A 288,358-nucleotide genomic window follows, 5' to 3' on the forward strand; every position below is an offset into this window, starting at 1 on the left:
GCGGTGCAGCTATTTCCATGTTCATACAGATAGCGGTGTAGATATTTCCATGTTCGTACAGATAGCGGTGTAGATATTTCCATGTTCATACAGATAGCGGTGTTTATATTTCCATGTTTATCCAGGTAGCCGTATAGATATTTCCATGTTTATACATATAGCGGTGTAGATATTTCCATGTTTATACAGATAGCGGTGTAGATATTTCCAAGTTTATACAGATAACGGTGTAGATATCTCCATCTTAATACAGATGGCGGTGTAGATATTTATATGTTCATACAGATTGCGTTGCAGATATTTCCATGTTCATACAAGTGGCGGTGTAGATATTTCCATTTTTATAGAGAGAGTGTTGTAGTTATTTCCATGTGTAAAGAGATAGCTTTGTAGATATTTCCATGTATATGCAGATAGCTGTGTAGATATTTCCATTTTCATGCAGATAGTGGTGTAGATATTTCCATGTTCAAACAGATAGCGGTGTAGATATTTCCATGTTCATACAGATAGCGGTGTAGATATTTCCATGTTTATACAGATAGCGGTGAAGATGTACGCATGTTTACACAGATAGCGGTGAAGATATTTCCATGTTCATACAGACAGCGGTGTAGATATTTCCATGTTCATCCAGATGGCTGTGTAGATATATCCATGTTCATACAGATGGCGGTGAAGATATTTCCATGTTCGTACAGATAGCAGTGTAGATATTTCCATGTTCATACAGATAGTGGTGAAGATATTTCCATGTTCATGCAGATAGCGGTGTAGATATTTCTATGTTTATCCAGATGGCTGTGTAGATATATCCATGTTCATACAGATGGCGGTGAAGATATTTCCATGTTCATACAGATAGCAGTGTAGATATTTCCATGTTCATACAGATAGTGGTGCAGATATTTCCATGTTCATACAGATAGTGTTGTAGATATTTCCATGTTCATACAGATAGAGGGGCTGATATTTCCATGTTCATACAGATAGCGGTGCTGATATTTCCATGTTTATACAGGTAGCGGTGAAGATATTTCCATGTTTATAGAGATAGCGGTGTAGATATTTCCATGTTTATCCAGATAGCGGTGTAGATATTTCCATGTTTATACAGATAGCGGTGTAGATATCTCCATCTTAATACAGATGGCGGTGTAGATATTTATATGTTCATACAGATGGCCGTGCAGATATTTCCATGTTCATACAGATGGCGGTGTAGATATTTCCATGTTCATACAGATAGCGGTGTAGTTATTTCCATGTGTAAAGAGATAGCTGTGTAGATATTTCCATGTATATGCAGATAGCTGTGTAGATATTTCCATTTTCATGCAGATAGCGGTTTAGATATTTCCATGTTCATCCAGATGGCTGTGTAGATATATCCACGGTCATAGAGAGAGCGGTGTAGATATTTCCATGTTCATACAGATAGCGGTGTAGCTATTTCCATGTTCATACAGATAGCGGTGTAGATATTTCCATGTTCATCCAGATGGCTGTGTAGATATATCCATGTTCATACAGATGGCGGTGAAGATATTTCCATGTTCATACAGATAGCGGTGTAGATATTTCCATGTTCATACAGATAGTGGTGTACATATTTCCATGTTCATACAGATAGAGTGGGTGATATTTCCATGTTCATATGGATAGCGTTGCTGATATTTCCATGTTTATACAGGTAGCGGTGTAGATATTTCCAAGTTTATACAGATAGCGCTGTAGACATTTCCATGTTTATACAGATAGCGGTGTAGATATTTCCATGTTTATACAGATAGCGGTGTAGATATCTCCATCTTAATACAGATGGCGGTGTAGATATTTATACGTTCATACAGATGGCGGTGCAGATATTTCCATGTTCATACAGATGGCGGTGTAGATATTTCCATGTTCATACAGATAGCGGTGTAGTTATTTCCATGTCTAAAGAGATAGCTGTGTAGATATTTCCATTTTCATGCAGATAGCGGTTTAGATATTTCCATGTTCAAACAGATAGCGGTGTAGATATTTCGATGTTCATACAGATAGCGGTGTAGATATATCCATGTTTATACAGATAGCGGTGAAGATGTATGCTTGTTTACACAGATAGCGGTGTAGATATTTCCATGTTCATACAGATAGCAGTGTAGATATTTCCATGTTCATCCAGATGGCTGTGTAGATATATCCATGTTCATACAGATACCGGTGTAGATATTTCCATGTTCATACAGATAGTGCTGTAGATATTTCCATGTTCATACAGATAGCGGTGCAGCTATTTCCATGTTCATACAGATAGCGGTGAAGATATTTCCATGTTCGTACAGATAGCGGTGTAGATATTTCCATGTTCATACAGATAACGGTGTTTATATTTCCATGTTTATCCAGGTAGCCGTATAGATATTTCCATGTTTATACATATAGCGGTGTAGATATTTCCATGTTTATACAGATAGCGGTGTAGATATTTCCAAGTTTATACAGATAACGGTGTAGATATCTCCATCTTAATACAGATGGCGGTGTAGATATTTATATGTTCATACAGATGGCGTTGCAGATATTTCCATGTTCATACAAGTGGCGGTGTAGATATTTCCATTTTTATAGAGAGAGTGTTGTAGTTATTTCCATGAGTAAAGAGATAGCCTTGTAGATATTTCCATGTATATGCAGATAGCTGTGTAGATATTTCCATTTTCATGCAGATAGTGGTGTAGATATTTCCATGTTCAAACAGATAGCAGTGTAGATATTTCCATGTTCATACAGATAGCGGTGTAGATATTTCCATGTTTATACAGATAGCGGTGAAGATGTACGCATGTTTACACAGATAGCGGTGAAGATATTTCCATGTTCATACAGACAGCGGTGTAGATATTTCCATGTTCATCCAGATGGCTGTGTAGATATATCCATGTTCATACAGATGGCGGTGAAGATATTTCCATGTTCGTACAGATAGCAGTGTAGATATTTCCATGTTCATACAGACATTGGTGTAGATATTTCCATGTTCATACAGATAGCGGTGAAGATATTTCCATGTTCATGCAGATAGCGGTGTAGATATTTCTATGTTTATCCAGATGGCTGTGTAGATATATCCATGTTCATACAGATGGCGGTGAAGATATTTCCATGTTCATACAGATAGCAGTGTAGATATTTCCATGTTCATACAGATAGTGGTGCAGATATTTCCATGTTCATACAGATAGTGGTGTAGCTATTTCCATGTTCATACAGATAGCGTTGTGGATATTTCCATGTTCATCCAGATGGCTGTGTAGACATATCCATGTTCATACAGATGGCGGTGTAGATAATTCCATGTTCATACAGATAGCGGTGTAAATATTTCCATGTTCATACAGATAGTGGTGTAGATATTTCCATGTTCATACAGATAGAGGGGCTGATATTTCCATGTTCATACAGATAGCGGTGCTGATATTTCCATGTTTATACAGGTAGCGGTGAAGATATTTCCATGTTTATAGAGATAGCGGTGTAGATATTTCCATGTTTATCCAGATAGCGGTGTAGATATTTCCATGTTTATACAGATAGCGGTGTAGATATCTCCATCTTAATACAGATGGCGGTGTAGATATTTATATGTTCATACAGATGGCCGTGCAGATATTTCCATGTTCATACAAATGGCGGTGTAGATATTTCCATGTTCATACAGATAGCGGTGTAGTTATTTCCATGTGTAAAGAGATAGCTGTGTAGATATTTCCATGTATATGCAGATAGCTGTGTAGATATTTCCATTTTCATGCAGATAGCGGTTTAGATATTTCCATGTTCAAACAGATAGCGGTGTAGATATTTCCATGTTCATACAGATAGCGGTGTAGATATTTCCATGTTTATACAGATAGCGGTGAACATGTATGCATGTTTACACAGATAGCGGTGTAGATATTTCCATGATCATACAGATAGCGGTGTAGATATTTCCATGTTCATCCAGATGGCTGTGTAGATATATCCATGTTCATACAGATAGCGGTGAAGGTATTTCCATGTTCATACAGATAGTGCTGTAGATATTTCCACGTTCATACAGATAGTGGTTTAGATATTTCCATGTTCATACAGATAGCGGTGTAGATATTTCCATGTTCATACAGATAGCTGTGCTGATATTTCCATGTTTATACAGGTAGCGGTGTAGATATTTCCATGTTTATACAGATAGAGGTGTAGATATTTCCAGGTTTATACAGATAGCGGTGTATATATCTCCATCTTAATACAGATGGCGGTGTAGATATTTATATGTTCATACAGATGTCAGTGCAGATATTTCCATGTTCATACAGATGGCGGTGTAGATATTTCCATGTTTATAGAGATAGCGGTGTAGTTATTTCCATGTGTAAAGAGACAGCTTTGTAGACAATTCCATGTATATGCAGATAGCTGTGTAGATATTTCCATTTTCATGCAGATAGCGGTTTAGATATTTCCATGTTGAAACAGATAGCGTTGTAGATATTTCCATGTTCATACAGATAGCTGGGTAGATATTTCCATGTTTATACAGATAGCGGTGTAGCTATTTCCATGTTCATAGAGATAGCGGTGTAGATATTTTCATGTTCATACAGATAGCTGTGTAGATATTTCCATGTTCATCCAGATGGCTGTGTAGATATATCCATGTTCATACAGATGGCGGTGAAGATATTTCCATGTTCATACAGATAGCTGTGTAGCTATTTCCATGTTCATACAGATAGCGGTGTAGATATTTCCATGTTCATCCAGATGGCTGTGTAGATATATCCATGTTCATACAGATGGCGGTGAAGATATTTCCATGTTCATACAGATAGCAGTGTAGATATTTCCATGTTTATACAGATTGCCGTGAAGATGTATGCATATTTACTCAGATAGCGGTGTAGATATTTCCATGTTCATTCAGATAGCGGTGTAGATATTTCCATGTTCATCCAGATAGCGGTGTAGATATTTCCATGTTTATCCAGATGGCTGTGTAGATATATCTATGTTCATACAGATAGCGGTGTAGATATTTCCATGTTCATACAGGTAGCGGTGTAGATATTTCCATGTTCATACAGATAGCGGTGTAGCTATTTCCATGTTCATAGAGATAGCGGTGTACATATTTCCATGTTCATAGAGATAGCGGTGTAGATATTTCCATGTTCATACAGATAGAGGTGTAGATATTTCCATGTTTATACAGATAGCGGTGAAGATGTATGCATGTTTGCACAGATAACGGTGTAGATATTTCCATGTTCATACAGATAGCGGTGTAGATATTTCCATGTTCATCCAGATGGCTGTGCAGATACATCCATGTTCATACAGATAGCGGTGTAGTTATTTCTAAGTTCATACAGATAGTGGTGTAGATATTTCCATGTTCATACAGATAGCGGTGTAGCTATTTCCATGTTCATACAGATAGCAGTGTAGATATTTCCATCTTCGTACAGATAGCGGTGTAGATATTTCCATGTTCATACAGATAGCTGTGCTGATATTTCCATGTTTATACAGGTAGCCGGGTAGATATTTCCATGTTTATACAGATAGCTGTGTAGATATTTCCATGTTTCTACAGATAGCGGTGTAGATATTTCCAGGTTTATACAGATAGCGGTGTAGATATCTGCTTCTTAATACAGATGGCGGTGTAGTTATTTATATGTTCATACAGATGGCGGTGCAGATATTTCCATGTTCATACAGATAGCGGTGTAGATATTTCCATGTTTATGGAGATAGCGGTGAGGTTATTTTCATGTGTAAAGAGATAGCTGTGTAGATATTTCCATGTATATGCAGATAGCTGTGTAGATATTTCCATTTTCATGCAGACAGCGGTGTAGATATTTCCATGTTCATACATATAGCGGTGTAGATATTTCCATGTTTGTACAGATAGCGGTGTAGATATTTCCATGTTTGTACAGATAGCGGTGTAGATATTTCCATGTTCATACAGATAGCGGTGGTGTTATTTCCATGTTTATACAGGTAGCGGTGTAGATATTTCCACGTTTATACAGATAGCGGTGTAGATATTTCCATGTTTATAAAGATAGCGGTATAGATATTTCCATGTTTATACAGATAGCGGTGTAGATATTTCCAAGTTTATACAGATAGTGGTGTAGATATCTACATCTTAATATAGATGGGGGTGTAGATATTTATATGTTCATACAGATGGCGGTGCAGATATTTCCATGTTCATACAGATGGCGGTGAAGATATTTCCATGTTCATACAGATAGCGGTGTAGTTATTTCCATGTGTAAAGAGATATCTGTGTAGATATTTCCATGTATATGCAGATAGCTGTGTAGATATTTCCATTTTCATGCAGATAGCGGTTTAGATATTTCTATGTTCAAACAGATAGCGGTGTAGATATTTCCATGTTAATAGAGAGAGCGGTGTAAATATTTCCATGTTCATATAGATAGCGGTGCTGATATTTCCATGTTTATACAGGTAGCGGTGTAGATATTTCTATGTTTATACAGGTAGCGGTGTAGATATTTCCAAGTTAATACAGAGAACGGTGAAGATAACTCCATCTTAATCCAGATGGCGGTGTAGATATTTATATGTTCATACAGATGGCGGTGCAGATATTTCCAAGTTCATACAGATGGCGCTGTAGATATTTCCATGTCTATAGAGATAGCGGTGTAGTTATTTCCATGTGTATAGAGATAGCTTTGTAGATATTTCCATGTATATGCAGATAGCTGTGTAGATATTTCTATTTTCATGCAGATAGCGGTTTAGATATTTCCATGTTCAAACAGATAGCGGTGTAGATATTTCCATGTTCATACAGATAGCGGTGTAGATATTTCCATGTTTATACAGATAGTGGTGAAGATGTATGCATGTTTACACAGATAGCGGTGTAGATATTTCCATGTTCGTACAGATCGCGGTGTAGATATTTCCATGTTCATCCAGATGGCTGTGTAGACATATCCATGTTCATACAGATGGCGGTGAAGATATTTCCATGTTCATACAGATAGCGGTGTAGATATTTCCATGTTCATACATATAGCGGTGTAGATATTTCCATGTTCATACAGATGGATGTGTAGATATATCCATGTTCATACAGATGACGGTGAAGATATTTCCATGTTCAGATAGCGGTGTAGATATTTCCATGTTCATAGAGAGAGTGGTGTAGATATTTCCATGTTCATACAGATAGCGTTGCTGATATTTCCATGTTTATACAGGTAGCATTGTAGATATTTCCATGTTTACACAGATAGCGGTGTAGATATTTCCATGTTTATACAGATAGCGGTGTAGATATTTCCATGTTTATACAGATAGCGGTGTAGATATCTGATTCTTAATACAGATGGCGGTGTAGATGTTTATATGTTCATACAGATGGCGGTGCAGATATTTCCATGTTCATACAGATGGCGGTGTAGATATTTCCATGTTTATAGAGATAGCGGTGTAGTTATTTCCATGTGTAAAGAGATAGCTGTGTAGATATTTCCATGTATATGCAGATAGCTGTGTACATATTTCCATTTTCATGCAGACAGCGGTGTAGATATTTCCATGTTCAAATAGATAGCGGTGTAGATATTTCCATGTTCATACAGATAGCGGTGTAGATATTTCCATGTTCATACAGATAGTGGTGTAGATATTTCCATCTCTATACACATAGCGGTGTAGATATTTCCATGTTTATACAGATAGCGGTGTAGATATCTCCATCTTAATACAGATGTCGGTGTAGATATATGTTCATACAGTTGGCGGTGCAGATATTTCCATGTTCATACAGATGGCGGTGTTGATATTTCCATGTTCATACAGATAGTGGTGTAGTTATTTCCATGTGTAAAGAGATAGCTGTGTAGATATTTACATGTATATGCAGATAGCAGTGTAGATATTTCCATTTTCATGCAGATAGCGGTGTAGATATTTCCATGTTCAAACAGATAGCGGTGTAGATATTTCCATGTTCATACAGATAGCGGTGTAGATATTTCCATGTAAATACAGATAGCGGTGTAGATATTTCCATGTTTATACAGATAGCGGTGAAGATTTATGCATGTTTACACAGATAGCGGTGTAGATATTTCCATGTTCATGCAGATGTCTGTGTAGATATATCCATGTTCATACAGGTAACGGGGTAGATATTTCCATGTTCACACAGATAGCGGTGTAGATATTTCCATGTTCATCCAGATGGCGGTGTAGATATTTATATGTTCATACAGATGGCGGTGCATATATTTCCATGTTCATACAGATGGCGGTGTAGATATTTCCATGTTCATACAGATGGCGGTGTTGATATTTCCATGTTCATACAGATGGCGGTGTAGATATTTGCATGTTCATACTGATAGCGGTGTAGATATTTCCATGTTTATACAGGCAGCAGTGTAGGTATTTACATGTTTATACAGATAGCGGTGTAGATATCTCCTTATTAATACAGTTGGCGGTGTAGATATTTATATGTTCATACAGATGGCGGTGCAGGTATTTCCATGTTCATACAGATGGCGGTGTAGATATTTCCATGTTCATAGATATAGCGGTGTAATTATTTCCATTTGTAAAGAGATAGCTGTGTAGATATTTCCATGTATATGCAGATAGCAGTGTAGATATTTCCATTTTCATGCAGATAGCGGTGTATATATTTCCATGTTCAAGCAGATAGCAGTGTAGATATTTCCATGTTCATGCAGATAGCGGTGTAGATATATCCATGTTCATACAGATGGCGGTGAAGATATTTCCATGTTTGTACAGATAGCGGTGTAGTTATTTCCATGTGTAAAGAGATAGCTTTGTAGATATTTCCATGTTCATACAGATAGCGGTGTAGATATTTCCATGTTCATCCAGATGGCTGTGTAGATATATCCATGTTCATACAGATGGCGGTGAAGATATTTCCATGTTCGTACAGATAGCGGTGTAGTTATTTCCATGTGTAAAGAGATAGCTGTGTAGATATTTCCATGTATGTGCAGATAGCTGTGTAGATATTTCCATTTTCATGCAGATAGCGGTTTAGATATTTCCATGTTCAAACAGATAGCGGTGTAGATATTTCCATGTTCATAGAGATAGCGGTGTAGTTATTTCCATGTTCATACAGATAGAGGGGCTGATATTTCCATGTTCATACAGATAGCGGTGCCGATATTTCCATCTTTATACAGGTAGAGGTGTAGATATTTCCATGTTTATACAGATAGCAGTGCAGATATTTCCATGTTCATACAGATAGCGGTGTAGATATTTCCATGTTCATACAGATAGCGGTGTAGATATTTCCATGTTCATACAGATAGCGGTGTAGATATTTCCATGTTCATACAGATAGCGGTGTAGATATTTCCATGTTTATACAGATAGCGGTGCTGATATTTCCATGTTGATACAGGTAGCAGTGTAGATATTTCCATGTTTATTCAGATAGCGGTGTAGATATCTCCATCTTAATACAGATAGCGGTGTAGATATTTCCATCTTCATACAGATAGCGGTGTAGATATTTCCATGTTAATACAGGTAGTGGTGTAGATATTTCCATGTTCATACAGATAGCGGTGCAGCTATTTCCATGTTCATAGAGATATCGGGGTAGATATTTCCATGTTCATAGAGATAGTGGTGTAGATATTTCGATGTTCATACAGATAGCGGTGCTGATATTTCCATGTTTATACAGGTAGCGGTGTAGATATTTCCATGTTTCTACAGATAGCGGTGTAGATATTTCCATGTTTATACAGATAGCGGTGTAGATATATCCATGTTTATACAGATAGCGGTGTAGATATCTCCATCTTAATACAGACGTCTTTGTAGATATTTATATGTTCATACAGATGGCGGTGCAGATATTTCCATGTTCATACAGATGGCGGTGTAGATATTTCCATGTTCATACAGATAACGGTGTAGTTATTTCCATTTGTAAAGAGATAGCTGTGTAGATATTTCAATGTATATGCAGATAGCTGTGTAGACATTACCATTTTCATGCTAATAGCTGTTTAGATATTTCCATGTTCAAACAGATAGCGGTGTAGATATTTCCATGTTCATACGGATAGCGGTGTAGATATTTCCATGCTTATACAGATTGCAGTGAAGATGTATGCATGTTTACAAAGATAGAGGTGTAGATATTTCCATGTTCATAGAGATAGCCGTGTAGATATTTCCATGTTCATACAGATAGCGGTGCTGATATTTCCAAGTTTATACAGATAGTGGTGAAGATATATCCGTCTTAATGCAGATGGCGGTGTAGATATTTATATGTTCATACAGATGGCGGTGCTCTTATTTCCATGTTCATACAGATGGCGGTGTAGATATTTCCATGTTTATAGAGATAGCGGTGTAGTTATTTCCATGTTTACGGAGACAGTTTTGTAGATAATTCCATGTATATGCAGATAGCTGCGTAGATATTTAAATTTTCATGCAGATAGCGCTTTAGATATTTCCATGTTCAAACAGATAGCGGTGTAGATATTTCCATGTTCATACAGATAGCGGTGTAGATATTTCCATGTTTATACAGATAGCGGTGAAGTTGTATGCATGTTTACACCGATAGCGGTGTAGATATTTCCATGTTCATACAGATCGCGGTGTAAATATTTCCATGTTCATTAAGATGGCTCTATAGACATATCCATTTTCATACAGATGGCGGTGAAGATATTTCCATGTTCATACAGATAGCGGTGTAGATATTTCCATGTTCATACAGATAGCGGTGTATATATTTCCATGTTCATACAGATAGCGGTACTGATATTTCCATGTTTATACAGGTAGGGGTGTAGATATTTCCATGTTTATACAGATAGCGGTGTAAATATTTCCATGTTTATACAGATAGCGGTGTAGATATCTCCATCTTAATACAGATGGCGGTGTAGATATTTATATGTTCATACAGATGGCGGTGCAGATATTTCCATGTTCATACAGATGGCGGTGTAGATATTTCCATGTTCATACAGATAGCAGTGTAGTTATTTCCATGTGTAAAGAGATAGCTGTGTAGATTTTTCCATGTATATGCAGATAGCAGTGTAGATATTTCCATTTTCAAGCAGATAGCGGTGCAGATATTTCCATGTTCAAACAGATAGCAGTGTAGATATTTCCATGTTCATACAGATAGCGGTGTAGATATTTCCATGTTCATACAGATAGCGATGAAGATGTATGCATGTTTACACAGATAGCGGTGTAGATATTTCCATGTTCATCCAGATGGCTGTGTAGATATCTCCATGTTCATACAGATAGCGGTGTAGATATTTCCATGTTCATACAGATTTCGGTGTAGATATTTCCATGATCATCCAGATGGCTTTGTAGATATATCCATGTTCATACTGATAGCGGTGTAGATATTTCCATGTTCATACAGATAGCGGTGTAGATATTTCCATGTTTATACAGATAGCGGTGAAGTTGTATGCATGTTTACACAGATAGCGGTGTAGATATTTCCATGTTCATACAGATCGCGGTGTAAATATTTCCATGTTCATTTAGATGGCTCTGTAGACATATCCATGTTCATACAGATGGCGGTGAAGATATTTCCATGCTCATACAGATAGCGGTGTAGATATTTCCATGTTCATACAGAGAGCGGTGAATATATTTGCATCTTCATACAGATGGTGCTGATATTTCCATGTTTATACAGGTAGGGGTGTAGATATTTCCATGTTTATACAGATAGCGGTGTAGATATTTCCATGTTTATACAGATAGCGGTGTAGATATCTCCATCTTAATACAGATGGCGGTGTAGATATTTATATGTTCATACAGCTGGCGGTGCAGATATTTCCATGTTCATACAGATAGTGGTGTAGATATTTCCATGTTCATACAGATAGCGGTGTAGTTATTTCCATGTGTAAAGAGATAGCTGTGTAGATATTTCCATGTATATGCAGATAGCAGTGTAGATATTTCCATTTTCATGCAGACAGCGGTGTATATATTTCCATGTTCAAGCAGATAGCAGTGTAGATATTTCCATGTTCATGCAGATAGCGGTGTAGATATATCCATGTTCATACAGATGGCGGTGAAGATATTTCCATGTTCGTACAGATAGCGGTGTAGTTATTTCCATGTGTAAAGAGAGAGCTTTGTAGATATTTCCATGTTCATACAGATAGCGGTGTAGATATTTCCATGTTCATCCAGATGGCTGTGTAGATATATCCATGTTCATACAGATGGCGGTGAAGATATTTCCATGTTCGTACAGATAGCGGTGTAGTTATTTCCATGTGTAAAGAGATAGCTGTGTAGATATTTCCATGTATATGCAGATAGCTGTGTAGATATTTCCATTTTCATGCAGATAGCGGTTTAGATATTTCCATGTTCAAACAGATAGCGGTGTAGATATTTCCATGTTCATAGAGATAGCGGTGTAGTTATTTCCATGTTCATACAGATAGAGGGGCTGATATTTCCATGTTCATACAGATAGCGGTGCCGATATTTCCATCTTTATACAGGTAGAGGTGTAGATATTTCCATGTTTATACAGATAGCAGTGCAGATATTTCCATGTTCATACAGATAGCGGTGTAGATATTTCCATGTTCATACAGATAGCGGTGTAGCTATTTCCATGTTCATAGAGATATCGGGGTAGATATTTCCATGTTCATAGAGATAGTGTTGTAGATATTTCCATGTTCATACAGATAGCGGTGCTGATATTTCCATGTTTATACAGGTAGCGGTGTAGATATTTCCATGTTTATACAGATAGCGGTGTAGATATTTCCATGTTTATACAGATAGCGGTGTAGATATATCCATGTTTATACAGATAGCGGTGTAGATATCTCCATCTTAATACAGACGGCTTTGTAGATATTTCCATATTCATACAGATGGCGGTGCAGATATTTCCATGTTCATACAGATGGCGGTGCAGATATTTCCATGTTCATACAGATGGCGGTGTAGATATTTCCATGTTCATACAGATAGCAGTGTAGTTATTTCCATGTGTAAAGAGATAGCTGTGTAGATTTTTCCATGTATATGCAGATAGCAGTGTAGATATTTCCATTTTCAAGCAGATAGCGGTGCAGATATTTCCATGTTCAAACAGATAGCGGTGTAGATATTTCCATGTTCATACAGATAGCGGTGTAGATATTTCCATGTTCATACAGATAGCGGTGAAGATGTATGCATGTTTACACAGATAGCGGTGTAGATATTTCCATGTTCATCCAGATGGCTGTGTAGATATCTCCATGTTCATACAGATAGCGGTGTAGATATTTCCATGTTCATACAGATTTCGGTGTAGATATTTCCATGATCATCCAGATGGCTTTGTAGATATATCCATGTTCATACTGATAGCGGTGTAGATATTTCCATGTTCATACAGATAGCGGTGTAGATATTTCCATGTTCATACAGATAGCGGTGTAGTTATTTCCATGTGTAAAGAGATAGCTGTGTAGATATTTCCATGTATATGCAGATAGCTGTGTAGATATTTCCATTTTCATGCAGATAGCGGTTTAGATATTTCCATGTTCAAACAGATAGCGGTGTAGATATTTCCATGTTCATACAGATAGCGGTGTAGATATTTCCATGTTTATACAGACAGCGGTGAAGATGTATGCATGTTTACACAGATAGCGGTGTAGATATTTCCATGATCATACAGATAGCGGTGTAGATATTTCCATGTTCATCCAGATGGCTGTGTAGATATATCCATGTTCATACAGATAGCGGTGAAGATATTTCCATGTTCATACAGATAGTGCTGTAGATATTTCCATGTTCATACAGATAGTGGTTTAGATATTTCCATGTTCATACAGATAGCGGTGTAGATATTTCCATGTTCATACAGATAGCTGTGCTGATATTTCCATGTTTATACAGGTAGCGGTGTAGATATTTCCATGTTTATACATATAGCGGTGTAGATATTTCCAGGTTTATACAGATAGCGGTGTATATATCTCCATCTTAATACAGATGGCGGTGTAGATATTTATATGTTCATACAGATGTCAGTGCAGATATTTCCATGTTCATACAGATGGCGGTGTAGATATTTCCATGTTTATAGAGATAGCGGTGTAGTTATTTCCATGTGTAAAGAGACAGTTTTGTAGACAATTCCATGTATATGCAGATAGCTGTGTAGATATTTCCATTTTCATGCAGATAGCGGTTTAGATATTTCCATGTTGAAACAGATAGCGTTGTAGATATTTCCATGTTCATACAGATAGCTGGGTAGATATTTCCATGTTTATACAGATAGCGGTGTAGCTATTTCCATGTTCATAGAGATAGCGGTGTAGATATTTTCATGTTCATACAGATAGCTGTGTAGATATTTCCATGTTCATCCAGATGGCTGTGTAGATATATCCATGTTCATACAGATGGCGGTGAAGATATTTCCATGTTCATACAGATAGCTGTGTAGCTATTTCCATGTTCATACAGATAGCGGTGTAGATATTTCCATGTTCATCCAGATGGCTGTGTAGATATATCCATGCTCATACAGATGGCGGTGAAGATATTTCCATGTTCATACAGATAGCAGTGTAGATATTTCCATGTTTCTACAGATTGCCGTGAAGATGTATGCATATTTACTCAGATAGCGGTGTAGATATTTCCATGTTCATTCAGATAGCGGTGTAGATATTTCCATGTTCATCCAGATAGCGGTGTAGATATTTCCATGTTTATCCAGATGGCTGTGTAGATATATCTATGTTCATACAGATAGCGGTGTAGATATTTCCATGTTCATACAGGTAGCGGTGTAGATATTTCCATGTTCATACAGATAGCGGTGTAGCTATTTCCATGTTCATAGAGATAGCGGTGTACATATTTCCATGTTCATAGAGATAGCGGTGTAGATATTTCCATGTTCATACAGATAGAGGTGTAGATATTTCCATGTTTATACAGATAGCGGTGAAGATGTATGCATGTTTACACAGATAACGGTGTAGATATTTCCATGTTCATACAGATAGCGGTGTAGATATTTCCATGTTCATCCAGATGGCTGTGCAGATACATCCATGTTCATACAGATAGCGGTGTAGTTATTTCTAAGTTCATACAGATAGTGGTGTAGATATTTCCATGTTCATACAGATAGCGGTGTAGCTATTTCCATGTTCATACAGATAGCAGTGTAGATATTTCCATCTTCGTACAGATAGCGGTGTAGATATTTCCATGTTCATACAGATAGCTGTGCTGATATTTCCATGTTTATACAGGTAGCCGGGTAGATATTTCCATGTTTATACAGATAGCGGTGTAGATATTTCCATGTTTCTACAGATAGCGGTGTAGATATTTCCAGGTTTATACAGAGAGCGGTGTAGATATCTGCTTCTTAATTCAGATGGCGGTGTAGTTATATGTTCATACAGATGGCGGTGCAGATATTTCCATGTTCATACAGATAGCGGTGTAGATATTTCCATGTTTATGGAGATAGCGGTGAGGTTATTTTCATGTGTAAAGAGATAGCTGTGTAGATATTTCCATGTATATGCAGATAGCTGTGTAGATATTTCCATTTTCATGCAGACAGCGGTGTAGATATTTCCATGTTCATACATATAGCGGTGTAGATATTTCCATGTTCATACAGATAGCGGTGTAGATATTTCCATGTTTGTACAGATAGCGGTGTAGATATTTCCATGTTCATACAGATAGCGGTGGTGTTATTTCCATGTTTATACAGGTAGCGGTGTAGATATTTCCACGTTTATACAGATAGCGGTGTAGATATTTCCATGTTTATAAAGATAGCGGTATAGATATTTCCATGTTTATACAGATAGCGGTGTAGATATTTCCAAGTTTATACAGATAGCGGTGTAGATATCTACATCTTAATATAGATGGGGGTGTAGATATTTATATGTTCATACAGATGGCGGTGCAGATATTTCCATGTTCATACAGATGGCGGTGAAGATATTTCCATGTTCATACAGATAGCGGTGTAGTTATTTCCATGTGTAAAGAGATATCTGTGTAGATATTTCCATGTATATGCAGATAGCTGTGTAGATATTTCCATTTTCATGCAGATAGCGGTTTAGATATTTCTATGTTCAAACAGATAGCGGTGTAGATATTTCCATGTTAATAGAGAGAGCGGTGTAAATATTTCCATGTTCATATAGATAGCGGTGCTGATATTTCCATGTTTATACAGGTAGCGGTGTAGATATTTCTATGTTTATACAGGTAGCGGTGTAGATATTTCCAAGTTAATACAGAGAGCGGTGAAGATAACTCCATCTTAATCCAGATGGCGGTGTAGATATTTATATGTTCATACAGATGGCGGTGCAGATATTTCCAAGTTCATACAGATGGCGCTGTAGATATTTCCATGTCTATAGAGATAGCGGTGTAGTTATTTCCATGTGTATAGAGATAGCTTTGTAGATATTTCCATGTATATGCAGATAGCTGTGTAGATATTTCTATTTTCATGCAGATAGCGGTTTAGATATTTCCATGTTCAAACAGATAGCGGTGTAGATATTTCCATGTTCATACAGATAGCGGTGTAGATATTTCCATGTTTATACAGATAGTGGTGAAGATGTATGCATGTTTACACAGATAGCGGTGTAGATATTTCCATGTTCGTACAGATCGCGGTGTAGATATTTCCATGTTCATCCAGATGGCTGTGTAGACATATCCATGTTCATACAGATGGCGGTGAAGATATTTCCATGTTCATACAGATAGCGGTGTAGATATTTCCATGTTCATACATATAGCGGTGTAGATATTTCCATGTTCATACAGATGGATGTGTAGATATATCCATGTTCATACAGATGACGGTGAAGATATTTCCATGTTCAGATAGCGGTATAGATATTTCCATGTTCATAGAGAGAGTGGTGTAGATATTTCCATGTTCATACAGATAGCGTTGCTGATATTTCCATCTTTATACAGGTAGCATTGTAGATATTTCCATGTTTATACAGATAGCGGTGTAGATATTTCCATGTTTATACAGATAGCGGTGTAGATATTTCCATGTTTATACAGATAGCGGTGTAGATATCTGATTCTTAATACAGATGGCGGTGTAGATGTTTATATGTTCATACAGATGGCGGTGCAGATATTTCCATGTTCATACAGATGGCGGTGTAGATATTTCCATGTTTATAGAGATAGCGGTGTAGTTATTTCCATGTGTAAAGAGATAGCTGTGTAGATATTTCCATGTATATGCAGATAGCTGTGTACATATTTCCATTTTCATGCAGACAGCGGTGTAGATATTTCCATGTTCAAATAGATAGCGGTGTAGATATTTCTGTGTTCATACAGATAGCGGTGTAGATATTTCCATGTTCATACAGATAGTGGTGTAGATATTTCCATCTCTATACACATAGCGGTGTAGATATTTCCATGTTTATACAGATAGCGGTGTAGATATCTCCATCTTAATACAGATGTCGGTGTAGATATATGTTCATACAGTTGGCGGTGCAGATATTTCCGTGTTCATACAGATGGCGGTGTTGATATTTCCATGTTCATACAGATAGTGGTGTAGTTATTTCCATGTGTAAAGAGATAGCTGTGTAGATATTTACATGTATATGCAGATAGCAGTGTAGATATTTCCATTTTCATGCAGATAGCGGTGTAGATATTTCCATGTTCAAACAGATAGCGGTGTAGATATTTCCATGTTCATACAGATAGCGGTGTAGATATTTCCATGTAAATACAGATAGCGGTGTAGATATTTCCATGTTTATACAGATAGCGGTGAAGATTTATGCATGTTTACACAGATAGCGGTGTAGATATTTCCATGTTCATCCAGATGTCTGTGTAGATATATCCATGTTCATACAGGTAACGGGGTAGATATTTCCATGTTCACACAGATAGCGGTGTAGATATTTCCATGTTCATCCAGATGGCGGTGTAGATATTTATATGTTCATACAGATGGCGGTGCATATATTTCCATGTTCATACAGATGGCGGTGTAGATATTTCCATGTTCATACAGATGGCGGTGTTGATATTTCCATGTTCATACAGATGGCGGTGTAGATATTTCCATGTTCATACTGATAGCGGTGTAGATATTTCCATGTTTATACAGGCAGCAGTGTAGGTATTTACATGTTTATACAGATAGCGGTGTAGATATCTCCTTATTAATACAGTTGGCGGTGTAGATATTTATATGTTCATACAGATGGCGGTGCAGGTATTTCCATGTTCATACAGATGGCGGTGTAGATATTTCCATGTTCATAGATATAGCGGTGTAATTATTTCCATTTGTAAAGAGATAGCTGTGTAGATATTTCCATGTATATGCAGATAGCAGTGTAGATATTTCCATTTTCATGCAGATAGCGGTGTATATATTTCCATGTTCAAGCAGATAGCAGTGTAGATATTTCCATGTTCATGCAGATAGCGGTGTAGATATATCCATGTTCATACAGATGGTGGTGAAGATATTTCCATGTTTGTACAGATAGCGGTGTAGTTATTTCCATGTGTAAAGAGATAGCTTTGTAGATATTTCCATGTTCATACAGATAGCGGTGTAGATATTTCCATGTTCATCCAGATGGCTGTGTAGATATATCCATGTTCATACAGATGGCGGTGAAGATATTTCCATGTTCGTACAGATAGCGGTGTAGTTATTTCCATGTGTAAAGAGATAGCTGTGTAGATATTTCCATGTATGTGCAGATAGCTGTGTAGATATTTCCATTTTCATGCAGATAGCGGTTTAGATATTTCCATGTTCAAACAGATAGCGGTGTAGATATTTCCATGTTCATAGAGATAGCGGTGTAGTTATTTCCATGTTCATACAGATAGAGGGGCTGATATTTCCATGTTCATACAGATAGCGGTGCCGATATTTCCATCTTTATACAGGTAGAGGTGTAGATATTTCCATGTTTATACAGATAGCAGTGCAGATATTTCCATGTTCATACAGATAGCGGTGTAGATATTTCCATGTTCATACAGATAGCGGTGTAGATATTTCCATGTTCATACAGATAGCGGTGTAGATATTTCCATGTTCATACAGATAGCGGTGTAGATATTTCCATGTTTATACAGATAGCGGTGCTGATATTTCCATGTTGATACAGGTAGCAGTGTAGATATTTCCATGTTTATTCAGATAGCGGTGTAGATATCTCCATCTTAATACAGATAGCGGTGTAGATATTTCCATCTTCATACAGATAGCGGTGTAGATATTTCCATGTTAATACAGGTAGTGGTGTAGATATTTCCATGTTCATACAGATAGCGGTGTAGCTATTTCCATGTTCATAGAGATATCGGGGTAGATATTTCCATGTTCATAGAGATAGTGGTGTAGATATTTCGATGTTCATACAGATAGCGGTGCTGATATTTCCATGTTTATACAGGTAGCGGTGTAGATATTTCCATGTTTATACAGATAGCGGTGTAGATATTTCCATGTTTATACAGATAGCGGTGTAGATATATCCATGTTTATACAGATAGCGGTGTAGATATCTCTATCTTAATACAGACGTCTTTGTAGATATTTATATGTTCATACAGATGGCGGTGCAGATATTTCCATGTTCATACAGATGGCGGTGTAGATATTTCCATGTTCATACAGATAACGGTGTAGTTATTTCCATTTGTAAAGAGATAGCTGTGTAGATATTTCAATGTATATGCAGATAGCTGTGTAGACATTACCATTTTTATGCTAATAGCTGTTTAGATATTTCCATGTTCAAACAGATAGCGGTGTAGATATTTCCATGTTCATACGGATAGCGGTGTAGATATTTCCATGCTTATACAGATTGCAGTGAAGATGTATGCATGTTTACAAAGATAGAGGTGTAGATATTTCCATGTTCATAGAGATAGCCGTGTAGATATTTCTATGTTCATACAGATAGCGGTGCTGATATTTCCAAGTTTATACAGATAGTGGTGAAGATATATCCGTCTTAATGCAGATGGCGGTGTAGATATTTATATGTTCATACAGATGGCGGTGCTCTTATTTCCATGTTCATACAGATGGCGGTGTAGATATTTCCATGTTTATAGAGATAGCGGTGTAGTTATTTCCATGTTTACGGAGACAGTTTTGTAGATAATTCCATGTATATGCAGATAGCTGCGTAGATATTTAAATTTTCATGCAGATAGCGCTTTAGATATTTCCATGTTCAAACAGATAGCGGTGTAGATATTTCCATGTTCATACAGATAGCGGTGTAGATATTTCCATGTTTATACAGATAGCGGTGAAGTTGTATGCATGTTTACACCGATAGCGGTGTAGATATTTCCATGTTCATACAGATCGCGGTGTAAATATTTCCATGTTCATTAAGATGGCTCTATAGACATATCCATTTTCATACAGATGGCGGTGAAGATATTTCCATGTTCATACAGATAGCGGTGTAGATATTTCCATGTTCATACAGATAGCAGTGTATATATTTCCATGTTCATACAGATAGCGGTACTGATATTTCCATGTTTATACAGGTAGGGGTGTAGATATTTCCATGTTTATACAGATAGCGGTGTAAATATTTCCATGTTTATACAGATAGCGGTGTAGATATCTCCATCTTAATACAGATGGCAGTGTAGATATTTATATGTTCATACAGATGGCGGTGCAGATAATTCCATGTTCATACAGATGGCGGTGTAGATATTTCCATGTTCATACAGATAGCAGTGTAGTTATTTCCATGTGTAAAGAGATAGCTGTGTAGATTTTTCCATGTATATGCAGATAGCAGTGTAGATATTTCCATTTTCAAGCAGATAGCGGTGCAGATATTTCCATGTTCAAACAGATAGCGGTGTAGATATTTCCATGTTCATACAGATAGCGGTGTAGATATTTCCATGTTCATACAGATAGCGATGAAGATGTATGCATGTTTACACAGATAGCGGTGTAGATATTTCCATGTTCATCCAGATGGCTGTGTAGATATCTCCATGTTCATACAGATAGCGGTGTAGATATTTCCATGTTCGTACAGATTTCGGTGTAGATATTTCCATGATCATCCAGATGGCTTTGTAGATATATCCATGTTCATACTGATAGCGGTGTAGATATTTCCATGTTCATACAGATAGCGGTGTAGATATTTCCATGTTTATACAGATAGCGGTGAAGTTGTATGCATGTTTACACAGATAGCGGTGTAGATATTTCCATGTTCATACAGATCGCGGTGTAAATATTTCCATGTTCATTTAGATGGCTCTGTAGACATATCCATGTTCATACAGATGGCGGTGAAGATATTTCCATGCTCATACAGATAGCGGTGTAGATATTTCCATGTTCATACGGAGAGCGGTGAATATATTTGCATCTTCATACAGATGGTGCTGATATTTCCATGTTTATACAGGTAGGGGTGTAGATATTTCCATGTTTATACAGATAGCGGTGTAGATATTTCCATGTTTATACAGATAGCGGTGTAGATATCTCCATCTTAATACAGATGGCGGTGTAGATATTTATATGTTCATACAGCTGGCGGTGCAGATATTTCCATGTTCATACAGATAGTGGTGTAGATATTTCCATGTTCATACAGATAGCGGTTTAGTTATTTCCATGTGTAAAGAGATAGCTGTGTAGATATTTCCATGTATATGCAGATAGCAGTGTAGATATTTCCATTTTCATGCAGATAGCGGTGTATATATTTCCATGTTCAAGCAGATAGCAGTGTAGATATTTCCATGTTCATGCAGATAGCGGTGTAGATATATCCATGTTCATACAGATGGCGGTGAAGATATTTCCATGTTCGTACAGATAGCGGTGTAGTTATTTCCATGTGTAAAGAGAGAGCTTTGTAGATATTTCCATGTTCATACAGATAGCGGTGTAGATATTTCCATGTTCATCCAGATGGCTGTGTAGATATATCCATGTTCATACAGATGGCGGTGAAGATATTTCCATGTTCGTACAGATAGCGGTGTAGTTATTTCCATGTGTAAAGAGATAGCTGTGTAGATATTTCCATGTATATGCAGATAGCTGTGTAGATATTTCCATTTTCATGCAGATAGCGGTTTAGATATTTCCATGTTCAAACAGATAGCGGTGTAGATATTTCCATGTTCATAGAGATAGCGGTGTAGTTATTTCCATGTTCATACAGATAGAGGGGCTGATATTTCCATGTTCATACAGATAGCGGTGCCGATATTTCCATCTTTATACAGGTAGAGGTGTAGATATTTCCATGTTTATACAGATAGCAGTGCAGATATTTCCATGTTCATACAGATAGCGGTGTAGATATTTCCATGTTCATACAGATAGCGGTGTAGCTATTTCCATGTTCATAGAGATATCGGGGTAGATATTTCCATGTTCATAGAGATAGTGTTGTAGATATTTCCATGTTCATACAGATAGCGGTGCTGATATTTCCATGTTTATACAGGTAGCGGTGTAGATATTTCCATGTTTATACAGATAGCGGTGTAGATATTTCCATGTTTATACAGATAGCGGTGTAGATATATCCATGTTTATACAGATAGCGGTGTAGATATCTCCATCTTAATACAGACGGCTTTGTAGATATTTCCATGTTCATACAGATGGCGGTGCAGATATTTCCATGTTCATACAGATGGCGGTGCAGATATTTCCATGTTCATACAGATGGCGGTGTAGATATTTCCATGTTCATACAGATAGCAGTGTAGTTATTTCCATGTGTAAAGAGATAGCTGTGTAGATTTTTCCATGTATATGCAGATAGCAGTGTAGATATTTCCATTTTCAAGCAGATAGCGGTGCAGATATTTCCATGTTCAAACAGATAGCGGTGTAGATATTTCCATGTTCATACAGATAGCGGTGTAGATATTTCCATGTTCATACAGATAGCGGTGAAGATGTATGCATGTTTACACAGATAGCGGTGTAGATATTTCCATGTTCATCCAGATGGCTGTGTAGATATCTCCATGTTCATACAGATAGCGGTGTAGATATTTCCATGTTCATACAGATTTCGGTGTAGATATTTCCATGATCATCCAGATGGCTTTGTAGATATATCCATGTTCATACTGATAGCGGTGTAGATATTTCCATGTTCATACAGATAGCGGTGTAGATATTTCCATGTTTATACAGATAGCGGTGAAGTTGTATGCATGTTTACACAGATAGCGGTGTAGATATTTCCATGTTCATACAGATCGCGGTGTAAATATTTCCATGTTCATTTAGATGGCTCTGTAGACATATCCATGTTCATACAGATGGCGGTGAAGATATTTCCATGCTCATACAGATAGCGGTGTAGATATTTCCATGTTCATACGGAGAGCGGTGAATATATTTGCATCTTCATACAGATGGTGCTGATATTTCCATGTTTATACAGGTAGGGGTGTAGATATTTCCATGTTTATACAGATAGCGGTGTAGATATTTCCATGTTTATACAGATAGCGGTGTAGATATCTCCATCTTAATACAGATGGCGGTGTAGATATTTATATGTTCATACAGCTGGCGGTGCAGATATTTCCATGTTCATACAGATAGTGGTGTAGATATTTCCATGTTCATACAGATAGCGGTGTAGCTATTTCCATGTTCATAGAGATATCGGGGTAGATATTTCCATGTTCATAGAGATAGTGTTGTAGATATTTCCATGTTCATACAGATAGCGGTGCTGATATTTCCATGTTTATACAGGTAGCGGTGTAGATATTTCCATGTTTATACAGATAGCGGTGTAGATATTTCCATGTTTATACAGATAGCGGTGTAGATATATCCATGTTTATACAGATAGCGGTGTAGATATCTCCATCTTAATACAGACGGCTTTGTAGATATTTCCATGTTCATACAGATGGCGGTGCAGATATTTCCATGTTCATACAGATGGCGGTGCAGATATTTCCATGTTCATACAGATGGCGGTGTAGATATTTCCATGTTCATACAGATAGCAGTGTAGTTATTTCCATGTGTAAAGAGATAGCTGTGTAGATTTTTCCATGTATATGCAGATAGCAGTGTAGATATTTCCATTTTCAAGCAGATAGCGGTGCAGATATTTCCATGTTCAAACAGATAGCGGTGTAGATATTTCCATGTTCATACAGATAGCGGTGTAGATATTTCCATGTTCATACAGATAGCGGTGAAGATGTATGCATGTTTACACAGATAGCGGTGTAGATATTTCCATGTTCATCCAGATGGCTGTGTAGATATCTCCATGTTCATACAGATAGCGGTGTAGATATTTCCATGTTCATACAGATTTCGGTGTAGATATTTCCATGATCATCCAGATGGCTTTGTAGATATATCCATGTTCATACTGATAGCGGTGTAGATATTTCCATGTTCATACAGATAGCGGTGTAGATATTTCCATGTTTATACAGATAGCGGTGAAGTTGTATGCATGTTTACACAGATAGCGGTGTAGATATTTCCATGTTCATACAGATCGCGGTGTAAATATTTCCATGTTCATTTAGATGGCTCTGTAGACATATCCATGTTCATACAGATGGCGGTGAAGATATTTCCATGCTCATACAGATAGCGGTGTAGATATTTCCATGTTCATAAGGAGAGCGGTGAATATATTTGCATCTTCATACAGATGGTGCTGATATTTCCATGTTTATACAGGTAGGGGTGTAGATATTTCCATGTTTATACAGATAGCGGTGTAGATATTTCCATGTTTATACAGATAGCGGTGTAGATATCTCCATCTTAATACAGATGGCGGTGTAGATATTTATATGTTCATACAGCTGGCGGTGCAGATATTTTCATGTTCATACAGATAGTGGTGTAGATATTTCCATGTTCATACAGATAGCGGTTTAGTTATTTCCATGTGTAAAGAGATAGCTGTGTAGATATTTCCATGTATATGCAGATAGCAGTGTAGATATTTCCATTTTCATGCAGATAGCAGTGTATATATTTCCATGTTCAAGCAGATAGCAGTGTAGATATTTCCATGTTCATGCAGATAGCGGTGTAGATATATCCATGTTCATACAGATGGCTGTGAAGATATTTCCATGTTCGTACAGATAGCGGTGTAGTTATTTCCATGTGTAAAGAGATAGCTTTGTAGATATTTCCATGTTCATACAGATAGCGGTGAAGATATTTCCATGTTCATCCAGATGGCTGTGTAGATATATCCATGTTCATACAGATGGCGGTGAAGATATTTCCATGTTCGTACAGATAGCGCTGTAGTTATTTCCATGTGTAAAGAGATAGATGTGTAGATATTTCCATGTATATGCAGATAGCTGTGTAGATATTTCCATTTTCATGCAGATAGCGGTTTAGATATTTCCATGTTCAAACAGATAGCGGTGTAGATATTTCCATGTTCATAGAGATAGCTGTGTAGTTATTTCCATGTTCATACAGATAGAGGGGCTGATATTTCCATGTTCATACAGATAGCGGTGCCGATATTTCCATCTTTATACAGGTAGAGGTGTAGATATTTCCATGTTTATACAGATAGCAGTGCAGATATTTCCATGTTCATACAGATAGCGGTGTAGATATTTCCATGTTCATACAGATAGCGGTGTAGCTATTTCCATGTTCATAGAGATATCGGGGTAGATATTTCCATGTTCATAGAGATAGTGTTGTAGATATTTCCATGTTCATACAGATAGCGGTGCTGGTATTTCCATGTTTATACAGGTAGCGGTGCAGATATTTCCATGTTTATACAGATAGCGGTGTAGATATTTCCATGTTTATACAGATAGCGGTGTAGATATATCCATGTTTATACAGATAGCGGTGTAGATATCTCCATCTTAATACAGACGGCTTTGTAGATATTTATATGTTCATACAGATGGCGGTGCAGATATTTCCATGTTCATACAGATGGCGGTGTAGATATTTCCATGTTCATACAGATAGCGGTGTAGATATTTCCGTGTTTATACAGATAGCGGTGAAGATGTTTGCATGTTTACACAGATAGCGGTGTGGATATTTCCAAGTTCATCCAGAGGGCTGTGTAGATATTTCCATGTTCATACAGATAGCGGTGTAGTTATTTCCATGTGTAAAGAGATAGCTGTGTAGAGATTTCCATGTTCATATAGATAACGGTGTAGATATTTCCATGTTCATACAGATAGTGGTGTAGATATTTCCATGTTCATACAGATAGCGTTGTAGCTATTTCCATGTTCATACAGATAGCGGTGTAGATATTTCCATGTTCATAGAGATAGCGGTGTAGATATTTCCATGTTCATACAGATAGCGGTGGTGATATTTCCCTGTTTATACAGGTAGCGGTGTAGATATTTCCATGTTTATACAGATAGCGGTGTAGATATTTCCAGGTTTATAAAGATAGCAATGTAGATATTTCCAAGTTTATACAGATAGCGGTGAAGATATCTCCATCTTAATACAGATGCCGGTGTAGATATTTATGTGTTCATAAAGATGGCAGTGCAGATATTTCCATGTTCATACAGATGGCGGTGTAGATATTTCCATGATCATAGAGATAGCGGTGTAGTTATTTCCATGTGTAAAGAGATAGGTTTGTAGATATTTCCATTTATATGCAGATAGCTGTGTAGATATTTCTATTTTCATGCAGATAGCGGTTTAGATATTTCCATGTTCAAACAGATAGCGGTGTAGTTATTTCCATGTTCGTATAGATAGCGGTGTAGATATTTCCATGTTCATACAGATAGCGGTGCTGATATTTCCATGTTTATACAGGTAGTGGTGCAGATATTTCCCTGTTTATACAGATAGCGGTGTATATATTTCCATATGTAAAGAGATAGCGGTGTAGATATTTCCGTGTATATGCAGATAGCTGTGTAGATATTTCCATTTTCATGCAGATAGCGGTTTAGATATTTCCATGTTCAAACAGATAGCGGTGTAGATATCTTCATGTTCATACAGATAGCGGTGTGGATATTTCCATGTTTATACAGATAGCGGTGAAGATGTGTGCATGTTTACACAGATAGCGGTTTAGATATTTCCATGTTCAAACAGATAGCGGTGTAGATATTTCCATGTTCATGCAGACAGCGGTGCTGATATTTCCATGTTTATACAGGTAGCGGTGTGGATATTTCCATGTTTATACAGATAGCGGTGTAGATATTTCCATTTTTATACAGATAGCGGTGTAGATATTTCCAAGTTTATACAGGTAGTGGTGTAGATATTTCCATGTTCATCCAGATGGCTGTGTAGATATTTCCATGTTCATACAGATGGCGGTGAAGATATTTCCATGTTCATATAGCGGTGTAGTTATTTCCATGTGTAAAGAGATAGCTGTGTAGATATTTCCATGTATATGCAGATAGCTGTGTAGATATTTCCATTTTCATGCAGATAGCGGTTTAGATATTTCCATGCTCAAACAGATAGCGGTGTAGATATTTCCATGTTCATAGAGATAGCGATGTAGATATTTCCATGTTCATACAGATAGAGGGGCTGATATTTCCATGTTCATACAGATAGCGGTGCTGATATTTCCATGTTTATACAGTTAGAGGTGTAGATATTTCCATGTTTATACAGATAGCAGTGCAGATATTTCCATGTTCATACAGATAGCGGTGTAGATATTTCAATGTTTATACAGATAGCGGTGTAGATATCTCCACCTTAATACAGACGGCTTTGTAGATATTTATATGTTTATACAGATGGCGGTGCAGATATTTCCATGTTCATACAGATGGCGGTGTAGATATTTCCATGTTTATAGAGATAGTGGTGTAGTTATTTCCATGTGTAAAGAGATAGCTTTGTAGATATTTCAATGTATATGCAGATAGCTGTGTTGACATTTCCATTTTCATGCTGATAGCGGTTTAGATATTTCCATGTTAAAACAGATAGCGGTGTAGATATTTCCATGTTCATACGGATACCGGTGTAGATACTTCCATGCTTATACAGATTGCAGTGAAGATGTATGCATGTTTACACAGATAGCGGTGTAGATATTTCCATGTTCATGCAGATAGCTGTGTAGATATTTCCATGTTCATCCAGACGGCTGTGTAGATATATCCATGTTCATACTGATAGCAGTGTAGATATTTCCATGTTCATACAGATAACGGTGTAGATATTTCCATGTTCATAGAGATAGCCGTGTAGATATTTCCATGTTCATACAGATAGCGGTGCTGATATTTCCAAGTTTATACAGATAGCGGTGAAGATATATCCATCTTAATGCAGATGGCGGTGTAGATATTTATATGTTCATACAGATGGCGGTGCAGTTATTTCCATGTTCATACAGATGGCGGTGTAGATATTTCCATGTTTATAGAGATAGCGGTGTAGTTATTTCCATGTGTATAGAGGTAGCTTTGTAGATATTTCCATGTATATGCAGTTAGCTGTGTAGATATTTCTATTTTCATGCAGATAGCGGTTTAGATATTTCCATGTTCAAACAGATAGCGGTGTAGGTATTTCCATGTTCATACAGATAGCGGTGTAGATATTTCCATGTTTATACAGATAGCGGTGAAAATGTATGCATGTTTACACAGATAGCGGTGTAGATATTTCCATGTTCATACAGATCGCGGTGTAGATATTTCCATGTTCATTAAGATGGCTGTGTAGACATATCCATGTTCATACAGATGTCGGTGAAGATATTTCCATGTTCATACAGATAGCTGTGTAGATATTTCCATGTTCATAGAGATAGCAGTGTAGATATTTCCATGTTCATACAGATGGCTGTGTAGATATATCCATGTTCATACAGATGACGGTGAAGATATTTCCATGTTCATACAGATTGCGGTGTAGATATTTCCATGTTCATACAGATAGCGGTTTAGATATTTCCATGTTCATACCTATAGCGGTGCTGATATTTCCATGTTTATACAGGTAGCGGTGTAGATATTTCCATGTTTATACAGATAGCGGTGTAGATATTTCCATGTTTATACAGATAGCGGTGTAGATATTTCCATGTTTATACAGATAGCGGTGTAGATATCTCCTTCTTAATACAGATGGCGGTGTAGATATTTATAAGTTTATACAGATGGAGGTGCAGATATTTCCATGATCATACAGATGTCGGAGTAGATATTTCCATGGTTATAGAGATAGCAGTGTAGTTATTTCCATGTGTAAAGAGATAGCTGTGTAGATATTTCCATGTATATGCAGATAGCTGTGTAGATATTTCCATTTTCATGCAGACAGCGGTGTAGATATTTCCATGTTCATACAGATAGCGGTGTAGATATTTCCATGTTCATAAAGATAGCGGTGTAGATATTTCCATGTTCATACAGATAGCGGTGTAGATATTTCCATGTTCATACAGATAGCGGTGTATATATTTCCATGTTCATACAGATAGCGGTGCTGATATATCCATGTTTATAGAGGTAGCGGTGTGGATATTTCCATGTTTATACAGAGAGAGGTGTAGATATTTCCATGTTTATGCAGATAGCGGTGTAGATATCTCCATCTTAATACAGATGGCGGTGTAGATATTTATATGTTCATACAGATGGCGGTGCAGATATTTCCATGTTCATACAGATGGCGGTGTAGATATTTCCATGTTCATACAGATAGCGGTGTAGTTATTTCCATGTGTAAAGAGATAGCTTTGTAGATATTTCCATGTATATGCAGATAGCAGTGTTGATATTTCCATTTTCAAGCAGATAGCGGTGTAGATATTTCCATGTTCAAACAGATAGCGGTGTAGATATTTCCATGTTCATACAGATAGCGGTGTAGATATTTCCATGTTCATACAGATAGCAGTGTAGATATTTCCATGTTTATACAGACTGCGGTGAAGATGTATGCATGTTTACACAGATAGCGGTGTAGATATTTCCATGTTCATCCAGTTGGCTGTGTAGATATATCCATGTTCATCCAGATGGCTGTGTAGATATCTCCATGTTCATACAGATAGCGGTGTAGATATTTCCATGTTCATCCAGATGGCTGTGTACATATATCCATGTTTATACAGATCGCGGTGTAGATATTTCCATGTTCATACAGATAGCGGTGTAGATATTTCCATGTTCATACAGATAGCGGTGTAGATATTTCTATGTTCATACAGATAGCGGTGTAGATATTTCCATGTTCATACAGATAGAGGTGTAGATATTTCCATGTTCATACAGGTAGCGGTGTAGATATTTCCATGTTCATACAGATAGCAGTGCTGATATTTCCATGTTTATACAGGCAGCTGTGTAGATATTTCCATGTTTATACAGATAGCTGTGTAGATATCTCCATCTTAATACAGATGACGGTGTAGATATTTATATGTTCATACAGATGGCGTTGCGGATATTTCCATGTTCATACAGATGGCAGCGTAGATATTTCCATGTTTATAGATATAGCGGTGTTGTTATTTCCATGTGTAAAGAGATGGCTGTGTAGATATTTCCATGTATATGCAGATAGCTGTGTAGATATTTCCATTTTCATGCAGATAGCGGTGTAGATATTTACATGTTAAAACAGATAGCGGTGTAGATATTTCCATGTTCATTCAGATAGCTTTGTAGATATTTCCATGTTCATACAGATAGCGGTGTATATATTTCCATGTTCATACAGATAGCGGTGCTGATATTTCCATGTTTATACAGGTAGCGGTGTAGATATTTCCATGTTTATAAAGATAGCGGTGTAGATATTTCCATGTTTATTGAGATAGCGGTGTAGATATCTCCATCTTAATACAGATGGCAGTGTAGATATTTACATGTTCATACAGATGGCGGTGCAGATATTTCCATGTTCATACAGATGGCGGTGTAGATATTTCCATGTTCATACAGATAGCGGTGTAGTTATTTCCATGTGTAAAGAGATAGCTGTGTAGATATTTCCATGTATATGCAGATAGCTGTGTAGATATTTGCATTTTCATGCAGATAGTGGTGTATATATTTCCATCTTCAAACAGATAGCGGTGTATATATTTCCATGTTCATACAGAAAGCAGTGTAGATATTTCCAAGTTTATACAGACAGCGGTGAAGATGTATGCATGTTTACACAGATAGTGGTGTGGAGATTTCCATGTTCATCCAGAGGGCTGTGTAGATATATCCATGTTCATACAGATGGTGGTGAAGATATTTCCATGTTCATACAGATAGCGGTGTAGATATTTCCATGTTCATCCAGATGGCTGTGTAGACATATCCATGTTCATACAGATGGCGGTGAAGATATTTCCATGTTCATACAGATAGCGGTGTAGATATTTCCATGTTCATCCAGATGGCTGTGTAGTTATATCCATGTTCATACAGATAGCGGTGTAGATATTTCCATGTTCATACAGATAGCGGTGTAGATATTTCCATGTTCATACAGATAGCGGTGTAGATATTTCCATGTTCATACAGGGAGCGGTGTAGATATTTCCATGTTCATACAGATAGCGGTGCTGATATTTCCATGTTTATACAGGCAGCCGTGTAGATATTTCAATGTTTATACAGATAGCGGTGTTGATATCTCCTTCTTAATACAGATGGCGGTGTAGATATTTATATGTTCATACAGATGACGGTGCAGATATTTCCATGTACATACAGATGGCGGTGTGGATATTTCCATGTTTATAGATATAGCGGTGTAGTTATTTCCATGTGTAAAGAGATAGCTGTGTATATATTTCCATGAATATGCAGATAGCTTTGTAGATATTTCCATTTTCATGCAGTTAGCCGTGTAGATATTTACATGTTCAAACAGATAGCGGTGTAGATATTTCCATGTTCATTCAGATAGCTTTGTAGATATTTCCATGTTCATACAGATAGGGGTGTAGATATTTCCAGGTTCATACAGATAGCGGTGTAGATATTTCCATGTTCATACAGATAGCGGTGCTGATATTTCCATGTTTATACAGGTAGCGGTGTTGATATTTCCATGTTTATACAGATAGCGGTGTAGATATTTCCATGTTTATACAGATAGCGGTGTAGATATTTCCATGTTTATTCAGATAGCGGTGTGGATATCTCCATCTTAATACAGATGGCGGTTTAGATATTTATATGTCCATACAGATGGCGGTGCAGATATTTCCGTGTTCATACAGATGGCGGTGTAGATATTTCCATGTTCAGATAGCGGTGTAGCTATTTCCATGTTCATACAGATAGCGGTGTAGATATTTCCATGTTCATACAGATAGCGGTGTAGATATTTCCATGTTCATACAGGTAGCGGTGTAGATTTTTCCATGTTCATACATATAGCGGTGCTGATATTTCCACGTTTATACAGGCAGCGGTGTAGATATTTCCATGTTTATAGAGATAGAGGTGTAGATATTTCCATGTTTATAGAGATAGCGGTGTAGATATTTCCATGTTTATTCAGATAGCGGTGTGGATATCTCCATCTTAGTACAGATGGCGGTGTAGATATTTATATGTTCATACAGATGGTGGTGCAGATATTTCCATGTTCATACAGATGGCGGTGAAGATATTTCCATCTTCATACACATAGCGGTGTAGATATTTCCATGTTCATACAGATAGCGGTGTAGATATTTCTATGTTCATACAGATAGCGGTGTAGATATTTCCATGTTCATACAGGTTGCGGTGTAGATATTTCCATGTTCATACAGATAGCAGTGCTGATATTTCCATGTTTATACTGGCAGCAGTGTAGGTATTTCCATGTTTATACAGATAGCGGTTTAGATATCTCCTTCTTAATACAGATGGCGGTGTAGATATTTATATGTTCATACAGATGGCGGTGCATATATTTCCATGTTCATACAGATGGCGGTGTAGATATTTCCATGTTTATAGATATAGCGGTGTAGTTATTTCCACGTGTAAAGAGATAGCTGTGTAGATATTTCCATGTACATGCAGATAGCTTTGTAGATATTTCCATTTTCATACAGATAGTGGTGTAGATATTTCCATGTTCAAACAGATAGCGGTGTAGATATTTCCATGTTCATACAGATAGCGGTGTAGATATTTCCATGTTCATACAGATAGCGGTGTAGATATTTCCATGTTCGTACAGATAGCGGTGTAGAAATTTCCATGTTCATACAGATAGCGGTGCTGATATTTCCATGTTTATGTAGATAGCGGTGCTGATGTTACCATGTTTATACAGGTAGCAGTGTAGATATTACCATGTTTATTCAGATAGCAGTGTAGATATCTGCATCTTAATACAGATGGCGGTGTAGATATTTATATGTTCATACAGATGGTGGTGCAGATATTTCCATGTTCATACAGATGGCGGTGTAGATATTTCCATGTTCATACAGATAGCGGTGTAGTTATTTCCATGTGTAAAGAGATAGCTGTGTAGATATTTCCATGTATATGCAGATAGCTGTGTAGATATTTCCATTTTCATGCAGATAGTGGTGTATATATTTCCATCTTAAACAGATAGCGGTGTATATATTTCCATGTTCATACAGATAGCGGTGTAGATATTTCCAAGTTTATACAGACAGCGGTGAAGATGTATGCATGTTTACACAGATAGCGGTGTGGAGATTTCCATGTTCATCCAGAGGGCTGTGTAGATATATCCATGTTCATACAGATAGCGGTGTAGATATTTCCAAGTTCATACAGATAGCGGTGTAGATATTTCCATGTTCATCCAGATGGCTGCGTAGATATATCCATGTTCATACCGATGGCGGTGAAGATATTTCCATGTCCATACAGATAGCGGTGTAGATATTTCCATGTTCATACAGATAGCGGTGTAGCTATTTCCATGTTCATACAGATAGCGGTGTATGTATTTCCATGTTCATACAGATAGCGGTGCAGATATTTCCATGTTCATACAGATAGCAGTGTAGATGTTTCAATTTTCATCCAGAAGGCTGTGTAGATATATCCATGTTCATACAGATGGCGGTGAAGATATTTCCTTGTTCATACAGATAGCGGTGTAGTTATTTCCATGTGTAAAGAGATAGCTGTGTAGATATTTCCATGTATATGCAGATAGCTGTGTGGATATTTCCATTTTCATGCAGATAGCGGTTTAGATATTTCCATGTTCAAACAGATAGCGGTGTAGATATTTCCGTGTTCATAGAGATAGCGGTGTAGATATTTCCATGTTCATACAGATAGAGGGGCTGATATTTCCATGTTCAAAGAGATAACGGTGCTGATGTTTCCATGTTTATACAGGCAGCGGTGTATATATTTCCATGTTTATACAGGTAGCAGTGTAGATATTTCCATGTTTATACAGAGAGCGGTGTAGATATATCGATGTTTATACAGATAGCGGTGTAGATAACTCCTTCTTAATACAGATGGCGGTGTAGATATTTATATGTTCATACAGATGGCGGTGCAGATATTTCCATGTTCATACAGATGGCGGTGTAGATATATTCATGTTCATACAGATAGCGGTGTAGTTATTTCCATGTGTAAAGAGATAGCTGTGTAGATATTTCCATGTATATGCAGATAGCGGTGTAGATATTTCCATTTTCATGCTGATAGCGGTTTAGATATTTCCATGATCAAACAGATGGCTGTGTAGATATATCCATGTTTATACAGGTAGCGGTGTAGGTATTTCCATGTTTATACAGATAGCGGTGTAGATATTTCCAAGTTTATACAGATAGTGGTGAACATATCTCCATCTTAATACAGATGGCGGTGTAGATATTTATATGTTCATACAGATGGCAGTGCAGATATTTCCATGTTCATACAGATCGCGGTGTAGATATTTCCATGTTCAGTTAGCGGAGTAGACATTTCCATGTTCATACAGATAGGGGTGAAGATATTTCCATGTTTATACAGATTGCGGTGAAGATGTATGCATATTTACACAGATAGCGGTGTAGATATTTCCATTTTCATACAGATAGCGGTGTAGATATTTTCATGTTCTTCCAGATGGCTGTGTAGATATATCCATGTTCATACAGATAGCGGTGTAGATATTTCCATGTTCATACAGGTAGTGGTGTAGATATTTCCATGTTCATACAGATAGCGGTGTAGCTATTTCCATGTTCATACAGATAGCGGTGTAGATATTTCCATGTTCATAGAGATAGCGGTGTAGATATTTCCGTGTTCATACAGATAGCGGTGCTGATATTTCCATGTTTATACAGGTAGCGGTGTAGTTATTTCCATGTTTATACAGATAGCGGTGTAGATATTTCCATCTTAATATAGATTGGGATGTAGATATTTATATCTTCATACAGATGGCGGTGCAGATATTTCCATGTTCATACAGATTGCTGTGTAGATATTTGCATGTATATAGAGATAGCGCTGTAGTTATTTCCATGTGTAAAGAGATAGCTTTGTAGATATTTCCATGTATATGCAGATAGCTGTGTAGATATTTCCATTTTCATGCAGATAGCGGTGTAGATATTTCCATGTTCAGATAGCGGTGTAGATATTTCCATGTTCGTGGAGATAGCAGTGTAGATATTTCCATGTTAATACAGATAGCGGTGAAGATGTATGCATGTTTATACAGATAGCGGTGTAGATATTTCCATGTTCATCCAGATGGCTGTGTAGATATATCCATGTTCATACAGATGGAGGTGAAGATATTTCCATGTTCATACAGATTGCGGTGTATTTATTTCCGTGTGTAAAGAGATAGCTGTGTAGATATTTCCATGTACATGCAGAAAGCTGTGTAGATATTTCCATTTTCATGGAGATAGCGGTTTAGTTATTTCCATGTTCAGATAGCGGTGTAGATATTTCCATGTTCATAGAAAGAGCGGTGTAGACATTTCCATGTTCATACAGATAGCGGTGTATATATTTCCATGTTTATACAGATAGTGGTGAAGATGTATGCATGTTTTCACAGATAGCGGTGTAGATATTTCCATGTTTATACAGATAGCGGTGTAGATATTTCCATGTTCATCCAGATGGCTGTGTAGACATATCCAGGTTCATAGAGATGGCGGTGAAGATATTTCCATGTTCATACAGATAGCGGTGTAGATATTTCCATGTTCATCCAGATGGCTGTGTAGATATATCCATGTTCATACAGATAGCGGTGTAGATATTTCCATGTTCATACAGATAGCGTTGTAGATATTTCCATCTTCATACAGATAGCGGTGTAGATATTTCCATGTTCATACAGGTAGCGGTGTTGATATTTCCATGTTAATACAGATAGCGATGCTGATATTTCCATGTTTATATAGGCAGCGGTGTAGATATTTCCATGTTTATACAGATAGCGGTGTAGATATTTCCTTCTTAAACAGATGGTGGTGTAGATATTTATATGTTCATACAGATGGCGGTGCAGATATTTCCATGTTCATACAGATGGCGGTGTAGATATTTCCAAGTTTATAGATATAGCGGTGTAGTTACTTCCATGTGTAAAGAGATTGCTGTGTATATATTTCCATGTATATGCAGATAGCTTTGTAGATATTTCCATTTTCATGCAGTTAGCGGTGTAGATATTTACATGATCAAACAGATAGCGGTGTAGATATTTCCATGTTCATTCAGATAGCTTTGTACATATTTCCATGTTCATACAGATAGCGGTGTAGATATTTCCATGTTCATACAGATTGCGGTGTAGATATTTCCATGTTCATACATATAGCGGTGCTGATATTTCCATGTTTATACAGGTAGCGGTGTAGATATTTCCATGTTTATACATATAGCGGTGTAGATATTTCCATGTTTAAACAGATAGCGGTGTAGATATTTCCATGTGTATAGAGATGGCGGTATAATTATTTCTGTGTTTATACAGATGGCGGGTAGATATTTCCATGTTCATACAGATGGCGGTGTAGATATTTCCATGTTTATAGAGATAGCAGTGTAGATATTTCCATGTTCATACACATTGCTCTCTAGATATTTCCATGTTTATAGGGGTAGTGTTGTAGATATTTCCATGATTGTAGAGATAGTGGTGTAGATATTTCCGTGTTTATAGAGATAGCGGTGTGGATATTTCCCAGTTTCACGGATAGTGGTGAAGATATTTCCATGTTTATACAGATAACGGTGTAGATGTATTCATGTTTATAGAGATAGCGGTGAAGATATTTCTATGCTTATACAGATAATGCTGTAGATATGTCCATGTATATAGAGATAGCGGTGTAGATATTTCCAAGTTCATACAGATATCAGTGTAGATATTTCCATGTTCATACAGATAGCGGTGCATGTATTTCCATGTTCATACAGATAGCGGTGCAGATATTTCCATGTTCATACAGATAGCAGTGTAGATGTTTCCATGTTCATCTAGGAGGCTGTGTAGATATATCCATGTTCATACAGATGGCGGTGAAGATATTTCCTTGTTCATACAGATAGCGGTGTAGTTATTTCCATGTGTAAAGAGATAGCTGTGTAGATATTTCCATGTATATGCAGATAGCTGTGTGGATATTTCCATTTTCATGGAGATAGCGGTTTAGATATTTCCATGTTCAAACAGATAGTGGTGTAGATATTTCCGTGTTCATAGAGATAGCGGTGTAGATATTTCCATGTTCATACAGATAGAGGGGCTGATATTTCCATGTTCATAGAGATAACGGTGCTGATATTTCCATGTTTATACAGGCAGCGGTGTAGATATTTCCATGTTTATACAGGTAGCAGTGTAGATATTTCCATGTTTATACAGAGAGCGGTGTAGATATATCGATGTTTATACAGATAGCGGTGTAGATATCTCCTTCTTAATACAGATGGCGGTGTAGATATTTATATGTTCATACAGATGGCGGTGCAGATATTTCCATGTTCATACAGATGGCGGTGTAGAGATTTTCATGTTCATACAGATAGCGGTGTAGTTATTTCCATGTGTAAAGAGATAGCTGTGTAGATATTTCCATGTATATGCAGATAGTGGTGTAGATATTTCCATTTTCATGCTGATAGCGGTTTAGGTATTTCCATGGTGAAACAGATGGCTGTGTAGATATATCCATGTTTATACAGGTAGCGGTGTAGGTATTTCCATGTTTATACAGATAGCGGTGTAGATATTTCCAAGTTTATACAGATAGTGGTGAACATATCTCCATCTTAATACAGATGGCGGTGTAGATATTTATATGTTCATACAGATGGCAGTGCAGATATTTCCATGTTCATACAGATCGCGGTGTAGATATTTCCATGTTCAAACAGATAGCGGTGTAGACATTTCCATGTTCATACAGATAGGGGTGAAGATATTTCCATGTTTATACAGATTGCGGTGAAGATGTATGCATATTTACACAGATAGCGGTGTAGATATTTCCATTTTCATACAGATAGCGGTGTAGATATTTTCATGTTCTTCCAGATGGCTGTGTAGATATATCCATGTTCATACAGATAGCGGTGTAGATATTTCCATGTTCATACAGTTAGTGGTGTAGATATTTCCATGTTCATACAGATAGCGGTGTAGCTATTTCCATGTTCATACAGATAGCGGTGTAGATATTTCCATGTTCATAGAGATAGCGGTGTAGATATTTCCGTGTTCATACAGATAGCGGTGCTGATATTTCCATGTTTATACAGGTAGCGGTGTAGATATTTCCATGTTTATACAGATAGCGGTGTAGATATTTCCATGTTTATACAGATAGCGGTGTAGATATTTCCATGTTTATACATATAGCGGTGTAGATATCTCCATCTTAATATAGATTGGGGTGTAGATATTTATATCTTCATACAGATGGCGGTGCAGATATTTCCATGTTCATACAGATGGCAGTGTAGATATTTGCATGTATATAGAGATAGCGCTGTAGTTATTTCCATGTGTAAAGAGATAGCTTTGTAGATATTTCCATGTATATGCAGATAGCTGTGTAGATATTTCCATTTTCATGCAGATAGCGGTGTAGATATTTCCATTTTCAGATAGCGGTGTAGATATTTCCATGTTCGTGCAGATAGCAGTGTAGATATTTCCATGTTAATACAGATAGCGGTGAAGATGTATGCATGTTTATACAGATAGCGGTGTAGTTATTTCCATGTTCATCCAGATGGCTGTGTAGGTATATCCATGTTCATACAGATGGAGGTGAAGATATTTCCATGTTCATACAGATAGCGGTGTAGTTATTTCCGTGTGTAAAGAGATAGCTGTGTAGATATTTCCATGTATATGCAGAAAGCTGTGTAGATATTTCCATTTTCATGCAGATAGCGGTTTAGTTATTTCCATGTTCAGATAGCGGTGTAGATATTTCCATGTTCATAGAAAGAGCGGTGTAGACATTTCCATGTTCACACAGATAGCGGTGTATATATTTCCATGTTTATACAGATAGTGGTGAAGATGTATGCATGTTTACACAGATAGCGGTGTAGATATTTCCATGTTTATACAGATAGCGGTGTAGATATTTCCATGTTCATCCAGATGGCTGTGTAGACATATCCAGGTTCATACAGATGGCGGTGAAGATATTTCCATGTTCATACAGATAGCGGTGTAGATATTTCCATGTTCATCCAGATGGCTGTGTAGATATATCCATGTTCATACAGATAGCGGTGTAGATATTTCCATGTTCATACAGATAGCGTTGTAGATATTTCCATCTTCATACAGATAGCGGTGTAGATATTTCCATGTTCATACAGATAGCGGTGTAGATATTTCCATGTTCATACAGGTAGCGGTGTTGATATTTCCATGTTCATACAGATAGCGGTGCTGATATTTCCATGTTTATATAGGCAGCGGTGTAGATATTTCCATGTTTATACAGATAGCGGTGTAGATATCTCCTTCTTAAACAGATGGTGGTGTAGATATTTATATGTTCATACAGATGGCGGTGCAGATATTTCCATGTTCATACAGATGGCGGTGTAGATATTTCCAAGTTTATAGATATAGCGGTGTAGTTACTTCCATGTGTAAAGAGATAGCTGTGTATATATTTCCATGTATATGCAGATAGCTTTGTAGATATTTCCATTTTCGTGCAGTTAGCGGTGTAGATATTTACATGATCAGATAGCGGTGTAGATATTTCCATGTTCATTCAGATAGCTTTGTACATATTTCCATGTTCATACAGATAGCGGTGTAGATATTTCCATGTTCATACAGATTGCGGTGTAGATATTTCCATGTTCATACATATAGCGGTGCTGATATTTCCATGTTTATACAGGTAGCGGTGTAGATATTTCCATGTTTATACAGATAGCGGTGTAGATATTTCCATGTTTAAACAGATAGCGGTGTAGATATTTCCATGTGTATAGAGATGGCGGTATAAATATTTCTGTGTTTATACAGATGGCGGGTAGATATTTCCATGTTCATACAGATGGCGCTGTAGATATTTCCATGTTTATAGAGATAGCAGTGTAGATATTTCCATGTTCATACACATTGCTCTCTAGATATTTCCATGTTTATAGGGGTAGTGTTGTAGATATTTCCATGATTGTAGAGATAGTGGTGTAGATATTTCCGTGTTTATAGAGATTGCGGTGTGGATATTTCCCAGTTTCACGGATAGCGGTGAAGATATTTCCATGTTTATACAGATAACGGTGTAGATGTATTCATGTTTATAGAGATAGCGGTGAAGATATTTCCATGCTTATACAGATAATGCTGTAGATATGTCCATGTATATAGAGATAGCGGTGTAGATATTTCCAAGTTCATACAGATATCAGTGTAGATATTTCCATGTTCATACAGATGGCGTTGTTGATATTTCCATCTTCATACAGGTGGCAGTGAAGATATTTGCATGTTCATACAGATGCCGGTGTAGATATTTCCATGTTCATACAGATGGCTGTGTAGATATTTCCATGTTCATACAGATGGCATTGTTGATATTTCCATCTTCATACAGGTGGCAGTGAAGATATTTGCATGTTCATACAGATGTCGGTGTAGATATTTCCATGTTCATACAGATGGCTGTGTAGATATTTCCATGTTCATACAGATGGCGGTGTAGATATTTCCATGTTTATGAAGATGGCCGTGTAGATATTTACATCTTTATACAGATAGCGGTGTAGATATTTCCATGTTTATACAGATAGCGGTGTAGATATTTCCATGTTCATACAGATTGCGGTGTAGATATTTCCATGTTTAAACAGATAGCGGTGTACATATTTCCATGTGTATAGAGATGGCGGTATAAATATTTCTGTGTTTATACAGATGGCGGGTAGATATTTCCATGTTCATACAGATGGCGGTGTAGATATTTCCATATTTATACAGATAGCGGTGTAGATATTTCCATGTTCATACACATTGCTCTCTAGATATTTCCATGTTTATAGGGGTAGTGTTGTAGATATTTCCATGATTGTAGAGATAGTGGTGTAGATATTTCCGTGTTTATAGAGATAGCGGTGTGGATGTTTCCCAGTTTCACGGATAGCGGAGTAGATATTTCCATGTTTATACAGATAGAGGTGTAGATATTTCCATGTTCATACAGATGGCGTTGTTGATATTTCCATCTTCATACAGGTGGCAGTGAAGATATTTGCATGTTCATACAGATGGCGGTGTAGATATTTCCATGTTCATACAGATGGCTGTGTAGATATTTCCATGTTCATACAGATGGCGGTGTAGATATTTCCATGTTTATACTGATGGCGTTGTAGATATTTCCATCTTTATGCAGATGGCGGTGTAGATTTTTCCACGTTTATAGAGATGGCAGTGAAGATATTTCCGTGTTTGTGGAGATAGCGTTGTAGATATTTCCATGTTTACACAGATAGCGGTGTAGATATTTCCATGTTTACACAGACAGCGGTGTAGATATTTCCATCTTTATACACATAGCGGTGTAGATATTTCCATGTTTATAGGGATATCGGTGTAGATATTGCCATGTATATAGAGATAGCGGAGTAGATATTTCCACGTTTATACACATAGCAGTGTAGATATTTCTAAGTTCATACTGATGGCGGTGTATATATTTAAATCTTTATAGAGATGGCGGTGTACATACTTAAATGTTCATAGAGATGGCGGTTTAGATATTGCCATGTATATAGAGATGGCGGTGTATATATTGCCATGTTTATAAACATGGCGGGCTAGATATTTCCATGTTTATACACAGAGCACTGTAGTTATTTCCATGTTTATAGAGATAGCGGTGTAGATATTTCCATGTTTATAGAGATATCGGTGTAGATATTTCCAGGTTTATACACATCGCAGTGTAGATATTTCCGTGTTTATATGGATGGCTGTGTAGATATTTCCATGTTTATAGAGAAAGCGGTGTAGATATTTCCATGTATACACGGATAGCGGTGTAGATATTTCCAGGTTTACACAGATAGCGGTGTAGATATTTCCATGTTCATACAGATAGCGATGTAGATAATTCCATGTGTATATAGATAACGGTGTAGATATTTACATATTCCTACAGATGGCTGTGTAGATATTTCCATCTTCATACAGATAGCAGTGTAGATAATTCCATGTTTACACAGATAGCGGTGTAGATATTTCCATGTTTACACAGATAGCGCAGTAGATACTTCATGTTTATACAGATAGCGGTGTACATATTTCCATGTGTATACAGATCACGGTGTAGATATTTACATGTTCCTACAGATGGCTGTGTAGACATTTCCATGTTTATACAGATAGCGGTGTAGGTATTTCAATGTTTATAGAGTTGGCGGTGTAGATATTTTCATGTACAAACAGATGGCGGTGTAGATATTTCCATGTTTATACAGATAGCAATGTAGTTATTTCCATGTTTATAGAGATAGCAGTGTAGATATTTCCACTGATATACAGATAGCTGTGTCGATATTTGCATGTTCATACAGATAGCGGTGTAGATATTTCCATGTTCGTACAGATAGCGGTGTAGATATTTCCATGCTCATACAGATAGTGCTGTAGATATTTCCATGTTCATACAGATAGCGGTGTAGCTATTTCCATGTTAATACAGATAGCGGTGTAGATATTTCCAAGTTCAAACAGATAGCGGTGTAGATATTTCCATGTTCATACAGATAGCGGTGCTTATGTTTCCATGTTTATACTGGTAGCGGTATAGATATTTCCATGTTTATACAGATAGCGGTGTAGATATTTCCATGTTTATACAGATAGCGGTGTAGATATTTCCATGTTCATCCAGATGGCTGTGTAGATATATCCATGTTCATACAGATGGCGGTGAAGATATTTCCATGTTCATACAGATAGCGGTGTAGATATTTCCATTTTCATACAGATAGAGGTTTAGATATTTCCATGTTCATACAGATAGCGGTGTAGATATTTCCTTGTTTATACAGATAGCGGTGAAGATGTACGCATGTTTACACAGATAGCGGTGTAGATATTTCCATGTTCATCCAGATGGCTGTGTAGATATATCCATGTTCATACAGAAAGCGGTGTAGATATTTCCATGTTCATATAGATAGTGGTGTAGATATTTCCATGTTCATACAGATAGCGGTGTAGCTATTTCCATGTTCATACAGATAGCGGTGTAGATATTTCCATGTTCGTACAGATAGCGGTGTAGATATTTCCATGTTCATACAGATAGCGGTGCTATTTCCATGTTTATGCAGGTAGCAGTGTAGATATTTCCATGTTTATACAGATAGCGGTGTGGATATTTCCATGTTTATACAGATAGCGGTGTAGATATTTCCAGGTTTACACAGATAGCGGTGTAGATATCTCCATCTTAATACGGATGGCGGTGTAGATATTTATATGTTCATACAGATGGCGGTGCAGATATTTCCATGTTCATAGAGATGGCGGTGTAGCTATTTCCATGTTCATACAGATAGCGGTGTAGCTATTTCCATGTTCATGCAGATAGCGGTGTAGATATTTCCATGTTCATCCATATGGCTGTGTAGATATATCCATGTTCATACAGATGGCGGTGAAGATATTTCCATGTTCATACAGATAGCGGTGTAGATATTTCCATGTTCATACAGATAGTGATGTAGATATTTCCATGTTCATACAGATAGCGGTGTTGCTATTTCCATGTTCATACAGATAGCGGTGTAGATATTTCCATGTTCATCCAGATGGCTGTGTAGATATATCCATGTTAATACAGATGGCGGTGAAGATATTTCCATGCTCATACAGATAGCGGTGAAGATATTTCCATGTTCATACAGATAGTGGTGTAGATATTTCCATATTCATACAGATAGGGGGGCTGATATTTCCATGTTCATACAGATAGCGGTGCTATTTCCATGTTTATACAGGTAGCGGTGTAGATATTTCCATGTCTATACGGATAGCAGTGTGGATATTTCCATGTTTATACAGATAGCGGTGTAGATATTTCCATGGTTATAGAGATAGTGGTGTAGATATTTCCATGTTTATACAGATAGCGGTGTAGATATTTCCATGTTTATACAGATAGCGTTGTAGATATTTCCATGTTTATAGAGACAGTAGTGTAGATATTTCCATGTTTATACAGATCGCGATGTAGATATTTCCATGTTCATACAGATGGCAGTGAAGATATTTCCATGTTTATAGAGATAGCCCTGTAGATACTTTCATGTTTACACAGATAGCGGTGTAGATATTTCCATGTTTACACAGATAGCGGTGTAGATATTAACATGTTTATACAGATAGTGGTGTAGGTATTTCAATGTTTATAGAGTTGGCGGTGTAGATATTTTCATGTTCAAACAGATGGCGGTGTAGATATTTCCATGTTTATACAGACGGCAGTGCAGATATTTCCATTTCATATGGATGACTTTGAAGATATTTCCATGTTTATACACATAACGGTGAAGATATTTCCAAGTTTTATGAGATGGCGTTGTAGATATTTCCATGTTTACACAGATAGCGGTGTAGATATTTCCATGTTTACACAGATAGCGGTGTAGATATTTCCATGTTTATACAGATAGCGGTGTAGATATTTCCATGTGTATACAGATAACTGTGTAGATATTTACATGTTCCTACAGATGGCTGCGTAGATATTTCCATGTTTATATAGATAGCGGTGTAGATATTTACATCTTTATACACGTAATGGTGTAGATCTTTCCATGTTTTCAGAGATAGCGGTGTAGATCTTTTCATGTTTACACAGATAGCGGTGTAGATATTTCCATGTTTATACAGATAGCAGTGTAGATATTTCCATGTTTATAGAGGTAGTGGTGTAGATATTTACATGTTCCTACAGATGGCTGTGTAGATATTTCCATGTTTATACAGATAGCGGTGTAGATATTTCCATGTTTCTGGAGATAGTCGTGTAGATATTTCCATGTTCCTACAGTTGGTGGTTTAGATATTTCCATGTTTACACAGATAGCGGTGTAGATATTTCCAAGTTTATGCAGATAGCGGTGTAGATATTTCCACTTTTAGGCAGATAGCGGTGTAGATATTTCAATGTTTAAACCGATAGCGTTGTAGATATTTCCATGTTCCTACAGAGGGGGGTGTAGGTATTTACATGTTTATAGAGATGGCGGTTTAGACATTTCCACGTTCATACAGATGGCGGTGTAGATATTTCCATGTTTATACAGATAGCGGTGTATATATTTCCGTCTTTATACACATAATGGTGTAGGTCTTTCCATGTTTTTAGAGATAGCGGTGTAGATATTTCCATGTTTACACAGATAACGGTGTAGATATTTCCATGTTTATACAGACGTATACAGATGACTCTGTAGATATTTCCGTGTTTACAGAGATAGCGGTGTAGATATTTCCATGTTTACACAGATATTGGTGTAGATATTTCCATGTTTACACAGATAGCGGTGTAGATATTTGCATGTATACATAGATAGCGGTGTAGATATTTCCATGTTTATATAGTTGGCAGTGGAGGTATTTCCATGTTCATGCAGAAGGCGGTAAAGATATGTCCATCTTTATTCACATAACGGTGTAGATATTTCCAAGCTTTAAGTGATAGCGGTGTAGATATTTCCATGTTTACACAGATAGCATTGTAGATATTTCCATGTTTATACAGATAGCAGTGTAGATAATTCCATGTGTACACAGATAACGGTGTAGACATTTACATATTCCTACAAGTGGCTGTGTAGATATTTCCATGTTTATACAGATAGCAGTGTAGATATTTCCATGTTTACAGAGATAGCGGTGTAGATATTTCCATGTTCCTACAATTGGTGGTGTAGATATTTGCATGTTTACACAGATAGCGGTGTAGACATTTCCATGTTAACACAGATAGCGGTGTAGATATTTCCATGTTTACACAGACAGCGGTGTAGATGTTTCCATGTTTATACAGATAGTGGTGTAGATATTTCCATGTTTATAGAGTTGGCGGTGTAGATATTTCCATGTTTATATAGTTGGCCGCGGAGATATTTCCATGTTCATACAGATGGCGGTGAAGATATTTCCATGTTTATACACATAACGGTGTAGATATTTCCAAGGTTTAAGAGATAGCGGTGTAGATATTTCCATGCATATACAGATAGCGGTGTAGATATTTACATGTGTATACAGATAATGGTGTAGATATTTACATGTTCCTACAGATGGCTGTGTAGGCATTTCCATGTTTATACAGATAGCGGTGTAGATATTCCCATGATTATGGAGATAGCGGTGCAGGTATTTCCATGTTCCTACAGTTGGTGGGGTCGATATTTCCATGTTTACACAGATAGCGGTGTAGATACCTCCAAGTTTATGCTGATAGCGGTGTAGATATTTCCACTTTTATACAGATAGCGGTGTAGATATTTCCATGTTTAAACAGAAAGCGGTGTAGATATTTCCATGTTCCTACACAAGGTGCTGTAGATATTTCCATGTTTATAGAGTTGGCGGTTTGGGCATTTCCATGTTCATACAGATGGCGGTGTAGATATTTCCATGTTTATACAGATGGCGGTGTAGATATTTCCATGTATATACAGATAGCGTTGTAGATATTTCCATGTTTATAGAGACAGCAGTATAGATAGTTCCATGTTTATACAGATGGCGATGTAGATATTTCCATGTTCATACAGATGGCGGTGAAGATATTTCCATGTTTATGTAGATAGCCGTGTAGTTACTTCCATGTTTACACAGATAGCGGTGTAGATATTTCCATGTTTACACAGATAGCGGTGTAGATATTTCCATGTTTATACAGATAGCGGTGTAGATATTTCAATGTTTATAGAGTTGGCGGTGTAGATATTTTCATGTTCAAACAGATGGCGGTGTAGATGTTTCCATGTTTATATAGATGGCAGTGTAGATATTTCCATGTTCATACAGATGACGGTGAAGATATTTCCATGTTTATTCACATAACGGTGAAGATATTTCCAAGTTTTAAGAGATGGTGGTGTAGATATTTCCATGTTTACACAGATAGCGGTGTAGCTATTTCCATGTTCATAGAGATAGCTGTGTAGATATTTCCATTTTCATCTAGATGGCTGTGTAGATATATCCATGTTCATACAGATGGCAGTGAAGATATTTCCATGTTCCTACAGATAGCGGTGAAGATATTTCCATGTTCATACAGATAGTGGTGTAGATATTTCCATGTTCATACAGATAGCGGTGTAGCTATTTCCATGTTCATACAGATAGCGGTGTAGATATTCCCATGTTCATCCAGATGGCTGTGTAGATATACCCATGTTCATACAGATGACGGTGAAGATATTTCCATGTTCATACAGATAGCGGTGTAGATATTTCCATGTTCATACAGATAGTGGTGTAGATACTTCCGTGTACATACAGATAGAGGGGCTGATATTTCCATGTTTATACAGATAGCGGTGCTGATATTTCCATGTTTATACAGGTAGCGGTGTAGATATTTCCAAGTTTATACACATAGCGGTGTAGACATTTCCATGTTTATACAGATAGCGGTGTAGATATTTCCATGTTTATACAGATAGCGGTGTAGATATCTCCATCTTAATACAGATGGCGGTGTAGATATTTATATGTTCATACAGATGTCCGTGCAGATATTTCCATGTTCATACAGATAGCGGTGTAGTTATTTCCATGTGTAAAGAGATAGTTGTGTAGATATTTCCATGTATATGCAGATTGCTGTGTAGATATTTCCATTTTCATGCAGATAGCGGTTTAGATATTATCATGTTCAAACAGATAGTGGTGTAGATATTTCCATGTTCATACAGATAGCGGTGTAGATATATCCATGTTTATACAGATAGCGGTGAAGATGTATGCATGTTTACACAGATAGCGGTGTAGATATTTCCATGTTCAAACAGATAGCGGTGTAGATATTTCCTTCTTCATCCAGATGGCTTTGTAAATATATCCATGTTCATACAGATAGCGGTGTAGATTTTTCCATGTTCATACAGATAGTGCTGTAGATATTTCCATGTTCATACAGATAGCGGTGCAGCTATTTCCATGTTCATACAGATAGTGGTGTAGATATTTCCATGTGTATACAGATAACTGTGTAGATATTTACATGTTCCTACAGATGGCTGCGTAGATATTTCCATGTTTATACAGATAGCGGTGTAGATATTTACGTCTTTATACACATAATGGTGTAGATCTTTCCATGTTTTCAGAGATAGCGGCGTAGATCTTTCCATGTTTACACAGATAGCGGTGTAGATATTTCCATGTTTATACAGATAGCAGTGTAGACATTTCCATGTTTATAGAGATAGTGGTGTAGATATTTACATGTTCCTACAGATGGCTGTGTAGATATTTCCATGTTTATACAGATAGCGGTGTAGATATTTCCATGTTTCTGGAGATAGTCGTGTAGATATTTCCATGTTCCTACAGTTGGTGGTTTAGATATTTCCATGTTTACACAGATAGCGGTGTAGATATTTCCAAGTTTATGCAGATAGCGTTGTAGATATTTCCACTTTTAGGCAGACAGCGGTGTAGATATTTCAATGTTTAAACCGATATCGTTGTAGATATTTCCATGTTCCTACAGAGGGGGGTGTAGATATTTACATGTTTATAGAGATGGCGGTTTAGACATTTCCACGTTCATACAGATGGCGGTGTAGATATTTCCATGTTTATACAGATAGCGGTGTATATATTTCCGTCTTTATACACATAATGGTGTAGGTCTTTCCATGTTTTTAGAGATAGCGGTGTAGATATTTCCATGTTTACACAGATAACGGTGTAGATATTTCCATGTTTATACAGATGTATACAGATGACTCTGCAGATATTTCCATGTTTACAGAGATAGCGGTGTAGATATTTCCATGTTTACACAGATATCGGTGTAGATATTTCCATGTTTACACAGATAGCGGTGTAGATATTTGCATGTATACATAGATAGCGGTGTAGATATTTCCATGTTTATATAGTTGGCAGTGGAGATATTTCCATGTTCATGCAGAAGGCGGTAAAGTTATGTCCATCATTATTCACATAACGGTGTAGATATTTCCAAGCTTTAAGTGATAGCGGTGTAGATATTTCCATGTTTACACAGTTAGCATTGTAGATATTTCCATGTTTATACAGATAGCAGTGTAGATAATTCCATGTGTACACAGATAACGGTGTAGACATTTACATATTCCTACAAGTGGCTGTGTAGATATTTCCATGTTTATACAGATAACAGTGTAGATATTTCCATGTTTACAGAGATAGCGGTGTAGATATTTCCATGTTCCTACAATTGGTGGTGTAGATATTTCCATGTTTACACAGATAGCGGTGTAGACATTTCCATGTTTACACAGATAGCGGTGTAGATATTTCCATGTTTACACAGATAGCGGTGTAGATGTTTCCATGTTTATACAGATAGTGGTGTAGATATTTCCATGTTTATAGAGTTGGCGGTGTAGATATTTCCATGTTCATATAGTTGGCCGCGGAGATATTTCCATGTTCATACAGATGGCGGTGAAGATATTTCCATGTTTATACACATAACGGTGTAGATATTTCCAAGGTTTAAGAGATAGCGGTGTAGATATTTCCATGCGTATACAGATAGCGGTGTAGATATTTACATGTGTATACAGATAGTGGTGTAGATATTTACATGTTCCTACAGATGGCTGTGTAGGTATTTCCATGTTTATACAGATAGCGGTGTAGATATTCCCATGATTATGGAGATAGCGGTGCAGGTATTTCCATGTTCCTACAGTTGGTGGGGTAGATATTTCCATGTTTACACAGATAGCGGTGTAGATACTTCCAAGTTTATGCTGATAGCGGTGTAGATATTTCCACTTTTATGCAGATAGCGGTGTAGATATTTCCATGTTTAAACAGAAAGCGGTGTAGATATTTCCATGTTCCTACACAAGGCGCTGTAGATATTTCCATGTTTATAGAGTTGGCGGTTTGGGCATTTCCATGTACATACAGATGGCGGTGTAGATATTTCCATGTTTATACAGATGGCGGTGTAGATATTTCCATGTATATACAGATAGCGTTGTAGATATTTCCATGTTTATAGAGACAGCAGTATAGATAGTTCCATGTTTATACAGATGGCGATGTAGATATTTCCATGTTCATACAGATGGCTGTGAAGTTATTTCCATGTTTATGGAGATAGCCGTGTAGATACTTCCATGTTTACACAGATAGCGGTGTACATATTTCCATGTTTACACAGATAGCGGTGTAGATATTTCCATGTTTATACAGATAGCGGTGTAGATATTTCAATGTTTATAGAGTTGGCGGTGTAGATATTTTCATGTTCAAACAGATGGCAGTGTAGATGTTTCCATGTTTATATAGATTGCAGTGTAGATATTTCCATGTTCATACAGATGACGGTGAAGATATTTCCATGTTTATTCACATAACGGTGAAGATATTTCCAAGTTTTAAGAGATGGCGGTGTAGATATTTCCATGTTTACACAGATAGCGGTGTAGCTATTTCCATGTTCATAGAGATAGCGGTGTAGATATTTCCATTTTCATCTAGATGGCTGTGTAGATATATCCATGTTCATACAGATGGCAGTGAAGATATTTCCATGTTCCTACAGATAGCGGTGAAGATATTTCCATGTTCATACAGATAGTGGTGTAGATATTTCCATGTTCATACAGATAGCGGTGTAGCTATTTCCATGTTCATACAGATAGCGGTGTAGATATTCCCATGTTCATCCAGATGGCTGTGTAGATATACCCATGTTCATACAGATGACGGTGAAGATATTTCCATGTTCATACAGATAGCGGTGTAGATATTTCCATGTTCATACAGATAGTGGTGTAGATACTTCCGTGTACATACAGATAGAGGGGCTGATATTTCCATGTTTATACAGATAGCGGTGCTGATATTTCCATGTTTATACAGGTAGCGGTGTAGATATTTCCAAGTTTATACACATAGCGGTGTAGACATTTCCATGTTTATACAGATAGCGGTGTAGATATTTCCATGTTTATACAGATAGCGGTGTAGATATCTCCATCTTAATACAGATGGCGGTGTAGATATTTATATGTTCATACAGATGTCCGTGCAGATATTTCCATGTTCATACAGATAGCGGTGTAGTTATTTCCATGTGTAAAGAGATAGTTGTGTAGATATTTCCATGTATATGCAGATTGCTGTGTAGATATTTCCATTTTCATGCAGATAGCGGTTTAGATATTATCATGTTCAAACAGATAGTGGTGTAGATATTTCCATGTTCATACAGATAGCGGTGTAGATATATCCATGTTTATACAGATAGCGGTGAAGATGTATGCATGTTTACACAGATAGCGGTGTAGATATTTCCATGTTCAAACAGATAGCGGTGTAGATATTTCCTTCTTCATCCAGATGGCTTTGTAAATATATCCATGTTCATACAGATAGCGGTGTAGATTTTTCCATGTTCATACAGATAGTGCTGTAGATATTTCCATGTTCATACAGATAGCGGTGCAGCTATTTCCATGTTCATACAGATAGTGGTGTAGATATTTCCATGTGTATACAGATAACTGTGTAGATATTTACATGTTCCTACAGATGGCTGCGTAGATATTTCCATGTTTATACAGATAGCGGTGTAGATATTTACGTCTTTATACACATAATGGTGTAGATCTTTCCATGTTTTCAGAGATAGCGGCGTAGATCTTTCCATGTTTACACAGATAGCGGTGTAGATATTTCCATGTTTATACAGATAGCAGTGTAGACATTTCCATGTTTATAGAGATAGTGGTGTAGATATTTACATGTTCCTACAGATGGCTGTGTAGATATTTCCATGTTTATACAGATAGCGGTGTAGATATTTCCATGTTTCTGGAGATAGTCGTGTAGATATTTCCATGTTCCTACAGTTGGTGGTTTAGATATTTCCATGTTTACACAGATAGCGGTGTAGATATTTCCAAGTTTATGCAGATAGCGTTGTAGATATTTCCACTTTTAGGCAGACAGCGGTGTAGATATTTCAATGTTTAAACCGATATCGTTGTAGATATTTCCATGTTCCTACAGAGGGGGGTGTAGATATTTACATGTTTATAGAGATGGCGGTTTAGACATTTCCACGTTCATACAGATGGCGGTGTAGATATTTCCATGTTTATACAGATAGCGGTGTATATATTTCCGTCTTTATACACATAATGGTGTAGGTCTTTCCATGTTTTTAGAGATAGCGGTGTAGATATTTCCATGTTTACACAGATAACGGTGTAGATATTTCCATGTTTATACAGATGTATACAGATGACTCTGCAGATATTTCCATGTTTACAGAGATAGCGGTGTAGATATTTCCATGTTTACACAGATATCGGTGTAGATATTTCCATGTTTACACAGATAGCGGTGTAGATATTTGCATGTATACATAGATAGCGGTGTAGATATTTCCATGTTTATATAGTTGGCAGTGGAGATATTTCCATGTTCATGCAGAAGGCGGTAAAGTTATGTCCATCATTATTCACATAACGGTGTAGATATTTCCAAGCTTTAAGTGATAGCGGTGTAGATATTTCCATGTTTACACAGTTAGCATTGTAGATATTTCCATGTTTATACAGATAGCAGTGTAGATAATTCCATGTGTACACAGATAACGGTGTAGACATTTACATATTCCTACAAGTGGCTGTGTAGATATTTCCATGTTTATACAGATAACAGTGTAGATATTTCCATGTTTACAGAGATAGCGGTGTAGATATTTCCATGTTCCTACAATTGGTGGTGTAGATATTTCCATGTTTACACAGATAGCGGTGTAGACATTTCCATGTTTACACAGATAGCGGTGTAGATATTTCCATGTTTACACAGATAGCGGTGTAGATGTTTCCATGTTTATACAGATAGTGGTGTAGATATTTCCATGTTTATAGAGTTGGCGGTGTAGATATTTCCATGTTCATATAGTTGGCCGCGGAGATATTTCCATGTTCATACAGATGGCGGTGAAGATATTTCCATGTTTATACACATAACGGTGTAGATATTTCCAAGGTTTAAGAGATAGCGGTGTAGATATTTCCATGCGTATACAGATAGCGGTGTAGATATTTACATGTGTATACAGATAGTGGTGTAGATATTTACATGTTCCTACAGATGGCTGTGTAGGTATTTCCATGTTTATACAGATAGCGGTGTAGATATTCCCATGATTATGGAGATAGCGGTGCAGGTATTTCCATGTTCCTACAGTTGGTGGGGTAGATATTTCCATGTTTACACAGATAGCGGTGTAGATACTTCCAAGTTTATGCTGATAGCGGTGTAGATATTTCCACTTTTATGCAGATAGCGGTGTAGATATTTCCATGTTTAAACAGAAAGCGGTGTAGATATTTCCATGTTCCTACACAAGGCGCTGTAGATATTTCCATGTTTATAGAGTTGGCGGTTTGGGCATTTCCATGTACATACAGATGGCGGTGTAGATATTTCCATGTTTATACAGATGGCGGTGTAGATATTTCCATGTATATACAGATAGCGTTGTAGATATTTCCATGTTTATAGAGACAGCAGTATAGATAGTTCCATGTTTATACAGATGGCGATGTAGATATTTCCATGTTCATACAGATGGCTGTGAAGTTATTTCCATGTTTATGGAGATAGCCGTGTAGATACTTCCATGTTTACACAGATAGCGGTGTACATATTTCCATGTTTACACAGATAGCGGTGTAGATATTTCCATGTTTATACAGATAGCGGTGTAGATATTTCAATGTTTATAGAGTTGGCGGTGTAGATATTTTCATGTTCAAACAGATGGCAGTGTAGATGTTTCCATGTTTATATAGATTGCAGTGTAGATATTTCCATGTTCATACAGATGACGGTGAAGATATTTCCATGTTTATTCACATAACGGTGAAGATATTTCCAAGTTTTAAGAGATGGCGGTGTAGATATTTCCATGTTTACACAGATAGCGGTGTAGCTATTTCCATGTTCATAGAGATAGCGGTGTAGATATTTCCATTTTCATCTAGATGGCTGTGTAGTTATATCCATGTTCATACAGATGGCAGTGAAGATATTTCCATGTTCCTACAGATAGCGGTGAAGATATTTCCATGTTCATACAGATAGTGGTGTAGATATTTCCATGTTCATACAGATAGCGGTGTAGCTATTTCCATGTTCATACAGATAGCGGTGTAGATATTCCCATGTTCATCCAGATGGCTGTGTAGATACACCCATGTTCATACAGATGACGGTGAAGATATTTCCATGTTCATACAGATAGCGGTGTAGATATTTCCATGTTCATACAGATAGTGGTGTAGATACTTCTGTGTACATACAGATAGAGGGTCTGATATTTCCATGTTTATACAGATAGCGGTGCTGATATTTCCATGTTTATACAGGTAGCGGTGTAGATATTTCCAAGTTTATACACATAGCGGTGTAGACATTTCCATGTTTATACAGATAGCGGTGTAGATATTTCCATGTTTATACAGATAGCGGTGTAGATATCTCCATCTTAATACAGATGGCGGTGTAGATATTTATATGTTCATACAGATGTCCGTGCAGATATTTCCATGTTCATACAGATAGCGGTGTAGTTATTTCCATGTGTAAAGAGATAGTTGTGTAGATATTTCCATGTATATGCAGATTGCTGTGTAGATATTTCCATTTTCATGCAGATAGCGGTTTAGATATTATCATGTTCAAACAGATAGTGGTGTAGATATTTCCATGTTCATACAGATAGCGGTGTAGATATATCCATGTTTATACAGATAGCGGTGAAGATGTATGCATGTTTACACAGATAGCGGTGTAGATATTTCCATGTTCAAACAGATAGCGGTGTAGATATTTCCTTCTTCATCCAGATGGCTTTGTAAATATATCCATGTTCATACAGATAGCGGTGTAGATTTTTCCATGTTCATACAGATAGTGCTGTAGATATTTCCATGTTCATACAGATAGCGGTGCAGCTATTTCCATGTTCATACAGATAGTGGTGTAGATATTTCCATGTGTATACAGATAACTGTGTAGATATTTACATGTTCCTACAGATGGCTGCGTAGATATTTCCATGTTTATACAGATAGCGGTGTAGATATTTACGTCTTTATACACATAATGGTGTAGATCTTTCCATGTGTTCAGAGATAGCGGCGTAGATCTTTCCATGTTTACACAGATAGCGGTGTAGATATTTCCATGTTTATACAGATAGCAGTGTAGACATTTCCATGTTTATAGAGATAGTGGTGTAGATATTTACATGTTCCTACAGATGGCTGTGTAGATATTTCCATGTTTATACAGATAGCGGTGTAGATATTTCCATGTTTCTGGAGATAGTCGTGTAGATATTTCCATGTTCCTACAGTTGGTGGTTTAGATATTTCCATGTTTACACAGATAGCGGTGTAGATATTTCCAAGTTTATGCAGATAGCGTTGTAGATATTTCCACTTTTAGGCAGACAGCGGTGTAGATATTTCAATGTTTAAACCGATATCGTTGTAGATATTTCCATGTTCCTACAGAGGGGGGTGTAGATATTTACATGTTTATAGAGATGGCGGTTTAGACATTTCCACGTTCATACAGATGGCGGTGTAGATATTTCCATGTTTATACAGATAGCGGTGTATATATTTCCGTCTTTATACACATAATGGTGTAGGTCTTTCCATGTTTTTAGAGATAGCGGTGTAGATATTTCCATGTTTACACAGATAACGGTGTAGATATTTCCATGTTTATACAGATGTATACAGATGACTCTGCAGATATTTCCATGTTTACAGAGATAGCGGTGTAGATATTTCCATGTTTACACAGATATCGGTGTAGATATTTCCATGTTTACACAGATAGCGGTGTAGATATTTGCATGTATACATAGATAGCGGTGTAGATATTTCCATGTTTATATAGTTGGCAGTGGAGATATTTCCATGTTCATGCAGAAGGCGGTAAAGATATGTCCATCATTATTCACATAACGGTGTAGATATTTCCAAGCTTTAAGTGATAGCGGTGTAGATATTTCCATGTTTACACAGTTAGCATTGTAGATATTTCCATGTTTATACAGATAGCAGTGTAGATAATTCCATGTGTACACAGATAACGGTGTAGACATTTACATATTCCTACAAGTGGCTGTGTAGATATTTCCATGTTTATACAGATAACAGTGTAGATATTTCCATGTTTACAGAGATAGCGGTGTAGATATTTCCATGTTCCTACAATTGGTGGTGTAGATATTTCCATGTTTACACAGATAGCGGTGTAGACATTTCCATGTTTACACAGATAGCGGTGTAGATATTTCCATGTTTACACAGATAGCGGTGTAGATGTTTCCATGTTTATACAGATAGTGGTGTAGATATTTCCATGTTTATAGAGTTGGCGGTGTAGATATTTCCATGTTCATATAGTTGGCCGCGGAGATATTTCCATGTTCATACAGATGGCGGTGAAGATATTTCCATGTTTATACACATAACGGTGTAGATATTTCCAAGGTTTAAGAGATAGCGGTGTAGATATTTCCATGCGTATACAGATAGCGGTGTAGATATTTACATGTGTATACAGATAGTGGTGTAGATATTTACATGTTCCTACAGATGGCTGTGTAGGTATTTCCATGTTTATACAGATAGCGGTGTAGATATTCCCATGATTATGGAGATAGCGGTGCAGGTATTTCCATGTTCCTACAGTTGGTGGGGTAGATATTTCCATGTTTACACAGATAGCGGTGTAGATACTTCCAAGTTTATGCTGATAGCGGTGTAGATATTTCCACTTTTATGCAGATAGCGGTGTAGATATTTCCATGTTTAAACAGAAAGCGGTGTAGATATTTCCATGTTCCTACACAAGGCGCTGTAGATATTTCCATGTTTATAGAGTTGGCGGTTTGGGCATTTCCATGTACATACAGATGGCGGTGTAGATATTTCCATGTTTATACAGATGGCGGTGTAGATATTTCCATGTATATACAGATAGCGTTGTAGATATTTCCATGTTTATAGAGACAGCAGTATAGATAGTTCCATGTTTATACAGATGGCGATGTAGATATTTCCATGTTCATACAGATGGCTGTGAAGTTATTTCCATGTTTATGGAGATAGCCGTGTAGATACTTCCATGTTTACACAGATAGCGGTGTACATATTTCCATGTTTACACAGATAGCGGTGTAGATATTTCCATGTTTATACAGATAGCGGTGTAGATATTTCAATGTTTATAGAGTTGGCGGTGTAGATATTTTCATGTTCAAACAGATGGCAGTGTAGATGTTTCCATGTTTATATAGATTGCAGTGTAGATATTTCCATGTTCATACAGATGACGGTGAAGATATTTCCATGTTTATTCACATAACGGTGAAGATATTTCCAAGTTTTAAGAGATGGCGGTGTAGATATTTCCATGTTTACACAGATAGCGGTGTAGCTATTTCCATGTTCATAGAGATAGCGGTGTAGATATTTCCATTTTCATCTAGATGGCTGTGTAGATATATCCATGTTCATACAGATGGCAGTGAAGATATTTCCATGTTCCTACAGATAGCGGTGAAGATATTTCCATGTTCATACAGATAGTGGTGTAGATATTTCCATGTTCATACAGATAGCGGTGTAGCTATTTCCATGTTCATACAGATAGCGGTGTAGATATTCCCATGTTCATCCAGATGGCTGTGTAGATATACCCATGTTCATACAGATGACGGTGAAGATATTTCCATGTTCATACAGATAGCGGTGTAGATATTTCCATGTTCATACAGATAGTGGTGTAGATACTTCCGTGTACATACAGATAGAGGGGCTGATATTTCCATGTTTATACAGATAGCGGTGCTGATATTTCCATGTTTATACAGGTAGCGGTGTAGATATTTCCAAGTTTATACACATAGCGGTGTAGACATTTCCATGTTTATACAGATAGCGGTGTAGATATTTCCATGTTTATACAGATAGCGGTGTAGATATCTCCATCTTAATACAGATGGCGGTGTAGATATTTATATGTTCATACAGATGTCCGTGCAGATATTTCCATGTTCATACAGATAGCGGTGTAGTTATTTCCATGTGTAAAGAGATAGTTGTGTAGATATTTCCATGTATATGCAGATTGCTGTGTAGATATTTCCATTTTCATGCAGATAGCGGTTTAGATATTATCATGTTCAAACAGATAGTGGTGTAGATATTTCCATGTTCATACAGATAGCGGTGTAGATATATCCATGTTTATACAGATAGCGGTGAAGATGTATGCATGTTTACACAGATAGCGGTGTAGATATTTCCATGTTCAAACAGATAGCGGTGTAGATATTTCCTTCTTCATCCAGATGGCTTTGTAAATATATCCATGTTCATACAGATAGCGGTGTAGATTTTTCCATGTTCATACAGATAGTGCTGTAGATATTTCCATGTTCATACAGATAGCGGTGCAGCTATTTCCATGTTCATACAGATAGTGGTGTAGATATTTCCATGTGTATACAGATAACTGTGTAGATATTTACATGTTCCTACAGATGGCTGCGTAGATATTTCCATGTTTATACAGATAGCGGTGTAGATATTTACGTCTTTATACACATAATGGTGTAGATCTTTCCATGTTTTCAGAGATAGCGGCGTAGATCTTTCCATGTTTACACAGATAGCGGTGTAGATATTTCCATGTTTATACAGATAGCAGTGTAGACATTTCCATGTTTATAGAGATAGTGGTGTAGATATTTACATGTTCCTACAGATGGCTGTGTAGATATTTCCATGTTTATACAGATAGCGGTGTAGATATTTCCATGTTTCTGGAGATAGTCGTGTAGATATTTCCATGTTCCTACAGTTGGTGGTTTAGATATTTCCATGTTTACACAGATAGCGGTGTAGATATTTCCAAGTTTATGCAGATAGCGTTGTAGATATTTCCACTTTTAGGCAGACAGCGGTGTAGATATTTCAATGTTTAAACCGATATCGTTGTAGATATTTCCATGTTCCTACAGAGGGGGGTGTAGATATTTACATGTTTATAGAGATGGCGGTTTAGACATTTCCACGTTCATACAGATGGCGGTGTAGATATTTCCATGTTTATACAGATAGCGGTGTATATATTTCCGTCTTTATACACATAATGGTGTAGGTCTTTCCATGTTTTTAGAGATAGCGGTGTAGATATTTCCATGTTTACACAGATAACGGTGTAGATATTTCCATGTTTATACAGATGTATACAGATGACTCTGCAGATATTTCCATGTTTACAGAGATAGCGGTGTAGATATTTCCATGTTTACACAGATATCGGTGTAGATATTTCCATGTTTACACAGATAGCGGTGTAGATATTTGCATGTATACATAGATAGCGGTGTAGATATTTCCATGTTTATATAGTTGGCAGTGGAGATATTTCCATGTTCATGCAGAAGGCGGTAAAGTTATGTCCATCATTATTCACATAACGGTGTAGATATTTCCAAGCTTTAAGTGATAGCGGTGTAGATATTTCCATGTTTACACAGTTAGCATTGTAGATATTTCCATGTTTATACAGATAGCAGTGTAGATAATTCCATGTGTACACAGATAACGGTGTAGACATTTACATATTCCTACAAGTGGCTGTGTAGATATTTCCATGTTTATACAGATAACAGTGTAGATATTTCCATGTTTACAGAGATAGCGGTGTAGATATTTCCATGTTCCTACAATTGGTGGTGTAGATATTTCCATGTTTACACAGATAGCGGTGTAGACATTTCCATGTTTACACAGATAGCGGTGTAGATATTTCCATGTTTACACAGATAGCGGTGTAGATGTTTCCATGTTTATACAGATAGTGGTGTAGATATTTCCATGTTTATAGAGTTGGCGGTGTAGATATTTCCATGTTCATATAGTTGGCCGCGGAGATATTTCCATGTTCATACAGATGGCGGTGAAGATATTTCCATGTTTATACACATAACGGTGTAGATATTTCCAAGGTTTAAGAGATAGCGGTGTAGATATTTCCATGCGTATACAGATAGCGGTGTAGATATTTACATGTGTATACAGATAGTGGTGTAGATATTTACATGTTCCTACAGATGGCTGTGTAGGTATTTCCATGTTTATACAGATAGCGGTGTAGATATTCCCATGATTATGGAGATAGCGGTGCAGGTATTTCCATGTTCCTACAGTTGGTGGGGTAGATATTTCCATGTTTACACAGATAGCGGTGTAGATACTTCCAAGTTTATGCTGATAGCGGTGTAGATATTTCCACTTTTATGCAGATAGCGGTGTAGATATTTCCATGTTTAAACAGAAAGCGGTGTAGATATTTCCATGTTCCTACACAAGGCGCTGTAGATATTTCCATGTTTATAGAGTTGGCGGTTTGGGCATTTCCATGTACATACAGATGGTGGTGTAGATATTTCCATGTTTATACAGATGGCGGTGTAGATATTTCCATGTATATACAGATAGCGTTGTAGATATTTCCATGTTTATAGAGACAGCAGTATAGATAGTTCCATGTTTATACAGATGGCGATGTAGATATTTCCATGTTCATACAGATGGCTGTGAAGTTATTTCCATGTTTATAGAGATAGCGGTGTAGTTATTTCCATGTTTATAGAGACAGCAGTATAGATAGTTCCATGTTTATACAGATGGCGGTGTAGATATTTATATGTGCATACAGATGGCAGTGTAGATATTTCCATGTTTATAGAGATAGCGGTGTAGTTATTTCCATGTGTAAAGAGATAGGTTTGTAGATATTTCCATGTATATGCAGATAGCTGTGTAGATATTTCTATTTTCATGCAGATAGCGGTTTAGATATTTCCATGTTCAAACAGATAGCGGTGTAGATATTTCCATGTTCGTATAGATAGCGGTGTAGATATTTCCATGTTTATACAGATAGCGGTGTAGATATTTCCAGGTTTATACAGATAGCGGTGAAGATATCTCCATCTTAATACAGATGGCGGTGTAGTTATTTATATGTTCATACAGATAGCGGTGCAGATATTTCCATGTTCATACAGATGGTGGTGTAGATATTTGCAGGTTCACACAGATGGCGGTGTAGCTATTTCCACGATCATGGAGATAGCAGTGTAGATATTTCCATGTTCATCCAGATGGCTGTGTAGACATATCCATGTTCATACAGATGGCGGTGAAGATATTTCCATGTTCATACAGATAGCGGTTTAGATATTTCCATGTTCAAACAGATAGCGGTGTAGATATTTCCATGTTCATAAAGATAGCTTTGTAGATATATAAATGCTTATACAGATAGCGGTGTAGATATTTCCATGTTCATACAGATAGCGGTGTAGATATTTCCATGTACATCCAGAGGGCTGTGTAGATATATCCACGTTCATACAGATAGCGGTGTAGATATTTCCATGTTCATACAGATAGTGCTGTAGATATTTCCATGTTCATACAGATAGCGGTGCAGCTATTTCCATGATCATACAGATAGCGGTGTAGATATTTCGATGTTCGTACAGATAGCGGTGTAGATATTTCCATGTTCATACAGATAGCGGTGCTTATATTTCCAGGTTTATACAGGTAGCGGTGTAGATATTTCCATGTTTATACAGATAGCGGGGTAGATATTTCCATGTTTATACAGATAGCGGTGTATATATTTCCATGTTCATACAGATGGCGGTGTAGATATTTATATGTTCATACAGATGGCGGTGCAGATATTTCCATGTTCAAACAGGTGGCGGTGTAGATATTTCCATGTTTATAGAGATAGTGGTGTAGTTATTTCCGTGTGTAAAGAGATAGCTTTGTAGATATTTCCATGTGTATGCAGATAGCTGTGTAGATATTTCCATTTTCATGCAGATAGCGGTGTAGATATTTCCATGTTTATACAGATAGTGGTATAGATATTTCCATCTTTATACAGATAGCGGTGTAGATATTTCCAAGTTTATATAGATAGCGGTGTAGATATCCCCATCTTAATACAGATGGCGGTGTAGATATTTATATGTTCATACAGATGGCGGTGCAGATATTTCCATGCTCATACAGATGGCGGTGTAGATATTTCCATGTTTATAGATATAGTGGTGTAGTTATTTCCATGTGTAAAGAGATAGATTTGTAGATATTTCCTTGCATATGCAGATAGCTATGTAGATATTTCCATTTTCATGCAGATAGCGGTGTAGATATTTCCATGTTCAAACAGATAGCGGTGTAGATATTTCCATGTTCATACAGATAGCGGTGTAGATATTTCCATGTTTATACAGATAGCGGTGAAGATGTTTGCATGTTTACACAGATAGCGGTGTAGATATTTCCATGTTTATACAGATAGCGGTGAAGATGTTTGCATGTTTACACAGATAGCGGTGTAGATATTTCCATGTTCATACAGATAGCGGTGTAGATATTTCCATGTTCATCCAGATGACTGTGTAGATATATCCATGTTCATACAGATGGCGGTGAAGATATTTCCATGTTCGTACAGATAGCGGTGTAGATATTTCCATGTTCATACAGATATTGGTGTAGATATTTCCATGTTCATGCAGATAGCGGTGTAGATATTTCCATGTTCATCCAGATGGCTGTGTAGATATTTCCATGTTCATACAGATAGCGGTGTAGATATTTCCATGTTTATACAGATAGTGGTGTAGATATTTCCATGTTCATACAGATAGCGATGTAGATATTTCCATGTTTATACAGATAGTGGTGTAGATATTTCCATGTTCCTATAGTTGGTGGTGTAGATATTTCCATGTTTATACAGATAGCGGTGTAGATATCTCCATCTTAATACAGATGGCGGTGTAGATATTTATATGTTCATACAGATGGCTGTGCAGATATTTCCATGTTCATACAGATGGCGGTGTAAATATATCCATTTTCATACAGATAGCGGTGTAGTTATTTCCATGTGTAAAGAGATAGCTGTGAAGATATTTCCATGTATATGCAGATAGCTGTGTAGATATTTCTATTTTCATGCAGATAGCTGTTTAGTTATTTCCATGTTCAAACAGATAGCGGTGTAGATATTTCCATGTTCATAAAGATAGCTTTGTAGATATATACATGTTTATACAGATAGCGGTGAAGATGTATGCATGTTTACACAGATAGCGGTGTAGATATTTCCATGTTCATCCAGATGGCTGTGTAGATATATCCATGTTCATACAGATGGCGGTGAAGATATTTCCATGTTCATACAGATAGCGGTGTAGATATTTCCATGTTCATACAGATAGTGGTGTACATATTTCCATGTTCATACAGATAGAGTGGCTGATATTTCCATGTTCATATGGATAGCGTTGCTGATATTTCCATGTTTATACAGGTAGCGGTGTAGATATTTCCAAGTTTATACAGATAGCGCTGTAGACATTTCCATGTTTATACCGATAGCGGTGTAGATATTTCCATGTTTATACAGATAGCGGTGTAGATATCTCCATCTTAATACAGATGGCGGTGTAGATATTTCCATGTTCATACAGATAGCGGTGTAGTTATTTCCATGTGTAAAGAGATAGCTGTGTAGATATTTCCATTTTCATGCAGATAGCGGTTTAGATATTTCCATGTTCAAACAGATAGCGGTGTAGATATTTCCATGTTCATACAGATAGCGGTGTAGATATATCCATGTTTATACAGATAGCGGTGAAGATGTATGCTTGTTTACACAGATAGCGGTGTAGATATTTCCATGTTCATACAGATAGCGGTGTAGATATTTCCATGTTCATCCAGATGGCTGTGTAGATATATCCATGTTCATACAGATACCGGTGTAGATATTTCCATGTTCATACAGATAGTGCTGTAGATATTTCCATGTTCATACAGATAGCGGTGCAGCTATTTCCATGTTCATACAGATAGCGGTGTAGATATTTCCATGTTCGTACAGATAGCGGTGTAGATATTTCCATGTTCATACAGATAGCGGTGTTTATATTTCCATGTTTATCCAGGTAGCCGTGTAGATATTTCCATGTTTATACAGATAGCGGTGTAGATATTTCCATGTTTATACAGATAGCGGTGTAGATATTTCCAAGTTTATACAGATAGCGGTGTAGATATCTCCATCTTAATACAGATGGCGGTGTAGATATTTATATGTTCATACAGATGGCGTTGCAGATATTTCCATGTTCATACAAGTGGCGGTGTAGATATTTCCATTTTTATAGAGAGAGTGTTGTAGTTATTTCCATGTGTAAAGAGATAGCTTTGTAGATATTTCCATGTATATGCAGATAGCTGTGTAGATATTTCCATTTTCATGCAGATAGTGGTGTAGATATTTCCATGTTCAAACAGATAGCAGTGTAGATATTTCCATGTTCATACAGATAGCGGTGTAGATATTTCCATGTTTATACAGATAGCGGTGAAGATGTACGCATGTTTACACAGATAGCGGTGAAGATATTTCCATGTTCATACAGACAGCGGTGTAGATATTTCCATGTTCATCCAGATGGCTGTGTAGATATATCCATGTTCATACAGATGGCGGTGAAGATATTTCCATGTTCGTACAGATAGCGGTGTAGATATTTCCATGTTCATACAGATATTGGTGTAGATATTTCCATGTTCATACAGATAGCGGTGAAGCTATTTCCATGTTCATGCAGATAGCGGTGTAGATATTTCTATGTTCATCCAGATGGCTGTGTAGATATATCCATGTTCATACAGATGGCGGTGAAGATATTTCCATGTTCATACAGATAGCAGTGTAGATATTTCCATGTTCATACAGATAGTGGTGCAGATATTTCCATGTTCATACAGATAGTGGTGTAGCTATTTCCATGTTCATACAGATAGCGTTGTAGATATTTCCATGTTCATCCAGATGGCTGTGTAGACATATCCATGTTCATACAGATGGCGGTGTAGATAATTCCATGTTCATACAGATAGCGGTGTAAATATTTCCATGTTCATACAGATAGTGGTGTAGATATTTCCATGTTCATACAGATAGAGGGGCTGATATTTCCATGTTCATACAGATAGCGGTGCTGATATTTCCATGTTTATACAGATAGCGGTGAAGATATTTCCATGTTTATAGAGATAGCGGTGTAGATATTTCCATGTTTATCCAGATAGCGGTGTAGATATTTCCATGTTTATACAGATAGCGGTGTAGATATCTCCATCTTAATACAGATGGCGGTGTAGATATTTATATGTTCATACAGATGGCCGTGCAGATATTTCCATGTTCATACAGATGGCGGTGTAGATATTTCCATGTTCATACAGGTAGCGGTGTAGTTATTTCCATGTGTAAAGAGATAGCTGTGTAGATATTTCCATGTATATGCAGATAACTGTGTAGATATTTCCATTTTCATGCAGATAGCGGTTTAGATATTTCCATGTTCAAACAGATAGTGGTGTAGATATTTCCATGTTCATACAGATAGCGGTGTAGATATTTCCATGTTTATACAGATAGCGGTGAAGATGTATGCATGTTTACACAGATAGCGGTGTAGATATTTCCATGATCATACAGATAGCGGTGTAGATATTTCCATGTTCATCCAGATGGCTGTGTAGATATATCCATGTTCATACGGATAGCGGTGAAGATATTTCCATGTTCATACAGATAGTGCTGTAGATATTTCCATGTTCATACAGATAGTGGTTTAGATATTTCCATGTTCATACAGATAGCGGCGTAGATATTTCCATGTTCATACAGATAGCTGTGCTGATATTTCCATGTTTATACAGGTAGCGGTGTAGATATTTCCATGTTTATACAGATAGAGGTGTAGATATTTCCAGGTTTATACAGATAGCAGTGTAGATATCTCCATCTTAATACAGATGGCGGTGTAGATATTTATATGTTCATACAGATGGCGGTGCAGATATTTCCATGTTCATACAGATGGCGGTGTAGATATTTCCATGTTTATAGAGATAGCGGTGTAGTTATTTCCATGTGTAAAGGGACAGCTTTGTAGACAATTCCATGTATATGCAGATAGCTGTGTAGATATTTCCATTTTCATGCAGATAGCGGTTTAGATATTTCCATGTTGAAACAGATAGCGTTGTAGATATTTCCATGTTCATTCAGATAGCGGTGTAGATATTTCCATGTTTATACAGATAGCGGTGTAGATATCTCCATCTTAATACAGATGGCGGTGTAGATATTTATATGTTCATACAGATGGCCGTGCAGATATTTCCATGTTCATACAGATGGCGGTGTAGATATTTCCATGTTCATACAGGTAGCGGTGTAGTTATTTCCATGTGTAAAGAGATAGCTGTGTAGATATTTCCATGTATATGCAGATAACTGTGTAGATATTTCCATTTTCATGCAGATAGCGGTTTAGATATTTCCATGTTCAAACAGATAGTGGTGTAGATATTTCCATGTTCATACAGATAGCGGTGTAGATATTTCCATGTTTATACAGATAGCGGTGAAGATGTATGCATGTTTACACAGATAGCGGTGTAGATATTTCCATGATCATACAGATAGCGGTGTAGATATTTCCATGTTCATCCAGATGGCTGTGTAGATATATCCATGTTCATACGGATAGCGGTGAAGATATTTCCATGTTCATACAGATAGTGCTGTAGATATTTCCATGTTCATACAGATAGTGGTTTAGATATTTCCATGTTCATACAGATAGCGGTGTAGATATTTCCATGTTCATACAGATAGCTGTGCTGATATTTCCATGTTTATACAGGTAGCGGTGTAGATATTTCCATGTTTATACAGATAGAGGTGTAGATATTTCCAGGTTTATACAGATAGCAGTGTAGATATCTCCATCTTAATACAGATGGCGGTGTAGATATTTATATGTTCATACAGATGGCGGTGCAGATATTTCCATGTTCATACAGATGGCGGTGTAGATATTTCCATGTTTATAGAGATAGCGGTGTAGTTATTTCCATGTGTAAAGGGACAGCTTTGTAGACAATTTCATGTATATGCAGATAGCTGTGTAGATATTTCCATTTTCATGCAGATAGCGGTTTAGATATTTCCATGTTGAAACAGATAGCGTTGTAGATATTTCCATGTTCATACAGATTGCTGGGTAGATATTTCCATGTTTATACAGATAGCGGTGTAGCTATTTCCATGTTCATACAGATAGCGGTGTAGATATTTTCATGTTCATACAGATAGCTGTGTAGATATTTCCATGTTCATCCAGATGGCTGTGTAGATATATCCATGTTCATACAGATGGCGGTGAAGATATTTCCATGTTCATACAGATAGCTGTGTAGCTATTTCCATGTTCATACAGATAGCGGTGTAGATATTTCCATGTTCATCCAGATGGCTGTGTAGATATATCCATGTTCATACAGATGGCGGTGAGGATATTTCCATGTTCATACAGATAGCAGTGTAGATATTTCCATGTTTATACAGATTGCCGTGAAGATGTATGCATATTTACTCAGATAGCGGTGTAGATATTTCCATGTTCATTCAGATAGCGGTGTAGATATTTCCATGTTCATCCAGATAGCGGTGTAGATATTTCCATGTTTATCCAGATGGCTGTGTAGATATATCTATGTTCATACAGATAGCGGTGTAGATATTTCCATGTTCATACAGGTAGCGGTGTAGATATTTCCATGTTCATACAGATAGCGGTGTAGCTATTTCCATGTTCATAGAGATAGCGGTGTACATATTTCCATGTTCATAGAGATAGCGGTGTAGATATTTCCATGTTCATACAGATAGAGGTGTAGATATTTCCATGTTTATACAGATAGCGGTGAAGATGTGTGCATGTTTACACAGATAACGGTGTAGATATTTCCATGTTCATACAGATAGCGGTGTAGATATTTCCATGTTCATCCAGATGGCTGTGCAGATACATCCATGTTCATACAGATAGCGGTGTAGTTATTTCCAAGTTCATACAGATAGTGGTGTAGATATTTCCATGTTCATACAGATAGCGGTGTAGCTATTTCCATGTTCATACAGATAGCGGTGTAGATATTTCCATCTTCGTACAGATAGCGGTGTAGATATTTCCATGTTCATACAGATAGCTGTGCTGATATTTCCATGTTTATACAGGTAGCCGGGTAGATATTTCCATGTTTATACAGATAGCTGTGTAGATATTTCCATGTTTCTACAGATAGCGGTGTAGATATTTCCAGGTTTATACAGATAGCGGAGTAGATATCTGCTTCTTAATACAGATGGCGGTGTAGTTATTTATATGTTCATACAGATGGCGGTGCAGATATTTCCATGTTCATACAGATAGCGGTGCAGATATTTCCATGTTTATGGAGATAGCGGTGAGGTTATTTCCATGTGTAAAGAGATAGCTGTGTAGATATTTCCATGTATATGCATATAGCTGTGTAGATATTTCCATTTTCATGCAGACAGCGGTGTAGATATTTCCATGTTCAAACAGATAGCGGTGCAGATATTTCCATGTTCATACATATAGCGGTGTAGATATTTCCATGTTCATACAGATAGCGGTGTAGATATTTCCATGTTCGTACAGATAGCGGTGTAGATATTTCCATGTTCATACAGATAGCGGTGGTGTTATTTCCATGTTTATACAGGTAGTGGTGTAGATATTTCCACGTTTATACAGATAGCGGTGTAGATATTTCCATGTTTATACAGATAGCGGTGTAGATATTTCCATGTTTATACAGATAGCGGTGTAGATATCTCCATCTTAATACAGATGGCGGTGTAGATATTTATATGTTCATACAGATGGCGGTGCAGATATTTCCATGTTCATACAGATAGCGGTGTAGCTATTTCCATGTTCATACAGATAGCGGTGTAGATATTTCCATGTTCATCCAGATGGCTGTGTAGACATATCCATGTTCATACAGATGGCAGTGAAGTTAATTCCATGTTTATACATCTAGCGGTGTAGATATTTCCATGTTCATCCTGATGGCTGTGTAGGTATTTCCATGTTCATACAGATACAGGGGCTGATATTTCCATGTTCATACAGATAGCGGTGCTGATATTTCCATGTTTATACAGGTAGTGGTGTAGATATTTCCATGTTTATACAGATAGCGGTGTAGATATTTCCATGTTTATACAGATAGCGGTGTAGATATTTCCATGTTTATACAGATAGCGGTGTAGATATCTCCATCTTAATACAGATGGCGGTGTAGATATTTATATGTTCATACAGATGGCCGTGCAGATATTTCCATGTTCATACAGATAGCGGTGTAGTTATTTCCATGTGTAAAGAGATAGCTGTGTAGATATTTCCATGTATATGCAGATAGCTGTGTAGATATTTCCATTTTCATGCAGATAGCGGTTTAGATATTTCCATGTTCAAACAGATAGCGGTGTAGATATTTCCATGTTTATACAGATAGGGATGAAGATGTATGCATGTTTACACAGATAGTGGTGTAGATATTTCCATGTTCATACAGATAACGGTGTAGATATTTCCATGTTCATCCAGATGGCTGGGTAGATATATCCATGTTCATACAGATAGCGGTGTAGATATTTCCATGTTCACACTGATAGTGGTGTAGATATTTCCATGTTCATACAGATAGCGGTGTAGTTATTTCCATGTTCGTACAGATAGCGGTGGAGATATTTCCATCTTCGTACAGATAGCGGTGTAGATATTTCCATGTTCATCATGTTCATACAGATAGCTGTGCTGATATTTCCATGTTTATACAGGTAGCGGTGTAGATATTTCCATGTTTATACAGATAGCGGTGTTGATATTTCCGTGTTCATACAGATCGCAGTGTAGATATTTCCATGTTCATCCAGATGGCTGTGTAGACATATCCATGTTCATACAGATGGCGGTGAAGATATTTCCATGTTCATACAGATAGCGGTGTAGATATTTCCAGGTTCATACAGATAGCGGTGTAGATATTTCCATGTTCATACAGATGGCTGTGTAGATGTATCCATGTTCATACAGATGGCGGTGAAGATATTTCCATGTTCATACAGATAGCGGTGTAGATATTTCCATATTCATACAGACAGCGGTGCAGATATTTCCATGTTCATACTGATAGCGGTGCTGATATTTCCATGTTTATACAGATAGCGGTGTAGATATTTCCATGTTTATACAGATAGCGGTGTAGATATTTCCATGTTTATACAGATAGCAGTGTAGTTATCTCCTTCTTAATACAGATGGCGTTGTAGATGTTTATATGTTCATACAGATGGCGGTGAAGATATTTCCATGTTCATACAGATGGCGGTGTACATATTTCCATGTTTATAGAGATAGCGGTGTAGTTATTTCCATGTGTAAAGAGATAGCTGTGTACATATTTCCATGTATATGCAGATATCTGTGTAGATATTTCCATTTTCATTCAGACTGCGGTGTAGATATTTCCATGTTCAAACAGATAGCGGTGTAGATATTTCCATGTTCATACAGATAGCGGTGTATATATTTCCATGTTCATACAGATAGCGGTGTAGATATTTCCATGTTAATATAGATAGCAGTGTAGATATTTCCATGTTCAAACAGATAGTGGTGCTGATATTTCCATGTTTATACAGGTAGCGGTGTAGATACTTCCATGTTTATACAGATAGCAGTGTAGATATCTCCATCTTAATACAGATGGCGGAGTAGATATTTATATGTACATACAGATGGCGGTGCAGATATTTCCATGTTCATACAGATAGCGGTGTAGTTATTTCCATGTGTAAAGAGATAGCTGTGTAGATATTTCCATGTATATGCAGATAGCTGTGTAGATATTTCCATTTTCATGCAGATAGCGGTTTAGATATTTCCATGTTCAAACAGATAGCGGTGTAGATATTTCCATGTTCATACAGATAGCAGTGTAGATATTTCTCTGTTTATACAGATAGCGGTGAAGATGTATGCATGTTTACACAGATAGCGGTGTAGATATTTCCAAGTTTATGGAGATAGCGGTGAGGTTATTTCCATGTGTAAAGAGATAGCTGTGTAGATATTTCCATGTATATGCAGATAGCTGTGTAGATATTTCCATTTTCATGCAGACAGCGGTGTAGATATTTCCATGTTCAAACTGATAGCGGTGTAGATATTGACATGTTCATACATATAGCGGTGTAGATATTTCCATGTTCATACAGATAGCGGTGAAACGTATGCATGTTTACACAGATAGCGGTGTAGATATTTCCATGTTCATACAGATCGCAGTGTAGATATTTCCATGTTCATCCAGATGGCTGTGTAGACATATCCATGTTCATACAGATGTCGGTGAAGATATTTCCATGTTCATACAGATAGCGGAGTAGATATTTCCATGTTCATACAGATAGCGGTGTAGATATTTCCATGTTCATACAGATGGCTCTGTAGATATATCCATGTTCATACAGATGGTGGTGAAGATATTTCCATGTTCATACAGATAGCAGTGTAGATATTTCCATGTTCATACAGACAGCGGTGCAGATATTTCCATGTTCATACTGATAGCGGTGGTGATATTTCCATGTTTATACAGATAGCAGTGTAGATATTTCCATGTTTATACGGATAACGGTGTAGATATTTCCAAGTTTATGCAGATAGCAGTGTATATATCTCCTTCTTAATACAGATGGCGTTGTAGATGTTTATATGTTCATACAGATGGCGGTGAAGATATTTCCATGTTCATACAGATGGCGGTGTAGATATTTCCATGTTTATAGAGATAGCGGTGTAGTTATTTCCATGTGTAAAGAGATAGCTGTGTAGATATTTCCATGTATATGCAGATAGCTGTGAAGATATTTCCATTTTCATGCAGACTGCGGTGTAGATATTTCCATGTTCAAACAGATAGCGGTGTAGATATTTCCATGTTCATACAGATACCGGTGTATATATTTCCATGTTCATACAGATAGCGGTGTAGATATTTCCATGTTAATATAGATAGCGGTGTAGATATTTCCATGTTCATACAGATAGCGGTGCTTATATTTCCATGTTTATACGGGTAGCGGTGTAGATATTTCCATGTTTATACAGATATAGGTGTAGATATCTCCATCTTAATACAGATGGCGGAGTAGATATTTATATGTACATACAGATGGCGGTGCAGATATTTCCATGTTCATACAGATAGCGGTGTAGTTATTTCCATGTGTAAAGAGATAGCTGTGTAGATATTTCCATGTATATGCAGATAGCTGTGTAGATATTTCCATTTTCATGCAGATAGCGTTTTAGATATTTCTATGTTCAAACAGATAGCGGTGTAGGTATTTCCAAGTTCATACAGATAGTGGTGCAGATATTTCCATGTTCATACAGATATCGGTGTAGCTATTTCCATGTTCATACAGATAGCGGTGTAGATATTTCCATGTTCGTACAGATAGCGGTGTAGATATTTCCATGTTCATACAGATAGCTGTCCTGATATTTACATGTTTACACAGGTAGCGGTGTAGATATTTCCATGTTTATACAGATAGCGGTGTAGATATTTCCATGTTTATACAGATAGCGGTGTAGATATCTGCTTCTTAATACAGATGGCGGTGCAGATATTTGTATCTTAATACAGATGGCGGTGTAGATATTTGTATCTTCATTCAGATGGCGGTGCAGATATTTCCATGTTCATACAGATAGCGGTGTAGATATTTCCATGTTTATAGGGATAGCGGTGTAGTTATTTCCATGTGTAAAGTGATAGCTGTGTAGATATTTCCATGTATATGCAGATAGCTGTGTAGATATTTCCATTTTCATGCAGACAGTGGTGTAGATATTTCCATGTTTAGATAGCGGTGTAGATATTTCCATACTCATACAGATAGCGGTGTATCTATTTCCATGTTCATACATATAGCGGTGTAGATATTTCCATGTTAATACAGATAGCGGTGAAGATATTTCCATGTTCATACAGATAGCGGTGCTGATATTTCCATATTTATACAGGTAGCGGTGTAGATATTTCCATGTTTATACAGATAGCGGTGTAGATATTTCCATGTTTATGCAGATAGCGGTGTAGATATTTCCATGTTTATACAGATAGCGGTGTAGATATCTCCATCTTAATACAGATGGCGGAGTAGATATTTATATGTACATACAGATGGCGGTGCAGATATTTCCATGTTCATACAGATAGCGGTGTAGTTATTTCCATGTGTAAAGAGATAGCTGTGTAGATATTTCCATGTATATGCAGATAGCTGTGTAGATATTTCCATTTTCATGCAGAGAGCGGTTTAGAGATTTCCATGTTCAAACAGATAGCGGTGTAGATATTTCCATGTTCATACAGATAGCGGTGTAGATATTTCTATGTTTATACAGATAGCGGTGAAGATGTATGCATGTTTACAGAGATAGCGGTGTAGATATTTCCATGTTCATACAGATAGCGGTGTAGATATTTCCATGTTCATCCAGATGGCTGTGTAGATATATCCATGTTCATACAGATAGCGGTGTAGTTATTTCCAAGTTCATACAGATAGTGGGGTAGATATTTCCATGTTCATACAGATAGCGGTGTAGCTATTTCCTTGTTCATGCAGATAGCGGTGTAGATATTTCCACGTTCATACAGATAGCGGTGTAGATATTTCCATGTTCATACAGATAGCTATGCTGATATTTCCATGTTTATACAGGTAGCGGTGTAGATATATCCTTGTTTATACAGATAGCGGTGTAGATATTTCCATGTTTATACAGATAGCGGTGTAGATATTTCCAGGTTTATGCAGATAGCGGTGTAGATATCTGCTTCTTAATACAGATGGCGGTGTAGATATTTATATGTTCATACAGATGGCGGTGCAGATATTTCCATGTTCATGCAGATAGCGGTGTAGATATTTCCATGTTTATAGAGATAGCAGTGTAGTTATTTCCATGTGTAAAGAGATAGCTGTGTAGATATTTCCATGTATATGCAGATAGCTGTGTAGATATTTCCATTTTCATGCAGACAGCGGTGTAGATATTTCCATGTTCAAACAGATAGCGGTGTAGATATTTCCATGTTCATACAGATAGCGTTGTAGATATTTCCATGTTCATACAGATAGCGGTGTAGATATTTCCATGTTCATACAGATAGCGGTGTAGATATTTCCATGTTTATACAGATAGCGGTGTAGTTGTCTCCATCTTAATACAGATGGCGGTGTAGATATTTATATGTTCATACAGATGGCGGTGCAGATATTTCCATGTTCATACAGATAGCGGTGTAGCTATTTCCATGTTCATACAGATAGCGGTGTAGATATTTCCATGTTCATCCAGATGGCTGTGTAGACATATCCATGTTCATACAGATGGCAGTGAAAATAATTCCATGTTTATACATCTAGCGGTGTAGATATTTCCATGTTCACACAGATGGCGGTGTAGATATTTCCGTGTTTATACAGATAGAGGAGCTGATATTTCCATGTTCATTCAGATAGCGGTGTAGATTTTTCCATGTTCATACAGATAGTGGTGTAGATATTTCCATGTTCATACAGATAGCGGTGTAGCTATTTCCATGTTCATACAGATAGCGGTGTAGATATTTCCATGTTCATCCAGATGGCTGTGTAGACATATCCATGTTCATACAGATGGCAGTGAAGATAATTCCATGTTTATACATCTAGCGGTGTAGATATTTCCATGTTCACACAGATGGCGGTGTAGATATTTCCATGTTTATACAGATAGAGGGGCTGATATTTCAATGTTCATTCAGATAGCGGTGTAGATATTTCCATGTTCATCCAGATGGCTGTGTAGATATGTCCATGTTCATAGAGATAGCGGTGTAGATATTTCCATGTTCATACAGATAGCGGTGTAGATATTTCCATGTTTATGCAGATGGCTGTGTATATATATCCATGTTCAAACAGATGGCGTTGTAGATATTTCCATGTTCATACGGAGAGCGGTGTAGATATTTCCATGTTCATACAGATAGCGGTGTAGGTATTTCCATGTTCATACAGGTAGCGGTGCTGTTATTTCCATGTTTATACAGGTAGCGGTGTAGATATTTCCATGTTTATACAGATAGTGGTGTAGATATTTCCATGTTTATACAGATAGCCGTGTAGATATTTCCATGTTTATACAGATAGCGGTGTAGATATCTCCATGTTAATACATATGGCGGTGTAGATATTTATATGTTCTTACAGATGGCGGAGCAGATATTTCCATGTTCATACAGATAGCGGTGTAGCTATTTCCATGTTCATACAGATAGCGGTGTAGATATTTCCATGTTCATCCAGATGGCTGTGTAGACATATCCATATTCATACAGATGGCAGTGAAGATATTTCCATGTTTATACATCTAGTGGTGTAGATATTTCCATGTTCATACAGATAGTGGTGTAGATATTTCCATGTTCATACAGATAGCGGTGCTGATATTTCCATGTTTATACAGGTAGCGGTGATGATATTTCCATGTTTATACAGGTAGCGGTGTAGATATTTCCATGTTTATACAGATAGCGGTGTAGATATTTCCATGTTTATACAGATAGCGGTGAAGATGTATGCATGTTTACACACATAGTGGTGTAGATATTTCCATGTTCATACAGATAGCGGTGTAGACATTTCCATGTTCATCCAGATGGCTGTGTAGATATATCCATGTTCATACAGATAGCGGTGTAGATATTTCCATGTTCATACAGATAGTGGTGTAGATATTTCCATGTTCATACAGATAGCGGTGTAGCTATTTCCATGTTCATACAGATAGCGGTGTAGATATTTCCATCATCGTACAGATAGCGGTGTAGATATTTCCATGTTCATACAGATAGCTGTGCTGATATTTCCATGTTCGTACAGATAGCGGTGTAGATATTTCAATGTTGATACAGATAGCGGTGCTGATATTTCCATGTTTATACAGGTAGCGGTGCAGATATTTCCATGTTTATACAGATAGCGGTGTAGATATTTCCATGTTTATACAGATAGCGGTGTAGATATTTCCAGGTTTATACAGATAGCCGTGTAGATATCTCCATCTTAATACAGATGGCGGTGTAGTTATTTATATGTTCATACAGATGGCGGTGCAGATATTTCCATGTTCAAACAGATGGCGGTGTAGATATTTGCATGTTTATACAGATATTGGTGTAGATATTTCCATGTTTATACAGATAGCGGAGTAGATATCTCCATCTTAATACAGATGGCGGTGTAGATATTTATATGATCATACAGATGGCGGTGGAGATATTTCCATGTTCATACAGATGGCGGTGTAGATATTTCCATGTTTATAGAGGTAGTGGTGTAGTTATTTCCATGTGTAAAGAGATAGCTGTATAGATATTTCCATGTATATGCAGATAGCTGTGTAGATATTTCCATTTTCATGCAGAGAGCGGTTTAGAGATTTCCATGTTCAAACAGATAGCGGTGTAGATATTTCCATGTTCATACAGATAGCGGTGTAGATATTTCTATGTTTATACAGATAGCGGTGAAGATGTATGCATGTTTACAGAGATAGCGGTGTAGATATTTCCATGTTCATACAGATAGCGGTGTAGATATTTCCATGTTCATCCAGATGGCTGTGTAGATATATCCATGTTCATACAGATAGCGGTGTAGTTATTTCCAAGTTCATACAGATAGTGGGGTAGATATTTCCATGTTCATACAGATAGCGGTGTAGCTATTTCCTTGTTCATGCAGATAGCGGTGTAGATATTTCCACGTTCATACAGATAGCGGTGTAGATATTTCCATGTTCATACAGATAGCTGTGCTGATATTTCCATGTTTATACAGGTAGCGGTGTAGATATATCCTTGTTTATACAGATAGCGGTGTAGATATTTCCATGTTTATACAGATAGCGGTGTAGATATTTCCAGGTTTATGCAGATAGCGGTGTAGATATCTGCTTCTTAATACAGATGGCGGTGTAGATATTTATATGTTCATACAGATGGCGGTGCAGATATTTCCATGTTCATGCAGATAGCGGTGTAGATATTTCCATGTTTATAGAGATAGCAGTGTAGTTATTTCCATGTGTAAAGAGATAGCTGTGTAGATATTTCCATGTATATGCAGATAGCTGTGTAGATATTTCCATTTTCATGCAGACAGCGGTGTAGATATTTCCATGTTCAAACAGATAGCGGTGTAGATATTTCCATGTTCATACAGATAGCGTTGTAGATATTTCCATGTTCATACAGATAGCGGTGTAGATATTTCCATGTTCATACAGATAGCGGTGTAGATATTTCCATGTTTATACAGATAGCGGTGTAGTTGTCTCCATCTTAATACAGATGGCGGTGTAGATATTTATATGTTCATACAGATGGCGGTGCAGATATTTCCATGTTCATACAGATAGCGGTGTAGCTATTTCCATGTTCATACAGATAGCGGTGTAGATATTTCCATGTTCATCCAGATGGCTGTGTAGACATATCCATGTTCATACAGATGGCAGTGAAAATAATTCCATGTTTATACATCTAGCGGTGTAGATATTTCCATGTTCACACAGATGGCGGTGTAGATATTTCCGTGTTTATACAGATAGAGGAGCTGATATTTCCATGTTCATTCAGATAGCGGTGTAGGTTTTTCCATGTTCATACAGATAGTGGTGTAGATATTTCCATGTTCATACAGATAGCGGTGTAGCTATTTCCATGTTCATACAGATAGCGGTGTAGATATTTCCATGTTCATCCAGATGGCTGTGTAGACATATCCATGTTCATACAGATGGCAGTGAAGATAATTCCATGTTTATACATCTAGCGGTGTAGATATTTCCATGTTCACACAGATGGCGGTGTAGATATTTCCATGTTTATACAGATAGAGGGGCTGATATTTCAATGTTCATTCAGATAGCGGTGTAGATATTTCCATGTTCATCCAGATGGCTGTGTAGATATGTCCATGTTCATAGAGATAGCGGTGTAGATATTTCCATGTTCATACAGATAGCGGTGTAGATATTTCCATGTTTATGCAGATGGCTGTGTATATATATCCATGTTCAAACAGATGGCGTTGTAGATATTTCCATGTTCATACGGAGAGCGGTGTAGATATTTCCATGTTCATACAGATAGCGGTGTAGGTATTTCCATGTTCATACAGGTAGCGGTGCTGTTATTTCATGTTTATACAGGTAGCGGTGTAGATATTTCCATGTTTATACAGATAGTGGTGTAGATATTTCCATGTTTATACAGATAGCCGTGTAGATATTTCCATGTTTATACAGATAGCGGTGTAGATATCTCCATGTTAATACATATGGCGGTGTAGATATTTATATGTTCTTACAGATGGCGGAGCAGATATTTCCATGTTCATACAGATAGCGGTGTAGCTATTTCCATGTTCATACAGATAGCGGTGTAGATATTTCCATGTTCATCCAGATGGCTGTGTAGACATATCCATATTCATACAGATGGCAGTGAAGATATTTCCATGTTTATACATCTAGTGGTGTAGATATTTCCATGTTCATACAGATAGTGGTGTAGATATTTCCATGTTCATACAGATAGCGGTGCTGATATTTCCATGTTTATACAGGTAGCGGTGATGATATTTCCATGTTTATACAGGTAGCGGTGTAGATATTTCCATGTTTATACAGATAGCGGTGTAGATATTTCCATGTTTATACAGATAGCGGTGAAGATGTATGCATGTTTACACACATAGTGGTGTAGATATTTCCATGTTCATACAGATAGCGGTGTAGACATTTCCATGTTCATCCAGATGGCTGTGTAGATATATCCATGTTCATACAGATAGCGGTGTAGATATTTCCATGTTCATACAGATAGTGGTGTAGATATTTCCATGTTCATACAGATAGCGGTGTAGCTATTTCCATGTTCATACAGATAGCGGTGTAGATATTTCCATCATCGTACAGATAGCGGTGTAGATATTTCCATGTTCATACAGATAGCTGTGCTGATATTTCCATGTTCGTACAGATAGCGGTGTAGATATTTCAATGTTGATACAGATAGCGGTGCTGATATTTCCATGTTTATACAGGTAGCGGTGCAGATATTTCCATGTTTATACAGATAGCGGTGTAGATATTTCCATGTTTATACAGATAGCGGTGTAGATATTTCCAGGTTTATACAGATAGCCGTGTAGATATCTCCATCTTAATACAGATGGCGGTGTAGTTATTTATATGTTCATACAGATGGCGGTGCAGATATTTCCATGTTCAAACAGATGGCGGTGTAGATATTTGCATGTTTATACAGATATTGGTGTAGATATTTCCATGTTTATACAGATAGCGGAGTAGATATCTCCATCTTAATACAGATGGCGGTGTAGATATTTATATGATCATACAGATGGCGGTGGAGATATTTCCATGTTCATACAGATGGCGGTGTAGATATTTCCATGTTTATAGAGGTAGTGGTGTAGTTATTTCCATGTGTAAAGAGATAGCTGTATAGATATTTCCATGTATATGCAGATAGCTTTGTAGATATTTGCATTTTCATGCAGATAGCGGTGTAGATATTTCCATGTTCAAACAGATAGCGGTGTAGATATTTCCATGTTCATACAGATAGCAGTGTAGATATTTCCATGTTTAAACAGATAGTGGTGAAGATGTATACATGTTTACAGAGATAGCGGTGTAGATATTTCCATGCTCATACAGATAGCGGTGTAGATATTTCCATGTTCATCCAGATGGCTGTGTAGATATATCCATGTTCATACAGACAGCGGTGCTGATATTTCCATGTTCATCCAGATGGCTGTGTAGATATATCTATGTTCATACAGATGGTGGTGAAGATATTTCCATGTTCATACAGATATCGGTGTATATATTTCCATGTTCATACAGATAGCAGTGTAGGTATTTCCATGTTCATACAGATAGCGGTGCTGATATTTCCATGTTTATACAGGTAGCGGTGTAGATATTTCCATGTTCATACAGATAGCGGTGTAGATATTTCCATGTTTATACAGATAGCGGTGTAGATATTTCCATGTTTATACAGATAGCGGTGTGGATATTTCCATCTTAATACAGATGGTGGTGTAGATATTTATATGTTCATGCAGATGGCGGTGCAGATATTTCCATGTTCATACAGATGGCAGTGTAGATATTTCTATGTTTATAGAGATAGCGGTGTAGTTATTTCCATGTGTAAAGAAATATCTTTGTAGATATTTCCATGTATATGCAGATAGCTCTGTAGATATTTCCATTTTCATGCAGATAGCGGTGTAGATATTTCCATGTTCATACAGATAGCTTTGGAGATATTTCCATGTTCATTCAGGTAGCGGTGTAGATATTTCCATGTTCATCCATATGGCTGTGTAGATATATCCATGTTCATACAGATGGCGGTTAATATATTTTCATGTTCATACAGATAGCGGTGTAGATCTTTCCATGTTCATACAGATAGCGATGTAGATATTTCCATGTTCATACAGATAGAGGTGTAGCTATTTCCATGTTCATACAGATTGCGGCGTAGATATTTCCATGTTCATCCAGATGGCTGTGTAGATATATCCATGTTCATACAGATGGCCGTGAAGATATTTCCACGTTCATACAGATAGCAGTGTAGATATTTCCATGTTCATACAGATAGTGGTGTAGATATTTCCATGTTCATACAGATAGCGGTGTATCTATTTCCATGTTCATACATATAGCGGTGTAGATATTTCCATGTTCATCAAGATGGCTGTGTAGATATTTCCATGTTCATACAGATAGCGGTGCTGATATTTCCATGTTTATACAGGTAGCGGTGTAGATATTTCCGTGTTTATACAGATAGCGGTGTAGATATTTCCATGTTTATACAGATAGCGGTGTAGATATTTCCATGTTTATACAGATAGCGGTGTAGATATCTCCATCTTAATACAGATGGCGGTGTAGATATTTATATGTTCATACAGATGGCGGTGAAGATATCTCCATGTTCATACAGATGGCGGTGTAGATATTTCCATGTTAATAGAGATAGCGGTGTAGTTATTTCCATGTGTAAAGAAATATCTTTGTAGATATTTCCATGTATATGCAGATAGCTGTGTAGATATTTCCATTTTCATGCAGATAGCGGAGTAGATATTTCAATGTTCAAACAGATAGCGGTGTAGATATTTCCATGTTCATACAGATAGCGGTGTAGATATTTCCATGTTCATTCAGATGGCTATGTAGATATATCCATGTTCATACAGAAGGCGGTGAAGATATTTCCATGTTCATACAGATAGCGGTGTAGATATTTCCATGTTCATACAGATAGCTGTGTAGATATTTCCATGTTCATTCAGACAGCGGTGTAGATATTTCCATGTTCATTCAGACAGCGGTGTAGATATTTCCATGTTCATACAGATAGTGGTGTAGATATTTCCATGTTCGTACAGATAGCGGTGTAGCTATTTCCATGTTCATCCAGATGGCTGTGTAGTTATATCCATGTTCATACAGATGGCGGTGAAGATATTTCCATGATCATACAGATAGCGGTGTAGATATTTCCATGTTCATACAGATAGCGGTGTAGACATTTCCATGTTCATACAGATAGCGGTGTAGCTATTTCCATGTTCATACAGATAGCGGTGTAGATATTTCCATGTTCATCCAGATGGCTGTGTAGATATTTCCATGTTCATAAAGATAGCTTTGCTGATATTTCCATGTTTATACAAGAAGCGGTGTAGATATTTCCATGTTTATACAGATAGCGGTGTAGATATTTTCATGTTTATACAGATAGCGGTGTAGGTATCTCCATCTTAATACAGATGGCGGTGTAGATATTTATAAGTTCATACAGATGGCGGTGCAGATATTTCCATGTTCATACAGATGGCGGTGTAGATATTTCCATGTGTAAAGAAATAGCTTTGTAAATATTTCCATGTATATGCAGATAGCTGTGTAGATATTTCCATTTTCATGCGGATAGCGGTGTAGATATTTCCATGTTCAGATAGCTGTGTAGATATTTCCATCTTCATACATATAGCGGTGTAGATATTTTCATGTTTATACAGATAGCGGTGAAGATGAATGCATGTTAACACAGATAGCGGTGTAGATATTTCCAAGTTCATACAGATAGCGGTGTAGATATTTCCATGTTCATCCAGATGGCTGTGTAGATATATCCATGTTCATACAGATGGCGGTGAAGATATTTCCATGTTCATGCAGACAGCGGTGTAGTTATTTCCATGTTCATACAGATAGCGGTGTAGACATTTCCATGTTCATACTGATAGCGGTGTAGCTATTTCCATGTTCATACAGATAGCGGTGTAGATATTTCCATGTTCATCCAGATGGCTGTGTAGATATGTCCATGTTCATACAGATGGCGGTGAAGATATTTCCATGTTCATACAGACGGCTGTGTAGATATTTCCATGTTCATACAGATAGCAGTGTAGATATTTCCATGTTCATACAGTCAGCGGTGCTGTTATTTCCATGTTCATCCAGATGGCTGTGTAGATATATCCATGTTCATACAGATGGCGGTGAAGATATTTCCATGTTCATACAGATATCGGTGTCGATATTTCCATGTTCATAGAGATAGCGGTGTAGATATTTCCATGTTCATACAGATAGCGGTGCTGATATTTCCATGTTTATTCAGGTAGCGGTGTTGATATTTCCATGTTTATACAGATAGCGGTGTAGATATTTCCATGTTTATACAGATAGCGGTGTAGATATTTTCATGTTTATACAGACAGTGGTGTAGATATCTCCATCTTAATACAGATGGCGGTGTAGATATTTATATGTCCATACAGATGGCGGTGCAGATATTTCCATGTTCATTCAGATGGCGGTGTAGATATTTCCATGTTTATAGAGATTGCGGTGTAGATATTTCCATGTGTAAAGAAATAGCTTTGTAGATATTTCCATGTACATGCAGAGAGCTGTGTAGATATTTCCATTTTCATGCAGATAGCGGTGTAGATATTTCCATGTTCAAACACATAGCTGTGCAGATATTTCCATGTTCATACAGATAGCGGTGTAGATATTTCCATGTTCATACAGATAGCGGTGTAGATATTTCCATGTTCATTCAGGTAGCGGTGTAGATATTTCCATGTTCATCCAGATGGCTGTGTAGATATACCCATGTTCATACAGATGGCGGTGAAGATATTTCCATGTTCATACAGAAAGCGGTGTAGATATTTCCATGTTCATACAGATAGTGGTGTAGATATGTCCATGTTCATACAGATAGCGGTGTATCTATTTCCATGTTCATACAGATAGCGGTGTAGATATTTCCATGTTCATCCAGATGGCTGTGTAGATATTTCCATGTTTATACAGATAGCGGTGTAGGTATCTCCATTTTAATACAGATGGCGGTGTAGAGATTTATATGTTCATACAGATGGCGGTGCAGATATTTCCATGTTCATACAGATGGCGGTGAAGATATTTCCATGTTCATACAGATGGCGGTGTAGATACTTCCATGTTCATACTGATAGCGGTGCTGATATTTCCATGTTTATACAGGTAGCGGTGTAGATATTTCCATGTTTATACATATAGCGGTGTAGATATTTCCATGATTATACACATAGCGGTGTAGATATTTCCATATTTATACACATAGCAGTGTAGATATCTCCATCTTAATACAGATGGCGGTGTAGATATTTATATGTTCATTCAGACAGCGGTGCAGATATTTCCATGTTCATACAGATGGCGGTGTAGATATTTCCATGTTCATACAGATAGCGGTGTAGTTATTTCAATGTGTAAAGAGATAGCTGTGTAGATATTTCCATGTATATGCAGATAGCTGTGTAGACATTTCCATTTTCATGCAGATAGCGGTGTATATATTTCCCTGTTCAAACAGTTAGCGGTGTAGATATTGCCATGTTCATAAAGATAGCAGTGTAGATATTTCCTTGTTTATACAGATAGCGGTGAAGATGTATGCATGTTTACACAGATATTGGTGTAGATATTTCCATGTTCATCCAGATGGCTGTGTAGATATATCCATGTTCATACAGATAGCGGTGTAGATATTTCCATGTTCATACAGATAGCGGTGCAGATATTTCCATGTTCATCCAGATGGCTGTGTAGATATATGCATGTTCATACAGATGGCGGTGAAGATATTTCCATGTTCATACAGATAGCGGTGTAGTTATTTCCATGTTCATACAGATAGCGGTGTATGTATTTCCATGTTCATACAGATAGCGGTGTAGATATTTCCATGTTCATCCAGATGGATGTGTAGATATATCCATGTTCATACAGATAGCGGTGTAGATATTTCCATGTTCATCCAGATGGCTGTGTAGATATATCCATGTTCATACAGATAGCGGTGTAGATATTTCCATGTTCATCCAGATGGCTGTGTAGCTATTTCCATGTTCATACAGATAGTGGTGTAGATATTTCCATGTTCATACAGATAGCGGTGTGGATATTTCCATGTTTATACAGATAGCAGTGAAGATGTATGCATGTTTACAGAGATAGCGGTGTAGATATTTCCATGTTCATACAGATAGCGGTGTAGATATTTCCATGTTCATCCAGACGGCTGTGTAGACATATCCATGTTCATACAGATGGCGGTGAAGATATTTTCATGTTCATACAGATGGCTGTGTAGATATATCCATGTTCATACAGATGGCGGTGAAGATTTTTCCATGTTCACACAGATGGCGGTGTAGATATTTCCAAGTTCATACAGATAGCGGTGCTGATATTTCCATGTTTATACAGGTAGCAGTGTAGATATTTCCATGTTTATACAGATAGCGGTGTAGATATTTCCATGTTTATACATATAGCGGTGTAGATATTTCCATGTTTATACAGATAGCGGTGTAGATATCTCCATCTTAATACAGATTGCGGTGTAGATATTTATATGTTCATACAGATGGCAGTGCAGATATTTCCATGTTTATACACATGGCGGTGAAGATATTTCCATGTTCATACAGATGGCGGTGTAGATACTTCCATGTTCATACTGATAGCGGTGCTGATATTTCCATGTTTATACAGGTAGCGGTGTAGATATTTCCATGTTTATACAGATAGCGGTGTAGATATTTCCATGTTTATACACATAGTGGTGTAGATATTTCCATGTTTATACAGATAGCGGTGTAGATATCTCCATCTTAATACAGATGGCGGTGTAGATATTTATATGTTCATTCAGATGGCGGTGCAGATATTTCCATGTTCATACAGATGGCGGTGTAGATATTTCCATGTTCATACAGATAGCGGTGTAGTTATTTCCATGTGTAAAGAGATAGCTGTGTAGATATTTCCATGTATATGCAGAAAGCTGTGTAGACATTTCCATTTTCATGCAGATAGCGGTGTATATATTTCCCTGTTCAAACAGTTAGCGGTGTAGATATTTCCATGTTCATAAAGATAGCAGTGTAGATATTTTCATGTTTATACAGATAGCGGTGAAGATGTATGCATGTTTACACAGATAGCGGTGTAGATATTTCCATGTTCATCCAGATGGCTCTGTAGATGTATCCATGTTCATACAGATAGCGGTGAAGATATTTCCATGTTCATACAGATAGCGGTGCAGATATTTCCATGTTCATCCAGATGGCTGTGTAGATATATCCATGTTCATACAGATGGCGGTGAAGATATTTCCATGTTCATACAGATAGCGGTGTAGATATTTCCATGTTCATACAGATAACGGTGTAGATATTTCCATGTTCATACAGATAGCGGTGTAGATATTTCCATGTTCATCCTGATGGCTGTGTAGATATATCCATGTTCATACAGATAGCGGTGTAGATATTTCCATGTTCATCCAGATGGCTGTGTAGCTATTTCCATGTTCATACAGATAGCCGTGTAGCTATTTCCATGTTCATACCGATAACAGTGCTGATACTTCCATGTTTATACAGGTAGCGGTGTACATATTTCCGTGTTTATATAGGTAGCGGTGTAGATATTTCCATGTTCATACAGATTGCGGTGTAGATATTTCCATGTTTATACAGATAGCGGTGTAGATATCTCCTTCTTAATACAGATGGCGGTGTAGATATTTATATGTTCATACAGATGGCGGTGCAGATATTTCCATGTTCATACAGATGGTGGTGTAGATATTTCCATGTTCATACAGTTAGCGGTGTGGATATTTCCATGTTTATACAGATAGCGGTGAAGATGTATGCATGTTTACACAGATAGCGGTGTAGATATTTCCATGTTCATACAGAAAAAGGTGTAGATATTTCCATGTTTATACAGATAGCAGTGAAGAAGTATGCATGTTTACACAGATAGCGGTGTAGATAATTCCATGTTCATCCACATGGCTGTGTAGATATATCCATGTTCATACAGATAGTGGTGTAGATATTTCCATGTTCATACAGATAGCGGTGTAGATATTTCCATGTTCATCCAGATGGCTGTGTAGATATTTCCATGTTCATACAGATAGCGGTGTAGATATTTCCATGTTCATACAGATAGCGGTGTAGATATTTCCATGTTCATCCAGATGGCTCTGTAGGTATATCGATGTTCATACAGATGGCGGTGAAGATATTTCCATGTTTATACAGATAGCGGTGTAGATATTTCCATGTTCATACAGATAACCGTGTAGATATTGCCATGTTCATACCGATAGCGGTGCTGATACTTCCATGTTTATACAGGTAGCTGTGTACTTATTTCCGTGTTTATACAGATAGCGGTGTAGATATTTCCATGTATATACCGATAGCGGTGTAGATATTTCCATGTTTATACAGATAGCGGTGTAGATATCTCCTTCTTCATACAGATGGCGGTGTAGATATTTATATGTTCATACAGATAGCGGTGCAGATATGTCCATGTTCATACAGATGGCGGTGTAGATATTTCCATGTTTATAGAGATAGCGGTGTAGTTATTTCCATGTGTAAAGAGATAGGTGTGTAGATATTTCCATGTATATGCAGATAGCTGTGTAGATATTTCCATTTTCATGCAGATAGCGGTGTAGATATTTCCATGTTCAAACAGATAGCGGTGTAGATATTTCCATGTTCTTCCAGATGGCTGTGTAGATATATCCATGTTCATACAGATGGCAGTGAAGATATTTCCATGTTCATACAGATAGCGGTGTAGATATTTCCATGTTCATACAGATAGCGGTGCTGTTATTTCCTTGTTCATCCAGATGGCTGTGTAGATATTTCCATGTTCATAGAGATGGCGGTGAATATATTTCCATGTTCATACAGATATCGGTGTAGATATTTCCATGTTCATACAGATAGCGGTGTAGATATATCCATGTTCATACAGATAGCGGTGCTGATATTTCCATGTTTATACAGATAGCGGTGTAGGTATTTCCATGTTTATACAGATAGCGGTGTAGATATTTCCATGTTTATACAGGTAGCGGTGTAGATATTTCCATGTTCATACAAATAGCGGTGTAGATATCTTCATCTTAATACAGATGGCGGTGTAGATATTTATATGTGCATACAGATGTCGGTCCAGATATTTCCATGTTCATACTGATGGCGATGTAGATATTTCCATGTTTATAGAGATAGCGTTGTACTTATTTCCATGTGTAAAGAGATAGCTTTGTAGATATTTCCGTGTATGTGCAGACAGCTGTGTAGATATTTCCATTTTCATGCAGATAGCGGTGTAGATATTTCCATTTTCAAACAGATAGCGGTGTAGATATTTCCATGTTCATACAAATAGCGGTGTAGATATTTCCATGTTTATACAGATAGCGGTAAAGATGTATGCATGTTTACACAGATAGCGGTGTGGATATTTCCATGTTCATACAGAAAACGGTGTAGATATTTCCATGTTTATACAGATAGCGGTGAAGATGTATGCATGCTTACACAGATAGCGGTGTAGATATTTCCATGTTCATCCAGATGGCTGTGTAGATATTTCCACGTTCATCCAGATGGCTGTGTAGATATATCCATGTTCATACAGATGGCGGTGAAGATATTTCCATGTTAATGCAGATGGCGGTGCAGATATTTCCATGTTCATACCGATAGCGGTGCTGATATTTCCACGTTCATACAGGTAACTGTGTAGATATTTCCATGTTTATACAGATAGTGTTGGAGATATTTCCATGTTTATACACATAGCGGAGTAGATATTTCCATGTTTATACTGATAGCGGTGTAGATATCTCCATCTTAATACAGGTGGCGGTGTAGATATTTATATGTTCATACAGATGGCGGTGCAGATATTTCCATGTTCATACAGATGGTGGTGTAGATATTACCATGTTTATAGAGATAGCGGTGTAGTTATTTCCATGTGTAAAGAGATAGCTGTATAGATATTTCCATGTATATGCAGATAGCTGTGTAGATATTTCCATTTTCATGCAGATAGCGGTGTAGATATTTCCGTGTTCAAACAGATAGCGGTGTAGATATTTCCATGTTCATACAGATAGCGGTGTAGATATTTACATGTTCATACAGATAGCGGTGTAGATATTTCCATGTTCATACAGATAGCGGTGTATGTATTTCCATGTTCATACAGAGAGCGGTGTAGATATTTCCATTTTCATGCAGATAGCGGTGTAGATATTTCCGTGTTCAAACAGTTAGCGCTGTAGATATTTCCATGTTCATAAAGATATCGGTGTAGATATTTCCATGTTTATACAGATAGCGGTGAAGATGTATGCATGTTTACACAGATAGCGGTGGAGATATTTCCATGTTCATCCAGATGGCTGTGTAGATATATCCATGTTCATACAGATGGCGGTGAAGATATTTCCATGTTCATACAGATAGCGGTGTAGATATTTCCATGTTCATACAGATAGCGGTGTAGATATTTCCATGTTCATACAGACAACGGTGTACGTATCTCCATGTTCATACAGATAGCGGTTTAGATATTTCCATGTTCATCCAGATGGCTGTGTAGATATTTCCATGTTTATACAGATAGCGGTGTAGATATTTCCATGTTCATACATATAGCGGTGCAGATATTTCCATGTTCATACAGATAGCGGTGCAGATATTTCCATGTTCATCCAGATGGCTTTGTAGATATGTCCATGTTCATACAGATGGCGGTGAAGATATTTCCATGTTCATACAGATGGCGGTGTAGATATTTCCATGTTCATACAGATAGCGGTGTAGATATTTCCATGTTCATACAGATAGCGGTGTTTGTATTTCCATGTTCATACAGATAGCGGTGTAGACATTTCCATGTTCATCCAGATGGCAGTATAGATATTTCCATGTTCATACCGATAGCGGTGTAGATATTTCCATGTTCATACAGATAGCGGTGTAGATATTTCCATGTTCATCCTGATGGCTGTGTAGATATATCCATATTCATACAGATGGCGGTGAAGATATTTCCATGTTCATACAGATAGCGGTGTAGATATTTCCATGTTCATACAGATAGCCGTGTAGATATTGCCATGTTCATACCGATAGCGGTGCTGATACTTCCATGTTTATACAGGTAGCGGTGTACATATTTCCGTGTTTATACAGATAGCGGTGTAGATAGTTCCATGTTCATACAGATGGCAGTGTAGATATTTCCATGTTTTTAGAGATAGCGGTGTAGAAATTTCCATGTGTAAAGAGATAGCTGTGTAGATATTTCCATGTATATGCAGATAGCTGTGTAGATTTTTCCATTTTCATGCAGATAGCGGTGTAGATATTTCCATGTTCAAACAAATAGCGGTATAGATATTTAAACGTTCGTACAGATAGCGGTGTAGATTTTCCATGTTTATACTGATAGCGGTGAAGATGTATGCATGTTTACACGGATAGCGGTGTAGATATTTCCATGTTCATACAGATAGCGGTGTAGATATTTCCATGTTCATCCAGATGGCTTTGTAGACATATCCTTTTTCATACAGATGGCGGTGAAGATATTTCCATGTTCATACAGATAGCAGTGTAGATATTTCCATGTTCATACAGATAGCGGTGTAGATATTTCCATGTTCATACACAAAACGGTGTAGATATTTCCATGTTTATACAGATAGCGGTGAAGATGTATGTATGTTTACACAGATAGCGGTGTAGATAATTCCATGTTCATCCAGATGGCTGTGTAGATATTTCCACGTTCATCCAGATGGCTGTGTAGATATATCCATGTTCATACAGATGGCAGTGAAGATATTTCCATGTTCATGCAGATGGCGTTGTAGATATTTCCATGTTCATACCGATAGCGGTGCTGATATTTCCATGTTCATACAGGTAACTGTGTAGATATTTCCATGTTTATACAGATAGTGGTGTAGATATTTCCATGTTTATACACATAGCGGTGCAGATATTTCCATGTTTATACTGATAGCAGTGTAGATATCTCCATCTTAATACAGGTGGCGGTGTAGATATTTATATGTTCATACAGATGGCGGTGCAGATATTTCCATGTTCATACAGATGGCGGTGTAGATATTACCATGTTTATAGAGATAGCGTTGTAGTTATTTCCATGTGTAAAGAGATAGCTGTATAGATATTTCCATGTATATGCAGATAGCTGTGTAGATATTTCCATTTTCATGCAGATAGCGGTGTAGATATTTCCATGTTCAAACAGATAGCGGTGTAGATATTTCAATGTTCATACAGATAGCGGTGTAGATATTTCCATGTTCATACAGATAGCGGTGTAGATATTTCCATGTTCATACAGATAGCGGTGTATGTATTTCCATGTTCATACAGAGAGCGGTGTAGATATTTCCATTTTCATGCAGATAGCGGTGTAGATATTTCCCTGTTCAGTTAGCGGTGTAGATATTTCCATGTTCATCCAGATAGCGGTGTAGATATTTCCATGTTTATACAGATAGCGGTGAAGATGTATGCATGTTTACACAGATAGCGGTGTAGATATTTCCATGTTATTCCAGATGGCTGTGTAGATATATCCATGTTCATACAGATGGCGGTGAAGATATTTCCATGTTCATACAGATAGCGGTGTAGATATTTCCATGTTCATACAGATAGCGGTGTAGATATTTCCATGTTCATACAGACAGCGGTGTACGTATCTCCATGTTCATACAGATAGCGGTGTAGATATTTCCATGTTCATCCAGATGGCTGTGTAGATATTTCCATGTTCATACAGATAGCGGTGTAGATATTTCCATGTTCATAGATATAGCGGTGCAGATATTTCCATGTTCATCCAGATAGCGGTGCAGATATTTCCATGTTCATCCAGATGGCTGTGTAGATATATCCAAGTTCATATAGATGGCGATGAAGATATTTCCATTTTCATACAGATGGCGGTGTAGATATTTCCATGTTCATACAGATAGCGGTGTAGATATTTCCATGTTCATACAGATAGCGGTGTTTGTATTTCCATGTTCATACAGATAGCGGTGTAGACATTTCCATGTTCATCCAGATGGCTGTGTAGATATTTCCATGTTCATACCGATAGCGGTGTAGATATTTCCATGTTCATACAGATAGCGGTGTAGATATTTCCATGTTCATCCTGATGGCTGTGTAGATATATCCATGTTCATACAGATGGCGGTGAAGATATTTCCATGTTCATACAGATAGCGGTGTAGATATTTCCATGTTCATACAGATAGCCGTGTAGATATTGCCATGTTCATACCGATAGAGGTGCTGATACTTCCATGTTTATACAGGTAGCGGTGTACATATTTCCGTGTTTATACAGAGAGCGGTGTAGATATTTCCATCTTCATACAGATGGCGGTGTAGATATTTCCATGTTTATAGAGATAGCGGTGTAGTTATTTCCATGTGTAAAGAGATAGCTGTGTAGATATTTCCATGTATATGCAGATAGCTGTGTAGATATTTCCATTTTCATGCAGATAGCGGTGTAGATATTTCCATGTTCAAACAAATAGCGGTATAGATATTTCCATCTTCGTATAGATAGCGGTGTAGATTTTCCATGTTTATACTGATAGCGGTGAAGATGTATGCATGTTTACACAGATAGCGGTGTAGATATTTCCATGTTCATACAGATAGCGGTGTAGATATTTCCATGTTCATCCAGATGGCTTTGTAGACATATCCATGTTCATACAGATGGCGGTGAAGATATTTCCATGTTCATACAGATAGCGGTGTAGATATTTCCATGTTTATACAGATAGCGGTGTAGATATTTCCATGTTCATACAGAAAACGGTGTAGATATTTCCATGTTTATACAGATAGCGGTGAAGATGTATGCATGTTTACACAGATAGCGGTGTAGATAATTCCATGTTCATCCAGCTGGCTGTGTAGATATTTCCACGTTCATCCAGATGGCTGTGTAGATATATCCATGTTCATACAGATGGCGGTGAAGATATTTCCATGTTCATGCAGATGGCGGTGTAGATATTTCCATGTTCAACCGATAGCGGTGCTGATATTTCCATGTTCATACAGGTAACTGTGTAGATATTTCCATGTTTATACAGATAGTGATGTAGATATTTCCATGTTTATACACATAGCGGTGTAGATATTTCCATGTTTATACTGATAGCGGTGTAGATATCTCCATCTTAATACAGGTGGCGGTGTAGATATTTATATGTTCATACAGATGGCGGTGCAGACATTTCCATGTTCATACAGATGGCGGTGTAGATATTACCATGTTTATAGAGATAGCGGTGTAGTTATTTCCATGTGTAAAGAGATAGCTGTATAGATATTTCCACGTATATGCAGATAGCGGTGTAGATATTTCCATATTTATACACATGGCGGTGTAGATATTTCCATGTGCATACAGATGCCGGTTTAGATATTTCAATGTTTATAGAGATGACGGTGTAGATATTTCCATGTTTATACAGATGGCGGTGTAGATATTTCCATGTTTATACCCATAGCGGTGTAGATATTTCCATGTTTATACACATAGCGGTATAGATATTTCTATGTTTACAGAGATATTGGTGTAGATATTTCCATGTTTATAGAGATAGTCGTGTAGATATTTCCATGTTTATAGAGATAGCGGTGTCGATAATTCCCTGTTTCACTGACAGCAGTGTAGATATTGCCATGTTTATTCAGATAGCGGTGTAGATATATCCATGTTTATAGAGATAGCGGTGTAATTATTTCCATGTTTATAGAGATGGCGGTGGAGATATTTCCATGTTTATAGAGATGGCGGTGTAGATATTTCCATGTTTATACAGATGGCGGTGTAGGTATTTCCATGTTTATACAGATAGCGGTGTAGGTATTTCCATGCTTATACAGATAGCGGTGTAGATATTTCCATGTTCATACAGATAGCGTTGTAAATATTTCCATGTTTATACAGATAGCTGTGTAGATATTTCCATGTTTATAGAGATAGCGTTTTAGATACTTCCATGTTTATACTTATAGCGGTATAGGTATTTCCATGTTTAAACAGATGGCGGTGTAGATATTTCCATGTTTATACAGGTGGTGATGTAGTTATTTCCATATTCATACAGATGGCGTTGTAGATATTTCAATGTTTATAGAGATGGCGGTGCAGATATTTCCATGTTTATACAGATGGCTGTGTAGTTATTTCCATGTTTATACAGATATCGGTGTAGGTATTTCCATGCTTATACAGATAGCGGTGTAGATATTTCCATGTTCATACAGATAGCGTTGTAAATATTTCCATGTTTATACAGATAGCGGTGTAGATATTTCCATGTTTATAGAGATAGCGGTATAGATATTTCCATGTTGATACACATAGCGGTGTAGATATTTCCATGTTTATAGAGATAGCGGTGTACATATTTCCAAGTTTATAGAGTTGGCGGCTTGGATATTTCCATGTTTATATATGTGGCGGTGTATATATTTCCATGTTTATGCAGATGGCGGTGTAGATATTTCCATGTTTATGCAGATGGCGGTGTAGATATTTCCATGTTTATACAGATGGCGGTGTAGATATTTCCATGTTTATACAGATGGCGGTGTAGATACTTCCATATTTATACAGATGGCGCTGTAGATATTTTCATGTTCATACAGATAGCGGTGTAGATATTTCCATGTTTATAGAGATGGCGCTGTAGATATTTCCTTGTTTATACACATAGCAGTGTAGATATTTCCATGTTTAAAGAGATGGCGGTGTAGATTTTTCCATGTTTGTACAGGTAGCGGTGAAGATATTTCCATATTTATACAGGTAGCGGTACAGATATGTGAATTCATTAAACCTCTTTTTCTTTATAAATTACCCAGTCTTGGGTATGTCTTTATCAGCAGCATGAAAATTGACTAATACACTCACTGTCCATGAATGATACTCTGTTAGCCCATTTGCATTGTTATAAAGAAATACCTGAGGCTGGGTTATTTATAAAGAAATGCGGTTTATTTGGCTCCTTGTTGTGAAGGCTGTACATGAAGCATAGTACTGGCACCTGCTTCCAGGGAGGGCATCAGGAACCTTCCAATCATGGTGGAAGGTGAAGGGAAACCAGCATATCACATGGTGAGAGCGGAAGCAAGAGAGACAGGGAAGAGGTGTCAGTCTCTTTTAAACAACCAGATATCGCATGAACTCACAGGGTAAGAACTCATTCATTACCAAGAGGACAGCACCAAGCCATTCAGGAGGCATCTATCTCCAACATTGGGGATCACATTTTAACGTGAGATTTGAAGGGGACAAACATCCAAACTATGTCAGATACCAAAGCTGACAATGCTTATTATCTTTAGCTGTTCCAGGTTCTGGGAAAAGGGAGAGAGTTAGCTTCCCTCGTCTATGCTGTGCTACTCCATATTATATTAGTAATTATTGTTCTCTAAAGGTTTTTGAAAGCAAATAAACAAATGCAAGGCCAAATATACGAAATGCAAGGCAAAACATACGAAATGCAAGGCAAATGCATTAAAAACTTTTGAGTGTTAATATATAGATTTTATTTTATCTTTTTAATTTCTTTTGCTTAACCAAATAGATTATGTAGTTTTGATTAACTGGCCATGAAATAGCTCTGCCTACATAGAATTTCCCATGAATAATTGGTTGTGGAGACTTTTATGTGTAACCCAAATCCTCCCTCAAAACTGAAGTTTGCCCAGCTATTGGGAGTGTTGGCAAATCATGCCTCTCAGCTGATTCTCTCTAGAATTTATTCTCAGGAGATCTAATTAATAACTTGTCAAGCTGATGTCCATCCTTGGGGACAACTCGTATCTGAAGAATGGCCAGTGAAAGGTATTAAAACTCCATACTCCTGCCTCAATTTAGGGCAACTCTGAAGGGTCACCCCAGCTTCTCAGCTCCCCCTTGAGATTAGCTGAGGTATTTGTTGTGACTGCCTCACATCTCAACTCCCTTTGTCCAATTCAGCTTTTTAGCCACAGTTGTTGGTTCCTAGGATTTTACCCAGTTAAATGTTCTCTACACAAATCTCTATCTCAAATCTGCTTTACAGGGAATGTGGCCTCAGACAGGTTTTCATTAGGTTCTGGACGTAACTCTCATTAGTCATTGATATGATTCGGCTGTGTCTCCATCCGAATCTCACCTTGATTGTAATTATCCCCGCATGTCAAGGATGGAGTCAGGTGGAGATCATTGAATCATAGGGGCGGGTTCCCCCTACTGTTCTCCTGGTAGCGAATAAGTCTCACGAGATCTGATGCTTTTAAAATGGGAGCTTCCCTACACAAGCTTTCTTCTCTGCTACCATTTAAGATGTGCCTTTGCTTCTTTTTTGCCTTCTGCCGTGACTGTGAGGCCTCCCCAGCCATGTGGAATTGTGAGTTCCTTAAACCTCTTTCCTTTCTAAATTACCCGGTCTTGGGTATGACTTTATTAGCAGCATGAGAACAAACTAGTGCAGTCTGTTCTATAAGCCCAAGTCGGATCACAGAGTCCCGCTTTCTGTTTTTTTTTCTAGCCCATATTTCTACTAAAACTTGACTCATATAGACTTAAAACAAAATAATTAAGCATGGCTAGTAATTATTTAATATTTTATACGTGTCAGGTACTGTATTTTGTAACTTATCTTTTAATAATCTTTCCAAATCTCTAAAAGGAGAATTCTGCTCTTTTATAGAGAAAACAAGGATGGCTCAATCTTTTGATTTTTATTACAAGCTTTATTTTGTATAACATATAATAAACTAAAAATATTGAAAGTTTAGAAACCATCAGCACACAATCGAGGTGATGGAAATATACTTCACCTCCAGTTTCCTGATGCCTCTTTATAATACATTTCTCTGGCCCCTCATTCCTGGCCCTTAAAAACCACCAAACTGCTTTCTGTCACTGGACAGTAATTTATACAGTCAAAAAATGTATATAAATAAAATTTTACACTATGCACTTTTTTGTCTGACATTTTATGTTTTTTTCTCTGCATGTTTTACCTCTAGAGTCTGCCTTGTTTCACTTAGTATAGTTATTTTGAGATTCATTCATGTTATAGTATGTATCCATAATTAATTCGGATAAAGCAAGTTAATTCATTAATGTATTGATTGATATTTAGACTGTTTCTAGTTTGGGCTATTATGAATACATGTGCTATGAACATTTGTGTTGATATCATTATATGAACACCTACTTTTATCTCTCTTGGGTAAATACCCAGGAGTGCAATGGCTGAGTCTTACGGCAGAAGTATGTTTAACTTTTTAAGGGACTCTTAAACTGTTTTTCAAAGGTTACACTTTTTTGTATTCCCATCAGCAGTGTATGAGAGTTTCAGCTTCTCCACATCCAAGCCAGTGCTTGGCTATTATCAGTCATGCTAATCTTAGCTATTTAAAAATAGATAGTGGCGTCTCATTTTGGTTTTAATTTGCATTGCCCTAAGCATTAATTATGTTGAGCATATGTGCTTATTTACCAAACAAATGTCTACTTTGAAATGTCTGTTCCAGTCTTTCACCCAAGTTTTAAATGGGGTTGTTTGTTTTTCATTATTAAATTTTGAGCTTTTAAAATATATTTTTGATGCAAGCCTTTCATCAGATATATGAATTGCAAATATTTTCTCCCAGCCTGCAGCTTGTCTTTTCAGTCTCTTAATAGATTCTTTTGAAGAGCAGATTCTTTTTTTTAAATTTGATGAGTTCTTCTTATCAATATATTATTATATAAATCATGCTGTGGGGTCATATCAAAGAAAGCTTTGCCTGACTCAAAGTCCCAAATGTTTTCACATCTTCCCTCTCCTCTCCTTTGGGAACTGAGATTACACGTAAATTCAGTTACTTGAAATTTACTGTCTACTATTGCTCTGTTCATGTTTTTTAAAAGTTTATTTTCTCTCTATATTTTATTTTGAGAGGTGTCTATCTTTTCTTCTTTAATGACTAACGTGCTATCAGCCTACCATGTAGCTGGGACTACAGCCGCATGCTACTATGCCCCGCTAATTTTTGTATTTTTAGTAGAGATGGGATTTCACCATATTGGTCAGGCTGGTCCTGAACTCCTGACTTCGTGATCCACCTGCCTCGGCCTCACAAAATGCTGAGATTACAGGCGTGAGCCACTGCGCCCAGCCTCCTTTAGTGTATCTTGCATGTCTCTATTTTAGAACATATAGAATACTGTTTCAATAAGCATTTGAATGTTCTTAACTGATAACTCTGGCACCTTGATTTACTCTGGATCAGTTCTGACTCAGTGATTTTTCTCCTTATTATGAGCCACGTTCTTCTGTCTTTTGTTGTTACTGTTGTGTCTCTGCTAAACTGTGTCTGGATGTCAGATATGGTGACTTTTATCTTATTGAGTGCTGGAAGTATATATAAATATTCTTGATCTTTGTATTGGTATGTATTTAAGTTTAGTTGGAAAGAGTTTGACTCTTTTTGGTCTTGCTTTAAAAATTCATTAGGTGGGATCAGACCAGTTCTCATTTTAGAGCTAATCACTCCCAACTAGTGAGGCAAGATCCTTCTGGGTATCCCTGGGAATCTTGAGGTGTTCCTGGTTTGGCTGATAAAATAAGCACTATTACTGGACCTTGGTGAGCATGTGTACTGTTACTTTTCATCTTATCTGGGTGTTGTTTCCCCAACCGTAGGTACTTTTCTCTAGGCCTGTCCTAACAATTACTTAGCTATGTACTTTAGGGGAACCCTTTGCAGAGCTCTGGAGTTCTCTTTCTGTGCAGCCCCTTCTTCTCGGAAACCTTGTCCTGAGAGCTCATGTCAACATGGTTTCTGTGGACTCTCAGCTCTGTCCCCTCAGCTCAGGGAGAACGATGGGCTCCTCTTGGGCTTTTCTCCTGGAGTAGTGGGCTGGAAAACTTTCTCCAGGCATAAATTAGGGCAGTTGATAGGCTCACCTTGTTTGAGACTGACTTTACAGGGTCTTGCAAGCTTTTGTGGCATACATTTTGGCCATTTTTTTGGTTGTTTCAGGAGGGAGAGAAAGTCTAGTTCTTGTTACTCCATCATGGTCATTGCAGAAGTCAACCTAACTGATATTTATCAATACAGTCTGTTGCTACACATTGAACTTGCTTAAGATAATTTTTAGATGGCACAGAACTTTCTGTCCATTGAATGAGACTCTCTGCTTATTTTGCAAGTGCTCATTTGTATGGAGACATTTGTATGGAGAAACTTCAAAAAGTTTGTGGAAAAATGAAGTTAAAAGATAAACATTGAAAATGTGATCTTCGGTTTTCATCCCTAAAGAACTGATGGTCCTGGGAACTTAACAATGTCAATGCAGTCTCTTATACATTATTAACTTAAGAAAAATGGGTGCCCTTTCCACATTTGTTGAGATTGGGAAACAAAAAGAAGTCAGAAGGAGCCAAATCAGAGCTGTAAGGTGGATGCCTGACAATTTCCCATTGAGACTCTCACAAAATTGCCTTTGCTTGATGACAGGAATGAGCAGAAACATTGTGGTGTTAGAGGACTGTCTGCTAAAGCTTTCCCAGGTATTTTGCCCTAAAACTTTGGCTAACTTATTCAAAACACTCTCATGATATGCAGATATTATTGTTCTTTGACCTTCCACAAAGTCAACAAGCAAAATGCCTGGAATGTCCCCAAAAAACTGTTGCCGTGACCTTTGCTCTTGAGTGATCCCCTTTAGCTTTGACTGGACCACTTCCACCTTTGGTAGCCATTGCTTTGATTGTGTTTTGCCCTCAGGATCATACTGGGAAAGCCATGTTTTATCTTCTGTTACAATTCTTCAAAGAAATCCTTCAGGATCTTGACCCTAGTTCTTTAAAATTTCCATTGAGAGCTCTCCTCTTGTCTGCAGCTGATCTGAGCACAACACTTTTGGCACCCATGCAGTGGAAAGTTGGTTCAACTTTAATTTTTTAGTCAGAACTGTGTAAGCTGAACCAATTAAGATGTCTACGATGTTGGCTATTGTTTGTGCTGTTGATTATCAGTCCTCTTCAATTAGGGCACAAACAAGATTAATTTTTTTCCTTGCAAATTGATATGGATGATCTGTCCCTGTGGACTTCATCTTCCACATCATCTCGTTTCTTCTTTAAAAAAGCTGTCCGCTTGTGAACTACTGATTTCTTTGGTGCATTGTCCCCTCAAGCTTCTTGTAAAGCATCAGTGATTTCACCATTCTTTCACTCAAGCTTCATCATAATCTAATGTTTGTTCTTGCTTCAATTTTAGCAGAATTTACATTGCTCTGCTAGGGGCTCTTTTCAAACTAATGTCTACTCCTTCTTACTGTCTCAAACTAGATCCTGTTCAAACATGCTATAATAAATTAGTATGAGTTTATTTTGCTGCCAAAATTGAAACCTTTGCATAGTTTTTTTCATAATATACATTTTCCATGAACTTTTTAAGGCCTCTCATGTATCCACAGGTAGAGTGCCTTACCTATTCTGACTTCAGTCAATTATTCAAGACCTTTCCTTGTCAGTGATACATTAGAAAGGTAGAGTATTGAAAAATAAGAGTAGCTTCTGCTGATTAAGAAATACTATATCTTTTTCTACTTCTTTCTTTTTTTTTTTTTTTCTTTTTTTTTTTTTTTTTGAGACAGCATCTTTCTCTGTCACCCAGGCTGGAGTGCAGTGGTGTGATCTCAGCTCACTGCAACCTCTGCCTCCCAGGGTCAAGTGATTCTCCTGCCTCAGCCTCCCGAGTAGCTGGGACTATAGGTGCCTGCCACCACACCCAGCTAATTTTTGTATTTTTAGTGGAGACAAGGTTTTACCATATTGGCCAGGCTGGTCTTGAACTCCTGACCTTGTGATCTGCCTGATTCGGCCTCCCAAAGCGCTGGGATTACAGTCATGAGCCACCGTACCTAGCTTTCTACTTCTTTCTTATTATTTTCCTCCTCTCTCATTCCTATATTCTCTCCTTTCTCCTACTTTCCTCCCCACTCCCTGTTTCCTTCCTTTCATCTTTCCTATTTTCAAGACTTAATATTTCTTGAACCTCCGATGTTATCATAGTATGTTATTTGTTTAATTTTCACATAACAATAATAGTTTAAATACAAATAATATTTATTTTCATCCCCATGTTATCAGTATAACAGTAAAGATGTGGAGAGGCCAGCTGGGCATGGTGGCTCAAGCCTGTAATCCCAGCACATTGGGAGGCCGAGGTGGGTGGATCACGAGGTCAGGAGATCGAGACCATCCTGGCTAACATGGTGAAACCCCATCTCTACTAAAAAATAGAAAAAATTAGCTGGGCGTGGTGGCACGTGCCTGTAGTCCCAGCTACTCGGGAGGCTGAGGCAGGAGAATAGTGTGAACCCGGGAGGCAGAACTTGCAGTGAGCCAAGATCACGCCACTGCACTCCAGCCTGGGTGACAGAGCGAGACTCTGTCTCAAAAAATAAATAAATAAATAAATGAAAATAAAATTAAAAAAATGATGTGGAGAGGCCAAACCAATGGCTCTTATATCCACGTTCTTTCTTCTAAATGATTTCACCTTAGTTTTGGTCTGCATCTCTAACCATAGCTAGTTGCAGCAGGACTTCTATCTGGCCTTGCTGCTCTCATTTTTGGACCTCCTCACTGAAATCAAATTGATCTTTCTAAAATGCAAACCTGGTCTTAGTATTTTATTACTTAAAACCCATTGGTGGCTTTCCATGATTTATGGAATAAAGTCAAAATTCCTGTTTTTGCCCATGTTTCTGTGTGCCTCTCATCCCTACATTTACTGATTCCTGTGTGCCATAAATTGCCAGTTGTCCAGAGTTCATTCTCTTTTTGTACTTGGGAGGACTTCTGCATCCTGCAACTTTTCCCCTGAAACGTGCTTGGAAAATACCTACTCATTTTTTTCAGATTCAGGTTAGCTTTTTACTTCAGTTTCTTTTCCTGAAGCTTATACTGACTGCTCCATATGGCTTTGGGGATTAGCTACTCATTCCTTTGTGCCCTTTGTAGATACACATTTATCATGGAGTCTTTTTTTTTTTTTTTTTTTTGAGACAGAGTCTCACTCTGTCACCAGGCTGGAGTGCAGTGGTGTGATCTCAGCTCACTGCAACCTTTACCTTCCAGGTTCAACTGATTCTCTTGCCTCAGCCTCCCAAGTAACTACAGGCGTGCACCACCGTGCCCAGCTAATTTTTGTATTTTTAGTAGAGACGGGGTTTCACTATGTTGGCCAGGATGGTCTCGATCTCTTGACCTCGTGATCTGCCCACGTTGGCCTCCCAAAGTGCTGGGATTACAGGCATGAACCACCGCTCCCAATCAGTCATGCAGTCTTTATACTTACTTGTTTACTTGCCTGTGAGCTCACTGAATGCAGGGACTATTTCCTTGTTGCTCTAGCACCTACACCAGTACCTGGTATCCAGAAGCTGTATGCTAAATGTTTGTTGAGTGGCTGTTTGACTGAATGATTGTACTCCTAATTAGTAGATAGAAAGCCATGAACTTCCCAGTTCATCATTCTTTGTGCTCAATTCTGGTTTCTTTATTGTGTTCAAAAGAGTTCCTTAGTGACATAAAACTATGGAGCTAGTATGTCAGCTCATTTAAGCAATGATTGGTTTATGTATATAAGAGACTTCAATAATTATATATTTTTATTTCAGTTTCAATAAATGATCAATTGATTAATTTTCTCTGTTTTGGCTTATTGTTCACATTTAATATCAAATAAAAGTGTTTTACTTAAAATTATTCATGCCAATTATGACAGTTAGGTGAATATTACTTTGATTTACATTCCAGTAGTAGTTTTGGTTGAACCCTGAATATGCTAAGACGTCCCTTTTCTTTTTTCTTATGAACAGGCTACTGTGTTTACATATATTATTAAAATCTTCTTTGAAAATACGAAGAATGTTACATTTCTTATATTTAGTTCTCTGTGCTTCAGAATTCCTGTGATACTTGCACTTAAGTCCTTCTGAGCAGTTGATGTTGATATTTATGTGGTTAATTTCATGAAACGTGGTGGTTTTCATTTCTATCATTAATTTATGCAGGAGATAGACTGTTTTCCAGGTGTAAGCTCAGTCATATAATTAGAAAATTTATAAGCAGAAAGGAGTTATTTGGTCTAACCCATTTATTCTACAGATAGAGAAATTAGAGTCCAGAAACTCTGTCTTCTTTAAAGTCTTACAGGTATTTAAGAAAAAAGAATAGACTTGAGGTTTCTGTGCTCTGAACCCAGTGATCTTGACACTGTAACGATCTTCATCCATATTATTCACAGAAGTAAATATAATCACATATTAAATAAGAAACAAAAATACTAAGGGGATATTATACTGAAAAATGAAATAATATTATCTTAATTATTTTGATCAGATTCAATCTATAGCAGCTTGAAGGCTAATAATTCCAATGATTCTCTGAATAAACCATTTTTCTAATAAGATTACAGGTTTTAGTAATCTAATTATTTTGACTGATGCAAATGTTACCCCGCCAGTCTGAAAAATGTGTTTATTTATATGTCATAAAGAATAATTTATTCCAAAAAGGCTAATTTTCAAAATATATGTATCTTCTGAAACTGTATCTATTTTTTCCCCACGTTTTCTAAATATATTTTAGAGGGCATTTGTAGATTTTCATGGTGCTGAAAAATTAAGGTATAATGGTCTCATGAAGGAGAATAATGTCATTTAGACATTGTAATTTTGGAGGATCACAATACTTTTTGGAATGTGGTTGTTGCAGCACTGGTCACTTATACTAATTATATAATAACATACTATACTAATGCAATAATATACCATATGAAATTATTCAGTGGTAAATTTGTCTTAAATCCTCTAGAATACTGCAAAGAAATAGTTTATATAAGAAAGAGTACCATAGCAGATGTGAACACAATATTTCCTATTTTTTTCTTCTTTTTTATTTTTTTGAAGACAAGTTCTCACTCTGTTGCCCAGACTGGAGTTCAGTGCCATGTTCATAGTTCACTGCAACCTCAAACTCCCAAGCTCAAGTGATCCTCTTGATTCAGCCTCTGAAGTAGCTGTGCCTATAGGTGTGCACCACCACACCGGCTAAGTTTTAAAATTTTTTATAGATATGTTGCCCAAGCTGGTCTCAAATTCTTGAGCTCAAGAGATCTTCTCACCTTGGCCTCCCAGAGTGTTGGGATTACAGGCATGAGCCACCATACTCAGCCAATATTTCTTTTCTAAAAGACATTTTCTAACATACTTCTCATTTTAACTAACATAATATTCAAAGTGTAGATCTGAGAAAGAGATAGTGTCTGCAGATCTGGGATCCTACATGCTAATATTATGGGATGCATTCAGATTTGATCAGCAGATATTCCATTTATTCTAGAACACCACCAGCAGAAGAATGTAATTACGTCTATCACTAAAACTTTGTGTCAATACAGACTACTGTATTTGTTATCATAGATGGTCCTTGGATGGCAGCCTTCAGCAATTTTAAACCTAGACAGGTGATGTACTTTTTCTTCTTGGATAATTTTCATGGTTTTATCTAATTTGGTTGTAACTAATGTGTTTAATATGGCTTGCTTGTTTTTTAAAAAGTTGTTCAGTATCCTTAGAACTCAGTGCTGATTTCTTTCTCTAGCAGGCCTTTTATATAGGACATCTCACTTTCTCCTGGCTCTCTACTACTAGCATGAGGTCTCTGAAAAATCAAGACAGCCAAATAATTTGTTATAGAATAGCCTATGTAGAGGGACAGGGGAGGAGTCATATTCCAAGAGGGAAAGACCTTTGAGCCAGGCTCAATTTGTAGAGGCTGTTGAATGAAAATGAGAGAGAGAGAATGCACACTTTATTGCACTATTAAAGCAAAATTCTGACAATAACTTCTAAAAATGATTCAACTCTTATACACTGAGAATATGACAGACCTTCCAAAAGTATAATTTCTTATATGAACGTCCAGGTATATAAGGAAAAATAACTATTTCATACCAATATCTCCAGCCGCCTTTATTGTTGGTTCACCACATAGGTTTTTATCAGAATCGCAGAACATTAATTTTTTAAAGTAGCTACCATTACAACTAGCTTGAGAAGAACTTTCTTTTTAATAATTCGACCCAGATGCATTCTAGATACTCCAGTGTTACGAATCGATGGCTTCATGAGGAGCCGCTGTTGACTCATGCTATCTCTGGACACACTGACAGGAAACGTTTTCTTACACCTGTTTTCCTCCTGCTTTTCCTTGGTAGGACTTAGTGCCTTGGCATAGTTCAGTATCAATGGCAGTCATAGAGAAGTGTTACAGAAACCCAGCTTATTCCAACTTGTGAATTATTTGGCACCCAGGAACCAGGTCTTACAATCTTCAACCCACTTTTTCCTAACATGGCCCCTTTTCTGAAATGTTTATTTATATATGATGTAGGCCTGGGGAAAGGACATGGACTTTCAAAGAAAATATTCTCCAATAGATCTCTCAACTCCAGAGAACCTTCTGACTAAATCTGAAAGAATTCCACTGTGCTCTGATAACATCCTTTAATAATGAAGGAAAAGATATTTTTCCCCCAGGAGGATTTTGTAGTGAAAGAGATGGCATAATTTTCTTAAAAAATGTTGTTTATAATCTCATTTGTTTTTTCATTTGTGGGGTGTGTCTTAAATCCTAAATGGTACATCCTTTTTAAAATACTTCTAGTAATAAAATGTTTCTGAAGTTATGTTGTAAGTATCATTGGACTATGTTTAATAATGTTAAGTTGATCCCACTTCCCCTGAAATTATATACATAAATGCTGAAAGTATAAATTTACATATACAACTTCATGGAACATTTTTCTTCCAAGTGTGCATTTGCTAGAATTTGCATTGAAAGGTTTTGGAAGGAGCCTGTTGGTATGAATCCTGTGTGAGCAACACTCAGATTTGTTGCATACTGAACAGCATGCTAAATCTCACTTCACAATCTTAGATTTCTCATCTACCATCTTGAGCTGAATTTAAAATGTAACTGCAGTTTATTATGTCACCTGTTCGTCAAACACTGATGCAAAGCTTAGTTTTCAGTGTGAAGAACCCATGACTAGAGAAGGGAAGAAGAAAGGGTCAAGCAGACCTCATTAAAGAGTGTATGGGCAAGAAAACACATCAGATGTCTTGATAGGTTTTTTAAAGTCCTGTTAGACTTGTCATGATTTCCAAAACACTAAATGCCATCTAGTATTTTGGACCCTCCAAAATTACAGTAGAATATTATTATGGGTCATCTTAATTGGAAATATACAGGGAAATCCTGATGATTAATGTAGACTAGTGATAGCTCTCACACATTTATATAACCTATGTTGAAAAGAAAGAAGAAAGTCAGGAAGGAAAGAAGGAAAAAGAGCGGAGAGAGAGGAACAAGAAAACACGTGGATTTGTGGAAATGAAAATTTTTAAATTACTAATTTGCAAGAATGGGTAAGAAAAATACCGAGTATGAACATAAATGCTTTCAATTCCGTTTGTCTCTTAATCCTTCTCAGTCCGTGGCCAGTTTTGAAACTTGGTGTAACCTCCTTCCTTTATTCCTCCCTCCCTTGCTCCCTCCATCCCTTCTTGCCAGCCTCCTTCCCTTCCTCTCTCCTTGAGTTTCCTTCTTCTTTCTTGTTCCCTCCCTCCCTCCCTCTCTCTTTTTTCCCCTTAGTTTCCCCAGAAGCACATATACCAGCCATTTGAATGCTTTCTGCTCATAGATACTGCCAAGCCCCCTCACCCAGACTGCTGACTAGATTTGGTAGAATGGAGTGAGAAACATAGACTTTGTGTCTGTGGCGGCCACCTCTGATGTTGCAGACTTTTGCCGTGATTATGCACTCCAGCCGAGGGACGCTAGAGAGGTTGAAATTTCAACTGTGGGATTTGCCATTTTGGAATTTGCAGAAATGTACTGGATATGCTAACAGCAGCCTGGCTAGCCTCCACTTCACAAGGAAGTATTTAAATATACACGTGTAATATGAAGAAAATTGCATTAGATCATAAGGGATGAATTATTTTGTAAATGACTATACCATCAAATACCATACCTGATATCAATCATCTTCATCAGACAGTATCTGTGTATGTAAGTAGATAAACAAAAAAGCAGGAGTTTATTTCTCTCTAATGTATCCTCGACTCTCTAGCAGTGACCTCTGAAATGTCTCTTCTGATCCAGACTTGTTTGAATCATGTGCAACATTTTAGATTTGTCTTTTCTCTGCAAGTTTTTTTTCATTAAGTACCATAACATATTGAACCAAATAGTTTTGCTTGCTTTCTATTGATGACACATGATTTTGGCTTTTATCTTCAGTGGAAAATCAATGTGTCACACGGAGTTCACTAAGAAAAAGGTATGGGGCCTCTTTGTAATTCTTTGTCAGATGATTGCTTTATCTTGATTTATGCCTTCAAACTTTTTCCCATTCAGCAGAAAATATTGTGTCGCTATCTGTGAGAGCAAAGCGATCTATACCAATTTATGCTCTAAGTGTAGCCTCCTTCCAGAACTGCTTATGGAACATATCAACTCACTATAGATTAGGGACATAATGGATTCTTCTTTCTTAAAAGTGGCAGATTGACAATTTTAGTTCATATACAAGCTTTTATATTAACATTAAAACAATATTTCTATGTAAAGTAAAATATTGTAGTTGATTATTATTTGAGGGCCTCCCAGAATTTCAAGGTCTGAAAATAAATTCAGTGTTCCTGGTGGTAACAAAATTGCCCCTACTTCCTTGTATCAGGACTGCCATTTGGAACTGCTGGGGAAGCTCTTTTCAGAAATTATTTTCAAAACAGCATTGTTGCCTTTTGCCAAACTGAAATCTGGTTGTAAACTTTTGAAAACTAGTTCCTTGGAATGGAATTCAAGTTGTCTTCTAAGCAATTTTTTTTAACTCAAACATACATTCTATCTTGCTTTATTATGTCGCTATTTGTGTAGGAAACATATTTCTATTTTTACCATTTTCAATTTATTTACATTTACATTTACATTTGTGTGTATATATATATACACACATACATACACTTTAAGTTCTGGGATACATTTGCAGAACTTGCAGTTTTGTGAAATAGGTATACATGTGCTGTCGTGGTTTGCTGCACCCATCAACTCGTCATCTACATTAAGTATTTCTCCTAATGCTATCCCTCCTCTTTCCTTCCTACCCACTGACAGGCCCCAGTGTGTGATGTTCCCCTCCCTGTGTCTATGTGTTCTCATTGTTCAACTCCCACTTATGAGTGAGAACATGTGGTGTTTGGTTTTCTGTTCTTGTGATAGTTTGCTGAGAATGATGGTTTCCAGCTTCATCCATGTCCCTGCAAAAGACATTAATCCATCCTTTTTTATAGCTGCATGGTATTCCATGGTGTATATGTGCCACATATTCTTTATCCAGTCTATCATTGATGGGCATTTGGGTTGGTTCCTAGTCTTTGCTCTTGTGAATAGTGCTGCAATAAACATATGTGTGAATGTGTCTTTATAGTAGAATGATTTATAATCCTTTGGATGTGTACCTAGTAATGAGACTGTTAGGTCAAATGATATTTCTAGTTCTGGATCCTTGAGGAATTGCTACACTGTCTTCCACAATGGTTGAACTAATTTACACTCCCACCAACAGTGTAAAAGCATTCCTATTTCTCCACATCCTCTCTAGCACCTGTTGTTTCCTGACTTTTTAATGATTGCCATTCTAACTGGCGCGAGATGGTATCTCATTGGACCAGGGGTGATGAGCTTTTTTTTTTTTCTTCGAGACAGCCTCACTCTGTCACCCAGGGTGGAGTGCAGTGGCACAATTTCGGCTCACTGCAACCTCCACCTAATGGGTTCAAGCAATTCTCCTGTCTTAGCCTCTTGAGTAGCTGGGATTACAGATATATACCACCACGCCTGGCTAAAGTTTTTTTGTGTGTTTTTGGTAGAGACAGAGTTTCACCATAGTGGCCAGGCAAGTCTCAAACTCCTGACCTTGTGATCCACTCGCCTTGGCCTCCCAAAGTGATGGGATTACAGGCGTGAGCCACCACGCCCAGCCTATGATGAGCTTTTTCTCATGTGTTTATTGGCCGCATAAATGTCTTCTTTTGAGAAGTGTCTGTTCATATCCTTTTCCCACTTTTTGATGGGGTTGTTTTTTTCTTGTAAATTTGTTTAAGTTCCTTGTAGATTCTGGATATTAGCCCTTTGTTAGATGGATAGATTGCAAAAATTTTCTCCCACTCTGTAGGTTGTGTGTTCACTCCGATGATAGTGTCTTTTGCTGTGCAGAAGCTATCTTTAGTTTAATTAGATCCCATTTCTCAATTTTGGCTTTTGTTGCCACTGCTTTTGGTGTTTTGGTCGTGAAGTCTTTGCCTATGCCTATGTTCTGAATGGTATTGGCTAGGTTGTCTTCTAGAGTTTTTATGGTTTTAGATCTTATGTTTAAGTCTTTAATCCATCTTGAGTTAATTATTTTATAAGGTGTAAGGAAGGGGTCCACTTTCAGCTTTCTTCATTTGGCTAGCCAGTTTTCCCATCACCATTTATTAAATAGTCAATCTTTCCCCATTGTTTGTTTTCGTCAGGTGTGTCAGAGATATGTTGTATATTTCATGGTACAATGCCTTCTGTCAATGGGGAAAAATAACAAGCATATATGGGATGAATGAAGTCTGCTATGGTTAAGGTTGAGAATATTTACTGATCCTTGAGTTCAGTCTCCAGGAATGTTGGAAATAGAGAATGGAGATAATGGAGATAAAGAAAAGTTCTGAAAATGACACTTCCCATAGTGTCAAAATTGTGATCTATTGCAGAATTCTGTGATACATCAAAATCTCTGTTTGTACTGAGGTTTGTTATTGTGTATGAGCATATCTTTATCAGGTGTAGGCTATTTCTATACTTTCATGTCTTTAAATCAATGTTTCTATTCACATATGTATATGTGCAAATAGAAGCATGTTAATATTATATATATATTTTCTGTCATTACCATGATTGCTATGATTATCATTAGCATGTATTATTAGTGTGACCGAAGTATCATCAGTATCAGTTTCTTTCTCACTGCAGTGCTCCTGTAATGCTTCATTTCTACAGAGCCAACCTACACCCACCGTTTCCCTGACTATAACTTTACCTAAAGTATAAGCCCTTATAAAGCCATGAAAGCCTACCAAGAATTGTCAAAGAAGCTAGGCAGCAGCCAGGCTCTGCCTTAGGAAAAGATTTTACTTTTTATTATCATGTGCAGTACTTAACTACTTGTTTTGACCTCTAAGATTTTGCTCTCCTATATTTCTATCCCCTGGCTTTCTGATATTTCATGTGATTATATTTGAAATTTTAACCTTGCTTTTCTTTTTGGAATCTCTGATATCTCTGCTGCCACAGGTAATGACAGGTTCCTCTCTAACTGTTGGTGTTATCCCTGGTCAGATTATTACTGATGACAGAAGTAGATGTTTTACGTGGATTCTCTCGATATCAGAAACAAATACAGATATCACAACTCAAAAATGACAGACTGATAACCATTATGAACTTAGATGCAACATTCTTAATACAATATTAGCAAATTGAGTCTAGGAATATTTAAAAATGATAATGTGTTTTAACGAAGTGGGGTTTATCTCAAGTTGGTTTCAACAACTGAAAATCTACCATGCTGACAGAAAAAAGAAAAATCACGTGACACTCTCAATAGATGCAAAAAAGGAATTTACAAAATGTAACACATTTTTTAAATTAAAAACTCCCAGCAAACTGAGGATAGAAAAGTACATTTTCAAACTGATTATGTGTTTACAAAAAATCTATAGCAAACATCTTACTTAAAATGGTGAAAGCCTTAATACTTTCTACATAAGATTATGAAAAATGCAATGATGTCCTCTCTCCCTAGTTCTTTAAAGTATTGCATTCAATATTAAATAAGTGGAAATATATACCAAGTTCATTGATAAATATTTAATACTTATGAGATGATAATTCTCCTGAAATTGATCTCTAGATTCAGTGGAATTCCCATGAAACCTTATAGGTCCTTTTGGATAAATTACAAAACTGATTCTAAAACAGGGAGAAAGAAAGAAGGGAAGGAAGGAGGAATGGACAGAAAGAAGAAAGAAAGAAAGAGAAAAGAAAAGAAAATAAGAAATAAGTGACACCCAAGTTGGGAAGAAAGAAAAATACTATTCTCACGTGATGTAAACATATACATAGAAAATCCTTAGGCATCTGCAGAAGTGTGCTAGAGGTATGAAGTGAATTTAACAAAGTTGTAGGATGAAAGATCAATAAATAAAATCAATTGTGTTTCTATACACAATCAACACCAATTAGAAAATAAAATTATGTAAGCAATTTAACTTATAATAGCCTCAAAAATAATAAAATAATTCAGAATAAATTTAATAAAAGGTATGCTGATCCAAAATTTCTAAATCACTAATACGAGAGATTGAATAGGTAGAAATATGTATCAAGTTCATTGGTAAATATACATGTCATACTTATTAGATGATAATTCTTCTGAAACTGATCTCCAGATTTGGCACAATCCCAGTCAAACCTATAGGCCTTTTTGGAGAAATTACAAAGCTGATTCTAATTTTTTTTTTAAATGCAGAAGTCCTAGAATAGCCAGAGCATGTTTTAGAAAGAAGAATAAAGTTGGAAAACTTTCCAAATTTCAAGACATATTGTAAAGCTACACTAAACAGTACAGTAAACTTACTGGCATGAAGAAGACATATATATCAGTGAAACAGAATAAATAATTTAGAAATATATCCTGCCTTACATGGCCAAAGTTGCCAAAATATTTCCATAAGGAAATCAATGTCTTTATAAAGATGGTACTATTAAAATTGGATATTAAATGGAGAATATGAACTTCAGAATTACCTCACACCATATCCTCAAATTAACTCAACATGTATTTTATACATAATGTAAATATAAAAAGTATAAAGCTTACTGAATAGGAAAAATTTTTAATAATCTTACTATAGCTAAAAATTTTTTAGATAAGAAAAGGATGGATGAAAATGGAAAAAAATAGTAAGTTGGACTTCATGAAATTAAGACTTTTGCAACTTAAAACATAGCATCAAAAAATGAAAAGGCAAACCACAGATTGGGACAGAATAATTTTAAATATGTCTGATAAAGAACTTTCATCTAGAATGTACACATAACCTAAAAAACTAAATAACAAAACACAAATAACTCATTAGGTCATTAATATTTTGACCTAAATGGGCCAAATATTTGTACAGATATTTTAATTTAAAAAGAGATGGTGTCCAATACACAAATGAAAAGATACTTAACATTACCCGTCATCAGGGAAATTCAAGTTAAAACCACATTGAGGTACCACTGTACACCCACTGGAGTGGCTGACACGAGCAGAACTGACCATACCACATGATGTGAAGAATTGCTATTCACACCTGGCTAGTGGGACTTCAAAATGGTACAGACATTTTGGAAAGCAGTTTGGCAGTTTCTTTTAATGTTAAACTTAGTACTGATCATATAGCCAAGTAATTCCACTGCGACTCAAAATAAATAAAAACATATCCGTACCAAGCCTCATCCTTGAAGTTCATAGCAGATGTGTCCATCAACTTGTAAATGGATAAACCAGTTGTAGATGGAGTACCACTCAACAATAAAAAGGAGCAAACTGATACAACAGCAATATAAATGAATATCAAAAGCATTATGCTCAGTGAAAGAAGCTAGACATGAAAGACACCAATGTATCATTCCACTAATAGGATACTCTAGAAAATGCAAACTGTAGAAACAGAAGCAGATTAGTGGTTGCCTGTGTTCAGGAATGGAGAAAAGATCAAATGCAAAACAGCAAAAGAAAACGTTTTGTGATGATGCAGATTTTCTGTATCTTGATCATGATTGTGGTCAAATGATGATATTCATCTGCCATAACCCATTAAATTGCACATTGAAAAGGGTGAATTTTACTGTGTGTACATTATACTTAAATGGAGCTGTAAATATGTTTGGAGCTTATCTGTGAACATTAGTTGCAGAGCAGGAGTTACTTTTATAGAGTGGAAATCTGCTGAGTGCCAACTTGAGAAGGGTTGAAAAAAATTAGAACCTTCTTCCAACACATTTCAGTTAGAACACTCTTAGGATGTCGTTACAGCTGCGCTCTATATTGGTGTCTCTGATGAAATCACATGTCTGACGATCTCAGCATGCCTTTAATCAACAGAATATACACGTGTTTTCTTTTATTACTATAAAGGATATACCAAACAACTTTTTCAAGACTTTACTTCAAAAAGGCACGTAGTTTTGCAACATTTTTGGTAAGTCTTTAATTATTTCAAAATGAAAAATTGAAAATAAAATGCAATTATTTACTCAGGCCTCCCAAAAAAAGGTCTGTACGGGGAATGCATGTGGTGTGTGTGTGTGTGTGTGTGTGTAAGTGTGTGATTTGAAGAATTGAAAAAATTTTAGTGGGGTTTTGTAGCATCACTTTGATAGCATCCTGTAATTTTGTATTGTGTTTGAAATAAAAATAAAGTGAATACACTGATAAAAGAATTTGAAAAGAATTTGCATTATTGCCTAAATTATGTGTGGTTTCCACAGTGGCATGAATCGAGCATCTTTAACCTACATAACAATATATCAGAAGTATTAGGTAAAAAATAAGTAAACTAGTATAACAAAGTTAAATATTTCTAAAGTAAAATTATAGCTTTATTTTTTTTCCTGAAATGTTTTGAGGAGATATTTACACCAAAAGATATTATCACTGATCAATGAAACTTTTTAAGAATTTGCTTGTGTCCCACCAATATTTGATTACATAGTGCTTCTGTGAGTTCCATTTCATTAATTTAGCTTTGACAGGAGAGAAGGCAATGGCTCTGCAGCCTCTCTCGGTGTGGCATGATCCTGGTTCCGCTGGCTGATCTCTATTAGAACCATGGCCTTAATCATGCCTTTCATGCTTCTAACTTGATTTGCATTTGTTGTGTGATCCAAATTTATTCTCTCGTTTAGTCGCTTCCACCCATAGAAAAGCAGGCCTTTTTCATTTCTCCTTCACCATTGCCCCCATTTTTTCTTTTTGTCCTCCCATGATGAAAAACAAGACAGAAAACAAACTATAACAACAACAGACACCTTTTGTCTGTGGTCACCAATGCGTTGTAGCACTAAACTTTGTTAAAAATCTCTAGATCTGACCTCTATATCTGCTGTTCCCAGAGTTTTTCAATGTGTTCTCTAGACTGCTGTGACCCACTGACAGAAAGTCTAGCTATATTTAATTGAAAGTTATTACTGTCTGATATGGTTTGGCTGTGTCCCCACTGAAATCTCATCTTGCACTGTAGCTCCCATAATTCACATGTTGTGGGAGGGACCCAGTGAGAGGTAAGTGGATCATGGGGGCAGTTTTCCCCACACTGTTCTAGTGGTAGTGAATAAGTCTCATGAGATCTGATGGTTTTATAAGGGGAAACCCCTTTCGCCTTTCACTTGGTTCTCATTTGCTGTTTGCCTGCTGCCATGTAAGATGCGCCTTTCGCCTTCTGCCATAACTGTGAGGCCTCCTCAGCCATGTGGAACTGTGAATTCATTAAACCTCTTTTTCTTTATAAATGACCCAGTCTTGGGTATGTCTTTATCAGCAGCATGAAAATTGACTAATACACTCACTGTCCATGAATGATACTCTGTTAGCCCATTTGCATTGTTATAAAGAAATACCTGAGGCTGGGTTATTTATAAAGAAATGCGGTTTATTTGGCTCCTTGTTGTGAAGGCTGTACATGAAGCATAGTACTGGCACCTGCTTCCAGGGAGGGCCTCAGGAACCTTCCAATCATGGTGGAAGGTGAAGGGAAACCAGCATATCACATGGTGAGAGCGGAAGCAAGAGAGACAGGGAGGAGGTGTCAGTCTCTTTTAAACAACCAGATATCGCATGAACTCACAGGGTAAGAACTCATTCATTACCAAGAGGACAGCACCAAGCCATTCAGGAGGCATCTATCTCCAACATTGGGGATCACATTTTAACGTGAGATTTGAAGGGGACAAACATCCAAACTATGTCAGATACCAAAGCTGACAATGCTTAGGATCTTTAGCTGTTCCAGGTTCTGGGAAAAGGGAGAGAGTTAGCTTCCCTCGTCTATGCTGTGCTACTCCATATTATATTAGTAATTATTGTTCTCTAAAGGTTCTTAAAAGCAAATAAACAAATGCAAGGCAAAACATATAAAAGGCAAGGCAAAACATACGAAATGCAAGGCAAATGCATTAAAAAACTTTTGAGTGTTAATACATAGATTTTATTTTATCTTTTTAATTTCTTTTGCTTAACCAAATAGATTATGTAGTTTTGATTAACTGGCCATGAAATAGCTCTGCCTACATAGAATTTCCCATGAATAATTGGTTGTGGAGACTTTTGTGTGTGACCCAAATCCTCCCTCAAAACTGAAGTTTGCCCAGCTATTGGGAGTGTTGGCAAATCATGCCTCTCAGCTGATTCTCTCTAGAATTTATTCTCAGGAGATCTAATTAATAACTTGTCAAGCTGATGTCCATCCTTGGGGACAACTCGTATCTGAAGAATGGCCAGTGAAAGGTATTAAAACTCCATACTCCTGCCTCAATTTAGGGCAACTCTGAAGGGTCGCCCCAGCTTCTCAGCTCCCCCTTGAGATTAGCTGAGGTATTTGTTGTGACTGCCTCACATCTCAACTCCCTTTATCCAATTCAGCTTTTTCGCCACAGTTGTTGGTTCCTAGGATTTTACCCAGTTAAATGTTCTCTACACAAATCTCTATCTCAAATCTGCTTTACAGGGAATGTGGCCTCAGACAGGTTTTCATTAGGTTCTGGACGTAACTCTCATTAGTCATTGATATGATTCGGCTGTGTCTCCATCCGAATCTCACCTTGATTGTAATTATCCCCGCATGTCAAGGATGGAGTCAGGTGGAGATCATTGAATCATAGGGGCGGGTTCCCCCTACTGTTCTCCTGGTAGCGAATAAGTCTCACGAGATCTGATGCTTTTAAAATGGGAGCTTCCCTACACAAGCTTTCTTCTCTGCTACCATTTAAGATGTGCCTTTGCTTCTTTTTTGCCTTCTGCCGTGACTGTGAGGCCTCCCCAGCCATGTGGAATTGTGAGTTCCTTAAACCTCTTTCCTTTCTAAATTACCCGGTCTTGGGTATGACTTTATTAGCAGCATGAGAACAAACTAGTGCAGTCTGTTCTATAAGCCCAAGTCGGATCACAGAGTCCCGCTTTCTGTTTTTTTTTTCTAGCCCATATTTCTACTAAAACTTGACTCATATAGACTTAAAACAAAATAATTAAGCATGGCTAGTATTTATTTATTATTTTATACGTGTCAGGTACTGTATTTTGTAACTTATCTTTTAATAATCTTTCCAAATCTCTAAAAGGAGAACTCTGCTCTTTTATAGAGAAAATAAGGATGGCTCTGAAAATGTTAGCATTAGGGGAAGTAGGGTGAGGGACATAGGGGGCACTTTGTGTTATTTGTGCATTTTGCTATCAATCTAAAATCAGGTCAAAATAAAAATTAAAAAATGGGTAGTAGAAGCAGGTTGTTAAGATTTTCAGTGTGACTCTAGAATTTTTTTGTTTGTTGTTTGTTTTGGAGTGTAGTGGTAAGATCTCTGCTCACTGCAACCTCCACTTCCCAGGCTCAAGCAATTCTCCTGCCTCAGTCTCCCAAGTAGCTGGGATTATAGGTGCCCGCCACCACACCCAGCTAAGTTTTCTATTTTTTTTTTTTAGTAGAGATGGGGTTTCAGCATGTTGGCCAGTCCAGTCTCCTACTCCTGACTACAAGTCATCTGCCCGCCTCAGCCTCCCGAAGTGCTGGGATTATAGGCATGAGCTCCCACTCCTGGCCCAAAGTTCATATTTTAACTACTAACCTAAATTATTTTAAAAACAAAAGCCTCCTTGGACTCAAACCAGGTCAGAGTGACATGATCATGTGCCTGTTTTGTGCAGGGTGAAGTGAGATTATTATCTAGGAAATAGCTGAAATGTCTTGTTGTGGGCATACATATTTCATATAAATTCTAAGCTTCATATTAGCACTTAGATTATAATTATCTAAAGAATAGAGAACAATTTCATATAATTTTCAGTGTATCAGGCGAATCAAAAGTGTACATACAAGCATGCAGATGAATTTCAGTGAATATAGTGGTGACAATGCTCAACAGAATATATGTCCCCCACCCAACCCTGCTTCTTGCTCTTTCACTGTCCTAAAGATAGAACAAAATGGTTCAGGCATCCAGCTTGTCCCCTCCACACTTCACACTTTTACTTAATAGCAGCTTATCTTTAACACTTTGTCATCTTTAAGATGTTGCTAATTCTTTCTGGTAGATCCCAGGACTGAGGATGAGGAAGAATGATTTTATTTAAATAAAGTTGCTTAATAAAAAACAATTTTTTTAGTTTTAAAATATTTTCATTATTTTATAAAATTTTTGTGGGTACATAGGAGGTTTATATATTTGTGGGGTACATGAGATGTTTTGATACAGGCATGCAGTGTGAAATAATCACGTCATGAGGAATGGGCTTTCCATCCCCTCAAGCATTTATCCTCTGAGTTAAAAACTATTCAATTGGCTGGGCACGGTGGCTCACGCCTGTAGTCCCAGCTCTTTGGGAGGCCGAGGTTGGCGGATCGCCTGAGGTCAGGAGTTTGAGACCAGCCTGGCCAACATGATGAAACCCCATCTCTACTAAAAATACAAAAATTAGCCGGGTGTGGTGGCGAGTGCCTGTCATCCCAGCTACTCGGGAGGCTGAGACAGGAGAATCATTTGAACCTGGGAGGTGGAGGTTACAGTGAGCCGAGATCATGCCATTGTACTCCAGCCTGAGTGACAAGAGTGAAACTCCATGTCAAAAACAAACAAAAATCAATTACATTCTTTAAGTTATTAAAATTAAACATTGTAAATGATTTTTTTTCCCAAAGCTTTTTCAAAGAAAAAAAAGTAGAAACAAAGACACTTTCTACTGATTTCCAATATGGTGACTCTGTATTTCTAGCATGTGTTAAGGTGAAAAATTGATTTTATGTTTAATACAAAACATAGCATAATGTAATGAAAAGCAAGATTGTAATGATAAAGGAAAATAACACTAGTGCTAATTTTTTTCAATTTGAAGCATTGGATTAAAATGAATTAGGTTATATTCCAACATGTTTATATTGAATTTCTTTTTTCTCCAATTGGTTTCTTTTTATTAATGGGTGAGTGTTGCATTTGTATAAGGTTTCCCTATTATATTCAATTGTTTTGAGATGCTTTTAATTTGAAGTTTTTATGTTTTCTTTTTGATGTATACATGTTATGCTTTTATGCTGAATTTGATAATTGGTGCTGTATATGCAAAGCAAATGTAATTTCCCAGCTTTTATTTTTTAAAGCCCTGGGAAGCAACATAATAAAGTAGAAATAGTATCAAGACAGGAGTTAGAATACCTGGATTCTAAAATTTAAATTAAATTAGGATCTAGTGACATTATAGGTGTTCCTTGATCTTCTGATGACCTGATTCCTCAAAAGAAAAATAAAATAATCTATAAATTGTTTCTAATTCTAAAACTCTATAAATCCTATTTTTAAAATTATAATTAGTTGAACTCTATAAGGTCACAAAAATCCCTATTAAGAAACTAAAATAAAATTTTATCATATCTTAAAAATACTCTGATCTTTTTTTATATGCTGACATGAATTCTAATTATTTTTGAGCCCCTAAAAAACATTTAAGATCACAGTTTATGTTTTGTTATTGACTTTCAGATAATTAACATTTTACTGATAGATATGAACAAATCTACTCTAACAGAGATAGTCATTAGTTTATTTCTCTCTTTTCAGTATCAATAAAAAGTATCGATTTACCAATAACAATGAATTAATTGCCTGAAATAAATGAAACGTAAGCAGCAAAAGTGAACTTTTTAGTATAACTCTTCTTGTAAACATTGACTTAGTTCAAAGGGAGCTTATCTTTAAAAAAAAAAGCGCTAATTCATGTCTATTGGTATAGATATAATCTTTTTTTCCTTGAAAATAGATCCTACTATACTCCAGACACTATGCCACTAGGTGCAGATATTAACACAAATAGCAGGTGATCATTGTCCTCATGGAGTTTATTTTAAAGAGAACAAAGTGAGACAAAGGCACACAAGCAAAGAACTACAATACAAAGGGGATGGCATCTGACTCAGCATGGAGGTGTCACGGAAGGTGTTGTTTTGCTTAGGTTTTGAAGTGTGGGTAGGAGATGGCCCATGTTGAGAGTGGGAACTGGGAATTAAAAAGATGAGGAGGTCTCTGCAAATCTACATGGATGGGAAGTAGCATGCTGATGTGGGAAACAACTAAAAAGTTCCAGAATGCATGGTTTATAAAGCGTGAGTCAGAGAGGGCTAGACCAGTAGCCAGATCAAGGATATCTCAGATGTTATAGTCATGAATTAGTGCATTGACCTGCAGGCCATGGGAGTCACTGAAGGTTTCAGTCAGGTAAGTGAGCTGATCAGAACAGTCCTTTAGATAGGCCGCTCTTTTGGCTGTAATGGGGACACGTTTGAAGTAGGGCTATAGCTAAAAATATACAGACACTTCCTCTTGTCTACAGCCCTGCTGGCATCTGTTGTATTTTGACTTTTTAATAATAGCCATTCCAACCGGTATGAAATGGTATCTCATTGTGTTTTGATTTGCATTTTTCTGATGATTAGTGATTCTAAGCATTTTTTTTTCGTGTATTTGTTGGCCATTTGTATGTGTTCTTTTGAGAAGTGTTTGTTCATGTCCTTTGCCCATTTTTTAATTGGGTTATTTTTTTTTCTAATTGATTTAAGTTCCCTGTAGATTCTGGATACTAAAAAACAAACAAAAACCAGAAGTAAATAAATTCTCAGGACACACACACCCACACCCACACCCACAGAGAGAGAGAGAGAGAGAGAGAGAGCGCGCGCCTAGGTAAGAGGCCACCAACCACCAGGGTCTAAACTGGGAACACTTTCTAGTACAGAATGAATGGAAAGGATTCATGAAATATCTAGAAAGTAACGTTAATGAGATTTACATGTATGGAGTGAATGAGGAGAAACAGGGATCATTCAGGATTCTGGTGGGAATAACAGGGGGAGCCATTAGTTGAAATTTTGAAGTGGGAGAAGGAGAGGGAGTTTTAGGGAGAAAGATGAGTTGTTTTTTTAGGTATTTCAAACCCTTGAAGCTTCTATGGGACATCGAAGTGGAAATAACAGTCTGTGGGTTGGGACAATAAAGAAAGAAATTGGTTGAAGACTAGGGGAAGAGTATAGAGCAAAGAAATATTTAAGATAATAAACATATAGAGATAGCTGAAAATGTGGGACTGGATTACAAAGGAAGAATGATTTAGTTATGAAGCCCAAGGGCTGACAGGAATGGGTGACTAGTCGAGGAGTTCATATGCATCTGTTATTGTATGAATAAAAAAAATTATCTGTTCCTTCCTAAAGATATCTTCAACCTGTTTTTGGATACATATGGGCACTGCTTTTCACTCTCTTAGCCCCATTTCTTATTTTAGCCTCTGCTGTAGCAATCAGTTCTGCACAGGCTTTGACCCAGGCTTTGACTAGTTGGTGCAGGTGTGATATGACACTTACCTGGAATGGCCCACAGTTTGTGGCTGCTCTTACTTAAGCAGGTGGGATGCTCATGTAGGTGTAACCTAGCAGCTTGGTAGAGTTTATGCCCATGGGGCAACCTGTGACCACTCAAAAATAAAGCCCTTTCCTCCTCCCAGATTGAGGAGTCTTGCATTATGTAATAAAACTCCTTAGAAGGCCTATTAGGTTCCAATACAGCATTAGGCAACTTGATAAGGTATCCCATCATCAGCCTTCCTTTCTTCCCTCATTCCTCTGCCTCTCACTCTTTCTTCCTAAGTTAACTTCTTAGATAAAATGCCAACTTTCTATATTTTGTCTCACATCAGGGAAAATAATCGTATACCCCATTTCAAAAGCACATAAAAAGGTTACTGTATAGAAAATTTGTCTTTAAGAGATTAAGCTGTAATTTTCCAAATACTTTAAAATTTTATTTCAGATACGTTTTTCATTTTTATAAGCTTCATCTAAAAGCAGAGTTCACCTAAGAATATACCTAAGAGCATATTACATAGAATATATTTTATATTTCAGTAGTTTAGCTAGGATTCTTTCAAAATTGAGAGGATCTACAAATATTTCTAACACATTAGTTTTCAGTCTTAAGGCTGAGTCAAGAACAAAGCTCCTAAACTTTGCATTGGTGATTGAGAACATTTTAAAATTGTTATTTAATTCATTAATTTATTTTTAAAAAAATTTCACGTTGTAATTATATAGATTTATAGGATACAATTTGATGTTTCAATGAATATGTATGTTGTCTAATGATCCAATAAGGATAGTTAGTGTATTAATTACCTCATGCATTCATCATTTCTTTTTAATAAGAAATTTCAAAATCCTTTCTTCTAGATACTTTGTAATATACAATACTTTACTTTTAACTATAGTCACCCTGCTTTGCAAAGAACACTACAACTTATTCTTCCTATATAATTGTGATTTCATAACTGTTAACCAATCTATCTCCATTTTGCCCTCCCCACTTCTTCCTCACTGTTTGGTAACCACTATTCTACTCTACTTCTCTATTAACATTTTTTTTTTTAAGATTCCACATATGAGCGAGATCATGCGGTATTTGCTTTCTGTGTCTGGCTTATTTCACTTAACATTGTATCCTACAGGGTCATCCATGTTGTTGCAACTGGCAGAATTTCATTCTTTTTTTATGGCTGAATAGTATTTCATTGTGTGTGTGTCCATATATATATATATATATATATATAATTTTATGTATAATTATAATTACACATAAAATTATATATAATTATAATTAATTTTATACATAATTATAATTACACATAAAATTATATATAATTATAATTATAATTATATATAATTGTATATAATAACATATATTATATGTAATATATAATATACATAACATACATAATGTATATTATATATAATATACATAACGTATATTATATACATTATACATTATATATATTATAATATACATAATATATATTATGTATATAATATACATAATATGTATTATATATAAAATATACATAATATATAATGTATATTATACATATAATATATATTATATATTAATAATATATTAATATCAATATTAATTATTATTAATTATTATTAATTATTAATTAATAATTATTATTTATTATTAATATTATTAATATTAATATATAATATATTAATATTAATAATATATTATACATAATATATTATATATAATATACATAATATGTATTATATATAATATACATAATATATATTATATATATATAATTCACTTGTTTGTTTTTATACACATAGGTTGATTCCATATCTGATTATTAGAAATAGTGCTACAGTAAACATAAGAGTGCAGATATTTTTCAAACACAATGATTTCATTTCCTATGGATATATACCCAGTAGTGGGATTGCTGGGTTATGTGATCGAATGATTGTTTTTTTTTTTATTTTTTATTTTTTAGCGAACTTCCATAAAGTTTTGCTTAATGGTTGTACTAGTTTACAACCCCATCAACAGTGCGTAAGTGTTCCGTTTTCTCCACTTCCTTGCCAACTCTTGTTATCTTTTACCTTTTTGCTAATAGCCATTCTAATGGGTGAACTGGTATCTCATTGCGGTTTTGATTTGCATTTCCCTGATGGTTAGTGATGTTGAACATGATTTTATTATATATTCGTCTTGACCCTTTCTATATTTTCTCTTGTGGCATTTCTTTTAGTTTATTTTGTCCTTTTTTTTTTTTTTTTTTTGCGAAGGAGTCTTGCTCTGTTGCCCAAGCTGGAGTGCAGTGGTGCAATCGGGGCTCACGGCAACCTCCATCTCCCTGGTTCAAGCAATTCCCCTGCCTCAGCCTGCTGAGTAGCTGGGGTTACAGGCACACGCCATCATGTTTGGCTAAATTTTTGTATTTTTAGTAGAGAAATGATTTCACCATATTGGTCAGGCTGGTCTCAAACTCCTGACCTCAGGCAATCCGCCTGCCTCAGCCTCCCAGTTTTGCCCATTTCTAAATAAGTTATTTATGTTTTTGCTGTTGAGTTGTTTAAGTTTGTTATATAATCTGGGCATTAACTCCTTAGCAGATGTATAGTTTGCAAATATTGTATCCCATTCTGTAAGTTGTTTTTTCACTCTGTTAAGTTTCCTTTGCTGTGCAAAAGCATTTTAGTTTGATGAAACCCCATTTATCTCTTTTTGCTTTTGTTGCCTGTGCTTTTGACGTCTCATTTAAAAAATCCTTGTAGAACCCAAAGTTATAGAGAATTTCCCACATGTTATCTTCTAGTAGTTTTTCATAGTTTTCAATCTTACCTTTAGGTCTTTAATCGCATTTGAGTTGATTTTTGTATAAGGTAAAAGATAGGGGTCTAATTTCATTATCCCACATGTAGATATCCAATCTTCTCAGTACCATTTAATGAAGAGACTGTCTTTACCCCTGTGTGTGCTCTTGACTCCTTTTTTGAAAATCAGTTGACTTTAGGTATGAGAATTTATTTCTGAGCTGTATATTCTCTTCCATTGGTCTATGTGTTTGCTTTATGGCAGTGCCATGCTGTTTTGCTTACTATGGCTTTGTAGTATATTTTGAAGTCAGGTAGTGTGGTGCCTCCAGCTTTGTTATTTTTGCACAGGATTGCTTTGGTTATTTGGGGTCTTTTCTGGTTTCATACAAATTTTAGGGTATTTTTTTCTATTTCTGTGAAGAATTTCATTGGTATTTTGATAGGGATTGCATTGAATCTGTAGGACATTTTGTTAGTATGGTCATTTCAATAGTATCAGTTCTTCCATTCCATGAGTATATAGTGTCCATTTTTTGTGGATCGTAAATTTTTCCATCAGTGTGTTATAGTTTTCATTGTAGAGATCTTTCACGACCTTGATTAAATTTATCTGCAGATTTCTTGGTAGCTATTGTAAATGGAATTCCTTTCTTGATGACTTTTTCAGATAGTTCACTATTAGTGTATAGAAACACCACTGAATTTTCTGTGTTGATTTTGTATACTACAACTTTACTGAATTTATTTATGATTTCTAGTAGTTTTTGGTCAAGTCTTTAGGGTTCTCACTCTATATAAGTATATATAGAAAGAACCCTAAAGAGAGAGAGATCATATATATCTATATGATCATATATATAGATGTATACATATGTATGTGAGATCACATTTTCTACAAACAGAAACAATCTGACTTCCTTCTTTCCAGTTTGGATCCCTCTTATTTATTTCTTTTGTCTAATTGCTCTGGCTCTGACCTCCAGTACTATGCTAAATAGAAGTGGTAGAAGTTGACATCCTTGTCTTCCTCCATATCATAGAGGAAAAGCATTTAACTATTCACCATAAATAAGATGTTAGCTGTGGGTTTGTCACATATGGCCTTTACTGCGTTGAGGTACACTCCTATACCTACTTTCTTGACAGTTTTTATCATAAAGGAAAGTTGACTTTTGTCAAGTGTTCTTTTTGCATCTGTTGAAATGATCACATGGTTTTTGTTCTTCTTTCTATTGTGGTGGTGTATCATATTTACTGATTTGTGCATGTTAAGCCATCCTTTCATCCCTGGGATGAACCCCACTTGATTATAGTGAATACTCTTTTTAGTGTGCTGTCGAAGTCAGTTCACTTGTATCTTGTTGAGAATTTTTGTATCTATGTTCTTCAGGAATATTGGCCTGTTATTTTCATTTTGTGCGTGTCTTTGTCTGGTTTTAGAATCAGGATGTTGCGAGCCTCATAAGATGAGTATGGAAGTATTCCTTCCTCATTACTTTTGTGGAAAAGTTTGTGGAGAATTGGTAGTTATTCTTTAACTGTTTGGTAGAATTCAGCAGTGAAGACATCAGGTCCTGGGTGTTGGTTGTTGTTGTTGTTGTTTTGATGGAAGATGTTTTATTATTGATTCAATTTCCAAACTCATTATTGATGTGTTCAGATGTTATATTTCCTCACAATTTAATCTGGGTAGTTGTATGTGTGCAGAAATTTATTCATTTTATTCTACATTATCAAATTTGTTGGCATATAGTTATGAGTAATGTCTTACAATCCCTTCTATTTCTGTGGTGTATCAGTTGTAATGTCTCCTTTTTCATCTTTTATTTATTTGAATTTTCTCTCCTTTTGTCTTAGTTTAGCTAAAGGTTTGTCAGTTTTACCTTTACACTTTGTCTTATTTATCTTTTGAAATATTTTTTAGTGTCTGTTTCATTTATATCTGCTGTGAGCTTTATTATTTCCTTCCTTCTACCAATTTTGGGTTTAGTTTGTTTTTGATGTTCTAGTTACTTGAAGTGTATAATTTTGCTTTGTGATTTGAAAATCTTTCTTCTTTTTTGGTGTAGGCTTTTATTGCTATAAATTTCCCTCTTAGAACTGCTTTTGCTACGTTCCATAGGTTTGGGTATGTTGGATTTTCATTCTTACTTGTCTCAGTGACTTTTGAAATTTTCCTATTAATGTCTTAATGAGACCTCTTGATTTCTTGGGTGCGTGCTATTTAATTTCCATGTTTTTATAAAATTTCCAAGGGCTTTCCTGTTGTTGATTTCTGACTTTATATCCCTGTAATCAGAAAAGATACTTCATATGATATCTGTCTTCTTAAGTTTGTTAAGACTTATTATGTGTCATAATGTATGATTGGTCCTAGAGAATGTTTGGTGTACAGTTGAGAATAATTTGTATTCTGCAGCTGTTGGATGATGTATTAGTCTGTTTTCATACTGCTGATAAAGACATACCCGAGACTGGGTAATTTACAGAGAAAAAGAGGTTTAGTGGACTCATAGTTCCACGTGGCTGGGGAGGTCTCCCAATCATGATGGAAGGCGAAAGACACATCTTACATGGTAGCAAACAAAATAGAATTGAGAACCAAGTGAAAGGGTTCCCCCTTATAAAACCATCAGATCTTGTTAGACGTATTCACTACCACAAGAACAGTATGGGGGAACCGCCCCCATGATTCAATTATCTCCCACTGGTTCCCTCCCACAACATGTATGAATTATGGGAGCTATAATCAAGATGAGATTTGGGTGGGGATATACAGCCAAACCATATCAGGTGAGATCTTCTTTACCTGCTAGGTCCATTTGGTCTATGGTATAGTTTGAGTCTGTCATTTTTTGGTTGATTTTCTCTTCATAGAATCTGTCCATTTTTAAAGTGGAGTGTTGAAATTTCCTACTAATATTGTATTGCAGTCTATCTCTACCTTTAAATCTAATATTTGCTTTATATATCTGGTTGTTCTGGTGTTGGGTACATATATAGTTACACCTAAGTAATATATATGTTATGTCCTCGTATTGAATTGGGCCTTTTATCATTTCATTATACAGTGACATTCTTTTTTTATATAGTTTTTTTATTTAAAGCCTTTTAAAATATGACATGACTGTGGCTACTCCTGCTTGCTTTTCATTTGTTTGCATAAAATATATTTTTCCATCTCTTCACTTTCAGTCTATTTGTCTTTAATAGTGAGGTAAGTATCATGTAGGCAGCATATAGGTGGGTTTTGCTATCTGAATCCATTCATCCACTTTATATCTTTTAAGTAGAGTTTAATCCACTTCTATTCAAGTTTATTATTGATAAATTAGGACTTCCTTCTACCATTTCATTAGTTGTTTTTTAGATTACTTGTTCACTTCTTCCTTTCTTATTGTTTATCCCTCTAGTTTGGTGGTTTTCTGTGGTGCTAAGCTTTGTTTCTTTTCCCTTTTTTGGTGTGTGTGTGTGTATCTGCTGTAATTTCTTTCTTTCTGGTTAGTGAAACTAACATACAGAGTCCTGTATTTGTAACAGACTATTTTACACTGATAACAACTTAACTTCTGTCACATAAAAATACTCTTGACTTCTCCCCCCCACACACATAATTTATATTTTTGTTACCTTACATTGCATCTTTATGAATGGTAGACTCCATGGAACATAGGATCTATGTCACAACTAAATCAATTATTTAATGGCAGCATTAAAGCAGCCCAAAGAATGTGAAAAACTGGTGTGGGTGTATTTAACTTTTTAAAAACTATGTTTCATAATGTTTTCATTAAAAAGTCTTTATCAGTTTGCTAATGCCTAATTTTTACAACCAGCCACCATAGATTTTACAGGATAAATATATTATTTCAGTGGTAATTGAAGCAGAATTTTTGTTGCTCTTCTTACCCTTAGAGATTGTGTATTATCCTCAGACGTAATTCTTTGATTTTTTTTTCTTTTCATGTTGTTACACATAGTTACCAACAATCAACGTGAGAATAACCTTTGAATATTTTCAAGCATTAAGATTTGTTTATACAGCTGCACAATTAGACAACCAACACTCTTGGGTCTTTACCTCTCAGCATACACCTGATTATTAACTTAAAGGTATGATGGGAAAAGTATCAATTTTTGTTGGTCACCTAGATTTGGAAATATGTAATAACTATAAGCTTGGGTCTGCTTCTTCAGAAGCCTAGGAATTGGAGTGATGGTTCTCTGAAGAGGCTGGAAACAAAGTATGTGTTTCCAGAAGGCTTAATAGAATATGTTGAGACATAGGCCATTAACACAAAAGTGAAAGAAATGCAAAAAATGTATGAAAGTAAGGATTTGAGAAGGGAAATTTTATTTTTAAGTCTAAGATTCCTATGAATTATATGAAAATAAATGTCCTATCCTTAAAATTAGCCAAAGGAAGCACTTTACTTATCAATATGATATGACTTTTCATACTCTTATCTAAAGATATCCTAAACTAAGATCCAGTTTTCTAAGTAAAGACCTTTTACTCATGCTTTAAAGCATGTTAGATGATTCCTACCACATCACATCATGTTGTTTACATGTATGATTTGAACTGCATTTATTCTTCAACTCACTGGTTCCTTAGGCTTCTTATCTTTCCTTGCACGCTTAGATAACTTTATGTTAAATTGATTTTTAGAAGTTTAGTTGCTGGGCGTAGTGGCTGTCGCCTGTAAACCCAGTACTTTGGGAATTCAAGGCAGGTGGATTGCTTGAGTCTTGGAGTTTGAGGCCTGCCTGGGAAAGATGACAAACCCCAATGGTACAAAAATAAAAATATTAGCTGGATATGGTGGCACATGCCTGTGGTCCCAGCTACTCCAAGGCTGAGGTGGGAGGATGGCTTGAGTCCGAGAGGCAGAGGTGTGAGCCAAGATCATGCCCTGCTCTTCAGCCTGGGCAACCAAGCCAGACCCTGTTTCAAAAAAAAAAAATCTAGTGAGATTTGATTTCTATTTCTATGTGATTCAAAACTAGGAGAGCTTCAAGGCTAATGACTATTAAAAAATGGCCATTGCTACTTGCATTTTCTATGAAGCCAGCATACACAGCAACGTGCAACCTAAAAACCAAGCTATTTAATAAGTAGCTTAGATTTCAGGTTTGATTGTCTTTGAGGTTTGATTATTGCAGAGATCAATTGCCAGAAAAAATATAGACTAATTCTGTATTTGGTCTTTTTATCATATGAAACATCCCATCGTTGGGTATAAATTAAGAGCAAATACGGATGTTTATACCGATAGCGGTGCAGATATTTCCATGTTTATACAGATAGCGGTGTAGATATTTCCATGTTCATACAGATAGTGGTGTAGATATGTCCATGTTCATACAGATAGCGGTGTAGCTATTTCCATGTTCATAGAGATAGCGGTGTAGATATTTCCATGTACATCCAGATGGCTGTGTAGATATATCCATGTTCATACAGATGGCGGTGAAGATATTTCCATGCTCATACAGATAGCGGTGTAGATATTTCCATGTTCATACAGATAGTGGTGTAGATATTTCCATGTTCATACAGATAGAGGGGCTGATATTTCCATGTTCATACAGATAGCGGTGCTGATATTTCCATGTTTATACAGGTAGCGGTGTAGATATTTCCATGTTTATACAGATAGCGGTGTAGATATTTCCATGTTTATACAGATAGCGGTGTAGATATTTCCATGTTTATACAGATAGCGGTGTAGATTTCTCCATCTTAATACAGATGGCGGTGTAGATATTTATATGTTCATACAGATGGCCGTGCAGATATTTCCATGTTCATACAGACGGCGGTGTAGATATTTCCATGTTCATACAGGTAGCGGTGTAGTTATTTCCATGTGTAAAGAGATAGCTGTGTAGATATTTCCATGTATATGCAGATAGCTGTGAAGATATTTCCATTTTCATGAAGATTGTGGTTAAGATATTTCCATGTTCAAACAGATAGCGGTGTAGATATTTCCATGTTCATACAGATAGCGATGTAGATATTTCCATGTTTATACAGATAGCGGTGAAGATGTATGCATGTTTACACAGATAGCGGTGTAGATATTTCCATGTTCATACACGTGGCGGTGTAGATATTTCCATGTTCATCCAGATGGCTGTGTAGATATATCCATGTTCATACAGATAGCGGTGTAGATATTTCCACGTTCATACAGATAGCGGTGTAGATATTTCCATGTTCATCCAGATGGCTGTGTAGATATATCCATGTTCATACAAATAGTGGTGAAGATATTTCCATGTTCATACAGATAGCGCTGTAGATATTTCCATGTTCATACAGATAGCGGTGTAGCTATTTCCATGTTCATACAGATAGCGGTGTAGATATTTCCATGTTCAAACAGATAGCGATGTAGATATTTCCATGTTCATACAGATAGCGGTGCTTATATTTCCATGTTTATACAGGTAGCGGTGTAGATATTTCCATGTTTATACACATTGCGGTGTAGATATTTCCATGTTTATACAGATAGCGGTGTAGATATTTCCATGTTCATCCAGATGGCTTTGTAGATATATCCATGTTCATACAGAAGGCGTTGAAGATATTTCCATGTTCATACAGATAGCGGTGAAGATATTTCCATGTTCATACAGATAGTGGTGTAGATATTTCCATGTTTATACAGATAGCGGTGTAGATATTTCCATGTTCATAAAGATAGCGGCGTAGATATTTCCATGTTCATCCAGATGGCTGTGTAGACATATCCATGTTCATACAGATGGCGGTGAAGATAATTCCATGTTCATACAGATAGCGTTGTAGATATTTCCATGTTCATACAGATAGTGGTGTAGATATTTCCATGTTCATACAGATAGAGGGGCTGATATTTCCATGTTCATACAGATAGCGGTGCTGATATTTCCATGTTTATACAGGTAGCGGTGTAGATATTTCCATGTTTATACAGATAGCGGTGTAGATATTTCCATGTTTATACAGATAGCGGTGTAGATATCTCCATCTTAATACAGATGGCAGTGTAGATATTTATATGTTCATACAGATGGCCGTGCAGATATTTCCACGTCCATATAGATGGCGGTGTACATATTTCCATGTTCATACATATAGCGGTGTAGTTATTTCCTTGTGCAAAGAGATAGCTGTGTAGATATTTCCATGTATATGCAGATAGCTGTGTAGATATTTCCATTTTCATGCAGATAGCGGTTTAGATATTGCCATGTTCAAACAGATAGCGGTGTAGATATTTCCATGTTCATACAGATAGCGGTGTAGATATTTCCATGTTCATACAGGTAGCGGTGTAGATATTTTCATGTTCATCCAGATGGCTGTGTAGATATATCCATGTTCATACAGATAGTGGTGTAGATATTTCCATGTTCATACAGATAGTGCTGTAGATATTTCCATGTTCATACAGATAGCGGTGTAGCTATTTCCATGTTCATACAGATGGCGGTACAGATATTTCCAACTTCAAACATATAGCGGTGTAGATATTTCCATGTTCATACAGATAGCGGTGCTTATATTTCCATGTTTATACAGGTATTGGTGTAGATATTTCCATGTTTATACAGATAGCGGTGAAGATGTATGCATGTTTACACAGATAGCGGTGTAGATATTTCCATGTTCATACAGATAGAGGTGTAGATATTTCCATGTTCATCCAGATGGCTGTGTAGATATATCCATGTTCATACAGATAGCGGTGTAGATATTTCCATGTTCATACTGAGAGTGCTGTAGATATTTCCATGTTCATACAGATAGCGGTGTAGCTATTTCCATGTTCATACAGATAGCGGTGTAGTTATTTCCGTGTTCAAACAGATAGCGGTGTAGATATTTCCATGTTTATACAGATAGCGGTGCTTATATTTACATGTTTATACAGATAGCGGTGTAGATATTTCCATGTTTATACAGATAGCGGTGTAGATATTTCCATGTTTATACAGATAGCGGTGTAGATATTTCCATGTTAATCCAGATGGCTGTGTAGATATATCCATGTTCATACAGATGGCGGTGAAGATATTTCCATGTTCATACAGATTGTGGTGTAGATATTTCCATGTTCATACAGATAGAGGGGCTGATATTTCCATGTTCATACAGATAGCGGTGCTGATATTTCCATGTTTATACAGGTAGTGGTGTAGACATTTCCATGTTTATACAGATAGCGGTGTAGATATTTCCATGTTTATACAGATAGCGGTGTAGATATCTCCATCTTAATACAGATGTCGGTTTAGATATTTATATGTTCATACAGATGGCCGTGCAGATATTTCCATGTTCATACAGATGGCGGTGTAGATATTTCCATGTTCATCCATATGGATGTGTAGATATATCCATGTTCATACAGATGGCGGTGAAGATATTTCCATGTTCATACAGATAGTGGTGTAGATATTTCCATGTTCATACAGATAGAGGGGCTGATATTTCCATGTTCATACAGATAGCGGTGCTGATATTTCCATGTTTATACAGGTAGTGGTGTAGACATTTCCATGTTTATACAGATAGCGGTGTAGATATTTCCATGTTTATACAGATAGCGGTGTAGATATCTCCATCTTAATACAGATGGCGGTTTAGATATTTATATGTTCATACAGATGGCCGTGCAGATATTTCCATGTTCATACAGATGGCGGTGTAGATATTTCCATGTTCATCCATATGGATGTGTAGATATATCCATGTTCATACAGATGGCGGTGTTGATATTTCCATGTTTATAGAGATAGTGGTGTAGTTATTTCCATGTGTAAAGAGATAGCTTTGTAGATATTTCCATGTATATGCAGATAGCTGTGTAGATATTTCCATTTTCATGCAGATAGCGGTGTAGATATATCCATGTTCAAACAGATAGCGGTGTAGATATTTCCATGTTCATACAGATAGTGGTGTAGATATTTCCATGTTCATACAGATAGTGGTGTAGATATTTCCATGTTCATACAGATAGAGGGGCTAATATTTCCATGTTCATACAGATAGCGGTGGTGATATTTCCATGTTTATACAGGTAGCGGTGTAGATATTTCCAAGTTTATACAGATAGCGGTGTAGATATTTTCATGTTTATACAGATAGCGGTGTAGATATCTCATTCTTAATATAGATGGCGGTTTAGATATATATATGTTCATACCGATGGCCGTGCAGATATTTCCATGTTCATACAGATGGCGGTGTAGATATTTCCATGTTCATCCATATGGCTGTGTAGATATATCCATGTTCATACAGATGGCGGTGAAGATATTTCCATGTTCATACAGATAGCGGTTTAGATATTTCCATGTTCATACAGATAGCGGTGGAGATATTTCCATGTTCATACAGATGGTGGTGTAGATATTTCCATGTTCATACAGATGGCGGTGTAGATATTTCCATGTTCATACAGATAGCCGTGTAGTTATTTCTATATGTGAAGAGATAGCTGTGTAGATATTTCCATGTATATGCCGATAGCTCTGAAGACATTTCCATTTTCATGCAGACTGCGGTTTAGATATTTCCATGTTCAAACAGATAGCGGTGTAGATATTTCCATGTTCATACAGATAGCGGTGTAGATATTTCCATGTTTATACAGATAGCGGTGAAGATGTATGCATGTTTACACAGATAGCGGTGTAGATATTTCCATGTTCATACAGATAGCGGTGTAGATATTTCCATGTTCATCCCGATGGCTGTGTAGATATATCCATATTCATACAGATAGCGGTGTAGATATTTCCATGTTCATACTGAGAGTGCTGTAGATATTTCCATGTTCATACAGATAGCGGTGTAGCTATTTCCATGTTCATACAGATAGCGGTGTAGTTATTTCCGTGTTCAAACAGATAGCGGTGTAGATATTTCCATGTTTATACAGATAGCGGTGCTTATATTTCCTTGTTTATACAGGTAGCGGTGTAGATATCTCCATGTTTATACAGATAGCGGTGTAGATATTTCCATGTTTATACAGATAGCGGTGTAGATATCTCCATGTTCATACAGATAGTGGTGTAGATATTTCCATCTTCATACAGATAGAGGGGCTGATATTTCCATGTTCATACAGATAGCGGTGCTGATATTTCCATGTTTATTACAGGTAGCGGTGTAGATATTTCCATGTTTATACAGATAGCGGTGTAGATATTTCCATGTTTATACAGATAGCGGTGTAGATATCTCCATCTTAATACAGATGGCAGTGTAGATATTTATATGTTCATACAGATGGCCGTGCAGATATTTCCATGTTCATACAGATGGCGGTGTAGATATTTCCATGTTCATACAGATAGCGGTGTAGTTATTTCCATGTGCAAAGAGATAGCTATGTAGATATTTCCTTGTGTATGGAGATAGCTGTGTAGATATTTCCATTTTCATGCAGATAGCGGTTTAGATATTTCCATGTTCAAACAGATAGCGGTGTAGATATTTCCATGTTCATACAGATAGCGGTGTAGATATTTCCATGTTTATACAGATAGCGGTGAAGATGTATGCATGTTTACACAGATAGCGGTGTAGATATTTCCATGTTCATCCAGATGGCTGTGTAGATATATCCATGTTCATTCAGATAGCGGTGTAGATATTTCCATGTTCATACAGATAGTGGTGTAGATATTTCCATGTTCATACAGATAGCGGTGTATCTATTTCCATGTTCATACAGATAGCGGTGTAGATATTTCCATGTTCGTACAGATAGCGGTGTAGATATTTCCATGTTCATACATATAGCGGTGCTGATATTTCCATGTTTATACAGTCAGGGGTGTGGATATTTCCATGTTTATACAGATAGCGGTGTGGATATTTCCATGTTTATGCAGATAGCGGTGTAGATATTTCCAGGTTTATACAGATAGCGGTGTAGATATCTCCATCTTAATATGGATGGCGGTGTAGATATTTATATGTTCATACAGATGGTGGTGCAGATATTTCCATGTTCATACAGATGGCGGTGTAGCTATATCCATGTTCATGCAGATAGCGCTGTAGATATTTCCATGTTCATCCATATGGCTGTGTAGATATATCCATGTTCATACAGATAGAGGTGTAGATATTTCCATGTTCATACAGATAGCGGTGTAGATATTTCCATGTTCATACAGATAGCTTTGTAGATATATCCATGTTTATACAGATAGCGGTGAAGATGTATGCATGTTTACACAGATAGCGGTGTAGATATTTCCATGTTTATACAGATAGCGGTGTAGATATTTCCATGTTCATACAAATAGTTCTGTAGATATTTCCATGTTCATACAGATAGCGGTGCAGCTATTTCCATGTTCATACAGATAGCGGTGTGGATATTTCCATGTTCGTACAGATAGCGGTGTACATATTTCCATGTTCATACAGATAGCGGTGCTGATATTTCCATGTTTATACAGATAGCGGTGTAGATATTTCCATGTTTATACAGATAGCGGTGCAGATATTTCCATGTTTATAGAGAAAGCGGTGTAGATATTTCCAAGTTTATACAGATAGCGGTGTAGATATCTCCATCTTAATACAGATGGCGGTGTAGATATTTATATGTTCATACAGATGGCGGTGCAGATATTTCCATGTTCATACAGATGGCGGTGTAGATATTTCCATGTTCATACAGATAGCGGTGCTGATATTTCCATGTTTATACAGGTAGCGGTGTAGATATTTCCAATTTTATACAGATAGCGGTGTAGACATTTCCATGTTTATACAGATAGCGGTGTAGATATTTTCATGTTTATACAGATAGCGGTGTAGATATCTCCATCTTAATACAGATGGCGGTTTAGATATATATATGTTCATACAGATGGCCGGGCAGATATTTCCATGTTCATACAGATGGCGGTGTAGATATTTCCATGTTCATCCATATGGCTGTGTAGATATATCCATGTTCATACAGATGGCGGTGAAGATATTTCCATGTTCATACAGATAGCGGTGTAGTTATTTCCATATGTGAAGAGATAGCTGTGTAGATATTTCCATGTATATGCAGATAGCTCTGAAGACATTTCCATTTTCCTGCAGATTGCCGTTTAGATATTTCCATGTTCAAACAGATAGCGGTGTAGATATTTCCATGTTCATACAGATAGCGGTGTAGCTATTTCCATGTTTATACAGATAGCGGTGAAGATGTATGCATGTTTACACAGATAGCGGTGTATATATTTCCTTGTTCATACAGATAGCGGTGTAGATATTTCCATGTTCATACAGATAGCGATGTAGATATTTCCATGTTCATACAGATAGCGGTATAGAAATTTCCATGTTCATTCAGATGGCTGTGTAGATATATCCATGTTCATACAGATGGCGGTGAAGATATTTCCATGTTCGTTCAGATAGCGGTGTAGATATTTCCATGTTTATACAGATATTGGTGTAGATATTTCCATCTTCTAACAGATAGCGGTGTAGCTATTTCCATGTTCATGCAGATAGCGGTGTAGATATTTCCATGTTCATACAGATGGCTGTGTAGATATACCCATGTTCATACAGATGGCGGTGAAGATACTTCCATGTTCATACAGATAGCGGTGTAGATATTTCCATGTTTATACAGATAGTGGTGTAGATATTTCCATGTTCATACAGATAGCAGTGTAGCTATTACCATGTTCATACAGATAGCGGTGTAGATATTTCCATGTTCATCCAGATGGCTGTGTAGACATATCCATGTTCATACAGATTGCGGTGAAGATAATTCCATGTTCATACAGATAGCGGGGTAGATATTTCCATGTTCATACAGATATCGGTGTAGATATTTCCATGTTCATACAGATAGCGGTGTAGGTATTTCCATGTTTATACAGATAGCGGTTTAGATACATCCTTCTTAATACAGATGGCGGTGTAGATATTTATATGTTCATACAGATGGCCGTGCAGATATTTCCATGTTCATACAGATGGCGGTGTAGATATTTCCATGTTCATACAGATAGCGGTGTAGATATTTCCATGTGTAAAGAGAGCGGTGTAGATATTTCCATGTATATGCAGATAGCTGTGTAGATATTTCCATTTTCATGCAGAGAGCGGTTTAGATATTTCCATGTTCAAACAGATAGCGGTGTAGATATTTCCATGTTCATACAGATAGCGGTGTAGATATTTCCATGTTTATACAGAAAGCGGTGAAGATGTATGCATGTTTACACAGATAGCGGTTTAGATATTTCCATGTTCAAACAGATAGCGGTGTAGATATTTCCATGTTCATACTGATAGCGGTGCTGAGATTTCCATGTTTATACAGGTAGCGGTGTGGATATTTCCATGTTTATACAGATAGCGGTGTAGATATTTCCATTTTTATACAGATAGCGGTGTAGATATTTCCATGTTTATACAGATAGCGGTGTAGATAACTCCATCTTAATACAGATGGCAGTGTAGATATTTCCAGGTTCATACAAATGGCGGTGTAGATATTTCCATGTTCATAGAGATGGCGGTGTAGATATTTCCATGTTTATACAGATAGCAGTGTAGTTATTTCCATGTTTATAGAGATACCAGTCTAGATATTTCCATTGATATACAGATAGCTGTGTAGATATTTGCATGGTCATACAGATAGGGGTGAAGATATTTCCATGTTCATACAGATAGTGGTGTAGATATTTCCATGTTCATACAGATATCGGTGTAGATATTTCCATGTTGATACAGATAGCGGTGTAGATATTTCCATGTTCATACAGATAGCGGTGTAGATATTTAAATGTTCATAGAGTTAGCGGTGTAGATATTTCCATGTTCATATAGATGGTGGTGTAGATATTTACATGTTGATACAGATGGCCGTGTAGATATTTCCATGTTCATACAGATAGCGGTGTAGATATTTCCATGTTTATACAGATAGCGGTGTAGATATCTCCATGTTTATACAGATAGCAGTGAAGATATTTCCATGTTTATAGAGATAGTGTTGTAGATAATTTCAATTTCATACAGAGAGCAGTTTAGATATTTCCAAGTTCATACAGATAGCGGTGTAGATATTTCCACGTTTATAGAGATGGCGGTGTAGATATTTCCATGTTCATACAGAGGACGGTGTAGGTATTTCCATGTTTATAGGGATGGCGGTGTAGATATTTTCAGGTTTACACAGATGGCGGTGTAGATATTTCCATGTTTACACAGATAGCGGTGTAGACATTTCCATGTTTACACAGATAGCGGTGTGGATATTTCCATGTTTATGCAGATAGCAGTGTATATATTTCCATGTTTATACAGATAGCGGTGCGGATATTTCCATGTTTATTCAAATACCGGTGCGGATATTTCCATGTTTATACAGATAGTTGGGCAGATATTTCCATGTTTATACAGATAGCGGTGTAGATATTTCCATCTTAATACAGATGACGGTGTAGATATGTCCATGATCGTACAGATGGCGGTGTAGATATTTCCATGTTCATACAGAAGGCGGTGTAGATATGTCGAAGTTTATAGAGATAGCGATGTAGTTATTTCCATATTTATAGAGAAATCTGTGTAGATATTTCCATGTATATTCAGATAGCTGTGTAGATATTTCCATGTTCATCCAGATGCCGTTGTACATATATCCATGTTCATACAAATGGCGGTGAAGATATTTCCATGTTCATACAGATGGCGGTGTAGGTATTTCCATGTTCATACAAATGGCGGTGTAGATATTTCCATGTTCATAGAGATGGCGGTGTAGATATTTCCATGTTTATACAGATAGCAGTGTAGTTATTTCCATGTTTATAGAGATACCAGTCTAGATAATTCCATTGATATACAGATAGCTGTGTAGATATTTGCATGTTCATACAGATAGGGGTGAAGATATTTCCATGTTCATACAGATAGCGGTGTAGATATTTCCATGTTCATACAGATAGCGGTGTAGATATTTAAATGTTCATACAGTTAGCAGTGTAGATATTTCCATGTTCATATAGATGGCGGTGTAGATATTTACATGTTGATACAGATGGCCGTGTAGATATTTCCATGTTCATACAGATAGCGGTGTAGATATTTCCATGTTCATACAGATAGCGGTGTAGATATTTCCATGTTCATACAGATAGCGGTGTAGATATTTCCATGTTCATACCAATAGCGGTGTAGACATTTCCATGTTCATACATTTAGCGGTGTAGATATTTCCAAGTCCATACAGATGGCGGTGAAGATATTTACATGTTCATGCAGATGGCGGTGTAGATATTTCCATGTTTGTACGGATGGCAGTGTAGATATTTCCATGTTCATACAGGTGGCGGTGTAGATATTTCCATGTTTATACAGATAGCAGTGTAGTTATTTCCATGTTAATAGAGATAGTGGTGTAGATATTTCCATTGATATACACATAGCTGTGTAGATATTTGGATGTTCACACAGATATCGGTGTAGATATTTCCATGTTCATACAGATAGCGGTGTAGATATTTCCATGTTCATACAGATAGCGGTGTAGATATTTCCATGTTCATACAGTTAGCGGTGAAGATATTTCCATGTTCATACACATGGCGGTGTAGATATTTACATGTTCATACAGATGGCGGTGTAGATATTTCCATGTTCGTACGGATGGCAGTGTAGATATTTCCATGTTCATACAGGTGGTGGTGTAGATATTTCCATGTTTATACAGATAGCAGTGTAGTTATTTCCATGTTTATAGAGACAGCTGTGTATATATTTCCATTGATATACAGATAGCGGTGTAGATATTTGCATGTTCATACAGATAGCGGTGTAGATATTTCCATGTTCATACAGATAGCAGTGTAGCTATTACCATGTTCATACAGATAGCGGTGTAGATATTTCCATGTTCATCCAGATGGCTGTGTAGACGTATCCATGTTCATACAGATTGCGGTGAAGATAATTCCATGTTCATACAGATAGCGGGGTAGATATTTCCATGTTCATACAGATATCAGTGTAGATATTTCCATGTTCATACAGATAGCGGTGTAGATATTTCCATGTTTATACAGATAGCGGTTTAGATACATCCTTCTTAATACAGATGGCGGTGTAGATATTTATATGTTCATACAGATGGCCGTGCAGATATTTCCATGTTCATACAGATGGCGGTGTAGATATTTCCATGTTCATACAGATAGCGGTGTAGATATTTCCATGTGTAAAGAGAGCGGTGTAGATATTTCCATGTATATGCAGATAGCTGTGTAGATATTTCCATTTTCATGCAGAGAGCGGTTTAGATATTTCCATGTTCAAACAGATAGCGGTGTAGATATTTCCATGTTCATACAGATAGCGGTGTAGATATTTCCATGTTTATACAGAAAGCGGTGAAGGTGTATGCATGTTTACACAGATAGCGGTTTAGATATTTCCATGTTCAAACAGATAGCGGTGTAGATATTTCCATGTTCATACTGATAGCGGTGCTGAGATTTCCATGTTTATACAGGTAGCGGTGTGGATATTTCCATGTTTATACAGATAGCGGTGTAGATAAGTCCATCTTAATACAGATGGCAGTGTAGATATTTCCAGGTTCATACAAATGGCGGTGTAGATATTTCCATGTTCATAGAGATGGCGGTGTAGATATTTCCATGTTTATACAGATAGCAGTGTAGTTATTTCCATGTTTATAGAGATACCAGTCTAGATATTTCCATTGATATACAGATAGCTGTGTAGATATTTGCATGGTCATACAGATAGGGGTGAAGATATTTCCATGTTCATACAGATAGTGGTGTAGATATTTCCATGTTCATACAGATATCGGTGTAGATATTTCCATGTTGATACAGATAGCGGTGTAGATATTTCCATGTTCATACAGATAGCGGTGTAGATATTTAAATGTTCATAGAGTTAGCGGTGTAGATATTTCCATGTTCATATAGATGGTGGTGTAGATATTTACATGTTGATACAGATGGCCGTGTAGATATTTCCATGTTCATACAGATAGCGGTGTAGATATTTCCATGTTTATACAGATAGCGGTGTAGATATCTCCATGTTTATACAGATAGCAGTGAAGATATTTCCATGTTTATAGAGATAGTGTTGTAGATAATTTCAATTTCATACAGAGAGCAGTTTAGATATTTCCAAGTTCATACAGATAGCGGTGTAGATATTTCCACGTTTATAGAGATGGCGGTGTAGATATTTCCATGTTCATACAGAGGACGGTGTAGGTATTTCCATGTTTATAGGGATGGCGGTGTAGATATTTTCAGGTTTACACAGATGGCGGTGTAGATATTTCCATGTTTACACAGATAGCGGTGTAGACATTTCCATGTTTACACAGATAGCGGTGTGGATATTTCCATGTTTATGCAGATAGCAGTGTATATATTTCCATGTTTATACAGATAGCGGTGCGGATATTTCCATGTTTATTCAAATACCGGTGCGGATATTTCCATGTTTATACAGATAGTTGGGCAGATATTTCCATGTTTATACAGATAGCGGTGTAGATATTTCCATCTTAATACAGATGACGGTGTAGATATGTCCATGATCGTACAGATGGCGGTGTAGATATTTCCATGTTCATACAGAAGGCGGTGTAGATATGTCGAAGTTTATAGAGATAGCGATGTAGTTATTTCCATATTTATAGAGAAATCTGTGTAGATATTTCCATGTATATTCAGATAGCTGTGTAGATATTTCCATGTTCATCCAGATGCCGTTGTACATATATCCATGTTCATACAAATGGCGGTGAAGATATTTCCATGTTCATACAGATGGCGGTGTAGGTATTTCCATGTTCATACAAATGGCGGTGTGGATATTTCCATGTTCATAGAGATGGCGGTGTAGATATTTCCATGTTTATACAGATAGCAGTGTAGTTATTTCCATGTTTATAGAGATACCAGTCTAGATATTTCCATTGATATACAGATAGCTGTGTAGATATTTGCATGTTCATACAGATAGGGGTGAAGATATTTCCATGTTCATACAGATAGCGGTGTAGATATTTCCATGTTCATACAGATAGCGGTGTAGATATTTAAATGTTCATACAGTTAGCAGTGTAGATATTTCCATGTTCATATAGATGGCGGTGTAGATATTTACATGTTGATACAGATGGCCGTGTAGATATTTCCATGTTCATACAGATAGCGGTGTAGATATTTCCATGTTCATACAGATAGCGGTGTAGATATTTCCATGTTCATACAGATAGCGGTGTAGATATTTCCATGTTCATACCAATAGCGGTGTAGACATTTCCATGTTCATACATTTAGCGGTGTAGATATTTCCAAGTCCATACAGATGGCGGTGAAGATATTTACATGTTCATGCAGATGGCGGTGTAGATATTTCCATGTTTGTACGGATGGCAGTGTAGATATTTCCATGTTCATACAGGTGGCGGTGTAGATATTTCCATGTTTATACAGATAGCAGTGTAGTTATTTCCATGTTAATAGAGATAGTGGTGTAGATATTTCCATTGATATACACATAGCTGTGTAGATATTTGGATGTTCACACGGATATCGGTGTAGATATTTCCATGTTCATACAGATAGCGGTGTAGATATTTCCATGTTCATACAGATAGCGGTGTAGATATTTCCATGTTCATACAGTTAGCGGTGAAGATATTTCCATGTTCATACACATGGCGGTGTAGATATTTACATGTTCATACAGATGGCGGTGTAGATATTTCCATGTTCGTACGGATGGCAGTGTAGATATTTCCATGTTCATACAGGTGGTGGTGTAGATATTTCCATGTTTATACAGATAGCAGTGTAGTTATTTCCATGTTTATAGAGACAGCTGTGTATATATTTCCATTGATATACAGATAGCGGTGTAGATATTTGCATGTTCATACAGATAGCGGTGTAGATATTTCCATGTTCATACAGATAGCGGTTTAGATATTTCTATGTTCATACAGATAGCGGTGTAGATATTTCCATGTTCATACAGATAACGGTGTAGATATTTCCATGTTCATACAGATAGCAGTGTAGATATTTCCATGTTCATACAGTTAGCGGTGTAGATATTTCCATGTTCATACAGATGGCGGTGTAGATATTTACATGTTCGTACAGATGGCGGTGTAGGTATTCGCATGTTCATAGAGATGGCGGTGTAGATATTTCCATGTTTATGCACATAGCGGTATAGATATTTCCATGTTTATACAGATGGTGGTGTAGATAATTGCATGTTTATAGAGATGGCGGTCTTGATATTTCCATGTTTACAGAGATAGTGGTGTAGTTATTTCCAAGTTTATAGAGACAGCATTGTAGATATTTCCATGTTTATACAGATAGCGGTGAAGATATTTCCATGTTTATACAGATAGCGGTGTAGATGTTTCCATGTTTATACAGATAGAATTGTAGATATTTCCATGTTTATAGAGATAGTGTTGTAGATAATTTCAATTTCATACAGAGAGCAGTGCAGATATTTCCAAGTTCATACACATAGCGGTGTAGATATTTCCATGTTTATAGAGATGGCGGTGTATATATTTCCATATTCATACAGAGAACGGTGTAGATATTTCCATGTTTATAGGGATGGCGGTGTAGATATTTTCATGTTTACACAGATGGCGGTGTAGATATTTCCATGTTTACACAGATAACGGTGTAGACATTTCCATGTTTACACAGATAGCGGTGTGGATATTTCCATGTTTATGCAGATAGCAGTGTATATATTTCCATGTTTATACAGATAGCGGTGCGGATATTTCCATGTTTATTCAGATAGCGGTGCGGATATTTCCATGTTTATACAGATAGTTGGGCAGATATTTCCATGTTTATACAGATAGCGGTGTAGATAATTCCATCTTAATACAGATGGCGGTGTAGATATGTCCATGTTTGTACAGATGGCGGTGTAGATATTTCCATGTTCATACAAATGGCGGTGTAGATATTTCCATGTTCATAGAGATGGCGGTGTAGATATTTCCATGTTTATACAGATAGCAGTGTAGTTATTTCCATGTTTATAGAGATACCAGTCTAGATATTTCCATTGATATACAGATAGCTGTGTAGATATTTGCATGTTCATACAGATAGGGGTGAAGATATTTCCATGTTCATACAGATAGCGGTGTAGATATTTCCATGTTCATACAGATAGCGGTGTAGATATTTAAATGTTCATACAGTTAGCAGTGTAGATATTTCCATGTTCATATAGATGGCGGTGTAGATATTTACATGTTGATACAGATGGCCGTGTAGATATTTCCATGTTCATACAGATAGCGGTGTAGATATTTCCATGTTCATACAGATAGCGGTGTAGATATTTCCATGATCATACCAATAGCGGTGTAGACATTTCCATGTTCATACATTTAGCGGTGTAGATATTTCCAAGTCCATACAGATGGCGGTGAAGATATTTACATGTTCATGCAGATGGCGGTGTAGATATTTCCATGTTTGTACGGATGGCAGTGTAGATATTTCCATGTTCATACAGGTGGCGGTGTAGATATTTCCATGTTTATACAGATAGCAGTGTAGTTATTTGCATGTTAATAGAGATAGTGGTGTAGATATTTCCATTGATATACACATAGCTGTGTAGATATTTGGATGTTCACACGGATATCGGTGTAGATATTTCCATGTTCATACAGATAGCGGTGTAGATATTTCCATGTTCATACAGATAGCGGTGTAGATATTTCCATGTTCATACAGTTAGCGGTGAAGATATTTCCATGTTCATACACATGGCGGTGTAGATATTTACATGTTCATACAGATGGCGGTGTAGATATTTCCATGTTCGTACGGATGGCAGTGTAGATATTTCCATGTTCATACAGGTGGTGGTGTAGATATTTCCATGTTTATACAGATAGCAGTGTAGTTATTTCCATGTTTATAGAGACAGCTGTGTATATATTTCCATTGATATACAGATAGCGGTGTAGATATTTGCATGTTCATACAGATAGCGGTGTAGATATTTCCATGTTCATACAGATAGCGGTTTAGATATTTCCATGTTCATACAGATAGCGGTGTAGATATTTCCATGTTCATACAGATAACGGTGTAGATATTTCCATGTTCATACAGATAGCAGTGTAGATATTTCCATGTTCATACAGTTAGCGGTGTAGATATTTCCATGTTCATACAGATGGCGGTGTAGATATTTACATGTTCGTACAGATGGCGGTGTAGGTATTCGCATGTTCATAGAGATGGCGGTGTAGATATTTCCATGTTTATGCACATAGCGGTATAGATATTTCCATGTTTATACAGATGGTGGTGTAGATAATTGCATGTTTATAGAGATGGCGGTCTAGATATTTCCATGTTTACAGAGATAGTGGTGTAGTTATTTCCAAGTTTATAGAGACAGCATTGTAGATATTTCCATGTTTATACAGATAGCGGTGAAGATATTTCCATGTTTATACAGATAGCGGTGTAGATGTTTCCATGTTTATACAGATAGAATTGTAGATATTTCCATGTTTATAGAGATAGTGTTGTAGATAATTTCAATTTCATACAGAGAGCAGTGCAGATATTTCCAAGTTCATACACATAGCGGTGTAGATATTTCCATGTTTATAGAGATGGCGGTGTATATATTTCCATATTCATACAGAGAACGGTGTAGATATTTCCATGTTTATAGGGATGGCGGTGTAGATATTTTCATGTTTACACAGATGGCGGTGTAGATATTTCCATGTTTACACAGATAACGGTGTAGACATTTCCATGTTTACACAGATAGCGGTGTGGATATTTCCATGTTTATGCAGATAGCAGTGTATATATTTCCATGTTTATACAGATAGCGGTGCGGATATTTCCATGTTTATTCAGATAGCGGTGCGGATATTTCCATGTTTATACAGATAGTTGGGCAGATATTTCCATGTTTATACAGATAGCGGTGTAGATAATTCCATCTTAATACAGATGGCGGTGTAGATATGTCCATGTTTGTACAGATGGCGGTGTAGATATTTCCATGTTCATACAGACGGCGGTGTAGATATTTCAAAGTTTATAGAGATAGCGATGTAGTTATTTCCATATTTATAGAGAAATCTGTGTAGATATTTCCATGTATATTCAGATCGCTGCGTAGATATTTCCATGTTCATGCAGATAACGGTGTAGATATTTCCATGTTCATCCAGATGCCGGTGTACATATATCCATGTTCATACAAATGGCAGTGAAGATATTTCCATGTTCAAACAGATGGCGGTGTAGGTATTTCCATGTTCATACAAATGGCGGTGTAGATATTTCCATGTTCATAGAGATGGCGGTGTAGATATTTCCAGGTTCATACAAATGGCGGTGTAGATATTTCCATGTTCATAGAGATGGCGGTGTAGATATTTCCATGTTCATACAGAGGGCGGTGTAGATATTTCCATGTTTATAGGGATTGCGGTGTACATATTTTCATGTTTACATAGATGGCGGTGTAGATATTTCCCTGTTTACACAGATAGCGTTGTAGACATTTCCATCTTTACACAGATAGCGGTGTGGATATTTCCATGTTTATGCAGATAGCAGTGTAGATATTTCCATGTTTATACAGATAGCGGTGCGGATATTTCCATGTTTATACAGATAGTTGGGCAGATATTTCCATGTTTATACATATAGCGGTGTAGATATTTCCATCTTAATACAGATGGCGGTGTAGATATGTCCATGTTTGTACAGATGGCGGTGTAGATATTTCCATGTTCATACAGATGGCGGTGCAGATATTTTGAAGTTTATAGAGATAGCGCTTTAGTTATTTCCATATTTTTAGAGAAATCTGTGTAGATATTTCCATGTATATTCAGATAGCTGTGTAGATATTTCCATGTTCATGCAGATAGCGGTGTAGATATTTCCATGTTCATCCAGATGCCTGTGTACATATATCCATGTTCATACAGATGGCGGTGAAGATATTTCCATGTTCATACAGATGGTGGTGTAGATATTTCCATGTTCATACAAATGGCGGTGTAGATATTTCCATGTTCATAGAGATGGCGGTGTAGATATTTCCATGTTCATACAAATGGCGGTGTAGATATTTCCATGTTCATAGAGATGGCAGTGTAGATATTTCCATATTTATAGAGATAGCAGTGTAGTTATTTCCATGTTTATAGAGATAGCAGTGTAGATATTTCCATTGATATACAGATAGCTGTGTAGATATTTGCATGTTCATAGAGGTAGCGGTGTAGATATTTGCATGTTCATAGAGATAGCGGTGTATACATTTCCATGTTCATACAGATAGCGGTGTAGATATTTCCATGTTCATACAGATAGCGGTGTAGATATTTCCATGTTCATACAGATAGCGGTGTTGATATTTCCATGTTCATACAGTTAGCGGTGTAGATATTCCCATGTTCATACAGATGGCGGTGTAGATATTTCCATGTTTATAGAGATGGCGGTCTAGATATTTCCATGTTTATAGAGATAGTGGTGTAGTTATTTCCAAGTTTATAGAGACAGCATTGTAGATATTTCCATGTTTATACAGATAGCGGTGAAGTTATTGCCATGTTTATACAGATAGCGGTGTAGGTATTTCCATGTTTATAGAGATAGTGCTGTAGATAATTCCAATTTTATACAGATAGCAGAGTAGATGTTTCCAAGTTCATACAGATAGCAGTGTAGATATTTCCACGTTTATAGAGATGGCTGTGTAGATATTTCCATGTTCATACAGATGGCGGTGTAGATATTTCCATGTTTATAGAGATGACGGTGTAGATATTTTCAGGTTTAAACAGATGGCAGTGTAGATATTTCCATGTTTACACTGATAGCGGTGTAGACATTTCCATGTTTACACAGATAGCAGTGTGGATATTTTCATGTTTATGCAGATAGCTGTGTTGATATTCCCATGTTCATACAGATAGCGGTGTAGATATTTCCGTGTTCATACCAATAGCGGTGTAGATATTTCCATGTTCATACAGTTAGCGGTATAGATATTTCCATGTTTATACAGATGGTGGTGTAGATATTTCCATGTTTATGCAGATGGCGGTATAGATATTTCCATGTTTATACAGATGGTGGTGTAGATATTTCCATGTTCATACAGATGGCAGTGTAGATATTTCGAAATTTATATAGATAGCGCTGTATTTCTATATTTATATAGAAATCTGTGTAGATATTTTCATGTATATGCAGATAGCTGTGTAGATATTTCCACGTTCATGCAGATTGCGGTGTAGTTATTTCCATGTTCATCCAGATGCCGGTGTAGATACATCCATGTTCATAGAGATGGCGGTGAAGATATTTCCATGTTCATACAGATAGCTGTGTAGATATTTCCATGTTCATAGTGATGGCGGTGTAGATATTTCCATGTTGATACAGATAGCAGTGTAGTTATTTCCATGTTTATAGAGATAACAGTGTAGATATTTCCATTGATATACAGATAGCGGTGTAGATATTTCCATGTTCATACAGATAGCGGTGTAGATATTTCCATGTTCATACATAGAGCGGTGTAGATATTTCCATGTTCATACAGATAGCTGTGTAGATATTTCCATGTTCATACAGATAACTGTGTAGATATTTCCATTTTCATACAGATAGCGGTGTAGATATTTCCATGTTCATACAGTTAGCGGTGTAGATATTTCCATGTTCATACAGATGGCGGTGTAGATATTTACATGTTCATACAGATGGCGGGGTAGATATTTCCATGTTCGTACGGATGGCAGTGTAGATATTTCCATGTTCATACAGGTGGCGGTGTAGATATTTCCATGTTTATACAGATAGCACTTTAGTTATTTCCATGTTTACAGAGATAGCAGTATAGATATTTCCATTGATATACAGATAGCTGTGTAGATATTTGCATGTTCATACAGATAGCAGTGTAGATATTTCCATATTCATCCAGATAGCGGTGCAGATATTTCCATGTTCATACAGAGAACGGTGTAGATATTTCCATGTACATACAGACAGCGGTGTAGATATTTCCATGTTCATACAGATAGCAGTGTAGGTATTTCCATGGCGGGGTAGATATTTCCATGTTCGTACGGATGGCAGTGTAGATATTTCCATGTTAATACAGGTGGCGGTGTAGATATTTCCATGTTTATACAGATACCACTTTAGTTATTTCCATGTTTACAGAGATAGCAGTATAGATATTTCCATTGATATACAGATAGCTGTGTAGATATTTGCATGTTCATACAGATAGCAGTGTAGATATTTCCATATTCATCCAGATAGCGGTGCAGAGATTTCCATGTTCATACAGAGAACGGTGTAGATATTTCCATGTTCATACAGACAGCGGTGTAGATATTTCCATGTTCATACAGATAGCAGTGTAGGTATTTCCATGTTCATACAGTTAGCGGTGTAGATATTTCCATGTTCATACAGGTGGCCGTTTAGATATTTACTTGTTCATGCAGATGGCGGTGCAAATATTTCCATGTTCATACAGATGGTGGTGTAGGTATTTCCATGTTCATACAAATGGCGGTGTAGATATTTCCATGTTCATAGAGATGGCGGTGTAGATATTTCCAGGTTCATACAAATAGCGGTGTAGATATTTCCATGTTCATAGAGATGGCCGTGTAGATATTTCCATGTTTATACAGATAGCAGTGTAGTTATTTCCATGTTTATAGAGATACCGGTGTGGATATTTCCATTGATATACAGATAGCTGTGTAGATATTTACATGTTCATACAGATAGCGGTGTAGATATTTCCATGTTCATACAGATAGCGGTGTAGATATTTCCATGTTCATACAGATAGCGGTGTAGATATTTCCATGTTCATACAGATAGCGGTGTAGATATTTCCATGTTCATCCAGATGCCGGTGTACATATATCCATGTTCATACAGATGGCGGTGAAGATATTTCCATGTTCATACAGATGGTGGTGTAGATATTTCCATGTTCATACAAATGGCGGTGTAGATATTTCCATGTTCATAGAGATGGCGGTGTAGATATTTCCATGTTTATACAAATGGTGGTGTAGATATTTACATGTTCATACAGATGGCGGTGTAGTTATTTCCATGTTCATACAGATAGCAGTGTAGATATTTCTATGTTCATACTGATAGCGGTGTAGATATTTCCATGTTCATACCGATAGCGGTGTAGATATTTCCATGTTCATACAGTTAGCGGTGTAGATATTTCCATGTTCATACAGATGGCGGTGTAGATATTTACATGTTCATACAGATGGCGGTGTAGATATTTCCATGTTCGTACGGATGGCAGTGTAGATATTTCCATGTTCATACAGGTGGCTGTGTAGATATTTCCATGTTTATTCAAATAGCAGTGTAGTTATTTCCATGTTCATAGAGACAGCTGTGTAGATATTTCCATTGATTTACAGATAGCTGTGTAGATATTTGCATGTTCATACAGATAGCGGTGTAGATATTTCCATGTTCATACAGATAGCGGTGTAGATATTTCCATGTTCATACAGATAGCAGTGTAGATATTTCCATGTTCATACAGTTAGTGGTGTAGATATTTCCATGTTCATACAGATGGCGGTGTAGATATTTACATGTTCATACAGATGGCAGTATAGATATTTGCATGTTCGCACAGATGGCGGTGTAGATATTTGCATGTTCATAGAGATGGCGGTGTAGATATTTCCATGTTTATGCACATAACGGTATAGATATTTCCATGTTTATACAGATGGTGGTGTAGATATTTCCATGTTTATAGAGATGGTGGTCTAGATATTTCCATGTTTACAGAGATAGTGGTGTAGTTATTTCCAAGTTTATAGAGACAGCGTTGTAGATATTTCCTTGTTTATACAGATAGCGGTGAAGATATTTCCATGTTTATACAGATAGCGGTGTAGATATCTCCATGTTTATACAGATAGCAATGTAGATATTTCCATCTTTATAGAGATAGTGTTGTAGATAATTTCAATTTCATACAGAGAGCAGTGTAGATATTTCCAAGTTCATACAGATAGCGGTGTAGATATTTCCACGTTTATAGAGATGGCGGTGTAGATATTTCCATGTTCATACAGAGGACGGTGTAGGTATTTCCATGTTTATAGGGATGGCGGTGTAGATATTTTCATGTTTACACAGATGGCGGTGTAGATATTTCCATGTTTACACAGATAGCGGTGTAGACATTTCCATGTTTACACAGATAGCGGTGTGGATATTTCCATGTTTATGCAGATAGCAGTGTATATATTTCCATGTTTATACAGATAGCGGTGCGGATATTTCCATGTTTATTCAGATACCGGTGCGGATATTTCCATGTTTATACAGATAGTTGGGCAGATATTTCCATGTTTATACAGATAGCGGTGTAGATATTTCCATCTTAATACAGATGGCGGTGTAGATATGTCCATGATCGTACAGATGGCGGTGTAGATATTTCCATGTACATACAGAAGGCGGTGTAGATATGTCGAAGTTTATAGAGATAGCGATGTAGTTATTTCCATATTTATAGAGAAATCTGTGTAGATATTTCCATGTATATTCAGATAGCTGTGTAGATATTTCCATGTTCATCCAGATGCCGTTGTACATATATCCATGTTCATACAAATGGCGGTGAAGATATTTCCATGTTCATGCAGATGGCGGTGTAGGCATTTCCATGTTCATACAAATGGCGGTGTAGATATTTCCATATTCATAGAGATGGCGGTGTAGATATTTCCAGGTTCATACAAATGGCGGTGTAGATATTTCCATGTTCATAGAGATGGCGGTGTAGATATTTCCATGTTTATACAGATAGCAGTGTATTTATTTCCATGTTTATAGAGATACCAGTCTAGATATTTCCATTGATATACAGATAGCTGTGTAGATATTTGCATGGTCATACAGATAGGGGTGAAGATATTTCCATGTTCATACAGATAGTGGTGTAGATATTTCCATGTTCATACAGATATCGGTGTAGATATTTCCATGTTGATACAGATAGCGGTGTAGATATTTCCATGTTCATACAGATAGCGGTGTAGATATTTAAATGTTCATAGAGTTAGCGGTGTAGATATTTCCATGTTCATATAGATGGCGGTGTAGATATTTACATGTTGATACAGATGGCCGTGTAGATATTTCCATGTTCATACAGATAGCGGTGTAGATATTTCCATGTTTATACAGATAGCGGTGTAGATATCTCCATGTTTATACAGATAGCAGTGAAGATATTGCCATGTTTATAGAGATAGTGTTGTAGATAATTTCAATTTCATACAGAGAGCAGTTTAGATATTTCCAAGTTCATACAGATAGCGGTGTAGATATTTCCACGTTTATAGAGATGGCGGTGTAGATATTTCCATGTTCATACAGAGGACGGTGTAGGTATTTCCATGTTTATAGGGATGGCGGTGTAGATATTTTCAGGTTTACACAGATGGCGGTGTAGATATTTCCATGTTTACACAGATAGCGGTGTAGACATTTCCATGTTTACACAGATAGCGGTGTGGTTATTTCCATGTTTATGCAGATAGCAGTGTATATATTTCCATGTTTATACAGATAGCGGTGCGGATATTTCCATGTTTATTCAAATACCGGTGCGGATATTTCCATGTTTATACAGATAGTTGGGCAGATATTTCCATGTTTATACAGATAGCGGTGTAGATATTTCCATCTTAATACAGATGACGGTGTAGATATGTCCATGATCGTACAGATGGCGGTGTAGATATTTCCATGTTCATACAGAAGGCGGTGTAGATATGTCGAAGTTTATAGAGATAGCGATGTAGTTATTTCCATATTTATAGAGAAATCTGTGTAGATATTTCCATGTATATTCAGATAGCTGTGTAGATATTTCCATGTTCATCCAGATGCCGTTGTACATATATCCATGTTCATACAAATGGCGGTGAAGATATTTCCATGTTCATACAGATGGCGGTGTAGGTATTTCCATGTTCATACAAATGGCGGTGTAGATATTTCCATGTTCATAGAGATGGCGGTGTAGATATTTCCATGTTTATACAGATAGCAGTGTAGTTATTTCCATGTTTATAGAGATACCAGTCTAGTTATTTCCATTGATATACAGATAGCTGTGTAGATATTTGCATGTTCATACAGATAGGGGTGAAGATATTTCCATGTTCATACAGATAGCGGTGTAGATATTTCCATGTTCATAGAGATAGCGGTGTAGATATTTAAATGTTCATACAGTTAGCAGTGTAGATATTTCCATGTTCATATAGATGGCGGTGTAGATATTTACATGTTGATACAGATGGCCGTGTAGATATTTCCATGTTCATACAGATAGCGGTGTAGATATTTCCATGTTCATACAGATAGCGGTGTAGATATTTCCATGTTCATACAGATAGCGGTGTAGATATTTCCATGTTCATACCAATAGCGGTGTAGACATTTCCATGTTCATACATTTAGCGGTGTAGATATTTCCAAGTCCATACAGATGGCGGTGAAGATATTTACATGTTCATGCAGATGGCGGTGTAGATATTTCCATGTTTGTACGGATGGCAGTGTAGATATTTCCATGTTCATTCAGGTGGCGGTGTAGATATTTCCATGTTTATACAGATAGCAGTGTAGTTATTTCCATGTTAATAGAGATAGTGGTGTAGATATTTCCATTGATATACACATAGCTGTGTAGATATTTGGATGTTCACACAGATATCGGTGTAGATATTTCCATGTTCATACAGATAGCGGTGTAGATATTTCCATGTTCATACAGATAGCGGTGTAGATATTTCCATGTTCATACAGTTAGCGGTGAAGATATTTCCATGTTCATACACATGGCGGTGTAGATATTTACATGTTCATACAGATGGCGGTGTAGATATTTCCATGTTCGTACGGATGTCAGTGTAGATATTTCCATGTTCATACAGGTGGTGGTGTAGATATTTCCATGTTTATACAGATAGCAGTGTAGTTATTTCCATTTTTATAGAGACAGCTGTGTATATATTTCCATTGATATACAGATAGCGGTGTAGATATTTGCATGTTCGTACAGATAGCGGTGTAGATATTTCCATGTTCATACAGATAGCGGTTTAGATATTTCCATGTTCATACAGATAGCGGTGTAGATATTTCCATGTTCATACAGATAACGGTGTAGATATTTCCATGTTCATATAGATAGCAGTGTAGATATTTCCATGTTCATACAGTTAGCGGTGTAGATATTTCCATGTTCATACAGATGGCGGTGTAGATATTTACATGTTCATACAGATGGCGGTGTAGATATTTCCATGTTCGTACAGATGGCGGTGTAGGTATTCGCATGTTCATAGAGATGGCGGTGTAGATATTTCCATGTTTATGCACATAGCGGTATAGATATTTCCATGTTTATACAGATGGTGGTGTAGATAATTCCATGTTTATAGAGATGGCGGTCTAGATATTTCCATGTTTACAGAGATAGTGGTGTAGTTATTTCCAAGTTTATAGAGACAGCTTTGTAGATATTTCCATGTTTATACAGATAGCGGTGAAGATATTTCCATGTTTATACAGATAGCGGTGTAGATGTTTCCATGTTTTTACAGATAGAATTGTAGATATTTCCATGTTTATAGAGATAGTGTTGTAGATAATTTCAATTTCATACAGAGAGCAGTGCAGATATTTCCAAGTTCATACACATAGCGGTGTAGATATTTCCATGTTTATAGAGATGGCGGTGTATATATTTCCATATTCATACAGAGAACGGTGTAGATATTTCCATGTTTATAGGGATGGCGGTGTAGATATTTTCATGTTTACACAGATGGCGGTGTAGATATTTCCATGTTTACACAGATAACGGTGTAGACATTTCCATGTTTACACAGATAGCGGTGTGGATATTTCCATGTTTATGCAGATAGCAGTGTATATATTTCCATGTTTATACAGATAGCGGTGCGGATATTTCCATGTTTATTCAGATACCGGTGCGGATATTTCCATGTTTATACAGATAGTTGGGCAGATATTTCCATGTTTATACAGATAGCGGTGTAGATATTTCCATCTTAATACAGATGGCGGTGTAGATATGTCCATGATTGTACAGATGGCGGTGTAGATATTTCCATGTTCATACAGACGGCGGTGTAGATATTTCAAAGTTTATAGAGATAGCGATGTAGTTATTTCCATATTTATAGAGAAATGTGTAGATATTTCCATGTATATTCAGATAGCTGCGTAGATATTTCCATGTTCATGCAGATTACTGTGTAGATATTTCCATGTTCATCCAGATGCCGGTGTACATATATCCATGTTCATACAAATGGCGGTGAAGATATTTCCATGTTCAAACAGATGGCGGTGTAGGTATTTCCATGTTCATACAAATGGCGGTGTAGATATTTCCATGTTCATAGAGATGGCGGTGTAGATATTTCCAGGTTCATACAAATGGCGGTGTAGATATTTCCATGTTCATAGAGATGGCGGTGTAGATATTTCCATGTTCATACAGAGGGCGGTGTAGATATTTCCATGTTTATAGGGATGGCGGTGTACATATTTTCATGTTTACACAGATGGCAGTGTAGATATTTCCGTGTTTACAAAGATAGCGGTGTGGATATTTCCATGTTCATACAGATAGCGGTGTAGATATTTCCATGTTAATACAGTTAGCGGTGTAGATATTTCCATGTTCATACTGATGGCGGTGTAGATAATTACATGTTCATACAAATGGCGATATAGATATTTCCATGTTCATACAGATGGCGGTGTAGATATTTCCATGTTTGTACGGATGGCAGTGTAGATATTTCCATGTTCATACAGATGGCGGTGTAGATATTTCCATGTTTATACAGATAGCAGTGTAGTTATTTCCATGTTAATAGAGATATCTGTGTAGATATTTCCATTGATATACAGATAGCTGTGTAGATATTTGCATGTTCATACAGATAGCGGTGTAGATATTTCCATGTTCGTACAGATAGCGGTGTAGATATTTCCATGTTCATACAGATAGCGGTGTAGATATTTCCATGTTCATACAGATAACGGTGTAGACATTTCCATGTTCATACAGACAGCGGTGTAGATATTTCCATGTTCATACAGTTAGCGGTGTAGTTATTTCCATGTTCATACAGATGGCGGTGTAGATATTTACATGTTCATACAGATGGCGGTGTAGATATTTCCATGTTTATGCAGATAGCGGTATTGATATTTCCATGTTTATACAGATGGTGGTGTAGATATTTCCATGTATATAGAGATGGCGGTCTAGATATTTCCATGTTTACAGAGATAGTGGTGTAGTTATTTCCAAGTTTATAGTGACAGCGTTGTAGATATTTCCATGTTTATACAGATAGCGGTGAAGATATTTCCATGTTTATACAGATAGCGGTGTAGATATTTCCATGTTTATAGAGATAGCAGTGTAGATAGGTCCATTTTTATAGAGATAGTGGTGTAGATAATTTCAATTCTATACAGAGAGCAGTGTAGATATTTCCAAGTTCATACAGATAGCGGTGTAGATATTTCCACGTTTATAGAGATGGCGGTGTAGATATTTCCATGTTCATACTGATGGCGGTGTAGATATTTCCATGTTTATAGGGATGGCGGTGTAGATATTTTCATGTTTACACAGATGGCGGTGTAGATATTTCCATGTTTACACAGATAGCGGTGTAGACATTTCCATGTTTACACAGATAGCGGTGTGGATATTTCCATGTTTATGCAGATAGCAGTGTAGATATTTCCATGTTTAAACAGATAGCGTTGCGGATATTTCCATGTTTATACAGATAGTTGGGCAGATATTTCCAAGTTTATACAGATAGCGGTGTAGATATTTCCATCTTAATACAGATGGCGGTGTAGATATGTCCATGTTTGTACAGATGGCGGTGTAGATATTTCCATGTTCATACAGATGGCGGTGTAGATATTTCGAAGTTTATAGAGATAGCGCTGTAGTTATTTCCATATTTATAGAGAAATCTATGTTGATATTTCCACGTATATTCAGATAGCTGTGTAGATATTTCCATGTTCATGCAGATAGCGGTGTAGATATTTCCATGTTCATCCAGATGCCGGTGTACATATATCCATGTTCATACAGATGGTGGTGAAGATATTTCCATGTTCATACAGATGGTGGTGTAGATATTTCCATGTTCATACAAATGGCGGTGTAGATATTTCCATGTTCATAGAGATGGCGGTGTAGATATTTCCATGTTCATACAAATCGCGGTGCAGCTATTTCCATCTTCATAGAAATGGCGGTGTAGATATTTCCGTATTTATACAGATAGCAGTGTAGATATTTCCATGTTTATAGAGATAGCAGTGTAGATATTTCCATTGATATACAGATAGCTGTGTAGATATTTGCATGTTCATACAGATAGCGGTGTAGATATTTCCATGTTCATACAGATAGAGGTGTAGATATTTCCATGTTTTTACAGATAGCCGTGTAGATATTTCCATGTTCATACAGATAGCGGTGTACATATTTCCATGTTCATACAGTTAGCGGTGTAGATATTTACATGTTCATACAGATGGCGGTATAGATATTTCCACGTTCGTACAGATGGCGGTGTAGATATTTCCATATTCATAGAGATGGCGGTGTAGATACTCCCATGTTTATGCCGATAACGGTATAGATATTTCCATGTTTATACAGATGGTGGTGTAGATATTTCCATGTTTATAGAGATGGCGGTCTAGATATTTCCATGTTTACAGAGATAGTGGTGTAGTTATTTCCAAGTTTATAGAGACAGCGTTGTAGATATTTCCATGTTTATACAGATAGCGGTAAAGATATTTCCATGTTTATACAGATAGCGGTGTAGATTTTTCCAAGTTTATACAGATAGCAGTGTAGATATTTCCATGTTTATAGAGATAGTGGTGTAGATAATTTCAATTTCATACAGAGAGCAGTGTAGATATTTCCAAGTTCATACAGATAGCGGTGTAGATATTTCCCCGTTTATAGAGATGGCTGTGTAGATATTTCCATGTTCATACAGAGGACGGTGTAGATATTTCCATGTTTATAGGGATGGCGGTGTAGATATTTTCATGTTTACACAGATGGCGGCGTAGATATTTCCATGTTTACGCAGATAGCGGTGTAGACATTTCCATGTTTACACAGATAGCGGTGTGGATATTTCCATGTTTATGCAGATAGCAGTCTAGATATTTCCATGTTTATACAGATAGTGGTGCGGATATTTCCATGTTTATTCAGATAGCGGTGCGGATATTTCCATGTTTATACAGATAGTTGGGCAGATATTTCCATGTTTATACAGATAGCGGTGTAGATATTTCCATCTTAATACAGATGGCGGTGTAGATATGTCCATGTTTGTACAGATGGCGGTGTAGATATTTCCATGTTCATACAGATGGCGGTGTAGATATTTCGAAGTTTATAGAGATAGCGCTGTAGTTATTTCCATATTTATGGAGAAATCTGTGTTGATATTTCCATGTATATTCAGATAGCTGTGTAGATATTTCCATGTTCATGCAGATAGCAGTGTAGATATTTCCATGTTCATCCAGATGCTAGTGTACATATATCCATGTTCATACAGATGGCGGTGAAGATATTTCCATGTTCATACAGATGGCGGTGTAGATATTTCCATGTCCATACAGATGGCGGTATAGATATTTCCATGTTCGTACAGATAGCGGTGTAGATATTTCCATGTTCATACAGTTAGCCGTGTAGATATTTCCATGTCCATACAGATGGCGGTATAGATATTTCCATGTTCGTACAGATAGCGGTGTAGATATTTCCATGTTCATACAGATAGCGGTATAGATATTTCCATGTTTATACAGATGGTTGTGTGGATATTTCCATGTATATAGAGATGGCGGTCTAGATATTTCCATGTTTACAGAGATAGTGGTGTAGTTATTTCCAAGTTTATAGAGACAGCGTTGTAGATATTTCCATGTTTATACAGATAGCAGTGAAGATATTTCCATGTTTATACAGATAGCGGTGTAGACATTTCCATGTTTATGCAGATAGCAGTGAAGATATTTCCATGTTTATAGAGATAGTGGTGTAGATAATTTCAATTTTATACAAAGTGCAGTGTAGATATTTCCAATTCATACAGATAGTGGTGTAGATATTTCCAGGTTCATACAAATGGCGGTGTAGATATTTACATGTTCATACAAATGGCGGTATAGTTATTTCCATGTTCGTACAGATGGCGGTGTGGATATTTCCATGTTCATACCAATAGCGGTGTAGATATTTCCATGTTCATACAGTTAGCGGTGTAGATATTTCCATGTTCATACAGTTAGCGGTGTAGATATTTCCATGTTCATACAGATGGCGGTGTAGATATTTCCATGTTCATACAGTTAGCGGTGTAGATATTTCCATGTTCATACAGATAGCGGTGTAGATATTTCCATGTTCATACAGATAACGGTGTAGACATTTCCATGTTCATACAGACAGCGGTGTAGATATTTCCATGTTCATACAGTTAGCGGTGTAGATATTTCCATGTTCATACAGATGGCGGTGTAGATATTTACATGTTCATACAGATGGCGGTGTAGATATTTCCATGTTTATGCAGATAGCGGTATTGATATTTCCATGTTTATACAGATGGTGGTGTAGATATTTCCATGTATATAGAGATGGCGGTCTAGATATTTCCATGTTTACAGAGATAGTGGTGTAGTTATTTCCAAGTTTATAGTGACAGTGTTGTAGATATTTCCATGTTTATACAGATAGCGGTGAAGATATTTCCATGTTTATACAGATAGCGGTGTAGATATTTCCATGTTTATAGAGATAGCAGTGTAGATAGGTCCATTTTTATAGAGATAGTGGTGTAGATAATTTCAATTCTATACAGAGAGCAGTGTAGATATTTACAAGTTCATACAGATAGCGGTGTAGATATTTCCACGTTTATAGAGATGGCGGTGAAGATATTTCCATGTTCATACTGATGGCGGTGTAGATATTTCCATGTTTATAGGGATGGCGGTGTAGATATTTTCATGTTTACACAGATGGCGGTGTAGATATTTCCATGTTTACACAGATAGCGGTGTAGACATTTCCATGTTTACACAGATAGCGGTGTAGCTATTTCCATGTTTATACAGATAGCAGTGTAGTTATTTCCATGTTTATAAAGACAGCTGTGTAGATATTTCCATTGATATACAGATAGCTTTGTAGATATTTGCGTGTTCATACAGATAGCAGTGTAGATATTTCCATGTTCGTACTGATAGCGGTGTAGATATTTCCATGTTCATACAGATAGCGGTGTAGATATTTCCATGTTCATACAGATAACGGTGTAGATATTTCCATGTTCATACAGATAGCGGTGTAGATATTTCCATGTTCATACAGTTAGCGGTGTAGATATTTCCATGTTCATACAGATGGCGGTGTAGATATTTACATGTTCATACAGATGGCGGTATAGATATTTCCACGTTCGTACAGATGGCGGTGTAGATATTTCCATGTTCATAGAGATGGCGGTGTAGATACTTCCATGTTTATGCCGATAACGGTATAGATATTTCCATGTTTATACAGATGGTGGTGTAGATATTTCCATGTTTATAGAGATGGCGGTCTAGATATTTGCATGTTTACAGAGATAGTGGTGTAGTTATTTCCAAGTTTATAGAGACAGCGTTGTAGATATTTCCATGTTTATACAGATAGCGGTAAAGATATTTCCATGTTTATACAGATAGCGGTGTAGATATTTTCATGTTCATACAGATAGCGGTGTAGATATTTCCATGTTCATACTGTTAGCGGTGTAGATATTTCCATGTTCATTCAGAGAGCGGTGTAGATATTTCCATGTTCATACAGTTAGCTATGTAGATATTTCCATGTTCATACAGATGGCGGTGTAGATATTTACATGTTCATACAGATGGCGGTGTAGATATTTCCATGTTCATACAGATAGCGGTGTAGATATTTCCATGTTCATACAGATAGAGGCGTAGATATTTCCATGTTCATACCAATAGCGGTGTAGACATTTCCATGTTCATACATTTAGCGGTGTAGATATTTCCATGTTCATACAGATGGCGGTGAAGATATTTCCATGTTCATACAGATGGCGGTGTAGATATTTCCATGTTTGTACGGATGGCAGTGTAGATATTTCCATGTTCATACAGGTGGCGGTGTAGATATTTCCATTTTTATATAGATAGCAGTGTAGTTATTTCCATGTTAATAGAGATATCTGTGTAGATATTTCCATTGATATACAGATAGCTGTGTAGATATTTGCATGTTCATACAGATAGCGGTGTAGATATTTCCATGTTCGTACAGATAGCGGTGTAGATATTTCCATGTTCATACAGATAGCGGTGTAGATATTTCCATGTTCATACAGATAACGGTGTAGACATTTCCATGTTCATACAGACAGCGGTGTAGATATTTCCATGTTCATACAGTTAGCGGTGTAGATATTTCCATGTTCATACAGATGGCGGCGTAGATATTTACATGTTCATACAGATGGCGGTGTAGATATTTCCATGTTTATGCAGATAGCGGTATTGATATTTCCATGTTTATACAGATGGTGGTGTAGATATTTCCATGTATATAGAGATGGCGGTCTAGATATTTCCATGTTTACAGAGATAGTGGTGTAGTTATTTCCAAGTTTATAGTGACAGCGTTGTAGATATTTCCATGTTTATACAGATAGCGGTGAAGATATTTCCATGTTTATACAGATAGCGGTGTAGATATTTCCATGTTTATAGAGATAGCAGTGTAGATAGGTCCATTTTTATAGAGATAGTGGTGTAGATAATTTCAATTCTATACAGAGAGCAGTGTAGATATTTCCAAGTTCATACAGATAGCGGTGTAGATATTTCCACGTTTATAGAGATGGCGGTGAAGATATTTCCATGTTCATACTGATGGCGGTGTAGATATTTCCATGTTTATAGGGATGGCGGTGTAGATATTTTCATGTTTACACAGATGGCGGTGTAGATATTTCCATGTTTACACAGATAGCGGTGTAGACATTTCCATGTTTACACAGATAGCGGTGTAGCTATTTCCATGTTTATACAGATAGCAGTGTAGTTATTTCCATGTTTATAAAGACAGCTGTGTAGATATTTCCATTGATATACAGATAGCTTTGTAGATATTTGCGTGTTCATACAGATAGCAGTGTAGATATTTCCATGTTCGTACTGATAGCGGTGTAGATATTTCCATGTTCATACAGATAGCGGTGTAGATATTTCCATGTTAATACAGATAACGGTGTAGATATTTCCATGTTCATACAGATAGCGGTGTAGATATTTCCATGTTCATACAGTTAGCGGTGTAGATATTTCCATGTTCATACAGATGGCGGTGTAGATATTTACATGTTCATACAGATGGCGGTATAGATATTTCCACGTTCGTACAGATGGCGGTGTAGATATTTCCATGTTCATAGAGATGGCGGTGTAGATACTTCCATGTTTATGCCGATAACGGTATAGATATTTCCATGTTTATACAGATGGTGGTGTAGATATTTCCATGTTTATAGAGATGGCGGTCTAGATATTTGCATGTTTACAGAGATAGTGGTGTAGTTATTTCCAAGTTTATAGAGACAGCGTTGTAGATATTTCCATGTTTATACAGATAGCGGTAAAGATATTTCCATGTTTATACAGATAGCGGTGTAGATATTTTCATGTTCATACAGATAGCGGTGTAGATATTTCCATGTTCATACTGTTAGCGGTGTAGATATTTCCATGTTCATTCAGAGAGCGGTGTAGATATTTCCATGTTCATACAGTTAGCTATGTAGATATTTCCATGTTCATACAGATGGCGGTGTAGATATTTACATGTTCATACAGATGGCGGTGTAGATATTTCCATGTTCATACAGATAGCGGTGTAGATATTTCCATGTTCATACAGATAGAGGCGTAGATATTTCCATGTTCATACCAATAGCGGTGTAGACATTTCCATGTTCATACATTTAGCGGTGTAGATATTTCCATGTTCATACAGATGGCGGTGAAGATATTTCCATGTTCATACAGATGGCGGTGTAGATATTTCCATGTTTGTACGGATGGCAGTGTAGATATTTCCATGTTCATACAGGTGGCGGTGTAGATATTTCCATGTTTATACAGATAGCAGTGTAGTTATTTCCATGTTAATAGAGATATCTGTGTAGATATTTCCATTGATATACAGATAGCTGTGTAGATATTTGCATGTTCATACAGATAGCGGTGTAGATATTTCCATGTTCGTACAGATAGCGGTGTAGATATTTCCATGTTCATACAGATAGCGGTGTAGATATTTCCATGTTCATACAGATAACGGTGTAGACATTTCCATGTTCATACAGACAGCGGTGTAGATATTTCCATGTTCATACAGTTAGCGGTGTAGATATTTCCATGTTCATACAGATGGCGGTGTAGATATTTACATGTTCATACAGATGGCGGTGTAGATATTTCCATGTTTATGCAGATAGCGGTATTGATATTTCCATGTTTATACAGATGGTGGTGTAGATATTTCCATGTATATAGAGATGGCGGTCTAGATATTTCCATGTTTACAGAGATAGTGGTGTAGTTATTTCCAAGTTTATAGTGACAGCGTTGTAGATATTTCCATGTTTATACAGATAGCGGTGAAGATATTTCCATGTTTATACAGATAGCGGTGTAGATATTTCCATGTTTATAGAGATAGCAGTGTAGATAGGTCCATTTTTATAGAGATAGTGGTGTAGATAATTTCAATTCTATACAGAGAGCAGTGTAGATATTTCCAAGTTCATACAGATAGCGGTGTAGATATTTCCACGTTTATAGAGATGGCGGTGAAGATATTTCCATGTTCATACTGATGGCGGTGTAGATATTTCCATGTTTATAGGGATGGCGGTGTAGATATTTTCATGTTTACACAGATGGCGGTGTAGATATTTCCATGTTTACACAGATAGCGGTGTAGACATTTCCATGTTTACACACATAGCGGTGTGGATATTTCCATGTTTATGCAGATAGCAGTGTAGATATTCCCATGTTTATACAGATAGCGGTACGGATATTTCCATGTTTATACAGATAGTTGGGCAGATATTTCCATGTTTATACAGATAGCGGTGTAGATATTTCCATCTTAATACAGATGGCGGTGTAGATATGTCCATGTTTGTACAGATGGCGGTGTAGATATTTCCATGTTCATACAGATGGCGGTGTAGATATTTCGAAGTTTATAGAGATAGCGCTGTAGTTATTTCCATATTTATAGAGAAATCTATGTAGATATTTCCACGTATATTCAGATAGCTGTGTAGATATTTCCATGTTCATGCAGATAGCTGTGTAGATATTTCCATGTTCATCCAGATGCCGGTGTACATATATCCATGTTCATACAGATGGTGGTGAAGATATTTCCATGTTCATACAGATGGTGGTGTAGATATTTCCATGTTCATACAAATGGCGGTGTAGATATTTCCAAGTTCATAGAGATGGCGGTGTAGATATTTCCATGTTCATACAAATCGCGGTGCAGATATTTCCATCTTCATAGAGATGGCGGTGTAGATATTTCCGTATTTATACAGATAGCAGTGTAGTTATTTCCATGTTTATAGAGATAGCAGTGTAGATATTTCCATTGATATACAGATAGCTGTGCAGATATTTACATGTTCATACAGATAGCGGTGTAGATATTTCCATGTTCATACAGATAGCGGTGTAGATATTTCCATGTTTTTACAGATAGCAGTGTAGATATTTCCATGTTCATACAGATAGCGGTGTAGATATTTCCATGTTCATACAGGTGGCGGTGTAGCTATTTCCATGTTTATACAGATAGCAGTGTAGTTATTTCCATGTTTATAAAGACAGCTGTGTAGATATTTCCATTGATACACAGATAGCTGTGTAGATATTTGCGTGTTCATACAGATAGCAGTGTAGATATTTCCATGTTCGTACTGATAGCGGTGTAGATATTTCCATGTTCATACAGATAGCGGTGTAGATATTTCCATGTTCATACAGATAACGGTGTAGATATTTCCATGTTCATACAGATAGCGTTGTACATATTTCCATGTTCATACAGTTAGCGGTGTAGATATTTCCATGTTCATACAGACGGCGGTGTAGATATTTACATGTTCATACAGATGGCGGTATAGATATTTCCACGTTCGTACAGATGGCGGTGTAGATATTTCCATGTTCATAGAGATGGCGGTGTAGATACTTCCATGTTTATGCCGATAACGGTATAGATATTTCCATGTTTATACAGATGGTGGTGTAGATATTTCCATGTTTATAGAGATGGCGTTCTAGATATTTCCATGTTTACAGAGATAGTGGTGTAGTTATTTCCAAGTTTATAGAGACAGCGTTGTAGATATTTCCATGTTTATACAGATAGCAGTGAAGATATTTCCATGTTTATACAGATAGCGGTGTAGACATTTCCATGTTTATGCAGATAGCAGTGAAGATATTTCCATGTTTATAGAGATAGTGGTGTAGATAATTTCAATTTTATACAAAGTGCAGTGTAGATATTTCCAATTCATACAGATAGTGGTGTAGATATTTCCAGGTTCATACAAATGGCGGTGTAGATATTTACATGTTCATACAAATGGCGGTATAGTTATTTCCATGTTCGTACAGATGGCGGTGTGGATATTTCCATGTTCATACCAATAGCGGTGTAGATATTTCCATGTTCATACAGTTAGCGGTGTAGATATTTCCATGTTCATACAGTTAGGGGTGTAGATATTTCCATGTTCATACAGATGGCGGTGTAGATATTTCCATGTTCATACAGTTAGCGGTGTAGATATTTCCATGTTCATACATATAGCGGTGTAGATATTTCCATGTTCATACAGATAACGGTGTAGACATTTCCATGTTCATACAGACAGCGGTGTAGATATTTCCATGTTCATACAGTTAGCGGTGTAGATATTTTCATGTTTACACAGATGGCGGTGTAGATATTTCCATGTTTACACAGATAGCGGTGTAGACATTTCCATGTTTACACAGATAGCGGTGTGGATATTTCCATGTTTATGCAGATAGCAGTGTAGATATTCCCATGTTTATACAGATAGCGGTACGGATATTTCCATGTTTATACAGATAGTTGGGCAGATATTTCCATGTTTATACAGATAGCGGTGTAGATATTTCCATCTTAATACAGATGGCGGTGTAGATATGTCCATGTTTGTACAGATGGCGGTGTAGATATTTCCATGTTCATACAGATGGCGGTGTAGATATTTCGAAGTTTATAGAGATAGCGCTGTAGTTATTTCCATATTTATAGAGAAATCTATGTAGATATTTCCACGTATATTCAGATAGCTGTGTAGATATTTCCATGTTCATGCAGATAGCTGTGTAGATATTTCCATGTTCATCCAGATGCCGGTGTACATATATCCATGTTCATACAGATGGTGGTGAAGATATTTCCATGTTCATACAGATGGTGGTGTAGATATTTCCATGTTCATACAAATGGCGGTGTAGATATTTCCAAGTTCATAGAGATGGCGGTGTAGATATTTCCATGTTCATACAAATCGCGGTGCAGATATTTCCATCTTCATAGAGATGGCGGTGTAGATATTTCCGTATTTATACAGATAGCAGTGTAGTTATTTCCATGTTTATAGAGATAGCAGTGTAGATATTTCCATTGATATACAGATAGCTGTGCAGATATTTACATGTTCATACAGATAGCGGTGTAGATATTTCCATGTTCATACAGATAGCGGTGTAGATATTTCCATGTTTTTACAGATAGCAGTGTAGATATTTCCATGTTCATACAGATAGCGGTGTAGATATTTCCATGTTCATACAGGTGGCGGTGTAGCTATTTCCATGTTTATACAGATAGCAGTGTAGTTATTTCCATGTTTATAAAGAGAGCTGTGTAGATATTTCCATTGATACACAGATAGCTGTGTAGATATTTGCGTGTTCATACAGATAGCAGTGTAGATATTTCCATGTTCGTACTGATAGCGGTGTAGATATTTCCATGTTCATACAGATAGCGGTGTAGATATTTCCATGTTCATACAGATAACGGTGTAGATATTTCCATGTTCATACAGATAGCGTTGTACATATTTCCATGTTCATACAGTTAGCGGTGTAGATATTTCCATGTTCATACAGACGGCGGTGTAGATATTTACATGTTCATACAGATGGCGGTATAGATATTTCCACGTTCGTACAGATGGCGGTGTAGATATTTCCATGTTCATAGAGATGGCGGTGTAGATACTTCCATGTTTATGCCGATAACGGTATACATATTTCCATGTTTATACAGATGGTGGTGTAGATATTTCCATGTTTATAGAGATGGCGTTCTAGATATTTCCATGTTTACAGAGATAGTGGTGTAGTTATTTCCAAGTTTATAGAGACAGCGTTGTAGATATTTCCATGTTTATACAGATAGCAGTGAAGATATTTCCATGTTTATACAGATAGCGGTGTAGACATTTCCATGTTTATGCAGATAGCAGTGAAGATATTTCCATGTTTATAGAGATAGTGGTGTAGATAATTTCAATTTTATACAAAGTGCAGTGTAGATATTTCCAATTCATACAGATAGTGGTGTAGATATTTCCAGGTTCATACAAATGGCGGTGCAGATATTTACATGTTCATACAAATGGTGGTATAGTTATTTCCATGTTCGTACAGATGGCGGTGTGGATATTTCCATGTTCATACCAATAGCGGTGTAGATATTTCCATGTTCATACAGTTAGCGGTGTAGATATTTCCATGTTCATACAGTTAGCGGTGTAGATATTTCCATGTTCATACAGATGGCGGTGTAGATATTTCCATGTTCATACAGTTAGCGGTGTAGATATTTCCATGTTCATACAGATAGCGGTGTAGATATTTCCATGTTCATACAGATAACGGTGTAGACATTTCCATGTTCATACAGACAGCGGTGTAGATATTTCCATGTTCATACAGTTAGCGGTGTAGATATTTCCATGTTCATACAGATGGCGGTGTAGATATTTACATGTTCATACAGATGGCGGTGTAGATATTTCCATGTTTATGCAGATAGCGGTATTGATATTTCCATGTTTATACAGATGGTGGTGTAGATATTTCCATGTATATAGAGATGGCGGTCTAGATATTTCCATGTTTACAGAGATAGTGGTGTAGTTATTTCCAAGTTTATAGTGACAGTGTTGTAGATATTTCCATGTTTATACAGATAGCGGTGAAGATATTTCCATGTTTATACAGATAGCGGTGTAGATATTTCCATGTTTATAGAGATAGCAGTGTAGATAGGTCTATTTTTATAGAGATAGTGGTGTAGATAATTTCAATTATATACAGAGAGCAGTGTAGATATTTCCAAGTTCATACAGATAGCGGTGTAGATATTTCCACGTTTATAGAGATGGCGGTGAAGATATTTCCATGTTCATACTGATGGCGGTGTAGATATTTCCATGTTTATAGGGATGGAGGTGTAGATATTTTCATGTTTACACAGATGGCGGTGTAGATATTTCCATGTTTACACAGATAGCGGTGTAGACATTTCCATGTTTACACAGATAGCGGTGTAGCTATTTCCATGTTTATACAGATAGCAGTGTAGTTATTTCCATGTTTATAAAGACAGCTGTGTAGATATTTCCATTGATATACAGATAGCTTTGTAGATATTTGCGTGTTCATACAGATAGCAGTGTAGATATTTCCATGTTCGTACTGATAGCGGTGTAGATATTTCCATGTTCATACAGATAGCGGTGTAGATATTTCCATGTTCATACAGATAACGGTGTAGATATTTCCATGTTCATACAGATAGCGGTGTAGATATTTCCATGTTCATACAGTTAGCGGTGTAGATATTTCCATGTTCATACAGATGGCGGTGTAGATATTTACATGTTCATACAGATGGCGGTATAGATATTTCCACGTTCGTACAGATGGCGGTGTAGATATTTCCATGTTCATAGAGATGGCGGTGTAGATACTTCCATGTTTATGCCGATAACGGTATAGATATTTCCATGTTTATACAGATGGTGGTGTAGATATTTCCATGTTTATAGAGATGGCGGTCTAGATATTTGCATGTTTACAGAGATAGTGGTGTAGTTATTTCCAAGTTTATAGAGACAGCGTTGTAGATATTTCCATGTTTATACAGATAGCGGTAACGATATTTCCATGTTTATACAGATAGCGGTGTAGATATTTTCATGTTCATACAGATAGCGGTGTAGATATTTCCATGTTCATACTGTTAGCGGTGTAGATATTTCCATGTTCATTCAGAGAGCGGTGTAGATATTTCCATGTTCATACAGTTAGCTATGTAGATATTTCCATGTTCATACAGATGGCGGTGTAGATATTTACATGTTCATACAGATGGCGGTGTAGATATTTCCATGTTCATACAGATAGCGGTGTAGATATTTCCATGTTCATACAGATAGAGGCGTAGATATTTCCATGTTCATACCAATAGCGGTGTAGACATTTCCATGTTCATACATTTAGCGGTGTAGATATTTCCATGTTCATACAGATGGCGGTGAAGATATTTCCATGTTCATACAGATGGGGGTGTAGATATTTCCATGTTTGTACGGATGGCAGTGTAGATATTTCCATGTTCATACAGGTGGCGGTGTAGATATTTCCATGTTTATACAGATAGCAGTGTAGTTATTTCCATGTTAATAGAGATATCTGTGTAGATATTTCCATTGATATACAGATAGCTGTGTAGATATTTGCATGTTCATACAGATAGCGGTGTAGATATTTCCATGTTCGTACAGATAGCGGTGTAGATATTTCCATGTTCGTACAGATAGCGGTGTAGACATTTCCATGTTCATACAGACAGCGGTGTAGATATTTCCATGTTCATACAGTTAGCGGTGTAGATATTTCCATGTTCATACAGATGGCGGTGTAGATATTTACATGTTCATACAGATGGCGGTGTAGATATTTCCATGTTTATGCAGATAGCGGTATTGATATTTCCATGTTTATACAGATGGTGGTGTAGATATTTCCATGTATATAGAGATGGCGGTCTAGATATTTCCATGTTTACAGAGATAGTGGTGTAGTTATTTCCAAGTTTATAGTGACAGCGTTGTAGATATTTCCATGTTTATACAGATAGCGGTGAAGATATTTCCATGTTTATACAGATAGCGGTGTAGATATTTCCATGTTTATAGAGATAGCAGTGTAGATAGGTCCATTTTTATAGAGATAGTGGTGTAGATAATTTCAATTCTATACAGAGAGCAGTGTAGATATTTCCAAGTTCATACAGATAGCGGTGTAGATATTTCCACGTTTATAGAGATGGCGGTGAAGATATTTCCATGTTCATACTGATGGCGTTGTAGATATTTCCATTTTTATAGGGATGGCGGTGTAGATATTTTCATGTTTACACAGATGGCGGTGTAGATATTTGCATGTTTACACAGATAGCGGTGTAGACATTTCCATGTTTACACAGATAGCGGTGTAGCTATTTCCATGTTTATACAGATAGCAGTGTAGTTATTTCCATGTTTATAAAGACAGCTGTGTAGATATTTCCATTGATATACAGATAGCTTTGTAGATATTTGCGTGTTCATACAGATAGCAGTGTAGATATTTCCATGTTCGTACTGATAGCGGTGTAGATATTTCCATGTTCATACAGATAGCGGTGTAGATATTTCCATGTTCATACAGATAACGGTGTAGATGTTTCCATGTTCATACAGATAGCGGTGTAGATATTTCCATGTTCATACAGTTAGCGGTGTAGATATTTCCATGTTCATACAGATGGCGGTGTAGATATTTACATGTTCATACAGATGGCGGTATAGATATTTCCACGTTCGTACAGATGGCGGTGTAGATATTTCCATGTTCATAGAGATGGCGGTGTAGATACTTCCATGTTTATGCCGATAATGGTATAGATATTTCCATGTTTATACAGATGGTGGTGTAGATATTTCCATGTTTATAGAGATGGCGGTCTAGATATTTGCATGTTTACAGAGATAGTGGTGTAGTTATTTCCAAGTTTATAGAGACAGCGTTGTAGATATTTCCATGTTTATACAGATAGCGGTAAAGATATTTCCATGTTTATACAGATAGCGGTGTAGATATTTTCATGTTCATACAGATAGCGGTGTAGATATTTCCATGTTCATACTGTTAGCGGTGTAGATATTTCCATGTTCATTCAGAGAGCGGTGTAGATATTTCCATGTTCATACAGTTAGCTATGTAGATATTTCCATGTTCATACAGATGGCGGTGTAGATATTTACATGTTCATACAGATGGCGGTGTAGATATTTCCATGTTCATACAGATAGCGGTGTAGATATTTCCATGTTCATACAGATAGAGGCGTAGATATTTCCATGTTCATACCAATACCGGTGTAGACATTTCCATGTTCATACATTTAGCGGTGTAGATATTTCCATGTTCATACAGATGGCGGTGAAGATATTTCCATGTTCATACAGATGGCGGTGTAGATATTTCCATGTTTGTACGGATGGCAGTGTAGATATTTCCATGTTCATACAGGTGGCGGTGTAGATATTTCCATGTTTATACAGATAGCAGTGTAGTTATTTCCATGTTAATAGAGATATCTGTGTAGATATTTCCATTGATATACAGATAGCTGTGTAGATATTTCCATGTTCATACAGATAGCGGTGTAGATATTTCCATGTTCATAGAGATGGCGGTGTAGATATTTCCATGTCCATACAAATGGCGGTGTAGATATTTCCATGTTCATACAGATGGCGGTTTAGGTATTTCCATGTTCATACAGATAGCGGTGTAGATATTTCCATGTTCATACAGTTAGCGGTGTAGATATTTCCATGTTCGTACAGATAGTGGTGAAGATATTTCCATGTTTATTCAGATAGCGGCATAGATACTTCCATATTTATACAGATAGCATTGTAGATGTTTCCATGTTTATAGAGATAGTGGTGTAGATAATTTCAATTTTATACAGAGAGCAGTGTAGATATTTCCAAGTTCATACAGATACTGGTGTCGATATTTCCAGGTTCATACAAATGGCGGTGTAGATATTTCCATGTTCTTCCAGATAGCGGTTTAGTTATTTCCATGTTCATTCAGATAGCGGTGTTGATATTTCCATGTTCATACAGATAACGGTGTAGATATTTCCATGTTCGTACAGATGGCGGTATAGATATTTCCATGTTCGTACAGATGGCGGTGTAGATATTTCCATGTTCATAGAGATGGCGGTGTAGATATTTCCATGTTTATGCAGATAGCGGTATAGATATTTCCATGTTTATTCAGGTGGTGGTGTAGATATTTCCATGTTTATAGAGATGGAGGTCTAGATATTTCCATGTTTACAGAGATAGTGGTGTAGTTATTTCCAAGTTTATAGAGACAGCGTTGTAAGTATTTCCATGTTTATACAGATAGCTTTGAAGATATTTCATTGTTTATACAGAGAGCGGTGTAGATATTTCCCTGTTTATACAGATAGCAGTGTAGATATTTCCATGTTTATAGAGATAGTGGTGTAGATAATTTCAATTTTATACAGAGAGCAGTGTAGATATTTCCAAGTTCATACAGATAGCGGTGTAGATATTTCCACGTTTATAGAGATGGCGGTGTAGATATTTCCATGTTCATACAGATGGCGGTGTAGATATTTCCATGTTTATAGGGATGGCGGTGTAGATATTTTCATGTTTACACAGATGGCGGTGTAGATATTTTCATGTTTACACAGATAGCGGTGTAGACATTTCCATGTTTACACAGATAGCGGTGTGGATATTTCCATGTTTATGCAGATAACAGTCTAGATATTTCCATGTTTATACAGATAGCGGTGCGGATATTTCCATGTTTATACAGATAGTTGGGCAGATATTTCCATGTTTATACAGATAGCGGTGTAGATATTTCCATCTTAATACAGATGGCGGTTTAGACATGTCCATGTTCGTACAGATGGCGGTGTAGAATTTCCATGTTCATACAGATGGCGGTGTAGATATTTCGAAGTTTATAGAGATAGCGCTGTAGTTATTTCCATATTTATAGAGAAATCGGTGTAGATATTTCCATGTATATTCAGATAGCTGTGTAGATATTTCCATGTTCATGCAGATAGCGGTGTAGATATTTCCATGTTCATCCAGATGCCGGTGTACATATATCCATGTTCATACCGATGGCGGTGAAGATATTTCCATGTTCATACAGATGGCGGTTTAGGTATTTCCATGTTCATACAAATGGCGGTGTAGATATTTCCATGTTCATAGAGATGGCGGTGTAGATATTTCCAGGTTCATACAAATGGCGGTGTAGATATTTCCATGTTCATAGAGATGGCGGTGTAGATATTTCCAAGTTTATACAGATAGCAGTGTAGTTATTTCCATGTTTATAGAGATACCAGTCTGGATATTTCCATTGATATACAGATAGCTGTGTAGATATTGCATGTTCATACAGATAGCGGTGTAGATATTTCCATGTTTATACAGATAGCGGTGTAGATATTTCCATATTCATACAGATAGCGGTGTAGATATTTCCATGTTTTTACAGATAGCGGTGTAGATATTTCCATGTTCATACAGATAGCGGTGTAGATATTTCCATGTTCATACACTTAGCGGTGTAGATATTTCCATGTTCATACAGTTGGCGGTGTAGGTATTTACATGTTCATACAGATGGCGGTGTAGATATTTCCATGTTCATACAGATAGCGGTGTAGATATTTCCATGTTCATACCGATAGCGGTGTAGATATTTCCATGTTCATACCAATAGCGGTGTAGACATTTCCATGTTCATACAGATAGCAGTGTAGTTATTTCCATGTTTATAGAGATAGTGGTGTAGATATTTCCATGTTCATACAGGTAGCGGTGTAGATATTTCCATGTTCATACAGATAGCGGTGTAGATATTTCCATGTTCATACAGATAGCGGTGTAGATAATTCCATGTTCATACAGTTAGCGGTGTAGATATTTCCATGTTCATACAGATGGCGGTGTAGATATTTACATGTTCATACAGATGGCGGAGTAGATATTTCCATGTTCATACAGATAGCGGTGTAGATATTTCCATGTTCATACAGATAGCGGTGTAGATAATTTCATGTTCATACAGTTAGCTGTGTAGATATTTCCATGTTCATACAGATGGCGGTGTAGATATTTACATGTTCATACAGATGGCGGTGTAGATATTTCCATGTTCATGCAGATAGCGGTGTAGATATTTCCATGTTCATACAGATAGCGGTGTAGATATTTCCATGTTCATACAGATAGCGGTGCAGATATTTCCATGTTCATAGCAATAGCGGTGTAGACATTTCCATGTTCATACATTTAGCGGTGTAGATATTTCCATGTTCATACAGATGGCGGTGAAGTTATTTCCATGTTCATACAGATGGCGGTGTAGATATTTCCATGTTCATACAGATGGCGGTGTAAATATTTCCATGTTTATAGGGATGGCGGTGTAGATATTTTCATGTTTACACAGATGGCGGTGTAGATATTTCCATGTTTACACAGATAGCGGTGTAGACATTTCCATGTTTACACAGATAGCGGTGTGGATATTTCCATGTTTATGCAGATAACAGTGAAGATATTTCCATGTTTATACAGACAGCAGTGCGGATATTTCCATGTTTATACAGATAGTTGGGCAGATATTTCCATGTTTATACAGATAGCGGTGTAGATATTTCCATCTTAATACAGATGGCGGTGTAGATATGTCCATGTTCGTACAGATGGCCGTGTAGAATTTCCATGTTCATACAGATGGCGGTGCAGATATTTCGAAGTTTATAGAGATAGCGCTGTAGTTATTTCCATATTTATAGAGAAATCGGTGTAGATATTTCCATGTATATTCAGATAGCTGTGTAGATATTTCCATGTTCATGTAGATAGCGGTGTAGATATTTCCATGTTCATCCAGATGCCGGTGTACATATATCCATGTTCATACCGATGGCGGTGAAGATATTTCCATGTTCATACAGATGGCGGTTTAGATATTTCCAGGTTCATACAAATGGCGGTGTAGATATTTCCATGTTCATAGAGATGGCGGTGTAGATATTTCCAAGTTTATACAGATAGCAGTGTAGTTATTTCCATGTTTATAGAGATACCAGTCTGGATATTTCCATTGATATACAGATAACTGTGTAGATATTTGCATGTTCATACAGATAGCTGTGTAGATATTTCCATGTTCATACAGATAGCGGTGTAGATATTTCCATATTCATACAGATACCGGTGTAGATATTTCCATGTTCATACAGATAGCGGTGTAGATGTTTCCATGTTCATACAGATAGCGGTGTAGATATTTCCATGTTCATACTGTTAGCGGTGTAGATATTTCCCTGTTCATACAGATGGTGGTGTAGATATTTACATGTTCATACAGATGGCGGTGTAGATATTTCCATGTTCATACAGATAGCGGTGTAGATATTTCCATGTTCATACAGATAGCGGTGTAGATATTTCCATGTTCATACAGATAGCGGTGTAGATAATTCCATGTTCATACAGTTAGCGGTGTAGATATTTCCATGTTCATACAGATGGCGGTGTAGATATTTACATGTTCATACTGATGGCGGTGTAGGTATTTCCATGTTCATACAGATAGCGGTGTAGATATTTCAATGTTCATACAGATAGTGGTGTAGATAATTCCATGTTCATACAGTTAGCTGTGTAGATATTTCCATGTTCATACAGATGGCGGTGTAGATATTTACATGTTCATACAGATGGTGGTGTAGATATTTCCATGTTCATACAGATAGCGGTGTAGATATTTACATGTTCATACAGATAGCGGTGTAGATATTTCCATGTTCATACAGATGGCGGTGTAGATATTTCCATTTTCATACCAATAGCGGTGTAGACATTTCCATGTTCATACATTTAGCGGTGTAGATATTTCCATGTTCATACAGATGGTGGTGAAGATATTTCCATGTTCATACAGATGGCGGTGTAGATATTTCCATGTTTGTACGGATGGCTGTGTAGATATTTCCATGTTCATACAGCTGGCGGTGTAGATATTTCCATGTTTATACAGATAGCAGTGTAGTTATTTCCATGTTAATAGAGATAGCTGTGTGGATATTTCCATTGATATACAGATAGCTGTGTAGATATTTGCATGTTCATACAGATAGCGGTGTAGATATTTCCATGTTCGTACAGATAGCGGTGTAGATATTTCCATGTTCATACAGATAGCGGTGTAGATATTTCCATGTTCATACAGATAACGGTGTAGATATTTCCATGTTCATACAGACAGCGGTGTAGATATTTCCATGTTCATACAGTTAGCGGTGTAGATACTTCCATGTTCATACAGATGGCGGCGTATATATTTACATGTTCATACAGATGGTGGTGTAGATATTTCCATGTATATAGAGATGGCGGTCTAGATTTTTCCATGTTTACAGAGATAGTGGTGTAGTTATTTCCAAGTTTATAGAGACAGCGTTGTAGATATTTACAGGTTTATACAGATAGCGGTGAAGATATTTCCATGTTTATACAGATAGCGGTGTAGATATTTCCATGTTTATACAGATAGTAGTGTAGATATTTCCAAGTTCATACAGATAGCGGTGTAGATATTTCCACGTTTATAGAGATGGTGGTGTAGATATTTCCATGTTCATACAGAAGACGGTGTAGATATTTCCATGTTTATAGGGATGGCGGTGTAGATATTTTCATGTTTACACAGATGGCGGTGTAGATATTTCCATGTTTACATGGATAGCGGTGTAGACATTTCCATGTTTACACAGATAGCGGTGTGGATATTTCCATGTTTATGCAGATAGCAGTGTAGATATTTCCATGTTTATACAGATAGCGGTGCGGATATTTCCATGTTTATTCAGATAGCAGTGTGGATATTTCCATGTTTATACAGATAGTTGGGCAGATATTTCCATGTTTATACAGATAGCGGTGTAGATATTTCCATCTTAATACAGATGGCGGAGTAGATATGTCCATGTTTGTACAGATGGCAGTGTAGATATTTCCATGTTCATACAGATGGCGGTGTAGATAATTCGAAGTTTATAGAGATAGCGTTGTAGTTATTTCCATAATTATAGAGAAATCTGTGTAGATATTTCCATGTATATGCAGAAAGCTGTGTAGATATTTCCATGTTCATGCAGATAGCGGTGTAGATATTTCCATCTTCATCCAGATGCCGGTGTACATATATCCATGTTCATACAGATGGCAGTGAAGATATTTCCATGTTCATACAGATGGTGGTGTAGATATTTCCATGTTGATACAATGGCGGTGTAGATATGTCCATGTTCATAGTGATGGTGGTGTAGATATTTCCATGTTCATACAAATGGTGGTGTAGATATTTCCATGTTCATAGAGATGGCGGTGTAGATATTTCCATATTTATAGAGATAGCAGTGTAGTTATTTCCATGTTTATAGAGATAGCAGTGTTGATATTTCCATTGATATACAGATAGCTGTGTAGATATTTGCATGTTCATAGAGATAGCGGTGTAGATATTTCCATGTTCATGCAGATAGCGGTGTAGATATTTCCATGTTCATACAGATACCGGTGTAGATATTTCCATGTTCATACAGATAGCGGTGTAGATATTTCCATGCTCATACAGATAGCGGTGTAGATAATTCCATGTTCATACAGTTAGCGGTGTTGATATTTCCATGTTCATACAGATGGCGGTGTAGATATTTACATGTTCATACAGATGGCGGTGTAGATATTTCCATGTTCATAGAGATAGCGGTGTAGGTATTTCCATGTTCATACAGATAGCGGTGTAGATAATTTCATGTTCATACAGTTAGCTCTGTAGATATTTCCATGTTCATACAGATGGCCGTGTAGGTATTTGTATGTTCATACAGATGGCGGTGTAGATATTTCCATGTTCATACCGATAGCGGTGTAGATATTTCCATGTTCATACAGATAGCGGTGTGGATATTTCCATGTTCATACAGATAGCGCCGTAGATATTTCCATGTTCATACCAATAGCGGTGTAGACATTTCCATGTTCATACATTTAGCGGTGTAGATATTTCCATGTTCATACAGATGGCGGTGAAGTTATTTCCATGTTTATACAGATGGCAGTGTAGATATTTCCATGTTTGTATGGATGGCAGTGTAGATATTTCCATGTTGATACAGGAGGCGGTGTAGATATTTCCATGTTTATACTGATAGCAGTGTAGTTATTTCCATGTTAATAGAGATAGCTGTGTGGATATTTCCATTGATATACAGATAGCTGTGTAGATATTTGCATGTTCATACAGATAGCGGTGTAGATATTTCCATGTTCTTACAGATAGCGGTGTAGATATTTCCATGTTCATACAGTTAGCGGTGTAGATATTTCCATGTTCATACAGATGGCGGTATAGATATTTCCATGTGCATACAGACGGCGGTATAGATATTTCCATGTTCGTACAGATAGCGGTGTAGATATTTCCATGTTCATACAGTTAGCGGTGTAGATATTTCCATGTTCATACAGATGGCGGTGTAGATATTTCCATGTCCATACAGATGGTGGTGTAGATATTTCCATGTTCGTACAGATAGCGGTGTAGATATTTCCATGTTCATACAGATAGCGATATAGATATTTCCATGTTTATACAGATGGAGGTGTGGATATTTCCATGTATATAGAGATGGCAGTCTAGATATTTCCATGTTTACAGAGATAGTGGTGAAGTTATTTCCAAGTTTATAGAGACAGCGTTGTAGATATTTCCATGTTTATACAGATAGCAGTGAAGATATTTCCATGTTTATACAGATAGCGGTGTAGACATTTCCATGTTTATGCAGATAGCAGTGAAGATATTTCCATGTTTATAGAGATAGTGGTGTAGATAATTTCAATTTTATACAGATAGCAGTGTAGATATTTCCAAGTTCATACAGATAGCGGTGTAGATATTTCCACGTTTATAGAAATGGCGGTGTAGATATTTCCATGTTCATACAGATGGCGTTGTAGATATTTCCATGTTTATAGAGATGGCGGTGTAGATATTTTCATGTTTACACAGATGGCGGTGTAGATATTTCCATGTTTACACAGGTAGCGGTGTAGACATTTCCATGTTTACACACATAGCGGTGTGGATATTTCCACGTTTATTCAGATAGCGGTGTAGATATTTCCATGTTTATACAGGTAGCGGTGTAGATATTTCCATGTTTATACAGATGGGCAGATATTTCCATGTTTATACAGATAGCGGTGTAGATATTTCCATCTTAATACAGATGGCGGTGTACATAAGTCCATGTTCGTACAGATGGCAGTGTAGATATTTCGATGTTCATATAGATGGCGGTGTAGATATTTCGAAGTTTATAGAGATATCGCTGTAGTTATTTCCATATTTATAGAGAAATCTGTGTAGATATTTCCATGTATATGCAGATAGCTGTGTAGATATTTCCATGTTCATGCAGATAGCGGTGTAGATATTTCCATGTTCATCCAGATGCCGGTGTAGATATATCCATCTTCATACAGATAGCGGTGAAGATATATCCATGTTCATACAGATGGCGGTGTAGATATTTCCATGTTCGCACAAATGGCGGTGTAGATATTTCCATGTTCATAGAGATGGCGGTGTAGATATTTCCATGTTCATACAAATGGCGTTGTAGGTATTTCCATGTTCATAGAGATGGCGGTGTAGATATTTCCATGTTTATACAGATAGCAGTGTAGTTATTTCCATGTTTATAGAGATAGTGGTGTAGATAATTTCAATTTCATGCAGATAGCTGTGTAGATATTTGCATGTTCATACAGATAGCGGTGTAGATATTTCCATGTTCATAGAGATGGCGGTGTAGATATTTCCATGTTTATGCAGATAGCGGTATGGATATTTCCATGTTTATACAGACGGTGGTGTAGATATTTCCATGTTTATAGAGATGGCGGCGTAGATATTTCCATGTTCATAAAGATGGCGGTGTAAATATTTCCGTTTTCGTACGGATGGCAGTGTAGATATTTCCGTGTTTATAGAGATAGCAGTGTAGATATTTCCATTGATATACAGATAGCTGTGTAGATATTTGCATGTTCCTACACATAGCGGTGTAGATATTTCAATGTTCATACAGATAGCGGTATAGATATTTCCATGTTCGTACAGAGAGCGGTACAGATATTTCCATGTTCATACAGTAAGCGGTGTAGATATCTCCATGTTCATACAGATGGCAGTGTATATATTTACATGTTCATTCAGAGGTCGGTGTAGATATTTCCATATTCGTACAGATGGCGTTGTAGATATTTCCATGTTCCTACAGATAGCGGTGTAGATATTTCCATGTTTACACAGATAGCGGTGTGGATATTTCCATGTTTATGCAGATAGCAGTGTATATATTTCCATGTTTATACAGATAGCGGTGCGGATATTTCCATGTTTATTCAGATACCGGTGCGGATATTTCCATGTTTATACAGATAGTTGGGCAGATATTTCCATGTTTATACAGATAGCGGTGTAGATATTTCCATCTTAATACAGATGGCGGTGTAGATATGTCCATGTTTGTACAGATGGCGGTGTAGATATTTCCATGTTCATACAGACGGCGGTGTAGATATTTCAAAGTTTATAGAGATAGCGCTGTAGTTATTTCCATATTTATAGAGAAATCTGTGTAGATATTTCCATGTATATTCAGATAGCTGCGTAGATATTTCCATGTTCATGCAGATTACGGTGTAGATATTTCCATGTTCATCCAGATGCCGGTGTACATATATCCATGTTCATACAAATGGCGGTGAAGATATTTCCATGTTCAAACAGATGGCGGTGTAGGTATTTCCATGTTCATACAAATGGCGGTGTAGATATTTCCATGTTCATAGAGATGGCGGTGTAGATATTTCCAGGTTCATACAAATGGCGGTGTAGATATTTCCATGTTCATAGAGATGGCGGTGTAGATATTTCCATGTTCATACAGAGGGCGATGTAGATATTTCCATGTTTATAGGGATGGCGGTGTACATATTTTCATGTTTACACAGATGGCAGTGTAGATATTTCCGTGTTTACAAAGATAGCGGTGTGGATATTTCCATGTTCATACAGATAGCGGTGTAGATATTTCCATGTTCATACAGTTAGCGGTGTAGATATTTCCATGTTCATACTGATGGCGGTGTTGATATTTACATGTTCATACAAATGGCGATATAGATATTTCCATGTTCGAACAGATGGCGGTGTAGATATTTCCATGTTCATAGAGATGGCGGTGTAGATATTTCCATGTTTATGCAGAGAGCGGTATAGTTATTTCCATGTTTATACAGATGGTGGTGTAGATATTTCCATGTTTATAGAGATGGCGGTCTAGATATTTCCATGTTTACAGAGATAGTGGTGTAGTTATTTCCAAGTTTATAGAGACAGCGTTGTAGATATTTCCATGTTTATACAGATAGCGGTGAAGATATTTCCATGTTTATACAGATAGCGGTGTAGATATTTCCATGTTCATACAGGTGGCGGTGTAGATATTTCCATGTTTATACAGATAGCAGTGTAGTTATTACCATGTTTATAGAGATAGCAGTGTAGATATTTCCATTGATATACAGATAGCTGTGTAGATATTTGCGTGTTCATAGTGATAGCGGTGTAGATATTTTCATGTTCATACAGATAGCGGTGTAGATATTTCCATGTTCATACTGTTAGCGGTGTAGATATTTCCATGTTCATACAGATAGCGGTGTAGATATTTCCATGTTCATACAGTTAGCTGTGTAGATATTTCCATGTTCATACAGATGGCGGTGTAGATATTTCCATGTTCATACAGATGGCGGTGTAGATATTTCCATGTTCATACAGATGGCGGTGTTGATATTTCCATGTTCATACAGATAGCGGTGTAGATATTTCCATGTTCATACAGATAGAGGCGTAGATATTTCCATGTTCATACCAATAGCGGTGTAGACATTTCCATGTTCATACATTTAGCGGTGTAGATATTTCCATATTCATACAGATGGCGGTGAAGATATTTCCATGTTCATACAGATGGCGGTGTAGATATTTCCATGTTTGTACGGATGGCAGTGTAGATATTTCCATGTTCATACAGATGGCGGTGTAGATATTTCCATGTTTATACAGATAGCAGTGTAGTTATTTCCATGTTAATAGAGATATCTGTGTAGATATTTCCATTGATATACAGATAGCTGTGTAGATATTTGCATGTTCATACAGATAGCGGTGTAGATATTTCCATGTTCGTACAGATAGCGGTGTAGATATTTCCATGTTCATACAGATAGCGGTGTAGATATTTCCATGTTCATACAGATAACGGTGTAGACATTTCCATGTTCATACAGACAGCGGTGTAGATATTTCCATGTTCATACAGTTAGCGGTGTAGTTATTTCCATGTTCATACAGATGGCGGTGTAGATATTTACATGTTCATACAGATGGCGGTGTAGATATTTCCATGTTTATGCAGATAGCGGTATTGATATTTCCATGTTTATACAGATGGTGGTGTAGATATTTCCATGTATATAGAGATGGCGGTCTAGATATTTCCATGTTTACAGAGATAGTGGTGTAGTTATTTCCAAGTTTATAGTGACAGCGTTGTAGATATTTCCATGTTTATACAGATAGCGGTGAAGATATTTCCATGTTTATACAGATAGCGGTGTAGATATTTCCATGTTTATAGAGATAGCAGTGTAGATAGGTCCATTTTTATAGAGATAGTGGTGTAGATAATTTCAATTCTATACAGAGAGCAGTGTAGATATTTCCAAGTTCATACAGATAGCGGTGTAGATATTTCCACGTTTATAGAGATGGCGGTGTAGATATTTCCATGTTCATACTGATGGCGGTGTAGATATTTCCATGTTTATAGGGATGGCGGTGTAGATATTTTCATGTTTACACAGATGGCGGTGTAGATATTTCCATGTTTACACAGATAGCGGTGTAGACATTTCCATGTTTACACAGATAGCGGTGTGGATATTTCCATGTTTATGCAGATAGCAGTGTAGATATTTCCATGTTTAAACAGATAGCGTTGCGGATATTTCCATGTTTATACAGATAGTTGGGCAGATATTTCCAAGTTTATACAGATAGCGGTGTAGATATTTCCATCTTAATACAGATGGCGGTGTAGATATGTCCATGTTTGTACAGATGGCGGTGTAGATATTTCCATGTTCATACAGATGGCGGTGTAGATATTTCGAAGTTTATAGAGATAGCGCTGTAGTTATTTCCATATTTATAGAGAAATCTATGTTGATATTTCCACGTATATTCAGATAGCTGTGTAGATATTTCCATGTTCATGCAGATAGCGGTGTAGATATTTCCATGTTCATCCAGATGCCGGTGTACATATATCCATGTTCATACAGATGGTGGTGAAGATATTTCCATGTTCATACAGATGGTGGTGTAGATATTTCCATGTTCATACAAATGGCGGTGTAGATATTTCCATGTTCATAGAGATGGCGGTGTAGATATTTCCATGTTCATACAAATCGCGGTGCAGCTATTTCCATCTTCATAGAAATGGCGGTGTAGATATTTCCGTATTTATACAGATAGCAGTGTAGATATTTCCATGTTTATAGAGATAGCAGTGTAGATATTTCCATTGATATACAGATAGCTGTGTAGATATTTGCATGTTCATACAGATAGCGGTGTAGATATTTCCATGTTCATACAGATAGAGGTGTAGATATTTCCATGTTTTTACAGATAGCAGTGTAGATATTTCCATGTTCATACAGATAGCGGTTTAGATATTTCCATGTTCATACAGGTGGCGGTGTAGCTATTTCCATGTTTATACGGATAGCAGTGTAGTTATTTCCATGTTTATAAAGACAGCTGTGTAGATATTTCCATTGATATACAGATAGCTTTGTAGATATTTGCGTGTTCATACAGATAGCAGTGTAGATATTTCCATGTTCGTACTGATAGAGGTGTAGATATTTCCATGTTCATACAGATAGCGGTGTAGATATTTCCATGTTCATACAGATAACGGTGTAGATATTTCCATGTTCATACAGATAGCGGTGTAGATATTTCCATGTTCATACAGTTAGCGGTGTAGATATTTCCATGTTCATACAGATGGCGGTGTGGATATTTACATGTTCATACAGATGGCGGTATAGATATTTCCACGTTCGTACAGATGGCGATGTAGATATTTCCATGTTCATAGAGATGGCGGTGTAGATACTTCCATGTTTATGCCGATAACGGTATAGATATTTCCATGTTTATACAGATGGTGGTGTAGATATTTCCATGTTTATAGAGATGGCGGTCTAGATATTTCCATGTTTACAGAGACAGTGGTGTAGTTATTTCCAAGTTTATAGAGACAGCGTTGTAGATATTTCCATGTTTATACAGATAGCGGTAAAGATATTTCCATGTTTATACAGATAGCGGTGTAGATATTTTCATGTTCATACAGATAGCGGTGTAGATATTTCCATGTTCATACTGTTAGCCGTGTAGATATTTCCATGTTCATACAGATAGCGGTGTAGATATTTCCATGTTCATACAGTTAGCTGTGTAGATATTTCCATGTTCATATAGATGGCGGTGTAGATATTTACATGTTCATACAGATGGCGGTGTAGATATTTCCATGTTCATACAGATAGCGGTGTAGATATTTCCATGTTCATACAGATAGCGGTGTAGATATTTCCATGTTCATACAGATAGAGGCGTAGATATTTCCATGTTCATACCAATAGCGGTGTAGACATTTCCATGTTCATACATTTCGCGGTGTAGATATTTCCATGTTCATACAGATGGCGGTGAAGATATTTCCATATTCATACAGATGGCGGTGTAGATATTTCCATGTTTGTACGGATGGCAGTGTAGATATTTCCATGTTCATACAGGTGGCGGTGTAGATATTTCCATGTTTATACAGATAGCAGGGTAGTTATTTCCATGTTAATAGAGATATCTGTGTAGATATTTCCATTGATATACAGATAGCTGTGTAGATATTTGCATGTTCATACAGATAGCGGTGTAGATATTTCCATGTTCGTACAGATAGCGGTGTAGATATTTCCATGTTCATACAGATAGCGGTGTAGATATTTCCATATTCATACAGATAACGGTGTAGACATTTCCATGTTCATACAGACAGCGGTGTAGATATTTCCATGTTCATACAGTTAGCGGTGTAGATATTTCCATGTTCATACAGATGGCGGTGTTGATATTTACATGTTCATACAGATGGTGGTGTAGATATTTCCATGTTTATGCAGATAGCGGTATTGATATTTCCATGTTTATACAGATGGTGGTGTAGATATTTCCATGTATATAGAGATGGCGGTCTAGATATTTCCATGTTTACAGAGATAGTGGTGTAGTTATTTCCAAGTTTATAGTGACAGCGTTGTAGATATTTCCATGTTTATACAGATAGCGGTGAAGATATTTCCATGCTTATACAGATAGCGGTGTAGATATTTCCATGTTTATAGAGATAGCAGTGTAGATAAGTCCATTTTTATAGAGATAGTGGTGTAGATAATTTCAATTCTATACAGAGAGCAGTGTAGATATTTCCAAGTTCATACAGATAGCGGTGTAGATATTTCCACGTTTACAGAGATGGCGGTGTAGATATTTCCATGTTCATACTGATGGCGGTGTAGATATTTCCATGTTTATAGGGATGGCGGTGTAGATATTTTCATGTTTACATAGATGGCGGTGTAGATATTTCCATGTTTACACAGATAGCGGTGTAGACATTTCCATGTTTACACAGATAGCGGTGTGGATATTTCCATGTTTATGCAGATAGCAGTGTAGATATTCCCATGTTTATACAGAGAGCGGTGCGGATATTTCCATGTTTATACAGATAGTTGGGCAGATATTTCCATGTTTATACAGATAGCGGTGTAGATATTTCCATCTTAATACAGATGGCGGTGTAGATATGTCCATGTTTGTACAGATGGCGGTGTAGATATTTCCATGTTCATACAGATGGCGGTGTAGATATTTCGAAGTTTATAGAGATAGCGCTGTAGTTATTTCCATATTTATAGAGAAATCTATGTAGATATTTCCACGTATATTCAGATAGCTGTGTAGATATTTCCATGTTCATGCAGATAGCGGTGTAGATATTTCCATGTTCATCCAGATGCCGGTGTACATATATCCATGTTCATACAGATGGTGGTGAAGATATTTCCATGTTCATACAGATGGTGGTGTAGATATTTCCATGTTCATACAAATGGCGGTGTAGATATTTCCATGTTCATAGAGATGGCGGTGTAGATATTTCCATGTTCATACAAATCGCGGTGCAGATATTTCCATCTTCATAGAGATGGCGGTGTAGATATTTCCGTATTTATACAGATAGCAGTGTAGTTATTTCCATGTTTATAGTGATAGCAGTGTAGATATTTCCATTGATATACAGATAGCTGTGTAGATATTTGCATGTTCATACAGATAGCGGTGTAGATATTTCCATGTTCATACAGATAGCGGTGTAGATATTTCCATGTTTTTACAGATAGCAGTGTAGATATTTCCATGTTCATACAGATAGCGGTGTAGATATTTCCATGTTCATACAGGTGGCGGTGTAGCTATTTCCATGTTTATACAGATAGCAGTGTAGTTATTTCCATGTTTATAAAGACAGCTGTGTAGATATTTCCATTGATATACAGATAGATTTGTAGATATTTGCGTGTTCATACAGATAGCAGTGTAGATATTTCCATGTTCGTACTGATAGCGGTGTAGATATTTCCATGTTCATACAGATAGCGGTGTAGATATTTCCATGTTCATACAGATAACGGTGTAGATATTTCCATGTTCATACAGATAGCGGTGTACATATTTCCATGTTCATACAGTTAGCGGTGTAGATATTTACATGTTCATACAGATGGCGGTATAGATATTTCCACGTTCGTACAGATGGCGGTGTAGATATTTCCATATTCATAGAGATGGCGGTGTAGATACTTCCATGTTTATGCCGATAACGGTATAGATATTTCCATGTTTATACAGATGGTGGTGTAGATATTTCCATGTTTATAGAGATGGCGGTCTAGATATTTCCATGTTTACAGAGATAGTGGTGTAGTTATTTCCAAGTTTATAGAGACAGCGTTGTAGATATTTCCATGTTTATACAGATAGCGGTAAAGATATTTCCATGTTTATACAGATAGCGGTGTAGATTTTTCCAAGTTTATACAGATAGCAGTGTAGATACTTCCATGTTTATAGAGATAGTGGTGTAGATAATTTCAATTTCATACAGAGAGCAGTGTAGATATTTCCAAGTTCATACAGATAGCGGTGTAGATATTTCCCCGTTTATAGAGATGGCTGTGTAGATATTTCCATGTTCATACAGAGGACGGTGTAGATATTTCCATGTTTATAGGGATGGCGGTGTAGATATTTTCATGTTTACACAGATGGCGGCGTAGATATTTCCATGTTTACGCAGATAGCGGTGTAGACATTTCCATGTTTACACAGATAGCGGTGTGGATATTTCCATGTTTATGCAGATAGCAGTCTAGATATTTCCATGTTTATACAGATAGTGGTGCGGATATTTCCATGTTTATTCAGATAGCGGTGCGGATATTTCCATGTTTATACAGATAGTTGGGCAGATATTTCCATGTTTATGCAGATAGCGGTGTAGATATTTCCATCTTAATACAGATGGTGGTGTAGATATGTCCATGTTCATACAGATGGCGGTGTAGATAATTCCATGTTCATACAGATGGCGGTGTAGATATTTCGAAGTTTATAGAGATAGCGCTGTAGTTATTTCCATATTTATGGAGAAATCTGTGTAGATATTTCCATGTATATTCAGATAGCTGTGTAGATATTTCCATGTTCATGCAGATAGCAGTGTAGATATTTCCATGTTCATCCAGATGCTAGTGTTCATATATCCATGTTCATACAGATGGCGGTGAAGATATTTCCATGTTCATACAGATGGCGGTGTAGATATTTCCATGTCCATACAGATGGCGGTATAGATATTTCCATGTTCGTACAGATAGCGGTGTAGATATTTCCATGTTCATACTGTTAGCGGTGTAGATATTTCCATGTTCATTCAGAGAGCGGTGTAGATATTTCCATGTTCATACAGTTAGCTGTGTAGATATTTCCATGTTCATACAGATGGCGGTGTAGATATTTACATGTTCATACAGATGGCGGTGTAGATATTTCCATGTTCATACAGATAGCGGTGTAGATATTTCCATGTTCATACAGATGGCGGTGTAGATATTTACATGTTCATACAGATGGCGGTGTAGATATTTCCATGTTTATGCAGATAGCGGTATTGATATTTCCATGTTTATACAGATGGTGGTGTAGATATTTCCATGTATATAGAGATGGCGGTCTAGATATTTCCATGTTTACAGAGATAGTGGTGTAGTTATTTCCAAGTTTATAGTGACAGCGTTGTAGATATTTCCATGTTTATACAGATAGCGGTGAAGATATTTCCATGTTTATACAGATAGCGGTGTAGATATTTCCATGTTTATAGAGATAGCAGTGTAGATAGGTCCATTTTTATAGAGATAGTGGTGTAGATAATTTCAATTCTATACAGAGAGCAGTGTAGATATTTCCAAGTTCATACAGATAGCGGTGTAGATATTTCCACGTTTATAGAGATGGCGGTGAAGATATTTCCATGTTCATACTGATGGCGGTGTAGATATTTCCATGTTTATAGGGATGGCGGTGTAGATATTTTCATGTTTACACAGATGGCGGTGTAGATATTTCCATGTTTACACAGATAGCGGTGTAGACATTTCCATGTTTACACAGATAGCGGTGTGGATATTTCCATGTTTATGCAGATAGCAGTGTAGATATTCCCATGTTTATACAGATAGCGGTACGGATATTTCCATGTTTATACAGATAGTTGGGCAGATATTTCCATGTTTATACAGATAGCGGTGTAGATATTTCCATCTTAATACAGATGGCGGTGTAGATATGTCCATGTTTGTACAGATGGCGGTGTAGATATTTCCATGTTCATACAGATGGCGGTGTAGATATTTCGAAGTTTATAGAGATAGCGCTGTAGTTATTTCCATATTTATAGAGAAATCTATGTAGATATTTCCACGTATATTCAGATAGCTGTGTAGATATTTCCATGTTCATGCAGATAGCTGTGTAGATATTTCCATGTTCATCCAGATGCCGGTGTACATATATCCATGTTCATACAGATGGTGGTGAAGATATTTCCATGTTCATACAGATGGTGGTGTAGATATTTCCATGTTCATACAAATGGCGGTGTAGATATTTCCAAGTTCATAGAGATGGCGGTGTAGATATTTCCATGTTCATACAAATCGCGGTGCAGATATTTCCATCTTCATAGAGATGGCGGTGTAGATATTTCCGTATTTATACAGATAGCAGTGTAGTTATTTCCATGTTTATAGAGATAGCAGTGTAGATATTTCCATTGATATACAGATAGCTGTGCAGATATTTACATGTTCATACAGATAGCGGTGTAGATATTTCCATGTTCATACAGATAGCGGTGTAGATATTTCCATGTTTTTACAGATAGCAGTGTAGATATTTCCATGTTCATACAGATAGCGGTGTAGATATTTCCATGTTCATACAGGTGGCGGTGTAGCTATTTCCATGTTTATACAGATAGCAGTGTAGTTATTTCCATGTTTATAAAGACAGCTGTGTAGATATTTCCATTGATACACAGATAGCTGTGTAGATATTTGCGTGTTCATACAGATAGCAGTGTAGATATTTCCATGTTCGTACTGATAGCGGTGTAGATATTTCCATGTTCATACAGATAGCGGTGTAGATATTTCCATGTTCATACAGATAACGGTGTAGATATTTCCATGTTCATACAGATAGCGTTGTACATATTTCCATGTTCATACAGTTAGCGGTGTAGATATTTCCATGTTCATACAGACGGCGGTGTAGATATTTACATGTTCATACAGATGGCGGTATAGATATTTCCACGTTCGTACAGATGGCGGTGTAGATATTTCCATGTTCATAGAGATGGCGGTGTAGATACTTCCATGTTTATGCCGATAACGGTATAGATATTTCCATGTTTATACAGATGGTGGTGTAGATATTTCCATGTTTATAGAGATGGCGTTCTAGATATTTCCATGTTTACAGAGATAGTGGTGTAGTTATTTCCAAGTTTATAGAGACAGCGTTGTAGATATTTCCATGTTTATACAGATAGCAGTGAAGATATTTCCATGTTTATACAGATAGCGGTGTAGACATTTCCATGTTTATGCAGATAGCAGTGAAGATATTTCCATGTTTATAGAGATAGTGGTGTAGATAATTTCAATTTTATACAAAGTGCAGTGTAGATATTTCCAATTCATACAGATAGTGGTGTAGATATTTCCAGGTTCATACAAATGGCGGTGTAGATATTTACATGTTCATACAAATGGCGGTATAGTTATTTCCATGTTCGTACAGATGGCGGTGTGGATATTTACATGTTCATACCAATAGCGGTGTAGATATTTCCATGTTCATACAGTTAGCGGTGTAGATATTTCCATGTTCATACAGTTAGCGGTGTAGATATTTCCATGTTCATACAGATGGCGGTGTAGATATTTCCATGTTCGTACAGTTAGCGGTGTAGATATTTCCATGTTCATACAGATAGCGGTGTAGATATTTCCATGTTCATACAGATAACGGTGTAGACATTTCCATGTTCATACAGACAGCGGTGTAGATATTTCCATGTTCATACAGTTAGCGGTGTAGATATTTCCATGTTCATACAGATGGCGGTGTAGATATTTACATGTTCATACAGATGGCGGTGTAGATATTTCCATGTTTATGCAGATAGCGGTATTGATATTTCCATGTTTATACAGATGGTGGTGTAGATATTTCCATGTATATAGAGATGGCGGTCTAGATATTTCCATGTTTACAGAGATAGTGGTGTAGTTATTTCCAAGTTTATAGTGACAGTGTTGTAGATATTTCCATGTTTATACAGATAGCGGTGAAGATATTTCCATGTTTATACAGATAGCGGTGTAGATATTTCCATGTTTATAGAGATAGCAGTGTAGATAGGTCCATTTTTATAGAGATAGTGGTGTAGATAATTTCAATTCTATACAGAGAGCAGTGTAGATATTTCCAAGTTCATACAGATAGCGGTGTAGATATTTCCACGTTTATAGAGATGGCGGTGAAGATATTTCCATGTTCATACTGATGGCGGTGTAGATATTTCCATGTTTATAGGGATGGCGGTGTAGATATTTTCATGTTTACACAGATGGCGGTGTAGATATTTCCATGTTTACACAGATAGCGGTGTAGACATTTCCATGTTTACACAGATAGCGGTGTAGCTATTTCCATGTTTATACAGATAGCAGTGTAGTTATTTCCATGTTTATAAAGACAGCTGTGTAGATATTTCCATTGATATACAGATAGCTTTGTAGATATTTGCGTGTTCATACAGATAGCAGTGTAGATATTTCCATGTTCGTACTGATAGCGGTGTAGATATTTCCATGTTCATACAGATAGCGGTGTAGATATTTCCATGTTCATACAGATAACGGTGTAGATATTTCCATGTTCATACAGATAGCGGTGTAGATATTTCCATGTTCATACAGTTAGCGGTGTAGATATTTCCATGTTCATACAGATGGCGGTGTAGATATTTACATGTTCATACAGATGGCGGTATAGATATTTCCACGTTCGTACAGATGGCGGTGTAGATATTTCCATGTTCATAGAGATGGCGGTGTAGATACTTCCATGTTTATGCCGATAACGGTATAGATATTTCCATGTTTATACAGATGGTGGTGTAGATATTTCCATGTTTATAGAGATGGCGGTCTAGATATTTGCATGTTTACAGAGATAGTGGTGTAGTTATTTCCAAGTTTATAGAGACAGCGTTGTAGATATTTCCATGTTTATACAGATAGCGGTAAAGATATTTCCATGTTTATACAGATAGCGGTGTAGATATTTTCATGTTCATACAGATAGCGGTGTAGATATTTCCATGTTCATACTGTTAGCGGTGTAGATATTTCCATGTTCATTCAGAGAGCGGTGTAGATATTTCCATGTTCATACAGTTAGCTATGTAGATATTTCCATGTTCATACAGATGGCGGTGTAGATATTTACATGTTCATACAGATGGCGGTGTAGATATTTCCATGTTCATACAGATAGCGGTGTAGATATTTCCATGTTCATACAGATAGAGGCGTAGATATTTCCATGTTCATACCAATAGCGGTGTAGACATTTCCATGTTCATACATTTAGCGGTGTAGATATTTCCATGTTCATACAGATGGCGGTGAAGATATTTCCATGTTCATACAGATGGCGGTGTAGATATTTCCATGTTTGTACGGATGGCAGTGTAGATATTTCCATGTTCATACAGGTGGCGGTGTAGATATTTCCATGTTTATACAGATAGCAGTGTAGTTATTTCCATGTTAATAGAGATATCTGTGTAGATATTTCCATTGATATACAGATAGCTGTGTAGATATTTGCATGTTCATACAGATAGTGGTGTAGATATTTCCATGTTCGTACAGATAGCGGTGTAGATATTTCCATGTTCATACAGATAGCGGTGTAGATATTTCCATGTTCATACAGATAACGGTGTAGACATTTCCATGTTCATACAGACAGCGGTGTAGATATTTCCATGTTCATACAGTTAGCGGTGTAGATATTTCCATGTTCATACAGATGGCGGTGTAGATATTTACATGTTCATACAGATGGCGGTGTAGATATTTCCATGTTTATGCAGATAGCGGTATTGATATTTCCATGTTTATACAGATGGTGGTGTAGATATTTCCATGTATATAGAGATGGCGGTCTAGATATTTCCATGTTTACAGAGATAGTGGTGTAGTTATTTCCAAGTTTATAGTGACAGTGTTGTAGATATTTCCATGTTTATACAGATAGCGGTGAAGATATTTCCATGTTTATACAGATAGCGGTGTAGATATTTCCATGTTTATAGAGATAGCAGTGTAGATAGGTCCATTTTTATAGAGATAGTGGTGTAGATAATTTCAATTCTATACAGAGAGCAGTGTAGATATTTCCAAGTTCATACAGATAGCGGTGTAGATATTTCCACGTTTATAGAGATGGCGGTGAAGATATTTCCATGTTCATACTGATGGCGGTGTAGATATTTCCATGTTTATAGGGATGGCGGTGTAGATATTTTCATGTTTACACAGATGGCGGTGTAGATATTTCCATGTTTACACAGATAGCGGTGTAGACATTTCCATGTTTACACAGAAAGCGGTGTAGCTATTTCCATGTTTATACAGATAGCAGTGTAGTTATTTCCATGTTTATAAAGACAGCTGTGTAGATATTTCCATTGATATACAGATAGCTTTGTAGATATTTGCGTGTTCATACAGATAGCAGTGTAGATATTTCCATGTTCGTACTGATAGCGGTGTAGATATTTCCATGTTCATACAGATAGCGGTGTAGATATTTCCATGTTCATACAGATAACGGTGTAGTTATTTCCATGTTCATACAGATAGCGGTGTAGATATTTCCATGTTCATACAGTTAGCGGTGTAGATATTTCCATGTTCATACAGATGGCGGTGTAGATATTTACATGTTCATACAGATGGCGGTATAGATATTTCCACGTTCGTACAGATGGCGGTGTAGATATTTCCATGTTCATAGAGATGGCGGTGTAGATACTTCCATGTTTATGCCGATAACGGTATAGATATTTCCATGTTTATACAGATGGTGGTGTAGATATTTCCATTTTTATAGAGATGGCGGTCTAGATATTTGCATGTTTACAGAGATAGTGGTGTAGTTATTTCCAAGTTTATAGAGACAGCGTTGTAGATATTTCCATGTTTATACAGATAGCGGTAAAGATATTTCCATGTTTATACAGATAGCGGTGTAGATATTTTCATGTTCATACAGATAGCGGTGTAGATATTTCCATGTTCATACTGTTAGCGGTGTAGATATTTCCATGTTCATTCAGAGAGCGGTGTAGATATTTCCATGTTCATACAGTTAGCTATGTAGATATTTCCATGTTCATACAGATGGCGGTGTAGATATTTACATGTTCATACAGATGGCGGTGTAGATATTTCCATGTTCATACAGATAGCGGTGTAGATATTTCCATGTTCATACAGATAGAGGCGTAGATATTTCCATGTTCATACCAATAGCGGTGTAGACATTTCCATGTTCATACATTTAGCGGTGTAGATATTTCCATGTTCATACAGATGGCGGTGAAGATATTTCCATGTTCATACAGATGGCGGTGTAGATATTTCCATGTTTGTACGGATGGCAGTGTAGATATTTCCATGTTCATACAGGTGGCGGTGTAGATATTTCCATGTTTATACAGATAGCAGTGTAGTTATTTCCATGTTAATAGAGATATCTGTGTAGATATTTCCATTGATATACAGATAGCTGTGTAGATATTTGCATGTTCATACAGATAGCGGTGTAGATATTTCCATGTTCGTACAGATAGCGGTGTAGATATTTCCATGTTCATACAGATAGCGGTGTAGATATTTCCATGTTCATACAGATAACGGTGTAGACATTTCCATGTTCATACAGACAGCGGTGTAGATATTTCCATGTTCATACAGTTAGCGGTGTAGATATTTCCATGTTCATACAGATGGCGGTGTAGATATTTACATGTTCATACAGATGGCGGTGTAGATATTTCCATGTTTATGCAGATAGCGGTATTGATATTTCCATGTTTATACAGATGGTGGTGTAGATATTTCCATGTATATAGAGATGGCGGTCTAGATATTTCCATGTTTACAGAGATAGTGGTGTAGTTATTTCCAAGTTTATAGTGACAGCGTTGTAGATATTTCCATGTTTATACAGATAGCGGTGAAGATATTTCCATGTTTATACAGATAGCGGTGTAGATATTTCCATGTTTATAGAGATAGCAGTGTACATAGGTCCATTTTTATAGAGATAGTGGTGTAGATAATTTCAATTCTATACAGAGAGCAGTGTAGATATTTCCAAGTTCATACAGATAGCGGTGTAGATATTTCCACGTTTATAGAGATGGCGGTGAAGATATTTCCATGTTCATACTGATGGCGGTGTAGATATTTCCATGTTTATAGGGATGGCGGTGTAGATATTTTCATGTTTACACAGATGGCGGTGTAGATATTTCCATGTTTACACAGATAGCGGTGTAGACATTTCCATGTTTACACAGATAGCGGTGTGGATATTTCCATGTTTATGCAGATAGCAGTGTAGATATTCCCATGTTTATACAGATAGCGGTACGGATATTTCCATGTTTATACAGATAGTTGGGCAGATATTTCCATGTTTATACAGATAGCGGTGTAGATATTTCCATCTTAATACAGATGGCGGTGTAGATATGTCCATGTTTGTACAGATGGCGGTGTAGATATTTCCATGTTCATACAGATGGCGGTGTAGATATTTCGAAGTTTATAGAGATAGCGCTGTAGTTATTTCCATATTTATAGAGAAATCTATGTAGATATTTCCACGTATATTCAGATAGCTGTGTAGATATTTCCATGTTCATGCAGATAGCTGTGTAGATATTTCCATGTTCATCCAGATGCCGGTGTACATATATCCATGTTCATACAGATGGTGGTGAAGATATTTCCATGTTCATACAGATGGTGGTGTAGATATTTCCAAGTTCATACAAATGGCGGTGTAGATATTTCCAAGTTCATAGAGATGGCGGTGTAGATATTTCCATGTTCATACAAATCGCGGTGCAGATATTTCCATCTTCATAGAGATGGCGGTGTAGATATTTCCGTATTTATACAGATAGCAGTGTAGTTATTTCCATGTTTATAGAGATAGCAGTGTAGATATTTCCATTGATATACAGATAGCTGTGCAGATATTTACATGTTCATACAGATAGCGGTGTAGATATTTCCATGTTCATACAGATAGCGGTGTAGATATTTCCATGTTTTTACAGATAGCAGTGTAGATATTTCCATGTTCATACAGATAGCGGTGTAGATATTTCCATGTTCATACAGGTGGCGGTGTAGCTATTTCCATGTTTATACAGATAGCAGTGTAGTTATTTCCATGTTTATAAAGACAGCTGTGTAGATATTTCCATTGATACACAGATAGCTGTGTAGATATTTGCGTGTTCATACAGATAGCAGTGTAGATATTTCCATGTTCGTACTGATAACGGTGAAGATATTTCCATGTTCATACAGATGGTGGTGCATATATTTCCATGTTCATACAGATGGTGGTGTAGATCTTTCCATGTTCATACAAATGGCGGTGTAGATAATTCCATGTTCATAGAGATGGCGGTGCAGATATTTCCATGTTCATACAAATGGCGGTGTAGATATTTCCATGTTCATAGAGATGGCGGGATAGATATTTCCATATTTATAGAGATAGCAGTGTAGATATTTCCATGTTTATAGAGATAGCAGTGTAGATATTTCCATTGATATACAGATAGCTGTGTAGATATTTGCATGTTCATAGAGATAGCGGTGTAGATATTTCCATGTTCATAAAGATAGCGGTGAAGATATTTCCATGTTCATACAGATAGCAGTGTAGATATTTCCATGTTCATACAGATAGCGGTGTAGATATTTCCTTGTTCATACAGTTAGCGGTATAGATATTTCCATGTTCATACAGATGGCGGTGTAGATATTTACATGTTCATATAGATGGCGGTGTAGATATTTCCATGTTCATACAGATAGCAGTGTAGGTATTTCCATGTTCATACAGATAGCGGTGTAGATATTTCCATGTTCATACAGATAGCGCCGTAGATATTTCCATTTTCATACCAATAGCGGTGTAGACATTTCCATGTTCATACATTTAGCGGTGTAAATATTTCCATGTTCATACAGATGGCGGTGAAGATATTCATATGTTCATACAGATGGCGGTGTAGATATTTCCATGTTCGTACGGATGGCAGTGTAGATATTTCCATGTTCATACAGGTGGCGGTGTAGATATTTCCATGTTTATACAGATAGCAGTGTCGTTATTTCCATGTTAATAGAGATAGTTGTGTAGATATTTCCATTGATATACAGATAGCTGTGTAGATATTTGCATGTTCATACAGATAGCGGTGTAGATATTTCCATGTTCGTACAGATAGCGTTGTAGATATTTCCATGTTCATTCAGATAGCGGTGTAGATATTTCCATGTTCATACAGATAACAGTGTAGATATTTCCATGTTCATACAGACAGCGGTGTAGATATTTCCATGTTCATACAGTTAGCGGTGTAGATATTTCCATGTTCATACAGATAGCGGTGTAGATATTTCCATGTTCATACAGTTAGCGGTGTAGATATTTCCATGTTCATACAGATGGCGGTGTAGATATTTACATGTTCATACAGATGGCGGTGTAGATATATCCATGTTCATACAGATAGCGGTGTAGATATTTCCATGTTCATACCGATAGCCGTGTAGATATTTCCATCTTCATACAGATAGCGGTGTAGATATTTGAATGTTTTTACCGAGAGTTGTGTAGATATTTCCATGTTCATACAGTTAGCGGTGTAGATATTTCCATGTTCATACAGATGGCGGTGTAGATATTTACATGTTCATACAGATGGCGGTGTAGATATTTCCATGTTCGTCCGGATGGCAGTGTAGATATTTCCAAGTTCATACAGGTGGCGGTGTAGATATTTCCATGTTTATACAGATAGCAGAGTAGTTATTTCCATGTTTATAGAGATAGCTGTGTAGATATTTGCATTGATATACAGATAGCTGTGTAGATATTTGCATGTTCATACAGAAAGCCGGGCAGATGTTTCCATGTTCGTACAGATAGCCGTGTAGATATTTCCATGTTCATACAGATAGCGGTGTAGATATTTCCACGTTTATAGAGATGGCAGTGTAGATATTTCCATGTTCATACAGATGGCGGTGTAGATATTTACATGTTCATACAGATGGCGGAGTAGATATTTCCATGTTCATACAGATAGCGGTGTAGATATTTCCATGTTCATACAGATAGCGGTGTAGATAATTTCATGTTCATACAGTTAGCTGTGTAGATATTTCCATGTTCATACAGATGGCGGTGTAGATATTTACATGTTCATACAGATGGCGGTGTAGATATTTCCATGTTCATACAGGTAGCGGTGTAGATATTTCCATGTTCATACAGATAGCGGTGTAGATATTTCCACGTTCATACAGATAGCGGTGCAGATATTTCCATGTTCATAGCAATAGCGGTGTAGACATTTCCATGTTCATACATTTAGCGGTGTAGATATTTCCATGTTCATACAGATGGCGGTGAAGATATTTCCATGTTCATACAGATGGCGGTGTAGATATTTCCATGTTCATACAGATGGCGGTGTAGATATTTCCATGTTTATAGGGATGGCGGTGTAGATATTTTCATGTTTACACAGATGGCGGTGTAGATATTTCCATGTTTACACAGATAGCGGTGTAGACATTTCCATGTTTACACAGATAGCGGTGTGGATATTTCCATGTTTATGCAGATAACAGTGTAGATATTTCCATGTTTATACAGACAGCAGTGCGGATATTTCCATGTTTATACAGATAGTTGGGCAGATATTTCCATGTTTATACAGATAGCGGTGTAGATATTTCCATCTTAATAGAGATGGCGGTGTAGATATGTCCATGTTCGTACAGATGGCCGTGTAGTATTTCCGTGTTCATACAGATGGCGGTGCAGATATTTCGAAGTTTATAGAGATAGCGCTGTAGTTATTTCCATATTTATAGAGAAATCGGTGTAGATATTTCCATGTATATTCAGATAGCTGTGTAGATATTTCCATGTTCATGCAGATAGCGGTGTAGATATTTCCATGTTCATACAGATAGTGGTGTAGATATTTCCATGTTCATACAGATAGTGGTGTAGATATTTCCATGTTCATACAGATAGTGGTGTAGATATTTCCATGTTCATACAGGTGGCGGTGTAGATATTTCGAAGTTTATAGAGATAGCGCTGTAGTTATTTCCATATTTATAGAGAAATCGGTGTAGATATTTCCATGTATATTCAGATAGCTGTGTAGATATTTCCATATTCATGCAGATAGCAGTGTAGATATTTCCATGTTCATCCAGATGCCGGTGTACATATATCCATGTTCATACCGATGGCGGTGAAGATATTTCCATGTTCATACAGATGGCGGTTTAGATATTTCCAGGTTCATACAAATGGCGGTGTAGATATTTCCATGTTCATAGAGATGGCGGTGTAGATATTTCCAAGTTTATACCGATAGAAGTGTAGTTATTTCCATGTTTATAGAGATACCAGTCTGGATATTTCCATTGATATACAGATAACTGTGTAGATATTTGCATGTTCATACAGATAGCGGTGTAGATATTTCCATGTTTATACAGATAGCGGTGTAGATATTTCCATATTCATACAGATACTGGTGTAGATATTTCCATGTTCATACAGATAGCGGTGTAGATGTTTCCATGTTCATACAGATAGCGGTGTAGATATTTCCATGTTCATACAGTTAGCGGTGTAGATATTTCCCTGTTCATACAGATGGTGGTGTAGATATTTACATGTTCATACAGATGGCGGTGTAGATATTTCCATGTTCATACAGATAGCGGTGTAGAGATTTCCATGTTCATACAGATAGAGGTGTAGATATTTCCATGTTGATACAGATAGCGGTGTAGATATATCCATGTTCATACAGATAGCGGTGTCGATATTTCCATGTTCATACAGATAGCGGTGTAGATATTTCCATGTTCATACAGATAGCGGTGTAGATATTTCCATGTTCATACAGATAGCGGTGTAGATAATTCCATGTTCATACAGTTTGTGGTGTAGATATTTCCATGTTCATACAGATGGCGGTGTAGATATTTACATGTTCATACTGATGGCGGTGTATTTCCATGTTCATACAGATAGCGGTGTAGATATTTCCATGTTCATACAGATAGTGGTGTAGATAATTCCATGTTCATACAGTTAGCTGTGTAGATATTTCCATGTTCATACAGATGGCGGTGTAGATATTTACATGTTCATACAGATGGCGGTGTAGATATTTCCATGTTCATACAGATAGCGGTGTAGATATTTACATGTTCATACAGATAGCGGTGTAGATATTTCCATGTTCATACAGATGGCGGTGTAGTTATTTCCATTTTCATACCAATAGCGGTGTAGACATTTCCATGTTCATACATTTAGCGGTGTAGATATTTCCATGTTCATACAGATGGTGGTGAAGATATTTCCATGTTCATACAGATGGCGGTGTAGATATTTCCATGTTTGTACGGATGGCTGTGTAGATATTTCCATGTTCATACAGCTGGCGGTGTAGATATTTCCATGTTTATACAGATAGCAGTGTAGTTATTTCCATGTTAATAGAGATAGCTGTGTGGATATTTCCATTGATATACAGATAGCTGTGTAGATATTTGCATGTTCATACAGATAGCGGTGTAGATATTTCCATGTTCGTACAGATAGCGGTGTAGATATTTCCATGTTCATACAGATAGCGGTGTAGATATTTCCATGTTCGTACAGTTAGCGGTGTAGATACTTCCATGTTCATACAGATGGCGGCATAGATATTTACATGTTCATACAGATGGTCGTGTAGATATTTCCATGTATATAGAGATGGCGGTCTAGATATTTCCATGTTTACAGAGATAGTGGTGTAGTTATTTCCAAGTTTATAGAGACAGCGTTGTAGATATTTCCATGTTTATACAGATAGCGGTGAAGATATTTCCATGTTTATACAGATAGCGGTGTAGATATTTCCATGTTTATACAGATAGCAGTGTAGATATTTCCAAGTTCATACAGATAGCGGTGTAGATATTTACACGTTTATAGAGATGGCGGTGTAGATATTTCCATGTTCATACAGAAGACGGTGTAGATATTTCCATGTTTATAGGGATGGCGGTGTAGATATTTTCATGTTTACACAGATGGCGGTGTAGATATTTCCATGTTTACACGGATAGCGGTGTAGACATTTCCATGTTTACACAGATAGCGGTGTGGATATTTCCATGTTTATGCAGATAGCAGTGTAGATATTTCCATGTTTATACAGATAACGGTGCGGATATTTCCATGTTTATTCAGATAGCGGTGCGGATATTTCCATGTTTATACAGATAGTTGGGCAGATATTTCCATGTTTATACAGATAGCGGTGTAGATATTTCCATCTTAATACAGATGGCGGTGTAGATATGTCCATGTTTGTACAGATGGCGGTGTAGATATTTCCATGTTCATACAGATGGCGGTGTAGATAATTCGAAGTTTATAGAGATAGCGTTGTAGTTATTTCCATATTTATAGAGAAATCTGTGTAGATATTTCCATGTATATTCAGAAAGCTGTGTAGATATTTCCATGTTCATGCAGATAGCGGTGTAGATATTTCCATCTTCATCCAGATGCCGGTGTACATATATCCATGTTCATACAGATGGCAGTGAAGATATTTCCATGTTCATACAGATGGTGGTGTAGATATTTCCATGTTGATACAAATGGCGGTGTAGATATGTCCATGTTCATAGTGATGGTGGTGTAGATATTTCCATGTTCATACAAATGGTGGTGTAGATATTTCCATGTTCATAGAGATGGCGTTGTAGATATTTCCATATTTATAGAGATAGCAGTGTAGTTATTTCCATGTTTATAGAGATAGCAGTGTTTATATTTCCATTGATATACAGATAGCTGTGTAGATATTTGCATGTTCATAGAGATAGCGGTGTAGATATTTCCATGTTCATGCAGATAGCGGTGTAGATATTTCCATGTTCATACAGATACCGGTGTAGATATTTCCATGTTCATACAGATAGCGGTGTAGATATTTCCATGCTCATACAGATAGCGGTGTAGATAATTCCATGTTCATACAGTTAGCGGTGTTGATATTTCCATGTTCATACAGATGGCGGTGTAGATATTTACATGTTCATACAGATGGCGGTGTAGATATTTCCATGTTCATAGAGATAGCGGTGTAGGTATTTCCATGTTCATACAGATAGCGGTGTAGATAATTTCATGTTCATACAGTTAGCTCTGTAGATATTTCCATGTTCATACAGATGGCCGTGTAGGTATTTTTATGTTCATACAGATGGCGGTGTAGATATTTCCATGTTCATACCGATAGCGGTGTAGATATTTCCATGTTCATACAGATAGCGGTGTGGATATTTCCATGTTCATACAGATAGCGCCGTAGATATTTCCATGTTCATACAGATAGCGGTGTAGATATTTCCATGTTTATGCAGATAGCGGTGTAGACATTTCCATGTTCATACAGATAGCAGTGAAGATATTTCCATGTTTATACAGATAGCGGTGTAGACATTTCCATGTTTATGCAGATAGCAGTGAAGATATTTCCATGTTTATAGAGATAGTTTTGTAGATAATTTCAATTTTATACAAAGTGCAGTGTAGATATTTCCAAGTTCATACAGATAGTGGTGTAGATATTTCCAGGTTCATACAAATGGCGGTGTAGATATTTACATGTTCATACAAATGGCGGTATAGTTATTTCCATGTTCGTACAGATGGCGGTGTGGATATTTCCATGTTCATACCAATAGCGGTGTAGATAATTCCATGTTCATACAGTTAGCGGTGTAGATATTTCCATGTTCATACAGAAGGCGGTGTAGATATTTACATGTTCATACAGATGGCGGTGTAGATATTTCCATGTTCGTACGGATGTCCGTGTAGATATTTCCATGTTCATACAGGTGGCGGTGTAGATATTTCCATGTTTATACAGATAGCAGTGTAGTTATTTCCATGTTTATAGAGACAGCTGTGTAGATATTTCCATTGATATACAGATAGCTGTGTAGATATTTGCATGTTCATACAGATATCGGTGTAGATATTTCCATGTTCGTACAGATAGCGGTGTAGATATTTCCATGTTCATACAGATAGTGGTGTAGATATTTCCATGTTCATACAGATAACGGTGTAGATATTTCCGTGTTCATACAGATAGCGGTGTAGATATTTCCATGTTCATACAGTTAGCGGTGTAGATATTTCCATGTTCATACAGATGGCGGTGTAGATATTTACATGTTCATACAAATGGCGGTATAGATATTTCCATGTTCGTACAGATGGCGGTGTAGATATTTCCATGTTCATAGAGATGGCGGTGTAGATATTTCCATGTTTATGCAGATAGCGGTATAGTTATTTCCATGTTTATACAGATGGTGGTGTAGATATTTCCATGTTTATAGAGATGGCGGTCTAGATATTTCCATGTTTACAGAGATAGTGGTGTAGTTATTTCCAAGTTTATAGAGACAGCGTTGTAGATATTTCCATGTTTATACAGATAGCGGTGAAGATATTTCCATGTTCATACAGAGGACGGTGTAGATATTTCCATGTTTATAGGGATGGCGGTGTAGATATTTTCATGTTTACGCAGATGGCGGTGTAGATATTTCCATGTTTACACGGATAGCGGTGTAGACATTTCCATGTTTACAAAGATAGCGGTGTGGATATTTCCAGGTTTATGCAGATAGCAGTGTAGATATTTCCATGTTTATACAGATAGCGGTGCGGATATATCCATGTTTATTCAGATAGCGGTGCGGATATTTCCTTGTTTATACAGATAGTTGGGCAGATATTTCCATGTTTATACAGATAGCAGTGTAGATATTTCCATCTTAATACAGATGGCGGTGTAGATATGTCCATGTTCGTACAGATGGCGGTGTAGATACTTCCAAGTTCATACAGATGGCGATGTAGATATTTCGAAGTTTATAGAGGTAGCGCTGTAGTTATTTCCATATTTATTGAGGAATCGGTGTAGATATTTCCATGTATATTCAGATAGCTGTGTAGATATTTCCATGTTCATGCAGATAGCGGTGTAGATATTTCCATGTTCATCCAGATGCCGGTGTACATATATCCATGTTCATACAGATGGCGGTGAAGATATTTCCATGTTCATACAGATGGCGGTTTAGGTATTTCCATGTTCATACAAATGGCGGTGTAGATATTTCCATGTTCATAAAGATGGCGGTGTAGATATTTCCAGGTTCATACAAATGGCGGTGTAGATATTTCCATGTTCATAGAGATGGCGGTGTAGATATTTCCATGTTTATACAGATAGCAGTGTAGTTATTTCCATGTTTATAGAGATACCAGTGTGGATATTTCCATTGATATACAGATAGCTGTGTAGATATTTGAATGTTCGTACAGATAGCGGTGTAGATATTTCCATGTTCATACAGATAGCGGTGTTGATATTTCCATGTTCATACAGATAGCGGTGTAGATATTTCCATGTTCGTACAGATGGCGGTGTAGATATTTCCATGTTCATACAGATAGCGGTGTAGATATTTCCATGTTCATACAGATGGCGGTGTAGATATTTACATGTTCATACAGATGGCGGTGTAGATATTTCCATGTTCATACTAATGGAGGGGTAGGGATTTCCATGTTCATACAGATAGCGGTGTAGATATTTCCATGTTCATACAGATAGCGGTGTAGATACTTCCATGTTCATACCAATAGCGGTGTAGTCATTTCCATGTTCCTACAGTTAGAGGTGTAGATATTTCCATGTTCATACAGATGGCTGTGTAGAAATTTACATGTTCATACAGATGGCAGTGTAGATATTTCCATGTTCGTACGGATGGCAGTGTAAATATTTCCATGTTCATACAGGTGGCGGTGTAGATATTTCCATGTTTATACAGATAGCAGTGTAGTTATTTCCATGTTTATAGAGATAGCAGTGTATACATTTCCATTGATATACAGATAGCTGTGTAGATATTTGCATGGTCACACAGATAGCGGTGTAGATATTTCCATGTTCGTACAGATAGCGGTGTAGATATTTCCATGTTCATACAGATAGCGGTGTAGGTATTTAAATCTTCTTACAGATAACGGTGTAGATATTTCCATGCCCATACAGACGGCGGTATAGATATTTCCATGTTCGTACAGATAGCGGTGTAGATATTTCCATGTTCATACAGTTAGCGGTGTAGATATTTCCATGTTCATACAGATGGCGGTGTAGATATTTACATGTTCATACAGATGGCGGTATAGATATTTCCATGTTCGTACAGATGGCGGTGTAGGTATTTCCATGTTCATAGAGATGGCGGTGTAGATATTTCCATGTTTATGCAGATGGCGGTTTAGATATTTCCATGTTTATACAGATGGTGGTGTAGATATTTCCATGTTTATAGAGATGGCGGTCTAGATATTTCCATGTTTACAGAGATAGTGGTGTAGTTATTTCCAAGTTTATAGAGACAGCATTGTAGATATTTCCATGTTTATACAGATAGCGGTGAAGATATTTCCATGTTTATACAGATAGCGGTGAAGATATTTCCATGTTTATACAGATAGCGGTGAAGATATTTCCATGTTTATACAGATAGCAGTGTAGATATTTCGATGTTTATGGAGATAGTGGTGTAGATAATTTCAATTTTATACAGAGAGCAGTGTAGATATTTCCAAGTTCATACAGATAGCGGTGTAGATATTTCCACGTTTATAGAGATGGCGGTGTAGAGATTTCCATGTTCATACAGAGGACGGTGTAGATATTTCCATGTTTATACGGATGGCGGTGTAGATATTTCCATGTTTACACAGATAGCGGTGTAGACATTTCCATGTTTACACAGATAGCGGTGTGGATATTTCCATGTTTATGCAGATAGCAGTGTAGATATTTCCATGTTTATACATATAGCGGTGTGGATATTTCCATGTTTATTCAGATAGCGGTGTGGATATTTCCATGTTTATACAGATAGCGTTGTAGATATTTCCATCTTAATACAGATGGCGGTGTAGATATGTCCATGTTTGTACAGATGGCGGTGTAGATATTTCCATGTTCATACAGATGGTGGTGTAGATATTTCGAAGTTTATAGAGATAGCGCTGTAATTATTTACATATTTATTGAGAAATCTGTGTAGATATTTCCATGTATATTCAGATAGCTGTGTAGTTATTTCCATGTTCATGCAGAGAGCGGTGTAGATATTTCCATGTTCATCCAGATGCCGGTGTACATATATCCATGTTCATACAGATGGCGGTGAAGATATTTCCATGTTCATACAGATGGTTGTGTAGATATTTCCATGTCCTTACAAATGGCGGTGTAGATATTTCCATGTTCATAGAGATGGCGGTGTAGATATTTCCATGTTCATACAAATGGCGGTGTAGGTATTTCCATGTTCATAGAGATGGCGGTGTAGATATTTCCATATTTATAGAGATAGCAGTGTAGTTATTACCATGTTTATAGAGATAGCAGTGTAGATATTTCCATTGATATACAGATAGCTGTGTAGATATTTGCATGTTCATAGAGATAGCGGTGTAGATATTTCCATGTTCATACAGATAGCGGTGTAGATATTTCCATGTTCATACAGTTAGCGGTGTAGATATTTCCATGTTCATACAGATAACGGTGTAGATATTTCCATGTTCATACAGACAGCGGTGTAGATATTTCCATGTTCATACAGTTAGCGGTGTAGATATTTCCATGTTTATACAGATGGCGGTGTAGATATTTCCATGTTTATAGAGATGGCGGTCTAGATATTTCCATGTTTACAGAGATAGGTGTGTAGTTATTTCCAAGTTTATAGAGACAGCGTTGTAGATATTTCCATGTTTATACAGATAGCGGTGAAGATATTTCCATGTTTATACAGATAGCGGTGTAGATATTTCCATGTTTATACAGATAGCAGTGTAGATATTTCCATGTTTATAGAGATAGTGGTGTAGATAATTTCAATTTTATACAGAGAGCAGTGTAGATATTTCCAAGTACACACAGATGGAGGTGTAGATATCTCAATGTTTATAGGGATGGCAGTGTAGATATTTTCATGTTTACACAGATGGCAGTGTAGATATTTCCATGTTTATACAGATAGCAGTGTAGATATTTCCATGTTTATAGAGATAGTGGTGTAGATAATTTCAATTTTATACAGAGAGCAGTGTAGATATTTCCAAGTACACACAGATGGAGGTGTAGATATTTCGATGTTTATAGGGATGGCAGTGTAGATATTTTCATGTTTACACAGATGGCAGTGTAGATATTTCCATGTTTACACAGATAGCGGTGTGGATATTTCCATGTTTATGCAGATAGCAGTGTAGATATTTCCATGTTTATACAGATAGCGGTACGGATATTTCCATGTTTATACAGATAGTTGAACAGATATTTCCATGTTTATACAGATAGCGGTGTAGATATTTCCATCTTAATACAGATGGCGGTGTAGATATGTCCATGTTTGTACAGATGGCGGTGTAGGTATTTCCATGTTCATACAGATGGCGGTGAAGATATTTCGAAGTTTATAGAGATAGCGCTGTAGTTATTTCCATATTTATAGAGAAATCTCTGTAGATATTTCCAAGTATATTCAGATAGCTGTGTAGATATTTCCATGTTCATGCAGATAACGGTGTAGATATTTACATGTTCATCCAGATGCCGGTGTACTTATTTCCATGTTCCTACAGATGGCGGTGAAGATATTTCCATGTTAATACAGATGGTGGTGTAGATATTTCCATGTTCATACAAATGGCGGTGTAGATATTTCCATATTCATAGAGATGGCAGTGTAGATATTTTCATATTCATACAAATGGCGGTGTAGATATTTCCATCTTCATAGAGATGGCGGTGTAGATATTTCCATATTTATACAGATAGCAGTGTAGTTATTTCCATGTTTATAGAGATAGCAGTGTAGATATTTCCATTGATATACAGATAGCTGTGTAGATATTTGGATGTTCATAGAGATAGCGGTGTAGATATTTCCATTTTCATAAAGATAGCGGTGTAGATATTTCCATGTTCATACTGATAGCGGTGTAGATATTTCCATGTTCATACAGATAGCGGTGTAGATATTTCCATGTTCATACAGATAGCGGTGTAGATATTTCCATGTTCATACAGTTAGCGGTGTAGATATTTCCATGTTCATACAGATGGCGGTGTAGATATTTACATGTTCATACAGATGGCAGTGTAGATTTATCCATGTTCATACAGATAGCGGTGTAGATATTTCCATGTTCATACAGATAGCGGTGTAGATATTTCCATCTTCATACAGATAGCGGTGTAGATATTTCCATGTTCTTACCGATAGTTGTGTAGATATTTCCATGTTCATACAGTTAGCGGTGTAGATATTTCCATGTTCTTACAGATGGCAGTGTAGATATTTACATGTTCATACAGATGGCGGTGTAGATATTTCCAAGTTCGTACGGATGGCAGTGTAGATATTTCCAAGTTCATACAGGTGGCGGTGTAGATATTTCCATGTTTATTCAGATAGCAGGGTAGTTATTTCCATGTTTATAGAGATAGCTGTGTAGATATTTGCATTGATATACAGATAGCTGTGTAGATATTTGCATGTTCATACAGAAAGCGGGGTAGATGTTTCCATATTCGTACAGATACCCGTGTAGATATTTCCATGTTCATACAGATGGCGGTGTAGATATTTCCATTTTTATAGGGATGGCGGTGTAGATATTTTCATGTTTATACAGAATGCGGTGTAGATATTTCCATGTTTACACAGATAGCGGTGTAGACATTTCCATGTTTACACAGATGGCTGTGTGGATATTTCCATGTTTATGCAAATAGCAGTGTAGATATTTCCATGTTTACACAGATAGCGGTGCGGATATTTCCATGTTTATACAGATAGTTGGGCAGATATTTCCATGTTTATACAGATAGCGGTATAGATATTTCCATCTTAATACAGATGGCGGTGTAGATATGTCCATGTTCAAACAGATGGCGGTGTAGATATTTCCATATACAAACAGATGGCGGCGTAGATATTTCGATGTTTATAGAGATAGCGCTGTACTTATTTCCATACTTATAGAGAAATCTGTGTAGATATTTCCATGTATATTCAGATATTTGTGTAGATATTTCCATGTTCATGCAGATATTTCCATGTTCAGACAGATAGCGGTGTAGATATTTCCATGTTCATACAGATGGCGGTGTAAGTATTTCCAAGTCCATACAGATAGCGGTGTAGATATTTCCACGTTCATATAGATGGCGGTGTACATATTTCCACGTTCATACAGTTAGCGGTGTAGATATTTCCATGTTCATACAGATGTCGGTGAGGATATTTCCATGTTCATACAGATGGCGGTGAAGATATTTACATGTTCAAACAGATGGCGGTGTAGATATTTCCATGTTCATAGAGATGGCGGTGTAGATATTTCCATGCTCATAGAGATGGCGGTGTAGATGTTTCCATGTTCATACGGATGGCGGTGTAGATGTTTCCATGTCCATACGGATGGCGGTATAGATATTTCCATGTTTATACAGAGTTCGGTTTAGATATTTCCATGTTTACTCAGATAGCGGCGTAGATATTTCCATCTTGATACACAAAGCGGTGTAGATATTTCCAAGTTTATAGAGGTAGCGTTGTAGATATTTCCGTGTTTATAATGATAGCGTTGAAGATATTTCCATGTTTATACAGATAGCGGTATAGATATTTCCATGTTTATACAGATGGCGGTGTAGATATTTCCATGATTATAGAGATGGGGGTCTAGATATTTCCATGTTTACAGAGATAGTGGTGTAGTTATTTCCAAGTGTATAGAGAGAGCGGTGTAGATATATCCATGTTTATACAGATAGCAGTGTAGTCATTTTCATGCTTATAAATATAGCAGTGTAGATATGTCCATGTTCCTAAAGATGGCGTTGTAGATAGTTCCATGCTCATCCAGATGGCGGTGTAGATATATCCATGTTCATACAGATGGCGGTGAAGATATTTCCATGTTCACACAGATAGCGGTGTAGATATTTCCATGTTCATACAGATAGCGGTGTAGACATTTCCATGTTCATACAGACAGCGGTGTAGATATTTCCATGTTCATACAGATGGCGGTGTAGAAATTTCCATGTTCCTACAGATGGCGGTGTAGATATTTCCATGTTCATACAGATAGCGGTGTAGATATTTCCGAGTTTATAGATAGCAGTGTAGTTATTTCCATGTTTATAGAGAAAGCTGTGTAGATATTTCCATTTATATGCAGATAGCTGTGTAGATATTTCCATGTTCATACAGATAGCGGTGTAGATATTTCCATGTTCATGCAGATGGCGGTGTAGATATATCCATGTTCATACAGATGGCAGTGAAGATATTTCCATGTTCATACAGATGGCGGTGTAGATATTTCCATTTTCATACAAATGGCTGTGTAGATATTTCCATGTTCCTAGAGATGGCGGTGTAGATATTTCCATGTTTATACAGATAGCGGTGTAGTTATTTCCATCTTTATGTAGATTGGGGTGAAGATATTTCCATTGATATAGAGATAGCTGTCTAGATATATCCATGTTCATACAGATAGCTGTTTAGATATTTCCATGTTCAGACAGATAGCGGTGTAGATATTTCCATGTTCATACAGATAGCGGTGTAGGTATTTCCAAGTTCATACAGATAGCGGTGTAGATATTTCCATGTTCATACAGAGAGCGGTGTAACTATTTCCACGTTCAGTTAGCGGTGTAGATATTTCCATGTTCATATAGATGGCGGTGTAGATATTTCCATGTTCATACAGATGGCGGTGAAGTTATTTACATGTTCAAAGAGATGGTGGTGTAGATATTTCCATGTTCATAGAGATGGCAGTGTAGATATTTCCATGCTCATAGTCATGGCGGTGTAGATATTTCCATGTTCATACAGATGGCGGTGTAGATATTTCCATGTTCCTACAGGTGGTGGTGTAGATATTTCCATGTTCATACAGATAGCGGTGTAGATAATTTCATGTTCATACAGTTAGCTGTGTAGATATTTCCATGTTCATCCAGATGGCGGTGTAGATATATATATGTTCATACAGATGGCGATGAAGATATTTACATGTTCATACAGATGGCTGTGTAGATATTTCCATGTTCATACAGATGGCGGTGTAGAAATTTCCATGTTCCTACTGATGGCGGTGTAGATATTTCCATGTTCATACAGATAGCGTTGTAGATATTTCCAAGTTTATAGAGATAGCGGTGTAGTTATTTCCACGTTTATAGAGAAAGCTGTGTAGATATTTCCACTTATATGCAGATAGCTGTGTAGATATTTCCATGTTCATACAGATATCGGTGTAGATATTTCCATGTTCATTCAGATGGCGGTGTAGATATATCCATGTTCATACAGATGGCGGTGAAGATATTTCCATGTTCATACAGATGGCGTTGTAGATATTTCCATTTTCATACAACATGGCTGTGTAGATATTTCCATGTTCAAAGAGATGGCGGTGTAGATATTTCCATGTTTATACAGATAGCGGTGTAGTTATTTCCATGTTTATGTAGATAGGGGTGAAGATATATCCATTGATATGCAGATAGCTGTCTAGATATATCCATGTTCATACAGATCGTGGTGTAGATATTTCCATGTTCAGACAGATAGCGGTGTAGATATTCCCATGTTCATACAGATAGCGGTGTAGGTATTTCCAAGTTCATACAGATGGCGGTGTAGATATTTCCATGTTCATACAGATAGCGGTGTAAATATTTCCACGTTCATACAGTTAGCGGTGTAGATATTTCCATGTTCATACAGATGGCGGTGTAGATATTTCCATGTTTGTACAGATGGCGGTGAAGATATTTACACGTTCAAACATATGGCGGTGTAGATATTTCCGTGTTCATAGAGATGGCGGTGTAGATATTTCCATGTTCGTACGGGTGGTGGTGTAGATATTTCCATGTTTATACAGATAGCAGTGTAGTTATTTCCATGTTTATAGAGATAGCAATGTAGATATTTCCATTGATATACAGATAGCTGTGTAGATATTTGCATGTTCATACAGATAGCGGTGTAGATATTTCCATGTTCGTACAGATAGAGGTGTAGATATTTCCATGTTCACACAGATAGCGGTGTAGATATTTCCACGTTCATACAGATAACGGTGTAGATATTTCCATGTTCATACAGTTAGCGGTGTAGATATTTCCATGTTCGTACAGATGGCGGTGTAGATATTTCCATGTTCATTAAGATGGCGGTGTAGATATTTCCATGTTTATGCAGATAGCGGTATAGGTATTTCCATGTTTATACAGATGGTGGTGTAGATATTTCCATGTTTATAGAGATGGCGGTCTAGATATTTCCGAGTTTATAGAGATAGTGGTGTAGTTATTTCCAAGTTTATAGAGACAGCGTTGTAGATATTTCCATGTTTATACAGATAGCGGTGAAGTTATTTCCATGTTTATACAGATAGCGGTGTAGATATTTCCATGTTTATACAGATAGCAGTGTAGATATTTCCATGTTTATAGAGATAGTTGTGTAGATAATTTCACTTTTATACAGATAGCAGTGTAGATATTTCCAAGTTCATACAGATAGCGGTGTAGATATTTCCACCTTTATAGAGATGGCAGTGTAGATATTTCCATGTTCATACAGATGTCGGTGTAGATATTTCCATGTTTATAGAGATGGTGGTGTAGATATTTTCATGTTTACACAGATGGCGGTGTAGATATTTCCATGTTTACACAGATAGCGTTGTAGACATTTCCATGTTTACACAGATAGCGGTGTGGATATTTCCATGTTTATGCAGATAGCGGTGTAGATATTTCCATGTTTATACAGATAGCGGTGCGGATATTTCCATGTTTTTACAGATATTTGGGCAGATATTTCCATGTTTATTCAGATAGCGGTGTAGATATTTAAATCTTAATACAGATGGCGGTGTAGATATGTCTATGTTCGTACAGATGGCGGTGTAGATATTTCCATGTTAATACAGATGGTGGTGTATATATTTCGAAGTTTATAGAGATAGCGCTGTAGTTATTTCCATATTTATAGAGAAATCTGTGTAGATATTTCCATGTATATGCAGATAGCTGTGTAGATATTTCCATGTTCATGCAGATAGCGGTGTAGATATTTCCATGTTCATCCAGATGCCGGTGTAGATATATCCATGTTCATACAGATGCTGGTGTAGATATTTACATGTTTATAGAGATGGTGGTGTAGATATTTCCATGTTTATATAGAGGGCGGTTTAGATATTTCCATGTTCATACCGATGGCAGTGTATATATTTCCATGTTCATAGAGATGGCGGTGAAGATATTTCCATGTTCATACAGATGGCGCTGTAGATATTTCCATGTTCATACACATGGCGGTGTAGATATTTCCATGTTCATAGAGATGGCGGTGTAGATATTTCCATGTTTATACAGATAGCAGTGTAGTTATTTCCATGTTTATAGAGATAGCAATGTAGATATTTCCATTGATATACAGATAGCTGTGTAGATATTTGCATGTTCATACAGATAGCGGTGTAGATATTTCCATGTTCGTACAGATAGAGGTGTAGATATTTCCATGTTCACACAGATAGCGGTGTAGATATTTCCATGTTCATACAGATAACGGTGTAGATATTTCCATGTTCCTACAGTTAGCGGTGTAGATATTTCCATGTTGGTACAGATGGCGGTGTAGATATTTCCATGTTCATTGAGATGGCGGTGTAGATATATCCATGTTTATGCAGATAGCGGTATAGATATTTCCCTGTTTATACAGATGGTGGTGTAGGTGTATCCATGTTCATACAGTAAGCGGTGTAGATATTTCCATGTTCCTACAGATGGCGGTGTAGATATTTACATGTTCATACAGATGGCGGTGTAGATATTTCCATGTTAGTACGGATGGCAGTGAAGATATTTCCATGTTCATACAGGTGGCGGTGTAGATATTTCCATGTTTATACAGATAGCAGTTTAGATATTTCCATGTTTATAGAGATATCATTGTAGATATTTCCATTGATATACAGATAGCTGTGTAGATATTTGCATGTTCATACAGATAGCAGTGTAGATAATTCCATGTTCATACAGATGGCGGTGTAGATATTTCCATGTTCATAAAGATAACCGTGTAGTTATTTCCATTTTCATTCAGATAGCTGTGTTGATATTTCCATGTTCATACAGATAACGGTGTAGATATTTCCATGTTCATACAGATAGTGGTGTAGATATTTCCATGTTCATACAGATAGCGGTGTAGATATTTCCATCTTAATTCAGATGGCAGTGTAGATATGTCCATGTTCGTACAGATGGCGGTGTAGATATTTCCATCTTCATGCACATGGCAGTGTAGATATTTCGAAGTTTATAGAGATAGCACTGTAGTTATTTCCGTATTTATAAAGAAATCTGTGTAGATAGTTCTATGTATATGCAGATAGCTGTGTAGATATTTCCATGTTCATGCAGATTGCGGTGTAGATATTTCCATGTTCATCCAGATGCCGGTGTAGATATATCCATGCTCATACAGATGGCGGTGCAGATATTTCCATGTTCATACAGATGGCGGTGTAGATATTTCCATGTTCATACAGATGGCGGTGTAGATATTTCCATGTTCATAGAGATGGCGGTGTAGATATTTCCATGTTCATACTAATGGCGGTGAAGGTATTTCCATGTTCATAGAGATGGCGATGTAGATATTTCCATGTTTATACAGATAGCAGTGGAGTTATTTGAATGTTCATACAGATAGCTGTGTAGACATTTGCATGTTCATACAGATAGCGGTGTAGATATTTCCATGTTCGTACAGATAGCGGTGTAGATATTTCCATGTTCATACAGATAGTGGTGTAGATATTTCCATGTTCATACAGATAGTGGTGTAGATATGTGCATGTTCACACAGATACCGGTGTAGATATTTCCATGTTCATGCAGTTAGCTTTGTAGATATTTCCATGTTCAAACAGATGGCGGTTTAAATATTTCCATGTTCATACAGATGGCGGTGTAGATATTTCCATGTTCATACGGATGGCAGTGTAGATATTTCCATGTTCATACAGGTGGCGGTGTAGATATTTCCATGTTTATACAGATAGCAGAGTAGTTATTTCCATGTTAATAGAGATAGCAGTGTAGATATTTACATTGATATACAGATAGCTGTGTATATATTTCCATGTACGTACTGATAGCGGTGTAGATATTTCCATGTTCATACAGATAACGGTGTAGATATTTCCATGTTCTTACAGATAGCGGTGTTGATACTTCCATGTTCATACAGTTAGCGGTGTAGATATTTCCATGTTCATACAGATGGCGGTGTAGATATTTAAATGTTCATACAGATGGCGGTGTAGATATTTCCATGTTCTTACAGATGGCGGTGTAGATATTTCCATGTTCATAGAGATGGCGGTGTAGATATTTCCATGTTTATGCAGATATCGGTGTAGATATTTCCATGTTTATACAGATGGTGGTGTAGATATTTCCATGTTTATAGAGATGGCGGTCTAGATATTTCCAAGTTTATAGAGATAGTGGTGTAGTTATTTCCAAGTTTATAGAGACAGCGTTGTAGATATTTCCATGTTTTTACAGATAGCGGTGAAGGTATTTCCATGTTTATACAGATAGCGGTGTTGATATTTTCATGTTTATACAGATAGCGGTGTAGATATTTCCATGTTGATATAAATAGTGGTGTAGATAATTCCAATTTTATACGGATAGCAGTGTAGGTATTTCCAAGTTCATACAGATAGCGGTGTAGATGTTTCCACGTTTATAGAGATGGCGGTGTAGATATTTCCATGTTCATACAGATGGCGGTGTAGATATTTCCATGTTTATAGAGATGGCGGTGTAGATATTTTCATGTTTACACAGATGGCGGTGTAGATATTTCCATGTTTACACAGATAGCGGTGTAGGCATTTCCATGTTTACACAGATAGCGGTGTGGATATTTCCATCTTTATACAGATAGTTGGGCAGATATTTCCATGTTTATACAGATAGCGGTGTAGATATTTCAATCTTAATACAGATGTCGGTGTAGGTATGTCCATGTTCGTAGAGATGGCGGTTTAGATATTTCCATGTTCATACAGATGGCGGTGTAGATATTTCTAAGTATATAGGGATAGCGCTGTAGTTATTTCCATATTTATAGAGAAATCTGTGTAGATATTTCCATGTATATGCAGATAGCTGTGTAGATATTTCCATGCTCAAACAGATAGCGGTGTAGATATTTCCATGTTCATACAGATAGCAGTGTAGATATTTCCATGTTTATACAGATAGCGGTGTAGATACTTCCATGTTTATACAGATAGCAGTGTAGATATTTCGATGTTTATAGAGATAGCAGTGTAGATATTTCCATGTTTATACAGATAGCGGTGTAGATATTTCCATGTTCTTACAGATAACGGTGTAGATATTTCCATGTTCATACAGATAGCGGTGTAGCTATTTCCATGTTCATACAGATAGCGTTGTAGATATTTCCATGTTCATACAGATGGCCGTGAAGATACTTATATGTTCATACAGATGGCGGTGTAGATATTTCCATGTTCATAGAGATGGCGCTGTAGATATTTCCATGTTCATAGAGATGGCGCTGTAGATATTTCCATGTTCATACGGATGGCGGTGTAGATATTTCCATGTTCATACGGATGGCGGTGTAGATATTTCCATGTTTATACGGATAGAGGTGTAGATCTTTCCAAGTTTATACAGATAGCGGTGTAGATATTTCCATGTTTATAGAGAAAGCTGTGTAGATATTTTCAAGTATATGCAGATATCTGTGTAGATATTTCCATGTTCATACAGATAGCGGTGTAGCTATTACCATGTTCATCCAGATGGCGGTGTAGATATTTTCATGTTCATACAAATGGCGGTGTAGATATTTGCATGTTTATAGAAATGGCGGTGTAGTTATTTCCATGTTTTTAGAGATAGCAGTGTAGATATTTCCAGTGGTATACAGATTGCTGTGTAGATATTTCCATGTTCATACAGATAGCGGTGTCGATATTTCCATGTTCATACAGGTAGCGGGGTAGATATTTCCATCTTCATACAGATGGCGGTGTAGATATTTCCATGTTCATAGAGATGGCGGTGTAGATATTTCCATGTTCATAGAGATGGCGCTGAAGATATTTCCATGTTCATACGGATAGCGGTGTAGATATTTCCATGTTGATACAGATGGCGGTGTACATATTTCCATTTTATAGAGATGGCGGTGTAGATATTTCCATGTTTATACAGAGGTTGGTTTAGATATATCCATGTTTACAGACATAGCGGAGTAGATATTTCCGTGTTGATACACATAGTGGTGTAGATATTTCCAAGTTTATAGAGATAGCTTTGTAGGTATTTCCATCTTTATAGAGATAGCGTTGTAGATATTTCCATGTTTATACAGATAGCGGTATAGATGTTTCCATGTTAATACAGATAGCGGTGTAGATATTTACATGTTTATAGAGATGGCGGTCTAGATATTTTCTTCTTTATACAGATGGCGGTGTAGATATTTCCATGTTTATACAGATAGCGGTGTACTTATTTCTATATTTATAGAGATAGCAGTGTAGATATTTCCAATGATATACAGATAGCTGTGTAGATATTTGCATGTTCATACATATAGCGGTGTAGAAATTTACATGTTCATACTGATAGCGGCGTACTTATTTCCATATTCATACCTATAGCGGTGTAGGTATTTCCATGTTCATACAGATAGCGGTGTAGATATTTCCATGTTCATACTGATAGCGGTGTAGATATTTCCAAGTTCATACATTTAGCGGTGTAGATATTTCTATGTTCATAGAGATGGTGGTGTAGATATTTCCATGTTCATACAGATGGCGGTGAAAATATTTACAGGTTCATACAGATGGCGGTGTAGATATTTCCATGTTCATAGAGATGGCGGTGTTGATATTTCTGTGTTCATAGAGATGGTGCTGTAGATATTTCCATGTTCATACGGATGGCGGTGTAGATATTTCCATGTTCATACCAATGGCAGTGAAGATATTTCCATTTTTATAGAGATGGCGGTGTAGATATTTCCATGTTTATACAGAGGGCGGTTTAGATATTTCCATGTTTACACAGATAGCGGTGTAGATATTTCCATGTTGATACACATATCGGAGTAGATATTTCCATGTTTATAGAGATGGCGGTTTACATATTTCCATGTTTATAGAGATACTGGTGTAGTTATTTCCAAGTTTATAGAGATAGCGGTGTAGATATTTCGATGTTTATACAGATAGCGGTGTAGATATTTCCATGTTTATACAGATTGCGGTGTAGATATTGGCATGTTTATAGAGATGGCTTTCTAGATAGTTACTTTTTTATACAGATAGCGGTGTAGATATTTCCATCTTTATAGAGATGGCGGTGTAGATATTTCCATGTTTATACAGATGGCGGTGCAGATATTTCCATGTTCATAGAGATGGCGGTGTAGATATTTCCATGTTTATACAGAGGGCGGTTTAGATATTTCCATCTTTATACAGATAGCGGGGTAGATATTTCCATGTTGATACACATAGCGGTGTTGATATTTCCAAGTTTATAGAGATAGCGGTGTGGATATTTCCATGTTTATAGAGATAGCGTTGTAGATATTTCCATGTTTATACAGATAGCGGTATAGACATTTCCATGTTTATACAGATAGCGGTGTAGATATTTACATGTTTATAGAGATGTTGGTCTAGATATTTTCTTCTTTATACAGATGGCGGTGTAGATATTTCCATGTTTATAGAGTTGGCGGTGTAGACATTTCCATGTTTATACAGAAAGCGGTGTAGATATTTCCATGTTTACAGAGATAGTGGTGTGGACCTTTCCATGGTTACACATATAGCCTTGTAGATATTTACATGTTTATAGAGATAGAGGTGTAGTTATTTCCATGGTTATACATAGGGCAGTATAGATATTTCCATGTTTACAGAGATAGTGGTGTAGACCTTTCCATGATTACACAGATAGCGGTGTAGATATTTCCGTGTTCAAACAGGTACCATTGTAGATATTTCCATGTTCATACATATGGCAGTGTAGATATTTCCATGTTCAGACAGATTTCGGTGAAGATATTTACATGCTCATACAGATGGCGGTGTAGATATTTCCATGTTCATAGAGATGGTGGTGTAGATATTTCCATGTTCATAGAGATGGCGGTGTGGATATTTCCATGTTCATACGGATGGCAGTGTAGATATTTCCATTTTCATACGGATGGCGGTGTAGATATTTCCATGTTTATAGAGATGGCGGTGTAGATATTTCCATGTTTATACAGAGGGCGGTTTAGATATTTCCATGTTTACAGAGATAGTGGTGTAGACCTTTCCATGATTACACAGATAGCGTTGTAGATATTTACATGTTTATAGAGATAGCGGTGTAGTTATTTCCATGGTTATACATATTGCAGTGTAGATATTTCCATGTTTACAGAGATAGTGGTGTAGACCTTTCCATGATTACACAGATTGCGGTGTATATATTTCCATGTTCATACAGGTAGCATTGTAGATATTTCCATGTTCATACATATGGCAGTGTAGATAATTCCATGTTCATACAGATGGCTGTGAAGATATTTCCATGTTCATACAGATGGCAGTGTAGATAGTTCCATGTTCATAGAGATGGGGGTGTAGATATTTCCATGTTCATAGAGATGGCGATGTAGATATTTCCATGTTCATACGGATGGCAGTGTAGATATTTCCATGTTCATACAGACGGCGGTGTAGATATTTCCATGTTTATAGAGATGGCGGTGTAGATATTTCCATGTTTATACAGAGGGCGGTTTAGATATTTCCATGTTTACACAGAGAGCGGGGTACATATTTCCATGTTGATACACATAGCGGTGTAGGTATTTCCCAGTTTATACAGATAGCGGTGTAGATATTTCCATGTTTATAATGATAGCGGTGTAGATATTTCCAAGTTTATACAGATAGCGGTGGAGATATTTCTATGTTTATACACAGAGCGGTGTAGATATTTCCATCTTAATACAGATGGCGGTGTAGATATTTCCTTGTTCCTACAGATGACCGTGTAGATATTTCCATGTTCATAGACATGGCGGTGCAGATATTTCCAAGTTTATAGAGATAGCGGTGTAGTTATTTCCATGTTTATAGAGATAGCAGTGTAGATATTTCCATTGATGTACAGATAGCTGTGTAGATATTTCCATGTTCATACAGAGAGCGGTGTAGATGTTCCCATGTTCATACAGATAGCGGTGTAGATATTTCCATGTTCATACAGAGAGCGGTGTAGATGTTTCCATGTTCATTCAGATAGCGGTGTAGATAATTCCATGTTCATACAGATGGAAGTGTAGATATTTCCATGTTCATACAGATGGCGGTGAAGATATTTCTATGTTCATACAGATGGCGGTGTAGATATTTCCATGTTCATAGAGGTGGTGTTGTAGATATTTCCATGTTCATAGAGATGGCGGTGTAGATATTTCCATGTTCATACGTGTGGTAGTGTAGATATTTCCATGTTCATACAGATTGCGGTGTAGATATTTCCATGTTTATAGAGATGGCAGTGTAGATATTTCCATGTTTATACAGAGGGCGGCTTAGATATTTCCATCTTTACACAGATAGCGGGGTAGATATTTCCATGTTGATACACATAGCGGTGTTGATATTTCCAAGTTTATAGAGATAGCGTTGTAGATATTTCCATGTTCATACGGATGGCGGTGTAGATATTTCCATGTTTATACGGATAGAGGTGTAGATCTTTCCAAGTTTATACAGATAGCGGTGTAGATATTTCCATGTTTATAGAGAAAGCTGTGTAGATATTTTCAAGTATATGCAGATATCTGTGTAGATATTTCCATGTTCATACAGATAGCGGTGTAGCTATTACCATGTTCATCCAGATGGCGGTGTAGATATTTTCATGTTCATACAAATGGCGGTGTAGATATTTGCATGTTTATAGAAATGGCGGTGTAGTTATTTCCATGTTTTTAGAGATAGCAGTGTAGATATTTCCAGTGGTATACAGATTGCTGTGTAGATATTTCCATGTTCATACAGATAGCGGTGTCGATATTTCCATGTTCATACAGGTAGCGGGGTAGATATTTCCATCTTCATACAGATGGCGGTGTAGATATTTCCATGTTCATAGAGATGGCGGTGTAGATATTTCCATGTTCATAGAGATGGCGCTGAAGATATTTCCATGTTCATACGGATAGCGGTGTAGATATTTCCATGTTGATACAGATGGCGGTGTACATATTTCCATTTTATAGAGATGGCGGTGTAGATATTTCCATGTTTATACAGAGGTTGGTTTAGATATATCCATGTTTACAGACATAGCGGAGTAGATATTTCCGTGTTGATACACATAGTGGTGTAGATATTTCCAAGTTTATAGAGATAGCTTTGTAGGTATTTCCATCTTTATAGAGATAGCGTTGTAGATATTTCCATGTTTATACAGATAGCGGTATAGATGTTTCCATGTTAATACAGATAGCGGTGTAGATATTTACATGTTTATAGAGATGGCGGTCTAGATATTTTCTTCTTTATACAGATGGCGGTGTAGATATTTCCATGTTTATACAGATAGCGGTGTACTTATTTCTATATTTATAGAGATAGCAGTGTAGATATTTCCAATGATATACAGATAGCTGTGTAGATATTTGCATGTTCATACAGATAGCGGTGTAGAAATTTACATGTTCATACTGATAGCGGCGTACTTATTTCCATATTCATACCTATAGCGGTGTAGGTATTTCCATGTTCATACAGATAGCGGTGTAGATATTTCCATGTTCATACTGATAGCGGTGTAGATATTTCCAAGTTCATACATTTAGCGGTGTAGATATTTCTATGTTCATAGAGATGGTGGTGTAGATATTTCCATGTTCATACAGATGGCGGTGAAAATATTTACAGGTTCATACAGATGGCGGTGTAGATATTTCCATGTTCATAGAGATGGCGGTGTTGATATTTCTGTGTTCATAGAGATGGCGCTGTAGATATTTCCATGTTCATACGGATGGCGGTGTAGATATTTCCATGTTCATACCAATGGCAGTGAAGATATTTCCATTTTTATAGAGATGGCGGTGTAGATATTTCCATGTTTATACAGAGGGCGGTTTAGATATTTCCATGTTTACACAGATAGCGGTGTAGATATTTCCATGTTGATACACATATCGGAGTAGATATTTCCATGTTTATAGAGATGGCGGTTTACATATTTCCATGTTTATAGAGATACTGGTGTAGTTATTTCCAAGTTTATAGAGATAGCGGTGTAGATATTTCGATGTTTATACAGATAGCGGTGTAGATATTTCCATGTTTATACAGATTGCGGTGTAGATATTTGCATGTTTATAGAGATGGCTTTCTAGATAGTTACTTTTTTATACAGATAGCGGTGTAGATATTTCCATCTTTATAGAGATGGCGGTGTAGATATTTCCATGTTTATACAGATGGCGGTGCAGATATTTCCATGTTCATAGAGATGGCGGTGTAGATATTTCCATGTTTATACAGAGGGCGGTTTAGATATTTCCATCTTTATACAGATAGCGGGGTAGATATTTCCATGTTGATACACATAGCGGTGTTGATATTTCCAAGTTTATAGAGATAGCGGTGTGGATATTTCCATGTTTATAGAGATAGCGTTGTAGATATTTCCATGTTTATACAGATAGCGGTATAGACATTTCCATGTTTATACAGATAGCGGTGTAGATATTTACATGTTTATAGAGATGTTGGTCTAGATATTTTCTTCTTTATACAGATGGCGGTGTAGATATTTCCATGTTTATAGAGTTGGCGGGGTAGACATTTCCATGTTTATACAGAAAGCGGTGTAGATATTTCCATGTTTACAGAGATAGTGGTGTGGACCTTTCCATGGTTACACATATAGCCTTGTAGATATTTACATGTTTATAGAGATAGAGGTGTAGTTATTTCCATGGTTATACATAGGGCAGTATAGATATTTCCATGTTTACAGAGATAGTGGTGTAGACCTTTCCATGATTACACAGATAGCGGTGTAGATATTTCCGTGTTCAAACAGGTAGCATTGTAGATATTTCCATGTTCATACATATGGCAGTGTAGATATTTCCATGTTCAGACAGATTTCGGTGAAGATATTTACATGCTCATACAGATGGCGGTGTAGATATTTCCATGTTCATAGAGATGGTGGTGTAGATATTTCCATGTTCATAGAGATGGCGGTGTGGATATTTCCATGTTCATACGGATGGCAGTGTAGATATTTCCATTTTCATACGGATGGCGGTGTAGATATTTCCATGTTTATAGAGATGGCGGTGTAGATATTTCCATGTTTATACAGAGGGCGGTTTAGATATTTCCATGTTTACAGATATAGTGGTGTAGACCTTTCCATGATTACACAGATAGCGTTGTAGATATTTACATGTTTATAGAGATAGCGGTGTAGTTATTTCCATGGTTATACATATTGCAGTGTAGATATTTCCATGTTTACAGAGATAGTGGTGTAGACCTTTCCATGATTACACAGATTGCGGTGTATATATTTCCATGTTCATACAGGTAGCATTGTAGATATTTCCATGTTCATACATATGGCAGTGTAGATAATTCCATGTTCATACAGATGGCTGTGAAGATATTTCCATGTTCATACAGATGGCAGTGTAGATAGTTCCATGTTCATAGAGATGGGGGTGTAGATATTTCCATGTTCATAGAGATGGCGATGTAGATATTTCCATGTTCATACGGATGGCAGTGTAGATATTTCCATGTTCATACAGACGGCGGTGTAGATATTTCCATGTTTATAGAGATGGCGGTGTAGATATTTCCATGTTTATACAGAGGGCGGTTTAGATATTTCCATGTTTACACAGAGAGCGGGGTACATATTTCCATGTTGATACACATAGCGGTGTAGGTATTTCCCAGTTTATACAGATAGCGGTGTAGATATTTCCATGTTTATAATGATAGCGGTGTAGATATTTCCAAGTTTATACAGATAGCGGTGGAGATATTTCTATGTTTATACACAGAGCGGTGTAGATATTTCCATCTTAATACAGATGGCGGTGTAGATATTTCCTTGTTCCTACAGATGACCGTGTAGATATTTCCATGTTCATAGACATGGCGGTGCAGATATTTCCAAGTTTATGGAGATAGCGGTGCAGTTATTTCCATGTTTATAGAGATAGCAGTGTAGATATTTCCATTGATGTACAGATAGCTGTGTAGATATTTCCATGTTCATACAGAGAGCGGTGTAGATGTTCCCATGTTCATACAGATAGCGGTGTAGATATTTCCATGTTCATACAGAGAGCGGTGTAGATGTTTCCATGTTCATTCAGATAGCGGTGTAGATAATTCCATGTTCATACAGATGGAAGTGTAGATATTTCCATGTTCATACAGATGGCGGTGAAGATATTTCTATGTTCATACAGATGGCGGTGTAGATATTTCCATGTTCATAGAGGTGGTGTTGTAGATATTTCCATGTTCATAGAGATGGCGGTGTAGATATTTCCATGTTCATACGTGTGGTAGTGTAGATATTTCCATGTTCATACAGATTGCGGTGTAGATATTTCCATGTTTATAGAGATGGCAGTGTAGATATTTCCATGTTTATACAGAGGGCGGCTTAGATATTTCCATCTTTACACAGATAGCGGGGTAGATATTTCCATGTTGATACACATAGCGGTGTTGATATTTCCAAGTTTATAGAGATAGCGTTGTAGATATTTCCATGTTTATAGAGATAGCGTTGTAGATATTTCCATGTTTATACAGATAGCGGTATAGATATTTCCATGTTTATACAGATAGCGGTGTAGATATTTCCATGTTTATAGAGATGGTGGTCTAGATATTTTCTTCTTTATACAGATGGCGGTGTAGATATTTCCATGTTTATAGAGATGGCGGTGTAGATATTTCCATTTTTATAGAGATAACAGTGTAAATATTTCCATTGATGTACAGATAGCTCTGTAGATATTTACATGTTCATACAGAGAGCGGTGTAGATGTTTCCATGTTCATACAAAAGCGGTGTAGATATTTCCATGTTCATACAGATGGCAGTGTAGATATATCCATGTTCATACAGAGGGCGGTGAAGATATTTATATGTTCCTGCAGATGGCGGTGTAGATATTTTCATGTTCATAGAGATGGTGTTGTAGATATTTCCATGTTCATACAGATAGTGGTGTAGATATTTCCATGTTTATAGAGATGACGGTGTAGATATTTCCATGTTTATACAGAAAGCGGTGTAGATATTTCCATGTTCATAGAGATGGCGGTGTAGATATTTCCATGTTCACGCAAATCGCGGTGTAGATATTTGCATGTTTATAGAGATGGCGGTGTAGATATTTCCTTGTTTATACAGATAGCGGTGTTTATATTTCCATGTTTATAGAGATAGCAGTGTAGATATTTCCAACGATATACAGATTGCTGTGTAGATATTTCCACGTTCATACAGATAGCGGTGTAGATATTTCCATCTTCATACAGGTAGCGGTGTAGATTTTTCCATGTTCATACAGATAGCGGTGTAGATATTTCCATGTTTATACAGATAGCAGTGTAGTTATTTCCATGTTTATAGAAACAGCAGTGTAGGTATTTCCAATGATATACAGATAGCTGTGTAGATATTTCCATGTTCATACAGATAGCGGTGTAGATATTTCCATGTTCATACAGATGGGGTGTAGATATTTCCATGTTCATACAGATAGCGGTGTAGGTATTTCCATGTTCATACAGTTAGCGGAGTAGATATTTCCATGTTCATGCAGATGGCGGTGTAGATATTTCCATGTTCGTAGAGATGCCGGTGTAGACATTTCCATGTTCATAGAGATGGCGGTGTAGATATTTCCATGATCATACGGATGGCAGTGTAGATATTTCCATGTTCATACGGATGGCGGTGTAGATATTTCCATGTTTATAGAGATGGCGGTGTAGATATTTCCATGTTTATACAGAGGGCAGTTTAGGTATTTCCATGTTTACACAGATAGCGGGGCAGATATTTCCATGTTGATACACATAGCGGTGTAGATATTTCCATGTTGATACACATAGCGGTGTAGATATTTCCATGTTTATAATGATAGCGGTGTAGATATTTCCAAGTTTATACAGATAGCGGTGGAGATATTTCCTTGTTTATACACAGAGCGGTGTAGATATTTCCATCTTAACACAGATGGCGGTGTTGATATTTCCATGTTCCTACATATGGCGGTGTAGATATTTCCATGTTCATACACATGGCAGTGCAGATATTTCCAAGTTTATAGAGATAGCGGTGTAGTTATTTCTATGTTTATAGAGATAGCAGTGTAGATATTTCCATTGATGTACAGATAGCTGTGTAGATACTTCCATGTTCATACAGAGAGCGGTGTAGATGTTTCCATGTTCTTACAGATAGCGGTGTAGATTTTCCATGTTCATACCGATGGCAGTGTAGATATTTCCATGTTCATACAGATGGCGGTGAAGATATTTATATGTTCATACAGATGGCGGTGTAGATATTTCCATGTTCATAGAGGTGGTGTTGTAGATATTTCCATGTTCATAGAGATGGCGGTGTAGATATTTCCATGTTCATACGTGTGGTAGTGTAGATATTTCCATGTTCATACAGATTGCGGTGTAGATATTTCCATGTTTATAGAGATGGCAGTGTAGATATTTCCATGTTTATACAGAGGGCGGCTTAGATATTTCCATCTTTACACAGATAGCGGGGTAGATATTTCCATGTTGATACACATAGCGGTGTTGATATTTCCAAGTTTATAGAGATAGCGTTGTAGATATTTCCATGTTTATAGAGATAGCGTTGTAGATATTTCCATGTTTATACAGATAGCGGTATAGATATTTCCATGTTTATACAGATAGCGGTGTAGATATTTCCATGTTTATAGAGATGGTGGTCTAGATATTTTCTTCTTTATACAGATGGCGGTGTAGATATTTCCATGTTTATAGAGATGGCGGTGTAGATATTTCCATTTTTATAGAGATAGCAGTGTAAATATTTCCATTGATGTACAGATAGCTCTGTAGATATTTACATGTTCATACAGAGAGCGGTGTAGATTTTTCCATGTTCATACAAAAGCGGTGTAGATATTTCCATGTTCATACAGATGGCAGTGTAGATATATCCATGTTCATACAGAGGGCGGTGAAGATATTTATATGTTCATGCAGATGGCAGTGTAGATATTTTCATGTTCATAGAGATGGTGTTGTAGATATTTCCATGTTCATACAGATAGTGGTGTAGATATTTCCATGTTTATAGAGATGACGGTGTAGATATTTCCATGTTTATACAGAAAGCGGTGTAGATATTTCAATGTTCATAGAGATGGCGGTGTAGATATTTCCATGTTCACGCAAATCGTGGTGTAGATATTTGCATGTTTATAGAGATGGCGGTGTAGATATTTCCTTGTTTATACAGATAGCGGTGTATATATTTCCATGTTTATAGAGATAGCAGTGTAGATATTTCCAACGATATACAGATTGCTGTGTAGATATTTCCACGTTCATACAGATAGCGGTGTAGGTATTTCCATCTTCATACAGGTAGCGGTGTAGATTTTTCCATGTTCATACAGATAGCGGTGTAGATATTTCCATGTTTATACAGGTAGCAGTGTAGTTATTTCCATGTTTATAGAAACAGCAGTGTAGGTATTTCCAATGATATACAGATAGCTGTGTAGATATTTCATGTTCATACAGATAGCGGTGTAGATATTTCCATGTTCATACAGATGGGGTGTAGATATTTCCATGTTCATACAGATAGCGGTGTAGGTATTTGCATGTTCATACAGTTAGCGGAGTAGATATTTCCATGTTCATGCAGATGGCGGTGTAGATATTTCCATGTTCGTAGAGATGCCGGTGTAGACATTTCCATGTTCATAGAGATGGCGGTGTAGATATTTCCATGATCATACGGATAGCAGTGTAGATATTTCCATGTTCATACGGATGGCGGTGTAGATATTTCCATGTTTATAGAGATGGCGGTGTAGATATTTCCATGTTTATACAGAGGGCAGTTTAGGTATTTCCATGTTTACACAGATAGCGGGGTAGATATTTCCATGTTGATACACATAGCGGTGTAGATATTTCCATGTTGATACACATAGCGGTGTAGATATTTCCATGTTTATAATGATAGCGGTGTAGATATTTCCAAGTTTATACAGATAGCGGTGGAGATATTTCCATGTTTATACACAGAGCGGTGTAGATATTTCCATCTTAACACAGATGGCGGTGTTGATATTTCCATGTTCCTACAGATGGCGGTGTAGATATTTCCATGTTCATACACATGGCAGTGCAGATATTTCCAAGTTTATAGAGATAGCGGTGTAGTTATTTCTATGTTTATAGAGATAGCAGTGTAGATATTTCCATTGATGTACAGATAGCTGTGTAGATACTTCAATGTTCATACAGAGAGCGGTGTAGATGTTTCCATGTTCTTACAGATAGCGGTGTAGATTTTCCATGTTCATACCGATGGCAGTGTAGATATTTCCATGTTCATACAGATGGCGGTGAAGATATTTATATCTTCATACAGATGGCGGTGTAGATATTTCCATGTTCATAGAGGTGGTGTTGTAGATATTTCCATGTTCATAGAGATGGCGGTGTAGATAATTCCATGTTCATACATGTGGCAGTGTAGATATTTCCATGTTCATACAGATGGCGGTGTAGATATTTCTATGTTTATAGAGATGGCAGTGTACATATTTCCATGTTTATACAGAGGGCGGTTTAGATATTTCCATGTTTACACAGATAGCGGGGTAGATATTTCCATGTTGATACACATAGCGGTGTTGATATTTCCAAGTTTATAGAGATAGCGGTGTAGATATTTCCATGTTTATACAGATAGCGTTGTAGATATTTCCATGTTTATACAGATAGCGGGATAGATATTTCCATGTTTATAGAGATAGCGGTGTAGATATTTACATGTTTATAGAGATGGTGGTCTAGATATTTTCTTCTTTATACAGATGACGGTGTAGATATTTCCATGTTTATAGAGATGGCGGTGTAGATATTTCCATGTTTATACAGAATGCGGTGTATATATTTCCATGTTTACAGAGATAGTGGTGTAGACCTTTCCTTGATTACACAGAGAGCGTTGTAGATATTTACATGTTCATAGAGATAGCGGTGTAGTTATTTCCATGGTTATACATATGGCAGTGTAGATATTTCCATGTTTAGAGAGATAGTTGTGTAGACCTTTCCACGATTACACACATAGCGGTGTATATATTTCCTTGTTCATTCAGGTAGCATTGTAGATAATTCCATGTTCATACATATGGCAGTGTAGATAATTCCATGTTCATACAGATGGCGATGGAGATATTTACATGTTCATTCAGATGGCGGTGTATATAGTTCCATGTTCATAGAGATGGGGGTGTAGATATTTCCATGTTCATAGAGACTGCGGTGTAGATATTTCCATGTTCATACTGATGGCAGTGTAGATATTTCCATGTTCATACAGACGGCGGTGTAGATATTTCCATGTTTATAGAGATGGCGGTGTAGATATTTCCATGTTTATACAGAGGGCGGTTTAGATATTTCCATGTTTACACAGAGAGTGGGGTACATCTTTCCATGTTGATACACATAGCGGTGTAGATATTTCCAAGTTTATAGAGATAGCGGTGTAGATATTTCCATGTTTATTGGAGATAGCGTTGTAGATATTTCCATGTTTATACAGATAACGGTATAGATATTTCCACGTTTATACTGATGGCGGTGTAGATATTTCCATGTTTATAGAGATGGCGGTCTAGATATTTCCATGTTTATAGAGATAGTGGTGTAGTTATTTGCAAGTTTATAGAGATAGCGGTGTAGATATTTCCATGTTTATACAGAGAGCGGTGTAGATATTTCCATGTTTATACAGATAGCAGTGTAGATATTCACATGTTCATAGAGATGGCGTTTTAGATATTCCCATGTTCCTATAGATGGCGGTGTAGATATTTCCTTGTTCATACAGATGGCAGTGAAGATATTTCCATGTTTATAGAGATGGCGGTGTAGATATTTCCATGATTATACAGATAGCAGTGTAGATATTTTCATGTTTGTACAGATAGCTGTGTAGATATTTCCATGTTCATACAGATAGCGGTGTAGATATTTCCATGTTCATTCAGTTAGCGGTGTAGATATTTCCATGTTCATACAGATGGCAGTGTAGATATTTCCATGTTCATGCATATGGCCATGAAGATAATTACATGTTCATACAGGTGATGGTGTAGATATATCCATGTTCATAGAGATGGCGGTGAAGATATTTCCATGTTCATAGAGATGGCACTGTAGATATTTCCATGTTCATACGGATGGCCGTGTAGATATTTCCATGTTCATACAGATGGCAGTGTAGTTATTTCCATGTTCATGCAGATGGCGGTGTAGATATTTCCATGTTTATACAGAGGGCGGTTTAGATATTTCCATGTTGACAAAGATAGCGGTGTAGATATTTCCATGTTGATACACATAGCGGTGTAGATATTTCCCAGTTTATAGAGATAGCGGTGTAGATATTTCCATGTTTATAATGATAGCAGTGTAGATATTTCCAAGTTTATACTGATAGCGGTGGATATATTTCCATGTTCCTACAGATTTCGGTGTAGATATTTCCATGTTCATACACATGGTGTTGCAGATATTTCCAAATTTATAGAGATAGCGGTGTAGTTATTTCAATTTTTATAGAGATAGCAATGTAGATATTTCCATTGATGTACAGATAGCTGTGTAGATATTTACATGTTCATACAGAGAGCGGTGTAGATGTTTCCATGTTCATACAGATAGCGGTGTAGATATTTCCATGTTCTTACAGATGGCAGTGTAGATATTTCCATGTTCATACAGATGGCGGTGAAGTAATTTATATGTTCATACAGATGGCGGTGTAGATATTTCCATGTTCATAGAGATGGTGATGTAAATATTTCCATGTTCATAGAGACAGCGGTGTAGATATTTCCATGTTCATACAAATGGCGGTGTAGATATTTGCATGTTTATAGAGATGGCGGTGTAGATATTTCCTTGTTTATACAGATAGCGGTGTAGATATTTCCATGCTTATAGAGATAGCAGTGTAGATATTTCCAACGATATACAGATTGCTGTGTAGATATTTCCATGTTCATACAGATAGCGGTGTAGGTATTTCCATCTTCATACAGGTAGCGGTGTAGATTTTTCCATGTTCATACAGATTGCGGTGTAGATACTTCCATGTTTACACGGATAGCGGTGTAGTCATTTCCAGGTTTACACAGATAGTGTTGTAAATATTTACAAGTTTATAGAGATAGCGGTGTAGTTATTTCCATGTTTATAGAGACAGCGGTGAAGATATTTCCATGTTAACAGAGATTGCGGTGCGGATATTTCCATGTTTATGCAGATAGCGGTGTAGATATTTCCATGTTTATTCAGATAGCGGTGCAGATATTTCCATGTTTATACGGATAGCGGGGTAGATATTTCCATGTTTATACCAATAGCAGTGTGGATATTTAAATGTTTATACAGATAGCGGTGTAGATATTTCCATGTTTATACAGATAGCTGTGTAGATATTTCCATGTTTATACAGATAGCCGTGTAGATATATCCATGTTTATACAGATGGCGGTGTAGATATTTCCATGTTCATACAAATGGCGGTGTAGATATTTCCATGTTCATAGAGATAGCTGTGTATATATTTCCATGTATATACAGATAGATGTGTAGATATTTCCATGTTCATACAGATAGTGGTGTAGATATTTCCATTTTCATACAGATGGCGGTGTAGATATTTCCATGTTCATCCAGATGGCGGTGTGGATATTTCCATGTTCATCCAGATGGCGGTGAAGATACTTCCATGTTCATACAGATGGCGGTGTAGATATTTCCATGTTCATACAGATGGCCGTGTAGATAATTCCATGTTCATAGAGAAGGCGGTGTAGATATTTCCATGTTCATACAGCTGGCGGTGTAGATATTTCCATGTTTATAGAGATAGTAGTGTGGATATTTCCATGTTTATACAGAGGGTGGTTTAGATATTTCCATCTTTACAGAGATAGCGGTGTTGATATTTCCATGTGGCTACAAATATCGGTGTAGATATTTCCAAGTTTATAGAGATAGCGGTGTAGCTATTTCCATGTTTATAGAGATAGCATTGCAGATATTTCCATGCTTATACAGATGGCGGTGTAGATATTTCCATGTTTATATAGATAGCGGTGTAGGTATTTCCATGTTTATACTGGTAGCGATGTACATTTTTCCAAGTTTATAGAGATAGCGGTGTAGATATTTCCATGTTTATAGAGATAGCGGTGTAGATATTTCCATGTTTATACCGGTAGCGATGTACATTTTTCCAAGTTTATAGAGATAGCGGTGTAGATATTTCCATGTTTGCAGAGATACCGGTGCAGATATTTCCATGTTTATAGAGATAGTGTTGTAGATATTTGCATGTTTATAGAGATATCAGTGTATATATTTTCATGTTTATACAGGTAGCAGTGTAAATATTTCCATGTTTATAGAGAGAGCGGTGTAAATATTTCCATCTTTATTCAGATACCGGTGTAAACATTTCCATGTTTATAGTGATAGCGGTGTAAATATTTCCAAGTTTATAGTAATAACGGTGTAAATATTTCCATGTTTATAGAGATAGCGGTGCAAATAATTTGATGTTTATAGAAATAGCGGTGTAGATATTTCCATGTCTTTCGAGATAGCGGTGTACATATTTCCATGTTCATACAGATAGAGGTTTAGATATTTCCATGTTCATACAGATAGCAGTGTAGATATTTCCATGTTCATATAGATAGCGGTGTAGTTATTTCCATGTTCATACAGATAGCGGTGTAGATATTTCCATGTTCATACAGATAGCGGTGTAGATATTTCCGTGTTCGTAGATATAGCGGCGTAGTTATTTCCATGTTTATACAGATGGCGGTGTAGTTATTTCCATATTTATAGTGAATTCGGTCTTGATATTTCCATGTTTATAGAGATAGTGGTGTAGTTATTTCCAAGTTTATAGAGAGATCGGTGTAGATATTTCCATGTTTATACAGATAGCGGTGTAGATATTTCCATGTTTATACAGATAGCGGTGTAGAAATTTACATGTTTATAGAGATGGCGGTCTAGATAATTTCTTGTTTATTCAGATAGCAGTGTAGATATTTCCATGTTCATACAGATAGCGGTGTAGATATTTCCATGTTCATACAGTTAGCGGTGTAGATATTTCCATGTTCATACAGAGGGCGGTGTAGTTATTTCCATGTTCATACAGATGGCGGTGAAGATATTTACATGTTCAAAGAGATGGTGGTGTAGATATTTCCATGTTCATAGAGATGGCGGTGTAGATATTACCATGCTAATAGAGATGGCGGTGTAATTTCCATGTTCATACAGATGGTGGTATAGATATTTCCATGTTTATAGAGATGGCGGTGTAGATATTTCCATGTTTATACAGAGTTCGGTATAGATTTTTCATGTTTACAGAGATAGCGGTGTAGATATTTCCATGTTGATACACATTGCGGTGTAGATATTTCCAAGTTTATAGAGATAGCGGTGTAGATATTTCCTTGTTTATAATGATAGTGTTGTAGATATTTCCATGTTTATACAGATAGCGGTACAGATATTTCCATGTTTATACAGATGGCGGTGTAGATCTTTCCATGTTTATAGAGATGGCGGTCTAGACATTTCCATGTTTATAGAGATAGTGGTGTAGTTATTTTCAAGTTTATAGAGAGAGCGGTGTAGATATTTCCATGTTTATACAGATTGTGGTGTAGTTATTTTCATGTTTATAGAAATAGCAGTGTAGATATTTCCATTTATGTACAGATAGTAGTGTAGATATTTCTTTGTTCATACAGATAGCGGTGTAGATATTTCCAGGTTTATAGAGAAAGCTGTGTAGATATTTCCATGTATATGCAGATAGCTGTGTAGATATTTAAATGTTTATAGAGATGGCGGTCTAGATATTTTCCTGTTTATACAGATAGCGGTGTAGATATTTCCATGTTCATACAGATAGCGGTGTAGATATTTCCATGTTCATCCAGATGGCGGTGTAGATATATCCATGTTCACACCGATGGCCGTGAAGATATTTCCATGTTCATACAGACGGCGGTGTAGATATTTCCATGTTCATACAAATGGCGGTGTAGATATTTCCCTGTTCATAGAGATGTCTCTGTAGATATTTCCATGTTTATACAGATGGTGGTGTAGATATTTCCATGTTCCTACAGATAGCGGTGTAGATATTTCCATGTTCATAGAGATGGTGATGTAAATATTTCCATGTTCATAGAGACAGCGGTGTAGATATTTCCATGTTCATACAAATGGCGGTGTAGATATTTGCATGTTTATAGAGATGGCGGTGTAGATATTTCCTTGTTTATACAGATAGCGGTGTAGATATTTCCATGCTTATAGAGATAGCAGTGTAGATATTTCCAACGATATACAGATTGCTGTGTAGATATTTCCATGTTCATACAGATAGCGGTGTAGGTATTTCCATCTTCATACAGGTAGCGGTGTAGATTTTTCCATGTTCATACAGATTGCGGTGTAGATACTTCCATGTTTACACGGATAGCGGTGTAGTCATTTCCAGGTTTACACAGATAGTGTTGTAAATATTTACAAGTTTATAGAGATAGCGGTGTAGTTATTTCCATGTTTATAGAGACAGCGGTGAAGATATTTCCATGTTAACAGAGATTGCGGTGCGGATATTTCCATGTTTATGCAGATAGCGGTGTAGATATTTCCATGTTTATTCAGATAGCGGTGCAGATATTTCCATGTTTATACGGATAGCGGGGTAGATATTTCCATGTTTATACCAATAGCAGTGTGGATATTTAAATGTTTATACAGATAGCGGTGTAGATATTTCCATGTTTATACAGATAGCTGTGTAGATATTTCCATGTTTATACAGATAGCCGTGTAGATATATCCATGTTTATACAGATGGCGGTGTAGATATTTCCATGTTCATACAAATGGCGGTGTAGATATTTCCATGTTCATAGAGATAGCTGTGTATATATTTCCATGTATATACAGATAGATGTGTAGATATTTCCATGTTCATACAGATAGTGGTGTAGATATTTCCATTTTCATACAGATGGCGGTGTAGATATTTCCATGTTCATCCAGATGGCGGTGTGGATATTTCCATGTTCATCCAGATGGCGGTGAAGATACTTCCATGTTCATACAGATGGCGGTGTAGATATTTCCATGTTCATACAGATGGCCGTGTAGATAATTCCATGTTCATAGAGAAGGCGGTGTAGATATTTCCATGTTCATACAGCTGGCGGTGTAGATATTTCCATGTTTATAGAGATAGTAGTGTGGATATTTCCATGTTTATACAGAGGGTGGTTTAGATATTTCCATCTTTACAGAGATAGCGGTGTTGATATTTCCATGTGGCTACAAATATCGGTGTAGATATTTCCAAGTTTATAGAGATAGCGGTGTAGCTATTTCCATGTTTATAGAGATAGCATTGCAGATATTTCCATGCTTATACAGATGGCGGTGTAGATATTTCCATGTTTATATAGATAGCGGTGTAGGTATTTCCATGTTTATACTGGTAGCGATGTACATTTTTCCAAGTTTATAGAGATAGCGGTGTAGATATTTCCATGTTTATAGAGATAGCGGTGTAGATATTTCCATGTTTATACCGGTAGCGATGTACATTTTTCCAAGTTTATAGAGATAGCGGTGTAGATATTTCCATGTTTGCAGAGATACCGGTGCAGATATTTCCATGTTTATAGAGATAGTGTTGTAGATATTTGCATGTTTATAGAGATATCAGTGTATATATTTTCATGTTTATACAGGTAGCAGTGTAAATATTTCCATGTTTATAGAGAGAGCGGTGTAAATATTTCCATCTTTATTCAGATACCGGTGTAAACATTTCCATGTTTATAGTGATAGCGGTGTAAATATTTCCAAGTTTATAGTAATAACGGTGTAAATATTTCCATGTTTATAGAGATAGCGGTGCAAATAATTTGATGTTTATAGAAATAGCGGTGTAGATATTTCCATGTCTTTCGAGATAGCGGTGTACATATTTCCATGTTCATACAGATAGAGGTTTAGATATTTCCATGTTCATACAGATAGCAGTGTAGATATTTCCATGTTCATATAGATAGCGGTGTAGTTATTTCCATGTTCATACAGATAGCGGTGTAGATATTTCCATGTTCATACAGATAGCGGTGTAGATATTTCCGTGTTCGTAGATATAGCGGCGTAGTTATTTCCATGTTTATACAGATGGCGGTGTAGTTATTTCCATATTTATAGTGAATTCGGTCTTGATATTTCCATGTTTATAGAGATAGTGGTGTAGTTATTTCCAAGTTTATAGAGAGATCGGTGTAGATATTTCCATGTTTATACAGATAGCGGTGTAGATATTTCCATGTTTATACAGATAGCGGTGTAGAAATTTACATGTTTATAGAGATGGCGGTCTAGATAATTTCTTGTTTATTCAGATAGCAGTGTAGATATTTCCATGTTCATACAGATAGCGGTGTAGATATTTCCATGTTCATACAGTTAGCGGTGTAGATATTTCCATGTTCATACAGAGGGCGGTGTAGTTATTTCCATGTTCATACAGATGGCGGTGAAGATATTTACATGTTCAAAGAGATGGTGGTGTAGATATTTCCATGTTCATAGAGATGGCGGTGTAGATATTACCATGCTAATAGAGATGGCGGTGTAATTTCCATGTTCATACAGATGGTGGTATAGATATTTCCATGTTTATAGAGATGGCGGTGTAGATATTTCCATGTTTATACAGAGTTCGGTATAGATTTTTCATGTTTACAGAGATAGCGGTGTAGATATTTCCATGTTGATACACATTGCGGTGTAGATATTTCCAAGTTTATAGAGATAGCGGTGTAGATATTTCCTTGTTTATAATGATAGTGTTGTAGATATTTCCATGTTTATACAGATAGCGGTACAGATATTTCCATGTTTATACAGATGGCGGTGTAGATCTTTCCATGTTTATAGAGATGGCGGTCTAGACATTTCCATGTTTATAGAGATAGTGGTGTAGTTATTTTCAAGTTTATAGAGAGAGCGGTGTAGATATTTCCATGTTTATACAGATTGTGGTGTAGTTATTTTCATGTTTATAGAAATAGCAGTGTAGATATTTCCATTTATGTACAGATAGTAGTGTAGATATTTCTTTGTTCATACAGATAGCGGTGTAGATATTTCCAGGTTTATAGAGAAAGCTGTGTAGATATTTCCATGTATATGCAGATAGCTGTGTAGATATTTAAATGTTTATAGAGATGGCGGTCTAGATATTTTCCTGTTTATACAGATAGCGGTGTAGATATTTCCATGTTCATACAGATAGCGGTGTAGATATTTCCATGTTCATCCAGATGGCGGTGTAGATATATCCATGTTCACACCGATGGCCGTGAAGATATTTCCATGTTCATACAGACGGCGGTGTAGATATTTCCATGTTCATACAAATGGCGGTGTAGATATTTCCCTGTTCATAGAGATGTCTCTGTAGATATTTCCATGTTTATACAGATGGTGGTGTAGATATTTCCATGTTCCTACAGATAGCGGTGTAGATATTTCCATGTTCATACAGATAGCGGTGTAGATATTTCCATGTTCATAGAGATAGCGGTGTAGTTATTTCCATGTTTATACAGATGGCGGTGTAATTATTTCCATATTTATAGTGAATGAGGTCTAGATATTTCCATGTTTATGGAGATAGTGGTGTAGTTGTTTCCAAGTTTGTAGAGAGATCGGTGTAGATATTTCCATGTTTATACAGATAGCGGTGTAGATATTTCCATGTTTATACAGATAGCAGTGTAGATATTTACATGTTTATAGAGATGGCGGTCTAGATATTTTCTTGTTTATACAGATAGCGGTGTAGATATTTCCATGTTTATACAGATGGCGGTGTAGCTATTGACATGTTTATAGACATGGCGGTCTAGATATTTTCTTGTTTATACAGATAGCGGTGTAGATATTTCCATGTTTATAGAGATAGCTTTGTAGATATTTCCAGTTTTATACAGATAGCGGTGTAGATATTTCCATGTTAATACAGATAGTGGTGTAGACATTTCCAGGTTTAAACAGATATCGTCATAGAAATTTACATGTTTATAGAGATAGCGGTGTAGTTATTTCCATGTTTATACAGATAGCGGTGTAGATATTTCCATGTATATGCATATAGCTGTGTAGATATTTCCATGTTCATACAGGTAGCGGTGTAGATACTTCCATGTTCATCCAGATGGCGGTGTTGATATTTCCATGTTCATACAGATGGCGGTGTAGATATTTCCATGTGTATAGAGATGGCGGTGTAGATATTTCCATGTTCCTACAGATAGCGGTGTAGATATTTCCATGTTCCTACAGATGGCGGTGTAGATATTTCCATGTTTATACAGATAGCGGTGTAGTTATTTCCATGTTTATAGAGATAGCAGTGTAGATATTTCCATTGATATACAGATAGCTGTGTAGATATATCCATGTTCATACAGATAGCGGTGTAAATATTTCCATGTTCATACAGATGGCGGTGTAGATATTTAAATGTTCATACAGTTAGCGGTGTAGATATTTCCACGTTCATACAGAGGGCGGTGTAGATATTTCCATGTTCATACAGACGGCGGTGAAGGTATTTACACGTTCAAAGCGATGGTGGTGTAGATATTTCCATGTTCATAGAGATGGCGGTGTACTTATTACCATGCTCATAGAGATGGCGGTGTAGATATTTCCATGTTCATACAGATGGCGGTGTAGACATTTCCATGTTTATAGAAATGGTGGTGTAGATATTTCTATGTTTATACCGAGTTCGGTTTAGATATTTCCACGTTTACACAGATAGCGGTGTAGATATTTCCATGTTGATACACATTGCGCTGTAGATATTTCCAAGTTTATAGAGATAGCGGTGTAGATATTTCCATGTTTATGATAGCGTTGTAGATATTTCCATGTTTGTACAGATAGCGGTATAGATATTTCCACGTTTATACAGATGGCGGTGTAGATCTTTCCAAGTTTCTAGAGATGGCGGTCTAGATATTTCCATGTTTATAGAGATAGTGGTGTAGTTATTTTCAAGTTTATAGAGAGTGCGGTGTAGATATTTCCATGTTTATACAGATTGTGGTGTAGTTATGTTCATGTTTATAGAAATAGCAGTGTAGATATTTCCATTGATATACAGATAGCGGTGTAGATATTTCAATGTTCATACAGATAGCCCTGTAGATATTTCCATGTTCAAAGAGATAGCTGTGTAGATATTTCCACCTTGATTGAGATGGCGGTGTAGATATTTCTATGTTCATACAGAGTTCGGTGCAGATATTTCCTTGTTTATAGAGATGGCGGTGCAGATATTTAAATGTTTATACAGAAAGCGGTGTAGATATTTCCATGTTTACACAGATAGCGGTGTAGACCTTTCCATGTTTACACAGATTGCTTTGCAGATATTTACATGTTTATAGAGATAGCAGTGTAGTTATTTCCATGTTTATACAGATAGTGCTGAAGATATTTCCATGTTTACACAGATAGCGGTGTGGATATTTCCATTTTTATACAGATAGCTGAGTAGATATTTCCATCTTAATACAGATGGCGGTGCAGATATTTCCATGTTCCTACAGATGGCGGTGTAGTTATTTCCATGTTCATACAGTTAGCAGTGTAGATATTTCCACGTTCGTTGAGATGGCGGTGTAGATATTTCCATGTTCCTGCAGATGGCGGTGAAGATATTTCCATGTTCATACAGATAGCGGAGTAGTTATTTCCATGTTTATAGAGAAAGCTGTGTAGATATTTCCATGTTCATACAGATAGCGTTGTAGATATTTCCATGTTCATACAGATAGCGGTGTAGATATTTCCATGTTCATACAGATAGTGGTGTAGATATTTCCATGTTCATTCAGATAGCGGTGTAGATATTTCCATGTTCATACAGATAGCGGTGTAGATATTTCCATGTTCATACAGATAGCGGTGCTGTTATTTCCATGTTTATGCAGGTAGCGGTGTACATATTTCCATGTTCATAGAGATAGCGGTGTAGTTACTTCCATGTTTATACAGATGACGGTGTAGTTATTTCCATGTTTACAGTGAATGCGGTCTAGATATTTCCATGTTTATAGAGATAGTGGTGTAGTTATTTCCAAGTTTATAGAGAGATCGGTGTAGATATTTCCATGTTTATACAGATAGCGGCGTAGATATTTCCATGTTTATACAGATAGCGGTGTAGATATTTACATGTTTATAGAGATGGCGGTCTAGATATTTTTTTTGCTTTAACAGATAGCGGTTTAGATATTTCCATGTTTATATAGATGGCAGTGTAGCTATTTACATGTTTATAGACATGGCGGTCTAAATATTTTCTTGTTTATGCAGATAGCGGTGTACGTATTTCCATGTTTATAGAGATAGCGGTGTAGATATTTCCAATTTTATACACATAGCAGTGTAGATATTTCCATGTTCATACAGATAGCGGTGTAGACATTTCCATGTTTACACAGATATCGTCGTAGATATTTACATGTTTATAGAGATAGCGGTGTAGTTATTTCCATGTTTATAGAGAAAGCTGCATAGATATTTCCATGTATATGCAGATAGCTATGTAGATATTTCGATGTTCATATAGATAGCGCTGTAGATATTTCCATGTTCATACAGATAGCGGTGTAGATATTTCCATATTCCCACAGATATTGGTGTAGATATTTCCATGTTCATACAGATAGTGGTGTAGATATTTCCATGTTCATACAGATAGCGGTGTAGATATTTCCATGTTTATAGAGATAGCAGTGTAGATATTTCCATTGATATACAGATAGCTGTGTAGATATATCCATGTTCATACAGATTGCAGTGTAGATATTTCCATGTTCATAAAGATAGCGGTGAAGATATTTCCATGTTCATACAGTTAGCGGTGTAGATATTTCCATGTTCATACAGAGGTCGGTGTAGTTATTTCCATGTTCATACAGATGGCGGTGAAGGTATTTACATGTTCAAAGAGATGGTGGTGTAGATATTTCCAACTTTATAGAGATGGCGGTGTAGATATTTCCGTGTTCATAGTGATGACGGTGTAGATATTTCCATGTTTATACAGAAAGCGGTGTAGATATTTCCATGTTTACACAGATAGTGGTGTAGACCTTTCCATGTTTACACAGATAGCGTTGTAGATATTTACATGTTTATAGAGATAGTGGTGTCGTTATTTCCATGTTTATACTGATAGCGGTGAAGATATTTCCATGTTTACACACATAGCGGTGTGGATATTTCCATGATTATACAGATAGCCGTGCAGATATTTCCATGTTCATACAGATGGCGGTGTAGATACTTCCAAGTTTATAGAGATAGCGGTGTAGTTATTTCCATATTTATAGAGAAAGCTGTGTAGATATTTCCATGTATATGCAGATAGCTTTGTACATATTTCCATGTTCATACAAATGGTGGTGTAGATAATTCTATGTTTATAGAGATGGCGATCAAGATATTTCCATGTTTACAGAGATAGTGTTGTAGTTATTTCCAATTTTATAGAGATAGCGGTGTAGATATTTTCATGTTTATAGAGAAAGCGGTATAGATGTTTCCATGTTTACACAGATAGTGGTGTAGACCTTTCCATGTTTGCACAGATAGCGGTGTGTATATTTCCATGTAGATACACATTGCGGTGTAGATATTTCCATGTAGATACACATAGCGGTGTAGATATTTCCATGTTTATAGAGATAGCATTGTAGATATTTCCATGTTTATACAGATAGCGTTATAGATATTTCCATGTTTATGCAGATGGCGGTGTAGTTATTTCCATGTTTATGGAGATGGCGGTCTAGATATTTCTGTGTTTATAGAGATAGTGGTGTAGTTATTTCCAAGTTTATAGAGCTAGCGTTGTAGATATTTCCATGTTTATACAGATAGCGGTGAAGATATTTCCATGTTTTTAAAGATTGCGGGGTAGATATTTCCATGTTTATACAGATAGCGGTGTAAATATTTACATGTTTATAGAGATGGCGGTAAAGATATTTTCTTGTTTATACAGATAGCGGTGTAGATATTTCCATATTTATAGAGATTGCGGTGTAGATAATTCCAATTTTATACAGACTGCAGAGTAGATATTTCCATGTTCATAGAGATAGCGGTGTAGATATTTCCACCTTTTTAGAGATGGCGGTGTAGATATTTCCATGTTCATACAGATGGCAGTGTAGATATTTCCATGTTTATAGAAATGGCGGTGTAGATTTTCCATGTTTATACAGAGGGCGGTTTAGATATTTCCATGTTTACACAGATAGTGGTGTAGATATTTCCAGGTAGATACACATAGCGGTGTAGATATTTCCATGTAGATACACATAGCGGTGTAGATATTTCCATGTTTATACAGATAGCGTTGTAGATATTTCCATGTTTATACAGATAGCGTTATAGATATTTCCATGTTTATACAGATGGCTGTGTAGATATTTCCATGTTTATAGAGATGGCGGTCTAGATATTTCCATGTTTATAGAGATAGTGGTGTAGTTATTTCCAAGTTTATACAGAGAGCGCTGTAGATATTTCCATATTTATACAAATAGCAGTGTAGATATTTCCAATTTTATACAGTTAGCAGTGTAGATATTTCCATGTTCGTACAGATAGCGGGGTAGATATTTCCACGTTTATAGAGATGGCGGTGTAGATATTTCCAAGTTCATACAGATGGCGCTGTAGATATTTCCATGTTTATGGAAATGGAGGTGTAGATATTTCCATGTTTATACAGAAGGCGGTGTAGATATTTCCATGTTTATACAAATAGCAGTGTAGATATTTCCAATTTTATACAGGTAGCAGTGTAGATATTTCTATGTTCGTACAGATAGCGGTGGAGATATGTCCATGTTCATACAGATAGCGGTGTAGATATCTCCATGTTTATACAGACAGCCTTGTAGATATTTCCATGTTTATACAGGTAGCGGTGCAGATATTTCCATCTTAATACAGATGGTGGTGTAGATATTTCCATGTTCATACAGATGGCGGTGAAGGTATTTCCATGTTCATACAGATGGTGATAAAGGTATTTCCATGTTTATAGAGATAGCGGGGTAGTTATTTCCATGTTTATAGAGATAGCGGTGTAGATACTATCATGTATATACAGAAAGCTGTGTAGATATTTCCATCTTGATACAGATAGCGGTGTAAATATTTCCGTGTTCATACAGATAGCGGTGTAGATTTTCCAGGTTTATAGAGATAGCGGTGTAGATATTTCCAAGTTTATACAGATAGCGGTGTAGGTATTTCCATCTTTATAGAGACAGCTGTGTAGTTATTTCCATGTATATGCAGATAGCTGTGTAGATATTTCCATGTTCATACAGATAGCCATGTACATATTTCCATGTTCATCCAGATGGCGGTGTAGATATATCCATGTTCATACAGATGGCGGTGAAGATATTTCCATGTTCATATAGATGGCGGTGTAGGTATTTCCATGTTCATACAAATGGTGGTGTAGATAATTCTATGTTTATAGAGATGGCGATCAAGATATTTCCATGTTTACAGAGATAGTGTTGTGGTTATTTAAAATTTTATGGAGATAGCGGTGTAGATATTTCCATGTTTATACTGATAGCGGTGTAGATATTTCCATGTTCATACAGATAGCGGTGTAGATATTTCCACCTTTATAGAGATGGCTGTGTAGATATTTCCATGTTCATATGGATGGCGGTGTAGTTATTTCCATGTTCATACAGAAGGCGGTGTAGATATTTCCATGTTTATAGAGATGGCGGTGTAGATATTTCCATGTTTATACAGATTGTGGTGTAGTTATTTTCATGTTTATAGAAATAGCAGTGTAGATATTTCCATTGATATACAGATAGCAGTGTAGATATTTCCATGTTCATACAGATAGCGGTGTAGATATTTCCATGTTCATACAGATAGCGGTGTAGATATTTCCATGTTCATACAGATAGCGGTGTAGTTATTTCCATGTTTATACAGATGGCGGTGTAGTTACTTCCATGTTTATAGTGAAAGCTGTCTAGATATTTCCATGTTTATAGAGATAGTGGTGTAGTTATTTCCAAGTTTATAGAGAGATCAATGTAGATATTTCCATGTTTATACAGATAGCTGTGTAGATATTTCCATGTTTATATCCATGTTTATACAGATAGCGGTGTAGATATTTCCAAGTTTATTCAGATAGCGGTGTAGATATTTCCATGTTTATACAGATAGCGGTGTAGATATTTCCATCTTAATAGAGATGGCTGTGTTGGTATTTCCATGTTCATACAGATATCGTTGTAGATATTTCCATGTTCATACATATAGCTGTGTAGATATTTCCGTATTCATACAGATAGCGGTGTAGATATTTCCATGTTCATACAGATAGCTGTGCAGATATTTACATGTTAATAGAGATGGCGGTCTAGATATTTTCTTTTTTATACAGATAGCGGTGTAGATATTTCCTTGTTTATAGAGATGGCTGTGTGGATATTTCCATGTTTATAGAGATGGCGGTGTAGACATTTCCATGTTTATAGAGATGGCGGTGTAGATATTTCCATGTTTATACAGATGGCGGTGCAGATATTTCCATGTTCATAGAGATGGCGGTGTAGATATTTCCATGTTCATACGAATGGCAGTGTAGATATTTCCATGTTCATACAGATGGCGGTGTAGATATTTCCATGTTTATAGAGATGGCGGTGTAGATTTTTCCATGTTTATACAGAGGGTGGTTTAGATATTTCCATGTTTACACAGCGGTGTACATATTTCCATGTTGATACACATAGTGGTGTAGATATTTCCAAGTTTATAGAGATAGCGGTGTAGATATTTCCATGTTTATTGAGATAGCGATGTAGATATTTCCATGTTTATAGAGATAGCGGTATAGATACTTCCAGGTTTATTCAGATAGCGGTGTAGATATTTACATGTTTATAGAGATGGCAGTCTAGATATTTTCTTCTTTATACAGATAGCAGTGTAGGTATTTCCATGTTTATACAGATTGCGGTGTAGGTATTTCCAATTTTATACAGATAGCAGTGTAGATATTTCCATGTTTATAGAGATGGCGGTGTAGACATTTCCATGTTTATAGAGATGGCGGTGTAGATATTTCCATGTTCATACAGATGGCGGTGCAGATATTTCCATGTTCATAGAGATGGCGGTGTAGATATTTCCATGTTCATACGGATGGCAGTGTAGATATTTCCATGTTCATACAGATGGGGGTGTAGATATTTCCATGTTTATAGAGATGGCGGTGTAGATATTTCCATGTTTATACAGAGGGTGGTTTAGATATTTCCATGTTTACACAGTGGTGTACATATTTCCATGTTGATACACATAGTGGTGTAGATATTTCCAAGTTTATAGAGATAGCGGTGTAGATATTTCCATGTTTATTGAGATAGCGATGTAGATATTTCCATGTTTATAGAGATAGCGGTATAGATACTTCCATGTTTATTCAGATAGCGGTGTAGATATTTACATGTTTATAGAGATGGCAGTCTAGATATTTTCTTCTTTATACAGATAGCAGTGTAGGTATTTCCATGTTTATACAGATTGCGGTGTAGGTATTTCCAATTTTATACAGATAGCAGTGTAGATATTTCCATGTTCATACATATAGCGGTGTAGGTATTTCCACGTTCTTAGAGATGGCGGTGTAGATATTTCCATGTTCATACAGATGGCGGTGTAGATATTCCCATATTTATAGTGATGGATGTGGAGATATTTCCATGTGTATACAGATGGCGGTGTAGATATTTCCATGTTTATAGAGATGGCAGTTTAGATATTTCCATGTTTATACAGAAAGCCGTTTAGATATTTCCATGTTTACACAGATAGCGGAGTAGACCTTTCCATGTTTACACAGATAGCGTTGTAGATATTTACATTTTTATAGAGATAGCAGTGTAGTTATTTCCATGTTTATACAGATTGTGCTGAAGATATTTCCATGTTTACACAGATAGCGGTGTGGATATTTCCATATTTATGCAGATAGCGGTGTAGATATTTCCATGTTTATACAGATACCGTTGCAGATATTTCCTTGTTTATACAGATAGCGGTGTAGATATTTCCATGTTTATACAGATAGCGGTGTAGATATTTCCATGTTTACAGAGATAGCGTTGCAGATATTTCCAAGTTTATACAGATAGCGGTATAGATATTTCCATGTTTATACAGATAGCGGGGTAGATATTTCCATGTTTATAGAGATGGCGGTCTAGATATTTCCTTCCTTATACAGATAGCGGTGTAGATATTTCCATGTTTATAGAGATAGCAGTGTAGATATTTCCATTTTTATACAGATAGCAGTGTAGATATTTCCATGTCCATACAGATGGCAGGATAGAAATTTCCGCCTTTATGGAGATGGCGAGGTAGATATTTCCATGCTTATAGAGATTGCGGTGTAGATATTTATATGTTTATACAGATGGCGGTGTAGATATTTCCATTTTTATACAGATAGCGGTGTAGACATTTCCATGTTTACAGAGATAGCGGTGTAGACATTTCCATGTTTACAGAGATAGCATTGTAGATATTTACATGTTTATAGAGATAGCGGTGTAGTTATTTCTATGTTTATAGAGATAGGAGTGAAGATATTTCCATGTTTACACAGATAGCTTTGTGGATATTTCCATGTTTATACAGATAGCGGTGTAGATATTTCCATGATTATACAGAAAGCCGTGGAGATATTTCCATGTTTATACAGATAGCTGTGTAGATATTTCCATGTTTATACAGACTGCATTGTAGATATTTCCATCTTAATACAGATGGCGTTGTAGATATTTCCTTGTTCTTACAGATGTTGGTGCAGATATTCCCATGTTCATTCAGACGGCGGTGTAGATATTCCCATGTTCATACAGATGGCGGTGTAGATATTTCCATCTTTATAGCGATGGTGGTGTAGTTATTTCCATGTTTATTCAGATAGCGGTGTAGATATTTCCATTTTATACAGATAACGGTGTAGATATTTCCATGTTCATTCCGATGGCGTTGTAGATAACTCCTTCTGTATAGAGATAGCGGTGTAGATGTTTCCATGTGCATACAGATGGCGGTTTAGATATCTCCATCTTTTTAGAGACGGCGGTATAGATATTTCCATGTTTACCGAGATGGCGGTGTAGATATTTTCATGTTCATAGAGATGGCGGTGTAGATATTTCCATGTTTATAGAGATGGCGGTGTAGATATTTCCATGTTTATACAGAGGGCAGTTTAGATATTTCCATGTTTACAGAGATAGCGGAGTAGATATTTACCTGTTTATACAGATAGCGGTGTAGATATTTCCATGTTTATAGAGATAGCGGTGTAGATATTTCCATTTTTATACAGATAGCAATGTAGATATTTCCATGTTCTTACAGATAGCGTTGTAGATATTTCCACCTTTATAGAGATGGTGGTGTAGTTATTTCCGTGTTCATACAGATGGCTGTGTAGATATTTCCATGTTTATAGAGATGGCGGTGTAGATATTTAAATGTTTATACAGATGGCTGTGTTGATATTTCCACGTTTATAGAGATGGCGGTGTAGATATTTCCATGTTTATACAGATGGCAGTTTAGGTATTTCCATGTTTACAGAGATAGCGGTGTAGATATTTCCATATTGATACACATAGCGGTGTAGATATTTCCAAGTTTATTGAGATAGCGGTGTAGATATTTCCATGTTTATACAGATATCGGTATAGATATTTACATGTTTATAGAGATGGTGGTCTAGATATTTTCTTGTTTATTCATATAGCGGTGTAGATATTTCCATGTTTATAGAGATAGCAGTGTAGATATTTCCAATTTTATACAGATAGCAGTGTAGATATTTCCATGTTCATACAGGTAGCGGTGTGGATATTTCCACGTTTATAGAGATGGCGTTGTAGATAATTCCATGTTCATACTTATGGCGTTGTAGAAATTTCCATGTTTATAGAGATGGAGGTGTAGATATTTCCATGTTTTTACAGATGACAGTGTAGATATTTCCATGTCTATAGAGATGGCGGTGTAGATATTTCCATGTTTATACAGATAGCGGTGTAGATATTTCCATGTTTACACAGATAGCGGTGTAGACCTTTCCATGTTTACACACATAGCGTTGTAGATATTTACATGTTTATAGAGATAGCGGTGTAGTTATTTCCATGTTTATACAGATAGCGCTGAAGATATTTCCACGTTTATGCAGATAGCGGTGTAGATATTTCCATCTTAATACTGATGGCGGTGTAGATATTTCCATGTTCCTACAGATGGCGGTGTATATAATTCCGTGTTCATTCTGATGGCGGTGTAGATATTTCCATGTTTATACAGATAGCGTTGTAGATATTTCCATCTTCATCCAGATGGCGGTGTAGATATATCCATGTTCATACAGATGGCGGTGAAGATATTTCCATGTTCATACAGATGGCAGTGTAGATATTTCCATGTTCATACACATGGCGGTGCAGATATTTCCATGTTCATAGAGATGGCGGTGTAGATATTTCCATATTTATACAGTTAGCGGTGTAGTTATTTCCATGTTCATACAGATAGCGGTGTAGATCATTCCACCTTTATAGAGATTGCGGTGTAGATATTTCTATGTTCATTCAGATGGTGGTGAAGATACATACATGTTCATACAGATGGCGGTGTAGATATTTCCATGTTCATAGAGATGTCGGTGTAGATATTTCGATGTTCATAGAGATGGCGGTGTAGATATTTCCATGTTCATACGGATGGCCGTGTAGATATTTCCATGTTCATACAGATGTTGGTGTAGATATTTCCTTGTTTATAGAGATGGCGGTGTAGATATTTCCATGTTTATACAGAGGGCGGTTTCGATATTTCCATGTTTACACAGATAGCTGTGTAGATATTTCCATGTTTATAGACATGGTGGTGTACATATTTCCATGTTTATACAGAGGGTGGTTTAGATATTTCCATGTTTACAGACATAGCGGGGTAGATATTTCCGTGTTGATGCACATAGTCGTGTAGATATTTCCAAGTTTATAGAGATAGCGGTGTAGCTATTTTCATGTTTATAGAGATAGGCTGTAGATATTTCCATGTATGTACAGATAGCTGTGTAGATACTTCCATGTTCATACAGATAGCGGTGTAGATATTTCTATGTTTATACAGAGGGTTGTTTATATATTTCCATGTTTTCACAGATAGTGGTGTAGATATTTCCATGTTGATACACATAGCGGTGTAGATATTTCCAAGTTTATAGAGATAGCAGTGTAGATATTTCCATATTTATAGAGATAGCGGTGTAGATATTTCGATATATGTACACATAGCTGTGTAGATATTTCCATGTTCATGCAGATAGCGGTGTTGATATTTCCATGTTTATAGAGATGGCGTTGTAGATATTTCCATGTTGATGCACATAGCGTTGTAGATATTTCCAAGTTTATAGAGATAGCGGTGTAGGTATTTACATGTTTATAGAGATAGCGTTGTAGATATTGCCATGTATATACAGATAGCGGTATAGATATTTCCACGTTTATACAGATGGCGGTGTAGATATTTCTGTGTTTATAGAGATGGCGGTCTAGATATTTCCATGTTTATAGAGATACTGCTGTAGTTATTTCCAAGTTATAGAGATAGCGGTGCAGATATTTCCGTGTTTATACAGATAGGGGTGTAGATATTTCCTTGTTTATATAGATAGCGATGTAGATATTTACATGTTTATAGAGATGGCGGTCTAGATATTTTATTTTTTATACAGATAGCGGTGAAGATATTTCCATGTTTATAGAGATGGCTGTCTAGATATTTCCATGTTCACAGAGATGGTGGTGTAGACATGTCCATGTGTATAGAGATGGCGGTGTAGATATTTCCATGTTCGTACAGATAGCGGTGTAGATATTTCCATGTTGATACAGATAGCTGTGTAGATATTTCCATGTTCATACAGATAGCGGTGTAGATATTTCCATGTTCATGCAGATAGCGGTGTAGATATTTCCATGTTCAAACAGAGAGCGGTGTAGATATTTCCACCTTTATAGCGATGGCGGTCTAGATATTTCTATGTTCATTCAGATGGCGGTGTAGATATTTCCATGTTTATAGAGCTGGCGGTGTAGATATTTCCATGTTTATACAGATGGCGGTGTAGATATTTATATGTTTATAGAGATGTCGGTGTAGATATTTCCCTGTTCATACAGAGAGCGGTGTGCATATTTCCATGTTTACAGAGATGGCGGAGTAGACCTTTCCATGTCTACACAGATAGCGTTGTACATATTTACATTTTTATAGAGATAGCAGTGTAGAAATTTCCATGTTCATACAGATTGCGCTGAAGACATTTCCATTTTTACACAGATAGCGGTGTGGATATTTCCATGTTTATACAGATAGCGGTGTAGATATTTCCATGTTTATACAGAGAGTGGTGCAGATATTTCCTTGTTTATACAGATAGCGGTGTAGATGTTTCCATGTTTATACAGAGAGCGGTGTAGATATTTCCATGTTTATACAAATAGCGGTGTAGATATTTCTATGTTTCTATAGATAGCGGTGTAGATATTTCCATCTTAATACAGATGGCGGTGTAGATATTTCCATGTTTTTACAGATGGCAGTGCAGATATTTCCATGTTTAAAGAGATGGCGGTGTAGATATTTCCATGTTTACACAGATAGCGGTGTAGATATTTCCATGTTTACACATATAGCGGTGTAGACTTTCCATGTTTACACATATAGCATTGTAGATATTTACATGTTTATAGAGATACCGGTGTAGTTATTTCCATGTTTATACAGATAGCGCTGAAGATATTTCCATGTTTATACAGATAGCGGTGTAGATATTTCCATGTTCATACACATGGCAGTGCAGATATTTCCATGTTCATAGAGATGGCGGTGTAGATATTTCCATGTTCATAGAGATGGCGGTGTAGATATTTCCATGTTCATACAGAAAGCGGTGTAGATATTTCCATGATCATCCAGATGGCGGTGTAGATATATCCATGTTAATACAGATGGCGGTGAAGATATTCCCATGTTCATACAGATGGCGGTGTAGATATTTCCATGTTCATACACATGGCGGTGCTTATATTTCCATGTTCATAGAGATGGCGGTGTAGATATTTAAATGTTTATATGGATGGCGGTGTAGATATTTCCATGTTTATAGAGATGGCGGTGTAGATATTTCCATGTTTATACAGATGGCAGTTTAGGTATTTCCATGTTTACACAGATAGCGGTGTAGATATTTCCATATTGATACACATAGCGGTGTAGATATTTCCAAGTTTATAGAGATAGCGGTGTAGATATTTCCATGTTTATACAGATAGCAGTATAGATATTTACATGTTTATAGAGATGGCAGTCTAGATATTTTCTTGTTTATACATATAGCGGTGTAGATATTTCCATGTTTATAGAGATAGCAGTATAGATATTTCCAATTTTATACAGATAGCAGTGTAGATATTTCCATGTTCATACAGGTAGCGGTGTAGATATTTCCACGTTTATAGAGATGGTGTTGTAGATATTTCCATGTTCATACAGATGGCGTTGTAGATATTTCCATGTTCATAGACATGGAGGTTTAGATATTTCCATGTTTTTACAGATGGCAGTGCAGATATTTCCATGTTTATAGAGATGGCGGTGTAGATATTTCCATGTTTATACAGATAGCGGTGTAGATATTTCCATGTTCACACCGATAGCGGTGTAGACCTTTCCATGTTTACACATATAGCGTTGTAGATATTTACATGTTTATAGAGATAGCGGTGTAGTTATTTCCGTGTTTATACAGATAGCGCTGAAGATATTTCTGTGTTTAAACAGATAGCGGTGTAGATATTTCCATGTTTATACAGATAGCGGTGTAGATATTTCCATCTTAATACAGATGGCGGTGTAGATATTTCCATGTTCCTACAGATGGCGGTGTAGGTATTTCCGTGTTCATACAGATGGCGGTGTAGATATTTCCATGTTTATACAGGTAGCGTTGTAGATATTTCCATGTTTATACAGATAGCGGTGTAGATATTTCCATGTTTACAGAGAAATCTGTGTAGATATTTCCATCTATATGCAGATAGCTGTGTAGATATTTCCATGTTCATACAGATAGCGGTGTAGATATTTCCATGTTCATCCAGATGGCAATGTAGGTATATACATGTTCATAGAGTTGGCAGTGAAAATATTTTCATGTTTATACAGATAGCGGTGTAGTTATTTCCATGTTCATACAGATAGCGGTGTAGATCATTCCACCTTTATAGAGATTGCGATGTAGATATTTCTATGTACATACAGATGGCGGTGAAGATACATACATGTTCATACAGATGGCGGTGTAGAGATTTCCGTCTTCATACAGTTGGCGGTGTTGATAGTTGCATGTTCATACGGATGGCGGTGTAGATATTTCCAAGTTCATACAGATAGCGGTGTAGATATTTCCAAGTTCATCCAGATGGCTGTGTAGATATATCCATGTTCATACAGATGGCGGTGAAGATATTTCCATGTTCATACAGATGGCGGTGTAGATATTTCCATGTTCATAGAGACGGCGGTGTAGATATTTTCATGTTCATACGGATGGTGGTGTAGGTATTTCCATGTTCATAGAGAAGCAATATAGATATTTCCATGTTTACGCAGATAGCGGTGTAGATATTTTCATTTTCATACAGATGGTGGTGAAGATATTTCCATGTTTATACAGATGGCGGTGTAGATATTTCCATCTTTATAGAGATGGCGGTGTAGATATTTCCATGTTTATACAGATATCGGTGTAGATATTTCCATGTTTATAGAGACAGCGGTGTAGATATTTCCATTTATATACAGATAGCTGTGTAGATATTTCCTTGTTCATACAGATAGCTTTATAGATATTTCCATGTTCATACAGATAGCAGTGTAGATATTTCCATGTTCATACAGATAGTGGTGTAGATATTTCCATGTTCATACAGATACCGGTGTAGATATTTCCATGTTTATACAGATAGCGGTGAAGATGTATGCATGTTTGCACAGATAGCGGTGTAGATATTTCCATGTTCATACAGATAGCTGTGTAGATATTTCCAAGTTCATACATATGGCGGTGTAGATATTTCTTTGTTCATACAGATAACGGTATAGATATTTCCATGTTCATACAGATAGCGGTGTAGATATTTCCACCTTTATAGAGATGGCGGTGTAGATATTTCCATGTCCATATGGATGGCAGAGTAGTTATTTCCGTGTTTATAGAGATGGCGGTGTAGATATTTCCATGTTTATACATATGGCGGTGTAGATATTTCCATGTTTATAGAGATGGCGGTTTAGATATTTCCATGTTTATAGAGATAGCGGTGTAGATATTTCCATGTTTTCACAGATAGCGCAGTAGACATTTCCGTGTTTACACAGATAGCGTTGTAGATATTTACATGTTTATAGAGATAGCGGTGTAGTTATTTCCATGTTTAAACTGATAGCGGTGAAGATATTTCCACATTTACACAGATAGCGGTGTGGATATTTCCATGTTTATGCAGATAGCGTTGCAGATATTTCCATGTTTATATATATATAGCGGTGCAGATATTTCAATGTTTATGCAGATATCGGTTTAGATATTTCCATGTTTATACAGATAGCGCTGCGGATATTTCCGTGTTTATACAGATAGCGGTGTAGATATTTCCATGTTTACACAGATAGCATTGTAGATATTTTCATCTTAATTCAGATGGCGGTGTATATATTTCCATATTCATACAGACTTTGGTGCAGATACTTCCATGTTCATACAGATGGTGGGGTAGATATTTCCATGTTTATAGAGATAGCGGTGTGGTTATTTCCATGTTTATAGAGAAAGCGGTGTAGAGATTTCCATGTATATGCAGATAGCTGTGTAGATATTTCCATGTTCCTACAGATAGCCGTGTAGATATTTCCATCTTCATACAGATAGCGGTGTAGATATTTCCATGTTCATACAGATGGCAGTGTAGACATTTCCATGTTCATACAGATGGCGGTGTAGATATTTCCATGTTCATACACATGTCGGTGTAGATATTTCCATGTTCATCCAGATGGCGGTGTAGATATTTCCATGTTCATACAGATGACGGTGAAAATATTTTCATGTTCATAAAGATGGCGGTGTAGATATTTCCATGTTCATACAGATGGCGGTGTAGATATTTCCATGTTCATAGAGATGGCAGTGTAGATATTTCCATGTTCATACTGATGGCGGTGTAGGTATTTCCATGTTCATACAGAAGCTGTATAGATATTTCCATGTTTATAGAGATGGAGGTGTAGATATTTCCATGTTTATGCACATGGCGGTATAGGTATTTCCATGTTTATAGAGATGGCGGTTTAGATATTTGCTTGTTCATACAGATACCGCTGTAGTTATTTCTAAGTTTATTGAGATAGCGGTGTAGATATTTCCATGTTTATATGGATAGCGGGGTAGATATTTCCAGTTTTAAACAGATAGCGGTGTAGATATTTCCATGTTTGTAGAGATGGCGGTTTAGATATTTCCTTGTTCATACAGATAGCGGTGTAGATATTTCCATGTTTATAGAGATAGCGGTTTAGATATTTCCATGTTCATACGGATGGCGGTATAGATATTTCCATGTTCATACAGATGGCGGTGTAGATATTTCCATGTTCATACAGATAGCGGTGTAGATATTTCCTTGTTCATACAGATAGCGGTATAGATATTTCCATGTTCATACAGATAGCAGTGTAGATATTTCCATGTTCATACAGATTGCGGTGTAGATATTTCCATGTGCATACACATATCGGTGTAGATATTTCCATGTTCATCAAGATGGCGGTGTATATATTTCCATGTTCATACAGATGACGGTGAAGTTATTTGCATGTTCATACAGATTTCGGTGTAGGTATTTCCATGTTCATACAGATGGCGGAGTAGATATTTCTATGTTCATTGAGATGGCGGTGTAGATATTTCCATGTTCATACTGATGGCGGTGTAGGTATTTCCATGTTTATACCGATAGCGGTGTAGATATTTCCATGTATATACAGATAGCATTGTAGATATTTCCATGTTCATACAGATAGCGGTGTAGATATTTCCACCTTTATAGAGATGGCGGTGTAGATATTTCCATGTCCATATGGATGGCAGAGTAGTTATTTCCGTGTTTATAGAGATGGCGGTGTAGGTATTTCCATGTTTATACATATGGCGGTGTAGATATTTCCATGTTCATAGAGACGGCAGTGTAGATATTTCCATGTTCATACTGATGGCGGTGTAAATATTTCCATGTTCATAGAGACGGCAGTGTAGATATTTCCATGTTCATACTGATGGCGGTGTAGATATTTCCATGTTTATGCAGAAGCGGTATAGATATTTCCATGTTTTTAGAGATGGTGGTGTAGATATTTCCATGTTTATGCACATGGCGGTATAGATATTTCCATGTTTATAGAGATGGCGGTTTAGATATTTGCTTGTTCATACAGATACCGCTGTAGATATTTCTAAGTTTATTGAGATAGCAGTGTAGATATTTCCAGGTTTAAACAGATAGCAGTGTAGATATTTCCATGTTTATAGAGATGGCGGTTTAGATATTTCCTTGTTCATACAGATAGCGGTGTAGATATTTCCATGTTTATAGAGATAGCGATGTAGATATTTCCATGTTTATACAGATAGCAGTGTAGATATTTCCATGTTCATACAGATAGCGGTGTAGATATTTCCACCATTATAGAGACGGCGGTGTGGATATTTCCATGTTTATACAGATGGCGGAGTAGATATTTCCATGTTTATAGAGACGGCGGTGTAGATATTTCCATGTTTATACAGATAGCGGTGTAGATATTTTCATCCTAATACAGATGTCTGTGTAGATATTTCCATGGTCATAGAGATGGCGGTGCAGATATTTCCATGTTCATACAGATGGCGGTGTAGATATTTCCATATTTATAGAGATATCGGTTTAGTTATTTCCATCTTTATAGAGACAGCGATGGAGATATTTCCATGTGTTTACAGATAGCTCTGTAGATATTTCCATGTTCATACAGATAGGGGTGTAGATTTTTCCTTGTTCATGCAGATAGCGGTGTAGATATTTCCATGTTCATACAGATAGCAGTGTAGATATTTCCATTTTCATCCAAATGGCGATGTAGGTATTTCCATGTTCATACAAATGACGGTGAAGATATTGGCATATTCATACAGATGGTGGTGTAGATATTTCCGTGTTCATACAGACGGCCGTTTAGATATTTCCATGTTCATTGAGATGGTGGTGTAGTTATTTCCATGCTCATGGAAAAGCGGTTTACATATTTCCATGTTTATAGAAGTTGCCATGTAGATATTTCCATGTTTATGCAGATGGCGGTGTAGATATTTCCATGTTTATAGAGATGGCGGTGTAGATATTTCCATGTTTATAGAGATGGCGGTGTAGATATTTCCATGTTTATAGAGATAGCGTTGTAGATATTTCCATGTTTTCACAGATAGCGCAGTAGACATTTCCGTGTTTACACAGATAGCGTTGTAGATATTTCCATGTTTATAGAGATAGCGGTGTAGTTATTTCCATGTTTAAACTGATAGCGGTGAAGATATTTCCACATTTACACAGATAGCGGTGTGGATATTTCCATGTTTATGCAGATAGCGTTGCAGATATTTCCATGTTTATACATATAGCGGTGCAGATATTTCAATGTTTATGCAGATATCGGTTTAGATATTTCCATGTTTATACAGATAGCGGTGCGGATATTTCCGTGTTTATACAGATAGCGGTGTAGATATTTCCATGTTTATACAGATAGCATTGTAGATATTTTCATCTTAATTCAGATGGCGGTGTATATATTTCCATGTTCATACAGACTTTGGTGCAGATATTTCCATGTTCATACAGATGGTGGGGTAGATATTTCCATGTTTATAGAGATAGCGGTGTAGTTATTTCCATGTTTATAGAGAAAGCGGTGTAGAGATTTCCATGTATATGCAGATAGCTGTGTAGATATTTCCATGTTCCTACAGATAGCCGTGTAGATATTTCCATCTTCATACAGATAGCGGTGTAGATATTTCCATGTTCATACAGATGGCCGTGTAGACTTTTCCATGTTCATACAGATGGCGGTGTAGATATTTCCATGTTCATACACATGTCGGTGTAGATATTTCCATGTTCATCCAGACGGCGGTGTAGATATTTCCATGTTCATACAGATGACGGTGAAAATATTTTCATGTTCATAAAGATGGCGGTGTAGATATTTCCATGTTCATAGAGATGGCAGTGTAGATATTTCCATGTTCACACTGATGGCGGTGTAGGTATTTCCATGTTCATACAGAAGATGTATAGATATTTCCATGTTTATAGAGATGGAGGTGTAGATATTTCCATGTTTATGCACATGGCGGTATAGATATTTCCATGTTTATAGAGATGGCGGTTTAAATATTTGCTTGTTCATACAGATACCGCTGTAGTTATTTCTAAGTTTATTGAGATAGCGGTGTAGATATTTCCATGTTTATAGAGATAGCGGTTTAGATATTTCCATGTTCATACAGATGGCTGTATAGATATTTCCATGTTCATACAGATGGCGGTGTAGATATTTCCATGTTTATACAGATGGCGGTGTTGATATTTCCATGTTTATACGGATGGCGGTGTAGATATTTCCTTGTTTATACAGATGGCGGTGTACATATTTCCATCTTTATACAGATGGCGGTGTAGATATTTCCATGTTTATACAGACCGCGGTGTACATATTTCCATCTTTATAGAGATAGCGGTGTAGATATTTCCATGTTCGTACAGATGGCCATTTAGATACTTCCATGTTTATAGAGATGGAGGTGTAGATATTTCCATATTTATAGAGATGGCGGTGTAGATATTTCCATGTTAATACAGATGGTGGTGTAGATATTTCCCTGTTTATACAGATGGCAGTTTAGATATTTCCATGTTTATAGAGATGGCGGTGTAGATATTTCCATCTTTATACAGAGAGCAGTGTAGATATTTCCATGTTTACGCAGATAGCGGTGTAGACATTTCCATGATTACACAGATAGCGTTGTAGATATTTCCACGTTTATAGAGATAGTGGTGTAGATATTTCCATGTTTATACAGATAGCGGTGAGGATATTTCCATGTTTATACATATAGCGGTGTAGATATTCCCATGTTTATACAGGTAGCGGTGAAGATATTTCCAAGTTTATAGAGATAGATGTGTAGATATTTCCATGTTTATACATATAGCGGTGTAGATATTTCCATGTTTATACAGATAGCGGTGTTGATCGCTCCATATTTATACAGATAGCAGTGTAGATATTTCCATGTTTAGACAGATAGCGGTGTAGATATTTCCATTTTTACACAGATAGCGGTGCAGATATTTCCATCTTTATACAGATGGCGGTGAAGATATTTCCATGTTTATAGAGATGGCGTTGTAGATATTTTCATGTTCATACAGATGGCGGTGTAAGTATTTCCATGTTTCTAGAGGTGGCGGTGTACATATTTTCATGTTTATAGAGATAGCCGTGTAGATACTTCCATGTTCATACAGATTGCGCTGTAGATATTTTCATGTTCATACAGATAGCGGTGGACATATTTCCATGTTTATAGATATGGCGTTGTAGATATTTCCTTGTTTATACAGTTAGCGGTGTAGATATTTTCATATTTACAGAGATAGACGTGTAGATATTTCCATGTTTATACAGATAGTGGTGTAGTTATTTCCATGTTTATACAGATAACGGTGTAGATATTTCCATGTTCATACAGATGGCTGTGTAGATGTTATCATGTTCATACAGATGGCGTTGTAGACATTTCCATGTTTGCACACATGGCAGTGAAGATATTTCCATGTTTATACAGATGGCGCGGTAGATATTTCCATGTTCATACAGATGGTGGTGTAGATATTTCCATGTTTATACTGATAGCGATGTAGATATTTCCATATATATACAGATTGTGGTGTAGATATTTCCATGTTTATACAGATGGCAGTGTAGGTATTTCCATGTTTATAGAGATGGCGGTGTAGATATTTCCTTGTTTATACAGATGGCGGTGTAGATATTTCCATGTTTATAGGGATAGCGGGTTAGATACTTCCATGTTCATACAGATAGCGGTGTAGATATTTCCGTGTTCATACAGATAGCAGTGTAGATGTTTCCATGTTCATTCAGATGGCCGTGTAGATATTTCCACGTTCTTGCAGATGGCGGTGAAGATATTTGAACGTTCATACTGATGGCGGTGTAGATATTTCCATCTTTATACAGATAGTGCTGTAGATAATTCCATCTTTATGGAGATAGGGGTGTAAATATTGAAATGTTTATACAGATTGCGGTGTAAATATTTACATGTTTATACAGACAGCGTTGTACATATTTCCATGTTTATAGAGACAGCCGTGTAGATATTTCCAGGTTTATACAGACAGCGGTGTAGTTATTTCCATCTTTATACAGACAGCGGAATTGATATTTCCATGTTTATACAGCGGTGGATATATTTCCATGTTTATAGAGACAGCGGCGTATTCATTTCCATGTTTCTGCAGACAGCGGTGTAGCTATTTCCATGTTTATACAAACAGCGGTGTAGGCATTTCCATGTTTATTGAGATAGCGGTGTAGATATTTCCAAGTATACAGATTCCGGTGTAGATATTTCCACATTTATAGAGATAGCGGTGTGGATATTTCCTTGTTTATAAAGATAGTGGTGTACAAATTTCCCTGTTTATAGAGATAGCGGCATTGATACTTCCATGTTTACAGAGATAGCGGTGTAGATATTTCCATGTTTATACCGATAGCGGTGTAAATGTTTACATGTTTATAGAGGTAGCAGGGTAGATATTTCCATGTTTATACAGATAGCGGTGTGGATTTTTCAATGTTTATACAGACAGCGGTGTAGCTATTTCCATGTTTATACAGATAGTGGTGTAGGTATTTCCATGTTTACACAGATAGCGGTGTAGATATTTCCACGTTTATAGAGGAAGCGGTGTAGATATTTCCATGTTTATACAGATAGTGGTGTACATATTTCCCTGTTTGTTTATAGAGATAGCGGTGCAGATATTTCCATGTTTATAGAGATAGCGGTGTAGATATTTCCTTGTTTATACAGATAGCGGTGTAAATGTTTACATGTTTGTATAGATAGCAGTGTAGATATTTCCATGTTTATACAGTTAGCGGTGTAGGTATTTCCATGTTTTTACAGATAGCGGTGTAGATATTTCCATGTTTATAGAGATAGCTGTGTAGATTTTTCAATGCTTATACAGATAGCGGTGTAGCTATTTCCATGTTTATACAGATAGCGGTGTAGATATTTCCATGTTTACACAGATAGCGGGACAGATATTTCCTTGTTTATAGAGATAGCGGTGTAGATATTTTCGTGTTTATACAGAGAGCTGTGTAGATATTTCCATGTTTATACAGACAGTCTTGTAGATATTTCCATGTTTATAGAGGCAGCGGTGTAGATATTTCCATGTTTATACAGAGAGCGGAGTATATATTTCCATGTTTATACAGATATCGGTGTAGATATTTCCCTGTTTATAGGGATAGCGGTGTACATATTTCCATGTTTATACATATAGCGGTGTATATATTTCCATGTTTACAAATGTATTGGTGTAGATATTTCCATGATTATACAGGTAGCGGTGTAGATATTTCCACGTTTTTACAGAGAGCGGTGTAGATATTTCCAAGTTTATAGAGATAGCCGTGTAGATATTTCCACATATATACAGACGGTGGTGTAGATATTTCCACATTTATAGAGATAGCGGTGTAGATATTTCCAGGTTTATAGAGATAGCGGTGTAGATATTTCCCTGTTTATAGAGATAGCAGTGTAGATATTTCCATGTTTATAGAGATAGCAGTGTAGATATTTCCATGTTTTTACAGATAGCCGTGTAAATGTTTACATGTTTATAGAGATAGCGGTGTATTTATTTCCATGTTTATACAGATAGCGGTGTTGACATTTCCATGTTTATACAGATAGCGGTTTAGATATTTCCATGTTTAGACAGATAGCGGTGTAGATATTTCCATTTTTACACAGATAGCGGTGCAGATATTTCCATCTTTATACAGATGGCGGTGAAGATATTTCCATGTTTATAGAGATGGCGTTGTAGATATTTTCATGTTCATACAGATGGCGGTGTAAGTATTTCCATGTTTCTAGAGGTGGCGGTGTACATATTTTCATGTTTATAGAGATAGCCGTGTAGATACTTCCATGTTCATACAGATTGCGCTGTAGATATTTTCATGTTCATACAGATAGCGGTGGACATATTTCCATGTTTATAGATATGGCGTTGTAGATATTTCCTTGTTTATACAGTTAGCGGTGTAGATATTTTCATATTTACAGAGATAGACGTGTAGATATTTCCATGTTTATACAGATAGTGGTGTAGTTATTTCCATGTTTATACAGATAACGGTGTAGATATTTCCATGTTCATACAGATGGCTGTGTAGATGTTATCATGTTCATACAGATGGCGTTGTAGACATTTCCATGTTTGCACACATGGCAGTGAAGATATTTCCATGTTTATACAGATGGCGCGGTAGATATTTCCATGTTCATACAGATGGTGGTGTAGATATTTCCATGTTTATACTGATAGCGATGTAGATATTTCCATATATATACAGATTGTGGTGTAGATATTTCCATGTTTATACAGATGGCAGTGTAGGTATTTCCATGTTTATAGAGATGGCGGTGTAGATATTTCCTTGTTTATACAGATGGCGGTGTAGATATTTCCATGTTTATAGGGATAGCGGGTTAGATACTTCCATGTTCATACAGATAGCGGTGTAGATATTTCCGTGTTCATACAGATAGCAGTGTAGATGTTTCCATGTTCATTCAGATGGCCGTGTAGATATTTCCACGTTCTTGCAGATGGCGGTGAAGATATTTGAACGTTCATACTGATGGCGGTGTAGATATTTCCATCTTTATACAGATAGTGCTGTAGATAATTCCATCTTTATGGAGATAGGGGTGTAAATATTGAAATGTTTATACAGATTGCGGTGTAAATATTTACATGTTTATACAGACAGCGTTGTACATATTTCCATGTTTATAGAGACAGCCGTGTAGATATTTCCAGGTTTATACAGACAGCGGTGTAGTTATTTCCATCTTTATACAGACAGCAGAATTGATATTTCCATGTTTATACAGCGGTGGATATATTTCCATGTTTATAGAGACAGCGGCGTATTCATTTCCATGTTTCTGCAGACAGCGGTGTAGCTATTTCCATGTTTATACAAACAGCGGTGTAGGCATTTCCATGTTTATTGAGATAGCGGTGTAGATATTTCCAAGTATACAGATTCCGGTGTAGATATTTCCACATTTATAGAGATAGCGGTGTGGATATTTCCTTGTTTATAAAGATAGTGGTGTACAAATTTCCCTGTTTATAGAGATAGCGGCATTGATACTTCCATGTTTACAGAGATAGCGGTGTAGATATTTCCATGTTTATACCGATAGCGGTGTAAATGTTTACATGTTTATAGAGGTAGCAGGGTAGATATTTCCATGTTTATACAGATAGCGGTGTGGATTTTTCAATGTTTATACAGACAGCGGTGTAGCTATTTCCATGTTTATACAGATAGTGGTGTAGGTATTTCCATGTTTACACAGATAGCGGTGTAGATATTTCCACGTTTATAGAGGAAGCGGTGTAGATATTTCCATGTTTATACAGATAGTGGTGTACATATTTCCCTGTTTGTTTATAGAGATAGCGGTGCAGATATTTCCATGTTTATAGAGATAGCGGTGTAGATATTTCCTTGTTTATACAGATAGCGGTGTAAATGTTTACATGTTTGTATAGATAGCAGTGTAGATATTTCCATGTTTATACAGTTAGCGGTGTAGGTATTTCCATGTTTTTACAGATAGCGGTGTAGATATTTCCATGTTTATAGAGATAGCTGTGTAGATTTTTCAATGCTTATACAGATAGCGGTGTAGCTATTTCCATGTTTATACAGATAGCGGTGTAGATATTTCCATGTTTACACAGATAGCGGGACAGATATTTCCTTGTTTATAGAGATAGCGGTGTAGATATTTTCGTGTTTATACAGAGAGCTGTGTAGATATTTCCATGTTTATACAGACAGTCTTGTAGATATTTCCATGTTTATAGAGGCAGCGGTGTAGATATTTCCATGTTTATACAGAGAGCGGAGTATATATTTCCATGTTTATACAGATATCGGTGTAGATATTTCCCTGTTTATAGGGATAGCGGTGTACATATTTCCATGTTTATACATATAGCGGTGTATATATTTCCATGTTTACAAATGTATTGGTGTAGATATTTCCATGATTATACAGGTAGCGGTGTAGATATTTCCACGTTTTTACAGAGAGCGGTGTAGATATTTCCAAGTTTATAGAGATAGCCGTGTAGATATTTCCACATATATACAGACGGTGGTGTAGATATTTCCACATTTATAGAGATAGCGGTGTAGATATTTCCAGGTTTATAGAGATAGCGGTGTAGATATTTCCCTGTTTATAGAGATAGCAGTGTAGATATTTCCATGTTTATAGAGATAGCAGTGTAGATATTTCCATGTTTTTACAGATAGCCGTGTAAATGTTTACATGTTTATAGAGATAGCGGTGTATTTATTTCCATGTTTATACAGATAGCGGTGTTGACATTTCCATGTTTATACAGATAGCGGTTTAGATATTTCCATGTTTAGACAGATAGCGGTGTAGATATTTCCATTTTTACACAGATAGCGGTGCAGATATTTCCATCTTTATACAGATGGCGGTGAAGATATTTCCATGTTTATAGAGATGGCGTTGTAGATATTTTCATGTTCATACAGATGGCGGTGTAAGTATTTCCATGTTTCTAGAGATGGCGGTGTACATATTTTCATGTTTATACAGATAGCCGTGTAGATACTTCCATGTTCATACAGATTGCGCTGTAGATATTTTCATGTTCATACAGATAGCGGTGGACATATTTCCATGTTTATAGATATGGCGTTGTAGATATTTCCTTGTTTATACAGTTAGCGGTGTAGATATTTTCATATTTACAGAGATAGACGTGTAGATATTTCCATGTTTATACAGATAGTGGTGTAGTTATTTCCATGTTTATACAGATAACGGTGTAGATATTTCCATGTTCATACAGATGGCTGTGTAGATGTTATCATGTTCATACAGATGGCGTTGTAGACATTTCCATGTTTGCACACATGGCAGTGAAGATATTTCCATGTTTATACAGATGGCGCGGTAGATATTTCCATGTTCATACAGATGGCGGTGTAGATATTTCCATGTTTATACTGATAGCGATGTAGATATTTCCATATATATACAGATTGTGGTGTAGATATTTCCATGTTTATACAGATGGCAGTGTAGGTATTTCCATGTTTATAGAGATGGCAGTGTAGATATTTCCTTGTTTATACAGATGGCGGTGTAGATATTTCCATGTTTATAGGGATAGCGGGTTAGATATTTCCATGTTCATACAGATAGCGGTGTAGATATTTCCGTGTTCATACAGATAGCAGTGTAGATGTTTCCATGTTCATTCAGATGGCCGTGTAGATATTTCCACGTTCTTGCAGATGGCGGTGAAGATATTTGAACGTTCATACTGATGGCGGTGTAGATATTTCCATCTTTATACAGATAGTGCTGTAGATAATTCCATCTTTATGGAGATAGGGCTGTAAATATTGAAATGTTTATACAGATTGTGGTGTAAATATTTACATGTTTATACAGACAGCGTTGTACATATTTCCATGTTTATAGAGACAGCAGTGTAGATATTTCCAGGTTTATACAGACAGCGGTGTAGTTATTTCCATCTTTATACAGACAGCGGAATTGATATTTCCATGTTTATACAGACAGCGGTGGATATATTTCCATGTTTATAGAGACAGCGGCGTATTCATTTCCATGTTTCTGCAGACAGCGGTGTAGCTATTTCCATGTTTATACAAACAGCGGTGTAGGCATTTCCATGTTTATTGAGATAGCGGTGTAGATATTTCCAAGTATACAGATTCCGGTGTAGATATTTCCACATTTATAGAGATAGCGGTGTGGATATTTCCTTGTTTATAAAGATAGTGGTGTACAAATTTCCCTGTTTATAGAGATAGCGGCGTTGATACTTCCATGTTTACAGAGATAGCGGTGTAGATATTTCCATGTTTATACTGATAGCGGTGTAAATGTTTACATGTTTATAGAGGTAGCAGGGTAGATATTTCCATGTTTATACAGATAGCGGTGTGGATTTTTCAATGTTTATACAGACAGCGGTGTAGCTATTTCCATGTTTATACAGATAGTGGTGTAGGTATTTCCATGTTTACACAGATAGCGGTGTAGATATTTCCACGTTTATAGAGGAAGCGGTGTAGATATTTCCATGTTTATACAGATAGTGGTGTACATATTTCCCTGTTTGTTTATAGAGATAGCGGTGCAGATATTTCCATGTTTATAGAGATAGCGGTGTAGATATTTCCTTGTTTATACAGATAGCGGTGTAGATATTTCCATGTTTATAGAGATAGCTTTCCACATATTTCCATCTGTATAGAGATTGCTGTGTAGACATTTCCACATTTATATAGATAGTGGTGTAGATATTTCCATGTTTATAGAGATAGTGGTGTAGATATTTCCATGTTTATACAGATAGCGGTCTAGATATTTCCATGTTCATACAGGTAGTGGTGTAGGAATTTCCATGTGTATACAGATAGTGGTGTAGAAAGTTTCATGTTTATACAGATAGCCCTGTAGATATTTCCATGTTTATACAGGCATTTGTGCAGATATTTCCATGTTTATAGAGACAGTGGTGTAGATATTTCCATGTTTATACAGACAGTGGTGTAGATATTTCCATGTTTATGGAGACAGCAGTGTAGATATTTCCATGTTTATACAGAGTGGTGTAGATATTTCCATGTTTATACAGACAGTGGTGTAGATATTTCCATGTTTATACAGACTGCCGTGTAGATATTTCCATGTTTATACAGACAGCGGGTTAGATATTTCCATGTTTATATAGGCAGCATTGTATAATATATGTATTATAAACATTTATTTATTAAATTATTTTTAACATCATTGTATTCTTATTATCGTTGGCAGTTGCTATTTCAGTACAACTAGCAGTAGAAGACTTTATACTGCTTACAAATGTTATTTCAAATGATAGTGTATCAATAAATATTTCTATGATCATAAAACTATAGATCCTGCCTAGTTCTATATATTTTTCCACCTTTAAGAGTCTCCTTTCAGTTTTTCCTTTTCCAGGGCAATGCCTCCATTCTTTGTGCATTCTACTTAAATGATTCTAAAACTCTCCTAGCGTCCCTGAAAAAGTAATACAGAATAAGAAGAAAAAAGAAGGTTGTCTGATGTTGGATAAGCTTTTCCAAAAGTATTTTAATAACCGTGCTATTGAACACAATAAAAAATGGCAAGAGGAAAGCCAAGAGAAGCATCCCACTTTATTGATTACCCATACCCGAGGTGAAAACCAAGATGGTTTTGAGTCAAGACAGTGGAGGAACACAGACATTTTCCAGAAGTGTGGTGGCGCAAAGAGTTGGAGATACTCTTTCCTCTGCATTCAAATCATACATGAGAATGACGAGAAAAATCAGGGCCATTGCTGATTGCTAATACATTGGCAAGCAGCCATGCTGTGACCCACAAAAAACCTTATGAGCATCTTTTCTATACCAAGAGATTTGGTAAGAAGAAAGTGTGATCATTTCCCTCGAGAAACATAATCTATTACAGACAGCTCAGAAATAAATCTAAACATAAAAGACCAAATAAGTTTTGACAAAGGCACCAAGAGGACACAGTAGGGAAAAAATAGTCTCGTCAATAAATGGTGCCGGAAAATCTGGTCGTTCTCATGCGAAAGAATGAAATTGGACCTTTGTCTTACACCGTACACTTAAATGAAATCAAAATGTAAGAACGTCCTAAATTTAAGACCTGAAATCATTACACTCCTAGAAGAGAACTTAGCGGAAAAACTCCTTGACATTAGAGTTGGCAATGGTTTTTTAATATCACACCAAATGCTCTGGCTACAAAAGCAGAAATAAATAATGGGACTATCTCAAACTAAAAAGCTTCTGCACAGTAAAGGAAACAGTCAGCAAAATAAAATAGCAACCTGCATATCGGGAAAAATATTTGCAAACCATATATCTGATAAGGGGTTAATATTCAAAATTTATGAAGATTTTATACAACTCAGAAATAGATAAATAGATAAAAAATGGGCAAAGTCCCTGAATAGACATTTCTCCACAGAAGACATAAAAATAATCAACTGGTATATGAACAGATATTCCACATTTCATTGTCATTAATCATCAGGGAAATACAAATCCAAAACTCTTTTAGATACCTCCTCATATCAATTAGGATAGCTATAATAAAAAAAAGCGTAACACATTTTAGTAAGAGTGTGGAGAAAAGAGTACTCATACTGTTGGTGCAGATGTGAATTGTGCAGCCATTATGGAATATGGTATGGAGGTTTCTAAAAAAAATAGCAATAAAAATACCCTATGATTTAGCAATCTCTCTTTTGGGTATATACCCAGAAAAAATGAAATTACCACTTCATAAAGCTGTCTGCACTCCCATGTTCACTGCAGGATTATTCTTGATAGCCAAGATATGAAAACAACCTAAGTGTCTGTTGATGTACAGATAGATAAACTGTGGTATCTAAAAAACAGTGGAATATTATTCAGCCTTAAAAAAAGAGATTCTGCCATTTTTCACATCCTAGGTGAATCTGGAGGAAATTTTGCTATGTGAAATAAGCCAAACACAAGAAGGAAAATATTGCATGATCTCAATTATGTGTGGCATCTAAAAATTATATACAGATATAGAGAATGAAACAGTGGTTACCAGAGGCAGGGGCCAAGGGAAGGAAATGGAGATATGTAGCTCAGAGGATATGATGTAACAGATATGGAGGAGAAATGTGTCTAGAGATGCAATGTACAGCGTGAGGACTACAGTTAATAACACTTGAGGACTACAGTTAATAACAGATTTGAGATTTGAGATTTGATAAATGAGTAAGTTTTAGCTACTCTTGCCACAAAAAAAGAAAAAAAAGGGCAATTATGTGAGATAATGGATAATTTGCCTCACTGTAATAACCATTTTACTATCTGTATGTATCACATAACCTTATGTTGTATATCTTTAATATACATAATAAAATTTGTTTTAAAAATTAAGAAAAGAAGCTTAGTCTATTAGGTAAGAAATGTATCAATTTAATGGTGTTGTAATGATAACTGGAATAGAGATGTAAACAAGTAGCTATTTTAACTCTAGGAAGTTGGAGAATATATTCAATAGAAAGTAGGTAAGTCCTCAGCAGCAATTTTATTTTATTATTATTATACTTTAGTAATTTCTTAAGATGTTTTCTAGTTTTCTTGCTGTGTAAGAAGAGTGTCTATTGCAAGTTCTGCCAGGGATTAACAGTTCTAGGCCTTTCTCTGATATACATTAAGACTGTTACCAAATGTACATGGTTTAAGAACTTTACCTATATAGTCTTTAATCAGCAAAATAAATATAAGAGGTACTATTTTCCTCATTTTACGAACTTTCTTGTCATTTAGTTTCTTATCAGTTAGAATTCCATTTTAAACACAGTCTGCCTCCAAAACCTACATTTTTTTTTTTTTTGAGACGGAGTCTGTTGCCCAGGCTGGAGTGCAGTAGTGCGATCTGGGCTCACTGCCAGCTCTGCCTCCCGGGTTCACGCCATTCTCCTGCCTCAGCCTCCCGAGTAGCTGGGACAGCAGGCACCTGCCATCACGCCTGGCTAATTATTTTTTTGTATTTTTTAGTAGAGACGGGCTTTCACCGTGTTAGCCAGGATGGTCTCTATCTCCTGACCTCGTAATCCGTCCGCCTCAGCCTCCCAAAGTGCTGGGATTACAGGTGTGAGCCTCCGCACCCGGCCCAAAACCTACGTTCTTAACTGCAAATCGTATAGCCTTTGTATCCTTTTAAGGTCATCATTACGTTGAGAATGATGTTTTTAGAAAATGTGAAAAGTTCCCTACATGAGCAGTTTAAGCAATGGGAAGTTTGAAGCCAATGATCAAAACTTCACTTTTGGAGGAGAAACGATGCCCTTAGTCTCTAATATGTCAAATGGTCACTTAGTAAATGCTGTCGAGAAGTTTAAGGAATGAATGTCTTTAAAAAATAATACTTAATACTTTCTCCTTAGTAATTGTTTCTTTAATCACAGTACCTTTTATAATCTGAAATGTATTAAATTGCTTTTAATTCTTATAGTGCTTTTCGGGGACCTAAAAGATAATTTTTTAGACATAAAAGGAAAATAAAAGATCACTATTTGGATAAGGGACCCACCCTCATAGGGAATTGAATTAGAAAATTAGCAAACGACCTCCAGTTCTCTAAAGTCTTATTTTGAGGGTTTTTTTTTTGCCTGCTTTTTTGAAAAAACTAATTTTTATACTGTGAATCTGTTTATTCATAGAAATGCTAATTCTTCATCCCATTTTTGTGAATCCTTTCATTAAAGATTCTGGCAATGAGTGGAGGTGAGGTAAAGACACAGTGAAGAATACAGAGAAGTAGGAGTCTTTTTTTTCTTGTCTTCTTTGCAGCAAAAAGGTTTGAAGGAAGCATGCAAAATTTAGGCTGCGATTCTAATGTTGAACAAATGAGCATATCACTTCTCTTACAGAGACCTTAACTGCTTGAAAAAACAGGGGTTTCTTATAAGGAGGAAAAGACAATGTCACCCTCAGGATTTCTATTTATGAACTTAAATCCTCCTAAAAAGGACAATTGCTATTCTTGAATTTCAAACATTTAATATTTTAATGCTATTTATTTTAATTTTTCTCACTTTCACAACCATCTTTAACACAATTAACTTTCTTTTTTACATGAGACTGATTATGACCTTCTACAAACGGGTTAGTAAGTTTGCTAAAAATTTAGGTCTTCAGTGCCTTGAAATATTTTCAGATTTTGTAGAAAAAAATAGCAAACATAAATTGCAACCAATTTTGGTAAATGAGAGAAAAAGTTATTGGATTTGTTCAAGAACTGTTTGGGATACATAGAGGTTAGGAAGTTTTGCAGAATTTTGATAGCCTTGGATAATTTAATCGAATGTTTCCATACTTATTTATATTATGATATAAAAGTGCAGTTACTTAAAATGTAACCCAGGTGTACAGGTTTTCAAGGAGTCTCTCTCTCTCTCTGCCAGTTAAAACACCACACACTGACTATGATGTTAAATTATCTCTGATTTTTATTTATGATAACTGAAGGGCTGGAAAACCTACATAGCATGACAAATACAACATATCTCAACAAAACTTCTCTGGACCTTCAGAAACTCTAAGGGACAGGCTGCAGGGTGAATCACTGTTGGATGTAATTTTTGCCTGGACATAGCGAAATTACAGTGTATCAGAAAAGTTCAATGCCAGAGTGGATTTTAGACCTGGGATCATGTTGCCATTTATGAGGAACTAGACAAATACTCTGTATGTTTTCATTTAACAGAATGTTTAACATGATCTGCACATCTTAGCTCTCAAGTCAAACTTGGCATCAGGACAAACCCTAAAAGAAGGCAGATGAGGAGTGAGCTCCAGAGAGCAGAGCCAGTACCTAGGTGTCTTCCCATAGTTCCAGTGTTCTGAAAAGTCCATTTCTCCTGGACGGGTTATTTGATGTTGAGGCCAATCAAAATGCTACCTCATCATTTTTGAAAGCTTATCTTTATTTTTTTTTAGGTCAAAATTGTTACTCTGAATTGTTTCTTTAGGATAGATCACAAAAAGGGAAATTTGGGGTTTGAGTTTTTTGTAGTTGTTGTTTTGTTTTGTTTTTGAAACAGGGTCTTGCTCTGTTGCCCAGGCTCAGGTGCAGTGGTGCGATCTTGGCTCACTGCAACCTCTGCTTCCCGGATTCAAGTGATTCTCCTGCCTCAGCCTCCCTAGTGGCTAGACTACAGGTGAGCACCACCGTGCCCAGCTAATTTTTGTATTTTTAGTTTAGATGGGGTTTTGCCATGTTGGCCAGGCTGGTCTCGAGCTCCTGACCTCAGGTGATCCACTCGCCTTGGCCTCCCGAAGTGCTGAGATTACAGGCATGAGCTGCCATGCCTGGCCTAAATTGTCATTTAATGACATTCAACACATTTTGCCAAATGTTTCCCCAAAACATTATGCTAATTAACAATCATATCAACAAAGTAAAACTGTGGCAGTGTCCCTGTGTTTGAAGTCCATTTTGAAATTTACTTTCACTTTTCATGATTATGCAAATACTATTTATAAGTTCCTATTTTTGTGAACAAATACTTTGTTTCCTCAAGACTAAAATAAATAATGCTACTTTATGTAGTGTTTTCTTTCGTTCCAAGAGATAATGTGTATACTGGAAAATGAAGATAGTATGTGTCAAATAGTATAAATGGTACATTTTCTCACACCTACATTGTATTAACAGGACATATATAAACTATTTTGTTCTGGCTGTGCTATGTAATGCAGGCAAGAAAGCCAAAATTTACTTAAGCAGCTCTGTAAGTTGTAAAGACATTTTAATATTTCCAAACAACATTTAGTGAGCACTATAATTTATTTCTGTCTAAAACCTATTTAGTCCAAAGTGCATGTACTAATTTTATGAAAAAATTCTAAACAATTTCCTATATTCTACTTTTCTGTCTACTCATGAGAAAAAAAAACATGTAAGTCTCTACTGAGTAGTTGAATTCAATGAAACCTTTGCCAAGGTTGAACAGTACAAGGAAAAGGAGTGATTTATTATTTATTTATTTATTTATTCAATCTTAGATGCTGATTATATATTTTCCTCAAACTAGTATATCTGCTAAATACAGAAATATGTGCATTAGACACTGGCATTTCCACAGCAGAGATGCATAATAGAGACAAAGTCATTTTATGTGTGTTGATACTTTGCAAGCCATGTATCTTATGTACTCAGTATTGACCAAGAATAATTGCATTACTCTGCACTGAGACTTATGTTTTCTTTTATTACATAAATGCATTAAGAGAAGGCTTGAATTTCCTATAGCAACTCTCTGCTCTATATGTTTTGAGATGTGTGTGTGTGTGCGCACATGTCAGTCTTTGAATTAGGACTACTTTTTTCAGTGTATTTTCTGAAAAATGTTTCTGAGTAGGCCTTTTTGGCTAGATTGGAGATACTTCATCTTAATTATAATATTAAAGGATTTCTATGATGTGTCTCTCTGTATAAATACAAATTACTTTTAATTTTGTAAGGTCTAGAAAAATGAGCTGCTGTTTTCTATGTTCTACCTTATATTCATTTTCCATAGCCCTGAATACAAGGAAAAAAAGTCTGAAAATATACCTACACTTGCTAATTATTGAGTATCTTCCCCTTTTATTAAATGCATATTGGCAAATAAGTCTCTGTAGGGAAAAAAAGGCTATCTAGTTATTTTTCCTTAGTAAACTGGATTTCCATTCTCTTCTCATTGTCCTCAAGTTTAAAATCTAGACAACTATTTTCTATTCAGACAAACCCCTCTAGACAGATGTCATTGTGAAACACCCTAATGGGAGGTTGTTTCTGGTGAAGGCTCATCATTTCTGTGGCATGAAATCAAGAAGTGGAGAAAACGTCCATTCACCCTCATTTATGGAAGTCACTGATCTCCGATACAGAAAAGTGAAAACTATTTCTATAGTCAGGTAAAATCTGATAAATGACCCATGCTATTTTGATCAATCTTTGCTGCAGATAATCATGTTGTTAAATTAGGAGAATTCAGGATAGTAGTGAAAATAAGTGATTCTTCTTCCGCCATTGAAAATTCTATTGAGAATAAAAGTCAGGCATTTAACAAGAAAGCCTTTTTCTGTAATTATTTAAGATTAAGTTTCAATACATTAGATTATTAATGGTGACTGTGGAGAGAGTGGATTTTTTTTTTCCATGTCATACTTTGAGCTCGGCTGGGATATTTTTTTTTTGACAAGATCATTGTTCTTCTTCACTCTTAAAATTGTGTTAGAAGTATTACTGCCTTTCCTTTTCTTTTTGTTGCTTATCTGCTGAAACTATTCAGTTATTCTCTTTTCTCACATGCCACTACTCTTGTTCATTTTGTTTCCATTTTCAGGTTAGCAATGTGTGTGATAGGTAAAAAGGGGGTGTAAAGAGCCTTCCCCACCTAACACTAAGTGTTCCAAGCATCCAAGCAATCGACGTCTCCCTGCCTTGCAGAAACACACCACTGTAGGGAGTGAAATGTACACTGCTTCTGATGTGGTATAATTATCTCTTTGGGTTATACGTTTAAAGACACCTAAAAGACCACATAATAATTTAGTTAATTTATGTAGTATAAATACTCACATGCTTACTTTTAAGCACTTACTTTATAGCTGACAGTGTTTGAAGTAAATTTGCATGCACAAACTAATTTATAGCTCTGTAAAATAAGGCATAAAGAGGATTAATATTAGGGCCCTGCTTCCTAGCTTGGGAGAGACTGACCCTTATAATGAGTGAATAAATTATGTACTATTTTTAGAAGGGATATATGCTGTAGAAAAAAAAATGAGGCAAGGAAAGGGCAATGGGGGAAGGCAAGGGAACTTTGCAATTTCCAAGAGAGTGGTCATAGTACATCTCAGTTACAAGGTGGCATTGTAACAAAGACTTGAGAAGGTGAGGAAACAAGCTTTGAGATATCTCAAAAGAAAAGAAAGAGTGTTCTAAGCAGAAAGAAGGAACTAAGGGATTGGGACAGGAATACATCTGGTGAATTTGAACAATAGCAAGGGGACCAATGTGGCTGGACGAGGTTGATTATAGAGAACAATTATAGGATAATAAGGCTGAGGAAGAGCAGCCCACCTAGAGCAATGGTTCCCAGCATTGGCTGTGTGTGAGAGACACTCAGAGTTCTTTGCAGCAACATGGATTGAGTTGGAGGCCGAATCCTAAGCAAATTAACAGAAACGGAAACCAAATACCACATGTTCTCACTCGTAAGTGAGAACTAAAACATTGAGTTCACATGGACATAAATATGGACACAATAGACAATGGACTACTGGAGGGTGGAGAGGTGGGTGGGTTTCAAAACTACCTATTGGGTACTGTGCTCACTACCTGGGTTATGGGATCTGTACTCCAAACCTCAGCATCGTGCAACATTGCCATGTAACAAATTTGCACATGTGTTCACTATATCTAAAATAAAAGTCGAAATAAAAAGTCTTGAGGCAGGGCTAATTAAATCACAATCTCTAGGGTAGAATCCTGGCATTCACAGTTTTTAAATTATGTGCAGCCAAGGTAGAGGACCATTTCAGCCGAGGCCTTATGGGTGATTGTAAGGACACTAGCTTTTAAATGAGACTGGGAGCATTTTGAACAGAAGACTTGCAAGATCTGACTTGCCACAATCACTGTGTTTGCTACACTGAGAAGAGATAGAAGGTGGTTATTGATGCCCATCGTCAATGACCACCTGTAACAAGATTGGGTTTATTGATAGTTGCTAAGCAAGGAAAATAGCCTACTAGGAGAAACTGGGACGTGGCTTAACAAGAGGAACTTGTTCTAGGATTTGGACTTGTGTTGGGTCATTTAGAGAAGGGCTCAAGGAAGCAAGAATTTTCTTTTGATTGGATGTTTTCAAGAAATAGGATAATTCTGTAATTGTATATCTGAACAAATTTTATTTAGGAGGTGAGAGAAATTGAACTAAAGTTATAATTGGTTAAATACAATACTCATGTCAGTCAGGAAAGGGGAATGAATATTTGAGGAGTTTCGAGTTTACACTGTGATTTTTTTTTTGTCTGTGTTCAGAAATGAATAGAGTGGCCTTCTTTTTGTGTGGTTTTATTTCTCAGTCTACGGAGTGACCTTGTTTAATGTTGTTGATATGTGCAAATCTTTATGTTCAACGGAAGATCACTACAGCTCAGCTGTTATTGTAAGTTCAGGTACTAGCAACACCAAAGTCTAGACGACATCACCAGCAAACTGCCAACTGTTGGCCAGTGTCAGAAATGGAAGCAGAAAGAGCAGTTGGGGAGTATTCCAAGGACTGAATAAGGAAATGATGGTGACTTGAGCTAGGTATGGAGAGAGCAGTAGAGATGGTCAGAAGTGGGCAGATTCTGGATCTATTCTGAAGGCAGGTAGAAGTGAAAAGCTTTGATAGAAATGAATAAATAATATAAAGATAATAAAGCAAATCAAAGAAATCAAACATTGATTCTTCAAAAAGATTGGTAAAATTGACAGACCTTTAACGAAATGGACCTAGGGAGAGAGAGAAAGGGAGAGAGACAGAGAGAGGGATAGACAAAGAGAGAGAGAAGATTCAAATTACTATAATCAGAAATAAAAGTGGGGACATTACTTTCAATTCTACATAAATAAAAAAGATTATAAGATTAGAGTACCATATACAAGTACATGCCACAAAATTGGATAACTTAAGTATAATAAACAGATTCCTAGAAATGTAAAACCTACCAAGATTAAAGCACAAAGAAATAGAAAATCTGAATGGACCTACAACTAGCAAAGAGATTTGATGAGTAATAAAAGATCTGCCAACAAAGTACAGCCCTGGAACTGTCCCATTAGTGTCAGTGGTGAAGTTTGCCAAGTATGTAAAAAAGAACTAACAACAATCCTCTCAAATTTTTCCAAAAAATTGAAGACAAGGAATATTTTCTAACTTATTCAATGAGGCCAGCATTACCCTGAGACTCAAGCCAGACAGAGACTGCAAAAAAAAAAAACTATGAACCTATATCCTTTATGATCATTTATGCAAAATCCTCAACAAAATATTAGCAAACTTATTTCAGAAGCATATTAAAAAGATTATACAACATGACCAAGTGGGATTTTTTTCCTGGAATGCAGGAATGCTTCAACCTAGGAATATCTGTCTATGTAATGCACCACATTAACAGAACAAAGGAAATAAAAAAACATGTGGTCACCTCAATTGATGCAGAAAAAAACATTTGATACAATTCAATATTTAATTCAGGATAAAAATACTCAACAAACCAGGAATAAAAGGAAACCACCTCAACATAATAAAAGCCATGTATGAAAAACTCACAGCTACATTATACTCATTGGTGAAAGACTAAAAGCTTTTCTTCTAAGATCAGGAATAAGGAAAGGATGTCCATCCATATCCATGTTTGCCACTTCTATTCATAGTACTAGCAAAAGCAATTAATTTAAAACATAACAAAAAACAAAATAATAGGAATAAAGAAAATGAAATAAAAGTCATACAAATTGGAAACAAATAATTTTTATATGTAAATATCCCTGTAAGTTCTACAAAAAACCCTGTTAGAACTAAAAAATGAATTCAACAAAATGTAAAGTTAAAATACAAAAATTGGTTGCATTTCTTTACATTAGCTATGAACCATCCAAAAAGGAAATTAAAAAACCAATTCTCTTGCAATAACATAAAAAAGAATAAAAGTCTTTAGGAATTAAGATGGTGAAAGACTTGTACAATAAAAAATAAAAAACATTTCTGAAATAAATTTTTAAAAATATAGGTAATGAAAAGATATTCCTTGTTCATAGATCAGAAGATGTAATATTCTTAAGATGCCAGTATCACTCAAAGTGATCTACAGATTCAATATAATCCCTGTTAAAATACCAGTCACATTTTTTAGCTGAAATAGAAAGTAAGTTCATATTGAATCTCAAAGAACCCCAAATAGACAAATTAATTCTGAAAAAGAGGAACAAAGTTGGAGGACACACACACCCTGATTTCAAAACATATTACAAAACTACAGTAAACAAAACAGTATGGTATTGCCAAAAAGACCAATGTATAGATCAGTGGAATAGATTACAGAGTCCAGAAATAAATCCTCACATATATGAAAAAGTGATTTTTTTATTTTGGCAAAGGTACCAACACCATTCAATTGGTAAAATCCAGTATTTTCAATACATGCTGCTGGGAAAACTAGTTATCAACTTGCAAAAGTATGAAGTTGGACCCTTACCTAACTTCATATTCAAAAACTAACTCAAAATCAATCCATAAACTAAATATAAGACCTAAAACTATAAAACTCTTAGAAGAAAATATAGGACAGAAACCTTATGATGCTGTGTCTGTCAATGATTTAATGGATGACACCAAAGACACAGGCAACAAAATAAAAAATAGACAAATCGGACTTTATGAGAGCTTTAAAATTTTTTGCATCCTAAAACACTATCAACAGAGTAAAAAGGCAACCCCAAGAAGGGGAGAAACTTCTTGCAAACTATATATCTGATAAGGGATTGATATCCACAATATAGGAGAGAACTTCTAAAACTCAATAATAGACCAACAGCTCAATTCAAAAATAGACAAAATATTTTAATGGACATTTCTCCAAAGAAGACAAAATATTTTAATGGACATTTCTCCAATAAGCATGTGAAAAGATGTCCAGCATCACCAACATTAGGGAAATGCAAATCAAAACAATGAGATACCACCTTGCATCCATTAGATTACTACCCAAAAATAATAAAAACCCAAAACAAAACCAAACAAAAAACCAATCCAGAAGTGAACAAGTGTTGGTGAGGATGTGGAAATCAGAACTCTTGTGCACTGTTAAGGAATGTAAAATGGCATAGCTACTGTGGAAGAGGAAAGCAATTCTTCAAAAAAATTAAAAATATAATTACCATATGATTCGGCAATTCCAGTTTTGGGTATATACTCAAAATAATTAAAAGCAAGATCTCAAAGAGATATTTGTACACTCGTGTTCATAGAAACATTATTCACAATAGCTAAAACCTGAAAGTAACCCAATTATTCATTGACTGATGAGTGGATCAGATAAATGTGGTGAATGCATACAATGGAATGTTATTTAGTCATAACAAGGAAAGAAATTCTGACATACACTACAAAGTGAATAAAACTTGAGGACATGGCCAGGTGCAGTTACTCACACCTGTAATCCTAGCACTTTGGGAGGCTGAGGTAGGTGGATCACCTGAGGTCAGGAGTTTGAGACCAACATGGCCAACATGGTGAAATCCCATCTCTACTAAAAATACAAAAATTAGCTGGGAGTGGTGGTGTGCATCTGTAATCCCAGCTACTCAGGAGGCTGAGGCAGGAGAATTGCTTGAACCTGGGAAGAGGAGGTTGTAGTGACCTGAAATCGCTTGTGCCACTGCACTCCAGCCTGGGCAATAGAGCAAAACTCTGTCCAAAGAGATAAGTAAATAAATGAAAATAAATAAAATAAAAAAAAACTTGAGGACATACTGCTCAGTGAAATAAGCCAGTCACAAAAAGAAGTAATGATATGATTAGACTTATCTGAGGTATAGTGAATAGCCTAAATCTTAGAGACAGAAAGTAGAATGGTAGATTCCTGGGCCTGAGGGAAGAAAGGAGTGAATAATTCTTGTGTAATAGGTACAGATGTCAGTTTTGTGAGATAAAAAGAGTTTTGGACATGGATGTTGGTGATGGTTGTGCAACAATATGAAAGCACTTAATACTCCTAAGTTGTGCACTTAAAATGGTTTAGATAATAATACATTTTATGTTATGTGTATTTTATCACAATAAAGAAAAAGTAGGGGAAAAAGCAAATAAGAAGAGGGCTTGATATACCACTGCTGGTTTAAAGATGTAAGGAGCCACATGAAAAGGTATGACAGGTGGGCTTAAGGAGATGAAAGAAATCCTCAGCAGACAGGCAGCAATAAAACAAGGATCTCAGTCTTGTAGCCACGAGAAACTGAATTCTGCCAACCATCTAAATGAGAATAAGCCAGGAAGTAGATTCCCCCCCCCCAGCCTCCAGATAGAGCCATTGTACCTTGTACTTTTATTACTACCTTTTGAGACCCTAAGCAGACAGCCATGCCATGCCATCCTAGACCTCTGACCTACAGAAACTAAGAGATAATAAATGAGTGTTGCAAGTCTCTAGGTTTGTGGTTGTTTGTTACATAGCAATAGAAAACTAATAGAAACTAAAATAAAACAAATGCCCTGGGTATCAATAGAAAACAAATGCACTGGCAGTTACTTTCTTTCAACACTCTAAAGATAACATTCCTTTTCCTTCTGGTTTCCATTGCATCTATTAAAGAGGTCTAATAATTATTCTTTGAAGGTGATTTATGCTTTTTTTTCCAGCTGCTTTTAACATTTTTCTCTCTGGCACAGATTTTTGGCAGTTTGGCTAGGGTGTGCCTATGTGGGTTTTCTTTGTATTTGTTCTTTTGTGCTCACAGGGATCCTTGAAATATGGCTTTATATTCTTTTCAGTTTTGAAATTTATTAGACAGATTTTTCAAATATTTCTTCAGTTCCTGGAAATACTGTATGCCCCACAATGAGTTCTGAAAGGAGGCCAACATTATTTCAACAAACGATCAACAATATAATTGTTAAGAGGGAATGGGAAGTAGTGATAAAATAACTTACAATATCAGGCATACATAGTCATGAAATAAGATGGAACTATCAAGCCAGGCTCAGTGGCTCACACCTGTAATCTCAGCACTTTGAGAGGCTGAGGCAGGAGGATCGCTTAAGCCCAGGAGTTCCAGACCAGTCTGGGCAACATGGCAAAACCTCATCTCTACAAAAAATACAAAAATTAGCTGGGCATGGTGGCACATGCCTGTAGTCCCAGCTACTCAGAGGCTGAGATGAAAGGATCTCTTGAGCCCGGGAGGTTGAAGCTGCAGTGAGCCGTGATCATGCCACTGCATCCATCCTGGGCAACACAGCGAGACCACATCTCAAAAAAACAAAGAAAAGAAAAATGGAATTATTAAATTGTGCTACAAGACATGGGAATATTAATGCAATTGCACTTGATTTGGGTTGTAAAAATGGGTAGCGTTAATATAAATAATTCCTTATATCCTGGAGAGCAGGTTATCTTGGGTAATAAGAGATCCCTGTGAATTTTAAGCAAGCAACTTGAGTTTTAGCTTAAAATATTCATATTTTGGCTCTTTAGGCAATTGAGCTTTTGTCAAGAAGTATGAAACATTTGAGCTCATTAGCCTAGTCTGGGGAAAATATATATATATATACACACACATATATATAATGCAAAGACAATATAAATATTTAACATGACAGAAAAAAATCACGTTATTTTAAAAATACATCACTGATTTCTGCCTACCCCCAGAGAAAAAATAGTAGGGTCTTTTACGAATCATACATTTTGTTCATCTATATTACTATAGTATACTGTTAATGTGATTATCTAAAAAAAATTATACTATTTGTCTAATAACAACCCACCTCATATCACCATAGCACTAACAATCTTCTCATAAATGTAAGCATAGTAGTGGCTACTGTTATTAACATGAGCTGACTAATACAATTTCACATTTCAAATGCAATTGTGGGTGCTCCTTAGACAACCTGATGTGCCTAAGTTATATTTACTTTTAAACATAAACATAAAGAAAATAAACATAGGTTATTTGTAAGACTGTAAAAATTTAGTATGAATTAATACACAGTTATTGATTGTATTTTTGTAATATTTTTCATAGCCTATTGAGTCCTCTTTAAGGACTCTCGAGTTACAAGAGTTCCTGGTGAGACTCATTTATCCAGTAACAACAAAACGTTCTCTTCTTTTTCACTGTCAGTCTTTAGTGCTACTCAAGCAGCCTTGATTTCTTCATTATTCCCAGTTTCTAAAATACAATTTCCATAATGACACTGTCAGTCTATTACCATACACGAGCTGTCTGGACACTTCTATACTTTCTGCTTGTGAACTAGATCCCATCCTTTCTTTACTATTCAATGGTGTCTCTCCAGCAAAGACCACCACTTTTTCCTTGTCTACTGTGTCTTCCCCATGAGCCTAAATAAACATGCTGTTCAATTCTCTTGACCCCATTTTATATGACAGCTTTCCACCTCATTTCTCAGTTTTCCTTGATAAACTCTTAGAAAGATGTTGTCAAAAGTTATTCTCTCCTCCAATATTTACTTAAATTCTCTCCATTCAGGCTTTTTCCCCTGTAATCAGGACCCACAAGGGCCTTATATTGTTCCATCTAAAAGTCAATTCTTAGCCCTCATCCTGATTTGTACAGTAGTCCACCCTTATCTGCAGTTTTGCCTTCCACAGTCAATCTCAGTCTGAAAATATAAAATGGAAAATTCCAGAAATAAATTCACAAGTTTTAAATTGCACTCCATTCTGAGTAGTGTGATGAGATCCCACGCTGTCCTTATCTGTCCTTCCCAGGATGTGAATCATCCTCTTGTCCAGTGTATTCAGGCGGTCTATGACCCACCTGCCTATTAGCCAACTTGATTATCAGATAGAAAAGCAGCATACATAGTGTTCAGGATAATCCAGAGCTTCAGCCATCTACTAGGGGGTCTTGGAAAATATCTCTTGTAAATAAATGGGGATTACTAAAAGCAATATTTGCAGGTAACCACATTTTCCATTTCCTGAAAACATTTTATTCACTTGGATTTCAAGATGGCAAATTCCCTAGGTTTTCCTCAACTTCCTTGATTGTTCCTTCTCATCTTTGCTTCTTTTCTTTCTGGCTCTGACGTCTAGACCTTAGATCTTTTATCTTCACTACGGTAGAAAACTCATCTAGTCTCCAGCTTTAAATGCCATTGATATGATCGTGTCTCCCAAATTTATATCTCTAGTTTAAACCTCTTCTTTGAACTCCAGACTCAGATCTAACTCTCTATTAGACATCTTCCCCTGGATGTTTAATTGGGATCTTAAATTTTTCATACCCACCTGCAAGCTTCTGAGACTTTCCTCCAAACACAGTCTTAGAGTATGCCCGGGGTTAGAAATGACAACACCATTCTTCAGTTGCTACAGGTAAAAACTTTGTACTCATCTTTAACTCCACCCTTTTCCTTATACTCCACATCCAGTCCACAAAGCATAGCTAAATGTGGCTAGAGATGGAAAAACAAAAACAAACAAACAAACAAACAAAAACCCAGTGACACCTGTTCTCACTTTACATTGGGGATTGCTGCCCTAAAGTGTGTTCTTGGTGCTACCCAGCAAGCACATGCAATTTCCCCAGTCCATTCCTTCCCCCGCCCTCCTCAATGAATAACACATTTTTCTTCCGTCTTCTTTGACATCTGTCTTCCACTTCCCTATTCCTAGCCTCAACTGATGATTTGACATACTATTTCACTGAAAAAATAGAAACAACCAGAAAAGAACTTTTAGAAGTTCCAGCACCATTTCTACCCACTTGTAAAGTCAGTCTTTTCTCCTGTACCCGAAGTAAACTGTCCGTGTTTCTTTTGTGTAGAACCCCTCTCTATCTGCCTGTTCAACAGCATTACTCCTGAAAGTTCTTCTGTCTACCAGTCTTTTCTATAAGAAAGAAAAAAAATGCTTTTCCCTCTCACATCTTAAAAATATCTTCTCTTGATCTAATTTCTCCTTCCTGCTAACATACCATTTTTCTCTCATTTCTTTTACATTTTCCTCCTTTCTTTTATATTACTCAAAAGAATTCACTGTATTCACTTTCTTTAAACTTTCTCTTCCGAATCTCTTTTTAACTCAGTCCAGTGAGGCTCTGGCTGTCACCATTCAACAGAAACTCTTCTTATCCAAGCTACCAGTGACCTAGATCCGGTGACCTATTCTCAATCTTCATTTGACACTGATGGTATCACCCTCCTCCTTCAAATACTTAAACTTGACTTGGCTCCCATGGCATGGGGCACCACTCTTTGTTTTTTTTTCTCCTATTTTTGTGCCTTCTTTTTGTCACTTTGATAATTTTCTAATTTATATCTCCAGCCTAACCTCCTCATGTGAACTCTGGATTCATACATACAGCTCTTGACCTGACATGATCACTTGAATACCTAATAGGAACAGCAAGTGCAACGTGTCCAAAATTGAGATTCTGTTTCCCTCAACCACCTCCAAACCTGCCTCCCCACAGTCTTCCCCACTTCATAAATGGTACCTCCATTGTTCCAAATGCTTAGGTTAAAGACTTTGAAATCCTTAACTTCTGTTTTTCTCATACTACAACTTTGATATCAATTAATCCTGTCATGTCTGCTTTCAAAGTATCTCCAAAATGGTTTATTTTTTTCTTCATTGCTACCACCCTGAATTAGTCTGTTTTCACACTGCTCTAAAGAACGGCCTGAGGCTGGGTAATTTATAAAGGAAAGAAGTTTAATTGACTCACAGTTCTGCATGGCTTGGGAGGCCTCAGGAAACTCACAATCATGGCAGAAGGTGAAGGGGAAGCAAGGCACGTCTTATATGGTGGCAAGAGAGAGAGAGAATGAAAGGAGAAGCACAACTTTTAAACCATCAGATCTCATGAGAATTCACTCACTATAACGAGAACAGCATGGGGGGAAATCACCCCCATGATCCAATCTTGTCCCCCCAGGTCCCTCCCTCAACACATGAGAATTACAATTCAAGATGAGATTTTGGTGGGAACACAGAGCCAAACAATATCACACCTTGACCTCGAATTCTCATTTCTTGTCTGGATTTTTGCAGTATTCTTCCCCTTCCTTTTTTGTCCTCCACTCTCTTCAGTAAAGTCAGATGTTGTCACATCTCTGCTTAAAACATCCCAATTGGTTCCCATCTCATTCAAAATCATAGCCAAAAAAATTGAAGTGACTGTCTAATATAATATCTTATTATTCTACCCTCACTCATTGTCCTTGTGACACCCTGGTCTCTGAATACATCTGAAACATGAGAAGCATGCTATGGCCTCAAGGCTTTGTCCCTGTGATTCCCTTAGTGGTGGGTGTCCTTTACCGGCATAGCTGCACAACTTGCTTCCTCACCTACCTCCTTCAGCCATTTACCTAGTTGCCAACTTTTCTATAAAGTCTTCCTTGATCATTGATAAAATTACAGCCCTTTGCTCTAACATTTTCAATATTGTTATTTTATTTTTTATTAGCCCTTTTACCATTACTTATTTATCTTGTGTTTTTATTGTTGTCTCCACTAATGTCCACACCCCCCTGGCTTTCATATGTAAAATCCATGAGGACAGAGGTTTTCTTTCTTTTCCCTGCTGTGCTGTTAGACTTTATACTTGTGCAGACATATAGCATGTATTTGCTAAGTTTTTGTCGAATGAATGAATAGTGAATGAATGAGCACATAGTGGTTTTTACTCTCTCATGATTGCTTACTTGCTTATGAATTTCCCACACTAGAGTCTAAGCTTTCCTTTCTTATTTTTTTGAGACAGAGTCTCTGTCGCCCAGGCTGTAGTGCAGTGGCATGATCTTGGCTCACTGCAAAGTGGTAGTATACATAGATATTTAATATAGCGTCAAGTATTGTGAAGGATCTAAAATTTTACCTGACTGATAAGGAAACAAGTTAGCCTGCCACTGTTTCATGGATGCTGACACAAGAGGTGAGATTCCTGTGTCACAGACAGATGACTTTATTACTAATGGTATAGCAAATGTTGTGAGCAACATATTTGCATTGGTTCTTCTTGCTCCCCATGTGCCCTGAGAAAGGGACCAACAGAGAGGTGCCCAGGTAGATAGATGTACACATGAAGCAGGCTTGTATCACTGCTAAAGAGGCCTAAACTTATGGAACTAAAATCTTTTATGATGGGCTGCAAATAAACTTGTCTGACCTTTTCTTTAGAAGGAGACATTATCTTTATTCTACAGGATAATAACTTGCCTTCTGTTGTAGAGGGAGTTACTATCTGTCTTTCATAGCTCTACTATTTAGATATCCTTGAAAGGATAGCCTGGAACAAAGGGGCAGTTAATGGCCCTGCTCATAACCTGTGCAGAAGCATAAGAGACCCATGAGGAATTGTCTACCAATAATATCTGCATCGTCTAGATCTCAGGAGACCCTTTAAGCCATGGGTAGAATAGTGTAATTAATTATTCTTATTCCAAATACAATAAGGATTTCATTATTTATGTATTGGCATTTTTAAAAGAGTTAATTATTTCTATTCATTTATATAGACAGCTTTAAAATAATTTTATGGTACTTTTGCAAACATTCCCTTACTATTGTATATTTTATTTTAAATAATTAATGACTATTAACTATTGATGAAGTCTAGAGTTTAATTGCTTCAACCTTATGATAACTTCAAACACATAACCATTAGAATGCATGGAAAAGCCTGAAACTCAAAAGAAGTACGTTACAGAACCTGTTCCAAAATAGAGAATAGAGTATTCATGAATTTGGAGTTTATAGCAAACGCTTAATCAAAGAAAGGACAACCTCTATGAACCTAAGCCAACATACTAGAATACTCAATTAACTTTTGTCCTCCTTCATGCAACTTTCAGCAGGGGCACAAAATCTAGAGGAAACAAAAAATCTTTGAAGGAACAAGAAGAGTCAATGTGGTGGACTTAACAGCAATTATTATTGTGTGGCATAACACCTATTTCCAGAATGTGTCCCGTGGTCATACATGTTTTGGTTTTGTATCATCTTCCATTAAAAACACATAGCACAATGCTTGGTATAGAATAGCTGTTTAAAAATTGTTATAA

This window comes from Gorilla gorilla, chromosome 11 (assembly GCF_029281585.2).
Source record: "Gorilla gorilla gorilla isolate KB3781 chromosome 11, NHGRI_mGorGor1-v2.1_pri, whole genome shotgun sequence".
In the NCBI taxonomy this organism is placed as follows: Eukaryota; Metazoa; Chordata; class Mammalia; order Primates; family Hominidae; genus Gorilla; species Gorilla gorilla.